General features: G+C 38.1%; 7 protein-coding genes, 2 long non-coding RNA genes and 2 pseudogenes across 11 annotated transcripts in view; 5 read left to right on the forward strand and 6 right to left on the reverse strand.

The window, feature by feature from the left end:
• Nucleotides 1–39,873, reverse strand: part of LOC109110426 (fibroblast growth factor 11-like) — a 55,094-nt gene extending 15,221 nt beyond the window's left edge. The window contains exons 1-3 of the mRNA XM_042764983.1: nucleotides 38,441–39,873; nucleotides 7,268–7,378; nucleotides 5,237–5,340 (exon numbers count right to left, since the gene is read on the reverse strand). Coding sequence (XP_042620917.1) covers nucleotides 5,237–5,340; nucleotides 7,268–7,378; nucleotides 38,441–38,633 — 408 coding nt within the window. The 5' untranslated portion in view covers nucleotides 38,634–39,873. The remainder of the gene's footprint in view (nucleotides 1–5,236; nucleotides 5,341–7,267; nucleotides 7,379–38,440) is intronic.
• Nucleotides 39,874–70,719: 30,846 nt separating this feature from the next.
• Nucleotides 70,720–154,971, forward strand: LOC109097949 (neuroligin-2-like). Its single transcript, XM_042764984.1, has 9 exons — nucleotides 70,720–71,498; nucleotides 103,293–104,008; nucleotides 122,233–122,286; nucleotides 129,615–129,764; nucleotides 142,055–142,240; nucleotides 147,548–147,813; nucleotides 147,926–148,079; nucleotides 150,462–150,828; nucleotides 150,937–154,971. The coding sequence occupies exons 2-9, from the start codon at nucleotides 103,522–103,524 to the stop codon at nucleotides 151,856–151,858; spliced, it is 2,586 nt and encodes an 861-aa protein (XP_042620918.1). The 5' UTR covers nucleotides 70,720–71,498; nucleotides 103,293–103,521; the 3' UTR covers nucleotides 151,859–154,971.
• Nucleotides 115,237–120,278, forward strand: LOC122146422. Its single transcript, XR_006160976.1, has 3 exons — nucleotides 115,237–117,954; nucleotides 118,063–118,164; nucleotides 118,251–120,278. It is a non-coding gene; the product is annotated as an uncharacterized LOC122146422 (long non-coding RNA).
• LOC122146421 lies at nucleotides 142,247–144,948 on the forward strand. Its single transcript, XR_006160975.1, has 3 exons — nucleotides 142,247–143,607; nucleotides 144,289–144,601; nucleotides 144,714–144,948. It is a non-coding gene; the product is annotated as an uncharacterized LOC122146421 (long non-coding RNA).
• A 756-nt stretch (nucleotides 154,972–155,727) lies between the features above and the next one.
• On the reverse strand, nucleotides 155,728–160,368 carry LOC109097623 (erythropoietin-like). Its single transcript, XM_042764558.1, has 5 exons — nucleotides 160,185–160,368; nucleotides 157,899–158,026; nucleotides 157,734–157,820; nucleotides 157,173–157,337; nucleotides 155,728–156,759 (listed from the first exon to the last, which is right to left on the reverse strand). Exons 1-5 carry the CDS (start codon nucleotides 160,366–160,368, stop codon nucleotides 156,595–156,597), a joined length of 729 nt encoding a protein of 242 aa, XP_042620492.1. The 3' UTR covers nucleotides 155,728–156,594.
• A 4,293-nt stretch (nucleotides 160,369–164,661) lies between these two features.
• On the reverse strand, nucleotides 164,662–166,252 carry LOC122146423 (endonuclease domain-containing 1 protein-like). Its single transcript, XM_042764985.1, has 2 exons — nucleotides 165,935–166,252; nucleotides 164,662–165,722 (listed from the first exon to the last, which is right to left on the reverse strand). The coding sequence occupies exons 1-2, from the start codon at nucleotides 166,238–166,240 to the stop codon at nucleotides 165,114–165,116; spliced, it is 915 nt and encodes a 304-aa protein (XP_042620919.1). The 5' UTR covers nucleotides 166,241–166,252; the 3' UTR covers nucleotides 164,662–165,113.
• A 1,126-nt stretch (nucleotides 166,253–167,378) lies between these two features.
• LOC109097942 (endonuclease domain-containing 1 protein-like) lies at nucleotides 167,379–168,587 on the reverse strand. The gene is made up of 2 exons (XM_042764986.1): nucleotides 168,212–168,587; nucleotides 167,379–167,997 (listed from the first exon to the last, which is right to left on the reverse strand). Exons 1-2 carry the CDS (start codon nucleotides 168,515–168,517, stop codon nucleotides 167,389–167,391), a joined length of 915 nt encoding a protein of 304 aa, XP_042620920.1. The 5' UTR covers nucleotides 168,518–168,587; the 3' UTR covers nucleotides 167,379–167,388.
• A 1,219-nt stretch (nucleotides 168,588–169,806) lies between these two features.
• LOC109097940 (endonuclease domain-containing 1 protein-like) lies at nucleotides 169,807–172,321 on the reverse strand. Its single transcript, XM_019111562.2, has 2 exons — nucleotides 171,886–172,321; nucleotides 169,807–171,379 (listed from the first exon to the last, which is right to left on the reverse strand). The coding sequence occupies exons 1-2, from the start codon at nucleotides 172,243–172,245 to the stop codon at nucleotides 170,780–170,782; spliced, it is 960 nt and encodes a 319-aa protein (XP_018967107.1). The 5' UTR covers nucleotides 172,246–172,321; the 3' UTR covers nucleotides 169,807–170,779.
• A 336-nt stretch (nucleotides 172,322–172,657) lies between these two features.
• LOC109097621 lies at nucleotides 172,658–184,305 on the forward strand (annotated as a pseudogene).
• Nucleotides 184,306–187,728: 3,423 nt separating this feature from the next.
• LOC109098462 (ephrin-B3-like) lies at nucleotides 187,729–229,911 on the forward strand. 3 transcript variants are annotated; one of them, XM_042764989.1, is made up of 6 exons: nucleotides 187,729–188,037; nucleotides 188,585–188,872; nucleotides 204,398–204,693; nucleotides 221,817–221,909; nucleotides 222,106–222,168; nucleotides 223,173–229,911. In XM_042764989.1, the coding sequence occupies exons 2-6, from the start codon at nucleotides 188,724–188,726 to the stop codon at nucleotides 223,601–223,603; spliced, it is 1,032 nt and encodes a 343-aa protein (XP_042620923.1). In that variant the 5' UTR covers nucleotides 187,729–188,037; nucleotides 188,585–188,723; the 3' UTR covers nucleotides 223,604–229,911. The 3 variants fall into 3 exon arrangements, with proteins under 3 accessions (XP_042620923.1, XP_042620921.1, XP_042620922.1); XM_042764988.1 differs by having other exon boundaries at nucleotides 187,731–188,037; nucleotides 188,717–188,872; XM_042764987.1 differs by having other exon boundaries at nucleotides 187,729–188,872.
• A 14,542-nt stretch (nucleotides 229,912–244,453) lies between these two features.
• LOC109098271 lies at nucleotides 244,454–245,754 on the reverse strand (annotated as a pseudogene).
• Between the last annotated feature and the right edge of the window lie 1,184 nt (nucleotides 245,755–246,938).

Raw genomic sequence — 246,938 nt, forward strand, 5'->3', positions numbered from 1 at the left:
ATCCCTTTGCATACAGTTTACACAGAATTCAATGTAGTGCTCTTTGATATGACTGCATGCAAAAATAATGTTTGCTTGAGTGCTAAAGACTGAAATAGGGCACAGAGAGGACAAATTTAGATGGTTACGGTAGCAAGGAAAGGACAGAGCTAAGGACAAGTCTGAATGAATGGAAATGGTGAAAATGACAGGGACAGGAAAGGACGGACAGACCAGACCTAAGACATAAAAAGTCGATGGGAGGAAGGACAGTTTTTGCATAACAGACACAGGACAGGATGTCCCAAAGCTTGCAACGTGTCGGCTCTGAATTAAAGACAGTTGCCTTTGAACCAAATGCCGCTCTTCACTTCTGAGAAGAAAATCCCCTCATTTCTCAGTTCACAAAGAGGCAGGAGACAAAAGCTCTCTCATCCCCATTCTAATCGGCAGCTCTGGGATGCACGCTCACATGCACATATAAACAGCCTAACAAACACACACTCAATATCTCTCTCTGCGAGCTGTCTCATTACTCTCTCTGTTCTCTTTATCCTGCTCTAGCTGAGACACTGTCTAAATATCTGCTCCACCTTGCCTGCTAATGCTGCTGCTTTCCACTCTTCTCCACATCAAGCACAATTTGAGTAAATAGTCACACTACATGTGCTTATCCTTTGTTATTGTTTTTATTTTTTATGGGAAAGCTTGACCATGACCTTTGGGAATGGTAACGGCATGGCTATAGGGCCTCTAGCACATTTAACACAGGATTCAAAATGTTTCCAGAACCACAAGAGATTTCTAAAATCCTTTAAGGATGTATAACTTTGTTAACTATTCTGCTTTTCTAAGGTTAATCTTTTTGGAATGTATTGTGGCTAAATACACTACCATTCAAAAGTTTGATGTCACACACACACATATATATATATATACATATACATATATATATATATATACATAAGTATATATATATATATATATATATATATATATATATATATATATATATATGTATATATATATATATATATATATATATATATATATATAATATATATATATATATATATATATATATATATATATATATATATATATATACATATATATATATATACATAAGTTCCCTCCATAAGTATTGGAACAGTAAAGACAAAATTGTTCTGTTTGCTGTGGAGTCGAGAAATCTGTAAATATGATTAAAAGATGAATATGAGACAAAACTACAGAATGTCACATTTTATTATTGGGTGATTCAACACAAAGATGTTTTACCAGCTAAGAAGATCACCACTTTTAGAGTTTCATCTCCCTATCTGATGTGAGCATAAGTATTGGAACAGCTGCCTCACAGTTCTTTCTAAGTGTTCAGCTGTGTCCTGTTGCATTAATTCTTCAGATATTAAAAGCAGGGAATGTGTCTTATCAGTTATATCCATTGCTTCTGCATTCTAAATCTTGCATTTGATGATGACACACACAAACCAGGATGAAGATGAGGAAGCTGACTCTTCATCGAAAGAAAAGCAAGCAATTTGGATGCTAAAAGAAAAGAGGAAGTCAATTAGAACTATAGGAAAAACAAAGGGCATGGAAAAATCAAGAGTTTGGAAACTACCGGCGACATTAGCAACATACGATGACCTGATTGGCTGAGAAAAACAACAGTAGTTGATGACAGACAAATCATAAAAGCTGTGAAAATGAACCCTAAAATACATGTCTGTAAAATCACCAACATCCTCCAGAAAGCTGGGGTGATGCTCTGTCAATCTACAGTCTGCAGGAGAATTTGACACAGAATTACAGAAGCTACACAGCAAGATTCAAAGCTCTCATCAGCACCAAAAATGGAAAGGCAAGATTCTTCACAAATGTGAGCCAGTAGAGTTTTGGAACTGAGTTGATGGACCGATGAGACAAAGATTAACCCCCATCTATGTGATTGGAAAGCAGAAGTGTGGAGAAAAAAGGGAACTGCAAATGATCCTAAGCATACAACCTCATCTGTAAAGCTTGGTGGAGGTGGTGTCATGGCATGGGCATGCATGGCAGTCTCTAGAACAGGACCTCTTCATTTTAATGATGACTTAATGTATGATGGCAGTAGCAGAATGAATTTGGAAGAGTACAAAATCATCTTGGCTACCAATATTCAAGAAAATGCCACCAAACTCATTAGAAATAACTTCATATTGGATCAGGACAATGACCCAAAACACCCTGCCAGTTCAGTTAAGGACTTTATCAGGGCAAAGAAATGTAAAGTCTTAGATTGCCCAAATCAATCTCTAGATTTAAATCCAATTAAACATTAATTTCACCAGCTGAAGAGGAGACTAAAGCAACAGTTGGAATTGCCTGCATTAAAGGCTGGGGAAAAACATTTGGGTTGCAGACTCACTGCTCTGATTGCATGCAAGGGATCTGCAACTAAATATTAGATTTTAATCTTTTACATCTGCCTTAAATTAAACTGTTCCAATACTTATGCTCATATCAAATAGTGGGATGAACTCTAAAAGTGCTGTCCTTTTTATTTGGTAAAGCATGTATGTGTCGAAAGACCTAATAATAAAATGTGACATTCCGTAGTTGTGTCGCATATTCATCTTTTAATCATATTTGCAAATGTCTTGACTCCACAGCAGAGAAAGCAATTTTGTCTTTTCTGTTCCAATACTTATGGAGGGCACTGTATATATATATATGTGTGTGTGTGTGTGTGTGTGTGTGTGTGTGTGTGTGTGTGTGTGTGTGTGTGTGTGTGTGTGTGTGTGTGTGTAGAAAATTCTGCTGTGATCTGATTGGTTGACTGCATCCGGATAAGAACACTTGTGGCCTCTTACTAATTAAGCCTCACTCTCTCCCTGCGTTCCATTCAGAAGGGCTCATTTTATGCCCTAATCCCTTCAAAGGGTTTATCCCATTTGGAACGCACCGTCAATGTGTTTGTGTGTGAGAAGCCGTCTCTCCATTCAAACATGACCTGCGTTAAATTTTTTGCGTTCCATTGCTTGTTTCTTTTATGTATATTGTGATTTGTTGTTTATATTGAAGTATGTTTAGTTTCACTTTGATATTTATTGGATTTGTTAAAGTTGATTTAGACTTCATGTATGATTTGTGTTATTGTGTATTTGCTTATGGTTTGTCAGAAACCAACAATTACCAGCACTTGATACCATAGGAAATGTCTTCTCCTACATGTTGAAATAATAAACTGAGATAAAGAGACAGATGACTGAATGATTTTTACCAGACCCACCATTCTGGTAGCAACAGCCAAATCAGCTTAAAATTCCTTTTAAATTCCTACATATATATATTAATAGTGTAACGATATACCAATGCCACGGTTTGGTTCATATCACGGTTTTGGAGCCTTGGTTCGGATCTGTGCTGTGGTTCATGGCATGGCACCAACAATGCAAAAGAACACTAGATTCACTTTTCTACGGTGGCCGAGAGAGCTCAACGCACTGCAAATGAAAAAAACACATGCAAATAGAAAAAAACACCTGCAATTTAAGAAAACATCTTCATCAATTTGACAACACGCACTGCAAATGCAAATACATAAGGGAAGTCGTGGCCTAATGGTTTGAGCGTTTGACTCCTAACCCTAAGGATGTGGGTTTGAGTCTCGGGCCGGCAATACCACGACTAAGGTGCCCTTAAGCAAGGCACCAAACCCCCAACTGCTCCCCGGGTGCCGCAGAATAAATGGCTGCCCACTGCTCCGGGTGTGTGTTCACGGTGTGTTTGTGTTCACTGCTGTGTGTGTGCGCTTGGATGGGTTAAATGCAGAGCACGAATTCTGAGTATGGGTCCCCTGTATGGCTGTACAGTATGTCATGTCACTTTCACTTTTCACAACCAAATAAAGAAATGCGCTGCAAAAACAGAAATGCGCTGCAAATGCTCACAACCAAATAAAGAAACACACTGCAAATAGGCACAGACCACACTGGAAATGTTTTAAGCCAGAGGTGTCAAACTCAATTCCTGGAGGGCCGGAGCCCTGCAGAGTTTTGTTCCAACCCCGCTGCAACACACATACCATGTAGTTTTCAAATAAGCCTGAAGGACTTGATTAGTTGGATCAGGTGTGTTTAATTAGGTTTGAAGCTAAACTCTGCAGAGCTGCGGCCCTCCAGAAATTGAGTTTGACACCCCTGGTTTAAGGGAACCGCGAAGTGACGAACATGGCTGGGACATATTTATCAATGTTTGCTCTGAAAGGTGAGATTTTTGTTTATTTTAACAACCTGATCATATGATGTTCCTTTGCTTCTTCTTCATTTTTTAGGGCTAAATTAAGCTAAATAAGCTGACAAAATACACAATTACTATAACTATGAAAGCATGTAAGCTGGCTAACTTACTTTACAACTTCCCTTACAAGAATTAACTATATGGTTTTACTATTAAAATGAATTAATAAATAAATAAATGTATTATGTAAAAAAAAAAAAAAAAAAGGTTACTATAGTTAAACCATGGTAACCACAAATTAACGATGGATTTTTATTTTGATCAAAATGCAGCCTTGTTGAGCATAAGAGACTTCTTTCAAAAACATTTAACAGTTTGAACAACTGCAAACTGAACCGTTTTTTTTTTTTTTTGAGCTCTTAAATCTGGAAAAAGACAACAAGATCACAAAAATGTTATGCCAGTGGAGAGAACCTGAAGAATTTGATGGCCAATTCTGACACCGTGCTGCAAAGTTTAGCTCAAACCTGCTCCAACACACCTACCTGGGCATTTCTAGTCTTCCTAAAGACCTTGATTAACTGGCTTAGGTGTATTAATTAAACTAATTAAGGCAAACTCTGCAGGAATGTGGCCCTCTGGAAAAAGACTTGGACATTTACGATATAGCCATGAGAAGTTCAGCACCATGGAAATCGACCTGACAATTCAGCACCACGGAGAGCGTCCAAAAACATCACCACAAGGTTCTAAATGGGTTATTTTATGCCATAAACAAACCCTGCAGTTTTCAGAACCAATGACAGAGTCCGTGTCATTCTAGTTACGCCATCCTCTGTTACACCAGTCTGTTTGTCCAAACTATTTATAATGAGGAGAATAATTAAACACTCTGCATAATTATTTACCCCTCAAAAAGCTGCACATCATCAATTATCTGTGAATCATTATTGTACAGACACGTGGAGGGCACCAGCATAATGATTCTAATTATGATAATCATCAATCCTTAAAAGAGAATTCAGTCACGTACGGAGGTGTAGAGGTATCCCTCGCTGTTCATGGCCAGGTAGAAGCCAGTCTTCGCTCCCTGAATTGCCACTATCCGCAGACCCACAGGAATCAAGTTGAACTGTGCTGTGGGATGAAATCAGAGATATTCATGCTCAGAGTAATAGATTAAACACTCAACGAAGAAGAAAAAATAATGTCAGGTATCAGAGAGAATGGAACATGCAATCAAACTCTTTTCCTTTTAAAAGTGGTCGGTTCTTGGGTAGAATAAGCTGCAAGACAACAAGACTTTTTGCCTGGAGTCAAAAATCTGGCTTTGAGAGACTAGGGAAAATGTGACATAGGATGAAACAGGATAACAGCGATGAAGACGAGAGCAACACATAAAAGCGGATGTAAAACTGACAGGGATGGAAAAGATAATGGCATGAGGTAGGGGAAGGTACAAGAGGGACTATCTGTCCTACGTCTGTTCTCCTTGATAGAAAGATGGATTGTGTTTGATATGGATCATTCAAGGAACATCACAGAATTAATGCTTCTGAGAGATAGCAGAAGATAAAATCAGGCTAAATAAAAGCCAATGAGAGGGAGAGAGATATTCCCGCACAGGCTGAGGAACACTGGGTAAATATATCTGCAATTAGTCTTCAGTGAGATTTCCTGCTGGAGTTTGACAGATATATGACAGTATCTAATTGGTGTCGGACAGTATCGTAACAATTTAGCACCATCAAATTCACCTCACTGAGCGTGAAGTGTTAAGGATTCACGTCAGACCTCTCTGTCACAATGTTCATGGGACACTGCAGTCGTATGGTTATTTAATATGTGCGACAGTCATTTCAATAGACAAGCGTGACATGATGTAAGCTAGTCCTTGACAACCCAGGCAGGAATGTGCTACACTTGTGCACCCTGACAACTGCCATCCCAATAAAATACTTCTCAATCTGTTACTCACACACTCAAAAAAAAAAAAAAAAAAAAAAAAAACTCACATAGAGCTACAAAAGGCACAAGCACTCGTGATGCTTCACATGTCTGCTCTCCTTGGCATGTTTTTCTCTCTCCTTCACTGTCTCTTCCTCTTCATGAACAGCATGTTATGGTGACTCAACATAAAATACAACATCGTACCACTGAGGCCTCAGGCTGAACCCGTACAGAAGAATTGACTTCCAGAAATGCACTGTGCTAGACTAACTGAGACTTGTCATGGCACTTGTATACTGTTGTTGTTCTCTCGCTGGTCTGATTGCTTCTATTGTTCTCATTTGTAAGTCGCTTTGTATAAAAGCACTGCTAAATGATTAAATGTAAATGTAAATGTAAATGTAAATGTAGAATACATGCATGTTCTACACTGTTAAATGTAAATATTCTTTAATGGTTATTTGGATTGCTTAAGGTGCATTCATGCTGAATTAAATGCTAGAGTTTGTGAAGTTGTGATGCTGTTGGTTGCTAATAGTAATAAAATCCCATGACTTTCGCTGTCTGCATTCCCATTGGTGGCCACTGCATTGCATAACTGGTCATTTACATACAATAAACCTGTTCAACTTTGTTGCTTCGCTAATGGTTGCCTATTTGAAATAAATAAATAAATAAATAAATAAATAAATAAATAAATACAATAAAAATACACAATATGGCCAAGAATAAGTGAACATCCTTTTCTAATTATCTGATTAGGCTAGGCCCCTTAATTCTAGCCCAGACCAATATTAATGCTACGGCATCTTCAATCATGTTGCTGAGTGTGAATCCCCAGAGTGGCACCAGTGATCATGGGCCAAGTGTTACACACCTGGCCTTAGGCCTGACATACCGGACACACACAGCACAGACAGAACATGTACGTGAGGAGACTGTGAGACTGAAAAAAATAATGACATGAACATCAGAAGTTCATTTTATGTCCGTCTAGCGGTCACAGGCATGATACACAAACAGACACACCTCAATAGTTTCTACAACTGACCAACCAGAGGTCACACTGCGCCTGTCAGTTGTGAATAACGAGTGAAAAAGAACAGGCACTTACAGAAGCAGCTGTTCTCGTCCCTTGTGCCGTCCATGGTGCCATCCGGCAGCATCTGCAGGTAGTGTCCATGCTGGCTGTACAGACGGGTGACGATGCCTTTTAGCTGTGGCTCTGCAAAGAGAAAACAATCACAGACACACAATGTTAGTCTGTGGAAAAAACATCACAGCTTGACCTATACAGGCACAACATCATTAAAGCGTACACAGAGTATATAGGGAAGTTGTGGCCTAGTGGTTAGCGAGTTTAACTCCTAACCCTAAGGTTGTAAGTTCGAGTCTTGGGCCGGCAATGCGACGACTGAGGTGCCCTTGAGCAAGGCACTGAACCCCCAACTGCTTCCCAGGCACCGCAGCATAAATGGCTGCCCACTGCTCCGGGGGTGTGTGTGTGTTCACTGCTGTGTGTGTGCACTTTGGATGGGTTAAATGCAGAGCACGATTTCTGAGTATGGGACACCATACTTGGCTGTATGTCACGTCATGTAACTTTTTTCACTTCATTATCAGCAGCTATGTTGCACAGGTCATGCTGCCATGGTGTGGACAAGTTTAGAGACAGGGTCCTGTTCTTACTAAATTGCTAACTCAGTTAGCTGGATTTGATTGTTGACGATTTGGCTTGATCTTGGATCATCCTGGACTTGCTGTCATAGCAACAGGTCCGTAAGCTTACAGTTTTTTTACGATTGCTTGGGCACAATTTTAAAAACAAGGCTAATTTTGTCAAAACACTACACACAATTAACACATTCACACACACATCTACTGTATCACAACATCTCAGATCTTTTGCAAAATGAAGCACTTCATTCAAAACTTTACAATAATTTCACAAAACCCAATTTTGGTACCATATGGCACACACATGGTTAATACAGTTAGATTCAGTTTAAAACACTTAGACACTGTTAGGCACAATCTTAAACACTTTTAATATTGCTATTTTTGATGCAGTTTTTATTATTATTATTATTATTATTATTTTTTAGATATTGTTAAAGTACATGTCTCATGTGTTGTGTTTGGTCACTCCACATTCATGACAATATTTATTTCCCAGCACATTGTAAAATCTTCCAGTACATCAATTAGGCTGCATTTTGCACTGAAAATCAGAATGTATTCCAAATATAATATAGTAGTACATAAACTTTTGTGGAGATGAGTAAACAACACATTAGCATCATCTCTTCATATGGCTGGGTATGGCCACTTCATCCTTATCACAGTCAATGTCCTCCCTTGCAAAACAGAGAGAGAAGAATCTTCTCAAATGGCAAATCCATCCTTACACAGACTCTGCATCTATTAGGTCACAGGCCTCCTCCATTGCTTTAATGAGGAGTATAACATAGGGTCAGAGATCATAAACCTTCCGCTGCCATGCAGAAGGGCAAGGGAAAGGAAGGGAGAGTGTCGTGGGAGGTACTGGAATAATGGAACCAGACACCTAGTCTGTCCACTGCTTAGTCTGTCTAAAAACGTATGTAGGGCGTGTTGTATAGACCCATTTTAGCATGACAGTGGAGGACCCCATTCTGCTTGATTGCAGCATATATTGTGATGTTACCACCATGTTGACCCGGGACATTCAAAAGAGCTCTCTGGCCAAAGATGTTTCTCCCTATTCCTCTTCCTGCACTACTGCCTTTCATTTTTGTTGAAGACAAAAATTCACCTGTTAACTTTTTATAGTCCTTACACCTTGATTGTTGAGTTTACAGTTAAGCACCTAAGTGTCAGCACACCAGATGGCTGTGTTTTTGATCAATAGGTTCATATGTGTGGTATTTTGGAAAGCAGTGTCTTGAAATGGCAAAGAAGTGACATAATGTTAGATTTCTGTGTCTAATGTAGAGAAGTGTGTTTAGTGTTTTGCAAAACAATGTGTGTAGTGTTTTGCAAAAAGTGTGAGGCTGGGAATGTGGTTATAGTTGTGCAGATCTGGGCTGAGGTTTTGCTAAATTAATTTTAATTTTAATTTTAGTGTGTAAGCAATCGTAAACTGTAAAACTGTAAACTGTAAACCTGCTCTGGAGCAGGCTTATTTAATGTAAAAAGGATTAGATTGCATCTTTTTAAGTGGAATTAATATTTAAATTCTGTCCCAAAAACTCAAAAAATACAAAAAAAAAAAAGCAAAGGTCAAAAAGGTCAAATAAAACTAAATTAATAGCATGGTACAGTATACTCAAATACTGTAAGTTGTGCAATTGTAAAATCAGGGTCAATGAGAGATTCATTCTGTCTTAGCATCATGTCTTTGTGCTTGAGTCCCGCCTGAGGACTTTGTCCACATCACAAGTAATGTTGTCTTTTTTGCTAGACAAATATATATATATATATATATATATATATATATATATATATATATATATATATATATATATATATATATATATATATATATATATATATATTAGGGCTGTCAAATGATTAATCACGATTAATCACATCCAAAATAAAAGTTTTGTTTACATAATATATGTGTGTATACTGTGTATATTTATTATGTATATATAAATACACACACATGCATGTATATATTTAAGAAGAATATGTTATGTTTATATATTAAATATATTTATATATAATATAAAATATAAGAATATAAATATATAAATGTATATACATGTAAATATTTTCTAAATATATAATTTATGTGTGTGTATTTATATATACATAATAAATATACCCTGGACACATACATATATTATGTAAACAAAACTTTTATTTTGGATGTGATTAATCGTGATTAATCATTTGACAGCCCTAATATATATATATATAAAACCTCTGGTCTGACAGGCCTTGATAACACTCTCTAAACCTTATTCTTTCTTTCCTCATCCTCTTCCTCCACTTCTTACATGTACTCTTCCTCCTCTCCTTCTCAGATTGTTTCCATCTATTATTAGTATCATCATTCAGTCATCTGTGCCACTTGTGTACTCTGAACTGGTTCATATTTTGTACAGTTGGTTTGATCTCATCATTAGAACAAGCGTGCTTTAGTTGTGTTTAACTTTTTGCCGCTTGTGATTAGCATTTTGCAGCACAAATTCATCATAGTGTGATAAGTGTTCAAGTGAATGAGAATTTGTTTAGAGTTTTGCAAAAAGAGTGCATGAGTTGCAAATAGAGCCTAAATGCCTGAATATGTTTAAGGTTTAGAAGAAAGAGTGCTTTATTCGACAAACTGGTTTAAGCTAGTGAGAATTTAGTTCAGAGATTGGGGTTTAGTGTTTTAGCAATTCAGAAAAACTGTAAGAAATGTTTCTTGTACATATTAGAGCATATCAGCATATTATACTGATTTATGAAGGATCAAGTGACAAAGACTGGAGTAATGATGCTGAAAATTCAGCTTTGCCATCAGAGGAATAAAAAAAATATCCTAATATTACTGTCTTTGGTTAACAACATATTAAATCCTTGGTTTAATTAACTCACAACACTTTACAACAAGAAAACTTTTAACGACAAGAGGTGTTATTGGTTTAAAATTACACAACAACATAATGTACTGCAACACTTTCTGGTAGTCAAACCTTTTTGGATCATGTATTTCAACACATTAACTATTAATACCTGTGGTTACTCTGCTAGGACACCTTGAGGGGAACTGATTTCATACGTCCATTAAAAATCACCCTTGAACCAGTTGGTTTAGAGTAATTGACTAGGAATGTTGGCTATGAGAAAGTTTGCTTGCAGTTGCAGCTCCCATTTGGATTGATATTTTATTATCTAATGCAATTCATAAATTTTCCTACAAACAAGGGAACACATAAGCATATTTATAAATAAAAGTTTCATTTAATTAAAGTTAATTATAACAATTTAAAACCAAGAGAATGTCTGAATTGCATAAATAATTAGATTTTTCATTTTTGATGATTTATGAAGTGAAGTGTCTCTCAACTGGTTTTGTTTCAGGACATCATTTGTATCATAAATAAGCATTAAATAAAATCATAATTTCCTAATATTATCATAAACAGCCCAATAAAATGTGGAATGATTAGCAATACATTAATTAACATGATAGACAATAGAAAAAAAAGGCAAATTTAGTAACTAAATGTGTCTCAGCAGCACAAACTGATCATGTTTATTCTCCATGTAAGCAAATGTATATATATGCATTTCAGTTCATATATATATATATATATTTGCAGTTTTGTTCATGTTTCCAGGGATAAAGGGTTGTCTCAAACAGCCTGTCTATGTTGGCCTAACTTCTAGGTGGCAGATGAATTTCTGCCATTATACAACAGAATTTGATTGGATGCTCAATTGTGATGTCAACAGCAAAATATATCTCTTTTAAACCATTATAGAGGTTTTATTATAATTTTTTTTCATGTGCCACTGTTTTTCCCCACTGTCCGCGATGCCATAAAAACAGACCTGTGACCCATTTTTGCACCCCGACCAACCATTTGAGAACAACTTGACTAATTTAGCACCACTATCCAGAGCGCAGCTGTTTCTTCCTCACATGAAGTTGCCTCAAAGACCTGAAGGGTCAGATCAGAACAGACCACCTTTCTCAGGCCTCACATATATTTTAGATAATGCATTATTCATGAACACTTAGCATTCCTAACGCACTTGACATTTAAACTTGCTCATGTATAACTTCTTAAAGACAGTATTTGCTCTCTTATTCTCTGTGACCATTTTACTTTGAATCATCCATCTCATAATGTTGTATTGACGTTCACCTCATCTTTATTTTTAGAGAAGCTTTGGTCTCTACAGGACTTTGGCAAATAAAATGTGTTTACTACTCTCTATAAAAGATTTATTTGCACGTTTATTTATGGGACTAGAGGAGAAGAACAAAAGCTGAATGTTTTATTAGCACAGTCCCTCCGGCCTACTTTGTGTTGATTTTAGAAACAAGTGAAAGGGAAGCTAAACAGAAAATTGCTTGTAAACAGACTAGTTCTAATAAAATAGCTGTGGTAGTGACCATGCTAAAAACAGTTCCTTAGGAACAGCTGATTTGTCCCCTACAGTGAAATCCAAATGAAAGAAATCTCTCAAGGAAAAGGGTAATTTAAAAGCGATTATCTGAAGGGGTAGGCTTGCTTATTATGAGCTTCCACTGCGAAGGATATTAGTTAAAGGTTTGTATTGTATAAATGTCAGGCTGGTGGGTTAAAAAGACAGTCAGTCTCAAATTTGCATGCTTCATCATGTCAAACTCAAAATGAACTGAGAACTGCTTTGTTGTTATTAATGGCTGATTGTGTGATCTAGTCACAACTGGATATGAAGATCCTTTCTCATCTGTACAGTGAGTGTGTGTTCTTAAGTGTGTATCACTTCTCTTTGCTGTCACGTCACCTTTAGCGGTGCAGAGGACTGTGGTGGAATCTGCTGAACTTTTCCCAAGACCTGGTAAAAGCTTGTATTGATTTCACCCACGCAAATCCTGATAAAAATTCCACTGACACAGAGGCTGCAAAGCTCAGGTTTGTGTGTGTCTGATTGTGTATGTGTTAGTTTTGCTGCTGCGGTTTTATCTCTGGTTTGAGATCAGTAAGAAGCTTCGTAGGAATGGGAAATTATTCTGCTTTCAAGTACACATGGGAAGCTCCTACTTCCGAATTGAACAGTCAGGTGTGTTTGGTGTTTCTTCAAATACAGGCATTTTGGAACCTGTGCACTACAAAATAAAACACACTTTTAACACTTTCACTGTTTTTAACTGTCCACTAAAATGTCCAACAGTCTGTGCAAACACAGAAATATGACAGAAATTCTTCTGTCATGCATGACATAAACATTTCCACCACAGTGAAATTTTAGCAAATCTCTAATTATTTACAGTATTTCACAGCATTTAATTTTATTCACATAATTTGCAAAATTACAACTTTATTGTAAATAATGCATGATAAAAATGATATTTACCTTGATTTTACTTCACAAATCGTGTCTCAAATTTCATCTCAAGTTGCTCTTCTGACACTGTTGAGAATTTTTTTTTAAAGATTAAAACTCTGGGTCAAATGTAAAACTATACAATCTATACAAAAACAGCATTTGAAAAATATCAAAATTAAATGTTTCCAGGCCAGTTTTAATGTTACTTTTATAAAAAATATAAAAATAAACTAATAATAATTATAAAAAATTTCAGTTTTAATAAATGTCAAAGCCTGGGACAAAACTTCCATTTTATTATGATATGTCACACATTTATGTTAAAAACAAAAAAGTAGCCAAAACAAATTATCAATTTACATAAGGAAAAGGCTCTTTATTTCTGTTTTACAAGTGGATAAGCCTAAGGGAATACACCTGCATCACATTACACAACCTATATTATTTATTCATGCATGTTACCTAGGAGATAGTAAATTTGTATAAAGCAAACCACAAAGGGTGAGTCATTAGCTTTTACATTAGCTGACTATATGCTCTGTAATATATAACAAATATTACTAAAACACTGCAATAGAATAACTTTGTTACAACAATGCCATTCCATTTGCTACAGAATATTGCTGAGTTCCTTTCCATTCTCTTTCATCTGGAAATCACAACCTCACAATTCTGAGTTTCCCATTAATTTGCTCGGTCATTTAAATGACATGAAATTCATGATGACAATATTTCTGATTAATTTCCCTTGGTCTCTTACTCTTTCTCCACCATCTCTCCTTCAATTATCCATATGGTGTAATAATATAATGCATTATCCAACCAAAAGGGGAAGCAAGCAAGGTGGGGGAAGGAATGCATATGACATAATTTCATTAGAGAATATGGCTCTATACGTATTGGACAGGCATAAAGTATACACTGACAGCCTCATTTGATAGACAGCTGAAGCATGACAGGGCTAATCAGAATCTCAGCAGCCCTCCACTGGAATGCGACACTGATGATTCACTCTAGAGTATCAACATTAAGCACCGGGTTGCAAACACCATCCCACGCTACTGTTAAAGAGCGGGAAACTATCATGGCTCTTCAACACCACATCCAAAAACCAGCATGACACAGCAAAGCAACAGAAAACACAAATACACATGCCAACATGGTGTTTAGCAGCATTTAATGCAGCATGACATTTTGTTCTAATTTAGTCCTGCGTAGGAACACAAGTAACTGGTGGGTTGCTCTCAGTATATTTATTGATACTAGAGTGTTTGGATTTGCGTAGTTAGTCACCATGCCATTTTACTGCAGCTTGAGAGTAGTTCGTCACATAGCATTTATGCTTATACTGTATGATTGGCTAACCAGGTATTGTTGAGTTCTGTATTTATATGCATTTGCAATGTTGAATTTTTAATAAAATGAAAATGGAAAGGAATGAAACTAATGACAAAGGGAGAAAAAGAAGAGAAAGAAATTTGAAAGGTGCTATTCTGGGAACTGGATTACAAAGAACTGTATGAGAAAGAGATCCCCCTCTGTGTAAAAATCTTAAAAAAGAGAAAAGAAAGCGAGTGACTGCTCTGATTTCCCTCCTGGGTGCTGTTTATCCAGTGGAGGTGAGGTGTGTGTGGGGAGTGGTAGTGTGCAGTGTCCAGTTCCAGGCTGTTACAGATGGTAATTTTGTCAGAGATCACTGAGCTGCTGCCAACTCCACGCTGGAGATACAGCAAGTGACGGTTGGTGTGCTGTGCCGAATCCTGCCTGTGAGGACCAGCCACCAGCTTTTATTCTCTCTCTCTCATTCAGACTCACTACATTGGATGAAATACTGTTTGCCAGGATTTAGCAAAGTGACTGGAAGCTGCTAGTGCAGAAACAAATTCTTGAATTCTGTTTATCTTTGATTTATTTTATCTGTCATTATTTGTCTTTCGGCTTCTCATCTCCTCACAGTTATCTTGCAGTTCCAAACACATATGATTTTCTTTCTTTCATGGATCAAGAAAGGTGATATCCTGAAGAACTGTATTGATCGCTCTTTTCCATTACCATGACAGCATGTTAAGGCTTTCAAGGATGAAAAAAATACCATTAAAAAAAATAATAATAACAGGGAGCTACAAGACTTGCAATGTCTTTTGAAGCTATATGATTTGTTAATGAATAAATTAATAAAATATCAGTGAAAAAAAAAAAAATAATTAAACAATTATAGAGAAATGCATGTTCTGAATTAACTACAGTATGTAGTCTTATTTCCAAATGAAGCAATGAAGCATCATTACAGTACATTTTCTCCAATGGAAATCAATATTACTAACAATTAATTTCATTAAAATAATTTATGTATTGATTCAAGTCATTAAATTGGCAAAGAGTTAAAGTAAAGGGGTAAAGAGTAAACCAAAAAAATAGTGTTTGCTGCAGTGCCTTTCATTGGAGCCTCGAGTGAATAAGTTCGAAATCAGAATTGAATGTACATAAAGACCTTTTTTTTTTTTACAGTCTATGACGTATAAAGCAAAACAACGGCTAGAAATCTGTGAATCTGTGTCCAAAATCATGGCTGTGTCCAAAAAAAAGCACAGTAAAGTTAGTCTTACAGTAGGTTTGATGTTCACTGCATATTCGCATAAGCTGCTTTAAATAAGCATTATTGCCTAATGATCTGGCTAATATATCTTACTTTTTGCAGTCTCAGAAATGTTTAGCTTGCCAAACGAAAGAGGTGAATTGCCTACAAGGAATAATCTGTGACAAAATGAGCATGGATATCTGCAGCATTGCAAGCTTTTGTCTTTTTTAAAGCCACATTACCTGGTCCTGGAGCATTTTAGCAAGCCTGATTCAGCTCCTGATTAGAGCTTATTTGAATACAAGTATAATAACTTAATACATAACCTATTGAAGTACACTTGAATAATGTATTGATTCAGCATTTTATCATACATGCAAGATTAACCAGAACATCTTGATGGTTTTTGGAGGTTGTGGACAAAAGGCAATTAAAACCAATATGTTTTCACCAGTGATGAACTCTTCAAAGTTCACTTCGTATTCAGCATCATACAGTGAGGTACTTTACAGTTGCACCACAGCAGACATCAGGAATAAAGCAACTGAGAGGTAAGTTTATGATGGTTATTGATTTAACATGTCAGGAATGATCATTAAATGTTAACAGCTTTAAAACTTTAACATTTTCATCATGTCCTGTTCAAACAAGCTTGTGTCTGTACTGTCCATCATTGATGTATATATGTCAAATATTTGAAGTGTTAAAATATGTATTTAGAGATTGGGACAATATAAAATTGAATTAACACTCAGTTTTCTAGTGTGTGATATTATCAAATGAGACTTGACTTTTCTAAACATTTGCCAGATTTACAGTGTCTATTAATTTTTATCCTTACTGTGGAGCTTTACTTAAGAAAAACCTCACAGAAAAATGCTTATGCATTTCATAAATCATTATATCCCAAGTATAGATAATATTCATAGACATTGCACCACTTTACTAGCAAATCTATAAAAATTGCTCTCTTCATAAAAATCTGAGCCAGAAACAGTAACCGTAAGGAGCAGAGCATGCTGAAAGATCTGTTTGCTTCATGAGTCTGCTTTTTGTACTGTGAACGTATGAAGATAAAAGAAAGTATATATAAAGGTAGAATTGATAGTGTAGGGAAGTTATTTGAGGGGTGCGGTACAAGCTACTGCATTTTGATAAAAGATCATGAATACATCCTTTTTTGCTTTGGTATTACATGTACAACTGAATCATGCACATGACTAGGAATGCGTATTAAGAAAAAGTAAATAGAGTACATTTTAATGGTTTTAATTCTTTAAAGCAAAGTTTATACACTTTATTGATACTCCAGTAGAGAAATGTTGCAGATGTCACATTATCAATACTGTTATCAATAATAATAATAAAAAAATTACCCACAAAAGAAAATATTTGCAATTCTTCATGTTCTCTTTCTTTCCGTTTCTGCATGAATCTTACAGTGATCCCCTTTTCACCCCTAGCTCTTGTCTAATTTAATCTCACGCATCAATGACTTTTAATTAATATGATTGGCTGAGGGATTCTCGTACTGTTACATAGTATTTTTCTGCCTTTCTGAGGGTGACACACTCTAGGGAACTAAACAGGAAACATACAACATACAAAGCAACAATCCCCACTAAACCAGCTATCCTCTCTATACAACCAACCCCACTGGGAGAAGAATTAAACAAAATGCAAATGCAGTAATGATAATCATGTTCCTGCTGATGCTTTCCAGTGTTGTCTCTTGCTTATCTTTTGCCCACTCGCTATATCACACACACACTGTAATATGGGACTCTTGTATGGAGCGGGATGTCCTCTTCAGCCAGCTGTATTCAGAGCTCTGGCTGTTCATTTTTTAAAATGCAGCAGTGCCCAGTGTAGCTTATCAAAGTCAGATGGAAAATGCAATAACCAAGATGAAGCCTCCATGTGTTCGTTCAATTATGTGTGCGTGGTCTGATCGGACACACTGTAGCAGAGCCAAAAGTCGCACCCTATTTTTCTGCTGGTTTTCACGGGATCGATAGAGGTTAACTGTCAAGTAACCTTTCGTATATGTGCAAGGAGTGTGTATTTGTGTGTGTTTTTTCTTTGTGTGTGTGTGTGTATGTGTTGGGGAGGTTCTGGAGAGAGTGTCTGGTACAGTGTGGTTAGTTGCTTTATAGCTTAGATGCCGGCTTACGCTGTAATGATATTTTGATATTAATTACAGGCGATGCTTCAGCGAGCAGCCAAGGGCATCTGTGACTCCCCACCCTGACTGAGGCCAAACTACCAGGGCTTCCCTCAACCTTTATTAGGACTCCCCACCAGTCCCCTCTCTCTCTGCTGTCTCTCATACTCTGCAGCTCTCAGCAGTTTTCTCCCTCTTATCTCTCACATTTTTCATTCTTCTTTCCCTCTCTCTGTTTCTTCCTCCTTCATCAGATCTTTACTCTTGGTCTGTTCTTTTTCTTATCTTACCCCATTTCTTATTCTTTCGGACTCTGTATTGCAGGGGTTTTCAATGTCTTAAACCGTGGGCCTCCCCATAAACACCCCCTCCAGTTTCTACAAGGGATGCCAGTGCATCATATTATGTATGAGGATGGAAAGCAATCACAGCAGACCAAATTTACTTACTTAGTTTATCCTTAATAAATCAAAAAAAAAAAAAAAAAAAAAAAAAAAAAAAAAAAAAAACTATGGATATTCATATTTAAATTAAACCCCATAGGCATCTCTATTTTATTATTTTTATTATTTATTTAAATGCTTGTATGCACTGCAGTCTTCTATTTGCTCCTCTAATTCAGTTGGATGAATTAAAATAACTTTGGTTTGCTTTATTTTTTTTTTATTTATTTTTTTTTTTGCATTATAAACCAAATAACATTTTAGCATGTTTTGCCTTTCCAAAAATACCCCAAATTATTGGATGTTTCATTTCACTTTCTGCACAGAAATTAAAGCTTTATTAGCTTTTTCTCTAGAAAGGGGATAAAGATATACAGTATAGTCTACTGAGCTGAGGCACAATTTCCTATTATTAGTAATTTCAGTAGTGATTTACTAACTAACACATTTTTTTTTTTTAATAACTGAAATACAGTATTTATACCAAAACTGAAATTAAAGTTTTATTTAGCCAAAAACTGAATTCTTTTTTGTTATAACAAAGTTTTGGTTATTAAATTTGGGTACTTTAACTCTGTATGCTGTTCAGTTGTGTTCTCGTAGTAAAGCTCCTCGCAATGAGCTGCTTCAGCTGAACATATTTTACATATTGCTACTCTAGCATCATTTTTGGTCATGGTGAGGTGCGTCCAGTCTGCTGACATGCTTACCTGTTGTAGCTTATCCACATTGTGGGCACAAAATATGTTCTGACATGGTCAAAACATATCTTTGGAGAAACGCTAATTAAATGTTACCATTTGGGTCAATGATTTCGGCGCTATTTTTTATACTATTTCAGACAAAACTAACATTTTTATTATTATAATAATAATAATTATTATAAATAACAAAATTAAAATTATTACTTATCTAAATAATAATAATTGACTTGCTTGTTCTTTCTTTAAGAATACATTTTCCACATCTCTATACTTAACAATAACATTAGCTACCCCTCAAATCAGAGGGAAATAAAAATTCACAAACCGTAAAAATCTGATCGGCTGGTCATAATGTTGTTCCAGGACCATGATTGTTGATCTAGGCCCTTTTTTATTCTGTTAAATAACTGAGAGAATCTGTCCTAGTGTCCTTTCCATCTTCATCATCTCTTTTCTTTCTTTAGTTCTTATTCTTTGCTCTCCACACCTTTTTAGTTTGTTAGATTCACTGTGTGAAGTACCAGCAAAAAAAATTTAAATAAAATAATAATAATTGACTTGCTTTAACACACATTCATTAAAGTTTTTCATAACCAATTACATTTCCATTGCACAATTTCTGTCACAAGACCCAAATGGGTGCACATTATGTTTATGAATTGACAAAATGAAAGATTGAAAGGATGAATGCTGACTAGCAAGTTTTGAAATACTGTGGTGCAGGCTACTGAATACAAAACTTGGATGAAAGGTGGTTTTACATGCTGGTTTGTATCTGGTACTTGCAGTGGTGGACGTGTTATATGTAACTATAAAGCAATCTGACTCTCTGGGATGACATCACAACAGTAATGGAGCCTTGCCCACTCATGACGTCAACACCAGCATTTAAGTGCTCAGAAATTACTGAGGTAAATGTCTACCTTTTCTGTCTGGTGCTCCTTATCCTCTGCCTCTTCTAAAACACACACACACACACACACACACACACACACACACACACACACACACACACACACACACACACACACTTCTTTTGTGTGTCTCCCTCTTGTTAGAGGTCAAACTCAATCTGTCCTTGTCAGGTTTAATCAAAGTATCCACAAATTCAATTTCAGCTGCTGTGTGAGAGAGCCTATTAAGGCATTCTTTGTCATTCGCAATGTCATTAGGCAGTGAGACAAGAGGGCATGGGGGTGTTTCCGATTCTGATGCATTTACTCATCGTTTTAGGGTAAATAAAGCCCAAGTGCTCTTTGTCAGTACCTAAAGGTGTCAAAATTCCTTTACTCTCTGAGTCATGATTTGTGAGACATGAACAGTAATATTATGACTCTCTTATAGCAAATTCTCATCCTAAATTTATCTGTGCATCAAAACATAACACTGTAAAAATCATTTTCTTAAACTATATTTCTTGTTTCCCAAAAGAAAAATACTTAAAACAAGATGAAGATCCAGCTCAAGTCCGTTAATAATTGTTTTCAGAGAATTAAGTATATTTTCTGTTTTACTGGTTCCAAGCACATAAACATTGTTAAATTTAAGCATAAAGGAACTGCCAAAGAGGTAAGAAAAAAACAGATACATTTTTCTGAAGACATTTCTATTATCTTACACTATTTTGCTTCTCAGTAAAGGTTTATGTCACAGCCACACCATCTACACTCCCTGAATCTGACACTTACGCCACGCCCACTCGTTCCCAATCACCAGAATTCTGAACACCTGTGCATCATCACCAGTGCCACATATGAAACCCTCCGTCACCATCACCCATTGTCTGGTCTTGCACCGATCTCCCAACTTACCTGAACGCCCTTCGTCGAACCTACCTGATCTGTTGAAACCCTCTTCATCCTCCTCTGCCTACCTGTTCCCATCGTCTTCGTCTGAGTCACCATCTGTATCACCATCACCTCAAAGGAAAGTTGTGTTACCACTGTGTTGTCTACGTGTCAAGATTCACCTGTGTCTGAAACCTCTGATTAACATTAAACACTATTGCACTGAATCCTCTGTGTCCTCGTCTGTGTCTGACAGAAGACCAGACCTCATGCAGAGCTCTTCAGATACAGGCGAGGACCGCACCGCGGATCCCTTCACTGAACTGGTTCACGCTGTACGGTCCTCACTCATGCAACTTCCCTCACCTGCTGTCAACAGCTCATCGCCATCAAACACCGTTACAACTCCGGTCACTTCTTCAGTTGCCCCTGCGAGTCCCATGGCCACACCAGCGACATACAGCGGCGCGGCGGAGGATTGCAGCGGGTTTCTGCTACAGTGTTCACTCTACCTGGAGTCCAACGCTCACTTATTCACCACCGAACGCAGCCGAGTTGCTTTTATCATCAATCTGCTCACAGGTAAAGCTCTCCAATGGGCTCAATCTCTCTGGGAATCGAATTCATCTGCTACTGGATCTGTTACTGATTTCTGTTCCCAGTTAAAATCTGTCTTTGGTCAGCAAGCGTCTGAATTATCTGTCCATGATCAACTGTTTACAATTCGCCAACAGAGAAATGAGTCCGTGAGTGATTATGCTGTTCGCTTCCGTACCCTCGCTTACATCAGCGGTTGGAATGAAACGGCCTTAATTACCGCATATCGCCACGGTTTATGTGAAAAGATACAAAGTTTGATTGTTGTATATGAAGATTCACTGGGACTGGAGTGTCTAATCCAGAAATCCATCAGAGTCGCCCAGAGACTCACTGCATGTCAACAACTCACTCCCGCTGTACTTCCTCCGCCCGCTCTACCATCTGCCATCTGTCGCTCCTCCAGCACCTGAACCCATGCAAGTAGATTCACACCACCTATCTACATCAGAACGTCAGCGGAGGATTAACACCGGGCTGTGTCTCTACTGTGGGGGAGAGGGACACCTATTACCATGTCCCGTACGACCTCCACGCCCAGCGGTGAGTACCATCCATCTACCACCTCAAACTGCTCAATTGACTCAAACCTGGGTTACTCTAAGACATCTCCACTCTTCTATTTCAGTAAAAGCCCTCATCGACTCCGGTTCGGCGGGGAACTTCATCAACCAGCAAACATTAAACCGTCTAAGTGTCAAGCGTCATCGAAGCCCCGTCAAACTCAAAATAACAACCATACAAGGAAAGCCGCTGGGCAGAGGTCATGTCCGCTATTTCTCCCCCACAGTCATCCTCCGCGTGGGTTCCCTGCATGAGGAAGACATCACGGTCATGGTGCTGGAGGAATCCACCGCAGATATCATCCTGGGACGCCCATGGCTGAACCAACATCAACCACACATCCATTGGCCCACAGGTGAGATCCTGAAATGGGGAAAATCCTGTCATTCTACCTGCATCACTCCACCAGTTAAAGTTCCCAAGGTCATTCCTTCCATCAAGAAGTCATCCCTACCGTACAGTTCAGTCCACATCAGTGGAAAGCCCCGAAACTAAGGTGGAACATACCATCCCTCCAGAATATCGGGCGTTCCAGGATGTGTTCAGCAAGCGGTTGGCAACGAAACTTCCACCTCATCGGCCATGGGACTGCGCTATCGACCATCCTGCCTGGAGCAACCCTTCCCAAGGGACGAGTCTATCCTCTGTCCATCCCGGAGCAGAAGGCCATGGAGGAGTACGTACAGGAAGCTCTCGCTCAAGGATTCATCCGACCATCTACTTCCCCTGCCGCTTCCAGCTTTTTCTTCGTGGCCAAGAAGGACGGAGGCTTGAGGCCGTGTATAGATTATCGCTATCTCAACTCTCAAACCGTCAAATTCAGTTATCCTCTTCCCCTGGTCCCAGCGGCATTAGAACAACTACGCGGAAAAAAAATCTTCACAAAACTGGACTTGAGGAGCGCCTACAACTTAATCCGCATCCGGAAGGGGGACGAGTGGAAGACAGCTTTCATCACTCCTTCTGGGCACTATGAATACAGGGTCATGCCGTATGGGTTATCCAACAGTCCTTCCGTCTTTCAGAACTACATGAACGAAATCTTCAGAGAATACCTTAACCAGTTCGTAATTGTCTACATCGATGATATCCTCATTTACTCCACATCCAAGGAAAAACACATCCAACACGTCATACTTGTACTCCGAAAACTCCGGGAACACCATCTGTACCTCAAGTTAGAAAAATGTGAGTTACCACACGCCCTCAGTCCAGTTCCTGGGATACATCATCGGCCCACGTGGCGTGAAGATGGACCAGGGGAAGGTGGAAGCCATCACACACTGGCCCCAACCTGGTTCCATTAAAGAACTCCAACGCTTCCTGGGCTTTGCCAACTTTTATAGGAGATTCAACAAGAACTACAGTTTACTCAGCTCACCTCTAACCTCACTCCTCCGGAACCGGCCCAAGTCTCTGTCCTGGAACCCCATGGCCACTGAAGCTTTCCACCATCTCAAACAAGCCTTCAAGACCACTCCGATCCTAGCTCATCCTGATCCCAACCGACAGTTCATAGTGGAAGTGGATGCCTCATCGACCAGGGTCGGAGCGGTACTCTCCCAGCGGCAGGGGGATCCTCCACGACTCCATCCATGTGCCTTCTCGAAGAAGCTATCCCCGGCGGAGCAGAATTACGACATAGGTAACCGTGAACTACTGGCTATCAAGCTGGCTCTGGAAGAGTGGCGTCATTGGCTGGAGGGAGCCAAGGTCCCTTTCGAGGTAATCACTGACCACCGGAACCCTGGAATACCTCCGTGAAGCTAAGAGACTGAATCATCGCCAAACTAGATGGGCCTTATTCTTCACGAGATTTGACTTTAAAGTCACGTATCGCCCTGGCTCCCAGAACAATAGAGCTGATGCCCTCTCCCGCCTTCATCAGGCAGACCCAGAACCAGAATCTCCCGAACCAATCCTCCCTCCAGCCATGATTGTAAGTCCCATTCAATGGGATATTAATCGTCTGATTGAACAAGAAAACCTTCAACACCCTGCTCCGCCGGGAGGTCCAGAAGGGAACTCTTCGTCCCTCCTCAACATCGGATTACCCTTCTGGACTTAGCTCATACCTCTCCGGGATCTGGACATCCAGGCAGGAGGCGGACCCTCTCGCTCCTGCAACAACGTTACTGGTGGCCCTCGATGAGTCAGGATACCTCCCGTTACCTCAAAGGATGCTCAGTCTGCGCCATAGCGAACACCCCTAGGAGACTCCCGGAAGGTAAACTGGTGCCTCTGCCCATTCCTGAACGTCCATGGACCCATATAGGTGTGGATTTCATGACTGACCTCCCCCTTTCTCAAGGCAATACTTGTGTGCTGGTAGTAGTCGACAGGTTTTTCGAAATCATGCAAACTCATACCTCTCAAAGGACTTCCCACAGCGTTTGAAGCGGCAGAGGCACTATTCCACAATGTGTTCCGTCACTTTGGCATTCCAGAAGACATCATCTCCGACAGGGGTCCCCAATTCATCTCCAGGGTCTGGTCAGCTTTCTTCCGCCTCCTAGTATCCGTCAGCCTCTCTTCAGGATACCATCCACAGACCAACGGCCAGACTGAGCGAAAGATACAAGAGATCGGGAGGTTCCTGAGGGTCTACTGCCACCGTAATCAGGACTGTTGGAGCCAGTACCTCCCTGGGCAGAATATGCACAGAACTCCCTCCAGCAATCTCCCACCGGGCTCACCCCCTTCCAATGTGTCCTCGGATACCAGCCTCCACTCTTTCCATGGTCAGGTGAGCCCTCGGAGGTCCCAGCGGTAGATCACTGGTTCCGACAGAGCGAGAGGGTCTGGGACTCGGCTCACGTGCATCTCCAGCGGGCAGTTCGGAGGCATAAGGAGCAAGCGGACGCTCTTCGAAGACCTACGCCACAATACCAACCTGGACAGCTGGTCTGGCTCTCGACGAGGGACATCCGCCTCCGGCTGCCCTGCCGTAAGCTGATTCCCCGATACATCGGACCATTCAAGATTGAACGGCAACTGAACGAAGTGACCTATAGACTCCAGCTGCCTGCACAGTACCGTATCTCACCTTCATTCCATGTTTCACTCCTCAAACCATTCACTGAACATTTGTCTCCTCCATCCACAGAGCCTGGTGATGATGCCGTACCTCCTCCTCCCGCCATCGAAGAAGACAACAGCATCTTCCGGGTGAGAGCTATCCTCGACTCTCGACGACGGGGTCCCCAACTTGAGTACCTTGTAGACTGGGAGAACTACGGCCCGGAGGAGCGTTGCTGGGTTAATCGTAATGACATCCTGGACCCCAGCCTTCTCACCGACTTTCACCGAGACCATCCAGACCGCCCCGCTCCCCGTGGCCGTAGCGGTAGATCACTGGTTCCGACAGAGCGAGAGGGTCTGGGACTCGGCTCACGTGCATCTCCAGCGGGCAGTTCGGAGGCATAAGGAGCAAGCGGACGCTCGTCGAAGACCTACGCCACAATACCAACCTGGACAGCTGGTCTGGCTCTCGACAAGGGACATCCGCCTCCGGCTGCCCTGCCGTAAGCTGAGTCCCCGATACATCGGACCATTCAAGATTGAACGGCAACTGAACGAAGTGACCTATAGACTCCAGCTGCCGGCACAGTACCGTATCTCACCTTCATTCCATGTTTCACTCCTCAAACCATTCACTGAACCTTTGTCTCCTCCATCCACAGAGCCTGGTGATGATGCCGTACCTCCTCCTCCCGCCATCGAAGAAGACAACAGCATCTTCCGGGTGAGAGCTATCCTCGACTCTCGACGACGGGGTCCTCAACTTGAGTACCTTGTAGACTGGGAGAAACTACGGCCCGGAGGAGCGTTGCTGGGTTAATCGTAATGACATCCTGGACCCCAGCCTTCTCACCGACTTTCACCGAGACCATCCAGACCGCCCCGCTCCCCGTGGCCGTGGTGTAGACCCCGTCGTCGCTCAAGATCCCAGCCGTCAGGAGCCGCCCGTGGGGGAGGGGGGACTGTCACAGCCACACCATCTACACTCCCTGAATCGGACACTTACGCCACGCCCACTCGTTCCCAATCACCAGAATTCTGAACACCTGTGCATCATCACCAGTGCCACACATAAAGCCCTCCGTCACCATCACCCATTGTCTGGTCTTGCACCGATCTCCCAACTTACCTGAACGCCCTTCGTCGAACCTACCTGATCTGTTGAACCCTCTTCATCCTCCTCTGCCTACCTTTTCCCATCATCTTCGTCTGAGTCACCATCTGTATCACCATCACCTCAAAGGAAAGTTGTGTTACCACTGTGTTGTCTACGTGTTAAGATTCACCTGTGTCTGAAACCTCTGATTAACATTAAACACTATTGCACTGAATCCTCTGTGTCCTCGTCTGTGTCTGACAGTTTAAGGATTTTTTTTTTTTTTTTCTGAACACAAGAGATCAATACTTCTAAGTAATTCTACAATAAGACTAAGTTATATAATTTGTAGTACTGTAATTATCACACCTGATGTGACACCTGAAGATTGCCAAGACTTTGAAATGAGAAAAAAACGTAGCTTACATTTTGTTTGTATGCCATTAATGTTGCTACATTAAAATGTTTCTTTCATTAAAAAAAAAATAAAATACTACTTTTGCGTTGCCTGTCTTTAAAAGTTACTTTTTTTTTCCCAGAAAGGTAATTTTAGGTGACAGCAGGCTGTGCTATAACTAAAAAGCTCCATATAGATAAAGCATTCTTTATTCTTTTCTTATGAAGCTCTGCTTCCCCCACTAATTTTTTTTTTTTTTTTTCATTGTAAAGGTACATCTTCTCTCTATTTCATGCCAATTTTTGAGCTTCATTTCCTTTTATAGTGATTTTTTTTTTTTTTATCAATTGTGTTTGATAAATATCATACATGACTTTTTGGTCCAGCATCAATTTCCTCATGCTAATCACAGGCTAGTGGCATTTATCTCAGTGCTGCCTTTTCTCTGATCTCTTTCAGGCAAATTTGGTCCTAATCTGATCTCTTCCAAAATGATGGAACTTCTCCACAATCCACTTCTACAAGTCCAACACTCCAACCCAAAGGCAGCACTGAAATAAACCTTCAAAACAAAAGCATCAGCCCCTTCAGCTTTAGTTATCTTTTCATCTGGAATTAAGTTCTCGATAAATTATGAAACACTTTTCAATCTTTGGTTGTGTAATGGCATAAGCCGATGTTTTTCTGTTTGGCGTCCTCATTATCAACAAAAGAGTCTGGGAAACTCGTTGGCTGCTCTTGCAGCCGCAACACAAATCAGATATTCATTTCATACAGATGGTAGTGAGCAGTGATTGCTACAGCTGAGATTTGTCTGAATTGGAGCTCTCAGGACAGCTGAATAGGAAGATTTTAACTGAATGTTAGAATGTTTTTGAATGTTAAAATACGGCTCAAAGTACTGTGTTAAAGTAAATTTTCATATTGATTAGTCACAGGGGTTTTACACATATTTTCTTTTTTTAGGGTTATAAGAAATGTCTGTGAACTTTTTTTATATTTTTTTTAGTATAGTTCATGTAGGCCTATTTTAAAGTCTAAAATCTGAATTACTATTACTGACCCATATGCAACTTGTCAAATACAGAATGCACTAATTATTAAATTAAGAGCTTGTAAAGGGGAAACTCCAACCTCTCAGTTCATTTTTGAAGGCTGCTAGCAAAGGATAGAACAGATTAATGCTGTTACCTCTGAGATTGCCTCGGCTAATGTTAACACCAATAAAACGTGCACAGTAGGGGTCATTAGTCAGATGTGGGTTCTCTTTCCTACCACATTATTAGACTCTTTCAGATGGTCAATCACAAATCGTCCCACTGGCCCTGACATGGGGATCAATAGTGTTAACAGTCCAGTAACATGATGCCTTTGTCTTTCATTTCTGTTATATTTACCTCTCTCGTCCAATATCTTTATTCATGTCTGCCTCTAGGATCGTCCAGAGGGACCTGAGAGAGGCAGCGGAGCAGTACATCTTTAGTTAATTTGTTGACTAACAAAATCATTAATGAACTACATCTTAATTCAGTTATTACTTGAACAAGTGCTGTGTTGTGAGCTCAGAGAGAGAGCATTTCCTCCAAAATATCTTAAATTGTGTTCCAAAGACGAACAAAGATTTTACTGGTTTGGAACGACATGGGGGTAAGTGATTAATTACAAAATTTTCATTTTGGGGTGGAGTATCCCTTTAAGGCAGGTAGCCTCTTACCTGTGTAAGCCGATTAACTCAAAAGGGAAATGTATATAAATAATAATTAATTACAAATTATTTATATCAGCTGCCAGTAGTAACTGTAGCAGAATTAATATTACCATCAACTAATCTGTTTGCCCAGCAAACTGTAGCAGAATTAATATTACCATCAACTAATCTGATGCCTAGCAAACATTCAGTGTAATCCAATAGTCTCTGCACAAACACTATTTGAAGAGAACTGAACTGGACAATGACATCAATGAATCAACAATGAACTGACTTTAACAAATAAACTGACTTTTCCTTTTTTTTCTCTTGTATTATCAGCACAAGTTTTTCCTGTTTAACACTGTAAACATGCTTGGCACAATCTGTTTTGTATAAATCACTATATACACTATTTTAGCTGTGCATTTATTGAATGAGCACCGTGCGATGTCCAAACTGATTGCACTGTATTTTATGTACTCACTGTATTTTATGTAAAATCTTATTCTATTTTTAACTGTCTTAAATTCATTTTAAATCAATTTTTAAATAATTTTAAAAGTTTTAAAATTCCTTGTTTTAGATTATTTATTATTTTTTAATTACTAATTAACATTCTACTATCTAAAACACAAAGAACTTTGAATTAAATGTGCTAAATAAATAAACTATATAAATAAACTTGCCTTGCCTTGCATACAAATAAATAAAGGTAATTTTATATAAACTCTAAGAAATTTTCATGGCCACAGAAAATACTTTCTTACAGTACTAGCGCATTAGAGCATGTAACAAGATTGGATCGTAAAAGACACAATACACAAAAACAAAAACAAAAACAAAAACACATACTTTGTGCACAAAAGTATTTTTTTTTTTTTAACTAAACACTAACACAAACTGTCTAACAAACATACACATACACACTCATGCATTCACATGGGAGTTAAAGTGGATTAATTAAACCGTTTGAGAAACCAGACAATGCAGCTATGGAAAATAATTCAGATAACCACCTGAGAAGTAACAGCACTGTTTTATAATGTGGTTTACAGCTTATAGTTAAACCTCTGTTTTGTTTAATTAAATGTACGATACTTGTATTGTCATTGAATGAGTGTCTGGATGCAGTCTCAGATGAAAGTCTTGATGGTTTAAAGGCTTGGTGGTGTTGAAATTGCGATCACGTTCTACTGGGTTTGAAGAGTGATTAACTCCAAAGATGTTATTCTGACCAAGTGGTGGTCTCCCAGGTGGAGATTTGCAACATGACTGGTCCTGCAGGTGTGTGGGAGGTCCCGTGGGTTGCGGTCGGACTGGATGTCAGAGAGACGAGAGGGTAAGTATGCAGAAGAAAAGGGAGAAAAGCGAGGGCACTGATGTAAGGCCTTTTAACTTCTATGGAGGTCACACCTCCAGGGGGTTGGTGAGCCTATGGTGACTCTTTGTCGTTGAACATGGTATTTTGCATATGTAACTGGTTTGGGTGTTAAAAACTATTAAAAATCCCTAGAACACTAACATGTTGCATGGGTATCAACATATACAGTAATATACACTCTCATTTAGATAATCAAAATACGAATTTGCATATACCAAACATGGTATAAGTGAGGTTACATTAACTAGTGATTCTATCATAAGCATGCATAAAAAGTATACAATACAAAAAACAATATAGAACAATATAAAGAACAGTAATAACACACACAATGACCTGGGGATCTGCATGATAGAAAGGTAAAAAAAAAAAACTTTGTCTACGAATTATTGAAAGGAGTCCTTTTCTATAGGTAGTATGTGTCTGTTTCAGAGGGAATTAAGTAAGAGGGATTTTCCTCTCTCTTTGGAGTGTTACAAGCTGTTTGTGCATAGATAAGATCCCTAAAGTTGCAAAGACTAAAGTCTCAAACCCAAAGAGATATTCTTCATAAAAGTTAAGACTTGTCCACGCCTTCCTAAAACGGCTCATTTAAACATGCCCCCCACATGTCTACGTCACTGTGTGGGAAGATTTGCATAACACCGCCCAAATGTTCACGCAAAGAAAGAAGGTGTAACTTAGATTCTCGCTGTAGTGTTGTTGCTGCTGCCACCATGTTGTGGAGACACTGTATGTTTCTTTGTAAAAGTGAAACTACTTTGTTTGGTCTTCCAAAAGAGGACACAACTGGAAAACAGTGGTTAAGTTGTATTTACAACACTGTTCCAGAACAGTTCAACCCAAATATTCAGATGTGTGCAGCGCATTTTACGGAGGACTGTTTCCTGATCCTGGGAAGGCTGTACACGAAGGCTGTTTCTATAAAGTGGTGCAATTCCAACTTGCAAGGACAGTCTAGCACTTCTGACTCACAGCCTGTAAGTATGTTTTCATATTTAAAGAATTTGCCACTGATGATTCAAATGTGAGTTTTAAGCAGTGGAGAGTAGCGCTTGTTGTTTGTCATTGCTCCGATTACAAATGCAGACATAGTTTTATGTTTACGCGGCGCGATATGCAACACAACATGTAAAAAGACAGTATTATAATCCGTAATTATGTCCCCACTGGATGCAACAAATGCCTCATTTGTTATGGGTTTTATTGGTTTTGTCTCGTCACGCTGGGACACAGGGGCGTAACATTTCCATCACACGCTTGAGGAATTCGGCCAATCACAACGCACTAGATAGCTGGCCCATCAGTATACACCTTGCTTTTCAGAATGAAGAGCTTTGTAAAAATCGACGCCTTTCATAAAGGAGCAACAATAATGTACAGTATATGGAAAATAATGTTTTTTTTTTTTAACCTTAAACCACATAAACACATTGCATTACACGAAATACACAAAATAATGCTCTTTTTAGCAATGTCATATGACCCCTTTAAATATAACAAATAATTGTGTGTCTGATTTATCCAGGTATTACAGTGCTAATCAATAGCATGTTCATACAGGTCCTTCTCAAAAAATTAGCATATTGGGATAAAAGTTCATTATTTTCCATAATGTAATGATAAAATTAAACTTTCATATATTTTAGATTCATTGCACACCAACTGAAATATTTCAGGTCTTTTGTTGTTTTAATACTGATGATTTTGGCATACAGCTCATGAAAACCGAAAAATTCCTATCTCAAAACTTAGCATATCATGAAAAGGTTCTCTAAACGAGCTATTAACCTAATCATCTGAATCAACTAATTAACTCTAAACACCTGCAAAAGATTCCTGAGGCTTTTAAAAACTCCCAGCCTGGTTCATTACTCAAAACCACAATAATGGGTAAGACTGCCGACCTGACTGCTGTCCAGAAGGCCATCATTGACACCCTCAAGCGAGAGGGTAAGACACAGAAAGAAATTTCTGAACGAATAGGCTGTTCCCAGAGTGCTGTATCAAGGCACCTCAGTGGGAAGTCCGTGGGAAGGAAAAAGTGTGGCAAAAAAACGCTGCCCAACGAGAAGAGGTGACCGGACCCTGAGGAAGATTGTGGAGAAGGACCGATTCCAGACCTTGGGGACCTGCGGAAGCAGTGGACTGAGTCTGGAGTAGAAACATCCAGAGCCACCGTGCACAGGCGTGTGCTTTTGAACCAGAAACAGTGGCAGAAGCGCCTGACCTGGGCTACAGAGAAGCAGCACTCGACTGTTGCTCAGTGGTCCAAAGTACTTTTTTCGGATGAAAGCAAATTTTGCATGTCATTCGGAAATCAAGGTGCCAGAGTCTGGAGGAAGACTGGGGAGAAGGAAATGCCAAAATGCCTGAAGTCCAGTGTCAAGTACCCACAGTCAGTGATGGTCTGGGGTGCCATGTCAGCTGCTGGTGTTGGGCCACTGTGTTTTATCAAGGGCAGGGTCAATGCAGCTAGCTATCAGGAGATTTTGGAGCACTTCATGCTTCCATCTGCTGAAAAGCTTTATGGAGATGAAGATTTCGTTTTTCAGCACGACCTGGCACCTGCTCACAGTGCCAAAACCACTTGTAAATGGTTTACTGACCATGGTATTACTGTGCTCAACTGGCCTGCCAACTCTCCTGACCTGAACCCCATAGAGAATCTTTGGGATATTGTGAAGAGAAAGTTGAGAGGACGCAAGACCCAACACTCTGGATGAGCTTAAGGCCGCTATCGAAGCATCCTGGGCCTCCATAACACCTCTCAGCAGTGCCACAGGCTGATTGCCTCCATGCCACGCCGCATTGAAGCAGTCATTTCTGCAAAAGGATCCCCGACCAAGTATTGAGTGCATAACTGAACATAATTATTTGAAGGTTGACTTTTTTTGTATTAAAACACTTTTCTTTTATTGGTCGGATGAAATATGCTAATTTTTTGAGATAGGAATTTTGGGTTTTCATGAGCTGTATGCCAAAATGATCAGTATTAAAACAATAAAAGACCTGAAATATTTCAGTTGGTGTGCAATGAATCTAAAATATATGAAAGTTAAATTTTTATCATTACATTATGGAAAATAATGAACTTTTATCACAATATGCTAATTTTTTGAGAAGGACCTGTAGAACCTAAGCATAGCATAAGAACTTGAACCCTGCATGCTCTTTTAAAATAAGAGACCGTGTTTTCTCATATTTTAATATAAGAAAATGAACAAAAACTTCATGAAGTCAAAGTACAGGCTACCGATTTTAATTTAACATAATCTATGCCAAAACTTTTGCTTAATCATCAGTGATTTTCTCTCTTCCTCTGAATTCCCTCTGCATGTCCTTCTGTCTTTTGCAGTGACTCGCTTTTTGTCTTTCCACCTGTCTCTCCTCCTTTATCTCCTCTCCTTCCTCTCCTCCACCTCTTCCATCTCTCCTTGACTTCCTTCCTGTCCGCATTACTATCTCTTCCTCTCTGTCTTTCACTCACTCTTTCTTTCTGACCCCTGGCATTCTCAGTACTTGGATGAGAGGCTACCTAACACTGTGCAGTGTGATCAGGTGTTGTTGAGTAAGCAAGACAGACAGCCCATCTTCAACGGTCAGCTTAATGCTGTCCTCCTCCAGTGCCACGTCCTCGTGCCCTGAGCATCTCCTTTAGACCAAACCCAGTGAGCAGAACTACTGCATTCCCCTTGCTACACATCTGCAGACCCCCTGTCTCTTTTTCTTCTTTTTAATTAAATTTTAATTTTGAAGGTTGTATGCAGGATGGGAAATTACATTTTCTTTCAACTACAATAGTTTATTCATCAGTCATTTCTTTTTTCCCCCAGGTTCAGACAAGGCACTCAGTTTTTTGGCAGAAATCACTAAATCTTGACATCTGTAGTGGACTCTTTAAGACATTGCTAAAAATAACATTATTTGGTGTATTTGGTGTAATGCAATGTGTTTATTTGTTTTAAGGTTCAAAAAACACATTCTATTCCACATACTGTACATTATTGTTGCTCCTCTATGCCCCGCCTTTCTGAAACTCGTAGATTTTTACAAAGCTCATCGTTCTGAAAAGAGAGGTGTATGCTGATTGGCCAGCTATCCAGTGCATTGTGAGTGGCCGAATACCTCAAGCACGTGACGGAAATGTTACACCCTTACCATACTGTGATGCCATGTGTCCCGGCGCTGTGAGATAAAACCAATAAAACCCATTACAAACGAGGCTTTTGTTGCATCCAGTGGAGACATAATTACTGATTATAATGACTTATACTGTCTTTTTATGCATTGTGTTGCATATCACGCCGCGTAAACATAAAACCATGTCTGCATTTGTAATCGGAGCAACGACAAACAACAAGCACTGCACTGCTCTACACTGCTCTGAAAACTCTACGCTGAAAACATGCAGGCTGTGAGTCAGAAGCGCCAGACTGTCCTTGAAAAAAACAAACCTCCACAACATACAGAAACATACTCTGTACACAAAGAACAAAGAAAAATTCCATCCCAAAATAAATAAAAAACACTCCATAAAATGCGCTGCACACACTCGAATGTTTGGGTTAAACTTTTCTGGAACACTGTTGTACTGTAAATACAACTTAACCACTGATTTGTAGTTGTGTCCTCTTTTGGAAAGCCAAACAAAGTAGATTCGCTTTCACAATGAAACACACAGCGCCTCCACGACATGTCAGTGGCGGCAGCAACAATACTGCAGCAAAATCTTTCTTTGCGTGAACATTTGGGCGATGTTTTGCAAATAATCTTCTCTTTGCACGAGCAGGTTGTAACACTCCAAAGAGAAAGGAAAACTTGAAATTGCATCATATGACCAGAAAATGTACATTATAGGCTGCTTGCTCTCTGAACATTGCCTGTGTTGGTCTACGGTCTAATCAGAATGTACACATAAACAAGTGTACTATGTAGCATTTTTTCCCCCCAAGAACCCACACTGCTGTGGCTAGGTGATGCCCACGAATTTGTCAAGTTTTGGCCACTTCAGTTCACCCACAGTGCTATGGATGGAGTTTTGAAGCACAACTCGCATGTCACAACTTGAGGTATTCAGAAGGACTTCCTCGCTTAAAAGTACCAGCAAGGGCTGACAGGCCATATTAACCATCCAAACCTTGACCCCTGGTAGATACAGTAAGCACTAAATCAGCACTAACTAGAATAAACTTGTCTAGACAAGCATGGGGATTCAAATCTTTGCAGCAGGGTTAGATGTAAGTGTTAGGACAAGGAAAGACCAGAAGCAGAAATATCACCTATGCTAGCAATGCAATATTATATGTCATTTCCTGAGACAGTTTTTGTGTTTGCATGTGTGAAAATATATTTGCATTTCAATATGTCTCTAAATCACATTATGCTTATGGTACTGGAGCATAATGTGATAATGTTTTCAGTTGATATTAAAGCATTGTAAATATTACAGAATATGGTCCCAGGAGCAGGACAGGCTATCAGTGTTACTTAAGTATCATAAGAATACATGCACACGTACTCTCCCTTTCACATTCATTTCTGTTCATACCCATATTTTTTCTGATGTTTGCAGTGTGGCGCATTTCATGTTCATTGGTGAGAGAGGTGAATAAAGAGGCAGATTAATATCCCTGACTATAATCATTTTCGTTTACATACAAAACACCCACTCTCTCTTTGTCACTCTCAAACACTCACACACTCCCTCCCTCACTGACTTCTCTCTTTATCCCTTCTCAGTTTTCAGTTTTTTGGCAGAAATCACTAAATCTTGACAGCTGTAGTGGACTCTTTAAAATAAAACGTACATTGTAGGTTGCTTGCACCCTGAACATTGCCTGTGCTGGTCTAAGATCTAATCAGAATGTACACATAAACAAGTGTACTACAGTATATAGCGACAGCAATTTTTCCCCACAAGGCCATTGTGAGCCATCTTAAATGTTTCCCACCACAGAGCTGGTCCACAACAACTGTGAAAAAAAAAAAAAAAAAAAATTCTCACTTGACTGGTGACAGTTGTTAATTTCCCACCCTAATGGAGTTCACTGGATCTCTAAGGCTATATGCTTACCCAGCAGCAGAAAATGGTTATCTGCCAGTTGTCAGTTTTAGTGTGATTAAATATAGTTATGTTCACACACAGTTTATTTAGTAATGACAGTGAAATCCACATTCTGTAACCAAATTGACACCCTTATACTTTCAGAATTAGCAACTTAATTTAAGAGTGACTGATTAGTCTATGCTGTGATCAGAAGTGCACTGGGCATCTAGTTGGCCATCACGCCATACACTGCGATAGTCAATCTGAACTGCACACATGCTTATCATGTGTGCCTCTGAAGATATTAATGGTATGTCATCTGAAGGTTCAGCTCCAGATGCTGTTTTCCACTGTTTTCTTCTTAAAAATAAAACATTCAAAGCCAAATTCAGATAAATGACAGGTGAACTTGTGCCTTAGTTGGGTTAATTTATTAAATAAAAGCATGATAACTGTGGTAAGAGTTTCTAGTGTTAGGGAAGATACCATCTTTAATATTTACTTTAGACACTGATTTCAGATGTTGCTCCCAGTTATTGCCTTGACTTTGATTTTTATTAATTCATGTAGAAGCTGTTGTATATTGTAAAGAAAAATTCAAGATTAGCCTATGTTTTCTTGGGTTTTTGCTGATAATAACCAGTGTTCTCTCTCACTCTGTCTCTCTCCTCCTCTATAAGGAGATTTGTTGTTGAATAAAGCCAAACTCCCTGCAGAAGCCAAGTGCTCCATAAAACTGTAAAGGTATAAAACAGCCTCTGCTATTAAGAGAACAGGGGTATGTGTGTGGTTTACGTTTCTATACCATCTCCGCCTTGCGTGAAATTGAGCACTGGGTAAACGGAGAGGTTGATCATTGATTAATCAGTATACGTTAATGAGCTGCATCGATCGAGAGACCAGTAGACTCAGCGCCGACCTCAGAGACCACGACGCCATCTTAGAGCTAAACCAGAGACTCGGGAAGACAGTTGTGCGTGAGACAGATGTGAAGGGTGTTGTGGGTACAGCAGGGGCTTGACATTGTTATGATGGATGTATATGGATCACTGACCTGACAATGAAGCAGTGATCCCAAGAACCCACACTGCTGTGATTAGGTGACGCCCACGAATTTGTCAAGCTTTTGCCACTTCAGTTCACCCACAGTGCTATGGATGGAGTTTTGAAGCACAACTCACATGTCACAACTTGAGGTATTCAGAAGGACTTCCCCACTGAAAAGTACCAGCAAGGGCTAACAGGCAATATTAACCATCCAAACCTTGACCCCTGGTAGATAAGCACTAAATCAGCACTAAATAGAATAAACTTGTCTAGACAAGCATGGGGATTCAAATCTTTGCAGCAGGGTTAGATGTAAGTGTTAGGACAAGGAAAGACCTGAAGCAGAAATATCACCTTTGCTAGCAATGCAATGTTATATGTCATTTCTTGAGCCAGTTTTTTTGTGTTTGCATGTGTGAAAATATATTTGCATTTCAGTATGTCTCTAAATCACATTATGCTAATGACTATATTAAAGGATTGTAAAATTAGAGAATATGGTCCCAGGAGCAGGACAGGCCATCAGTGTTACTTAAGAATCATAAAAATACATGCACACATACTCTCCCATTCACATTGATTTCTGTTTATACCCATATTTTTTCTGATGATTGCAGTGTGGCGCATTTCATGTTCATTGGTGAGAGAGCCAGATAAAGAGGCAGATTAATATCCCTGACTATAATCATTTTTGTTTACGTACAAAACACCCACTCTCTCTCTGTCACTCTCAAACACTCACACACTCCCTCACTGACTTATCTCTTTATTCCTTCTCTCTCTCGTTTTGTTTTTACATTGACAGTTCTTTTATTCACTATGCTGTTATTTATTCTATAAGGCTGTGGCATCAATTGCACAATGTCATAAGAATTTAGTCCCCATCTTTACTCAAAGATATTACAAAACTCTCAAAATCAATGGCAGCGACACCAAACAGAGTTGTTTTTCTTTCAATAAAACTGGTAGTCAGAGTAGTGGACACTGGTGTTTTGCATTTTTGCCCTGTAGGTTGGCATAACAATCGCAGACCTTCTGTCTCAGTATCAGTGCTGTAATCAGAGAGTAAGCTGTTTTGTTTTTTTCTCTTCTGTTTGGCCAGTGGCAAGGTTACCGGAACTAAAACATGGCCGGAGTGCAACTTCCAATTTCATGGCACCACTGAGAAACAATCTTTTAAGAAACACGGTTGAAATTAAATATTAATATGCATACACGCTTGCCCATGTGTGAACGTAGAAGAGATGATGTGTCTCTAGGTAATAATTAGCATCCTAAGGGCAGGTCTTAATGCAACCCAGAATAGCCTATTCTTGTGGGATGCTTTGAAAGACTGTAAATCACACCTTATAAAGGGCTTGCCTATTCCAGTTCTGTTCATGTCATAAAATAGCAGTCAAACCCCTTCCTTCCTTATAAAAGTCTGAATAAATCCCATAACGGTGCTACTTAATGAGCTTAGTGGTTTTCTCTTTTATGTGACTTATGGAGCATTGCTACACATAGACATCTGTATTTCAGACCAGACTGTATTTCAGCACATTTGTACCACAGCCAGTCGGAACTCAAATGTGACTTTGACGTGTCAATGGTGAAGCCAAGAAGAATGACATCAGTTTAAAACTTTAGGTCAAAACATTTTTCGTTCTGCTGTTTTGCAAGAAAGCAGTTACCCTTTGTTTTTCTTAAGTTGGCGGATTTGGTTCCACCAGTTAAAAGTGGTTAAAAAATAAAAGTTTTAAATGAACCTACCTGGTCTTTTTTCTGTTCTTCCTCTGCGGCCTCCACATAACCGTACTTTTGATATGAGAACAAGAATTTGCTTCTGGCAAAGGGACTTGTTGCTCTTGGGGCAAGGCTTCCGTTTGTTGGCTATTGGCCGGTTGGCTTGGTCGTCCTTGACTGCCCGTTTTTGTCTGATGAGAGAACTGGCAAGAGCTGCCATCTTCCCCCCCCCCTCTCACCTTTGGGAGGGGGGTCTCTGTTTGCTTAAGAGACCCTCTCTGGATGCTCTTGTCTTTTTACCAGCAGTACAAAGAGATAGAAATCAGGGGTCAAACTTCGCACGGTGAGCCAAGAATTCAGGTAGGTTCCTCACGTGTCCGTGTGTTTCCCTCCAGTAAGGGAAGAGGTTAAGTTCTGGTCCACCCACAACCTGTCCATGGTTTGTCCTTCATTATGTTTGTTTTGCTAAATACATATCGACACCACAACAAATCCGTAAAATGAAAATCAACGTGGTCACATTTCCACAGAAAGATACAGAAAAAGGCTGACAAAGTCATTGTTGCGACATTGCCGACATATTTGCCCCCCTCCCTCTCTTCTCCCTTCCCCTCCCCTTGTGTCTTGTTCCTGAAGACAAAAACACTAAACAAAGCTAAAGTTTAGCACACAGAAACGATGAGCTTTCTCACCCACACATGGCTGGTCCTCGTAGAAAGTTCTTCACTCACCAGCAGCAGAATTATTCGACTCAAATCAGGAACAGATCCTGTCAGAAACGGGCAGATGGTCAGCCTTTAGTCCCTATGGCTAACTTTAGTTGTGCTGGGGAAAAAAATAAAAAAATAAATAATCTGGAGCAGTAATCCAGCGCTCCCACGTCCCGAGGCACTTCTGCTTCAGCTGCTGGGATGGACAAAGCCTTGAGTCGCAGGACGGGAGTCGGCAAAAGAAGAATGGACTCCGAGAAATTTCCCTTCTGCCTCTTCTGGCACGCGCTATCTCTCCCCACAGCCCTACATTGCCCCCCCCACCCCCACCCCAAAGCCAGCAAGCGTGTGTGTATGTGGGTGTGTGCGCAAATCCAGTGGCTACCACCAGTAAAGGTGACATTCATGAGAGAAAAAGTGAGGGAGGGAGAGAGCGAGCGAGCGCAGTCGAGTGAGGGAAAGAGAGCAAGTGAGTGTAAAAGAGAGTGGGAGAAGAACAAGTATGATGAATGAGAACAATGGATAGGAGAAAACAGAAAGATGACGGGAGAGAAAAGAGGAGGGTGAGAGAGAGTTAACGCTACTGTTCTTCCCTCACTTTGCCGTGTCTGTCCTTGATGGGTAGAGTGGAGCAGAGAGAGAGAGAGAGAGAGAGAGAGCGCTTTAGGTGCCAATGTTGACAGTTTTCAGTCACCTCAGGAAGAACATTGCAGTCATGCGTTCCAAGTCAGTTATCATTGCCAAATTCACACACTTGCACACACATTTATCCCCCTCACCCATCTCTCTCTCTCTCTCTGATGCACACATCCTCATGAACACAATCACTTTTAGGGGATTAGGATTGTACCACTTTTATTGGTTTAGCGTTCAGTTTTGTGCAGTCTGTGTGCTGGGAGTGCTTGACGTTTGCTGAAGGTGTAAAACTGATGCGAACAGAAAGACTTTCTCTGTCTTATCTATCTTTTTCTCTTATTCCCTTTTTCCTCATTTACTTTATTGCTGTTCATCTCAAAGCTCTTTTTGCTCCCCCACCTCCCCACCTTTCATTCTTCTTTCTGACATCACTGCGGTTTCGCATTATCTCAGTGTATTTTCCAGTCTCTTGGGACTCTGCAAATACAGCATGTGAAATGACTCTTATTAATAGTGACACACTAGAGACAGAAATCATCTCTGCCCGACCATGACCTCATCCACAAACAAAATTTGATTTCTCAGTAGATACACAAGGATAGCAGCCAAGTCAGATCATTTTACTTAAAAGTTCATGTTTTATGGTTGTGTTCCTCTGTGGTACATAGATCATTCACAGGACATTTATGTTCCTATGACTTAACACTGATAACAGGATTCTGAATAAATGCTTGAGAAAGTATGTGATTATTTGATTTTTGTTTATGGGACCACATCATTTTCTAAGCAAATCAGCATGAAATCATTTATATGTTATAATTTTGTTAGAATACGCTGTATAGTTCAATGACTGTGAGAAAACGCCTTTTGTTTTTTGTTTTCAGCTCCTGTCCCTATTCGCTTTTATTGTATGACAAGCCAGAACATTTTTTCCCCTTTTTTGTGTGTTATCTCCTTTAGAGGAGAACATTCTAAAATTTTTGGTTAGTCTATTCCCATCCTAGCTGTCCTAGTCCAGTGAATTTTTTTAGCTTTATTTTGCAGATTTAGGAGTATTTTCTGTCGTGGCAGAGCATGTGTTTAACCTTCCCCTGCTTCCCAAGCAATTACTTTCCACAAAGGTCTCCCTGACCTCCCTGACAAACATGGACAACCCTCCTCTCTTGTTTCCCCATGTGTCTGCATGGCTCAGCCCGACCTAGCTGGCCCAGTTCTGTCTTTATGTCTCTCCCAGTACCTTATCTCTCCTTCTGTCTGTCTCATCTTTTCTCTCTTTCTGTCTCTACCTTATTCATCATTGCCCAAACAGATGACAGGAAGTATTCTTCCATAATCCTCTCTTCCATTATGTAAGCATTCAAAATATCTCTTTTACTTTTTTTTTCCAGTTTCAAAAATATTTATAATTTGCTTGACCTCTGGGTCAGAATCTCATTAGAGAATAGGGGGATGGCATGCTTTTCATTTTCATTTGCTATTATTTTACCCAGACAAGCTTATAATTAGGCTTGAGTCCTTAATGTGCTTCACTGATTTTAATATCAGTGATGTTTGTGTGGATTTGTGATAAGTGTGAATGATTCAGTCAAAAGTTGTCATGTGTGTTCATATGTGACGTGAATCATTCTCTCTTTCCATGTCTCCTTAGTTGATTATGGTTTAAGTCTCAGTTGAGCATACTGTACGTGAACACCAATTTGAAATTCATGCATCACATTTGATAGTATTCCTTTAAAACAACTTGACTATGGGTAGCAAATGTGTTTTGAATATGTGGAGGTCTGTTAAGACGACATATCTCTATTACTCTGTCCGTCCATTGGCCCCCAGACCTCTAATTAGAGACTGATGATGAATTTGTGGTCATTCAGTCACTAAATGTGATGAATTACTGAAACGCTGTTACATGCTGATTAACTTCACAATCATGCTGCATTAGCAGTTTTTCAAAAATGTTTGTCACAGACATTTAGTACCTTTACCATAGTTTCCACCAAAATACCTTAGTTGCTTCAGTATAGGGATGGCTCGATACCACTTTTTCATGTCCAAAACAGAAACCCTGAATATCTGCTTATACGGATGCCAGTCAGATACCATATTATTTTCAGGTATTTCTTGTTAATTTAGGATGACTTTGGGATGAAAGGCACACTTTATTATTATTATTTTTATTATTATTTTTTTTAATGGGACAACAGACATGATAGATCCGATAGCACAAACAAATAGACAAAAAAATTATTGTGCAAAATGAAAGTTTTCTAATGCAGAGCAGCACAAATGTGCTTATGTGCATCCATTTCTGCAGAATGATGTGCCTTAAAGCAACATCCTTGTTTTAAGTCGTGGGCGAGTCTCGCTCCAAAGTTCATTACATTTAGAGTTACTGAGTATCGGATCGGCGCACTTCTTATACGTACATTAATAAAAATGATGTTTGTAGATGTAGCCTAATGTAGTCAAATTGATTTAGTCATGTTAAATAGTGCTGTCTTATATAAAACCAGTTAATTTAGATGTTACCATTCAATTCAAGTTTTCAATTCAAGTTTATTTGTATAGTGCTTTTTACGATACAAATCATTGCAAAGCAACTTTACAGAAAATTAAGTTTCTACAATATTTAGTAGTAGCTTATCAGTGATGACTGTCAGTTTATGTGCTTATGGCAAAAATGTTCGGAAAAATCAATTAAAGATGTAAACAAACAGATGATTAACACTATTAACAGCAATTATGCAATCAGACTTATAGCAAAATGTGGTAGTTCTGTATGTTGTCTCAGGGTTAGCATCATCTGAGGTCCTCTGAGGGGTTGGCATCATCTCTTCTCAGGTGTTCTGGATCCAGACTGGAGCTTGTGTAAATCCTAGTTACCAAGGGGTGTAAATCCCATGGCAAAACAGAGAAACAAATAGAGACATAATTAGCATAGCTGCTGTTCCAGCCAAGTAAAATTAATTAGTTTAACCCAAGCCAAAGGATAATAATGTGCATTTGATCAGATATAACTGCAGTCCAAAATTATGAGATGCATTATTTGAATGCTTGGCCAAAGAGGTGTGTTTTTAATCTAGATTTAAACAGAGAAAGTGTGTCTGAACCCCAAACATTATCAGGAAGGCTATTCCAGAGTTTGGGAGCTAAATGCGAAAAAGCTCTACCTCCTTTAGTGGACTTTGCTATCCTAGGTACTACCAAAAGTCCAGCATTTTGTGACCTAAGGGAGCATAATGGATTGTAGCGTGGTAGAAGACTGGTTAGGTACGCAGGAGCTAAACCATTAAGGACCTTATAAGTAAGTAATAATATTTTGTAACTGATACGGAACTTAATAGGTAGCCAGTGCAGAGACTATAAAATTGGTGTAATATGATCATATTTTCTTGACCTGATAAGGACTCTAGCTGCTGCATTTTTGACTACCTGTAGCTTGTTGAAGACTCAGGACAACCACCTAGCAGTGCATTACAATAGTCCAGTCTAGATGTCATGAATGCATGAACTATCTTTTCTGCATCAGAAACAGGTAACATGTTTTGTAGCTTGGCAGTGTTTCTAAGATGGAAGAATGCTGTTTTTGTAACATGGGAAATATGACTTTCAAAAGACAAGTTGTTGTCTAATATAACACCCAGATTTTTGACTGTAGAGGAAGTAACAGTACATCCATCTAGTTGCAAATTGTAATCTACGAGATTCTGTTTAATGTTTTTTTTTTTTTTTTTTTTGGTCCAATAAGTAATATCTCTGTCTTATCTGAATTTTTAATAGAAGGAAATTATAAGTCATCCAAACTTTTTTGGATGCATTTTTAACACACTCTGTTAGCTTAGATAATTTAGAAATTTAATCTGGTCTCGTTGAGATAAATAGTTGAGTATCATCAGCATAACAGTGGAAACTAATCCCGTATTTTCTAATGATATTACCAAGGGGCAACATGTATATTGAAAATAGCAGAGGACCTAGGACAGATCCTTGTGGCACTCCATATTTTACTGGTGATAAATGAGATGACTCCCCCATTTAAATAAACAAAGTGGTAGCGATCGGACAGGTAGGATCTAAACCATCTTAAAGCCTGCCCTTGGATACCTGTAGTTTTGTAATCGATCTATGAGTATGTCGTGATCTATGGTGTCGAACGCAGCACTAAGATCAAGTAAAACTAGCAATGAGATGCAGCCTTTGTCTGACGCAAGAAGCAAGTCATCTGTAATTTCAACAAGTGCAGTTTCTGTGCTATGAAATTCTTCATAGAGATTTTTTTTGCAGGTAGGAGCACAATTGAGCAGACACAACTTTTTCTAAAATTTTAGACATAAATGGAAGATTTAAAATGGGATGCATGTTTTTTTCAAGTAATGACAAAATATTTTTATAACAATATAATTTTATGGTAATATAATACACTTTTATTATTTTGTAAGAGTTCAAACAGACAGTAATAGAGTCTTCACCCTGCAGTCATCGCAGAACCGATGAAACCCAAGTACTGCCAAGTGTGGCCCTGACTGAACGTAATCCATGTCCAGACCTCTGTGATTATTTTTTAATAGTTACTGTCATTTTGTATTTGTGCCATTATTATGTTATTGACTGAAGGCAACTTTCAGACGATAACTGCAGGGGAACAACTAAACTGTGACCTTAGGTTTTAGTAAATGTCTGGTATTCTAAATGGATGAAATGCTTTTAGATGCTTTAAATCTAAAATCTCTGGAGTAAGAGGGTGTCACGGTGTCTGTTCTGTGTCTCCCTGGGTGGCCACTAGAGGTCTCACTTCCCCTTATTGTCACCTCCTTCAGAACTACATTTCCCACTAGCCTTATCTGTTCATCACTGTTCATTGTATTCAGCTGTCACCACTTACATTGTTTGCACCTGTGTATAAATACCCTGGTTGTTCTGTCATTGTTACGGAGTCCTTGTTGCATGTCACCCTGCTTTTTTCCTGGTTCCCTAGTGGATGTTCGTGTTTCGTGTTTTGGACTGTTTATGTTTGGTTTTGACCCCTGCCTGGACTGTTTATGATTTTGGATTACCCTTTAATAAACACTGCATTTGGATCTACCTGTCTGTGTGCGTTTCGTGACAGAAGGACTCCGTCATGCTTAGATCCAGCGGTACGATTTTTGAGGGTTCTCCCCCAGCCAGCGAGCGGGAGAGAAGGATCGGTTTTTGAGGGAACCCGCCTGGCCATTTTTCGTGGGACCCGGGGAGGTCGCATAGGAGTGAGTTGGGCGAGAGGAGGTCCGGCATCGCTCTCCACCATGGCCCCCCTTCGACCCGGGGCTCGTGAGGGACGGATCGGAGCCGCCATCTCTCCATCACGGAAGGAGAGGGGTAAGGAAGCACACGTCTGCCGAGCCTGTGTCTTCGGACAACACGGCCGCGGAGACATTCTTGGATTATTTTTCTAGGCTGTCCAAGATCCTAGAGATTCCCAAAAGTGTTCACGTCACGGCTGCTGAGCCAGCACCACAGTCCAGGAGGGTCACCAGCCCAGCGCCACAGCACAAGATGGCCGCCAGCCCAGCGCCACAGCACAAGATGGCCGCCAGCCCAGCGCCACAGCACAAGATGGCCGCCAGCCCAGCGCCACAGCACAAGATGGTTGACTCAACGCCTGAGTCTTCCGTCAACGAGCCACCGGCACGCCATCATAGAGGCCGCAGGAGGAGGAGACAGGCGTCAGCCGTTCCTCAAAGCCCGGAGGACGTTCCCGAGCAGGCCGCTGCCGTCCAGGAGGAAGTTCCCGAGCAGGCCGCTGCCGTCCAGGAGGACGTTCCCGAGCAGGCCGCTGCCGTCCAGGTGGAGGTGCCCAAGGTTCCCGAGGCGGTGCCTGATGTCGAGGCGGTGCCCGATGCGGTTCTGGAGGTCGGGGCGGTGCCCGATGCGGTTCTGGAGGTCGGGGCGGTGCCCGATGCTGTTCCGGAGGCCGAGGCGGTGCCCGATGCTGTTCCGGAGGCCGAGGCGGTGCCCGATGCTGTTCCGGAGGCCGAGGCGGTGACCGATGCTGTTCCGGAGGTCGAGGCGGTGCCCGATGCCGAGGCGGTGCCCGATGCTGTTCCGGAGGCCGAGGCGGTGCCCGATGTTGTTCCCGATGCCGAGGCTGTGCCCGATGCCGAGGCTGTGCCCGATGCCGAGGCTGTGCCCGATGCCGAGGCGGTGCCCGATGCCGGTCCGGAGGTCGAGGCGGTGCCCGATGCCGGTCCGGAGGTCGAGGCGGTGCCCGATGCCGGTCCGGAGGTCGAGGCGGGGCCCGATGCCGTTCCGGAGGTCGAGGCGGTGACCGATGCCGTTCCGGAGGTCGAGGCGGTGACCGATGCCGTTACGGAGGTCGAGGCGGTGACCGATTCTGAGGCGGTGCCCGAGGCTGTTCCGGAGGTCGAGGCGGTGCCCGATGTTGTTCCCGATGCCGAGGCTGTGCCCGATGCCGAGGCGGTGACCGATGCCGTTCCGGAGGTCGAGGCGGTGACCGATGCCGTTACGGAGGTCGAGGCGGTGACCGATGCCGTTACGGAGGTCGAGGCGGTGACCGATTCCGAGGCGGTGCCCGAGGCTGTTCCGGAGGTCGAGGCGGTGCCCGATGTTGTTCCCGATGCCGAGGCTGTGCCCGATGCCGAGGCAGTGACCGATGCCGTTCCGGAGGTCGAGGCGGTGCCCGAGGCTGTGCCCGATGCCGAGGCTGTGCCCGATGCCGAGGCGGTGCCCGAGGCTGTTCCGGAGGTCGAGGCGGTGCCCGATGTTGTGCCCGATGCCGAGGCTGTGCCCGCTGCCGAGGCTGTGCCCGATGCCGAGGCGGTGACCGATGCTGTTCCGCAGGTCGAGGCGGTGCCCGATGCTGTTCCGGAGGCCGATGCGGGGCCCGAGTTGGTTCCAGAGACCGAGGCGGTGCCCGATGCGCAGGCCGAGGTCGTTCCTGAGGCGGTGCCCGATGCAGAGGTCGTTCCCGAGGCGGTGTCCTTGTCCAAGGCCGTTCCCGAGGCCGTTCCCGAGGCGGTGCCCGATGCCGATGCCGAGCCCGAGGCCGAGCTCGAGGCCGTTCCCGAGGCGGTGTCCTTGTCCGAGGTCGAGCCCGAGGCCGTTCCCGAGGCGGAGCCCGAGGTCGTGCCCGAGGCCGTTCCCGAGGCGGTGTCCTTGTCCAATGCCGTTCCTGAGGCCGTTCCTGAGGCCGTTCCTGAGACCGTTCCCGAGGCGGTGCCCGATGCCGAGGTCGTTCCCGAGGCGGTGTCCTTGTCCGATGCCGTTCCTGAGGCCATTCCCGAGGCGATACCCGATGCTGTTCCGGAGGCCGATGCGGGGCCCGAGATGGTTCCGGAGGCGATACCCGTGTCCAAGGCCGTTCCCGAGGCGGTGCCCTTGTCTGAGGCCGTTCCCGATGCCGTTCCCAATGCCGTGACCTGGCCATCGCCACAGCCTGCTCCTTACTGGCTCCCCGATTGGCAGGTTCCGTTCGGGCCACTCAAATGGCGAATTCCTCCCTGGCCGTCTGCACAACGAGAATGGACTGATCCACCGTGGCCACCTGAACTGCCTGGCCCCTCGTGGTCCCCTGAACTTTCGGGTCCACCGTGGCCACCTGAACTGCCTGGTCCCTCGTGGTCCCCTGAACTTTCGGGTCCACCGTGGCCACCTGAACTGCCTGGTCCCTCGTGGTCCCCTGAACTTTCGGGTCCACCATGGCCCCCTGATCTGACCGAGCCACCTGGGCTACCAGGGGAGCCATCGCTGCCGGTCCCAGTTCCCCTACACGGGCCTGGCCCGCCATCCCTCCCCCTGTTCTGCCTCCACCAGTCCACCTCCCTCGTGATCTCTTTGTTTTGTGTTTATTTTGTTCTGAGGAGCATCTGGAAGCTGCTCCTTAGAGGGGGGGTAGTGTCACGGTGTCTGTTCTGTGTCTCCCTGGGTGGCCACTAGAGGTCTCACTTCCCCTTATTGTCACCTCCTTCAGAACTACATTTCCCACTAGCCTTATCTGTTCATCACTGTTCATTGTATTCAGCTGTCACCACTTACATTGTTTGCACCTGTGTATAAATACCCCGGTTGTTCTGTCATTGTCACGGAGTCCTTGTTGCATGTCACCCTGCTTTTTCCTGGTTCCCTAGTGGATGTTCGTGTTTCGTGTTTTGGACTGTTTATGTTTGGTTTTGACCCCTGCCTGGACTGTTTATGATTTTGGATTACCCTTTAATAAACACTGCATTTGGATCTACCTGTCTGTGTGCGTGTCGTGACAGAGGGCTCAAATAACATTGGACAAGGAGGGTGAGAGTAATTTTAGTGAGATTGTTACACCCTGGGTTTACTAGCTTCTTCAAACCCTAATCATATCTTCAAACTCTCTCCATTTTCCCATTTAAATTTCTTGAGGAATTTAAAAGAATAAAGTAAAAAAAAAAAAAAAAGTAAATATAAAAGATCAATTTGACTCTTAATCTTATAGATGGGGAAAAGCTCAGCCCTTTGCCTTCTTTAGCGTGTATGATGTCTCTGTTATAAGGGTGAATCTATAGACAGAAGTATTTTATCCTCTCCAAACAGCCTCAGCAAAATACTGATGGAGATAGAAGAGAGGAAGAGCCAGTTAAGTCCCGTGGGTGGAGATGTGTGTGTGTTTTGAATGTCAGTGTTTGTGTGGTGAGAGCGAAATGGGGAGAAGGTGGTGTGATAACATAGTGCCGTGTTGTAACTCAACACTTCTGTAAAGTTTTGGTTTCTAAGGTACCCAAATGCAGTACATCTGAGGCAGACAGACAGATCAAGAGATATTATAGAGCTCTGAGACAAAACAGAAAGCAAGAAACAAAGTGAAATGTGAGACAGAAATGTTGAATGAGTTATTCTGTACACTTTAAAACAGGTCTGTCTCTCAAACTACCAGCTCATTGGCCACTTTTAGACAGTGAGAGGTTCATATGGCCTGAAGTCACTACAAAATCAAAATCAGTTAGCAAACTACAATGAATCAGTCCTCAGAGAGAAAATTATTTGTGTTATGAGCAAATCAGGTCCCTTAGACTATATACCATGTGTCATACAGCTTTGGCTTAACAATGCTTAGATTAAAATGAAAGAATATGTGAAATTAATATTAAAATAAATTAAAAGTCTTTATTTTCGTGTTACTATTTTTGTCTTTGGCTAATTAGTTTATTCTGCCTTGCTACTAGTTTTGACAGGCAGCACAGATACTCACTTTATTCACTTTAATCACTTTATTATATATATATATATATATATATATATATATATATATATATATATATATATATATATATACTTCTTTTTGTTGTGACTGACCAGTTGCCCCCAGGTAATTTGAGCTTGCAATGCTTGACTTAAAAAAGTATAGGAATGCAGTCTTTATAGAGTTTTAGAGACCTTTAGTCATCACAGAAAAATTACAATTGTAACAGCAAGTGAAAGTTTTGCAGCATCTCCCACATCCTAACGTTGTCCCATAATTCATCATCAGTATTAAAGTGTCTTTGAAAAATTTCTGTACTTTGTCATCAGAGAGCATCAGATGACAAAACAGACACTTGCTATATTGGGCATTGTGACACAGCTGTTACTTTATGATTATTGCTCATGTGTAGAATTGGTTCAGTCAAATGCCCAATAAATCAGTTTCTTCCTCAGCAGAAAGCTTAAGGTCATTCTTCTACTCTAACTTTTCTGTTTGCACAGAATCTGCTATGATGAATACAAGGTTGTTTAAATGATAATATAAAGACAGTCTCTTCCTGTCTGGCGATTCTTGGCCAGAGTAAGGCCAAGAGTTTGCGAGGTGAACCTATTTGCTTAATTGATTCTAGCCAACAAAAACATTCATTCTTAGTGTCTGTCACTTGTCAATCTCTACAGGTTGATTTCACATTGTGCCATCAGCATTCATTTATTTTAGTGATTTCTTAGCACTTTTTAATTATCCATTAAGAGTGACTGGTATTGATGGGTACATATTTGGTAACCAGGTTCTCCTTGAAATCCTTGTGTTCTGGTAATGAATGACGCTAGCAATGCCAAGGTCACGGTTTAGATTCAATGCACTTTAAGTCACTTATAAAAAAAACACCTATAAACGTCTGCCAAATGCTTTGAATGTAAATTAAGGTGAATGTTGACAGGCAGTTATAGAAAGGTGTTTCTTAGTTCCCCCTCCCACTACACTAAGCCATGGATAAAACAAAAAAAGGTGACAGAACATCTTTGTTTAAAAGCATTAACAACATGCACACTCAAGCATGACACAAGCTGGATTAAAGAGGGTGAAAGTGGTGGGAAAGCCAGACTATTGTGAGTCTGGTCAGCATTACCGAGGTGAGATTCATCTTCACAATAGCGCAGCGCGTCAGATCATTCGTAGGAGTGCGGATCTAATTTGTTGCGATTGTTCAGGGCCTTAGCTGTAATGTGGGTTTAGACGAGAAGTTCACATCTGTCTAATCGAGTACAAGCATGACTAAATTGCCGCTTGTAAACACCGCCATGGTGCTCAGCTATTAATAGATGTAGAATGTTCTTAAACAGTCTGAAACTATGCGACATTTGCTGAATGTCAGCCACTCCCAATTTATGCTTTATTTTTTGTTTAATTAAAACATTTAAAGGGCATTATGTAAAGACAGCCTGGCACGATGCAAATCCATTTTTAAGTTAGATTTTTCAGAAGCAAATGATGCCATAGTGATACAAGGGCTATACAGAAAAAAAAAAAAAAACAGCTGTAATGAAAATGGTGTTGGACAAAGCATTATGATAGAGAGGGACAAAGTGAGTGAAATGATTCTGTACAAACTGTGCCAGCATTGTGCTTGTGCGGTTATTTTTAAGGCTGATTCCAGCAGAAATTAAAGTCTTTATTGTTACACTTTCATCATTATGTTTGACTAATGATTCATCTTTTAAGTTCTGTTGCTGGAAAGTGAAAGGTTAGAAAATCTTAATGGGTTTGGAAAACCATCTGCATTTGTATGTATATCTTTTATCTCTTATAAATGCTTGTTTAATTATCCTGTAGGATATTATTGTTTGCACATACAGTATTGTGCATTCTTTTTTTCTTCTTTTTATTTTACATTCTTACTGGCTGCATTACAATTTTTATTTTACTGTAGGGAATAGTCATAATGTCTTGTGTCATAAAGTTTCAGTAATTTCTTACTTTCTCTCTGCTGGAGTGTCTTTTAGCCTCAGGGTTAGCTGATAAGTAACTGGATCCTTGGACACTGAATTCTTTGTTTTGTGTGTGCTATAAAACGGGTGTTTTGTGTTTATTTAGAGTATTCTGTGCTCTGGAGCATCTCTGAAAGCACTTTAGGGTGGCTTTTATATTTCTTGTAATAAAGAAGCTTTGCATCATCACACTCTGTTTGACTTAAATACAGCAGAAATACAACTTTTTTCCCCCACAACAAGAGATAGGAAGTTAAAATAAGAGCCAGAATGGGGAAAGGACTTATATGCCCCGTGTTGTGTAAATTCACAGGAAGCTCAGGCCTGAAACACTAGACTAAGGTTAAGCAACCTGAATACTCATTTATTCTCTCCAGCATTCATTTATTTGCTTTCTTTCTTTGATTCTGCAGTCTCTCTCTCCATTTCTGTCTCTCTCTCTCTCACACACACACAGCTTTTTTTATTACTCTGACTAAACGCATGAATAATTCAAAATGACTGGCAAATGCACCTGGCATCTCAATTATCACTTATGTTTTTCCTCTGGTGATTTTTCTCCTTATCCACTTCTCTTGCTTTCTCTGCCGCTGTTTCTTCTGGGGTGATTCAGTCATCATTGTTCCCTGACCCCCTCATATCATTACAAGCTACCTCAGTGGTCTATGAGTCAGTACATGATGAGCAGTGCTTCACTTTCTCGTCTATTTAATCTCTGACAGCTTCAGTGTCTGGTCTCTTCCCCACAATCGTCCCACGCATCTCTGGACGCCCACACCAGCACTCTGCAGACACTCTGAAACTCGAGGGTGGAAAATAAACAGGTATAAACTACAGACATACCTGAACACTGAAACACAGCTTGATGTCTGAAAACAAAAGTTTGACAATATTGTAAAACTTTAATGCTTTTAAATAATATATTATACACTCCTTTTTTTATTTTAAGGTTCTTGAGGTTAAACAACAGGAAAAAAAAGTCAATTACTTGTAATTAGCATTTGTGCTGAGTTTTGCAATAGAACATTTGCTACAGTGCTTGAGAAAATGTCATATTTAGTATTTAATGGTGCTGTGGAAGCGTCTCTGAAAATGAAAAACTATTACAAGCTGCTAATGCAACACAGCTATTTAAGGAAGCAATATAATTTCAATATAAAAAAATATATCTTTCAGATTATGTAAATTACCTCCAGAAGAGTTTTATCTGGCACAAAAACGATGAGAATCTCAGTGTACTTAAAATGATGACACAGTTGCAAAAGCTGTATTTAATTGCAAAAACAATGCACATTGTAAATGTAATCCAAGAACTGTGATACTTCTTTTTGTTTGTTTCTTATTAGCGGCAATTCTGTTGCAGCACCTTCTTGGAGTTTTAATTTGAGAGATATATGTTGGTAGCATCACTCTTATTAACATTCCTACACCGTACTGTAATTTTTTAAAGTTGCAAATAAAACAGAGTACTGGAGTACTATACTTTTGACAAGAAAATATTTCAGTCTTTCTACTTAAAATGTCCTGTTTTAATTAAATCTGTGGTAACACTTTACTTAAAGTCATTATGTATAATGCATTATAAAGGTATAATGCATTATAATTTTTCATAATGTGAGTTGCAATACATTATATCTTGTTGTAAATAATTATAACCAAATTTAAAGTGCATAGTGTAACAATGAGTTGATAAGTGTTAGAATTAACTGTTATTAACTGTTGTTACAATTATTCATGAGACTGTACAATGCATTATAAGGTGCATTACAAAGAATACCTACTACTTTTATAATGCATTATACATAAAGGCTTTAAGTAAAGTGTTACCAAATCTGTTACTTGTGATTTATCTGTAAAATTCACTACCATTCAAATTTATGGCTACATTTGTGAGCATATCATGGAAGAAAAATAGAGTAAAACACCAGGTTTGAATTGGTTCAAATAAAACCCAATAACTGGCATGCAGGGTCTAACAGATGCTGCCCAGCATCAGATGGGGCCTGGATTATGAGTCTCTCAGGTGTTGTAATAATTCACCTTTGATCCTGGATCCAGAGGTGAAATTAATTCCAAACAGACTTACAGGCAGTTTGCAGGCTTTGTGTGAGAGTGAGTGCTGATTTGAGCTGTCTATTAAACCATTTGGAGAAAGTCCTGCATTTCAGAAACAATATCCCTCCCATCGCCTTGTTAGCAGGAGTATTACATAACCTGCCATAAACGTAATGTGAATAAAGTGTCCAAGTGAGTCACAAAACAAGAATAGTGAGTATCCTGCGAGGTCACCATGACAGTACAGAGCCGGTGCAGAAACAGCTGCCAAGACCCTGGAATTTAATACTGCCTTTTACTCCACAAGCGTAAAGGCTATTAAATGATTTAGAGTTTGAGAAATTCATCTTATGTTGCACAACATTTAACAGCTGCCTCATCTTTTTGTCTTGCGCGCTCATATTTCCATTTTAGGAGTCAATTTCATCAAACACTTACTTGCAGCTTATATGGAAATCTGGGGTTTATACATAATAAGGTCCAGTGCTTAAGATTGGTACACAACCAATTACTGGATATGTGGAGAAAGAAATATGCCAACTTTCTGTAAAAAGATCACTCAGGATTACAGAACAAAGGCAGAACGTCCATTTACAACTGGAGTTTCTCTTTAAGGAAAGATGCTTTCCTTTATTGTGCACCTTGACCTTCACATGTTGTGCCTGATATCTGATCACCTCTCAGATCCATCAGTGAACACCCAGCCCCCTCTGCCACACTGTATTAAAGAAAAAACACCCCTTACACACCAGGAAAGCTATTGCCGAATAGACATACCAGCAGGGCCTGTGAATATAGATTCTAATACAAGATATTCAGATTCGATTGAAAAAATGCAAATAAGCCCCCAGATGCTTAGCGCTCCACAAGAGTGCGTGGGTGAGAGATACTGTAGCTGCCACGTTGCAGTAACACAGAGAGAGAGATTTTCTCAAGGGCTTTTACAGGATGATTCTCCATCCTCTCCCTGTCTCAGTCACTTCCTGTTACCTGCGTATGAAGCCCTTACAAACATGATGAGGTGATTCAGGCTGTCAACCCTGCCACACTCTTCTGTCTCATCTGCTCACCACCAGCCAAAGTGTGTATAAATCATTACATCACTTCAAATCTGAAGCCAGACATGGACATGTGCTGAGGACACAATTCTGTCTATGTCCTCAGAGCACACACTGGTGTGTGTATGAGACATGTCAGACTTTAATATTTTTGGTTAATGAATACTTGAAGCCTTTGAGCCAGCTTCAGTTTGGATCCAGCCTTTGAGGAGATTTCAGGAGACACCAACAATAGCAAAGACTACAGATGACGGCAACTGTATAAAGCTGTATATTACTGCCATATAGATATTTATTACTTTGATAGACTGATCTCTGATATGGCTGATAACAAAATACTCCTTAATTGTAACATTGAAACAAACATTTTCTTTAAGTTACTTTGAAACAATATGTTTTGTGAAAAGCCCTACAAATAATCTTGAAAAATAATAGGATTAAATAATAGTTTGCCCCAAACTAAAATTCAGTCATTTACTCTTTAAAAAAAGAGAAAACAAAAAATGTATTTCCTAAATTTTCTTTCATACAATGAAAGTGAAAGATGAGCGTAGCTATCAAGCATGATTCTCAGAGAATATAACAAAAATTGCAGCATTTCATAATAGAAAGATATTGTATTGCTTCAGAAGACATGGAATATGGTTGCATGAGTGATGTTATAATGCATTATGATGTTCTCTGCAACTTTCTCATCCAACTTTCCACTTTGTAGGTACAGCAGAAGACTGAATATTCTTCAAAATTTCTCTTTTAGTGAGTAAGTGATCGTAGATTTTGGCTGAAATGTACATTTAAAAACATTTGTACAATGCTTATTTGGGTAGGAATAATGCTTCCAAGTTCCATGGCATTTTGGAAATTGTAATACTTTAAAGAGCCATTTTGGTTTAAGAAGAGATTTTCTGTCAGTCAAAGCAAGAATATTTTTTGCATATTGTATTTCTGAATTTCAACATTCAGTTGCTTTTGCAGTTGTTGGGGAAATATTTTCTACTTCCTTCCACATAATCTCACACAGCATACTTTAAAGCCTATATAAAAGCTCTGCTGCCCACATTTATCTGTACCCAGTGGCACAGCTGTGTGAGTTCTCACACCAGTGCGGCAAATGTACTCTCCAAGTGGAACACATCATACCAAACTCAGTGTCTCAGAGCCATAGAGGAGACTGAAGTGATGATTTAATGTCTTCTGCCTCTGATGGAATTGTGAATTCTTCGTCTCATGCTGTAAAGCATTAAAGGGATAGCTCACCCAAAAATGAAAATTACCGAATGATTCACTCACCCTGAAACGATTCTATGTGTATTTGACTTTCTTCTTTCAGACGAATACAATCTGAGTTATTAAAAAATAAAAAATAAAATGTCCTCGCTCTTCCAAGCTTTATAATGGCAGGGAATGGGGGTCGAGATTTTGAAGCCCAAAAAAGTGCATCCATCCATCATAAAAAGAAAAAGAAGAAAAAAACTGTTTTCTCTTGGCTTATATGGAAATCCTCCGATATTTTTACAAATCCTCATGACCGGTGTTTTGTTTTGCTCACTCCTCTGCGCTTCCGCATTTATCACTTCTCACCGGAGTTTACGCTACGCGGCTATGCTTAAATCCAACATCATCCACTCTCTCGTGAACATGCGTACAACAGCTAGCAGAAGCTAAAGATTACGGTTTATAATTAAGTTTTAAAAATTGATATTTTTCTTACACAAATGCATCGCTCTGCTTCAGAATGCCTTTATTAACCCCCAGAGCCGTGTGAAGTACTTTTGGAGTACTAGTGGTATCTTAAAGAGAGCAAGTGGAAGAAAGGAAAACAGAAAGAGACAGGAATATCCTGACAAATCATAATCCAGTTTTCATCCGATGTTGCCGAAACATTTCACTTCAAAGCTTTAGAGGGCTGGCCAATTACTGCATATGCCTGAGTATCCTTTGGATGTGAGAGAAATATATAATTTAAGAAATTTTAATTAACATCTCTCATCTGCTTATAATGAAGGCAAGGAGGAGAATAAATGCCAGTCACTTCTGGCCAGCTTTAAGACACAGTATATCTCATCTCATACACACAAGTTCTCCTTCATTTTTTAGGCCTATTGTGGAGGGGCTGATGTCTCTGAATTCAAGCCAAACCCTTTCAGGAAAACGAGTATAAGGCCTAAATAACGAATGTGGTAAAACAGAAAACCAGATGGAAAGAAAGAGCAGGGAGTGTTGTAACAACATTGGTTTATCCAATTATTAATGAACTACGGGATGAAATCACTAACATACTGAATTAAAATGATCTGGGGGGCGGGGGGTGGATGATAGCAATTATGATAAACAAGTATAATATTCAATATTTTGTGTTACTCCAAAAGTGGCGGAATGCAATGCCATTATTTACACAGTTTAGAGGTGACTTTAATTTGTAGCATACAAATATGGGAATGTTATATGAAAGTCTGGGACATGTCTTACAAAAAAGCAATGTTGAAACAAACTGTCACAACACTCACTGTTCTCCTCTACCCCAAACAATTATAGTGTTTATTTTCTCTGTAAACCCCTATCACCCTTCTTTCCTTCAATATGTACAGTAGCTGCAACATCCTTCATGTGTACCTATTAATACTTTTACTCTGTTAATGAAGATAAATGCGCAATACTAACAATGTCCCATAGAGAGAGGGAGAGAGACAGCAATATACTTGCAAAAAAGAGGAGAGAAAGAGAGGGCTAAATTAGGGTGGATAGAAAACAAGGACAGAGTGGGAGATGGATGGATTACATTAGAAGCAGAAGGGGGAACACTGGCTGGCTCGGTGAAAAACACCTTGATAAACAGTCTGTGAACACCCCCACCCCCCAGCAAGGTGTCCTCCTAACAATTCCTGTCCTGCACCTGCTGAGAGAACCTGAGTCATACTTACACACCACTGCAGATGGTGCGCAGAGAGAAAATCAAACAGCAGAGGGTTTTGCCTTGCTGTAAAACACCCACTACATTTTTTCGATCAGAACTTGATTATTTATTTAATTTTTGTCAGATCGGTGCAACAGACCAAAGCCTGAATGAAGACTGGTTGGGCGAAATGTTCGAGGAACGAGTTTTGCTGGAGGACTGGTGCTATTATTTAGAGCATTAGGCTGGGCATCTGGGCGTCATCTACTGGGTCACAGTAAGCATGCACCTGTTTTTGCTGCACCAAAGAGGCAAAAATACATTTTAAAGGTGCATATTTTATAAGAAGGATCTGAACAAGCTGCAGTGCAAGTTGTTATTGATCTCTTGAGTGCTTCAAACTAGTTTTTACATTTACTGAAACTGTGTGGTGTTTGCCTACAAGCCTGCGCTGTTTTGGAAGGTTGTTTTCTCAATACATTGAAAGTCAAAAGCAGCCAGTGTTGTTTTGGACCCCACTGACTTTCCCTGTATGAACAAAACAGTTGAAACATCCGTCAAAATATCGGCACCTTGGAATTATAAGGTTCTATCTGTATTCAAAGTGGTTTTGAAAAAAATTGCTTCAAAGTTTTTGCATTCCATATAGCAAAAAATTAAATGGGGACCAAGTCTCTTTCATACTTGAAAATGACAGATACCCTAAATGTATTCTAAATGTACAATATCAAAATCCTCTCAAATTTGTAAACAGTGTTAAATAATTAAACACATTATTGCAGGAACAGTTTAAGCGGCTAATGTAATACATCTGACCAGGACTTTATTCCACTGAACGTTTCTCTCTAAAGATCAGTATGGCAGAGATAGCATGCTTACATTTATTGTTGTAATTAAGACCCCATCAATTAAATAGTTAACTATTTGACCTTGAAGGCTTAATATTGTAACATTAACGGCATTTTAAGACTTTAAACTACAAGAAAACAGACAATGCTTTAGCAAAGTTGTTTCATTTCATTTTCTCAAAACTGTCATTTTCAGCGTCTTCAAAAAAAAACATTTTGATCACTATTCAAAGAAAGCTGATCCTGATTGGTCTTCTTGTGTGCATTCAGTGCTGATTGGCTCACAGATAGAATCAAGTTAGAGTTCGACTTTGTAGATATACCCTTTTTGTTTTCTATATAAAAAGTCCTAAAATGTACTTAACTTAAACTCAAAAACTCAACAACAACAACAACAACAACAAAAAAAACCTCACAAAAAAACATAATGTAAATAAGTTGTCACAGAATAAAAATATGTGAATAACTCAATTATGACCAAAATGTCAGATAGAACCTTATAATTCCAAGATAAAGAGTTTTGAGTTCTGAAAAAGAAGGAACTAAGAACAGGCTTGGAACAACATGAGGGTGAGTAGATGTTGACAGAATGTTCATTTTTGGAGGAACTATGCCAGTCTGATTGCTTAGAAATGTAATTAAACCCTTTAATTCAACAAGCTGTATGATTTGAGGTATCATTTATAGGAGTTATAAACCAAAGTTTAATACTACAAACCCCTAACCCTAAGTGTGAGCAATAGTACTGTTACTTTTCCTTTGGAAAGAATCAATAAATATTTTGCCTTAAGACTTAGCAGTTTATAGAGAGTGACAGAGAAACTTATCTTGCATTTCATCTGTACATCTTGAGAGAAACTCACATATATCAAGCGAGCGTCTGAGGGACTATCTGTTTTGACTGTTTATTCCATCCTGTCTCTGAGGATTGATGGCTGTTCTGAATCCTCTTTGGGAATTTTTATCACTCTGCACCAAATATGTGGAGGCCATTTTAACCATCAGGTATGGTGTGACTGTAAATAGAGAGAGAGCAATTCCTCACACTGGAGACTAGGAGCACCAAAGACGGCACAGTGAGTAAAGGTTTTTGAGTTGTTAATTCTAGTTAAGTTGAATTTATTTAGCTTTTAAACCAGGGAAATCCAAAGATATCAAATAATTATTATAACAAAGTAGTTTGTCAGTAGCGTTAAACCAGACTTAAGTTGAAGCAGAATTAGATACTAGGCAACTCTCTAGTGGTGTTTTGGGACTATGGTGACACTTGTTTTGACAGCGTGGTAACTGAAACATTGGCTGGTTACATAACCAGGACAGGCTGTTGGATCTGGGATGTCATTGGGGACCACTCCCATCACATTCCAGGAAACCCTGTGTATTTAATCTGCTTATCCTCAGCAGATTGGTGCCATGTGTTTCTGTGTGTATGTATGTATGTGTGTGTGTGTGTGTGTGTGTGTGTGTGTGTGTGTGTGTGTGTGTGTTTCTGTGTGTGTGTGTGTGTGTGTGTGTGTGTGTGTGTGTGTGTGTGTGTGTGTGATTGCATCCTGTTTGTCCTAGCCATTCCTCCAACTTGTCAACATCTTTTCTCTGTCCTGTCAGTTCTCTCATCTTTTTAATGTTAAATCTTCCTCAACTGGCTGTATTAATCCACTCATGGATTATAACTTAATAAACACTTGGCCGACGCCTTTTTTTCTTATTTAACATCTTTAAATATTGGTGTATTCTGTCCACTCAAAAAAATTAAGTCTAACCACCAAAATACAAAAAAAAAACTCTATTACTTTAAACACAAGAATAACATAAAAAAACATAACAGCAAGAATGTTGGCATCCAAACAGCTGGCTTCATTGGCTTCCATTATATTTTTGTTAGGGCTATCAAATCGATTAATCGCTTACATAATATGTGTGTACTGTGTATATTTATATGTATATATAAATACATATAAATACACACAAACACATATGTATATATTTAAGAAATATATATATATATATGTATTGTGTATACAGTGCGTATATATACAGCATATATATATAATAGAAATATATATCTATATTACATATATTTCTTAAATATAAATATACATGTACACACACACACATATATGATGTATATTATATAGAAATATATATCTATATTACATATATTTCTTAAATATAAATATACATGTACGTGTGTGTGTGTGTATTTATATTATACATATACACAGTACACACATATCATGTAAACACAAACTTTTATTTTGGATTCAAGTGATTGCGATTAATGGATTTGACAGCCCTAATTTTTGTCCATATGGTTGAAGTCAATGTAAGTAGTAGGCGAGTAAATGATGACAATTTTCATTTTCGGCTGGACTATCCCTTTAATCAATTTTATAATTTCATTGTGATTGGTTTAAACCTTTCAAACTGTGTCCAGTCTGTTGACCTCCTCCAGAGCTGCTGAAGAGGAATTCTCAATGATCGAGTTCACATGAACAATAATATTTAGATTAGATTAGATTAGATTAGATTAGATTAGATTAGATTAGATTAGATTAGATTAGATCGAAATTAGTCACATTTTACTATGCATATGTCATGTAAGTATGTTAAACCAATTTAGGACAATGTTGTGGTTTCTAGAAATATACATAATGTTCTTTTTTATCTGTGCATGTTCATTTGCATATAGAGTAATACAAGTCAGTGTTATATAAGTCAAGTTACACTGTCAGAAAAATGTGCAAACGTAGTGCCCTCAGTGGGAAAATAGCTTTGGGGACAACTTTCTTCATTCTTTACCCCTAAAAGGTGCCTCAGAGTAATAACCTATGAATCTTGGCAGAGACAATGAGCTGATTGTGTAAAAACTACTAAAAATTAACTAATAAATGGCAAGAAAAAGCTTATCCAGTGTTTCCATAAAAGAACAGCAGTTAAAAAAAAGAATTGTTTGGAATATGCTGAATACATGTATTCAGGGATATTCCAATAGCTGTGGAACATGTAACCCTCTTTTTTTGGAATAGAGGCTTGCCCTGAATATGGTTAATCACAAAATGATGTGCATGTAAACACTCTCCAGAAGCAAGAGAGGGAGTGTTAGGGAAGATGGAAGAAAGGAAGACAGGAGGTGCCGAATGGTGTGGATCTGGCCCTGAGGTGGAGTGAGCAGGGCCTGGTTTGTGCTGATTGTGTGAAATAGCATCCCACATCCACACATATTAGAGAGAGAGAGAGAGAGAGAGAGAGAGAGGGTATGGGATGGAAAAGCCAGTCCAGACCAGATCAAAGCTTCCAGAGCCAGCAGGACCAGAGCGCAGACACACAGTCTCAGCCATGTCCTTAAGGAGAGCAACTCCATCCCCAATCTCTCTCATGTGCTCTCTCACTCTCCACTTCCTTACTCTCCCTTCTCACAGCCTCACTTCTGATAGTTTTACTCAAAGCGTGACTATCTCTCACAAACAGAGCTTCCAATGGATTAGGACAGAGAGAGAGAGACAGAATATGAGAGAACGTAAACGTGGGGTACATGTGCAGGGCCTGGGAAATGCAGCATGCTACTACTGCCCTCTGGTGACTCTTGTTACAGCATCACAGCTGAATGGCACCTGCAGAAATCAAAGAGATGGACGACTCAATGCATCTTTCATTCAATTTAGATGATTCTTTTTTAATGATTCATCAGTAACTCTGTAATCATTGAGACTCTTGGGGCCGACAGATTCTCTGATGGGTTCCGAATTGGTTGATTTGGCAGGTGTGACAGGCATCTGGTGTGTTGTTGAAGGAGATGGCACTGATGTGAGGTAATTAGAAAGCCTGTGATTTCTCATGCAAGTTCCATCAGCGTTTGTATTCCCTCACTTTATGCTGCTGCCACTGAGGTGGGAGAGAATGACAAGCCTCTGGGACACCAATCACGAAATGAGGGGAAACGGCGGCACTGCTTGCTGGAATTGGTGTAAATCTGGAAGTGTGTGTTACCAACTGTCATAACAAAGTTGCACCTGAATGTAAAGGAGATTTGCTGAAAGGAGATCTCTCTAATCAAAACGAATGTGATATTTAATTGGCGAATGAAAATGTTGTGAAGCTGCAGTTGGTTTCACATTCAGTCTCTCCTGACCAGAGCCTGAGGCTCCTAATTAAAACCTTGTTATTAAAAAAAGACATGCTGTCTTCTTTCAGCCCATTAGAAAGACCCTGCTGTCTGTCCAAACTCAGATTAAGGTCACATGCACTCCCTAATTTCACAACAAATGAACTCCCCGTGTTTTCCCAGTAAAGCCTCATAAATTAAGAGACAGCTGTTGTAGTGTGCTTGTCATTAACTAGAAAAAATATTGTTTCAAAGAGAGACTGCAGTATTATAATTTTCCTGTAATATTTTAAGTGTGCTTCTCATGTGGATTGTTTAAATCTGATGTTAATCATTTTGTTTTACCTGAGTAGTTGCTTTAATCCAGGGGTGTCAAACTCAATTCCTGAAGGGCCGGAGCCCTGCAGAGTTTTGTTCCAACCCTGCTCTAACACACATACCATGTCGTTTTCAGATAAAGCTGAACCACTTGATTAGTTCAGGTGTGTTTAATTAGGGTTGAAACAGGAATTGAGTTTGACACCCCTGCTTTTACCTGTCACATACTATGACATGTAGTTAAGGGGTATTTAAGAGCATTATGAACATTAGTTATTTGTAACCGTACAAAAACATGGCATGACACCAATTCAGGTGAAATAATTCAAACATACTAAGGAAAATGAATATAATGTAAAATACTGAAGGTCAGAGTACAGATTTAAAATGAGGAAATTTACTTTAATACTGTTTGGTTTTTATTTCAGGAGTACCCTTTAGAGGTGTCACCAGTACGCTGCCTGCCCTCTCAGTCCTCCACATGACTGAGCTGTATTAGGCCTTTGTCTGCACTACATCTTCTTTGACACCACAATCAGGATGTTCAGTGAGGATTCATTGGTGGATTCAGCCTTTGGAAAAGTTTAGGCATGCTGTCATACCACTACTCACTGTCAGGCTGCCCAATTGCTGCCACAACTGCCACTTGTTGGTTACAGTACTGACCCATCTATCTGCTTGTTTGTCCATAGCTAACATAGACAACTATATATACACAAACAAAAAAAATGAAAATTAAAAAGTTACTTATATATACATGTTATATTTACATGTTTGCATTACCACAGTTCAGGTAACAAAATGATTTATATTTAAACATACATTACTGCATTGCAAGTACTGTAACACTATCAAAGTTGTTTAGATTTGTCACATTAAGACATTGCAGATAACAACAAAGTATCAAAGTTATTTATATTAGCATGTTTACATTATCTACATTTGTAAATAATAATAATTATTATTATTATCTATATTATTTTAATTATTGTGCTGTTCTATTGTATATTGTTGTGAAGAGTACGAGTAGCCGAGTGTCACGTGTTTTGCTATTTAAAGTGCACGATGAAGGAGTATAATCCAAAAATAGTCTTTTAATTATAAATCCACAAGTAATACACACACAGGAGAATCGCAGGAGCAAATGTAGCACATACAATGGTAAAAAACTAAACAGAACAGGTAATATAAATAAGAAGATTAAAGAATGAGTGACAGCTGCAAATCATAAGTAACCATAGAAACAAATCAGGACCGATCAGAAACTAGGGTGATGATATAATTGCACACAAACATAAACCTCATTACAGAATATGTACGGTAACTAAAGACTAAAAATAAACAACAGGCAAATACCACTCTATAATTTAAAAAAAGTTAATTTACTAGATCTAGACCTGATCTCATTCAGTAGATATTTTTATGAATTATGAGTTCAGCAAAAAATGTGGAGTTTATGTAAAGTACTATTTTGATGAATTTACTGTAAATTCGGCAGTCAATTTATCTAAACACAAAAATCTAAAGTTTATTTTAAAAGGATTTGATTATTTGATAACCAAGAAATGGCTAAAGACACATCTCTTCCATCTACACTTGACCCTTTAAAACTAGATCTCTATTGTTTTCCTATCAACTATTATTAAAAAAAAACATTATCAAAAAAAACCAGATCCACCAACACCAGCTTCATCTCTTTTCTCCCTTTTTTATTATTTTTATTTATTTAAAACAAAAAAAAAACACTTGCTACGTGTTCTGCGTTAGACTAACCTGGACTTGACACAAAAGCGTCTTCATTGTCCTCATTTTTAAATCTCTTTGCAAAAAATCTTCTTCTTCAATGATTCAATGTAAGTGTACATAATTTACTTAAACTTCCTATTGTTCTAGGTTTGTGCCAGCTTTGTTCTTTTTCAATACAGCTATGAACAGGAGGAACTTCAGTGATGCTAAGCTGCGAGTGTTGCTTTCTGGTACATTAGTGCAACTTTATTATTGCAGTCGAACAGTGCTGTCCCAGCATCACAGGAACAACTGCTGTGGGTCAGTAATAAAGGGAGGGAGTCATTTAACAATCTGTGAAGATAATTAAACTATAACAAAAGTCATGTATTAATATTCTATTTAAATATTTGTTAAATATTTAAGTAGAAATTTTTACAGAAATGTGTTAAATATTAAATATTGTTTAATATTTAAATTTAAATCTATTTACATAACCATATAATGTAAAGAGTACTATACCCAAATTTAAAATCTTAAGCTCTACAAACATTTTTACGGAATAGTTTCACTATGCCTGTCTTGGTACAGAAACTTCAAAAATGGTTGTATAAAATGAGCATTTAATTCAGACTTAAGTTAATATCTTGCGTTCCTCATTGGCTTGAAACACAACACCCTCATGCTTATCTCTCATTGTCACCTGATTCTTGTTGGAAATTGAAAAATTATTCAGTTAATTTTTATAGAACAAAAATCGTATACGTTGCACATCAACAAGCACATCAGTCAAAATGAATACAATATATGAACAATATATGAATACAATATATGAACTGGGAGAAACTGGGGCTTAGCTAGAGTCGCCCTCAAAGATACTGGAAATTAAGGAATTTTCACGCCGACTGACGTGAATCTGTTGATATAACTCCAAACTTCTCCTTCTTGCTGTTTAAAAAGCTGCTGAGATGGCTCCACAGTTAACACCAATAGCAAAAACTGCTTCCGGCATAGCACCGGGTGAAACTGAGCTGGCTGAGGCAAAACGCAGAAGTGATTGTGCATAAAGCATAACCGGACTAAGCCAAGATTTTGGTATCAATTAATCTAAATAAGACAGTTATTATTGTTTTAATCAGAACTTTTCATATTATCTACTATAACAGAATGTTTTCAGACTCTTTTTATTTTAGTTGTGAATAATAGAGCTGTCACATTTTTCAAAGAGGAGTTTGGATTTGTGTTAATTTTGAATTTTAGAGCTGATGAGCTAAGTTTTGACATGAAAATGACAGCTACCAATTCCAGCAGCATATTGTAGCTGGCCAAGACCAACTCAACTGCTGATAAAGAGTGTTTCCGTGCAATAAAAGAGAAGAGAACACATAAACACGCTTATCACATCCATATTCTTTACATACCCATCTTCTTAATCTTCTTATTCAGAATCAGAGCTTCCATACCGTTAAAAGGACCATCTAGTTAAGTAAAAGAGAAGAGAACATGTAAGCCCTACAGGGTTTCTCAGCTTAGATTTAAATCCTTTGTGTGTGTGTGTGTGTGTGTGTGTGTGTGTGTGTGTTTATTCTGGCATGAGTGTGCATCATAAAAGATTAATTGTGTGTGTCTATGCATTAGGATTCATAATGCATTAATGTGTTGATTCTGGCATGAGTGTGCAGCATAAAAGATTAATTTTTATGATGGGAAACAAGATTTAGAGTTTCATTTATTTATTTTCATTCTTTTATGTGGTTTATCATATAGTTCTACTTAAAAACATTGCATTTTTTAAAAAATTGTTTGTCATATATATGAAAGAATCCACTGACATGTGCCTGAGAATGTGAGAGAAGGAAAGAAAAGACAGAATGGGAAATGAGGCGAATGTCCCCACTGAGTGAATCTCCTTTTTCTCCCCGTTGAGAAGAAAGCCGACCATTCACAGGAAAGGATCCTAAGAGGCTTACAACTGTCATTCAGGTGATATTGAGAGAAAGTAGGAATTAGACACAGAGAGGACGATGACGGTTCAAGACAGTAGAAAAAAAAAGGGGGGGGGGGGGGGGTGCGTGGGAGGGATAAGATCTGAGAAGTGGAGCACTCGACATGCAAAACAGCACCGCCATCTGGACAAATGCTGCGGAGTTTAAAGGAATAGTTCTTTCAATATTTATTCACATTGCTAATAGTTGGACCCTATTTGATTTACTTTCTAATGTGGAAAAACACAAAATAATTATTTAGCAGATTGTTCATGCTGCTCTTCTTCATACAGTGAAAGCATGTATTCAGAAGGCTTCAAATAAAATGCATAAATCGTATGGACATTTTCATGCTGCTTTAATGAAGCCTTTTTCCTCTTTTGTAGAGCTTTACAGCCCCTGGACACCATCCACGTTCATTTTATGGAAAATTGCAGGGTTGAACAACATGATGGTGAGTAGCAATAACAGTAATTTTATTTTTCAGTGTTCTATTCATTTAAATTTATACAGCGCTTGTTTGTTGTCTGATTCATTCTCTTCTTATAAACCTTAGCTTTGGAGAACACACACAAACCCCCCACCGAGACCCCTACGGTGTGATGTGGAGCAAGACCTTCAATTGGCTAAAAAAAAAATGTTCTAGCACATAGGCTACATTAAATGTAATGAGCAAGAGAGAGCAGATAAACAACTTTCTCATTAATTATAAATGATAAAAAATAAAAATAAAAAAATGATATGCTGGCCTGTTGTTATGCTAGTATTTTTGACATTATTCTGCCCCTCTTAAGTCTGTTTGAACTTCTATTTTTCCTTGGGTATGAGGTCATAATTTCTTTGAACATATAAGATGACAATGCTTTTCCCTTTCTGTCTGCTGTCACCTTCAAACTCATGAAGAGCTCTGGGTTCATAATTGGAATTCTCAAGATCTTTAGACGATGTGTGCATGTATGACAAGCAGTCATTGACAGAGAGATCAAGCGTGAAGAAATAGAGGATCTATGCCTTTGTTTGTATCTTGTGTAAACAAGCAGCAGGCCTGTCTATGGTGGTTTAAGCAGCTAACGGATGCTTGTGTGGGTGTAGAATTGATTCTAAATGGTAAAACCATTTGGTATGACAATGGTGTCTGTTTTATGATAATGAGTGGTAATCCTAAATCAATTAAACTATGTTCTCCCCTCTGGCCATAAGATTATTTAAAGACAAGTGATAAACTGGCAAAACAAGAAGAGAGGAGTTTTGCATCATCCTGAAGGGGTTTATTTTGCATTAATGACCAGCCGTCAACATTATTTCGCTTATTGCTTCATGCTGAATAAATAAAGACATGGAAATTACTGAGAAAAAGTAGTCCTTTAATGTCGCAAACAATTAGCCTAGGAACAAGGCAAATGATTGTTACACTATTAATTCACAGCAATTGTACTCTTTGAATGGATGAGTTTGATAATATACTTAGCTACTATGTAGCTTTGCTACTCTTTCATATTTTCTCTCCTCTAGGTCTTCTATTTGTGTATCTTGACAGTTTGTTGTTTTTCAAATGTTTTAATTATAATTATTCTTTATTTTTGTTACTTAGCCTGTGTGTTAAGACAGTGTCTTAAGAACCAGTTTGACCAACTAGCAGTTAACCAAGGGGTAATCAGTCTTATATTTTGGATTCAGCTTTAGACTAATCTACGTTTTTATATAACCGAATGTAAAAAAATTTGACCAGTCTTAAAGAACTAAATTAGATGACTAACTTTTAAGACTAGTCTTAACCATTTATGCAACTGGCCCCTGAGCTTCTAGCATCTATCAAAGGTTTTAAGGTGCCTTTTGGCTTTTAATAAGTTAATGTTCCATTTTTCTTTCCATTTTAGTAGTCATAGCAACCGCTTTGAGTCACAAGATGGCGTCATTGAGTTATTCTACTCTTTCACATGCAGTAATGTAAATCTGAAACGACACTAAAAGTTAATTTTTGATTGAACTATCCCTAACAACAACAACAATAATAATAAAAGCGACTATTTATTTTATTCTAAATTTTAACAACAACAACAATAATAATAAAAGCGACTATTTATTTGACACTGATGTTGGCCATATTAATGTTCTTTTCTATTTGAGACTTGAGACCATCTATTACACTGATTTACACTGATGTTGTGGTCTGGACAATAAAAATCACATTTTCTTCTTCTTCTTTTTAATAGTATATAGTTAGATTCCTGACAATTTTATTTGACTAGCAACACATCAGTAAAATATGATGACATATTCACAAGAGGGCGATGTTTAACCCTTTATGTTTTAGTTGTGTTGCCCAAATGTGTTTCGGATCACCTCTGTGGATTAGCTGGTGATAGTGCACACAAGCACATCAGTTCAACCTTCATGCCCAACACTCGCACACAGGTAAATTTCATATAAATATTTTTTAAATATTCTATCAGTTGTGTGTATTGGAACAATTTTGTATGTATGGGGGTGGTTGATGAAAGGAACAGATTATAGTTGATCTGGATATTTATCATTGGCTTCCACACTAGAGGCTATCGATAAAAAATATATTTTCTGTTTGTGTGTGTGTGTGTGTGTGTGTGTGTGTGTGGGTGTGTGTGGGTCCTGTTGGATCTCACGAAGGACATAATAATGCAAGTATAATTTATAAAGAATAAATTATATTTCCCATGTAGGCTATGGTAAAGTAGATTTCAACTCCACATTTGTTGTTCCGTCATTACACTACATTGGCAAAAAGTATGAATATACCATACTATAGCATTTTCTTTTCTTTTCTTTTCTTTTCTTTTCTTTTCTTTTTTTATCATTTATTCCCATGATTATAGCCTATATCAAAATGGTATTACATTACTATTGCATACCACAATATTTTGTAATACCCACTTAAATTTCCCTCACACACCTGGCATTTGATCGAGTTCTGACCATTAGGCTAGTTAACGATTAGCAACATTGCATATCACAGTGAGCTCATGATGCAAGATGAAGAGAGGACACTTTGACGCTTGTTCTGACGTCACGCCGAGAGGCGCATTCAGATGGTTCATGTGAAATCATGTCCTAATCACGCTGATTAATTAATTAGAGCTGGATGAGAGTACTCAAAGCAGCAGCACTGAATGTAAATTCAGTACAGACAAAGCGTCAGTATGTGAAAACGTGAATATAAGGGACGCTACAGCCACCGGAGGTAGTGCTAAGAATTGCAATCAATCTGCGGTAGCTGTTAAATGTGTGTGCGTGTGGCAAGCTGCGTTAACATTTATTCCTTAACACTAACTAGTATCTATTTCGTTACTAGTAATTATTGTCGAATTACTCGTAAGTTTCATACAAACAAAAATAAATAAATAAATAAATGAAGCAAAAAAACTGAGAATATCAGTTTTAGAATGATGATCAAAACATAGACGGAGCAGATCGCATCCATCAACACCCAAAGCTTGCACAGAAATACAATACACAAAATTATTAAATTAAATGACACAAACATTAAAAAGTTTGATGATCACATTATTTTACATATGCATCTGTTTACATACATGATTGCGTGTTTCTGCTTCTTCACTGTGTTTTGATCCAGTTGTTTGTACTCTTTCAGAAGATGTGTAATAGTGCCTCGTATAACAGTGAAACACGTAAAGCCAGAATATTCCATCAGTGGCAGGGAAAGAGTTAATTTTACCACTAGTGACCTTTATATATTATATATTATTCACTTATTTTACCAAAGACTATAAATTACCCAAGACATGTCACTCGTATAGTTTTTAAATGGGGAAAAATGCAATGCTCAATATGACTGATCTTTAAAAAGAGCAAATCACTAATCTGTAAAGTCAACATGTCACCGCAGCTGACATTAGAATCCCTTTGCTATAGAAACAGTCAGCATTCTGAGATGTGCGCTTAGGACTGCGCATGTGTACTAGCTGGTCTAGCTTGAAAAATAAGCTTTTTTTATTATTATTATTTGAGCAAAAGAAACAACATTTATGAGACAGTTGTCAGATTTCATTGGAGATTTTAAATATGAAATTGAATCGTAAGCTTGGTGAACAGTTTTGGAGAATTACAGTAGATATTTCCAAATCGAAAAAGATAGAAGCTGCACTTGCATGCCCGAGTGGAATTTAATTATATGAATGGCCTTAAAGGGACTTTGATTTTACCCATTTCAACTCACAAAAAAGGGACTCACCTTGTCCCCCCCCCCCAAAAAAAAACACTAAAGCAAACATGAAGCAAACAATCAGAAGTTTATTATTATTATTATTATTATTATTATTATTATTATTATTATTATTATTCCTGATTACCAAAATTACATAATAAACAATGTGCAGGCCTATTAGAATTGCTAATGGTTCTTATCTTACTAATAATATTTTTAAAACTATAGTCACTCTGACTAGCCTTTACATTCAATGCAAGAAGAAATATTTCCCATAACAATTGGCATAGATAATGCTCATAAATGGGTAGCTGATAAATAAGCGGAATAAATACCAATGAATGATAAAATGTATATAAGTCAAAACTGATATTTGAACCATATATAATGACAGGAATTTTTTATACTTTTTTACTGTTGGGATGGTGACTAGCAAAGGAACAGATACCAGTAACCAATAGTTACTAGTGAAACTGAAAAAAAAAAAATGTAGGAGACTTGAAATTACTTGGAAACTATTGGAGCCTAGTTTTGAAAAATAAATGTGCAAACGGCTTGCCATAGTGCGTTCGCGTGTGTGAGAGAGAGAGAAAGAGAGAGGCGGACATCGGGATTCTGTACTTCTGAATCTTGACAGCTGTGCGTGAAGTACGGAATGGATATCTGAGAAGCATGCACATCTTCATTGTTCACGAGTGGGAATAATAATTATTATTATTATCGCTATTATTAGATAGCAGTGAGAGAAACGGAGACGAATCTTAATTGTTTTTCCACTTGTACACAGAAGAAGAGGGTCGTTTATGAGTGAGACAAACTGAGAGCAGATGAGAAGTCGTGCCACCGGATGGTTTTTATTATTTGGTGTTTTTTTGATGCACGAACGGACTCTGAAATGGGTCGCCATGACGACAGAGCGCTGAGTTAGCCGCTAATGCGTTATACGCATTTGTTTCTGTTATTGTTTTATTTTATCATTTCCCTACCTCCTTTATAGTGATAAAATGTGTTGTAACCTCGTCGCCAGAAGACACGGGTGTTGTCAGCTAAAAAGAAAGGAAAAAAGGAGGAGGAGGTGTTAAGAGGTGTTTATTCCCCTTTCTTTTGTCCATTTCTTAATTTTCCATATCCTTCCTTTTTATGTCTTCTTTCTTTTCTTTTCGTTTTTCTTTTATTGTTTTGGGGACGCCGACTGACGCGAAAAAGGTAAATTGATGTGCGAGAGCCTGCGACACATTCATGACGAATTACCTCAGAAAAAAAAAAAACAAATACCGATGGCATAAACACCGGCTTCACCACTGAAGTACGAATAATCACCGGGAAAGAACCGGAGACGCATCGACTTCAGCCCTTTCATCGCGGTAAGTGGATTTCTGATGTCTGTTATTATAATAAATACATGTATATTCGTACGACGTGCGCGAGTAATAACGCGTCTGTATCGGTTTGGCGCACCGTTCAAGAAGGAGATGCCTAATTAGAAGTGTTCAACGTGCGCTTTGGTCAGGCAATACCGCCTGCCATGGCCTGTTGATGTGAAAATAGAGGTTTTATGATTGACACACTTGGTTAATATCCGCATATGCTACTATTTTATTCTGGCATGTCTCGTCTGCTTCAAAGAAAAACGACGCGTTCATCAGATCTAGATCAAATGATCTCGACGCGACGTTGTCGCGTGGCCTTTCCGGCCATTTGCGCCTCTAATTGCATCCATCGCCCGTCACTCTGGCAACGTGAGGATTTTATTTTTGCACTTGATAGATAATGGTAATGCGCCCTGAATGATGGCAAACATCCGCAACCCACGGACTTCCCATCGCCTGTTAAATGTTTAATGGCATTTACGTAAGTGTGAGATAGGATGGAGCACAGACAACCCACCTAACCCAACTGCACACCCATGACGCCCATGCACGCATAGGTATGGAGGTGTATAGGAAACCATGGCTCTCACAGAGGGGCACATTTATATGCTGTGGTTGTTGGGCAGTGCTCTTTCAATGGCAGAATTCAGCACAGACAAGGAGTCCTCTGTTCTCTTGAAGGCTGAGGATGTGCCCGTTCCCAACCTAAGTGCTGGTTGATCGGTCTAATGTCTGATATGACCCGATGTTGATCGTTTAGAGCTACTAAATCTGTCCTTGTATGATGTAGCAGAGGTGAGGTCAACATGCTGCTCAAAGCTTTCCATTCTTCGCTGGAGTTCTGCTGCAGTCCCTCACATGCATTGAGGAAAAACTAGTACTTGATTTCAGAGCATGTGTCTGTGTGGAGCATTTGGCCTTCAGTATTCATGTGTGCTACTCTGCACATCCATCATACTGTCTTATATGATATAAAAGGGCAAAAAAATAAAAACACCCTGCTTGGCGACCCACTCAAAAGAGGACAAAAAAATCTATAAAATTATGCCAAGGGGCAAGTATTTGTATGAATCAAATCTTTAGACTTTGGTTTTCTGTCATTTGTGGAATTCAAAATGCTGTTGATTTGACAGATAAAAATAAGCTATGAAATATTGTTTTGGATAATTTAGGACTAAAAGAAAGGGATGCTAATAAGGATTGGAAGAACAGGAAAGAAAAAGTTTAAAAGCGCTTCATTCCAGAAGAAAGACGTAAGTGATAATTTAGGTTTAAAATGACTAATTCTATATGTAATTCAGTAGAATAGTTGTTATAAAATTGTTTCATTCGGTGACCATTGTGTTTTTCACATTGCAAGAGCAGAATACAAAGAAAAGGCCAAGAAGTCACAACTTTTTAGAGACTAATTGAGCTCCTGATATAATAATGTCATAAAATACCATTCAGGTCTGATTGGCCGATAATGATAATTTGTTAGAAAATCTTTGCTTTAACAAAATTTTTGCTTGTTGGGTTTTCAGGGTCTTGCATCGTTTGCTCTATTGCTACAGTACAAGTGCACTATCACATTTCTAAACACTCATTCATCTTTCTGCTGTGTTTAACTGAATGGTCACATCAAACCTGATTTTTAATGAGTCTTACAATATGTTGATAGATGGATGAAGCACAGCCGGAATGCCCTTAAGTCAGGACAAATGGCCTTCGTTATTATAAGTGGAACAACACAGAGTGCTGTACCCAGGGCTGGAGTGTTTGTGATGTAAGAGGGATGGAGAATTGCTTGTGTCTAAGGTTGGCCCAGGCCTCAGAACAGGTAAATAATGAAGAAAAGTGCAGTGTTAGCTTGATGTAACCCCCTCCATGTGCCCTTCTGTGCAGCCTGTGGTTTGTGTGTACGCCGTCTTGGGAAGCACTCACATGGACTGCAGCCTTATTAAACTTTAAAATTCTCTGTGCACTGGGCAAAACTTAAAGAGATGGGTTTTAGACTTGTCCCCTTTAAAACAGAGTTTGTGAATAAATCAGAAACATCCATATTATTTGGTGTTACTGTCTAGGGCATGATGGACAGCTGTAATTTTGAGAACAGAACAGAGGGTTTGATTCAGAGTACTTTACTTATTCACTTATGAAAAAGAGGGATGATTATATTAACATTTCATGATGACAGTAACAGTGTTTCCTTTCTTTCACTCCAAGGAATTCTCAAGGTGAGAGCATCTTGTTTTTTTTTTGTTTTGTTTTTTTGTTTTTGTTTTTTTTAAATGTTGTTTCATATTGTTGTAGTTGCACAACAGTATTTGTCAGACACTATTTTGTGTCCATGCGGAATTTATTGGAAAGCTTTCATCTCCCACAAAATCCCGACCTCTGTCTAGTCTTGTAAGCGCAATGTCAGTGAAGTTGGAAAATACTGCTTTTTATTCAACATTATTATCTCTTTGTCCTAGGATGCAGCCTTTGAGCATGCAGTTGTCCAGATAAGCATTTCTGAATGTTTATGCCTTGCAAAAGCGAGCATTATAAACCAGCGCTCTCCTTGAAGTGTCATGCCACCCTTCTTTTACATCTTTCAAAGCGACTGTGAACCATGAGTTGGTAGCAGTTGATTTTCTGCAACAATGTCTAATCGCGATACATGCTTTCTGAACTCCACTTTGTTGTAGTACAGTTGTGGCTGTTGCATTGTGTGGCCTGATGTGCTCAGACATCTGTGTGCCATTATTTCTGTCCCAGCATGTGCAGCATGATCCGCTCACTGTAGACAGCATCGCCACAAGCAATGAATCATCGGCTGAACCTGACAGCCTCTTCCTGTCTAGATCTATATTTCATCCTCAACACATGATATGTGGTGCCTGTGTCCCCACAGAGTCCCTTCCGCTGTTCTGAGCTGTGAATGCACTAATAAAGCAGTAATCTCCCCTCGTACCTTTACCTGGAGGTGTGTACCTGCACCTAGCTCCTATCAGAAGAGTGCTGAGTCAGGTTTTCTTCTTGTCCTACGTGACGGATGCAGAGACATTTTGTTAGAGAAGCTCTGGACTGACTTTACAGCTCTCTCAAATAATTCCTGTGCCTCAGAAGTCTGGAATCCACAGATAGATGTGCTAAATGTCACATCTGTGGTCTATCTTGGACAGCAATGAAAAGGCCTGAGTGTCCACTCATCTAGAGTTTTGCTCAGGTCTGAAAGAAACTGTAATCTGTCAGGAAGATATTTTTAAGGATGGTGCTGAGCTTTAAAGTTGCCTAGAACATGGTGCTCCCTCGGTCTTTAGTGCACAGCCTGAATCTGAAAGAAACTGTGAGGGAAATGAACAAAAAGGACGGGAGTAAATGGAGAAAGACACAGGTGAAGTCAGTGGATCACCCTGTGGTTTTCAAGGAGTAACTTTTTTTTTTTTTTTTTTTTTTGGTGGGAAAACAGATTCATGTCGCTTGAAAAAAAAGAGCCGACTGCCCTTCTGAAAACTGCATTTAATTATTAACTTGTTTGGAAATCCAAATCACAGCTGGGGCTACATTGCAGCTTTAGAGCATGATGGAGGTTCATTAGTCCTGGAAAAATTCCAAACAAACATGCCAGTGACAGGAAACAGACGAATGGACGATCCTTTTCCATCCAGTATTCCTTGATTTAGGCAGAATTCGCTCTGTTTAGATCTTGGGTTTAGTGCACTTTAAGTGTGCTGCCTTGCTTCATTATCTTACCCTAATGGCATAAATCCAGCATTACGAATTAATTACAGAATGTAAAATGTGTCCTATTTCAGGCACAGTAAGTTGCCCTGAAGGTGAGCATCTGGCTTTGTTGCAGTGTGTTTTTAAAGTGAAAAATGCACCAAAAAATTATGTTGAATAGTAGGAGTTTGTAAAGGATGTATATGTAATAACTCATCTGGCGGTACAAGAAGACTCGAGTGAACGGTGACACTCTCAAACTGATATTGACATTCTGCAGGTTCATTTCAAGCCAATTATGGATGAGGTGATGATTGTAAAATTGCGTATTGATCTGGGGTTTTAGTGTGGAACCTCCTGCCCTTGAGTGTTGAACATAGTCGAGTGCTGCCCGGTATAATCACATCAAGAAACCTCCCCAAGATTCCTCCTCAAGCTTCCTCTCTTCATTCTGAATGTTGATTGTCTCAGTCTCTCTGCAACACAATCCATCCCCCCTCACCCAATGTCTTCAACAGATGAAAGTTCCTAGACCTTGTCCAACAGGCTTTGAGAGATTTAACAGATTTTTGATGGTTGAGACCTACAAGGAAGGCAAACTCTTTTATGGACAAATATGGAACTAAGATTCTCCATTTCTTGGTTCAAGGCTCTTTTTGGCATCAATGTTTCCATGAAAAACCTTTAAAATCCATGGAACCTTTCCATTCCACAAACATTTCTTTATAGTGGAAAAAAGTTCTTTATATTATTAAAATGTTCTTCACATTAAGAAAAATGGTTCTTTTAAGAAATGGTTAGTTTAAGAACCTTTGTTTTTGAGAGTGTAGATTCTGTGACATGTTTGGGAGGTAATGGATGCCAAAAAAAATGTTAAAAATAGGCTTTTTTAAGAGTCCTCTTCTCTTCTTTATTTCACTATTAATGAGAGTACTACATGCAGCTGTCGCCTTGCAATGAGGATTAAAAGCTTGTAAAAAATTAAGGCCAGTATTCGTTTCATAGTTTTGTAATGCTGTTAATTTCTGTCAGTGGCAATATGTTGCTAAACAACTCTTGCACTTTTCCATTTATCCTACAGATGGAGTGAATGCAAGCTGCTCTGGCAACATTTATTTTATTTATTTATTTTTCTGAGAAAGCAGCATTAATGACAGGTGCATTGGATGATGTGCGAAAATATAATAGCATTTCATTTCCAGACCCACTTGAACAACTAATTCTGATCATGTGTTTCATCACGCATGCGTTAATGTCTCCTGTGTTAATGTGAGAATGAAGAATAGCTGCATTATGAACCTGAATTAATAATGAATAATAACTATTGATTGTCTTCCTGGTTGAATCATTTATTCTCAGAACGCATCAATCGATCAGTTACTGACTGAGTGCTCATCAACAACTCATGCATTGACATTCAAGTCTAGCAGAGATTTTTCAAAATGCTTTTTCTCTTTTGTATGTGTAAAAAATGCAGTGCAATATTATTTATGCATTCCCTCAGATTATATTATACGCTAAAACGATTAGTTTAAACTGATTAGAGAAATGTAATCTACAAGAGAGTTCTCGAACACGCTTTGGTGTTGATGAGTAATTTGAAATTTAACTGTATTACTTCTCGTTTGACCTTTAAGTCGGGCTGTAGAACTAATGGCTCCATAAATTTGTATTCAGTAAAGTGTTAATGTGCCTTGTAGACTTTGGGTTTATTTTTAACAGGCTACTGAAATTCCAAGTGTAATTGTCCAGTACCTGAACATCATTCAGTCGTGTGCAAGAATCATTAAAGTGACCACTGCATAATGCGAGAAAGGTTAAGTGACAAGAAAGAAGAATTGCTACACATGCAGCAATGTTAAATGTCTCACGCTGGTGCATCTAAATGTTGCGGAAATTATTGCCCGCTCTACACAAGTAAAGCAGAATGTTTGGTGGCTGAAACAAGAGGGGAAAAAATATTTCATAACTGCTCTCAAAGCCGGCCAGCACAGCCCGTAGATGTTTCAGCACCTCTTCCTCGTGGACAGCGACAGATTTAGAGCAGGCATGTTGATGGGCCAGTTCCAGAAATTAAATGAAACAGCCTAGTTTCTCTTGCTGCCAAAGTTGTGTTTGATTGCTGCACAACAAGGAAGTCATCACTTAGAGGACAGCATTATTTTTTTTCTGTTCACACTTGAAGTTCATGAACGGCCTAGCTTAAAATGTGAAATGTTTCTTAGCGTAAAATGATGTTGTTTTTGCCTCTTTGTTTTGACAATGAAGAATAAGTCTGGACAGACTCTTGGCTTTTCAATACTTAATATCTTTTCTAGGTATTATGTCTCTATTTCTTGATTACATGACCAGAATCCACTTTTCCAAATTAGTTTTTTTCCCCCATCCTTCTTCACTGTCTCTCACAACCTATTATTTTTAAAAGGAAATGACAGAATAGCTGAAGCCCCAAAAGGCTGATAGCATATCACCATGTTAGCAGAAGGATCACCCATGTACTTCAATCACTCTCATAGCTACTGCTATTAAACCAGGCGTACAGCATGCCTGACTGACAGCCCTGTCTCTGAGGGAAACAAATCGGGCCGGGCCAGCCTCCCGACCCCCAATCAATATGCCAGCCCAGCTGGGACCAGTGCCACCAATCACTCTGTCTGGAGAGGGACGGAGACAGACAGGACGCCCGAAAACTTGACTCGTGCTGTGTTTAGCGGTAACTGTGTTGAAAGACAACATGGCTGAGAAAATGTCCAAACATCCCCTGAGGACAGAAGTGTGATGATAAAGGCAGAAAAGTACACCGCTACAGTTCACTGAGTGATGCTCAAGTAAAGTGAGGTGAATTTCTCTTTGGTTTTAAAATATATCTCTATTGTACTGCCATAAACTAAAAGCCTAAGCAACAAAAAAGATATGTCATATATTCCATGTCAAATTTTTTTCCTCCTTAAACTTAAAAACGCAATGTTACTGTTAAAGTGCTCATCTCTCTCCCGCTGGCCTGTTACTTGTAGCAGGCGGTGATTTATAAAGCCATGGAGAGGCCGACGTCCCCCTCCAATGGGGAGCGTCAATGCGTAATTACTTTGGAAGACGGATGGGGCCCATCCAGGCTGTCCTGGACCCTGAGTTAAATCACAGCACCCCCCCCCCACTCCTCAGGGTTCACATACACTCACACGAATGGCCGACATCTCAACAATGAGTGTGGTTCTGTTTCACCTGTTTCTATTGGTTCTCTCTCATACACCTTCTCCTCATGTGCGTTACATCCATCTAACAAGACCAGATGCCAGAGATCGGGTTCATTTCCCCTCTGAGGGCGAAAGTGAGAGGCAGAGAGAATTGAAAGAAATGTGAAGTATAGGTGCAGAAGATAGAGCCTGTGGAACTGATGCATAGACATAATTTTGGACAAATTTAGCAATTCCCAGTTGACTGCGACAATCTTAGATACACAAACAGTCAATTAGTGATTCTAAAGTTCAAATTCCCTTACCAAAAAGTAATGTGTGAGTGTGTGTATTCATATACTGTAAGATACTTCAGAAAATATTGTGCAATTGCTATGGCAGCATGGTATTAATTCATTTACGACATTCATATTTCATGGTATTTATAAAGTACTATATGACTGGCATTTTTTTTTTATGGCAAGGACCCCCAAATGATATTGTTTCTTTCACAGGGGAACCCTTCCAAAAATATAATGGCAGATAAATATTTATTAAACCAAACCAATCCAACCAGTCTTTTGTCTCATTAATCTATTATTTGTTCCAGGACAAATAGTTTTGGCTGAGGTTTTAGTTCCATTTTAGTTTTAGTTCCGATTTCGAGCCGATCCGTTTTGTTATCCAGGCAATAGTGTCATGTCAGCCGCGCATTCTCGCTCTCTTCTCTCTGACGACCACTTCTCTCTCACACATATCTCATTCGCTCCGGTTAAATGGTGCTTGTATTGCACATTATATTAGTTATTCCCACAGGTTTCGCGCTTACACCAAAAGCGCACGCACCACCACTGATCTATATTAGTGGAGCGCACAAGCCGCGTTTAGTCTCAAACAGCTTGTAAGCCACAAATACCAAAATGAGTGGCTAACTGCGCAAAAATGTTCAAATACATACAAACCCGATACCAAAAAAGTTTGGACACTGTAGAAATTGTTAGTAAAAAAGGAATGGAATAATTTAGAAATCTCATAAACTTATATTTTATTCACAATAGAATATAGATAACATATCAAATGTTGAAAGTGAGACATTTTGAAATGTCATGCCAAATATTGGCTCATTTTGGATTTCATGAGAGCTACACATTCCAAAAAAGTTGGGACAGGTAGCAATAAGAGGCCGGAAAAGTTAAATGTACATATAAGGAACAGCTGGAGGACCAATTTGCAACTTATTAGGTCAATTGGCAACATGATTGGGTATAAATAGAGCCTCTCAGAGTGTCTCTCAGAAGTCAAGATGGGCAGAGGATCACCAATTCCCCCAATGCTGCGGAGAAAAATAGTGGAGCAATATCAGAAAGGAGTTTCTCCGAGAAAATTGCAAAGAGTTTGAAGTTATCATCATCTACAGTGCATAATATCATCCAAAGATTCAGAGAATCTGGAACAATCTCTGTGCGTAAGGGTCGAGGCCGGAAAACCATACTGGATGCCCGTGATCTTCGGGCCCTTAGACGGCACTGCACCACATACAGGAATGCTACTGTAATGGAAATCACAACATGGGCTCAGGAATACTTCCAGAAAACATTGTCGGTGAACACAATCCACCGTGCCATTCGCCGTTGCCGGCTAAAACTCTATAAGTCAAAAAAGAAGCCATATCTAAACATGATCCAGAAGTGCAGGCATTTTCTCTGGGCCAAGGCTCATTTAAAATGGACTGTGGCAAAGTGGAAAACTGTTCTGTGGTCAGACGAATCAAAATTTGAAGTTCTTTTTGGAACTACTGGGACGCCATGTCATCCGGACTAAAGAGGACAAGGACAACCCAAGTTGTCATCAGTGCTCAGTTCAGAAATCTGCATCTCTGATGGTATGGGGTTGCATGAGTGCGTGTGGCATGGGCAGCTTATACATCTGGAAAGGCACCATCAATGCTGAAAGGTATATCCAAGTTCTAGAACAACATATGCTCCCATCCAGACGTCGTCTCTTTCAGGAAAGACCTTGCATTTTCCAACATGACAATTCCAGACCACATACTGCATCAATTACAACATCATGGCTGCATAGAAGAAGGATCCGGGTACTGAAATTGCCAGCCTGCAGTCCAGATCTTTCACCCATAGAAAACATTTGGCGCATCATACAGAGGAAGATGCAACAAAGAAGACCTAAGACAGTTGAGCAACTAGAAGCCTGTATTAAACAAGAATGGGACAACATTCCTATTCCTAAACTTGAGCAACTTGTCTCCTCAGTCCCTAGACATTTGCAGACTGTTATAAAAAAAAGAGGGGATGCCACACAGTGGTGAACATGGCCTTGTCCCAACTTTTTTGAGATGTGTTGATGCCATGAAATTTAAAATCAACTTATTTTCCCCTTAAAATTATATATATATATTTTTTTTTTCAGTTTAAACATTTGATATGTTATCTATGTTGTATTCTGAATCAAATATTGAAATTTGAAACTTCCACATCATTGCATTCTGTTTTTATTCAATTTGTACAGTGTCCCAACTTTTTTGGAATCGGGTTTGTACAAAATTATGTGTAATCACACTCGCTCAGAACATCTCTCTCTTATAATACTCTAATACACTGAGCTTTTAATACAGTAAGTTTTCAATGAAGCAACGCAACGTTTCTTCATTACTAGTTCTAAAGTGAAGTTTTCAAATTAGTAACGGAGCTCAGCTGTTTTTCCCCTGGTCCAAATACCCACACTTGCGGTTTTGGCCACTTGAGAGTGCATGCGCGCAATAGGAAGTAAGTATGCAAGACTGACCCAGGTCTTAAAAACGCCGAAGCGCATTGCCCTTAATGCACACTTAATCCACACTAAGGAGGGGTATTCAAGGCTTAGTGTATCCCATCATGCATCATGTTCTGAAAATAAATTGCAAAGTATTTAAAATAAAAATAAAGCTCTGTAAACACTTGCATTTTTACAATGCTATAAGTATGTCCCATCAAGTAATGAAAAGTTGTACACACACTTGAGGTCTTCATGTTCACTTGAACACTTGGACCAAATACAGGAAATACATCATATAAGTAGTCAAGTGGTCCAGTGCAAAGACTGCTGCTTTGTCCAAATACCCACACTTGCGGTCTTGGCCACTTGAAAGTGCATGCGAGCGACAGGAAGTAAGTGTGCAAGACTGTCCCAGGTCTTAAAAAAAAAGCACCAAAGCACAGTGCCCTAAAAACACACTAAATCCAGAGTGGTGTTCGAGGCTTAGTGTATCCCATCATGCATCATGTTCTGGAAAATAAACATGAGACTTTTTGCCGAGATCTCACAAGAGGTCACGGTAACCTTTCTAATAGGCTTGTTCAAGATGCCTCGGCCCTGTGCAAACCGATCAGCATATGACATAAAAGTACCACGAGAGCGACTGGAGAGCAGACGACTCTTTAAACTTTTGAATCGCTCTCATCGTACTTTGAAGTGTATCCCATCAGGTAATTAAAAGCTCATGCTCACTTGAACACTTGGACCAAATACAGGAAATACATCATATAAGTGGTCAAGTGATCAAGTGCAAAGATAAAGTGTGGGTTTTTGGATAAGGGGCACGGGTACTTCTCAGTATTCATCCTCGTTTGTTTGCTCCTCCGTCCTACATTCTCCATCCAACAACCTGGAAACTAGTCGAGCTCAGCCATATTGAAGATCATCTCAATTCTTTAATTGCACCACAAGGAGGGGAGGATCGAGGAGTGAGGAGGCTTTCTGAGGAGCTGAGCAAGGATACATCGATGTTTTTCATTAAAAAAGTGTTTTTTATTTAAAAAAAATGCAAGTTTGACATAAGTATAATCTGTTGTAATAATTTTAATTTATATTTTACCTTTGCAGTTTAAATAAACCATACATTTCATATATTTCAAACAGGGCATCTTGCTTTATTAATATTTATTATGAATGTCTTTAACAGCATAAAACTGCATTAGGGCAGATCCCTTTAGTGCAGCTGATGACTCTTTTTTTGAATTGACGCTGAAGGGAGCAAAGATATATTTCACTTGATTCAATTACTCTGTCCACTTAGACGCGAGGAAAGGAAACAAGGATGCACAAATAGTAATTGAGAAGCACCCCTCAAGTTCGGGTATTTGGACAAGGGGAAGTGTCAAACTGAGATTTGAATCCGTGGTGAAAGTAGTTCTGCACAAAAGAGGTTTTTTTAAAGACACTCCGTTGTTGTTTGTTATGTAATTACACACTTGTGTATACTGTTGTATAAACACATTATCACACAAGTAGACATGAGATATGGCTTGTATCGGCGCGGCTGTGATTCGCAGGCCGTGTGCCATAGGTAATCACAGCGTGCCAATATACAGCCATATCTCACGTCTACTCGTGATATATAATATATGAAATCTATTTTTAAAACTCCAATTTAAATATATGTAAAAGTAAGTATAATTTAATTTCTCTTTTATTTAATGTATTTACTTAAAAATGATTATTTATATATGTGTGTACATATATATTATTACTTATTTTAATAACATCTGAGATTAACACTTTTTTTCACAAAACTATGTTTATTTTTCTATTCACACTAGGGCTATCCATTGAATAACAAATATAATTAATCTCCTGATTTCAGGAAAAAATATATATATTGATCAAATGTTAATGTTTTACACTCAAACAATTATCTTACAATTTTTGGGAGGTCCCAAAAAAAACCTTATGTAAGGTACATCAAGTCATTAGTGTCCAAAATAATAATAATAATAATAATAATAATAATAAGTAGTAGTGTTGCATTTTTATGATTTGGCATATGTTTCTAACCACAACTTTCACAGTTTATCAGAATCTGTGTACCTGAGAATCAAACATAGCACCTTTGGCCTGACAGCACTATGTTCTACCAGTTTAGCTTCAGGAACATCATGCAAAAACATCATGGTACATATTGGTACACATACACCTCTTTAACTGCCCATACTCTTCCATTTTTAAACCTGCATAGAAGCACTGTACTCATTCATATGGAAGTGCACACAGATGCATGCATGTGCCACTGGGGAATTGGTCTTTTTAGCCAAAGCTCTGTCTTCTTTCTCCCTCTGAGCTCCTCAGTTAGGGCCAGTTAGCTTGGCTAGTGCTGAAGATTTAATCCCTCCCTCAGAATGCTGTGGGTGCCTCTAAACAGAAGAGAGTGGCCTCAGGAGACTGCAGCCTGGCTCTCCTCTCCCGTCTCACTCGCTTTCATGTGTGGGTTAACTCGCTGAGGTGGGAGGATCGGTGAGGGGTGCTGGCGAGAGCTGGAACTGCTTTTTAAGCCGTGGATGTGTGTGGGGTCTGCTGGGGAATTTGGCATGACTGTCTGCATGTAGTTTGGCAGGTTTAGACTGTACAGGGGCTGGATTTAATGATGCCAGAGAGAGAATTTGATACAAAAGACAAAATAAGAGGAAAATTTGTGTTTCTTGGTGCATAGACAGTCGACTCTGATGCAACCAGCATCCACCAAAAATAAATAAATAAATGGTTTACTTGAAGCCTGAATGTATAATGTAGAATAAATCTAATGTCTATGGACCTTATTCAAGGCAGACACCATTTAATCATATGAAAATTAAAACAAAGCTATGCAAGCATAGATATACAGTCTGTTCAGTTGGTTGTGCTGTTGTCAATCACCATAAAATGTAAAAATACATTTTTATAACTACAAAATATCTTCAGAAACAATGAGTTATGAAAAGAAGTCTGAAAGTATGAAAAGTGACCTTAAGACAACTTATCAACAAAGCTGTATACAGTTCATAGCCTCGCTTTCACTCATTTTGAAATGAAAACAAATTAAACATGGCCTCCATTCTGTATAAAGGCCCATTCACACCAAGGTCATATATATATATATCTCATTTTGCTGCTTGATATTGCAAATTGGTGTGCCTTACCTTATTATTTTAATGTATTATCCTTATTATGAACACACTGGTTTGTAGTACTAGTGCAAACAGTTTTACTGTTTACTGCACATTGTTATTGTTTTAATTATTTTCCTACAGTGGCTAATGAACCGGAAGTCTCTCCTATATGATAACTTCCGCGTTGAAGAATAAGGTTGCTAATTCATAAATTATAGATTTAGATATAAGTCAATATAATAAATATAATATAAATAATAATATAATATATAATAAATTATATATATATAATTTTATAATTTATAATATCTAAGATATATAATATCATATAGCTCTTATTTTATTGTATTTAATTGTTACAATATTACCTGAAAACACTATATATTGTATATATTTTTATACATGCACAGCACCACGAAAGCAGATCCTGCTTCAAGAAATGAAAGAGACATCTTTCTCTCTCTCTCTCTCTCTCTCTCTCTCTCTCTCTCTCTCTCTCTCTCTCTCTCTCACACACACACACACACACACACACACAACCCACACAATGAAACAGGACAGTTTGTCCTCATGTGGTGTAAAAAGGTGGGATTGAAACAAATTGGTGTAAAAGGACTTAATAAACTAAAAGGCAGTGCTGTGAATAAGCCATGAGTCACGGCAGTCAGCTGTAGGGTAGGCGTTACAGACCAGACTGACTAATGGAAAACATACAGTTTATTAACTTAACATCCTTACTGAACTCTTTTAGCACATTAGGGAAAATTTAAGGGTGAAATTAAATTAGGAAATTAACAAATGTATTAGTAGAAATGTAAACGTATTTAGCTTTATATTTATCTGTGTTTTCCTCTAAATAAAAGGTTGCTGGTTTCCATGGTGATGTATTGATTGTCTGACCAAACAGAGGTTGAGATGTGTGTGTGTGTTTTTATCTTTTTGTTTTTCACACCTATCTTGTCTTCCCGCTGGGTCATGTCCTGAGTCTCCTTCAGTCATTCATCAATAGCTTCTCCTCCTGCTTCGTTAAAGCCTTCTTTAATGACTTTTATTTGATTATTCATGAGTTTGTTTAGTTGATTGTTTTTTATCATGCTGTGACCTGGGGGGTGCATTTTGGAAAATAAAACCAAAGTGTGCACACAGACTTTATGTAGAATGGAATACTAGCATACTGTTTAATGCACAGTATACTCAGTATGTTGTATTTAGAGTAGTTCATATTATCATATATACACACGCTAAAGTACAGTCAATCTGCCCTTTTCATTTTTCAAAAATAGTGTAATAACCCCAAAACATGTGTTATAACCCTCTCAGATTAAACAGATTAGATTAGATTAGATTAGATTAGATTAGATTAGATTCAACTTTATTGTCATTGCACATGTAAGGTACAAGGCAACGAAATGCAGTTAGCATCTAACCAGAAGTCCAATAAGCAGTAAGTACAGGATATACAATGTCTACAATATGTTACAAATGTACAATAAATATAGAGATAAGGCAGTTATATGGACATAACTTACAGATTGTTAAATACTGTCAGCATGATATACAGATGGAATATGTAATAAGTGTATGTATATAAGCAGAAACTATGAACATATGAACATCATTTACACTAGTGCAATGGACAGTAAAAAAGCGCATAGAAAAATGTTTTAGTGTGCAAATGGATCATTCAGTATTCTGGATGATCAGACAGTAGTGCAAGTAATAACAAGTGAAGTGTTTTTTTTTTTTTTTAAACCAGATGTAGTGATGAGGAGTATGTGTTTGGTGTGTGTGTGGGGGGGGGGGATTTGCTGTAGGCCTGAGCGTCATCTGATCCGAAGGCAGTGTTGCGGGCTTTCAGCAGGAGTCGCACCTCCTTGTTCATCCATGGCTTCTGATTAGGGTACGTTGTGATCTGTTTTTCTTTTGTAACACTGTCAATGGTGTTGTTGATGTAATCCAGTACAGAGGAGGTATAGATATCAATGCCCGTTTGAGAGCCACAGGCAGCCTAAGAAGCAAACATACTCCAGTCCATGTATTGAAATCTGTCCTGAAGTAAAGAGTCTGCCCCAGTTGGCCACACTTTGATGGTCCTCACTGATGTCTTCACATGGTTGATGAGGGGTGAATACTTAGGGGTGAGAAACAAAGAAAGGTGATCAGACTGCCCCAGGTGGGGGAGGGGGGTCGCGATGTAAGCTCCATCAATGTTTGTGTAAATATGATCCAAAGTTGTGTCTCCTCTAGTTTGGCAGGAATCATGTTGATGGAATTTGGGGAGCACTGTCTTTAAGTTAGAGTGATTAAAATCACCCGTGACAATAAAAGCAGCCTCCAGGTGAGCAGTCTATTGTTTACTAATGGCCGCATGCAGTACATTCATAGCAAGATTGCCATTAGCATCCGGTGGAATATAGAATGCAGTTATAATGGTGGAAGTGAACTCCCGCGGCAGATAAAAAGGTCTACACTTAACCATGAGAAACTCTAGGTTTAGCTGAGCAGTGTCTCCCAACAATGACAGTGTTTGTACACCAAGCTTTGTTAACATAAATGCACAACCCGCCGCCTCTGGTCTTGCCGGAGTCGTCTGCTGTCCTATCTGCCCAGAGCGTGTAGCGTCCGGCTAGCTCAATAGCATTATTGGGTACGTCACTGTGTAGCCATGTTTCTGTGAAAACCATGACATTGCAATCCAAAAGTCTCTTACTGTGGGTGATGCAATGTCGTAACTCGTCCATTTTATTCACCAGCAAACACAAACAAACAAAAAAAATGCTAAAGCGAGCCAGAGCGGTGTTAGCTTTAGCTTAGCTCTTAGACCTCGGCGCTTCCATACACATCCTTTAACTAACTATACACAAACCGACATCACATCAACTCCGCCCGGCCAGGTAGAACGCGTAGCCTCGGGTGTTCTGGAGATCTCAGGGATGAGTCCAGGATTGGTGATAAAACTGTTGGAGAAGTGCACACCAATATCCAAAAGCTCCTGGCAGGTGTAAGATGTTAAGGCAAAGCTGTTCAGTACAAACAGACCTAAGATGAGCAGGAAAAATACCTCAAAATTGCAAACTTGAGAGACGCTGAGCCTCGCAATGTGTACACGCCGCCATCTTGGTAATTTATTACATATTAATATTAAATTATATTAATATCTGAGAGGGTTATTAGACTATTCTTGTTCATGTATATATAAAAATAGTGTAATAACCCTCTCAGATTATATATACTAAATAATATTTAGCATATCCTGTGGAGTATATGTAGTTATATAGTGCAGAAATAGTATGAGCAGTATGGTAGTATGCAGTTTTGAACACACCCTTATCCATCTTCGTTTATCTTCTTTGTGGCTCTCTTGTTGTTTGGGGTGTAGGGAAACAGTTTAGTGTTATCACAGTTAAGCTGGACTCAGCTAGACCCCTATGAATAGCTCTGTCTCGCACGCACAAAAATACTTGCACACATAGTTTCTTGCAGGCTGAACAGAGGGAATTGTGGGATAAAACTCTAAATTCACAGATGATGACAGTGCAGTGTCTCAGAGTAATTATGGGGTCACCCTGAAATTAACACAGAAACATTACTAAAATGATTGTTCTCACGGACAGCTTAACCTCCAGCTCCAATGGCGCTGTCAAGAACAGATCAGCTAAGAATAGATTTAGCCGCAAATCATTCCAGAATTCCCTCTGTCAGGGTATTACAGTTTGGAGTGGATTAACTAAGAATAGATTAATAAAGAATATCATTAAAAAAGTCGAATTACCCCATACTAGATATTACTGTAAGAGAGCGTCCGGGAAGCTACTTTGAAACTAGCTTGCCAAGCTGCATGCTGCTCATAATGTAAAGGAGCTAAACTACAGTCAATCTGCCTCTTTGAAAAAAGGAGATACACTACAATACAAGCTGCTAATAAACAGTAGCTAACTATGGGGCAATATCTTTTTAAACATATAACTTATCATTTCCAACTTAATCAGAGCCATATTTTGGCACATAAACTATGAGGGGTTTTGAATAAATAAAAATTATAATTGAGTTGAAAAGCTGATGAATTGCAGCATTTAGCTAAGTATTCTGCTATAATCAATTCACTCAAATCAATGACTTTTTAATCTGATTTAGGATGTTTTTTTTAATCTTCTCATGTTGTCCAATATGTTAGAGGGCATTTGTGAGGGCATGTTTGTGTATTGCTTCAGCTCACTTGGCAGTAAAGCTGCAGTAAAGAACGCAATACAATAAACTGTAAAAAACCAAAAACAATCAAAACGTATGCACAACAATTCAAAACATTTAAAAAATTCAAAATTATTCAAAAATAGTCATAATAGAAATAAATGACATTTTAAAATATATTACACTAGAAAACAGAAACATTAAAAACTTAATTATTCCAAATTGTATAATTAATCCACTAGTGTAGTTTTCCAACAAGTGGCTTAAAGTCTCCACTAGAGTTGGTTCTAGTCTTTCCTGAGTAAATGAAAGTAAATGGATATAAATCATCTTTACTTGCAGCACAGAGTCATTCTGCACATGCAATAAAGAGCTGCTTTGTCGTTGACAAACAATAGAAGCAGGGGCGATTCTAGGATTTTCATTTTAAGGGGTTCAGCCCCCAGTGATGGTATAATAATAATAATAGCCTAATAATAATATTTATATATATATATATATATATATATATATATATATATATATATATATATATATATATATATATAATACATAAGATTAAAAATGTTTGATTAATAGGGGTCGTATACTAAACTTACAGTATTCCACGGTGGTGCATAGATAGGTATAACATTTGAGTACTGAATAAGCCAAATTCAAGTTTTCATGATCTCAAAAACCTGTTTACTGTACAAACACAACATTTTACTGTTTGCATTTCTAGGACAACCCTCTTTCCTTAGCTCAAGTATGCAAACCTCTTTGCCACACGCCGTGGATTTATTGAAAGTTACATTTTCAAATGAAAATGGCAATATGATCGTTTTATAAAGTATGCGTTTATATGTGTTTCATTTTCGCTGGAGGTGTGATGAACAGCTGTGGTGTGATGAGGGGTGAAGGTGAGAACTTAGGCTACAGTAGACGGGGAACCGATTATTGCAACCCCATGATATTTTGTAAACTGGATTTATTACAAAGAACTGCACAGATGCAGATATTATAACAATTCTATCGACAAACACACACCCAGACATAAAAATCTCGCTCTGCGCCGCCGCGGTCTGTGGATTGAAAAAGAACGCGCTGAAAGACAGGGAGGAGCCGAAGTCTGCCGCTGTTTTCAAATGGAATTTAAAGGGCACTGAGGCGATCACTGTCATGCCCATGGACTGTTTTGTGTTTGTTTTCCTCCCCCACTTGATCCGTGAACCTAGTTCTCCCTTGTGTTTATCATATTTGATTATGCCCTCATTTGGTTTCCTTCCTGTTCCTAATTGTGTTTATTGATTCCAGGTGTGTCTTGTTAATTCCCTCGTTTAGTTCCTGTATTTCCTGAGTCCTGCCTCCAGTCTTAAATGTCTACCCCAATTAAATAGTATTAATTAAATAGAATTACTTCTCCCCATTGCCTCCTCCCCACCTCACATTCGTTACCTCACAGCATAAATGTGTGACAGAAGACTGAACCTACTGTATACAAGATGGCAGAGGCTGAGGACAGGCTGTGGTGTCGGAAGTCAAGCCCGCCAGCTGCTGCACTCTCAAGTCCGCCGGCCATTCTGCAGTCAAGTTAACTATTTGCATAAATCAAACAATTTTGTACCTTTTTGAAAACCCATTCAGCCGTTTAGATTAGAAATAATGATTTAATCATGAATCTGGCATTGATATACAGCGCTATTTCAGGGGGGCACATACCCAGTAAAAAGGGTCTAGTGCAGTGGTCTTCAACCCTGTTCCTGGAGAGCTACCGTCCTATAGATTTCAGCTCCAACCCCAATCAAACACACCTGAACCAGCTAATCAAGGTGTTCAGGGCTACTTGATAATTACAGACAGGTTTGTTGGAGCTGGGTTGGAGCTGAAGTCTGCAGGACAGTAGCTCTCCAGGAGCAGGGTTGGAGATCCCTGGTCTAGTGACATCCCTGGTCTCCACAAAATCAAAACTGCTACTTTGTTAGCACACAATTTACTCTGTAAGGGCACATTTCTAGTCTTGTAGTGTAAAAATAATCCTTGCAAGTTAATCTACAGAAAAAAAATTGTCTTTAGTCAAATGTGAAAAATTGCTTCCCCTCACAAATGGTTTGACGCTTTTTACCATCCTTGACCACTTCCCTCTAGCCATCAGTCTGCTGCAAACTAGAGATGGAGAGGAGGTGTGCTAAAATCAAGCCTCAGTCCTCTATTTTTTTCTTATTTAATCATTTGTTTCACTTGAAAGCATGTCAAAATACTGAAGTCGGTAGCAACTTCCAGTTCACATGGACTTGCGATGAGATTAGCAAATTTTGGGGGGATAAAAGAAGGTCCATTGTCTTTTATTAATAGTAGTGAAGAACATCAGGTTTTGGCTGTTTGTGCTGTGCAGGCAGAATGTTGTATGACATCTTAGTACCGTGAGAGCTATAGAGAGCAGGCGGCTACTTATGCTTTCGAATCGCTCTTGACGCGGTACTTTGATATCATACAATGATCGGTCTACACAGCACTGCTTCGAGTCGAACGAAGGAACACATCTAATCTGTACACGTATTTGCATCACTTTGACTGTTCTCTGTAGATCCCACGGGCCATGATTGGTTGATTATGTACAATGCCTGCATATTATTGGTCAAGCTACCACTCAGGTATGAAAATAAAGCCAAATATAGAAATCCTGGCCAGGACGTGTCCCATAAAAATGGCACTTTCAAACCAAAAACCTTTCTGTTGGTTATTGCAGATTCAAATTCAAATCCGCATCACCAACTTGAACAAATTGTGAAATCAATGTGGGGAAATCTTTCACCCTCCTGCGAAATTCCCAATCCTGCAGATTCTTATTGAAATTACTGCATTTTGCTCATGAAAAGTCACTGAACAGCGGTAAATGTGGCCACATTTTTGTCTTTTTTGTTGACAGCTGAGCTACAGCTAAGTCAGCAGCAGTGATACTTTTAAGGCTAATTCAGACTTCACCAACGTTGGCATTGGTATGTGATTATTTTTGTGATGTTCAGTTGCCGTTTGTCGGGTCGTGATCTGAAAAGTGACGCACTGACGTATGGTGATTTGGCATCTGCCGGTGCAGTGTGAATTAACCTTTAGTTACTTCTCGCCAACATTGCTGTTAGCAGTGTCATTTGTATGTGCATTCGGTTTACTTGAGAACTATGTTGGGTTATGTTTGGACATATGTTTTTCTCAACACTGAGTTATTTTTCCCATGTTGACATGATTGCTAACATTGCACAAATAATCCCAAGTGTCTTCTAGTGTGTTCTATGCTTAGTTAACCACCGACATACCCTGGTGGACCGGCTGAGTCTGACAGCCTGGCCAGAAGTCATGTCTACAGCGCCAGTGGCGGGACGTCAGGGTCTCGTGGTGGCCCATTTGTTCAAATGCCACTGCTCCGATGTGCCTTTTCACACTTGGCTCTGACCATCCGTCTGGCTGAACGCACCCCCGCGTCTGTTCAGAGGGCCGTTACTCCATCAAACAACCCTCCTCTCTGCTGTGACAGCAGGACAGAAGGTGCTGTGGGCACTCGATGCTGACACAAAGTTAGACAAGGCTGTGGGCACCGTGTGCACAGATGGACCTGGCCCAGCTCAGCACAGTTCACGCTGAGATTCCCAGCACAGATGAGTTAATGCCAGATATCACATTCATGTGAGAGGAATGGCTCATTATTAAAAAAAAATGCTCCGGAACAATCCATATGTGTTTGAGATCGCATGCATGGTCATTGCAGCGCTTAAGGGCATTTAGACCCCCGCTTCGCCAGACAGGAGCAGGCTGCGTTATTGGCTACTAATGTACAGGCCATGAGAGCTTCATGTCTTTATTAGAGACTTTATCTCAGTCCTTTAGTACTCTAGCTCAAGGCATCTCATTATTCACTTTGAATGACTGTGATGTTTACCTCAGTGTCCAAGGTGGGTGATATATTCGGGGCGCAAAATAGGCTCTACCGGTAGTGAAGATAACTGTGAAACTATGAGTGTTAATCATATTAATACTGCATAATATAGTAAACTAGAATGTAAAGTTAGTGAACTAACTTTGATGTTGGCTTGGCCTTGGGGCAAAAGAGCCACATTACTTGTGTGTCCAACGTTCTTGAGCTGCCTTGCTGCAAAAAAAAAAAAAAAATCCTACAGCAGTATTTTTCTGTGGATCCTTTCTGTTTTCTGTTCTAATAAAATTAAGCTGTAGTTACAGCTTAAAGGCTGTACTTTATTTGAGTACTGTTTATATTGACAATATGAAAATAAATAACTAATATAGTTTCCTTTTTCTTCACTTTATTGTGTGATAACTTGAGAAATATGTTGTCAATACTATTAAAATAAGAAAAAACGTAATGGTACTTAGAGAGATAACAGTTTTTTGCATAAAAAACTATAATGGGCTTTATTAAAGTTTATGAAAATAGAATGCATGTATATGCATTTTGTATTTATGCACATAAATGAAACATTTTCAAATCTTTGAACAGATATTGAAGTATTAGCTATCCTGTGGCGCCCATCGTTTGGACAACATTAGCATTGTGGCCTTCATTTCTGAACAACGTTATGAAAGGGCACAATATTTTTTGAATAATTACAAATGTTTAATGATTAGTTCACTGATAATATACCCACATTAAAATCGAATTTACTAATTATGTATCTTATTTCATGCTTTAAGAGTTTATTTTTCAACTTACATTTTTAAGTAGTGATGAATGATAACTATGTGAGTTGATAAATTATTTTTTGCAATTATAATACATAAACTATATAATGATGACAAAATTACAACAGTTATTGTTTTCATAATATTTACTATTGACAATACAAAATATAGACATACAAAAAAAGCAGCCAAGACGGAGGTTTTTCTGTTTTTTATAGATTAAAATTGAAAACAGAAAGCAGCTGGTAAATGCAGTCACTTTAATATTCAAATCCAGTATCATGATCCATTTCCGATATTATTTTTCTACAGTTTATGTTCACGTGGCTGTTTTCGTTTATATTCGCACAGCTATCATGTATTTTGAAATAATCCTTTATGTGATTTGTCCCTTCTTGCACCGAAAAAGCCAGAAGCAGCATCGTCTTCTGTAATTCGAGAGATCGATGCAAGGTGTTATTCTGCCCTTAGACAAAAATATCACACAAGCACTCATTTTAATCTCTATAATATATTCTTCTAATTGTTTTGTACTGATTCGCTGGAGTGCTTTAATGTAAAAGGCTGTAGTTTCTGTGTGTAGACTTTTTCCCCCTTCCAGTGTTTAGAAAACGGCCGTCTCGTGCTGTCAAAAAGTCTTTCATTTAAACCGCTCACAAACACCTGAATTTAGCTCTTGTTGTCTTCTAATGGGTGGATTGTGTGCAATCGCTGTAATATTTAATTTTTAAAAGCTCTTAAAAACTATAAAAATGCTTTAACTGTGAGCACGATCGGACTGAACTCTCTCATCGGATCGGTGATTTTTCTCTCGTCTTTCTTACTGATCTCTGGCCAGACATCAATTATTAATGAGATCTGACCCGATAATAATAACATATGTTGTTTTAGCTTGTCAGTGTAAATGAAATGTGTATTTATTTGTCCGTTCTATCGCCGAAAAGCCAGACATCACCGTGTTCTGGAGCGCAGAGCAATCGATGTGATGTTCAGCCCTTAGACAAAGAAAATCTCACAAGCACTCATAAACACTAATTTTCATCCGTATAATATGTTCTTCTAATTGTTTTGTGTTGATTCGCTTAAGTGATTTCATGTAAAAGGCTGTAGTTTCAGTATGTAGTATGTATGTGCCAGTGTTGAAGTCTCGAGCCGTCAGAGAGGCTGCTGCAAATGTTTAAGTTTCACAATTTACCAGCTCACAAAAATCTGAATTTAGCCGTTGGTGTGTTCTAATGGGTGGATTGTGTCCAATCGCTGTAATATTTTATTTTTAAAAGGTCTTAAACAAGAATAAATTCGTTTGTTGTGAGCCTGCACAAGAAGCCGCGCGGTCTCGCGCTGTCAAAATAGCTGACGCAAATCTTTCATTTTTACACTTCATCATCCCAAAAACACCGGTTTTAGCTCTTGGTGTGTTCTAATAGGTGGATTGTGTGCAATCGCTGTAATATTTGAATTTTAAAAGGTCTGAACAAGAATAAATTCGTTTGTTGTGAGCTCGTGGTGGGACCACTCGCTGATCGGAGCGATGATTTCTCTCTCGTCTTTCTCTCTGTTCTGTGGCCAGATATCAATTATTAATAAGCCCTGAGCCCTGTAATATTCAGATATGTTGGTTTAGCTTGTGTGAAATAAATTCATGTATGTATTTGTATTTTTAACCGATTTAAAAGTGAAACTAAGGCAGACTCCTCCCTCAGTCCCGGGAATTGCTCCTGTATAGGCGCAATTTTTTTCTCAGACAATGGAAGTCTATGGGAAATTTCTGACTTTTAATAATTAATAAAAAAAAAAAAACTGTAAGTCTGATCACTCTGAAAAGATATAGCACACTTCTACCCCCCGTGCCGCGGGTGTCTGCCAAGTTTGGGGCTTGTGGCTTTAAAGCCCTAGGAGGAAATAGGTTTGGAAAATTAAGTCTCAGAAAAAGAATAATAAGAAGAAAAAGAAAAATAAGTTTAAATAGCATAACAGTATGTTGGCTTGTGCCAACCCAACATAATAACCCAGCAATGGTTCACATCCAACATAGTATGTGGTGGTATTTGCATCCTAACACTGGTTGTCACCCATCATTAACTGGAAGAAAGAAGAAGATGCAGTTTGTAGCTACTGCTGCCACACAACATCATGTTGGTGGAGATGACAGATGAAACTGAGACACTCTACCCGCACCACAAAAAAGTTTGCTCGCCAGTATCAGAATATTTTTGAATTAGGCTAGACATTTTTCTTAGAAGCCCCATTCTGCAGGAAGTTCTTTTTGTGTGCTTTTGTACAGTTACGCTCATATTTTTAATGCAATTTATTGGCCCAAAAAGAGAAAACACTAAATAAACAAAGTGAAAAAGGAATTTAATAGATAAAGGTTTTCCTCCAAATTCCTGTAAATATCACAATAATATTGTTATCATCAATTATTTTCTTTTTGTATTGAAATTCTGTTATCATGAAAGCTTTTGTTAGAAGCATAATTTAACGTTTGATAAAATCTGTTGACAATCAAAGTTGACATGAAATACTTTTGGGAAGTTGATGTTTTAGTCATTTTTATGTTTTCATTGTTTCTAATTTTTGTAATTATTATGCATGCTCACAATAATTCTGAAATTATTTTAACTATGTATTCTTAATTTGCAGTCACACATTGCAGGACCATTTAAAATTAACTTGTGAAAGAAAAAAGATTGATATCGATGACACGTTATGAGTCAACTACCTGTAATTTTTTTTTTTTTTTTTTTTTACTTGTAAACTGCAGCTTGGAGAGCTCAAGGAATGCATTGACTGCTGGCTCAAATGAAAATAATAATTTCTTTCAACCATTTCATGGAAATGAACCAGACTTCACAATGATACCCCGCTTTCTGTTCTAATAAGCGACCATGAACTGAAAAATATTTAGTAATTCCCATTCACTTGTTTAGTTTATGATGAATGTATTTGATCAATTGTGTTGACTGACTGATTTATGTCATAATCGTTAATGGAGCCTTGCACTATTAAGGAATCTACATTTAGCTAAAAAAGCACTTTCCAAATTCACTCCATGTCACTAATTGGCACTTGACTGTCCCCCTGCAGTTGTCAGAATCGTGCTGTTCCCTCCAGGGTATTGTTTAGTTTAGGCGGTGCCAGATCCTCGACATGAGATTGTAGATGATGTACAGCAGCGGCTGATGGCTCAGGGCAGGCGGTCACACCTGGAGGTGATAGTAACGACTTTAGACTGATGGAGAAGGTTGAAGCCGTTACAGGATCATGTAGTGAGTCGGGGCTAAATTGCGAGACTGAGCCAGCGGTTGTTATCCGAGGCTGTTTTTGGGTGAGAGAGGTCGGACCTAGTTTGGATTTTACAGCTGGTAAATGGATAATGTTTAGAAAAGGGATTGAAAAGATACAAGGCAGTTTAAATGGGAATGTTGATTATATTATAGAAAGCACATCATGTAAATAGGTTTTGACATTTTATGAAGAAACTATGAGTGGTGCCTGGCTGAGGTAAAGTGATCTAATTTATTTGCCAGTGGTGATTGTTTTTATGTTGAATGGTGAAGTTATGTCTGTTTGTTATGGGAGATTTGTTGACACCAGGCCCGGACTGGGACACAACTTCAAACTCGGTCCTGAAGGGCCAGTGTCCTGTAGAGTTTAGCTCCAACTTGGCTCAACACACCTGCGTGGAAGTTTCTTTTTCATTTCTTCATTTTCCTTGATATCTTGTGTTCTCACTTCTGTTTGTGTGTGTACTTTTGTTAGCTTAAAAAAAACTGAAAAGTTGTTGCTAGTGATTTTATTTTTAATTTATTGTATTTATTTTATTAATTCATGTAAATTTTATTCATTCATGAAACTATTGTAAAAGCATATTTTAAACATCATTATTCATCATAAACTATAGGCCAAATGAGTGCAGTCATTCAATTGGAATTCATAGTTTGCAAAAAAAAAAAAAAAAAAAAGGCATCTGTATAATTCATAGAATTAATTCAGATGTATCTACTATTGGTAATTCAGATGTATCTCCTTGACTTGTCATTATGCTGCTAATAAAGTAAATTGTAAAAAAAAAAAAAAAAAAAAAAAAAAGCATACATATGTAAAAGATTTGATTTAGTATTACACATTAATGACATCTTTTTTCAAGAAATAAAAATAAATAAATATTAGTATAGCATAGTTAAATATTAGTATAGTTTTTATTCTAATATTTTCTTTTTTCATATTTAGTTAAAGTTTTAGTAATTGTGTTGTGTTTTGTCATTTTTAGATTGTGTGTGTGTGTGTGTGTGTGTGTGTGTGTGTGTGTGTGTGTGTGTGTGTGTGTGTGTGTGTGTGTGTGTGTGTGTGTGTGTGTGTGTGTTTATATAGTTTTATTAATTTTATTTCAGTTTTAATTATTTAAGTTGATTTGGCAACTAGCTGAAATAATATTATTATTATTATTTTTTTTTAAACACGTTGTTCATGGATATTATCCCACATCTTACCCTTATAGTAATGTTAGCCATAGCGAGGAGAAGTTTCATGGTGAAGTTTAATTCCTGGCAAACAGCACTAAAAGAGCATAATGATGTCATGAGAGAAGAATTATTTTGGAGAGAGATGGATGAATCTCTATATCTAATTTCCTTGGATTAGTGACTTTGCCCTTTGAGCCAGTTCAGGGTCACTTTCATATCGACTGAGCAAATGCTAAAATTCTGCTTGCAATTCAAATCATCTGTACGTGCCCTTGCAGGTTTTTATCGAACTCACCTCAAGAGTTGCATTAATCTCCTGAATCTGCTGAACTAAAAATGATCTGAGCCCAAACCCACTGCTGAACGCATCAAGCATGAGGACCCGAGCAGAACGGGAAGCGTGTGTCAGAGTCACTTACCGCAGTGGACGGAGAATGAGTGATGTGTTATTGAAGCACACAAACACACAGTCCTCTCGATCAGGGTCCCTTTGCATGTCTCTTAGCAGTGAGTGCTAAAGTCCAGTAGAACTACATTTCCTCCAAACACACAAAATCCTAGCAGGCATCAATCAACAACAAGCAAAAGAGGGGCATACGTTGTTTTACTCACAGACTAACTGCTGCCCCTGAGGGCCTAACCTAGCCCACACGCAGCTAATCAACAAGGGCTTCGCGTGGGCTTCTTACACTTCAGCTAGGCCATTTCACATACACAAACACACATTCACAAGAAATTGTCTGTGAGTGATTTATGAACTGACCATATCCAGTTTTATCAATAAAGCTTTCCCTCAGAGAAACAGTGTTTGTGTAACTTTGTGTTCTGGATCACCGAATGCATGCGGCCCCCACAGCATTAGGAAGTTCCCTGGTGTCCTTACTGGAAATGAAATATGTGCACGTCCTCACCAATTGATTAAATATTTTAGTCTTTGGTGTTTTCCAAGGATAGACGACAATCAATGAAACATCAAAATGTTAAGATGCTACTGTAATGATGGCTCAACTGCAGGCTTCTCATTTGGAGAGTTTGGCTCTGAATATCATTTACAGTAATCTAAAAAATATTTAGCATCACTCTTTGGCAGGATCATTGTCAGTGTAAGGGACAACTGGAAATGTTGCCCCAAGGCCCTAAAATGTGGGGCCCCATGATATAATATACTGTCATAGAATATAGACCCTATGTAGAGTTTTTCACTGTTTGTACATGAAAATTGTATTTTTATTATTTATTTTATTTTATTTTATTGTATGCATTATTTTATTTTATTTATATTTTATTTTATTCAAAATTCTAGTAAAACTATAATATCTCCCTTAATAAGTTAAAGTTTTTTTTTTCTCAGTGTCTTGGTTAATATAAAAACTGCTATAAATATAAATAAAATGATTAACTAAATAAAAGCTGCACGATAAAAGTACCAGCAGCAAAAGAATTAGAAAAGGTTTTTTTTTTTTAAGTATATCAAAATGACACACTGCTGTCACTTTCTGATGTGTCATGTCAATTGACCGTTAGCACAGTTTGACATGCCATTTAATATTTGAAGGGCGCATTTTGTCCTGTCAGAAATCTTGATCACATGACTGGGAGACATTTTCACTAGCTTACTGAGCGTATATCATAACAAGGACCTGATCTTGATGAGCTCGGAAACCTTTTACCTGGGGAGCTGAGAGAGCATGCTGTCTTTTTCTTGCTGTCTTCATACACTCTTGATTTATTACCACACGCTGGCTGTGATGTAACAGCACCTCAGCAGGTTTGTGTGGCTGTGTATTTGAAGGTGGGGGGTCAAATAAAAACAGCATATTTATGAAGTTCAATTGCAGCCCCACCAGGCGAGGGTGAATCTTTGGCCTTAATTGTGTATCATAAATATTGATAGGTTAAGATATTTTGGTGTTCCAACCTATCTACGCACATGCAAAAACAAGATTTTCATAATACTACAAGTTCCTCACATGTACCTTTCAGAGATGATCTCTTCTGATGTTTGGTTAGGTTTCTCATGCAGCGAAGTTTCAAAATAGCATTATTTTGTGTGTTCCACAGAAGAAATGCAGGCCATACAGGTTAGGATTGACATTTGGGAAAGTAAATGATGACAGAATTTTCATTTTTGGTTGACTAACTCTTTAACCCAAGGTTGTTTTAGGGGAATTTGATTGGAAGTCTCTCATTTTCAGAGAGTTTTGAGTTGATATTAGTGACAGCAGATGTTTATATTGCAAAAAAAGTTGAAGAGAATGTAATTATATGAATGTAATTAATGAGTGATGACTACCAATAGGAGTGGAGACAGTTAATCGCCTTATGAAACAGTTGGACGCTACACTCGCTGGACTGCTAAAAACCAACAGTACAGCAACTTGGCGGCATCTTAATAATTGTACATTTCTTAGAGTTTGTTAAATGACTACTAACAGTACATACTGCTTACATAAATGCATTTACTTCTTGCTGAAGTGTTATTCAGTGACTTTGGTGTTGTTGATGTCAGATGTCTGCATTTATCCACAACTTTCTTGAAGTAGAGCTGAAATCAACATGTCTCAAGTGTCTCTGATCCTAAATCTGATGGTATTAGATGCTATTACTCTATTTTTTCATTAAAAATGTTTAATCTTACCTTTAGTGCAGGAACATTTGGTTTTGAGCTCTGGATTTTGACACTATGGGCTGGTGTTGTGTCAAGTTCAGTGTTTCACTCATCTTCCTCTTCCTTCTCATTCTCCTTCTCCTTTTCCTTAGTCAGGTTCTCCTGCAGTTGGTAATTTTCCACTCCAGGTGTTTTGTGTCCAGGTTTGGTGCTTTTTGGATGATTAGCTGTGCTTTGGTTGCCATGGAGATACCGAGTACTTGAAGACCAGCATACGCTGGATGGTTCTTTCTTGGCTCTTGACTCTTGATGTCTTTGTAGAATCTTCCAGCTCTTGCGAGGATGCTGCCCAGATGTTTCTGTAAGATGGGTTCTGTTTTTGCCTGTGCAAACGTACATGTTTTTCCTCAGCTGTTCAGATTGGCTGTGTGTTCTTCGCGGCTGTGCACACATTTACTTTAGCATACATTTACTTCTCTATAAAGTCTCCAGGCTTTGATCAGCAGAACGGAGCAGTTTGCTCAGGGCCTGTTAGGAGACGTTTACTTCATTCTCGATTTTGTCGATGTAGATCCTGGGACAACGGTTGTCACTTTAAAGCAGTTCTACAGCCCGCATAGTGTCCAAATTACACTCACAAGTCCCACGCACATTGGCATTCTGCTGTTGAGAAGTCAGCCTACATATTTTCAAAGTTTTTTTGACTTGTGTATGTTGGCAGTCAAACTTTTTTTTTCTTTTGGTCCTTACACTCCATCTGACAGTCTTTTTGAAAAACTTGCAGCCATCTTGTTTTTATTCTGCAGATTTTTGCAAAATTCAGAAACCACTTTGAAATTGTCAGGTTTTCCTCTGGTTTTCATGTTAAAATGTAAACAGACATTTATTAAGCCGGTAAGGGAGTCTATATTCCACAGCAACATTGGTTATTGTGACAGTTGGGTTGTGCTTTAACCATTTATGATCTTTACCTGGTAAAATAGCACATATTTAAGATGTTTAATACTCTTTTTACCATATTTAAATCCATACCACATATTTTTCCCCATATGTAAAATCCGAAAAATACTGCAATGCTTCCACAGGGGCCTTTAACTTTTTAATTAACCTAAATGTGTAAACATATCTTATGCTTTGCCTGCATCTCACTGCAGTCACATACTCCATGTAGTTTGTATCATATTGTGGTTTTAGATATTCTTTGTAACAGCTTTGTTATTGTTAACTGAATATAAATGTTTAAAAATCATATTTGTTAATTTGTTAAAGGGATAGTTCACCCAAAAAAATTTAATTCTGTCATTAATTACTCACCCTAATGTCGTCCAGAACACAAATTAAGATATTTTAGATGAAATCCGAGAGCTTTCTTACCCTGCATAGACAGCAAAGGATCTACCACGTTCAAGGCCCAGAAAGGTAGGAAGGACATCGTTAAAAAAGTCCATGTGACATCAGTGGTTCAACCTTAATTTTATGAAGCTATGAGAATACTTTTTGTGCACAAAGAAAACAAAAATAACGACTTTATTCAACAATTCTTCTCTTTCTTGTCAGCATCCGCCGCCATTCATGAGAGTACCATTACACAAGCTTTTCCTTTTCTACTAACATAGGAAACAAAACAGCGTGTTGTGGTACTCTCATGAATGGTGCACACATATGCATCATGGTACTCTCGTGAATGGCAATGGAAACTGACATGGAAAAGAATAATTGTTGAATAAAGTCATTACTTTTCTTTTCTTTGGGCACAAAAAGTATTCTCTTGGCTTCTGAAAATTACAGCTGAACCACTAAGGTTGCATGGATGTACGCTTCTAGGCCGTGAATGTGGTAGTTCCCTTGCTGTCTATGCAGGGTCTGAAAGCTCTTGGATTTTACAAAGAAATATCTTAACTTATGTTCTGGTCTTACAGATTTGGAAAGACATGAGGGTGAGTAATTAATGACAGAATTTTCATTTTTGGGTGAACTATCCCTTTTATATAAATATTAAATGGAAAAGTTAAACCTTATAAACTTGAACAAAATCAGAAATATTGCCAAGGCAAATGTCTGAAATAAGTTTAAGCTGAAGTACTAAAATGACTAAAACTGAAATAAAAATAAAGTGAAGCTAAATAGCTTTAATAGCTAAATGCTTGGTATTGGATGCCTCTAGTGTGTGCATATTTCATGCACAGATACATGCAGTCCACTGTGGATTAGTCATTCTGGAAGCTGTTTCCAGGACCAATTGTGTATGACATCATCGTTCTTGAATCACTGATTCCTGTTACCCTGTATGACTCCAGAATTAAGTGTCTTATTATAGGTCGATTTTAAATTGGTCTGTCTCTGTATACCCAGTCCCAGTTCATAATATCTTTTTGTGCCAAAATGGCTGTAAACGCTTGCCCTCACATTCCTCATAGATCATTATGTCGTATCGTTAATTCCCAGCTGTAGATATATGTCTTTAGCTTAGCGGGGGGTGGGGGAAGGTGATTGTGTCATAGACTGTCAGCAGCAGACAGTTATTACGCCCAAATGAACCCATCTACTCTAGCGAGTTTGAAACTAGCACAGTTTAGTCAAGTGGAACGGAGGGGAGGCAGGAACCAAGAATCTGGAGCAAAGGCACGTCGGGGGGAACTTAAAATGAACACACTTGGTGCTGTCATCTCCTCCGAGGGAGTCAATTAAGCAGCACACTCAGTATTTCACACCCCCTGGTACCCAAGCATGAATGTGTGTCGCTGTGGCGCACCTCTTGACGACGTGACAACACGCTGGAGAGAACAGCCCATGGTCCAGATACGCATCTGTAATTATGTGCCTTAGAGAATATTTCAGAAAGAGAAGTAGATATTTCAACCAAGATATTAAACAAACATTAAGAGAAAGATTATATACAGTGGGACAAATGATATTTAATTAGATTCACATGTTTATAGTTGATATGATTTTTAAACCTCTGGCAATACTGTAATTACCTTTTATTGTGTTCGATAGTGTTTGTATGCATGTTTTACTGTCAGCAGTTAATGATATCTGTCTTTCTGCCTCTGTCTCTCTCTCTCTCTCTGTAGGGAACTAATGAGCAAATCGCAATAGAAGCGCATGTTGCACTAACATCAGGATGAAGTTCTTTGCCACACCGTGTCAGCAGGACTCTTCTGTGCTCCACTGAGGATACGCACACCCTTGCTTCCGCAAATCCCTTAACATTGGCATCACTGGGGTGCCCTGAAACTCTTCACCCTTGCCTGTTTCATATCCCTCACCCATCGCTGGGGCACCACTGACCCCAGCTGAAGCATGTCATCAGTGGGCGTGGAACGATCACAGCGGGAGACCGCCCGCTCCTCCCCACGCCGCATATCTGACACTTGCCTGGTGTGGCTGCTGGGCTTGGCACTGCGCTTGGCGCTGTCCTCCTGCCAGCGGGCAGACCTCACCGCCGCCAAGCACCCTATGGTCACCACAGGCTATGGGAAGCTTCGGGGCGTACGCAAGGAGCTGAACAATGAGATTCTGGGTCCGGTCGAGCAGTACTTGGGCGTCCCCTACGCCACCCCGCCAGTAGGCGAGAGGCGCTTCCAGCCCCCGGAGGCACCAGGCTCCTGGCAGGAGATCCGTAACGCTACCCAGTTTGCACCAGTGTGCCCACAGAACATCCACGGGGTGCTGCCAGAGATCATGCTTCCCGTATGGTTCACCGACAACCTGGATGCTGCTGCGGGTTATGTACAAAACCAGAGCGAGGACTGCCTTTACCTCAACGTATATGTTCCCACAGAGGATGGTAAGTTTCGTAAGCCCATTCATTCATGTTCATTCTCACTTTAAACATATCTTCACCCAGACAAAAAACATAGCAAGTTCATCCTCCTCAGCCCAGTTCTGTTGATTGGGGGACTAATCACCTGCATTCATCTTGAGTGATTCTGCCTTTTCCCAGAGCTTACTGTAGTGATGTGGGGTACAGATAGATTATGGAATGTAAAACAGAGGATTCAAACTCATTTACAACTATTACACCTCCAAATAAGAAACTTTCTTCATAACCCGTTCTCCGGATAACCTTGGGATCCTTCTCTTTTTGTTCTCCTATAAAAGAAGGTAATCTGTTGCTTGTGATCGCATATAGGGTTTAAGTTAGATTACTTACATTCAGTGCGTGCAAAATGGCAGTTGCCAGATTTAAAGAGAGCAAGAACTCCTGCGAGCACAACACATATTTAACATGCTCCAGTCAGTGATTGTTACTGAAACTGCATGGGCAACAATCTGAGCATGTGCTAAAGTCTCTGATAAATGGCCCTCGCTGCAGTTTGTAAATGGGTTGTGCAGAGACTGCTGGGTAATGTCTCACTGTGCCAGCTCTCAAAATGGGTTGTCATAGTCATGGGAGTGTGGCAGGCAATGCGTGTTTGTTTGAGAGATGAAAGCTCTTCAATGATGAAACCAAATGCACAGGAGGTCTTCTAATGCTAATAGCACTTTTGCGTTTTAGCAACTCTGTGTACTCTTTGAGTGTGTTAATGTGCCTGTCCATTACAGTGAGTCAGTAAATCAGTCTTCCTTAATTTGTAGATATACATTCACTAAGTGCTGTAGATTGCAGATGGATGATACATCCATTGCAGGAGCGATTCTAGGATTTCAGTCTTCGAGCAGCTCAAATGATGTGGCTCAGAGAAATACTTTTTGCCAAGTGATCACAGGTTTAAATCTTGCTCTAGCTTTTTAAAATAAAACAGGTTGTCAGGTTACACTTTGTTTTGATAGTCCACTTTATACATTCTACGAACTATAAGTGACTTTGCTACTACATGTCAACTAACTCTCATTAAGTTATTAGTAGACTGTTAGGTTAGGGTTAGTCTTAGGCTTAACAGAATAAGTTGTTAATAGACAAATAAGTTAATATGTAGTTTCAAAGTTACTTTTCAGTAGACTGTGTGTTCAGGGACCATCAAAATAAAGTGTTAGCAGATATTAACCAGACAGTCTACTGATACTCTAATGACTAATAGTTGATATGTAGTTGCAAAGTTACCTAGAAAAAGTAGAATGTTTAAAGTGCACTATCAAAAGTAAATCTAAATCAGACCACGACATGTTTGTTTGTGTTTCGTTTTTTTGGGACAGAGATTATATTGAAGAAAAATGGAACATGTTTAGTTATTATTGTTCAATTCTCAGCATAATTGAGTGCTACATTATGCTCATTTAAGTATGAGTAACACAGTTGATTTTTGAAGTCTCCTTTTGCTCTCCATTTAATCTTGTTGCTGTCTAGGAGAAGAAATTAAGACATTAAAATATCTAATTTGTGCTTTTTCTTTCCTACTAGCTTTCTTTGCAGTTTTTCAGCTGTAGATCAACATGTGAAAATTAAAAATAAGAATGAATGAGATATATAATTAGTGATTAATCTGCATCTAAGAGAATTTTTACACATTAAATTTTTACACATTATTTACACAGAAGTTCAAAGAATCAGCTTTTGCGAATGGAGATAGATTTTTTTTCCCCTAATAAGATATAATAAGAAAATCTGGGCCACATAACAAGAGAAGATGAATTGCATGTTCACACAAGGGAATCTGTTATTGTATTGATATAGTTGCAGTATTTTTTTACAGACAGCAATGCAGTGGGTCTGCAGTGTGCATGCAAAAAAAAAAATGACCTCATTGAAAGTGTGTAAATTCTTCAGATGTGACTTAAATGGCACTTTTGCAGTGTTAAGACTGGTCTAAAACACTAAAAAAAACACCCAAACCCTCTTGTTCACAGTAACCCCGAGAAAAAGTTCCTCCACAGTAAGTGATTAATGCATCTGACAGTGTTGTGGAGGTGTACATGATCTCCACACTCATCGCTTCCAATGTTTATGTGTGCCAAGCACCACTGCGTTGCTAGTGAGTCTTATCAGAAAATCGTCCAGCACACACACACTGACAGGGATTCCTACACAGTCACTGCACCGAGAATCATTCACAGGTTTGAGAGGGATTTAATGGATCTGGACTTGGCGCTTTCACTCCATTTCAGTTTAACATTTGGTGCGTGTTTAGTGTGGGACTTTTGGACAAGTTGGTGGGGATGTGAGTTTAGTTTACAGCCAAAGGGTTAGAAGCAACCGTAATTATCTCATCTATCTCTCCTTCTTGCTCGTTCACTCTCTCTTTCTCAGGCGTTTCCAAGCTTTTTGAAGAACCCACAAATATGATGATCCTTTTGCTAAGTGTTAAAAATTAGTAGGCCTATGCATGATATTCTAAACAAAAATGCTTTTATTTAGCATTCTACTAAAAATATTGTGATTAGTGCAATCTATTATATTTCTGAGAAAATATTCTCTCAGTATTCATTTTAATTCAGATTATTATTATTTTTTTTTTATAATTCTGATTCTGAGCTGGTCATATGTATTGCATAACAGACAGATAATCATAATTTCAAATGATAAGCATCTTCTCATCTCTTATCTTCTCTTGAATTAGAACATAAAAGTGATCACTCTCTCTATGAATTTGAAATTAAACTAATTAAACATCAGCCGCAATTAGTTTAGTCAGTTTATGTGATTAATGCTTAATTGGAAATGCTAATTCTATGCTACGTCCAGTTTAACAGACAATATTGTTTCATTTTTATTGCAATGCTTGCAAGACTGTATTATATTGATATTCCTAAATATTTTGGGAGAAATTCTAGCACAGTTTATTGCGTCTGCTGATAGTGGTGTTTATTTGTTCATTCTATTTACTTTGTTTAGCACCAAATGAGGCAAATGTTTGGTTTGTCAGACTATTTTTATCCCTCTCTTCCCATTTCTGCATTTTCAGCTCAGATCACTTAATGTATAGACTTCATACAAATTTGTTGGATGAATTTAAAGTATCTTGAATGCATGTGCATCATTTCAATAAGTGTTTTTAAGTAATTTTATTAAAAATCTTCCATCTGCACATTGTTAAAATGTTCAAAAATCTAAACAAAAGCGATGACATCATTGCTTACTGGTTTCTTTCTTAAATTTATTTGCATACTCAATTGCATTTGGCCTTTTTTTCTCTTTACACCGCGAAGACTGCACAGAAGTCACATTATGTGTGTTGATTCTAACGCGCAGCCAGCAGAAAACAAGAATGAGGGTCATGACAAAGCCAAAGTTTAAGGAGCTTGCAATGTGGCATTTCATTTACACAGAACCAAAGCATAAACCTAAATTCAGCTAAAAATGCAACACTATTCATTCTCTGCTGTACAACCGCTGGTGTTTCCTTCAGGCATGTGGCATTTGACTCTGAAAAAAGTAATGTGCGACTGTTTCTCGGTCACGTCAGGGGAAATTTGATTTCACCCAGACGTGTTTCGTCAAGCAGATTGAAGCGTAACGCTCACTTCTCTTCATTCAAGGCTGCGCTCCAAATAAAAAATCCCTTTAATACAATCAATAAGGTATGCAGCTAAACAAAAGGATGGTAACAGTTCAATAGTCAGTTGAAGCTTGGCAGCATTATATAAATGTAGATTCGCTTAGAGGCTCTGCAGGTTGGCAGAATGTTGCATTTGGGGTGTAGGGATGTTGGTGAAGGTAAATAAATAAATAACCTGTTGGTCGACGTTGCAGAAGAACTATGATGTCAATAGCTTTTGATGCAAGAACAAACCTCAAACAAATGCTGCTATTTCTGCCATCCTAGCAGCCCTTGATCGGGTGAAAATTGGATCAGGATTCTTCTGCAGGGGAACGAGAGATGGAGAGGCAGCAAAGGAGAGTGTGTGTATATAAGATGCATACGCTCCTATTGTCTTCTCATTCTCATTTAATTGGCACAAATATATACGATTTGCTCTGTTGTTTGTTTGAAAGGAGAGGTTTCTGCCACTGTGGGTCTTCTAGTAAGGCTGTGTGTGATAGAGATGCTGAATTATGGCCTACGCTGATCAATATTCAATCAATGATGCTGGTGATTGATGACCCGGCCTTGACACACAAACATACAGTACGTGCCATGCTCTCCACACCCTCATCACCATTCTAATGCAGAGTTTTTCAATGAACACATTCAGTATGTGCAAAATATCTTGAAATTATATTCTAGTAAAAGTCAGAATCACACAGCAATTTCATGGAGACGGCGTTTCTGATATAATGAGAGGGAATCTGTTGTATCTACAGTTAGTGATCAGGTTTCAATTTAAAAACAATCCAGAAGGGATGGAAAAATTGCAAATTAGGTCTCTTTGAAGGTGCACTCAGTAATTTTTGATAAATTGTTTTTCACAGTCATATTAGTATCCAAATAAAAGCTAAAATAATTGAGTTGACAACTTTTTATTTTTAAAAATCATGCAAAACAATATTATGGTTGATAATATTGATAAATATATTATGAATTCACCCACATTGACAGGTGTGGTAAAAGTTCATTTTGGACCCTGCAGCAGTTATTATAATAGACAAATAGGAATTGGACTATTAAAAAGATTTTAATGCTTAAACTGACTAAAACTGTCTCATCTAACTATTCTACAACCAAACTATTGTATATCAAAAACATGAAGCTAAAATTAACATTGTCCACTCTCATTCATATTAGTTTTATTATCATTACTGTACAGATGTCTCATTTGCTTCTATTTTTATTTTTTCCCAGTGACATTGTTAAAGTGAATATGGATTCTTGTATATAAATTAATGGATTTTTTTATCAATGTGGTTATAAAAATTGAAGCATACATATTAGCTGGACCAGCCTGAAAAATAGTTGTTTTTAAGCTTTTAAAGCTAAATAGGCTATATTTATTATCGTTTTGTTGTCAGATTTTATTGTTGTTTATCGAAACATAATCTTGCCAAACAGTTGTGCAGATTTCGGTCTATCTACATTGTACAGCTACTAAAGAATAGCTGCCTGGGGCTGTTATCAAGATGGCCAACGAGTGAACTGACTTTGCCTAACAGAGACAGGGATTTTAAGAGAAATATCTGAAACAAAGTTAATGCATAACTGAGAGCAAATCTGGATCAACCTCTGAAAAAAAGTGAATGTTTAAATGTTATGATAGCTGTGGATTGGCTTGTTTCACTTCTGCGACGAACTATAAACTCATGCTGTTCACCAACAAACACAGTTTCACAACCATGCAGCTGTTCAGAAAAGAAGAACGCACAACTAAACACATCTGAATCCAGAACACCGCATTCATGCATCTTCTGAGTAAGTGTGTGTGTATTCATACAATGTGACAGGATCAAATGTGTTTGTATTTGTCTAGTCAGTGGAATGTTTTGAACCCAAGCTCAGGGCAGATCAGATATCAGTTATATTGATGTGTTTGGCCGAGGCCGTGTTGTGTGTGGTGGTTTAAGAGCTGCGACACCGTCCACCTCCCCACAGTGCACAACAGCTGGCAAACCTCTATGATATACACATCTGGATCACAGCACAAACACCCATATAAAACCAATTTCAGACATACATATGTGCCTAAAGCTATTTTGCCAAAATCATATCATGTAGGGTGACATGCGCACACACATAGTGTAAACAGTAATTTCTTACTGTAACAAGGGTTGTAACCAATGCTGTTGATCATGACAATCCCCTGCAGGCAAATCTCCCATTATACTGTGTCCTTTCTCTCTCTCTCTCTCTCCCCCTCCCATATTTTTCTTTTCCCCCCTAAGTACAGTACAGTTCAGCTGCATATGAAAATTTGTCTTGCTGTTTTCCCTATCGGATCACTCCAAACAACTGCGGGCAATTCAGTGAGAATTAATTGTGGCCACTGATAGCGGCACTTGTTTGCACACTCTGTTTGTTATTGCACCGCCTGAGTCATATTGAACTAAACAAGTTGCGCAAATCAGGTGACATTGCATAAGTGTAACAAAATCTGTGCTGAATGCAGTTTGCATGATGCAGTTCCCACTTTTGTGGGTCATTTTTGAGCTCTTGATAGTGGAGGATGAAGTGCTAGGTTGTTTGTTCAGTGGTTGCTTACTGGCCCAAGTTTATATATGTGTGTGTGTGTGTGTGTGTGTGTGTGTGTGTGTGTGTGTGTGTGTGTGTGTGTGTGTGTGTGTGTGTGTGTGTGTGTGTGTGTGTGTGTGTGTGTGTGTTATAATGGTTCTCATTATTATTACAGTTTTTGCCGCATAATACTTCTGAGAAAAAAGTGCAGATTTTTAAAATATTTGTGTAACATAAAAGTCTTTACTGTCACGTTTGATTAATTAAATGTATCCTTACCCCAAACATTTGAATGGTAGTGAATCACAGTTTCCACAAAAATATTAAACACCAAAAACTTTTTAACACTGATAATAATAAGAAATATTTCCTGAGCACCAAATCAGCATATTAGAATGATTTCTGAAGGATCATGTGACACTGAAGACTGGGGTATCGGCTGCTGGAAATTCAGCTTTGCATTTATACGCAGTATATTTATTTTGTTTAAAAGCAGCATTACTTTAAAATATATTACAATTAGTAATGGGAGGAATTCAAAAAAAATGTAACTGTTCCTACAAGCAGACTTGATTTTTTTATACAAATATTTTTTTTTTTCTCTTTCAGTTTAGGGGTGAAATTTGACCTGAACATGTTTTTGTGAGTATGTTCAGCATTCAACTTGCATTCACTTTTTTATTATTGTCAGATTTCACTCATGTGATATTCTTCCCCCTATATATGGCCTGGGTCTCTCCTTCAGCCTATTTTATCATTTGTCAGGCAAAAAGTCTGATTACTAATATAATAGCATCTTTCTTCCAACCATATGATTTGAGGTATCAGTTATGTCTGCTGAAGAATCCTGTTATGTCTGGTTTGTTTTGAATCCACATCCCTAAGTATGAGCAATAGTGGTAGTGACGTTTGCCGTAGCACGTACCACTAACAACATGGCAGACCTTCTTTTACAGTGAAAGGTCTATTAGAGCCAACAGCTCTACACAGATGCACACACATCTTTTATCTCCAGCTGTGCTCTGTGTGGGAAGGCAGCTGTGTTCTCGTCTCACCAACTGTGTTAGTCCCTGCCACAGTTCTGCCTCTGCCAAACACCAAGAATCCTCCATTTTTATTACTGGTTCGACGAGCGTTTACCATCCATACGCTTTATTAAAAGCTATATTTCAGAGCACAGCGTGATGCAGCAGACGCAGACAGCTCACCAGAGAGAAAGAGTGAACAAGAGATACATAGAGCACGACAGGAGAGAGATAGAAAGAGAAGGATGACACTTGTTCGAGTGGGAGCAGCTGGGAGATTGCTATAGAAAAAAAACAAAATTTATATCACATAGACACATACACACTCCTCCTCACTTCACCACACCACAGGCACTGAAAGGCAAAGAAACACGGCTCTGCGCACTCATACGCTCACACGTGCTCGATGACCTCATTTACAAGGAGCTCTTGGAGATGACTACAACGGTGATTCGTCCCTCTCCTGAAATTTCACTGAAAAACTGGCCATTACATCATTTCACTTGAGGCTGCGCTCACCTCATTACTGGGTGACTTTTAAAAACAACATGAAATGGTATCCGCACCCTATTTCGCTCCTGTAATTTGACATTTTTGAGTGAAACAGAATGTTTAGCGGGAATGGTGATGTAAGGTAGGGCTTGATTGTATCCATCAGGATTTAATTGGATGCTAAAAAGTGGGCTATCCCTGATAACACACATACATAACAGAGACTTCTATTTGACATCTGCAAGATATATTTTTTTCAGAGTGTTTGCTCATCTGCAATACGTCTATAGTTTCCTGTCAGACGTTAAATAGACATCTAGAAAATGTCTTCTATATGTTTATGATTTAGAATGTGTGTAAAACATGCGAGGCCCTCTACAATTTTGTGTGTGTGTGGTTGTGTGTGTTGGGGGGGTGCTATAGTAACGAACGCAACTTTAACACGCATCAGATCGATTATTATGCCGTGCTCATTGACATGCTTGCGCACAAATCACAGTAATGCACATGCACATAAGGATCTACTGCGTTATAATAATATTAATGATAATAATAATAATGATAATAAAGCAATTAAATAAGTAAATAAGAATGCTAAAATAAGTTCTAGGTTTGTAGTTCTATACGAACAGTTCAGATGCAAAAGCTTCTAAGTGCCATCCAAAATTTTCTTCTAAAATGATTATTTTCTCATGCTCCTATGTTTATGTTCAGTTATTTTACTGTAATGAGAAAGAAAATAAACTATTCATTGCCATTGAAGTGAAATTACTGAACCTACACATGGGAGCCTGATAAAAATTTTAATTTTAGAAGAAAATTTCAAACGACACTAAGAGGCTTTTGCATCTGAACTCTTCATATGAAGTAGTAATCAATTTACACTATTTGAAAATATGTATATATTATAGGCTATGTCTATAGTCAAAAATGCAAACGTCTCTGGCCACATTAATTTATGATTTAGGCTACATGAATCATGATCGCATATTTTAAATTCAAAACCGTGAAATTTCATAAAAAGTTGAGTAGTTTGCATCACTAAATAGTCTATTACTGTTGGTCACTCAACATTTCTATCATAAAACAGTTTTCTAATACAGTACTACTTACATCTTTCCACGAACTCTAGTTGCATCTTTAAAATTAAGACCCGCATTCTTTGATTTGATTGGCCATCTCGATCATTTTGACATTGACGAATATGGCGCCCCCGTCCCGAGCCCGTCTTTTCCCCCAGAGCCCTGCACGGGCCTCAAATTTAAGCCCTATCCCGAGTAGCTCAGGCCCTAGCCTGGCCGTGTCTGAAAGCTTATCAGAATTACCTGCCCAAGCCCGTCTTTTTCCCCCTTCTCCCTTCTCTCCCCTGTTCCAGCTATTAAAATAGTTCAGTTTTGTATGTAATTGCAAAGTGATTATATATATATATATATATTTTTTTTTTATTAAGTTAATTTAGAAAAAGTTAAGTTAATTTTTTGTTCATTAAATATAAGTTTTTGTTTTCTAAAGTAATGACCAAGCGGCCAGTGTCAGACATGTGAGTCTATATTTGATCAATTTAGCCTTCTCAAATCATCACGACTTGCCTAAAATAAAATTTATAGATATAAAACAGTTCAAGTATGTTTAAACGTTAAACCTAGATAAATGTGTGCTATATCCAATAATTTGTGCGGATAGTGCAAGCTAAAGCACGCTTTGCAGGACATGGTGGCGCCAGCACAATCACTTGCATTTTTTTCAGTGGATACACCATCATTTTTGCTCATAAAGGTAAGAGCAATGCATCATTCATAACTGTTAAGGGCCTACTTTTATTTGTGTGCACTCAAAAAATCAAAAAAGCGTTGCTCTTTTATAAAATAAAGAGAACAAACATGATGCGCTTTCTGCCGTCTCGTCTTGAACAGGAGCTCTTCACAAAAATTAACCAAAACTCAGTGAATAGCCTACATGCCTCACAGACATGATATATATAAATATATATATATATATATATATATATATATATATATATATATATATATATATATATATATATATATATATATATAAAGCTTTAAATTACTACTTAACAAAATAAAACAAATCAAAAACAAAACCTCTTTCATTATAATCATTATCCGTAAAGATGCACTTCTCTCTAAAGGCGTGTCTAATGAAGAGGTGGCGAGTCAGGATTGGCAACTTCATCCTTGTGACACCGACTCAGAAAACACTATTTATTAGTAAATAATTCAAATATCTCCTTCCTATTTCCCCCTGACACATTTATGGTACTTACTTTTGCCAATTCTTTGCGGCAAGCCTAAGCCTACTGCATGCATTTGAACGCAGAACTCTTCAGCTGCGCTGCGGGACAATAAACACTGTCGATCCGTTCTTGACAGTCATGGTAGCACGGCCTTGTGTTGTTTCCACCAGCATGGCAATTTTTTTCAGCATTAATTCGTGGATGTCTAAAATGTAAAAATAAGGAGAAGCCTAAAACAAGCCCGAGGCCTGGCCCGCGTCTGAACTGTGGCGTGAAAATTGGCCCGAAGTCCGGCCCAAGGGGTATAAAAAAGTCGGGGTGAAATGCAGGGCTCTAGACCAGCCTAAAAGTTTAACTTTTAAAACTTTTTGTCATCCTAACAAGAAACAGCTTTACTGATTCTTATGAACAGAGTCTCATACTGTCTATCAGCTATGACTATTTTAGTCTTTCAAAGGACAAAATGGGTGGAAAAACAGTAATGAAATTAGACATAAATGGCATAAAATGCAGTCCAGGAACGAGGCCCTCTAGAGGTACAAGACCCTGTGTGGTCGCACACTTGGCACAGCCCTTGCGGTACTGTTAAACAGCAGATGTTTTCCAGATCTTTAGCAGACATCTCGCAGATGTTTGTGTGCTATCTGGGATTATATTAAAGATAATATTATTTTTCACGCTCACACAATTTTGTTTATATCCAAGAGTGTCTATATAATACATGGAGAAATCTTGCAGATAGAATTTCCATTCAAAAGTTTGGGGTCATACATTTTTTTTTTTTTTTTTATAAATTGTTTTATTTGGCAAGGATGCATTAAAATAATCAAAAATGACAGTAAAGGTATTAATAATTTCTGTTTCAAATAAATGCTGTTCTTTTGAACATTGATGTGATGAGTGGGGTGTGGCCGAGAGCCGTGGGAACAGAGCAAGGCCGGTGGAGTAATTGAAAATAAGCGACACCTGCACCACTCACCAGTCTTGAGTCCTACGGAGGATCTCTGGAAGGATAAGAGGAGTAACAACAGTGAAGGATGAGAGAGGAACAGGCCTGGGTGATAATAATAAAATGTTTCTTAAGCAGCAATTCAGCTATTAGAATGATTTCTGAAGGATCATGTGACTCTGAAGACTGAATTAATGGCTGCTAAAAATTCAGCTTTGCCATCACAGAAATAAATGACATTTTATAATATATTAAAATAGAAAACCGTTATTTTCAATAGTATCAAGATTTCACAATATTACTATATTTTTGATGCCTTAAAGACATAAGAGACTTCTTTCCAAAAAAATAATAAAAAATTATATTACCAGCGTCCAAAATTTTGGAACAGTAGTGTATGTTTTGAAATGTGTCATCTTTGCTATGAGTGCAGTTTTGCACAAGTTTTTTGAGCCAATCACCAAGTCTTTCACTAGAGTCCATCCTGAGCTGTGTCGTTGAAGGCAGCAGACTGGGGAAAATGCAAGTCTATTTCATGCTTTTAAGATCCTCCAAAAATGAACAGGGCACTGCTAAAACATCTACTGTGATATTGTACTAAAGTACTTTTGATTTATATATTGCTTACAAAAACATTTGGCTTTTAATAGAGTGCTAGAATGATGACAATTTTGTAGGCCAACCAGGAAGTTAGCATAGCTTTCAGGAAGTTACCATTGGTTTTTGGATTATTGCCGAAGATAAGCTTTGTGACCAACAAAAGTTCATGAAACATACACATTTTGTTAATCGAGAATATCTAGATTATCCACAAGATCAAGTTTAAGATCCAAGATTATCCACAAGATCCGGAAGTAAAAAGCTAAAGTTAGGCTATAAACAAACTACACCACACTCACATGACTTCAACATCACTATCATTAAGTTTTTGACAACTCTTTATGTAAAATCTACAAATTAGAAATCTGAGTTTGAATAGTTTGCAAGAGCGTGAGTATAAACACAAAGAAGCTGTAAAACCAGACTAGTGAGAGGATGAGTTTTCCTGTTCGGCATGATGATTTCTAATGTCCCTGACAAACTGGTTTGGGGAAAAAATAACGCAATTAGCATGTCACGCATCAATTTCATTTTGAAAGTGTCCAGACAAATTACTTCCTGGAGGCTTGATGTGTCACGCCTGGTTAGGAAACCGTGTTAGTTACCACAGTTGCACTGTTCTATCCAGCCACTAGTGCAACAAGACATTTCAATGGTCATGTGGTTTGTAATTCCATATTGTCGTGCTGGTAAGCCCCACACACATCAAAATCTCATTGGTCAAATTTTGCTACACAGAGCTGAATATTAAACTTCAAACATTTTCTGATTGACCAAGATTGCATAGTATTTTTGCTTTAAGAGTGGACCGACAAAATACAGCCACTGGAAACTGGACATGTCATATTGGGTTAGGACACAGTGTTAGAGTTAATACAAAACAGAAAGAAAGAAACTGCTGTGGCTGTTGTTTAATGGCTCATCTAGAGTCTTTAATGGAGGAGAGCTATATACTGAGCACATGACATCAGCCCTTCAAGGCAGATTGCTTTCATGTACTGTTTTTCTAGGTCTGCTCCCCTTGCAGACAGTGAGAGGGAGACAGAAAAAAAAGCAGAAAGAGAGACAGAGAGAATATACTGAAGACATCTCTACACGGCAAGCCTGTCAGGGAGGACAAACCTGCTGGTTACACTGGGATGGTGTACTGCCGGGTTTCCTGTCATGCACTCCTGTCAAAAAATACCAAATACACAATCGCTCACACACACTTTCTCAGGAAAGAAAGTGTTTACTGCACAAACTGTTCAATGGCTCAACATGCACGCTTGAAACCCGCTGCCATCTCTCAGACTAGGAGTAACGCCACATTCTCTGAGCCTGGTTTTTCTTTTCCGACTGTCACCACACCAGGCGCTCACCAACCCACGTACCACCCAAGACTCATCCCACGTAAATGATCTTTCCTCCATTTTAAGTCTTCATTATCATGCTTTCCACTCTACTTCCACACCGACAGCATCTCTTGTGTCTTCTTTTACTTAGAGGGGAATTCTGGGCCTTCATTTTAAAGCTGGTGCATCGTCTTCAAAGGCCAACAGGATTAAGTTTCTGGAAAAGCCTGAGTCCTAATGGAGGCTGTAGACCATATAGTCGGAAACAGTTACCAGTAAAATAATGAAAGCTTGATCTGTAAATGCTTTAGGCGTCGATAAAGTGCTGATGTTGCTGAGACTTAATCACACACGCACACTCGTTCCATACTCCCATCAACCTGTCTCCTGCTTTCCAGCCTTTACTGGAAGAACTGACCAGAGATGGTCAATTGAACTGAAAATCACGTCAGCATTGATCGAGTCTCAAAGCTTAAGTGCAACTCAGGAGAGGATTCAGCTCAGAGGAACATGCGAGAAGATGTACTCACTCGACACCCACTTTTATTTTTTCCAAATTATTTCCAGCCAGTTTTATTTTTTCCAAATTATTTCCCAGAATTTATGATCTGGTCCTTAACTGGTGTATCAATTATAGATATGAGCTACATTTAGAACTTTAAACTACATATAGACAAAATAATATTTATGTAAATATTTTATGTAAAAGTGTGTCAAATAGCACTGGTCTCCATTAGCTCTTCATAAATGATCCCCTCCCACAATCACAATGACACACACACAAACACAACAAACACATACACACACCCCACCCCTGGCTAAGACTTTTGTGTTTGACCTGATCTCAAGTCACACTTCTTGAAGACACCAGCAGCTACAGACTGAAACATTTGTAAGCTTGCACAGTTCTGGGAAGAATCCACTTCAACAAATGCACAAACCAGGTAAGATTGATTATTTATATTGTGTAAAACTAATATATTTAATGTCAAAACTATATTTATACTATATGTCATTTTTCTCAGATAATGTGTTCTCTTTCCTACAGTATCCTACACACAAGGCTGGGTCAACTCATCTTCAGAGAATATAAATGGTAACGTAAGTTCAGAAGGATGTTGCAATGATTAATCCATTTTTGTATTGTTTCACCTAATTACCAATTAAATATTTTCCTTTAATAAACACATTTTATGTGTTTTAGGTATCCTGCAGGAATTATGATGAGGTTATGAGAAAGAAGTTTTCATAGTTTTGCTCCGGAAAAGCCCAGCTGAAACACTCAATCAGCCAAAGAGAGACAACAGTAAATTTAGAAATGGACATGATGTAGCTTCTTAAATAGGCTATTAGCCTGTAAAGATTATTGTCAACATTACTGTTGTTTTGCAGTTGCTGGAGACAAGGTCAACCGAGACAAACACAGAAAGAGCACTGCGGAGGACAGAAATGGTGGAGCTCAGTGTAAGATGAGGAAGATACTGTAGTTGATGTGGATGCACACAGGATCTACAGTGAGGAATGGAGTCTGCTGGGACACTTAATTTCATGTGTTATTTACTGCATTTGTTTGAAATCTTTCATTCAAAGTAGATGTTGTATTTTGAAATGTTGTTTTCTGTTGAAATTGTTTTATGACTTTTTATGTTTTGGATTCTATTTACTATTTTCCCCTAATAAAGACAAACAATCAATCTGCCCTCCTGGTCAGCAACCAATCACATCATTCACCTGTAAGGTTTTTGGGAGGGATGTATTCTAAATGTAACCAATAAAGTTATGACTTTTGAGGAAAGTCTGTGTGCTCAGTGGCCCAATAGCTGTCTGGTTTAGGAGTGGGTTTAGTTTCAGATCAACCAATCCAGTTTAACATGAATGACCAAAAGGGGAGAGCACAGTGCCACGAAGGTCAAGTAATCCTTCATTTAGAGGATTATTTGGCATGGCAACAAATGGCTGTTGCATGGAAAAATACCTAATTAATATACATCTGAATTTGTACATATCTGGAAGAATACGAACCTATGGTATTCTGGTAATTCATGGTAATCTGCGGTGTGTACTGGAGTTTACTGGTCCAAAACTACAAACTACAAATAAACTGCAAATTCAAAAATTATAATTATATATTTTCACCAGTAATTTTGCTGTTAAATATGATCATTTAAAAAGTAACTTGAAATAATATGGACTAGTAGCATCAACAAAAGTGTATACCATCTATTATTACATGGCTTTGTGGAATACTTGATTCTGATTGGTCAGTCGCAACATTCCGAAGCATGTTATCCGTCAATAACAATCGGTAAAAGCTGATAATACAGGCTCATCCGGGCAACTGAAGTCAGCACTATACTCTTGCTAGGAACAGTTTTTCTTCATGGAAGCTTTGTGTTTGGTTAGCTAATAAAATATTAAAACTCGATTCAATATTGTGTGTACAGTTATTTAATTATGTCATCCTGGTGTAGTGGACTCTTGTAAGATTATAAAACAGTTTTTTCTTAAATCAATATCTTTTATCGACATCATTATTTATGTGGTGGAATGGTGTGTAATAAGTGGTATGACTGTCCTTTAAATGTCTGTCTAGTTTGAACTTGCAGCTTGCTAGCAACTGCTTTCTTCACTGAACCTTTTTCGTTCAGATATTTCAACTCAAATCAATATTTTGTGTCTAATTATTTACTTATGTGGCAAGTAGCTGTGTAATAAGTGGGATAATGTACATCCAGCCAGTTTCTATCACAGAATAACCCCATTCAGAGTGATGCAAGACCCCGACACAAAGCAGAGGGGTCTCGCATCACTCAGTCGGGGGTAATTCTGTGATCGCAATCGGATGGATGTACATTACCCCTTACCTAACAACCTCGCAGCTCACAGTAGGTCTGTCTTTAAAGGTTTGTAAGTTACTGTTAGAAAATCTATACCCCTATGGACAAAATGAATCAGATTTTTACTACTGGAAACCAACTGTTGTACTATTTATTTAATTTTAATTACATATATACATATAGAGCTAGTGTTTCTGTGTTGGGCTGGTCTGGATAGTCAAGCAAATCCTCATGCTTCAGAATTTTAGCTCAAATAAACTGCTCATTTTAAATACTCATTTTTTCAAACTATATAGTATTGGACTTTGCAGGAAAATCAACCCACTACTTTTACATTTCTCTGCAATATTAACTTGGGTTAGGAAAAATTAATTCTACACTGAAAACATGAAACTTTCATTTTAAATGTAATTGTGAATGTTTATATGTGATATGTGAAAAAATAAAGTAAAAAAAAAAATCAGGTGAATAGCATTTGAAGTGAGTTCTGAGAATAGAGTTGTGCTGTATATATGTGCATTGTGTTTGTTGGGCAGACTGGGTGAGAATGTGTGTGTGTGTGTGTGTGTGTGTGTGTGTGTGTGTGTGTGTGTGTGTGTGTGTGTGTGTGTGTGTGTGTGTGTGTGTGTGTGTGTGTGTGTGTGTGTGTGTGTGTGTGTGTGTGGTCTATTGCTGTGGAGAGCCTGTTTAGCAGATAAACGGTAAATAAATGGAGATGATTTCTATCTCGTCTCTTACAGGCCTCACCGCCAGTACTGAGGGAGGGGGTAGGGGGTCATGCTGATAATACCCATTAATGGCTGTCGCCACACAAACATTTACCATTTAACCTGAGTTAGCGACAGATGCTAATGTGTCTCGCTGCACCAGATCCTCTCAGCTCCAGTCCTGAAGAAGCCATTGACAGAACGTTACTGTCGCAGTACAAACTAAAGCAGCTGATCTGTTTCACTGGAATGAATGAGACCAGAAATGAGAAGAAACCTACAGTTTAATAACTAACATCATGCAGATTTTTACATCGGACTTGACTTTTTAATACACTATCATTCATCACCCGAATTTCAATACTTTAGCTACATGCTAACTATAGTTTACAAAATGGCATAGTTACAACAGTTATTCTTTCAATAAAGTTGTCTATAAAAAATACTGTGGTACTAGGGTATGATTAGAATATCATGTACTGTACCAGGCTTTTAATATGGTACTTCAAAGCACTACGAAGAAAACCATGTTAATACCAAATTAAACAACAACATTACATTATATATATATATATATATATATATATATTTTTTTGCTTTATATATATATATATATATATATATATATATATATATATATATATATATATATGTATGTATATATAGCTTAATGATGCTTTAATTTTTAAGTTTAAATAATTTCTAAACATTCCTAGTTTTTTTTTTTCTTTTTTAAGTTTTTCATCATCAACTTTATATTTTATTTTACCTTAATTGCTGAAAATTATTTTTAATGGTTTTACTGTTTAACAGTAATGATGGTAATATATAAAAAAAACAGGAGGTAGCATGTGTTATTATTATATATATAAAGAAAGATTATGAATGGAATGAATTATAAATAAAGTTCATATTAATAAAAAAAAATTACTTCTTGTAACATTAATTTGGTGAAAACTGTGGTTGTCATGGTCACTTTTGTTGCTGAAAAAAGGATAGAGAGGACTTTGCTGTTGAGTTTCTTGTCATTTTTAACATTTTGAATGTATTCCACTTTTTATTTATGTTCATTGCTCTGCAGTGTGAAAAGAAAAAAAAGACAGTAAACCCGATTATGACTTCAAATTCAACTTTGCACAAGATGCTGATACTGTTTGGAAATTTGATGTTAAAAAAATAAAAAAATAAAATGTTAATTTATAGATACAAATGTATGTCCTTGGCAGATGCTTTCTTGAGAGCATTACGCAACAGGTTTGTTTATTTGTTTGTTTGTAAGACAGGAAAAGAGAGATCACAGTTTCAGCAGTCTCATCCTGTGAGGGGGAGTTACTGTCCCACAGGACATTAAGACGGAGGACTCCTGAGGGCCGTTGCACTAAACGTAGCTTTGCTACAGTGTTTCCACATGTCTCATCACTTTATCTCTCTGGGCACACAGAGAGATGGCTGGACATTTGTCATTGAATGTCTGGCATATAGAGAATGAGTGAGTGTGGAAGGGAAAACTGAGGAAGAAAAGTGACAACATCGTAGCTGGTAGTAGGGATGTTAGGAAGTGTCCCCACCATCAGTTTCTCTCTCTTTCTCTTTCTCTTTCTCTTTCTCTTTCTCTTTCTCTTTCTCTTTCTTTGAGTTTGTTGTCTGTTTTGCTCTTCTGCTTTGGCTGGTGTTTTTGATTCTTCTTTTAAATTGGGACACGATCTCTTGCTAGTTTGTCATTTTTCTTGTTTTGCTGATTTGGAATTTTTTGCTCTTTTTGTTTAAGCGCAGTAAAACCTTTTTGAATTTTGTCTTTTCTCTTTCCCCCCCTTTTTGTCTTAAACCCAGGTCCGCTCACAAAAAAACACGATGAGTCTTCGATGAACAGACCGAGGGACGAAGGTATTTTTCTTGCATGTTTTCCCTTTTTGTCTTGTTTTTCAGACTCTTTTTTGGGGGGGATACATATGATCATACATATGCATAATTCATGCACTGCTGATGTGGTTATTTGTGCTGCAAAACAAATGATTCTTACATCATTTCATTACAACAGGCTTTTATTTTAGGAATAATCTCCCGTCAATGGTTATTAAGATTTCATTACTAGTTTTGTGTCCTTTTTGATAAATGGCAAAGGATTAGCCAGAAATCAATAAACTACAAATCCCATCAGCCCCCTGTGATTTAGTGCAATTTCATTGGCTGACATGCATCCAGCTGAGAATGCAGTAGAGTAGCTAATGCAGTAAGTCTGTAAAAGACAGCAGGCTGGATTTATTGCTTTTAGGAGCAGAGAAAACTTTCGTATTCTGAATATTCATATAGAATTTAAAATCGCTTAATATTAATATTATATCTTAATATTGACAAAATTATATAAATAAAAATTTCAAAATAATTGCACTGATCTTATTGGTCAGATTTTGTTGATAATAAGGGGTAAGTTGCAGACTAGCTCTTGTTGTGTATATTTGTGTTTATAACATAATCTCTCTGTGTGTGTGGGGGGGGTCTTGCAAATGTGTGTGCATGTTAATCACTCTATGTAACACTCTTTCACAGTTTCCACAAAATGTGTGTTTCTGTGTTGTGTTTAGGAGAAAAAAAAAAGCTGGCAGCTGTGGTTGCCAGAAATTCACTGATTTACAGTGACAGCATTTGGTGCCTGTATATTTTGTAGTTTATGACAGTAGACCATATATACATACATACATATATATATATATATATATATATATATATATATATATGATGATGAGTTCATAAAAAATGGCCTTAACATGTACCACAAACATGTATTGACAGTATACATTTTTAAATTAACTAAACAAAATGTAACATGTACATACATGTAAGTACAAAAAAAATAATAAGAAATATGACTTTTTTAGTAAACTAAAGTATCACCCAGGGACTTGTTCATTAGAAGTGGGGAGAACATCATACTTTCTATAATTTACAGTAAAAGTATAAGTCTTACCTTCTTCAAGGGATAGTTTAACCAAAAAACATTTACTCGCTGTCATGATATGACTTACTTTCATTAAAAATTTTTTTTTTATATATATATATATAATATATATATATATATATATATATATATATATATATATATATATATATATATATATATATGAAGAATTATGAATAGATTTGTATCTATACAAATCCAATTATAGTGAATGACAACTGAGAATTTTAAGCTTCAGATGCGAAATCACAAAAAAAAAAAAAAAAAAAAAAATTTATGCCTTATGCGCTATATTCCAAACCTGCTGAAATCATACTTTGTGTTAGAAACAGACCAACATGTTATTCACTGAAAATCTGCCTAAACCCTAGTCTCAGGTAGTCAGACCTGAAGGCTAAAGGCAGCCTCCAGCTTTCATTGGCATCACAATGAATTTGTTTCCATGCAGATCGTTAAAGATCGCAACACATAGATCTCCTGGAAAACCTGTAGAATTAAACCAATCAGATGATGACTTCAGAACTCCCAAAGTGTTTCCTGTTTTGATTGTCTTATGCACCCGACGCTCAGCCAACTATCTCAACCCAGACATATCTCTTTCTCTCATATCTCCTTTCTCACTTCATTAGAGAAGCAACATCCATTTCTTAAGCAAATGAGTCTTTTGAATCTTTCCAAAGAATCAGTTGATTCAGTTCACAAAACCTTTCTGAATAAATTGTTAAAGGGATACTCCATCCCAAAATGAAAATTTTGTCATTATTCACTTATCCCCATGTTGTTCCTAAACCCGTAAAAGCTTTGTTCATCTTGAATCACTGATGGCAGATGGACCATTCTGACAATGCTTTTCATACTTTCCTGGACTTTGACAGTGTTACTTACTTAGCAGTCTATGGGACACTCTCAAGCCTACCGGTTTTCATCCAAAATACCTTAAATTGTGTTCCGAAGACGAACGAAGCTTTTACAGGTTTGGAACGACATGAGAGTAAGTGATTAATGACAAAATTTTCATTCTGTGGTGGAGTAACCCTTTAATGAATAAACTGAATAAATTCATAAATTGTTCATGAATAAATTAAATAAACTGAATAAATGCATTAAATAAGAGCAATATTGCAATATTCTTCCATGGAAGAAGAAATTTGAAACAACACAAAGAATTTATATATCCATGGATATATGAATAGGTAGTTATTTCTATCATTTATAGCTTTATTTAAAAAAAAAAAAACATAATTTGAACAGTAATCCATATAAATGTGTGTGTATATATATATATATATATATATATATATATATATAGATATAGATATAGATATAGATATTGATATATATATATATCCATGTATTGCCGTGTGTGTGTGTGTGTGTGTGTGTGTGTGTGTGTGTGTGTGTGTGTAAATAATATAATTTTAACAGTATTTTACATTAAAATTCCATGTATTGCCACATCAAATTTATATATACTGTGTATATATATATATATATATATATATATATATATATATATATATATATATATATATATATATATATATATATATATATACTGTACATTAAGGTTATAGATAGTTGAACAATTAGCAGGCTTTTAAAGTATTGTTATTCCTTGCTCATGCTCTTTCCATTTAAAATTATTATCACTCTTTAAAGCAAATATGTCTGTGCATGTGCAGGGCTTATGTTCACAGTTCTCGGAATCCGGGCATCTCTAATTGCAGAGGTTTAAATAGAGACACTGCCAGCTAATCCAATTTTGCGTCTATGAACACGGGAGAGAAGAGGAGAGGAAACACACAGCAGCGATGGAGAAAAGGAGGAGAGCGAAAGAGAGGAGGAGAGGGGGTATGCTCAGATCACCAGTTTGAGACCACAGAGGGGGAAAGATCGCTAAAAAAATGTCACGATAAAGACTAGTATATGATCAAATGAGATTCATGGAGATTTGAAAGTGAGAGAGGATGTGTGGGCGGCAGACAGGAACAAGAAGGGAGGGACGGTCGTGGCACAGAAAGGTAGCGCATTTGCTTCACAACATACAAGAGCTTGTGGCTCACGGGAACCGGGGTTCAAATCCGTTGAGTCCCATTCCCGTTCCCCTGTCTCTCTGCTTTACTTTCCTGTAAATATTGTTGAGAAAAGCCCAGACGGAAAAGAACAAAAAGCTGGAGAGGTGTAGAAAGTCCCATAACGAGAGCAGAGAGGCAAAGATGAAGACAGAGAGTTGAGGAGAGGGGGAGAGAGTAGAAGGAAAAGCAGGAGATCAAGGGAAAGAGGGAGGGGGAGGTGCAGCATAGGAGAGAAAGAGAGAGAGATGCAGGCATGGAGGAGGCGAGACAGAATAGCGTTCTTGTATTTTGAGGATGTTTTGAAGCGAATAGGATACTAAGGCCTCTGTTGAAAGGATCTGGGCGTTGTGCTTGCTCTCTCTCTCTTTCTCTCTCTCGCTTTATTTCAAACTCTATCCATCCCGTATTGAGGCTAACGCATTACATATGGTCTCTCTCTCTTCCTGTGTCTCCCCATTCTTCCCTCACTCACACACACACACACACACACCCACAGACACAAGATTATACTCATGGATTCATAAGCAGGGTTGTCCCAGATAAGATGTTTGTGGATTCTGTGTGCTTCTCTTCGATGCATCACACACAAAAAATATCTCAATACTGCAGCAGAAAAAAAAAAAAGTCTGCTTGGAGAAATCTGCTTTTACAGCATTTGATTCTACATTTATTCAGTATTATTGACAAACCCAAGCATCATTTACTCATCCTTATGTACTTCCAAACTTTCTTTCTTGCTTGGAACACAAAAGAAGATGTTTAGCTGAATGTACAAGATGCTCCATCCAGTGGAAGTGAGATAATTTGACAAAGATCATGCTTTAAAAAAGCAGTCCAAATGACTCGTCTGCAGTATTCCAAGCCTTCTAAAGTCATACGATAGATGACTAAATTTAAATTCACTGAAATCTTACCCTAGACATTTTGCTTGACAAATATTGGTCACCATTCACTTTCATTTTATCACAAAAAGCTGCATGGACATTCTGATAAATGATTCCTTTTGTGTTCCATGGAAAAAAAGAAAGTCTATTTCTAGACTTTTTCTACATTTCTATTTTAATATATTTTAAAATGTAAATTACTCCTGTGATGCAAAGCTGAATTTTCAGCAGGCATTACTCCAGTCTTCAGTGTTATATGATCCTTTAGAATGCATTTGAATAAGCTGATTTCCTGCTCGAGAAACATTTCTGATCATTATCAATGTTAGCTTTTTTTTTAAGTAGAAATTTGTAGAGAAGAAATTTGTATAATAAATGTATTTACTGTCACTTCGATCAGTTTAATGAATAAAAGTATACATTTATTTTAAAACATTCTCTAAAAAAAATCATTAGAACTTTTGAATGTTATTGTACATATAAGATAACTATACCTTAAATCCTCGCTAGCTCTCCATTTAATTGCAATGATGCCTTGGAGAAACAAGTGTGAATTGTGATTTTTCTTTCCTACGGGCATCATGGTGTTGCTTCACGATGACACAAAAAGCAGTTCCATCCTGAAAAAGATTTCCCATCATCTGATTGGCTGTGAACAGCACACCTGATCCACCCAGTCCTATCTGATTGGCTGAATCGGAGGTGTCATTGCTTCAACACCAACGTCTACCAAATAACTCTTACACTGTTCAGCTGCGTCGAGGGTGTGAAACAACACGTATCAAAGCCAGGGAAAAGAGAAATCTAACAGTCTAATATTAGTCTTGTGTGAAAGAGACATTCTGTTAAAACTGGGATAATTGAACTTTATTTATATATTTCCATTGGTCACAGTATTCAAAGTGAACCCAGAAATGTGTTTATACAAGTGCCCGTACTTGTGCACGAGTGTGCAAGCATGTTCATTCGTGATTGCACATAGGTTTTGTGTGATGTGTGTGTTTGTTTGTATGATGAGATGTGTTTGTCTACAAGAAGAGGTGTTTGTGTGCGTGAAAAGATTAAGACGAAAAAGTGTGTGTGAGGGTGCAATCGCAGTAATGCGTTTGTAACCCAAGATTCAGGTGGTGATGCAGGCGGGCGTGCAAATACGTGCGTAGAATTTGTTTCCGTGGCAACAGGCATGAGTGAGTCAGTGCTGGTGAGCTTCTATTAGACACAGAGAGAGAGAGATGAGGCAGTTTCCATAGCGACTCAGCATCACAGCTGCCTGTGTGTGTGTGATTTTGTGTGTCCGTGAAAGGACCTTGGTCTGTGTAACTTTTATTTTATTCTCTTTTGTGTGCCATTTCCTTTTCACATCTCGATCTCTTCCTGTCTCTCTTTCTCTCTCCCTCTCTCTCTCTCTATCTGTCTCACCCTTGCTTTTATGATTTCCCCCATCTCTCTCACCCACTCTCTTTCTTTCTCTCAGACCCCCTCCTTCTCTCTCGGGGTAAACAGATGTCGTGGTAGTTATTTATGTTTCTGCATGGTCTGGTTTTCATATGAATTATCTACAGCGCTTGCACACCACAGAAGCACTGGCTAACTGGACATCTTCGAATGCCCTCGCATTTACACACACACAAGCATCTCTAAGAGCATATGTATATATGCATGAGCATGTGCAACTCACAATCAGGGGAACAACCTGTACCATTAAACAGTACATATAGATGTGAATCTAAAACAGACAGAATATATCTATCTGGAGACTTGAAATGGGGGAATTTAGATGGGGTCGAAGGACAGAGAAGGTACCACATGAGGGAGCTCGAAAGGTAGGGACTCTACCATTGCAGCACCTAGAGGGGAATCCAAGATGTGAGATGGTGGAAGAGGGTCAAAGGACCAGTTTGACCTATTGTAGCTTTTGTATTCCATGTATACTGAGCAGAGAAAGAGAGAAACGCACACAGACTGTATTAACTGATACAGAGATACATCAGAAGCAACAGAGTTTTGGAAGAGAAACAGACTGACTGTGCCAGCAGAGTGCAGAAATGATGAGCAAATGCAAGGCAGACGAAATAACAAATGATCCCAGAGTGTGAGGAGACGATTCAGGATGTGGTCAGGAATCGTGTACTAACATACTATTCTATTTCTGCAGTATGACCTACTAAATTTGCCATTATATGCCATATGCAACAGCACTTATAGAACTCACAAAGTATGGTATCCCATAATGCAGTGTGCTCAACCTGACCTTCTATTTTAAGAGTGACTAGTGAACTGGAACAAACACCATCTTCTATCTTCTACCTTCCCTTATTTGACTAATTAATCCTAACATAAACATCAACACACTATTAATACTGTTCCACAATCTTTTTTTACAATCTTTTTTTAGAAAAAGAGCAGGTAGAATACATTGTGAACACTGTGTAGTATATAATAAGCAGTAAGCTGTTGTTCTAATCCTAACATATCTTCTAACTAAAAAACTGGGGCATCAGCACACTAAACAAACCTGAAATGTATTCATATACCCTTATTCTTTTACAAATTACAGAAAATAGTCTATTCCTGCATTCTATATATACATCTATATATAGCTGTACATCTGTGATGTTATACAGTATACAATACCATAAAAATGGGTTGGTAAGATTAGAAGGGAAAAAAAATATTCAGAAATAAATGCTGTTATTTTGAACTTTCTATTCATTAATAGATTTCCACAGCACAACCGTTTTCAATAAAATATGTAAAAAATGATAATAATAGGTAATAATAATATAAAAATAATATAGGAATATAATCAGAAATGTTTCTTGAGCACCAAATCAACATATTAGAATGAGAGTAATGGCTGATGAAAATTCAGCATTGCCTTCATGATAAATATATGCAGCCTATATAGTGAGCATTAAATACATCAAAATTTAAATTGTAATATTATTCCACAATTTGACTGTTTTTACTGTATTTTTGAATAAATATATGCAGCCTATATAGTGAGCATTAAATACATCAAAAACATTACAAAATCTTACTGAGCCCAAACTTTTGAACTGAAGTATATATGAACTATATATTTCTTATTTTTTAATTTAACATGCAAAGTTGAAAAGTAACAATGTTTTTTATATAAACAAGAGCTCTTAAGTGCATAATATCAGGCTTTCACCGTTTACTCACTAAGCAGATCATTACTGTATATTTTACAGTGATGCTACAGCATTGGTCTTAATTAATATAACATACGTTCATGTGCTTAATCATTTTTATGCATGTTTATGTTTTATACAGATATAAGAGATCGTCGGAAGAAGCCTGTGATGTTGTTTATCCATGGTGGTTCATATATGGAGGGAACGGGAAACATGTTTGATGCAAGCGTTCTTGCTGCCTATGGAAACGTGATTGTCGTCACTATGAACTACAGGTTGGGTGTTCTGGGTAAGTACAATGGTATTACAAGTCTTTTAATGCCGCATTTGTGTGTATAATTGTCTCCACGTAGCATAAGAGATAAAAACTGTTGCAGTTGTCTTATGATAGTTCTTGTTCATTTAAATTTTGTTTATGACATTTAAAGGATAGTTAACCCCAAAACTTCAGTCATCATTTACTCACCCCATGTTCTGAACTTATATGTCAGTCTTTCTTTGGCACATGAAAGATGATAGTTTTCAGTATGCTCTGGCTGTCCTTTTTGAATGGGAAAATGGACTGTCAAGCTCCAAAATGAAATAAAAAGCACCATAAAAGTGTCTAAGTTTGCTTAAAATCTACCACTCTATCATATATGGCACGTCAAGTCATGTTGCACCAGATTTGGCATCAGTGAAGTCGAACGTCATTGATTCTCATGCCAAAGCTGCTGCAACATGTCTTGACATGCCATTTTTGAATGTGTGTGCAAATGAGATTTTGAGTGTTATTGTGTTGCTTCAGAAGACTTCTGAGTGAAAAATTTTATTAAATTTCACGTGTGAATGTTTGTGCAGTGTATACAGTATATATACACAGGGCTTGAATTTCGGTGCGGGATTGCTGGGATTGCTCATAATTCTACTGATTCCCGCAGTTTCCGTGCTTGTAACGTTGGAAAGTCCCGAAAATATTTCAATGTGAAAGACACTCAGGACAGATGATGGAATGTAGCGTTTGCACATGCTTTTGAGTTTTACAATTTGAAATGGCCAAGTACTCAATTCAGTACTTGCGTGCTTTCTGTGAGACCCCTTTCTGTGAGCTCACACCCAAAGTGTGCGCATATAGAGCTGCATCTGAGAGCGCGCAACTATGTGAGTAAACAGCCAGATACATACCAAATTATGTCAAAATGCCCATCTTGATGAGTATTCACATAAACAGTCGATTTATACTAAACATTGTCGGTGTGTATAGGCTATTAAGTAAACGTAAATAGTTGAGATACAAAACTTATGTGTAACAGTTAGAACAGTGCATGAGGTCTTAAAAAAGCAGAAAACTAAATAAACCTGCTGCTGCCTTTTTTATATACATTGAAGACTAACCAGTGTTATTTTAAAGTTATTCATATTCAGTTTCTGTGGTATTTCTGTACCTGAATATTACTGTTATAACTACCTGATAAACTTAAAGCACAGTTCATTTTAGTTGTTTCTTGTTATTGTATTTGATTTTGCCATTGTTTATCATTTATATATTCTTATTTTATTACTGACTGTTTACTTGTTTTTGTTTTTTGTTTTTTTGTTAAAAAAAATTATATATGTATGTATGTATATATATATATATATATATATATATATATATATATATATTATCTTTATATTAGAATATTAAGTTAGTTTAAAGAACAATACGGTAAATCAAAACTCATTACTGGTGTTTTGAGTTTTAGAAGGAGTACTATTCTCATTTAGTTCCTGAATTATTACATTGGTTTTTCATCTATAAAGCTGATTTATTTAATTTTTTTCAGAGAACAAAAAGAAAAATGTTGAAAAGGTTGTGATGAAAAGAAAGGGAGGAAGTTGTAGTGGCTGTATAGAGCTTGGTTTTTGAATTGTAAAATCTATTTTCTGAATTATATGAAGCCATCAGAGAGATTTTAAAAGAATATGGATTTTATACTCTTTTTTTTAGTATTTTTGCATCATTAGCATCTAGATGTGGTGTTCTACTCTTTAACACCAACTTTAACACATTAAATGGCCTCATCTGGAATAGAAGAATTACAGTAATTTAATCAGGAAGAAGAAACGACCGAAACTCTAGAAGTGGAGTACTGCTCTTTGTCAATTTAAAGATACTGAAAAGTGATTTTAGGATATAAGAATTACAATAACCCAATCGGGGAGAAGTAAAAGCCTATATTCCACTTTCAGTGGCACTAAACTGTAAAAAAGACCCAATTATGACTGCATTTCCTAGCTGTTAGTAACAACATTAAAGTACACTTAAGTTTCAAGTTTGGTTTAGGTGTCATATCAAAGATTCACAAGGAATGTTTCATGCATAGTGTGAAAGAACTGTTTTTGGGTTGTTTCTGCACAGAGATGGGTTTGCCTGCGTTTTTCCATGAACGCGTAATGAATGCAGAAGGCCAGGCTAAGTTTACCTTCAAGAATGACAGATTGAATATAAATCTAAACAGACTAAGAAGGTAAATGAAACAGTTCCCTGTGGAGATGAAGTGATCTGAGGGAATCACAGTCAAAGTTGTAAGTGAAGTAGTTTTGGCCGTGTGTTTTCGCAAGTGTTTATTTCATACACTGATCAAACGCATCTTGTATTAGCCGTTCTCATATCGGCCTGTGTACGAATAGAGAAGAGAGATTCAGTGTAGAATATTGTCTAGAATATTCTGAGATGTAAGAGAAAAAAGCATTGTGATGATACTAAGTGTTTATGTATATGCTCTGAAAGGGGTTAAAAAGATTATTTTATCAGAAAACCTATTATTTCAGCCAAACAACCACTATAACCAAGTTGCTTTAAAATGCTTAGTTCAAGAAATAAAATACAAGTTGTTTTCAACATTTGCATTTAACTAAATAAAACACAAGTGTTAAAACATTTTTATAAATTTAAATAAAACTGCTAATATAATATAATATAATATAATATAATATAATATAATTGTCACGCCCCTGGACTCCCGTGTTTCCTCGTTCCTCGCTCCTTGCCTTGAGTGTATTGTGACAATAATATAATATTTATGGCAAATAACTGCAAGTAAATTTAAGTAATAAAATTGCTGAACTGAAATTACTAAACTGAAATAATTTACAAAAAAAAACTGTTTCGAATCAGTTTGTTGATTCACACAGTTTAAGCTGATTTACAGAGATGAATCAAAATTACTAATGCTGACTTTGAAACTGAAATTACTTTACAGAATTTTAGTCTGTGTAAAAGCATTAAGTGTAGAAGTTTGTCAAAAAAAATGTGTCAATAAAAAAGGTTGACATTGTGCCATACAGTACACGCTGCAAAAGTGGTCAGCAGATATCCATGCATACAAAAAATGTGCATACACCGAGTATGTTGGATTGTCAATATTGTACAAAAACACAAATACATGTACGCTGCCCTGAAAGGTTGCACAAAAGATGATTATCAGCAGAATAGTATGAGCTATATGCACCTTTACACAGCAAAATAGAGATAAAATGAAAGAGAGACAGATAAAGGGGGAGAGGTGGAGAGAGAGACAGAACAAGTGAAAGAATAGAGACAGAAGCGAAATATGTGAATATGCTAAAAATAACCGTCAGAAGCGCCTTTTTTAATCTGCAGTGAAGCAGAGAATTCATTCAAACCAATGCTAATGCACACACACAAGCACAGCGTTTGTTTCAGGATCCTGTGTGTTTCTGAAGCCTCATACACATGTGCGTCTATCTGAAATTCCTTACACGCTCTGAGGAGGGGGTGGCAGAAGGCCAGAGTGAGCTGTGAGTGCTCATGCACATGTGCTCTGTGTACTGCAGCAGGCTCTGCGTTAGCATTAGCGCTCCACCAATGTGCACGTTCTCTCCAGATCTGAGCCGCCATCACCTTCCATCTCTGCTTCTGCCCAGCTGCCCCTCGGAGCTGCTGATTTGTGTACCACAGCCATCTGCTCAGACTAATTAACTAATTAACTAATTAATGAACTCTGGGGAAGAGAGAATGCGCTGCCGATGGGCCTTGCGGGTTAGCGCTATTTTCTTACCAGGGCCTAAGCTTTTCCTGCATTTCCCTGTTTGCATTACCCCCTCGCTCGCTTTCTCTTTCTCGGCATCTACCAGCTCTTCATCAAATCTGTCCTATTTGAAGAAACAGATTACCCTAATTAGGTTCCTAATTCCACACAAGTATTTATTTCAGCAGTTTTTACACTTTCACCACCAGCTAGAGCAGAATCCCTGAATTATGATTCACGCGCTGCAGCGCACCTCTCGAGGATGTTTGCTTTGAGCTATTTGTGTTTTTGAAACACGCTTTTCAGTTTTTGATGTGGACGCTAATCGCGTAATTAGAAATTCAAAGAGAAACAATGGATGTTTGCGGTGTTGGTATCTGAGAAGTGGAGAAGGTGATTTTTGCACATGTAAATGACACCTCAGATCTGAATAAAGAGGACACATTTTCATATTTTTATACCCTGTGCAGGTGATCAACACCAAGATTTAGCATGATTAACTTATTTATTTCTAGTTGATACACAGTCCCATGGCAATTTATAGATAGATATTTTTTCCTATGTTTCCCTAATGACAATTTTATGATATGACTAGAAACACTTTTTTTTTTCAATTTTTATCACAGAATAAGGCAGGGAAAGTAGCTTCTATACTGTAAAAAATTATAGCCTATGTCAATTAGCACTGCATTATTCATATACTTTATTTATTTATTATCTGGAGAAGACAAACACATATGAACCATGTATTGCCACGATCGTGTGTATTGTCTTCAAGTATCATCAGGCAAAACATTTGCAGGGATACCTGGGCACCTCTGTCCATATTAGGGATTTCCTGGCATAAGTTAACACTCCTAATATTCAAATCTCCAAATTCTGAAAAAAATCGCCCTCCGGGTTCGAGTATGAATGAAACAAACACTGCTGGAGAGTGTTTAGCTCTCCATAATGTTTACGTTGCTTTGTTTTGAATATGAATAAAACATTGTGCCATGCGTCTCTTTGCATTCAAATCTAGATTTATTCACACTGGCTCTTGAAAACGTCTATGTGAACACACTTGCCCAAAAAAAGTCCGGGGGATGGTTGTGGTGGTGGTTGGTGGGGGGGCTTGTCCCCCGCGTATTCTGCGCCCATAGCTCCAGCGTAGGGGGAATTTGTATGAAAATATATGATTGTTAGAAGAAAAAAAGTAAGAATGAAGCTCCACCATTAGGGTTGGAGCTTTATGCTTTTTTTTTCTAACAATCATGTGTTTTCTTAAAAATTCATATGAAAATGTCACCTTATAAAATAGTTAAATCAGGTCAGGTTGGGATCCAGTGGTCAAGAGATGAGGTTGGAAGCCAATGGCTAATATTATCAAAAGCCAAAGCTCATTAGTTTTAGATAATCACTAATTTCTGTTTGAGGTACAAATGTCCTCTCCTCACCTCATTTTGTTTTCAGTAGTACGTCCTCTGGTAAAACAGGCGGTTAGTTGTCTGTAGTCTGTTGTAAGGTGCAGCCGTGCAGAACGCAGAATATTGTTTTTATGTTTGTGGGATATTGATGTAGTCTAACAGCGGGGCCCTGCGAAGCACAGCTGATTAACTATTTTACTATACTTCACCAACCAATATGCTTGTTTTAGATACAAATATTTTTGTGACAAAAAAACACACTCTTTGAATGGAAAGGACAAATGGGGCTCTGAGGTTTAGATGCTTTCTGCAGACAGAAGGCAGTTAGTTGTGGAGGAACGACACTGACTACTGCTTGATCTATCTATCTATCTATCTATCCATCTATCTATCTATCTATCTATCTATCTATCTATCTATCTATCTATCTATCTATCTATCTATCTATCTATCTATCTATCTATCTGTCTGTCTGTCTGTCTGTCCGTCTGTCTATCTGTCTATCTGTCCGTCCGTCTATCTATCTCTGTCTGTCTGTCTGTCTGTCTGTGCTTCTTTCTATTGGTCTGTTGTTTTATCTTTTTATCATTTATTCATTTCCATCGCTCTATCATTCTATCATGCTTTTTGTAGTTCTATCTATCTATCTATCTATCTATCTATCTATCTATCTATCTATCTATCTATCTATCTATCTATCTATCTATCTATCTATCATCTATCTATCTATCTATCTATCTGTTGTTCCATCGTTCTGTAGTTCTTTCTGTAGTTGTACTGTATCTGTCTGTCATTCTATTGTCCTATCTATCTATCTATCTGTCTATCTATCTATCATCTATCTATCTATCTATCTATCTGTTGTTCCATCGTTCTGTAGTTCTTTCTGTAGTTGTACTGTATCTGTCTGTCATTCTATTGTCCTATCTATCTATCTATCTATCTATCTATCTATCTATCTATCTATCTATCTATCTATCTATCTATCTATCTATCTATCTATCTATCTATCTATCTGTTGTTCCATCGTTCTGTAGTTCTTTCTGTAGTTGTACTGTATCTGTCTGTCATTCTATCTATCTATCTATCTGTCTATCTATCTATCTATCTGTCTATCTATCTATCTATCTATCTATCTGTCTGTCTATCTATCTATCTATCTACCTATCTATCTATCTATCTATCTATCTATCTATCTATCTTTTCCCCTGCATCGCCCTCTCACCTCCTCTTTTACTCTGGTATGCTACTCTCTCTCTCTCTGTCTCTCTCACTCTCTGTCTCTCTCTCCGATGTGTCTTTCGCTGGAATGGTGCATATTCATGAGTCCGGCCCCAAACTGCTGCTCTCAGCACCAAAGTCTGCAGGAGATTCAACTCAGCACTCAGCTCGCAGTGAAACTTACCAAGAGAATCAGAGCGGTGCACAGGGTTAGACGTTTGACTGATCATTTTGCTAAATTTTAATATGATATTCCGTTACACATATGGACGCAACCCGCTGTTTAGGATAATCACTGCATTTTTGCAACATTCAACATTGTGTCTGCACACTCGCAAAACACTTCCCTCTGAAAGAAGAAGTGGCTGGTTGCCAGGCAACAGCAAACAGCTCAACAGAAGGAGGTTAATATGAAGACAGTCAAACCCACAGACCCTCAGCAGCCAATTCCTAAACACTGTTTTCACATCGATCAGCCATATATCCAATGGCTGTGCGGCACACACAGACTTCCAGTCATCCAACAGACCACACTAGGGGTCCCTATTACAATCTTGGTTATCTTAGTTATAATATTAGTTATGACAGTAATTTAGTTGCTGGCAACATTTGAGCAGAAATGTTAAAAATCTCTTAAATAATTTGTTAGACTAGAAATGGAAGGTTAAGTTGAGCAGGTTGCATTGTGGGATACAGAACCCAGTTAAGTAGGTCAGCTGGGTATCCCGTGCCTACAGAAATGTGCATGCTGCGCACAGCATGCATACTCAAACATGGACATGGATTTAGCACCTTACAATCCATACTCACCTAATATGAAACTATTATAAAAAGACCTCACGTCCACACTTCCCCTACTAATTTGCACTACAGTTGTATTTGTAATGCACTCTGTGACTTCACTCATCTTTAGGGACTTGCCTGTGGTGGCCTGATCCAGCAGTTTGATGAATACGTAATCCGTCTCTTTTTCTACGTGTTGTCCTTGACTCTTGAGGGTGGCGCTTACATAGAGTTAGCACACATTCAGTCACCTGCCCATTAATGTCATTTAGTTATGTTCACACCACAGCTCAGTTTGGCCCAAAATATTTTTTCCCCCAGATTTAGTTTTTGTCTTGGTGACCATGACCAATAAAAATCACCTGTATCTTTTTTATTTATTTATTATTATTATTAATTTTTAATGTTGCAATAAAACAGAAATGTATTTGATGTTTTACAGTGTAACTTAAGTATAAACAGTCAGGGTGGAATTCATGTAATTCTTATGGCAATCTTACGGATTCATCATAATTGTGCACTTGATTTGGTGTGAATGTTGCACTACTGTTCAGTAGTTTGGGGTCGGCAAGACTTTATATATTGCACCACTGTTTTTGATTTCTGAGGTATATTTCTGAAGGATCATGTGAAACTGAAGATTTTATTAATGTCTGCTGAAAATTCAGCTTTGCCATCACAGGAATAAATGACATTTTAACATCTAGTAAAGTATAAAGTTAATAATTAAATTATAATAATATTTTAAAAACAGTAAGCCTGTGATTCATTAATTTTTTAAATCACAAATGTAAATAAAAAATCGTAATCTGTGTTATTTTGTATTATTTAAGTACTATTATAGTATTCATTAATATTTTGAATCTTTTATTTTTTAATTTCTATTACAGAAAAAAAAACTTTTTTTATTCGCTTTGGTACTATATTCACAAGCAAGTGTATATTTTCAAAACTCTTAGCACAAAAATCCAAACTAATCACACATAATCATTGTTTCAAAACATAAGATTATTATAATATATATTAAGAACGTGATTTAATCACCAAAACACAACAGTATGATCATGTAAGTATGACTTTCACGTTATTTCTTTTAACAATCAGTTCATTCAAGAGCAAACAATGCAAGATATATGTTTCAAATCACCTTTGTTGCTGAAATAATTACAGTGATACAGCCGGCAATAATTGTACACTTACATTATCTAACTTGCATAACTCATAAAAGTGTGTTTATCCAATGTGTTATCAAAAGGAAATATCAACACCTTACAATACCAAAAATCTTACTATAACTAAACTTCCTCACATTAAAATATAACTAAACTAACTATAACTCAACATCATGGTTCTATATAAAGTATTACATGGCATAATGTAATGTAACTTGCTGTATTTGATGTGATCTGTCTCCATTCTTCTGATACATCTCTGATCAGTTCCTCTCCCTTGTATCCTGCTATATGTTCACAAATTTCAAAGCACACAGTTTTACAAATGAGGACATCATCAAAGGGAGGTTTTTGGCAATTTTGTCAGGTTTTGCTAACTTCTGGGTACCAATTTGTCCCCAAAATGTAGTTAAGTAGGTACACACACACAAACACACACTGGGATTCCTATCATTATGGTGATATTCCATAGGCGTAATGGGTTTTCTACTGTACAAACTGTAAATTCTATCCCCCTACACTAACCCAAACCTACCCTTACAAAAACTTACAAAAAGGATTTCAAAGATTGCCATCTTAGGGTTTACCTGAACCACACACACACACACACTTACAAAATAGTGGCTATCATCTAAGATAAATCACTTATAGTGTCAAAATAATTCATTACATTTGATTATCTGTAAATTGCAAGCAGGTTCTTTAAAAACTGTATCTATTGAATCTATATCTATAGATATCTATAGATGCACCAAATGATTCACTGATTAATCATTACAATGAGTTAGATTAAATAATAGACTGATGTATTAAACTGAATGAGAAGACATGGAAATGAAAAGTTTGATAGTAAGACCTCCTGCCTCCGCTTTCTCCTTATTTACACCCCCTCCAGAAGCCTGCGGTCAGTAAACGAACGGTGGCTCGTGATCCCATCGCAGAGAGGCACAAAATCACTCACAAGGATGTTTTCTTTCACCAAACCCTGTTGGTGGAATGACCAAACTATCTTCAAGAAACAACAGAAAACTCATCTCTTCCGTGAGCATCTAACTGCCTCCAATAATAATAATAATAATTTACAAAAAAAATAAAAATTCTGTGCTTTCACTTTTTCTGTTCTCTTATACTCCTCCTGTCCTAGCTTTTTAATATTTTGAACAGTATTCCTCAACTGTAAGTCGCTTTGGATAAAAGCGTCTGCCAAATGAATACATGTAAATGTAAATGTAAGAGCTTTATGAAAGACAGTTACTGTGAATGATACATTTATAAAGATGAAACTCTTATTTTGTGTAGTGAAAAGGATACTTTGTGATTTTGTGTATTACTAAGACGATTGAAAATATGCTGAAATGTTTGAAAAAGTGCACTTTTGATGATCTGTTGTGATATTAGTACTAAGAGTTTTGAAAAATGAACAATTGCTTGTGAAAATAGTACCAAAGCGAATTAAAAAAAAAAACTGTAAAGAAAACCATTTTAATAGTTTTAGTTACCAGTAACAACACTGATCTTAATGGTTTACACAAAAATAAAAATTCCATATCTAAAAATATGAATTAATTGATATTTCAAGGAAATATGCAAAAAAATATAGGCTATATTTCTTTCAAATATATTGAAACTAATCACTGCTAATGTTTTATTTTGTCATAGAAACGATTGCACTGTTTAGGATAATGATGCCGTCGGTCATGAATACATGCCACTATTTTGCACAGCATGTAAATGTATGTAGCAGATGCAGCAGTATCCTTTAAAACAAAGTCATTATCAGCCTGTGGGAGTTTTAGACGTCAAACACTTTTTTGAACATCTGTAACGAACATTTTCAAAGAGCTCTATTTCTGTGTATCTCTCCATCTATGACACACTAGTAGAGCTTTTTGCATGTAGAGGTGCCGAGTGTGTGATCTGTTTTCCTATTGTGTGTTGTTTGTAATATGATGTGCCATATGTTGTCGCTTGTCATCTTCCTCACAGGCCTGACTCCAGAAAACAACATGGCAGTTTGTCTTTTTCCCTACTCATCCCTCTTTCTCTAAAACACACACGCACACACAGTCACACTCACTGAGTCTTTTATTGGGTCTGAGGGCACATAGCTTTTAAGTACGGGTCTATTTTTATCTCTTTTTGCCCTCTTATGTCTTTTTCCCATTTCTTTAATATTCCAGAGGAAGCCTATCTTTCACATTCTGAAGAGTGGTTTCTTAGACGTGTGAAATATGTTTGAAATTCCCCTTTTTCTCACCACATTTTCATGTTTTCGGTGCATCACCAGTTCAGTTAGAATAGTAAAATAGACGGTCTTACATAAGCTCTTTAGTTCTGATTTACACTGTGGCTCCAGAGCCTCACACACCCCATTTTAATGAGTGGTAGCATGCATTATTTGTAGATGTCCATTATGGTATATGGGCCTAATGTTTTGAAGTACGTATGTGGAAGTGGTCACTTAAGCTTTTTCTACCCAGAGAATAACAGTCCAAATGTCTAAACTGGCTAATCGGCTAGACTCGTCATAAAGACTTGTCACTGACAAGATGATAATAAGCTCCTCTCTCCAGTAGTGATAACAGTTAATGCATCAAACCCACCCCGGCACCCCTGAGGTTCACAGTTCTGAGCATTGCAGAAGAAAGTGTGTTCTGCTAAAGCTACTGTAATTGAAGACACGTATGTTTTTGAGCGATTATAAGTAGATTTATGAACTAGGGATGGAATGATTTGAATCTTTTGAATCAGTTTGATTCAGTCGATCACTTTTTTAGACACTGTTAGACACTTGAGTAACTCAGAGTAATGTTCATTTAGACCAAAGGATTCGGTCACTGAATGATTCACTTAAAAGTTTCAAAAATATGTACTGTTTAATGTCTAACGTGCAGTATACAATGTATAATGTATACTATTTTTCATTATGCATTGATAAACATGCTGAATTTTACAATCAGTTTTACCCATCTTATGAGAAAAAAAGTGTTTTAAATATTGACATTCAAATAATATGTTCTGCTAAAGCTTTCACTGTACTGTAATTAAAGACACATATGTTTTTGAGTGATTATAAATAGATTTATGAACTAGCGATGGAATAATCTGGATCTTTTGAATCAGTTTTGATTCTTTTGTTCATTTGCTATGTCACTGTTCCTGTAGGTTACATAACCAGCTGGCGACCAGTGAGTGACTCAGAGTCATGTTCATCTTGGTTCAGTAATTGAATCATTCACGTAAAAGATTCATTAACTAAAACGAATGTACTGCTTAATGTCTAATGTGCAATATACAATGAATTATGCCTATTATTTCTCATTATGTATTCATGAACATGAGTACAAAGTGTCTTAAATCTTGTCATTTAAATAATATGTTCTGCTAAAGATTTCATATTACTGTAACTGAAGACATACTTTATGTTTTGAGCAATTTTAAAATAATTTATGAACAAGCAATGGAATGAATCTTTTAAATCAGTTCTGAATTGGTCGTTCATGTGTTTAATCAGCATTCCTGTGACTCAGAGTCACCAAAGAATTCAATCATTGAATTATTCACCTTCGCAGATTTTTTTTTTAAAATTCTAATGTACTAATGTACTACTACTACTTTTTGTTATGCAGTGATAAAAATGCTAAAACATACTCCAATCTTGTGAGAGAAAAATGTCTTATATCATGACATTCAAGTGTTGTATAAGTCATATAAGTCAGCTTATATAATTCATAACCAGTTCAAGTTTATTGTAAACATTAATAGGAATCATTCCAAATGGTAACAGGAAGTTTCAAATGAACATGACTAATTAATGCTTTAGTCCTCTGCCTTACTTCATTCTTTCAGTTTACCAATGCACTTTGCTCTTCTAGGCCTCAGAGTGCTTGATCTTGGTCAACATGTATTGATCACGGTCTTTTATACTTTTGGTCTACATTGTCTGTTATCTTATCTCCAGTCTAACTCTCTCACTCTCCATAGGTTTTCTGAGCACTGGAGATCAGTCTGCGAAGGGGAATTATGGGCTACTGGACCAGATTCAGGCTCTGCGATGGCTCAACGAGAACATCGGACACTTCGGAGGAGACCCAGAGAGAATCACCATATTTGGCTCTGGGGCTGGAGCCTCATGCGTCAACCTTCTCATCTTGTCCCATCATTCTGAAGGTTTGAAACTCTGTTACCATGATCTTAAAAAAATCCCATCATTTAAAGCAGAGTTTAGCTCCAGCCCTAATTAAACACACCTGAACTTGCTAATTAAGGTCTTACTAGGCATGCTAGAAACTTGATGTGTGTTGGGGCAAGTTGGAGCTAAACTCTTCAGGACACCGGCCCTCCAGGACCGAGTTTGGAGACCCCTGATTTAAAGGAAGGTCACCAAAAAAGTAACATTTATTATTTGTTTGAGAAAGAATACTAGGCTGTTTTTTAATACAATTCAAATATATTTTAATTTCACTTTTAAATACATATCATGACACATTACTTGTAATAGGCTCATATTTAACTGTATTTTCCACAAGCCTTTCAACATTGTATTATTTGAATGCATCATCAAAAAAATCAAAAAAATGCTTAAAATCCCTATTTATTTAATTGTTTATGTGCCTAAATTCAAACAAGCTCAACCTACCACATTATGCGCGAAAACAAACCTCATTGGCTTTTGTGGAAGCTCAGGCATGTTTGCTTGGCACTTGTTACAAAACCTGATTGGTTCTGGAGCCCCACAAAAGCACGTCTGAGCTTCCGTTTACCAGTTCTGCTGTGGGTGTGTATGTGCGTCGATGGATGTGAATAAAAGTCTAAATTAAAGCTGTTAAGTCATATAGAGTGATCATGTCTCTTCAGAGAACTTGGAAGAAACCACTCGATTCGTATGGATTATTTCTGCGATGTTTTTGTCGGTGATGACCTTTTTGAAACGTGAACATTTTCGGTGTCTTTCAGCGGAAGGACATAAATCTGTCAGATTTCATTAAAATATCTCAGTTTTGGTTTTAAAGATGAACAAAAGTCTCAAACGGTTTGGAACAACATGAAGGTGAGTACTTGATTACAGAATTTAGAACTAAACTGTTTAATTTAATAGAACATTTACAGTTATATATTATTTTTCCCCAGCTTCTTAAAACGTATGTGTGTAGATTTGGAACCTCAGTATTTCGTGACTCTAGGTAAGTATTTCATTTCTGTTACTTGTCATTACCAGTTGAAATTTTGTTTGTTTGTTTGTTTGTTTTTTTAATGGCAGTAACGTAACTACATTAAATTTTACCAATCAGAGCCAAGCTTTTCAAATCAGCTTTGCAGGTAATAGTCCAATAACAAAGCCATATGCTGTTGAGATGGTAACACGTTTTTAGCTGAAATCAACCTGATTTCACTTAATTTTATTTTCCTGACTAGAAAACCATGCCAGCTCTTGCCTCCCACAAACAACTTAATAGGTGTTTAAAAGGTGCGTCTGCTAAGTCGAAGCAGACAGGGACAGATGAAGATATTGCCCGCAGAAATATAGATTATTGGTGGTAAGTTCCATTTCTTTAACTAACTTTAAGCTCACTTCTGAGTTTTTTCTAGGTGGATACAGAGCTGGTGTACATTTGCAAATGTTAGCTAACATGTGGAGTGCTAACGATTACCGCTGTAACACAAAATTGACTTAGTTATCTAGCAACTGTAGGCACTGGATATACAGTATGGCTGCTTAAAGTCTAGGTAGTGGCATTTTGTCTCTTAAAACAACTATAAAAACGTTGTCCCATTTATTGGAAGAAAGAATAATTTGTCATTATAGCAAGTACACCATTAACATACTTTTTTATATATATACTGTATATATATTAAAATTAAGTTGTGATCTCTTATCACCCTCAACAACCTATAAAAAATCAAATTAAGTACATTCATACAAAAAATTTTTAAAAACACCACAAGCCATATGACCATACAATTACTTAATCTTGAGCTGTCCAGCCACCTCAGGTAGCGCTTGTTGATTAGTGTTTATATTCCTTTGAGTTTTACAACAATATTGCCTGTTTGATTGTGGGTACAAAGATTAAATTGTTAAAAGGGCTGAGAAGGTTTTGATTATATTACCCACCTGAAATATTAGTTAAAATAAAGAAAACAAATCAATAATCATCATTTGCCTGCCTTTTTTTTTATTTCATTGTGAAATATTAGTTAAAATGTGTTGTTTTCAGATCGGCTGCTGTTTCAATAGAAGACAAATTGAAATCAGATCAGAGAGATGAGCAAAGAAGAGACTGGTAAGTATGTTTTAATCTCATGTCAGTGAATCTCACAGGTTTAATTCTGACTGACATATTTCTTAATAAAGTAACTATTGGGACTCTATACTAACTTTGGATTCAGTACTTCTGTTGTAGAGATGTTGGACCTCTTCTATCCTTATGTTCAATGTAACACAAGAGTATTGTGTTGTGACGACAGACGAGAGGATAAAAACGGATGCTCATGGCAAGCTTGATGAGGATTTAGTCCAAGCTTTGAAAGGTAAACTGAGTACAGTCAAAGAAATTCTAATGCATATCAATGCAAATTATAATGTATATGATATTCAAAAACACGACTTAAAAACACTGATTAATATTTTTTCCTTTCACAGACCCTGTGAAATTTTTAAAGACCACAGTGTCTGAATTACAAGCCCCCAGATGTAGAAAATGCAACACATTATACTCAAAGAAAAGTGACCCTGCACTTGAAGATGAAGTTGGTGAAATTTCAAATTTTCTGTTTCTTTGTTTAGTTTTGCCATTTGCATTTGTAAAAAATGCACTTTATTCACTTCTGCACTTTATTTTTTTTTTGGTAACTTCTTTGTGTGTGTGTGTGTGTGTGTGTGTGTGTGTGTGTGTGTGTGTGTGTGTGTGTGTGTGTGTGTGTGTGTGTGTGTGTGTGTGTGTGTGTGTGTGTGTGTGTGTGTGTGTGTGTGTGTGTGCACAGAAAACTGCATTATGTATTGTTATTCAATAATAGAATATTCATACTTTCCAGTAATACAGGTATAACAGAAACATTCTAGAGTTTATATATGCTGCTGTACTTTTTAAATGTACTCAATGAATTTACTGTTGTAAAGTACATTAAAGTTTTCTAGATGTGAAACTGTGTGTATGTGTGCGTCGTTAGTGTAATGATTTTTGTACTTTTTAACATACCATATTAGAATGCTGAAAAATAGCTTTATAACAAACTAATAGTGTACTAGTAATACATTTGTAATTAGCTGAAATGCTATTGAAATTGTTCTTGAAGCACATAAAAGTGAGGCTTAAAATATATAACTGTACCTCAAGAAGTATGAAAGTATTTTAAATAATGTAAAGAAATACAATTAAGATACACTAAAGATACTTGAAGTTTTGAATTTGAAATTTTAAAACAACTGAATATATTAAAATATATTGCTATTAGCTTGATATATTGCTATTAAGTTGATATTAAGCATATCTTAAAAACCACTTAACATACTTAGTTATTCCAAAATAACACATTTATCATGCACTTAGTATAGTATAATAAAAAATATAAGTTCATCGATATTAGTACAAATAAGTGTATTTCTTTTTTACTTGGGTTGTCATTGACCAATTTACTGGACCTCATGCCATTCCAAACCTGGAAGACTTCTATTTTTTGATATTTGAAATTGTTTTAAGTCTATAACCCTATTTGTGCTATATTTTTTTACAATATACTATTCTATGTTCTACATTTTTTTTTTATATTGATATACTGTATGGCTGCCTGAAAGTGGGACTGATTTTTGGCAATACCTTGCAGTATGTGTGTGAGTTTGTGTGCGTGCAAGACTGATTTACACCGCTATCTCGAGATCACACGTGCGTATGCATTTGATGCCAGTTTATAATGAGTGCTGTGTGATAAAAATGGAGAGATGTGAGACAAATTCATAATGAGCAGCATGTACAACTATGTGTGTGCTGCAGAAGTGTTGGACTGCAGCTGAGCTGATTCTTAATTGATTTCATAGGGAACTGGAGCTAAGGGGTCTTGTAATAGAGTATTGTGTGTGTGTGTGTGTGTGTGTGTGTGTGTGTGTGTGTGTGTGTGTGTGTGTGTGTGTGTGTGTGTGTGTGTGTGTGTGTGTGTGTGTGTGTGTGTGTGTGTGTGTGTGTGTGAGAGAGAGAGAGAGAGAGAGAGAGAGAGAGAGAGAGAGAGAGAGAGAGACTGGGGGTGGGGGAAACATTTTAATAATTAATAATAGAATCTGCAGATGAAAACCGTGGGACACTTTACATAACGGTGCAGCAGGGTTCTGAAAGCCAAGATGGTTTCCTCATGCTTATCCAGAGCCTTTTCGAACACTGCTGAGCTCACTTTGTCACTTTCACTCAAGTAATGAATCTTAGTTTCTACCTGCCCTATTACAACACATATTAAAAGGAGCCCCTGACTGTAGGTTCATGCTGCTATTAGTTATGCTTTGTTGAAGCCAGCATGACCTTTCTACTGTGCAGACTTCCACCATTTTAGCTTAGCAACATGTTTCTCTGACCATTAAAACTAGTTTCAGAACTTTAATTGTATATGGGTAGCACAGTTTCATATACAGTAAGGTCCAAAAGTCTGAGATGACATTGACCATCTTGGTCCGAGTTTACATGACACACTGTTAAAGATTAAATACACATTGCACCTCACTTCTCTTTTCTAGCCGGCACACAATGCCAATCATAGTCTGGCATTCTGGCATCCCGGCATTCCAGCATTCCTGTAGCTTAACCAGCAGAGAATGGCACTAGCAATGCCAAGGTCATGGGTTTGATTCCCAGGGAATGCATGAATTGATCAAATTGTTTGTCTGCAATGCAAGTCACTTTGGATAAAAGTGTCTGTTAAGTGCAAAAATGTACAATTGAAATTATTTTGGCGCATTTGTCTTCAGAAGCCAAGATTCTATTCTCTTCTGATCTGAAGTTAAAATTTGATTGTGTTATTTTCTGAAATTAAGAGTCCATTATTTTATGAACTTTTTTTCTGAAGTTAAGATTATGTTCTGAAGAATGTGTTAAGAATGAATTTCTGAAGTTATTGCTGTTATTTTATGAACTTAAACTTATGTTCTGTTCTGAAATTAAGATTCAGTTCTGGTCTTTTTCAGAAATTGAGATGATGTTCTTTTCTGCTCTGAAGTTAAAGTTCTGCTCTGTTCTTAAGTTAAGAATCTCTTCTGTTCTGAAGTTTAAAAATGTGTTCTATTCTATTCTGAAGTCAATATTCTGTTCTAAAGTTAAGAAACCAGACTGGAAAGCATTTATTGTGATGGAAATGAGTTCCACTGGCTCTTTGTGGTGGTAAAAGATATTCAGTGGCTTTATCTTGCTCATGGTCATGGGTCACACTCTATCCACATTGACTCACTCACATTATAGCCTGCTCTTTGACTATTCTTGTAACTTGCCCTGGTTTCAGGTTTGTTCCAGAGGGCCATTGCTCAGAGTGGCTCCGCCATATCCAGCTGGTCAGTGAACTACCGGCCCCTGATGTACACCAAGATCCTGGCCAAGAAGGTGGGTTGTAGCTACAGCAACACTGCAGATCTGGTGGACTGTCTGCGAAGAAAGAGCTTCAGGGAGCTGGTGGATCAGGATATCCAACCTGCCCGCTACCACATTGCATTCGGACCGGTGGTGGATGGTGATGTGGTACCCGATGACCCTGAGATCCTCATGCAGCAGGTGTGAATTTAGACACTGCAGGGACTCAGAGTTTAGAGTGCTTCAGAGTCTAATCATGACAGTTAATTAGTGAAAGTGAGTACAATGGGTGACATTTGTGTAATGTCCTCAGGGGGAGTTCCTGAACTACGACATCTTGTTGGGGGTGAACCAGGGTGAAGGGCTGAAATTTGTAGATGACAGTGAGGGTGAGGATGGTATTTCAGCTGCTTCCTTCGACTACACCATATCAAATTTTGTGGACAACCTCTACGGATACCCAGATGGTGAGTTTCACTGATACACCCATACATACTCACAACATAGACATTGGCCAGTGTTTGCACTGCCATTGCTGCCACTCAGTCTACAGCACAGCATCGAAAGAAATTATACTATTCACTGAGTTGTATACATGCCAAATTAAATGCAGTGATTTAAAATACATCACTTGTCATATGTACATATTAAAAACAATGTAAACGATTTTGTAGGGTTTCTAATCAGACACTGAATGGAATACCTATTAAAATACTTTTTTTGCTTTTGAGGTCCAAATAAGATCAATGAAATCTGTGCTTAACCCTCTGGAGTCTAAGGGTATTTTTGGGGCCTGGAGAAGTTTTGTCATGCCCTGACATTTGTGCTTTTTTCAGTTTCTTATAAATATCTAAATGGCTAAAGTCTAATCTCACTGTAATCAGCACAAACTAGGCTATAATAATATGTGAGCAGCATGTATGTACATGATTGTGTTTTTGAGAAAAAAAAAATGTTATGCGTGGTTAGTGAAAAACTAAAAATGTTAAATCACTTGAAAAAGGCAATAAAAAACACATATAGAAAATTGGTTCCCAGGAATTTTGAGAACTGGAGCTTGTAGCCTAGAATTTTTTTTTTTCTAAATGATGTGAAAAAATCATCTTGTTTACTCACTTACAGAAAACAATATATTGATTTAAATTTTCTAAGACACTTTTTGTTGGTAAAAGTCATATGCGAGTAGGCGTCAACTATCATGAATTCACACCTGAGAAGACAAAGGCCTGCATAATGAGCTGCATAATGAGCCATTCAGTCAGCTGTATCACTGAGAGGGATGAGTTACAAGAAAGAATTGTGAGGACAAAATAAATCTATATAATTTTATGTTTGTAGTTTATTTAGAATATATTTAATTATCCCACAACATAATTTAATATTCACTTATGAGTGCAGTTAAAACAGTTTATTAGGAAAAATCAAAGCTGACTTTCAAACTGATTTTTTTGCATCATTACTCCAGTCACACAATCCTTCAGAAATCCTTTTAACAATCTTATTTTCTACAAAAAAAACATTTATTGTTATTATTATCATTATTATTATTATTATTATTATTATTATTATTATTATTAATGTTGAAAAGAGCTGAGAATATTTTTTTTTAGGTTTTTTAGGGGGGATAAATTGAAAGAACAGCAATGATTGTTACATTTGTTACAGTTACATTTATTGTTACATTTATATTATTTACATCAAGCTTTTGAATGGTATAGTAGTGTATATTGTTATTGAAACTTCATAATATTTCACTTGATTATACATTTAGTCAGGAATTATAGTTTGGAAAAAGTCTTTGGAAAAAGTCTAACTAGTAAAATGTTTACACGTTATGTGAAAACTAGTACAAAGTATATAAATAAATAAAAAGAGACTTACTCATGTTTATGAACTCTGCTGAATAAAGTGCTTCATTCTTTTTTCTGAGGAAATCCAAATCTCAAATCCTCAACCACATCACATCTTTTTGGGGTGATTTATGTCTTATTCCTCTCATCGCGAAGCAAACAGTAAAATAATAAAAACTTGAAGAACAGTCTCGCTGCGTTGTCTTCTGTTGTGTGGGCGTATTCAAAAGCCGCGCGCTTCAGTGAAACATTTGAATCTCAAAAGCGCGCTCGGCGCGAGGGCGTGGTCGCATTAGCAGATAATGAAGGGAGACGTGAAAAACGGACATCGCGTTGTTTTCATATGGATTACTTTATCACAGAATATTTGTTTTCAGCAGCACTTGTTTAGTTTAAAAGTAGACATGTCAGGCTTTCTATAGATATCTCTCTCATGTCTCTTCGTTGAGTATTCACTGAGTTACAGTTCATTTTTAATGACGCATTTGTATCTGAAGATCAGCGCAGACAAAGGCTGCAGACAGCACTCCTTGTTTGTTATCTTTATTTTATAAGTGCACAAAGTTTTGTTGTTATTATGTCTGTATACAAAAAAAAGTAGACCCTTTACAGATTCGATTGATGTATTGCACTTATCTGTACGATCAAAACTGAAAGTGTAATTTAAGTTCTTTTCGGGGTTATCAGGAGAAAATACCCCAAAACGCGTATACGCGTTAATCGACTCCAGAGGGTTAAGTTTGCATTGAGAAAATCTATTACATGTACATTCAGGACTGTCCCACAGATTTCTCTTGGCAACACTGACATACACATCTACAAATTCTTTTACCGGTTGTTCAAGGTAATCCGTCTAATTTTACCCCTCACCTTGAGTGCTTCTGTCTCACTGTCTCCTATACTAGGTCAAGGTGCCCTGCTTTGTGTGACAACCAACTCTGTCTTTCAACAACCAACATCCATCTTTTTCTCTCTTGGTGTCTCTGTCCCTTTTTTTAGGTAAAGACATACTGCGGGAGACCATAAAGTTCATGTACACAGATTGGGCTGACCGCGATAACAGTGACATGAGGCGTAAAACATTACTTGCACTTTTTACCGACCACCAGTGGGTGGCGCCAGCAGTGGCCACAGCTAAGCTGCATGCTGAGTTCCAGTCCCCTGTTTATTTTTATACCTTCCACCACCACTGCCAGACGGAAGCACGACCCGAGTGGGCAGACGCAGCACATGGTGATGAGATCCCGTATGTGTTTGGTGTTCCCATGGTGGGTGCCACAGATCTATTTCCCTGCAACTTTTCCAAGAACGATGTCATGCTCAGCGCTGTGGTGATGACATACTGGACCAACTTCGCCAAGACGGGGTGAGAGTTTGATCTGTCCGAAATTGTTCACCCAGTGAGACCAGAATACAAATGCAGTTATCTTCCTCTGTCTTTTTTCTTCTCACTTTGTTTCAATATTTTTTCCAGAGATCCAAACATTCCAGTACCGCAGGATACCAAGTTCATCCATACTAAACCCAATCGCTTCGAGGAAGTTATCTGGACCAAATTCAGCTCTAAAGACAAGCAGTACCTCCACATCGGGTTGAAGCCTCGCATCCGGGATAATTACCGAGCCAACAAAGTTGCCTTCTGGCTTGAGCTGGTTCCTCACCTCCACACCCTTCATGAGGAGATCATCAGCTCCATAACCACGCGACTGCCACCCGGCAGCACGCACTGGCCCACTTGGAAGGGCACGACCCAGAGCCCCGGCCCACGCTCTACTCGCCACCCCATGGTCTCAACCTACCCACCCGACCCGGACCTCGAAGGTTCTGAACACCCTCCTGAACGCTTCCCATTCCCGAGTGACACACGAGACTATTCGACGGAGCTGAGCGTGACAGTAGCAGTGGGAGCGTCGCTACTCTTCCTCAACGTGCTGGCGTTTGCCGCGTTGTACTATAAACGCGATAAGAGGCACGAGCTGCTGCAGCGCCGCCATCGGCGCCTCTCACCGCAACGTGGGACGGGGCCGGGCGTTGGCATTGTGGGGGCTCCACCCCATAACGACCTGGCATTGAGCCAGGAGGAGGAGCTAATGTCCTTGCAGATGAAGCAGCAAAGGGTGGAACTCGACCACGGCACGCCTCTTCCACCACGTGGTCTCCACGGCGACCTCGAGCCTCTAAGACCACCTGTGTGCCCACCGGACTACACTCTGGCACTACGGCGGGCACCTGAGGACGTGCCACTTATGACGACTAACACCCTTTCTATGATTCCCAGCACCATAACTGGCATGCAGTCCCTCCATGCCTTCAACACTTACCCCCCTGCGCCTGCACCAAGTGCTGGGCATAGCAACAACGCCCTGCCCCACCAACACTCAACCACACGAGTATAGTAACCCCTCTAAGGGGAACAGGCCCCCCCAAACACATTGGAACACAGACCTCCGGTACTAAGAGTGGTGCTCTACATGGATAGTGTCCAACACACCGCTCCTGTCCTTTTTAAGTCCACTCCTAGCACACTCACTTTCTCTCTCGTTTTTTTCTTGTTTTACTCTTCCTGCTCCTCTCATTCTTGGAGAAGATTTTGGGTGGAGAAATGTTGGCCATTTTCCCTACTCAATACAGCAGCTATCCCTTCCCATTTAGTTTTTTTCTCCTATTTTCCCCCTCAAGTTCCATTGCCACCTTTCCCTTTTTCTTTCTTTTCTTCTCCCCAAAAGTCTTTTGCTCTGCTGTAGCCGTTTCTAGTCCCCAAAAAAGAACAGTTTTTCCTACTTTGGACTGTTTTATAAATCAAGAAAATATACGTGTAAAATATGTATTATTGATAACCTTATAAGGCTATGAATGAAAAAAGATTCTACTATCTAATTTTTACCAGCATTCTTGTGCCAAGTACTGTGATCATCGTCCATTCAGACGCAGTCTAGTGGACGGACGTGGAGAGAATCACCTGAACTGGATTTATTCAAGGATTTTGCAGAATTGAGAAAAAAAAAGTGCCAAATTTGTTTTTCTTTTCTTTGGTCTCTCTCTCATTTTTGCTTTTTGTTTTGCACTGTCACTGTTATTTGCCTATGGAGAGAAATTAACAACACTATAAATATCTATATGAAAAGATATAGATTAATTAAATTTATATCTTGATTGCCCTTTGGGAAAATTGCATGATTTATTTTTTAAGAGGAAAATGGACATTCGAGATTCAAGACTTCTTTGTCTTTTTATTGTCTTTTTCTGCAACAGTCTTCTCTCTCTTGCTCTCTCTCTTGCTTTCACTCTCTTTTTTTTTTTTTTTTCCTTTTTTTTATACATCAGCTGTATTTTGTGCACTTCATTTGGAGATTCTTTTCCCTCTGTAGATACATGGTCATATCCGGAAATGAAACTGATTCTTGGCGATAATAAAGAGGATAAATAGTTCCCTTCTTTTTTTTCATTTATAAATACGGAAGCTGTACGACAAAGCTCATCTCCCAGAGAAGGACTGATCAGATCCACGATCCCCTCCTTTTTTATCCCTTTTTTTTCTCTCTCCACTCATATAGTACTCAGTAGTAACCACGCATTACTCCACATTGAGTTGAGGAACGTTCACTGTGTCGCTCTCTCTCCCCATTTCTCCGTAAAGACTCGGACTCTGCTGAGTTGGACGTCCAGAGTGACGGGATCAAAACCTGCACCCGTTCCCGCACAGCTGGAGTCTCTCCATCTCTCTTTTATCCAGAGCCCAAGAGAGCTCATGACGTGTCCAGAACATTCTTCCCCCTCACTGACACTGACCTTTGAGTGATAATCTCAGTTTGAGCTCACTTGTCATCAGGTGGACATCTTGTTATATGCCCTGTCGCAAGTCCCTGTAAGACCTTCTGATTCAACCTCTCACCTCTCAACGTGTTTTTCCGAAATCTCTCTTTCAGGGTGCCAAGAACGATCTGGCCAAGAGAAAGCGGGAGATGGGCGATTTGCGTTCATGTGTGCGCATGTAAGTGTGAGTGTATGAGGAACAGCACAAATGTGGCCTCTATATGAGCTCTGGATACTGACTCTGGTAGCTTTGTGCATCAGGTTTGAGCCATGGTGGCGGTCAGAAACTAAACACAGCCTGAAGAGGCATACTGCATTACAGTGGACGAGGCATCACCCCTCATGCCACTTAAATATACATTTATGATCCATAATGCAAGCAACTGTGCATACCGATCTCATCTCCATCCATTTTTTGTTCTCTCGTCGTCTTGTTTTTGGAGTTTCTTGTCGGTGGGTGGATGGAAAACACACAAGACCACTTTATGTCATGTCATGACAAAAAACAAAAGATGCAAACTGTACATTTTTATAAGTGTAAGAGATGACATGGTCTTTGTAAATATTTTGTTTATTGTTGGGTTCACGGCCAATCGTATCCACTGTATAAAACAGGTGCAAGCTCATTCATCCAATCATATCCCTCCACCCACAATTCTGAAGACCCTTATTTGATTTTCATTTAAAGGTTTACAGATACTAAAGCTTCTTTTCGACAAAAGACATTAAATCGTAATGAATTTTGAGGGAAGCGGAAACGAAGCGAATTCCACATTAGAGAATATATTGAGTTAAGAATGAGGGCACTTGATGAGAGTAATTGCATTTGGAATTCAAATTTGCTGCAAGACCCAACAATGCGGTGGACAATAGTGTCACTGGCTGCATGCACTCGCTGATTCTGTTTCGTTTGAAAAACGGAGGGTGGAACCGATCAGGGCCTAATCAGAATATTTTGTTGAAGAGAGTCAAATGAGAAAGTTTATGTGGAGAAGCTCATTTTATTTCCTCGTATGAGGCCGTAGGATGTAAATCGCTTGAGTCAGCCCTGTTTTTTTTTTTTCGAGACGCCTGCTGTTTGAGTCATTCTCCTGGGTGTTCTTCATTACGCTTCAGTGGACTAAATGACACTGTGGGGTGTTTGTTTTCTCCTACCTGGTAGTAAGTTCTTAGAAATTTAATGTTACCCAAACCATTGGAGATTTGTTGGAGTGGTGATGGGATTCCACAGAGTTCTGGCTTATCTCTTTGTTGTGAATTTGAGCTGCATATATTTCAAAGTAGAGAATTTAAACAGTTCATATTTTTCTACAAAATAAAGGGAGAGAGATGATTCTACCGGCAACTGATAGACATAAAAAGCACACTCTCACCAGACATACATGGTGATACTTTTTGTCTGGGTTGCCTATGTATTATAGAGGGTTTAAAGAAAAAAAAGATGAAGACAAAAAATACTGAGAAACAACTGTGGAGTATTAATGCTTGGTCGCCAAAAAAAAAAAAAAAAGACTTGCACCTGTTGAGTTTCATTTTGTTGAATTTCAGCAACATACAAAAGGCTTAAGATGAGGGTACTGTATGACCACAATGAGTCTAAAGATTGAAATTCATATTTCTATTTCCTATACAGGCTACTACACACTGTATGTTGTGTATCTGAACTGGACAACATTAAAAAAGCTTATTAAACATACGGACAGGCCTGTCTCCTTATTTGCATGTTATTGTCCTAAATTGTCTACTTGAAAAAAATATTTTTTATTCACTAATTTATGTATACTTACAGTTTGATTCAATCTTCCTGGTTTGTCCTCTAGATGGCAGCATACTTCACACTACAGCAGTCACACAGCATTGTTTCCACATGGCAAACCTTGCTGAATCCTCAAAAAAGACCTTTGTTCTTGCCTTTAAACATACACATCTCAGAAAGGACATGTCCAGTAGTATGCGTTCACATAAGGCACACTGCCTACTATAAAATGAACAAATAACAGCACAATTCATGGATTTGTAGAAAACTGAACATACAAATATAATTAAATAAAAGTGTCTCAAGTGTACTGTAGTCCAGGTGGCTGGATACAGCCAGACAAGCTGTTCACCACACTGATACAAGCCTTTGAGTCCACTTGTGGGCTCTAAAATGTTTCTCTACAGTTTCTTCTGCCTTGTTCACCTTGTTAAATAAGTCAAGGTGTCATGACTGTTTTGCTTCACTCTGCACGTGATGCATACTCTAGAAACATGACTACAGGCTTTCGAATGCAGAAGACCATTTAAAGAGTGACACCTGGAACTCATAAGCTCTTTAAGATCTATAGGGTTAGTTCACCCAAAAATGAAAATTAGCTTGTGTTTTACTCACCCTGGAAGCATCCTAGGTGTATATGACTTTCTTCTTTCAGACAAATCCAGTCTGAGTTATATTCCAAGCTATATCGTTGTAGTCAGTGGGTATTGCAGTTGAAAACCACAAGTCACCAAATAAAGATTGTGCATTCATAATAAAGCGTGCCCCAGACGGTTCCGGGGGATGAATAAAGGCCCCCTGTATCCTTATTTCAAACATAATAAACACTTTTCTCTCTCTTCCGCTTACTGTCATACACTGAAGCAATTCCGGCGGATGACGTAAGACACGCGGCGTTGCGTAATTAGTGACAAATGTGAAGAGAAAACAAAACGCCAGTCACGAATTACAAGTACAAGGATTTGTAAAGAAAAATGTTGGAGGATTTTGATATAAACCAAGAGGAGACTGGTTTTCCTTTGCTAAAGTAAGGAAACTATGCTTCTTTTGCTCCTATAAACAAATTCGCTAGACTAGCATATCTCAGAAGCGCGCGCGCTGCGCATATTATGTGCTGTGTCATCCGCTGAAACGGATCCGCGTATGACAGATAACGGAAGTGAGAGAAAAGTGTTTATTACCTCTTAAATATGGATATTTTTCTTACAAAAAAACGCATGGATTCGCTACAGGAGGCCTTTATACATCCCCTGGAGCCGGCTGCGGCACGTTTTATTATGAATCATGAGCTTTATTTGAGGACATGTGGACAGTTCAACTGCAACACCTGCTGACTACAACGATACAGCTTGGAATAGCCAGGATAATTTTTAATATAACTCCGACTAGATTGGTCTGAAAGAGGAAAGTCATATACACCTAGGATGCTTCGAGGGTGAGTAAAAGCTAATTTTCATTTTTGGGTGAACTAACCCTTTAAGATTGAGTAAAAAGTCACAATCAAGTGTTCGTGTCTGGGTTTGTGTGTATCTGTGACTGCTGTAAACAGTTCCTGAGTTTGCATCAGCTGTTTTGCCGTTGGCAGGCTGGTGCAGCTGAAAGCAGGAGTCTGACTTTCCCACGCAGGAAACTGCTCTGCACCTGCAGAAGTTCTGGGAGAGAGGAGACCTCCTGCGTCTGTGTGCTGGCAGGAGCTGAATCATCTGGAAGAACTGTGGACCTGGCATGCTGTGGAAACAGAACCGACTCATTAGGGAAAATTTATCATCTCAAAAAATTCTAGAATTGATAGATTGCAGCTCTTAAATCTGATTGGATCGCCTCATAAAAAATCACAACACATGAAACAAACCAAGACTGTTTGTACTGCTAAAATCAACTACTGTTAACAGCTTTGGCTACTAAGCTAGTTTCCCCTTCCATTTCAAGTGTATTTTGTATTGTAGTCTAGTATTATATTTTATTCATTATATTTTAGCACAGTGGGAAATATAACTCCAATTGTATTCGTCATATACACCTAGGATTTTCATTTTTGGGCGGACTATCCATTTAATGTCAGAATAGTCAGTAATGTCAGAATAGACCTTATGTGACAGACACATGTGCTCATAGTCACAACACATCAGTGGTTACTACACCTGTAAATCAAGACTGTGCAGGATCTGGCTGAGGCTGTGGATGTTACTGATGTTGTTATCCAGTGCATTGGCCAGACGGGAGTTGCTCACTGCTTTCATTGCTGTACTCAGGGCCTGAACCAGCAGAGACAGTCCAGTCTGGACCTCCACGGCCAGTTCCTGAACCTGGACACATAGATTTACACTATGAATGAGTAGAAATACTTTCTGTGTAATACACTGGGTTTAATTGTCTATAAAATACTTCAAATCAGGAGGTATCACTGATATGATGATAACATGAGAAATGCATGGGGAAACTGATAAAAATGGATTTGTATGAGGAATTAATACAACAAAGCCTTTGTAAAGTACCTATACAAGCAAATATAAACAATAAAAGAGTTTGTGCGTGATGTATATTGATGTTTTTGTATTATGTTGTATTACTTATTTGCATAATGGTGGTTTTAAGTATCTAATGTATATATAAATATTTATGCACACATAATATATATATATATATATATATATATATATATATATATATATATTAAACATAGCTAGTGCATCATAACTCACGTCTATATGTTCCCAAAAAGCAAAGTCAACACTAGTCAGTGGTACAAAGTAGGATTTCATCGCTCCACAGCCTCCTCTGCTACCTCGCTGAAAGAAAAAGAGACAGATGAACTGATGTTTCTGAAAATAACCTGACATTCTGTGTGAAAAACATAGAGACCTCACCATGATGACTACAGAATCTCGAGCTTCTCGTACAAAGTGGTCCAGAACCCTCAGGTCACAGATGGGTTGAAGGGGAAAGACCTGTTTTCCACCCAGCCACACAAACACTATCAAAACCGACACCAGACCTAAACAGACAAATAAACACTATTGCAAATACGTTTATAATTACAGTTGAACCACTGATGTCACATGGACTATTTTAACAATGTCCTTACTAACTTTCTGGGCCATTAAACGTTTCAGTTGAGTTGCTGTCTATGCAGGGTCAGAAAGCTCTCGGATTTGATCAAAAATATCTTAATTTGTGTTCCGAAGATGAACGAAGGTCTTAAGGGTTTGGAACGAGATTAGGGTGAGTAATTAATGACAGAATTTTCATTTTGGGTGAACTATCCCTTTAATTGTGTCTTATGAGTGAATTGAATCTTCACTCAATCAATTTGCTAAAAACCACAAATCATTTGCACAGGTCTCTAATACCCTTGCTCCGTTTCACAGCTGCTGAGCATGGCTTGAAGAACACAGATAAACCATATATTGTCACAATCTTATGTCTTTTCTATCGATGTTACATCAGTCAAACCATCTTTATCTGTATATTTTATTCAGCTACAGTGATAAGTGGATGTCTTTTATCCATATAAGGGATTTCCTGGAACGTCATCAGTTCTATTACTTTTGTGAGTCTCACTTGTGAATTTTCTCAAGTATGAATGAAACAGACATTACATAAGGTGTGGATTTACTAATTCTCACAACACCCTGATTTGCATAAACAATTTTCTCTAAAGAAATTTGAAGTAGACTTCCATATCCATACGTTTTTCTCCAGTGTAGAGAAGTGTACAGGAGTTATAGTTTTCTCTCAGTGAATGCATAAGATTTCCTGGCGAAATGTAAAAAAAAAAAAAAAATATCTGTTATTTTTTTTTATCATAATAATTTAACATTTTGATTATGATGATTTTTTCTTTTATTTTACTTGGATAGATTATTTAGTACTCCTCCTGTTAGTCAGCTGCTGTTTTGTTTGTTGTTTTGGCCAGGCCCTCTCCTGAAGACATTTGCTTCCCTTTCTAAATAAATTCTTTAAATGGTCAAACTAAGTGGTGGTTGCATTTTCTGGAGCAGAGGACTGAGGTGATTCCTCCGCGTTTTTCCCTAATAATTCCCATATAACCTTTAACTAACACTCCAAACCCAATACCAACAAAAGACTATCAAAACAGTATCTCAAAAAGAATAAAACCTTAGATGCTCTCCTACTGGCCTCCCTGGGTGCTTCTCATGATGATCACCCTGCAGTTTTCTGTAAAAGAAATGCTACTGGCAGAGAATGAATTTGAATTTTCAATCAACCCTTCTGCTGTTTTTGTTCAAACCAATGCAAAAATCCACTAGCTGTAAATGCCCCTTTAATCGCTGATGCTAAAGTGCTAAACTGGAGGATGAACTGCCCCTCTCCTCTCTCCGACGTTTCCGCTGGTCCCATCCAGCCCTCCTTCGTCCTTGGTTTTCTCGTCCAGCCCTGATGGGGCTTCCAATTCTCCAGTGCCTGTTCCCGAGTGAAGCCCAGTAAGGGCTCCTGTTCCCGAGTTAAGCCCAGAAAGGGTTCCCGTTCCCCAGTTAAGCCCAGTGTCGGCTCCAGCCCCAGAGCTCGCTCCAGTGCCTGCTCCTAGAATGTGTCCTCCAATGCCTGCTCCTAGAATGTGTCCTCCAGTGCCTGCTCTTAGAATGTGCCCTCCTGTGGCCACTCCTCAAAAATGTTCGCCCTCCCACCTGTTCCTGCATCCTCCACCGCTGTCATCTGGCAGCCCCTCTGCTCGCCCTCAGCCCACCATCATTGCAGTGCGAGCTCCGCATGACTGCCATCCTCCAGCGTCGCCGTGCTCTGAGTCTCCCTCACCTCCGCCTCCTGCCTCCAAGGCCTGAACTCCACCATGGCTCCTAGCTCCCTCCCCTCCGCCGTGGCCTGGCAGTCCACAAGCTCCGCCTGGCTCCCTCATCCCTCCAGCTCCACCTTGGTCTGGCGTCGACCATCCTGCGCCTCGGGACTCCACTCCCCTTCCCTCACCCCCCCCCACCCACTCCGCCACACCCCAACACCCCCTCGCCCCCACCCCACCCCTCTAACTCCCTGACCCAAACGTAGCCTCCCGGATCTACATCTCCGCGTTGGTCACCGGCACCATCGGTTCCACCTAGGACCTCCGGACCCTCCCCGTCACCCTGGCTCTCCGCCTCGGGCTCCTCCTCCATGGCTCCTCCAACTGTCGACTTCACCATGGGCTGTTATGGCTGTGTCCTGGGTCCTGCTGGGCTCCTCCTGCTCCAGGTCACTCCTGTCTTCTCCCTGGCTTCTCCCTCCGTCGTCTCCTCCCTGGCTCCTTCCTCCGTGGTTTCGGTCTGCCGGCCCCCTTCTGGGAGTCTGTCCTCCACCGGAACCTCCTCCCAAGTTCCCACCCATGCCTCCCTCTGTTCCTAAGGTGCAAGGTCGCACCTTCCAGGAGGGGGGAGTAATGTCACATCCCTGGACTCATTGTGTTGTGTTTTCCCTGCATGTGTTCCACTTCCCATGTTCTGTGTGACCCATGTTCTTAATTGATTAGTTCCCAGGTGTGTCTGATTAGTTCCCAGGTGTGTCTCCTTAGTCCCTTGTTAGCCTGTCTTTAAAACCCATGTCTGTTCAGTCTGTGTTTGTCGGGTCTACCAGTTACAAGTCAGTATGTGTGTCTTCCTCCTGTGGTCCATGCTGGATTTACCCCTGTGTTGGATTAATAAACACTCTCTCGATTCTCGACTCAGTGTTCCTTCTGGCAGCGTAGCATGTCTATGTTAGTGGTCCTACAAATGTTAATTTAAAATGAGCGACTTCTTCAAAACTTCTTCAAAACTTCAGTCAACCTGGATAAAGCTGTGAACATATTTTCCAAATTGTACTCAAGACGATTAGAACTGACTAAAGTGTTCTCATTCCATAAGTGTCATATAGCAAATACAGCAACAAGCAGAGAGGCACTGACAGAGACAAGAGCGGATGATGTTGATAAGAGGAGTTGAACTTGTATTTTAATAATATTAGTAAAGTTACTAATATTTACATAGGTACTAAGTTTATTAGTAAACCAGTAAAGTTCCTTAAAAATATTCTATTTTTTGTGTAGTCTTTAAACTTGTGAACTGTGTGTGTGTTTTGACTGAAAATGGTGGTGCATGATCTTAAGCAATTTGACAACATTGTTGCAAATATTTGCAAATGCAAAAAAAAAAAAAAAAAAAAATGCAAGGTCCACTTTTTGAAAAATAAATTGAATAAGTAGAGAGCTGTGGCCGACAGCAGATTTTAGAGGGAAAAAACTGATGTAAGAAAGTAACTTTTTTTTTTTTTTTTTTTTTAGTTAAACCTATAAAAGTTCAATTATGTTTACTGTATGTCTGTGTAGATATTTTTCATGTAGGTTGATAGTGCTAATGTTTTGGCTGTTCGCTGTAGAGTGAGCTAATTCATGTGGCTACAAGAATATGGGTTTGTTGTAACATCAGTGAAACATGTTACAGCCTACCCCAAGCAAATTTTTAGTTATGTTTTCTTTGAATTTCAGTATAGGTCTTGGAAGAGAAAGACAAACTGAGGGATGTCTCTCAGCATTCAAATGTTTGTTCAATTTTATTATGGCCAATTGCTGTGACAGTAACAAACATGTTTACATGCCATTCAGTTTTAGTATTATGATGATAATGTAACACACACTCACTCACACACACACACACACATGTTGGTATTGCTGGTTTACAGGGACCCTCCATAGGCATAATCGTTTTTATACTGTACAAACTGTATTTTCTATCGCCCTACACCTAAACCCCTCACAGAAAACTTTTTCTTAAGTTAACTATTTTTAGATTTTCAAACAAAACACCATTATTTGAATGTTTAAGTATGTTTTTTTAAGCCTTTTGAATTACAGGGACACAGGTAGTGTGGATAAACCATGTGTGGTCATATTTGTGTCCTCATAAACCACCCAAACCAATGCACACACACACACACACACACACACACACACATACACACACCAATTATGTTGAAAAGTCAGTGCTGAATAAAAAGCTTTCAAAATATTTTTTTGTCATAATCCTTATTTCATAATGTTACATATCACCCAGGTGGATATCATAATGTTACATCTCACCCCAGGGTATGTTACAGCTAAACTATAGGGTGAATTGTAACATTTCACTCCTTGTGTTTGAAACTACACCATCCATTGTGCTGCAAAGATATCAGCTGCATCATTTAATAGCAGGCACTTGTAACTAGTTTAAATCACAATTTGAATGCACTGGTTAACTTCAAGATACAGACAGAAATGTCAAAAATGTTACAACCATCCCCGGACTCCCCTATTATTACAACGTCACAAAAGTTTTCTGCTTTAGTTGCTCCACCTTATAAAAAGCTTAGTTTTCCTGAAAAGGTTTGCATCCGCCACCCTTCAGTTCCTGTGCAGATTTGAGCTCAACACATGCACTGTATGACTGCTGCGTGACCCTATTCCTCTTGAGTCCTTGATGGTATTCCAGCGCATGACGTTCTGTCTGTGCTGTTTGGCTGTCACTGTGTTGCTCAATATACATTCCGAGTTTCTGTGTACAATCCCGTGACGACATTGATCTCACGTTTCAGGGTTAATTTTTTTATCTTTACTAGAAGCACTTATAATTTGGTGACTGTAAATTTAAAAAAAAGTTAAACAAATAGATTAGGCCTTAGCTTAAACAGTTTTTAAAGTTGTATTTTTTCTAATGTGTGTAGTTATTAAAACTATTATCATACAGTATTATAGAGTATTTCTTCTAACTGTAAGAATGTCAAGATTAGTTTTTGTTTTGTTTTGTTTTTTGACAGCACCATCCTCTAGTGTACAAATAACAAACAAAAACCATACATGTCACAACTCACAACTGTAAAAATAGTTCACCTTACTCAGGCATGGATTATGGGCCGGGCCCCTGGGCCCTCTTTAGCACTATGTCTTCTGAACACCTTGTAGCAGCTTTAATGTTGTATAGTTGGACCCATAATCATTTTTAGACTTGGTATAAAGTCCTTGCCTTGAGCATAGTGATTAATAAAATAACAGGCATCTGACTTGTCAGTGTGGTCTGCTGATCTGGGATCAGGGGACTTTGGTCATTTACTTTGAGTCACATCTGCCAGGTCTTACATAACAGTTAAAGTCTCCATAGTATCGCCATCTTGCACAGAAACCAGCAGCAAATAAAGCAAGAATCTCATTTATTATTCCTTTGAGTTCATTTACCATTACTGGCACTATGAATTGACACAATATTACAACTGCCAATAATGATATTAACTAAAGACAATTTACAGAATGGAATACAAGCGAAAAGAAGAATATGAGTTTGAGAGAGAGAGTTAAGGCTTACTCATGCTTATTCGTTTAATGGTATTTGCTTATCCTTCCTCATTTGTGTCTCTCTGAGATTAGATTATGTCCTTAAAAATGAAAGGAATGTCTCACAAGCTTGCTAATCTCGCTCATGGTATTGGTTTGCAGTGGTCAGTCATTGAAGACTTGTCCTGTGTGACCTGTGAATTATTTGTGCACTTTCATAAAGCCTGTATTTCCTAATGGATCAGGGGTCACCAAGCTCAAACCTGGAGGGCCAGTGTCCTGCAGAGTTTAGCTCCAACTCTAATCAACACACCCGAACCAGCTAATCAAGCTCCTACTAGGAACACTCTTAAAAATAAAGGTGCTTTACGATGCCATCGAAGAACCTTTCTGTTTCACAAAAGGTTCTTTGTGGCAAAAGAAGGCTGTTCAGGTTATAAAAAGGTAAGAAATAGATGGTTCTTTTAAGAACCTTTGACTGAATGGTTCTTGGCATCGCTGTGAAGAACCTTTTATGCACCTTTATTTTTAAGAGTGAGTACTTGTAACTTCCAAGCAGGTGTGTTGAGGCAAGTTGAGAGTGAAACCCTGCAGGACACTGGCCCTCCAGCACCGACCTCCAGGGGACCCCTGCCTTCTCACAATGTTATATTGATTTGATACAGTGTCAGTTACTGGAAATAATGCCTGGTATTAATCATAGATAATGGCGATAAAGCAATCCATATTTTGCTGTAATGTTGAAAATCAACCAGACATTTCTCCTTAGTTATTTTATTGGTTTGTATCAGTCATGTTCATTAAAACACCAAAATGAAAATCCCAAAGAAATAAAGTAGGTTGGAAAAGTATGACAAGTCAGGGTTTTTGTTTTTATTTTTCACATACCATTTTATACCACACAAAATCAGCCTTTTCAGCTTTAAAAAACACAGCATAAACCTTAAGGTGGTGTCAGTGAGTTACTTAACATGTGTATGTGAACTAAGGCAGTTTGCCATGATTATACTATGCATATATAGGATGATTAATGTTAAGATAAAAGCAATAAAACTGTTGTAGGCAGAGAGCTGACAGGAAATATGTTACTTACACAACCATTGTTTCACACCATGAAGTGACAAATTTCCCTTTATTATCCTCAATATATGGCTATTGTATTAAATAATTTTATAAGTCTATATTCTGCACATTACCATTCAAAGTTTGGGGCCAATAATAATTATGTATGTTATTTTATTTATTTTAACTTATGCTCAACAAGGCTGCATGTATTTACTCAAAAATTAAATAACTTTTTCCTAATTGAGTGTATTTTAAAATGTAATTTATTCCTGTGATGGCAAAGCTGAATTTTCAGCAGGCATTACTCCAGTCTTCAGTGTCACATGATCCTTTAGAAATCATTTTAATATGCTGATTTGCTGCTTAAGAAACATTTGTTATTATTATCAATGATGAAAACCATTCCTGCTTGTTGCAGATGCTCCCTAATATTTTTGTGAAAACTGATACATTATTTTTTAGGATTCTTTGATGAATATAAAGCTCAAAAGAACAGCATTTATTTGAAATTTAATTTTTAGGAACAAAGCAAAGTTCTACTAATTGAAAAAAAAAAAGTAGTACCTACCCCAAATATTTAAACAGTAGAGTGCAAACCACTAAATTTAACATTGACTCTACAAAATTTCTAAATAATTGTACAGTAATTTACAGAGAAGCTACAGGATAGAAGAAAGCAAGAAAGAAAGAAACCACAACCAAAGCTATAAGCTGAAGGTAAGTCAGATCAGTTGGCATAATGTAGGTAGGAAGGAAGAGGTGAAGGTGAGTTGCAGTTATCATAGAACAGCTGGAAGTTCTTGTCCACTGACATTTTGTTTGTCAGGTAGATCTCCAGATCCTGCACAGTGATCTCTTGGACTCTGTTTCCCTCCTTTGCGTTCTTGGCAAGGGCTGCTTGGGTCGGAAAGCGGATGCGCACATTGTGTGGTGCGTTCCTGTCGTAGTCAGTGCAGCAGTAAGCAGACCACACTTCTTCAGGGATGCCAACACGGTCCTGGTTGTTGCGTCGGATCATGTTTCCAGTAGTGGTGACCCCAGTTACAATGTAGGCTGTTCCCCGGCAGAAATTGTTGAGGCGCACACGGATGCGCTCTTCGTGTTCCCGCCATGGTCCGATGTTGAACTCACGTATTTCTGGCACGACGTTTGTGAGCGTATAGGTAGCTGCTCGGTCCTGGGGGTCTGACTGGTGCTGGTCTGGATTTAGATGGCCTCTCTCATACAGAACCACATCAGAGTAGTCATCCAAAATCGCCTGGCTGTCCTCAAACTTCATGTGTAAGTATCCGGTGGGGAACGGCAGCATGTTCCCATTCCCATCAAGCTCTGCAAGCTGGGAAGAAGGTCAACACTTCATTGCAATTGTAACAAAGAAAGCCAGTCCTCAAACTCTCAGATAAAAGGTACAAAGGCTGTCACTGGGGTTTCAAAGGGTACACCTTTGTACTTTTTTTACCTCCAAGGGTTCATATTAGTACCTTTTGAAAGGTACCATCTCAGGGACAGTTTTTGTACTTTTTATTCTTAAAGTGAATAGTTTCATACCTGAGGTTCATACATCCAGGGATAGTCCACACGCCGATCGCCCTCTGTTTTCTTGAAGGTGTATGCGGAGTAAACCGGAATACGGTTTTTGGAGTCGTACAGGGTCACGTATCTGGGTTTGTCAGCGTATCGCTGGCAGATCTTCTTGAGCCTGCTATCTCTGAAGCCTCGTGGTGGAGTGCCCATATACAGCGAGTCCTTGCATCTCTCAACATGGTTGAAGTCTTCAACCACAGTTGCAGTTCCATAGTGTTCAGAGAGCCATGTTGTGATGGCAAGGACCAGAAGGATGATGGAGGGATGCATTTTAGTCAAAGGTGCTTCTCGACAGTCTTACTTGAGTGCTTCTTTGATAGAATGAATGAGTGAGAGGATTTCGAAGCTGGTTACTTTGAATAACATTGATTAGATAAGCAAAACAGAACCGGTGAGACTTTGCCTAAAAGAGAAGTGCGTGTCATCCAAGTGAACTTGTACAGATGGGGCTTTACATGGATCTATGATACAACATTTTAACATTTTGACACATTTTCACATTGCTATTTTTTCTAGCTCAAGGAAAACCACATTTATACAGATCCTTTAAGTCCTTCAAGTGGAAACTGGAGCCTTCACAGACCGCATTTGTGGTCCCAACACATCCTGTAGAGGCTCAGTCATGTTGAGATCTGAGGAATTTGGAGGCCAGGTCAACACCTTGAACTCTCTGTCATGTTTCTCAAACCATTCCTGAACAATTTTTCCAGTGTGGCAGGGTGCATTATCCTGCTGTAAGAGGTCACTGTCATCAGGGAACACCATTGCAATTAAGGGTGGTCTGCAATAATCTTTAGGGAGGTGGTATGTGATAAAGTAAAAATTCCCATGATGCCAGGACCCAAGGTTTTTCAGCAGAATATTGCCCAGAGCATAACACTACCTCCCAAAGCTTGCCATCTTCCCATAGTGCATCTGCTGTCATCTCTTCCCCAGGTAAATGATGCACATGCACCCAGCCATCCATCAGATCTAAAAGAAAACATTATTCATCAGACCAAACAACCTTCTCCCATTACTCCATGGTCAAATTTTGAGTCTCACATGCCCATATAGGCACTTTTAGGGGTCATCGTGGGCACTCTGACCAGTCATTGGCTATGTAGCCTAATACATAACAAACTGTGATACAGTGTTAACACTTTTCCACTATGATGAACCGGGTGCTAGTTCAGAGCCAGTGCTATTGCTGGTTTGGAGTTGATTTGACTGGCGAAAAAATATGCGAGAAACAAAAAAAAAACCTTCCTACACCAAATATTTAAACAGTAGTGTATAACATTGCAAACCACTAAATTTAACATTGACTCTACAAAATTTCTAAATAATTGTATATTAATTTACAGAGAAGCTACAGGAAAGAAGAAAGCAAGAAAAACGAAACCACAACCAAAGCTATAAGCTGAAGGTAAGTCAGATCAGTTGGCATAATGTAGGTAGGAAGGAAGAGGTGAAGGTGATTTGCAGTTATCATAGAACAGCTGGAAGTTCTTGTCCACGGACATTTTGTTTGTCAGGTAGATCTCCAGATCCTGCACAGTGATCTCTTGGACTCTGTTTCCCTCATTTGCATTCTTGGCAAGGGCTGCTTGGGTCGGAAAGCGGATGCGCACATTGTGTGGTGCATTCCTGTCGTAGTCAGTGCAGCAGTAAGCAGACCACACTTCTTCAGGGATGGCAACACGGTCCTGGTTGTTGCGTCGGATCATGTTTCCAGTAGTGGTTACCCCAGTTACAATGTAGGCTGTTCCCCGGCAGAAATTGTTGAGGCGCACACGGATGCGCTCTTCGTGTTCCCGCCATGGTCCGATGTTGAATTCACGTATTTCTGGCACGACGTTTGTGAGCGTATAGGTAGCTGCTCGGTCCTGGGGGTCTGACTGGTGCTGGTCTGGATTCAGATGGCCTCTCTCATACAGAACCACATCGGAGTAGTCATCCAAAATTGCCTGGCTGTCCTCAAACTTCATGTGTAAGTATCCGGTGGGGAACGGCACCATGTTCCCATTCCCATCAAGCTCTGCAAGCTGGGAAGAAGGTCAACACTTCATTGCAATTGTAACAAAGAAAGCCAGTCCTCAAATTCTCAGATAAAAGGTACAAAGGCTGTCGCTTGGGTTTCAAAGGGTACACCTTTGCACCTTTTTTTTACCTCCAAGGGTTCATATTAGTACCTTTAGAAAGGTACCATCCCAGGAACAGTTTTTGTACTTTTTATTCTTAAAGTGAATAGTTTCATACCTGAGGTTCATACATCCAGGGATAGTCCACACGCCGATCACCCTCTGTTTTCTTGAAGGTGTATGCGGAGTAAACCGGGATACGGTTTTTGGAGTCGTACAGGGTCACGTATCTGGGTTTGTCAGCGTATCGCTGGCAGATCTTCTTGAGCCTGCTATCTCTGAAGCCTCGTGGTGGAGTGCCCATATACAGCGAGTCCTTGCATCTCTCAACATGGTTGAAGTCTTCAACCACAGTTGCAGTTCCCCAGTGTTCAGAGAGCTGTGTTGTGATGCCAAGGACCAGAAGGATGACGGAGGGATGCATTTTAGTCAAAGGTGCTTCTCGACAGTCTTACTTGGAGTGGTTCTTTCATAGAATGAATGAATGAGAGGATTTCGAAGCTGGTTACTTTGAATAGCATTGATTAGATAAGCAAAACAGAACGGGTGAGACTTTGCCTAAAAGAGAAGTGTGTGTCATCCAAGTGAACTTGTACAGATAGGACTTTGCATGGATCTAGGATCTCTCTGTCATGTTCCTCAAACCATTCCTAAACATTTTTTACAGTGTGGCAGGGTGCATTATCCTGCTGTAAGAGGTCACTGTCATCAGGGAACACCATTGCAATTAGGGGTGGTCTACAATAATCTTTAGGGAGGTGGTATGTGATAAAGTAAAAATTCCCATGATGTCAGGACCCAAGGTTTTCCAGCAGAACATTGCCCAGAGCATAACACTGCCTCCCAAAGCTTGCCATCTTCCCATAGTGCATCTGCTGTCATCTCTTCCCCAGGTAAATGATGCACATGCACCCAGCCATCCATCAGATCTAAATTAAAACATTATTCATCAGACCAGGCAACCTTCTCCCATTACTCCATGGTTTACTTTTGACTCTTACATATCCCATATAGGCACTTTTAGGGGTCATCGTGGGCACTCTGACCAGTCATTGGCTATGTAGCAATACATAACAAACTGTGATACACTTTTACCCCTTTTTCACCGTGCAGAAGCCTTATCACTTATTCCCCAGAACAAACTATTTTCTTTCAGGAAAATGCTGTGCAGAACCCTTATCACTTATTCCCCAGAACAAACTATTCTCTCTCTCTTTCTCATGCAGGTCCTCTTTTCAGTAGAGCTAATCATCTTTATGGGTGCCTCGTATGGCTGTCTTATAAAATGTAAATCAGGCTATTCTGTACTCCCCATCGCAAGAGAACAAACAGTCCAAAGTGTGAAAGGGTGATGAAGGAAAAAGGAGTACAGAGATAAGCCTGTCTTTATGGAGTCTGTGTCCTGTGCAAACAAGGCATTAGGAAGGAATGGGGCTCCATTCACCGCCTCTTTATGTCACTTTAATTTTGTTATCTGATACTACATGAGCTATCTCACATTCATAAAATTGTTAATCTTATATGCACAGACAAAAGCAACTTTTACCTTTGAAAAGAATCAGTAGAGAGTGTACATATTAAATTGATCAAGCAGTAGGAGTTTGATCACCTTTATTTTGAAAATATTTATCCAGAACACCTAGAGCTTTTATGTTGTTGAGTCATGTTTTGTATGTTTTTATATTGATAATTGACAGACTGCAGGCAAACAGAGAAGATTAAGTGGTCAGTTTTTATTTTAGAAGAGTTACAGTATTCAGATAAATTGCAGTAAACATGCTTACAATGTGAGAAAAAGTTTAGTTGTTGCAGTTTTATAAAGAAGTTAATGGACCTAATAAAACCCCTAAGGCCCCAGATGATTACAGTCAATAAACCTCTCTCATTTCATCACTCTTTTCAGTCCTCTCATGTATAAATATTCTCAATTAAAAGATATAAAATATTTCTGAAACTGAAATTGGTTCTTCATTCTACCACTTAAGGCTAAAGGAAATGAATACAGATTTTTACCCTTCAAAAAAAAAAAAAAAAAAAAAAAAAAAAAAAGATGAAAAGTGATTAGTGTTATATCCAATTATTTATGTTTTCTGCCCATAATCATACACAGTAAGTAAAATGCATCTTAGGGAATATTCTTCAGGGTGTGATTCTCAAAATGTTCTTTAACTGATTTCTAGGTTTTTAAAGCACAGACACTACCAATCAAAAGTTTGTGGTCTGTTATTCGTTTATGTAGTTAATTTTTAATAAAAAATATATATATTTAGCCAGGATGATTTAATTGATCAAAAGTGACAGGACAGACATTTATAATGTTACAAAATTTCCAATTAAAAAAGAAATGGATAATGTTTTCCAAAAAAAAAAGAAGTTATTTTAAATTGTTATAATATTTCACAATATTACAGTTTTATCTTTCATCAAATAAATGCAGTCTTGGTAAACAATAACAGACTTCTTTCAAAAATCTCACTGACCCCAAACTTTTGAATGGTAGTATAGATGCAAAAATTGTTTTGTAAAAAAAAATAAAGAATGTTTTCAGTGGAATCTAAAATGGCCTTTTCTTTGTCATTAGGTTGTAAAATATAGAGCATATGGTAAAATATTAATTCTACAGAACACAATTCTGACCGGTGAAATATTTTTGTTTATGGATTTTAGAGAAACAAGATGAAGACACTTAAGTCTGGACTGTCATTATGGCATCATTAGGCTCACAGTTCCCAAAGAAAATCTGAAACCTCTTGTCCACAAAGGTGTTCTTCTTCAAAAAATCTTCCAGTTGCTGCACAGACATCTCTATGACCTCTGCTCCTTCTTTCTCGTTGAGCCCATGAGCTGCAAAGACTGGGAATTTGGATCGCTCATCGAATGGTGCATTGTGATCGTAATCTACGCAGCAGTATGCTGACCACAGGTAGGTAGGAACGGCCACTCGGTCGATGTTGTGTCTACGGATCATCCTACCAGATGTGGTGACCCCCGTGACTATGTATGCCTTACCACGGCAGTAGTTGTTGAGTCGACGGCGGATCATGTGCTCGTGCTGTTTCCAGTAGCCCACATTGAACTCGCGGACCTGTGGGACGACATTGGTGAGGGTGTACGTAGCTGCCTTGTCATCAGGGTGAGCCTGGTGCTCATCGGGGTTCAAATGGCCTCGTTCGAACTCAACAATGTTTGAGTAGTCTTCCAAGATGGCCTGGGCATCTGCAAAACTGTCATGGACATCATTGGAAGGAAATGGCTGCATCTCACCAGAGTCTGTTTCTGTGGAGAGCTACAGAGAGTACAGAATATTTATGTAAAAACAACAACAACAACAGAATTGTAAGATATTTTAGACAGTAGGTACATAAAATATGTACCTTATGGAAAATATATACAACCAGCCTAAATTTGTTTGATGGTTTTGTTGGTAAAGACCAGCAAATCAACTTCCCTGCTGGTAAAAACAGCTTAAGATGGCTTGCTGGATGGTCTTTGTTGGTTTAAACTGGTCTAACAGCATGGCCAAACTGGTGTTCAACTGGTTTAGCTGTTTGGCAGCTGGTTTCACAGTCTGACCAGTTGGAAAGTGCCCGAAGCATGTATATAAACAGCCAACAGACCAAAATAATAGACCAGATAACATCAGCTCAGTTTTTTTCAGCAGGTTGAGTTGAAAAGAACTGCTCAAAAACTAAACCTTGTTTTTCATTCCTTGTTTTTGTGCAGCAGGTCTACAAAGCTATTGATACAGTGATTAAAACTTTACTCATTCTGAGTGAAATGACAACTGGTTACCTGAGGCTCGAACATCCAGGGAACATCAACCTTCTTGAAGCCATCGGAGCGTTTGAAAGTGTACGCAGAATACACCGGGATGTGATCCACCACATCATACAGAGTGACATACCGGGGCTTGCCGTTATAACGCTGGCAGATCTTTTTCAGGGAGCGGTTCTCCAGACCCCGCGGGGGCGTGCCCATATACATGAATTCACGGCATTCAGGTGAAAAATCATTCTGCACTTCTGAGCGCACAGTGATGAGCAGAAAGCAGAAAAACACCAGCAAAACAGTCCGGCGATCCATTATATTGAAATGGAACAGCTCTCCTTTGAATAACTCCTTAGAAAGTGTCCCGGGGTGCTCATTTTTCATTCAATGATAGTCAAATAACTGCTCACCACTCACCTGACGCACCATTCCTGCAGTTGCGCTGTCACTGCTGACTGGAAGATCCTGTAACTAAAGAAGTGGGTGTACTGTACGTAAAAAAAAAAAAAAAAAAAAAAAAACTTTAAAAACTTTTTAAAATAATTAATTCCTTAATTTATTTATTTATTATTACTGTATCCCCATTGTTTTTGCACTGTAATGCTAGAGAGAGAAAGAGAGAAAGGGAGAGAGATAGATAGAGAGAGAGAGAGATTTAATTTCACAAATGTATAAAATAAAATAAATTAAACACAACCAAAGCAATGACAAAAACCGTTCGCGTTTAAATATGTTCTTCAAGATGCTAGCAGTGGATGGCGGTAATGCGCTATTTTAGTTTTCGAGCCTACTTCAAACTGAAAGAAGAAGAAGAGCCTCGCGTTTTATTGGATGAATTTCTCATGCGGTTCATGTCCAACAGCCATTTTTGTAAAACACAAACAACAAGACGACCGAGCGAGACAGAAAAAAAACTCATTGCGACTGCTGCAGAGACAGGGGGGAATAATAGACAAAGAATTCGGCATCGAACTCACACAAGACAAGTGTTGAAAACAGAGACACACCAGTAGTTGAGAGGGTCGGTTCCCGCGAAGCACGTACGTGCAGAACGAGTGAGTTCTTTAAAGAAGATCCAACTCTGGAGAAAACAGTGGCTGGCTAGTTTAGCCTAGCTGGCCAGCAGGCTCGCAGAAGAGGTGCGTGCTGAATCATTTTCAACTTTTTAATGGGAAGTGTGTATTGTGCATTGGTTGGTAACAACATTAAGTGTTAAATACACGTTTATGTCGTTAGCTTTAATCGTGCTAAGTCAGACGGCTGAAGGGCTCATAGTGGAGTAGTGAAGGCCTGCAGCGAGGCGCGAGGGCTCAGCGCCAGTGTATTTGAGAGGTTACTGCTGCGTTTCCTGCTCTTGGTCTCCTTAAAAGACTTGTTTCGTTGTTTAGAATTATATTACTTCTTAACATTCATTAGAAAACGCCTCTCAGTTTCTGGCTTGTTGTGTGTTTGTGTCGCATAACAGCGCGGCGAGTGTTAATCTTGAGCTGAACTGCTGCGTGTGGAGTTATGATTGTAGTTTGGAAAGTTCTCACAGAAGGGTTTTTAGTTCAGTTCATCTTTATTAAGATGCTGAACTATAACATGAACTAGCCTATAAACGTCCTTTTTTGGCTTTAGCAAAGCTTTAACTCATTTAATCCCACCAGCAAAATGTGTAATTATTGCCGAGTTTGATGTGTTTAAACGCATTTGTTGATGTTTTTACACAAAGGTGTCCGTTATAAAGAAAGTGCAGAATAAGTGTACATTTTTACATGTTTGTGTTTATGGTCACACAACCAGAGCCGTTTAATTGTCCCTTTTAAATGTGTCCTTGTCGAAATCGTAATTAAAGTATATATAATACAGATAAAACTACTATATTTGGTTCATATAATATTTGATCGGTCTACTGCTAAAATATCAAGAACCTTTAACTAAGTAACTTTTTAGTACACGTTCTAAAATTGTAGATTTTATTGTTAAATTTATAGGAAGTTTATGTATGATTGTCACCAGGATTGCCTGTAAGTTAAATATTAAATTGTTGCTTTATTGTTAGCAACTTGGTCTTTTTGAGAAACTAAGCGGCTTCGGACTCTTTTTGTTTGTATGTGCTCACATAGCTGGGAAACAATCTGGGATTCAGTGGATTAATCATAAGTAGTTAAAATACAGCAGATTTAACTCAGATTTTAAAATTAATGTTATAAGCTTATTTATATTTGCACGTAACATAAGTTGTAGACTTGAGCTGTTGAAACTGTTATTCAAATTATTTTAAATGATCAGTAAGTATGCAAAATGTTGCTGTATAGCCTAATAGTCCTGTGATCAGTGCTGTTATTGTTGACACAAACTAAATCTAAAACTCAACTGAAATAAAGCTGATTAATTTTATGTAAATAAACTTAAATGAAAAATGCTGCCTTAGCCACTAACTCAAAATTTAAGTACTAAAATAAAAAAATTAAGGTAAACAGAAAAAAAAAAAAAACTGATTTAAAATATTAATAAGTACTATAATAGTATATGGGCTAAATAATACTTAAATAACAATGCTTGTGATAAAGTAGTTTTTAAATGTAAAAATATTCCATCCAGTCTCTCCATTAAAGGGATAGTTCACCCAAAAATCAAAATTATGTCATTAATGACTCACCCTCATGTCGTTCCAAACCCGTGAGACCTCCGTTCATCTTCGGAACACAGTATAAGATATTTTAGATTTAGTCCGAGAGCTTTCTGTCCCTCCATTGAGAATGTATGTACGGTATACTGTCCACGTCCAAAAAGGTAATAAAAACATCTTCGAAGTAGTCCATGTGACATCAGAGGGTCCGTTAGAATTTTTTGAAGCATCGAAAATACATTTTGGTCCAAAAATATCAAAAACTACGACTTTATTCATCATTGACTTCTCTCCCGGGTCTGTTATGAGCACGTTCACAACACTGCAGTTTAGTGATATCCGGTTCGCGAACGAATCACTCGATGTAACCGGATCTTCTTGAACCAGTTCAACAAATCGAACTGAATCGTTTGAAATGGTTCACGTCAACAATAAGCATTAATCCACAAATTACTTAAGCTGTTAACTTTTTTAACATGGCTGACACTCCCTCTGAGTTCAAATAAACCAATATCCCGGAGAAATTCATTTACTCAAACAGTACACTGACTGAACCGAGCCAGATAACGAACGAAACATTGACTCGTTCTGACTCGATAAAGCGTTTTTAATATAACTCTGATTGTATTTGTCTGAAATAAGACATACACCTCTGATGGCTTGAGGGTGAATAAATCATGGGGTAATTTTCATTTATGGGTGAACTATCCCTTTAACATGAGGCCAAACAAACTGTATGAAAATGAAAAATGTCATTGAAAACTATTTTATAATGTACAGGTTCACACTGAGAAATTTCGTGTAAATTACCCAACATTTTTTATATATATATATAATTTAAATATGATTGTATTCTGCGTAGTTAAGGATGCATGTAATGTGCATGCATTTATATTTTGCACTATAAGCAATCAGTGTTGCTCAGTATTTTTTTTTTTTTCCTCTTCCTCTGCAGGTGTGAGGAGTTGGGAGCTGAATGCTTGCCTACGGAACAATAACTCACAAAAATTCAGAATATAAGTAAAAGAAATCACGAATAGAGAGAAGAGTTACCCAGCAATAGTTACGGCATTACAAACTGCCCTGAAATTTTTCAAACGGCGGTTGTTGTTATTTATGCTGCCACAAATTCTTAATCACAGCGTGTGTTTTTTTCCCCTCTATTTCTCTCTAAAGTGTTTTCAATTAAAAAACAAAACAAAAAAAACTTTTTTTTTTTTTTTTTTTTTTTAAAGATCTGAAGTTACTGGCACATTACGGTGTTGTGCCATCTTTTGGAGCTCTTATATCTGGCTAGATATTCATCAGCCATTATCTCTGTGAAACTGGCAGCTATTATAATATTCATACAGAGTTTAGAATTACTAAGTCCACCTCAGCATACAGAACCACCGTACCGGTTCTGACAGAACCACCTCATTCCTGTCCGTGCTCATACTGGTCCTTTACAGTCCTGTTCTTTGGACAAGGTAAGCAAGACTTGCTGCTTTTTAAATTTTAATCTCACATTTTTGTGTGTGTTGATGTGTGTGTGTTGAGACTCAAAAACCTCAATCAATGTTTTGTTTAGATTTTTTGTTTTGTTTTTCCTTTGGTTGACAGAAACCCTGAGCCATCTGGACATACAGAATATGACTGCTGAGACACTTAACTTCGGTCCAGAATGGTAATAAATGTATTTCAGATAGTATTACTTCAAATTAATGCTCTTTCTTGCAGGTGTCCATTTATGGTCAATGTGGAGCCATGATCCAAAATTCAATATGCAAAAATCAATGCCCAAAAATCATTTTAATTTTCTGACGCAGCCCAATGAAACTGTTCTAGTTACCATCCCTCTGCTTGTTTACCGTCCCTCCTCTACCATCCTTTACTTGTCAAAACCAATTTTTACTTGCATTTGGCACTCGCCAAATATTTAAAAAAATTGGCAGAATGTTGGAGGAACACACTTTTTTTTCTTCTTTCATTGATTTGATTTTTAACTAATGCAGCACCACTAAAAACAAAACTAAAACATGACTGAGGAACTCAAAGTTGCAGGTTTCTTGACCTGATAAATACTCTTAAAATTTGTTTTGGATAAGCTGACTTTTTCCCTTTATTATTTGATGTGCAGTAAATTTATGAAATGCCACATTCGTTGTTTTTTTTTCTGTCCTACTTCCCTGTAAGTGTCAACAGGAGGAAACAGATGTTTCCCCTTTCTGTGTGATTTTTTTTTTTTTTTTTTTTTTTTTCAATTTATAAATAAAAGATCAATCTCTATCATTTTCTGCATATACACAATCTTGAATCCAGAATGATTAATTGTTTTTAAATGGGTGATGGAAATAATTACGACAATGTCTGCTTTCTTCAGGCTCCGTGCACTATCCAGAGGGGGGAGTGTGACGTCCCCTCCCCCTTCCCCTGCAATGCCAAAGTCCAAGTTGGCCGACTACCGCTATGGCCGCGAGGAGATGTTAGCACTTTATGTCAAAGATGATAAGGTGAGGAACTCCTGCAGTAAAGTCAAATAAATTAAAGCAAACAGGCCACATACTTCAAGAGCCTTTTCATTATTGTAGTTCAAGTGTTACTATTAGGTAAAGCAGACTATGACTTTTGACTTTGATAAGAATCAATAATTGTTTGCTGATTCCATACTTAATAGAGATTTTATTTGTGTTTAGATCCCTGAGGACATGCAGGATAAGGAGTTTGCTGCTATCCTGCAGGAAGAGCCTCAGCAGCCATTGGCCTTGGTGCCCCTGACTGAAGAGGAGCAGGTGGGTCCATTCTTCTCTGGCTTTACTGATGCATAGTGTAGTGGTCAAGAGGGAAATTTCATCCATGTTTCTTTGGATAATAACAGTAATATTGTTGTTTTTTTTTTTGTTTTGTTGTTTTTGTTTTTGTATGCATGTCAGTCAACTTTTTTACTTAATTTCTCTCACTTTTCAGAGAAACTTCTCCATGTCTGTGAACAGTGTAGCTGTGCTAAGGCTCATGGGTAAAGGAGGTGGAGCTGTACCAACAGGTGTAGCTAGAGGGCGTGGAAGCACTCGAGGTGGTCGAGGTGGGTTGTGACCAACGGTGTAGCAGAGATGACATTTTTGTAGACCAACCCGTTTGTTGATGCTAGTGCAGAAATAACATTTTAACTTTAATAAGTAGTTTCAGTATGGACACGAGTAATGAATAAATGATTTGTTTTGTGTGTGTCATGTTGATTATTGTGAAGATCATCCTTCCAGTTACATGAGTTTCTTCATCTTTTGTAAATAATTACAAATCATGATTACATTGTGATGCATTACATTGAACATGCATTCCAGGTCACATTTTATTTGTTCTCAAGAAATTTTGTATATTATTAAATGCATATTATTGATATTGTTAATGGAATAATATTTTTAAAAGGTGTTTTAATCCTCTTTTGTTTGTCTGCAGGGAGAGGCAGAGGAGAGGGTGGATTCTACCAAAGAAGTGTGGATGAAGAGGTCGGTTTTGGCCGAGGACGAGAGATGCACCGCAGTCAGAGCTGGGATGACAGGTTAGGCTTTACAGTCATTTGTACATTAAGTTTTGTTTATGATGTACTAGGGTTGCGCGATAAATCGAATGAGATTATCATGTGCATCTTGTTAGTAAAGGCGGTTCTGTAATCAGTAGTAAATCTCCATCACCTGCTTTCAGATGGAGGAGCATTTACTACACAGAGCTGTAATGCACTGAAAAGTTACGCAAAAAAATCGCGGACTATATAATTGTACGTTTATGAAATCGACAGAAATGTTCGTAATAATGACAGCTGTTTGCGTAGCTTGTCAGTGAACAACGGTTCAGTGTATTAAATGCTGCTCCATCTGAAAGCACGTGAAAATACCACATTTAATAATACGTTTTTACTCCAAACTCACTTAATAACGTCAGCCGAGTGTTTGAAATAAATCCTTCTGTGAGATGACATGGCTTCTTACACAGAATAAAGCACACAATATTTCATAGTATTCTAAGCAGTGATAAAAAAAGTCTATGTCGATTAGCATTTCATTGTTATATACTTTATTATAATGAAAATTATAATAAGACAAACTCGGATAAACCATACCATGATCACAGAACCTTGCTTCATGCCTTCAATTTATCATGCTGCCCTATGATGCACATATTTATCTGAATATCAGTTTGTTTATAACTTGCATTTTTGTAACTTAAATTTGTCAAAACATTGGTACAGAATGAACAGCCACTCTCAGAATAAATTTGAGATGTTTAAATGTTCTGTTTTGCTGATCATTATTATTTGCTGTTTCAGAGGTGAGCGGCGCTTTGAAACTGATTAAAAAAACTATAGTATACGTTAACGGTTTGAGGAGGGAGGAGCAGGAGGAAGGAAGGACTATGCACGCTCAGACAGCGAAAACTGGCGTACACTCAGAGAGGAGCAGGAGGACGATGATGGGGCAGAACCTGGGGGAAGCTGGAGGATTGCTGGTCGTCGTGATGGTACTTTTACTTTTGTTGTTTTTTTTTTTTTGTTGTTTTTTTTTTTTTTATTAGAAATTTTTAACTGGTCTTTTTCTTCGTCTAGATGGGGGTCCTCGTTCAGCAGGTTGGCGGGATCACAGCAGTGGGGATGGCCGTCGTAGGAAGTTTGATTTTGACTTCCGAGATGGAGAAGGTGGACGTAGAAGGGCTGGAAGTGAGGGAGGAGAGGACGATCGAGATGGCCTGCCTGAGTGGTGCACCGATGAAGAAGAAGGGGAAATGGGAACCTTTGATTCTTCTGGAGCCTTCATGTGCATCAAGGTTTGCTTCTTCAAAAAAAATGTCAATGTCTGTTAAGTAACTTCCTGTTAAGTAAGTAAAAGAAAGAAATAGATTCAGTCATGTTTGTGTGACCCTTTAGAAAAGCTCCAGAGATGCAATCCCTGAAGACCAGGAACTAGAATTTGAGGCTCTGGAGGAGGAAGAGGAGGGTTATCAGGAGAAGCAGGATAGCCCAGCTGATAAATGTAAGAAAATAATCTGATTTGATGTTGTATCCGGCACGTTTAGCAGGAAGTGACTGTTGCCTTTTGTTCTGCATCATGTCACCTGCTCTGAGTAGGATAGAACATTAAAACCGTTAGTGTCTTCTATTTCTCACATAAAAGTGTTTTTTTTGCTGTTTTCTAAACCCGCCTCTTCATTTTTTCAGCGGAAGCATGTGAGGCTATAACTGTGTGTGATGGAGATAAAAACTCATCATCTCCTCCTGCTGTGTCTGCTCCTGCCCCTGTGCACCCTGTTGCAGAGGAAGAGACTCCCAAACCCATAGTCACTCCTCCCTCAAAACATGCACCCCAACCAGCTGAAGGTACTCTATCTCTTGCTTCCTCTCTTTTTGAGATTTTCCCCTACTTTTTTTCCCAAGAACATGCAATGCAAAACAACACTGGACTAAAACGAGGTTTGTTTCTATAGATGCAGCTCCAGCAGATAGCACCACACCACAGATGCAGAGCTCCTCTCCTCCCTCAACCACTGGCACTGACCTTCCAACAGTAGGGGGAGACACAGAGGAGGAAGATGGCATGAAGCACCTTCAGCAGGTCAGTGGGTGTTTGCTTATTTTTTTGCTTTACATTCTTATGATAGAAGCGCAAACTAAAAAGTAAATCTGTCTTTTAAAGGAGGCTGAGAAGATGGTGGCGTCCTTGCAAGACACATCCCTTGAAGAGGAATGTTACACTCAAGCGCTTCAGGAGAGCCACATCACTGCAGCACACACTCTCACACACCCGAATTCACACACACACTCTCACTCAACCCCACACACTCTCCCGCACTCCAGCGCCAGCGCTCTGCCCCTGTCCCACGAATCGGCAATGAAGTGGTTCTACAAAGACCCTCAAGGGGAGATTCAAGGTAATTCTCACTACCACGTCAATCTTGGAGGTTTTTATTTGTTTATTGCAGCATAAAATTGTGGGCTGTATTGGTTCTCTCTTTCAGGTCCATTCACTACAGTGGAGATGTGTGAGTGGTTTCAGGCGGGGTATTTCACCATGAACCTACTGGTCAAACGTGGCTGTGATGAGGGATTTCAGCCCCTGGGTGAAGTCATCAAGATGTGGGGGCGTGTGCCTTTCTCTCCCGGCCCCTCCCCTCCTCCCCTACTGGTGAGGAAATATCCAGAATCATCCAGTTTGATGATGCTTTGTGCCATGTATTAGTTTTAAGCTACTCGGGGCTTTGTGTTACAATGATTTTTACTATGATCTTAAACTCTTAACCATGGTAAAATTAAGCTTTTTGTTTTGTCTGTTTTTGATTCTTTAGGGGAACATGGACCAGGAGCTATTGAAGAAACAGTTAGAACAAGCTGCCACTGCAGCCCTGTACCAACAACTTCAGATGAGATTTCAGCACGTGAACAGGTATCACCGACTTGCAAATTATGCATCAGCCGACCAAGTATATACTTGTGTTTTGGATTCGTGAGTGATGCGTTTGGGTCTCAGGTGTGGGGAGACTGGGATGATGCCTGCGATGAACAGGTCCATGTCAGTGCCAGACACCGGGCCCATGTGGGACATGCCTACCTCAGTCTCTCAGCAGTCAGGTAATACCCGCTGCATTGATGCTTTGTAATAGCCACTTTATTTTGTGAAGTGTTATTGTTACACCACTGGTTTTTCTGTTTTTAGGCGGTGAGACCAGTCTGTGGGACTTAACCATGAGTAACTCCACTCAGGGTCCAACTCTTGAACATTTGCAGAAAGTATGTAACTTACATAATCTTGAAAGTGCCATTCAACATATGCTATCGTAAAACAGTCAGTTCTGTTAGAGTACATTGGCCTTGTCTTGAACAAGGGTTCATTGATGACTAAAACCCAAAGTACTTTGTTTTTGGTGTGAATGTTTAGCAAATGTGTACAGTTGAGTGCATAGCCTGGATCTTGTCCAGTGTCTGTGCTATTACTCTCCAGAAGTTATGACCGATAAAATACCTTTCTACACCTTTAAAAATAGATATATGTGTTTCACACAAAAGTTCACAACACCATACACATATAGCCCTCTCCAGTAGTTTCTTTTTTTTTTTCGAAACAGGGGGTCAGGGTAGTTTTGCCAACTTGTGGACGAAATACGGTTATAAAAATTAACCTGCATGCTTACAGTAAACGTAACGCACTATACGTATACCGTATACGTAAAAACCAAAGTATACTTTGGTCTTCAGCAGGACTGCGACGTCACTAATTAATCACTCTTCTAGCTGATCACGTCATGTTGAATGTGTAAACTTCACCCATATCGCTCTTTCTGTAATTGAGCGTGTGCTGCCCGTGTGTTAGATCCAGCAGGAGCGGCGTGAAGCTGAACTCAGGGTGAAGCGTGAAGAAGAGGAGAGGAAACGGAGGGAGGAAAAGCGCCGGCAGCAGGAGGAACAGAAGAGGAGAGAGGAGGAGGAGCTTTACAGACGAAAACAGGTGAGCGCACTCTCACACTAGGCTACTACTATTCCACACTTAAATGTTTATGATGTGTAACACGTTTGAATGTTGGTGTTTTACAGCAGTGCCGTCAGCAGCAGGAATTGATCATGAAGTTTCTGCAGCAGAGCCAGCAGCATCAGAGCATGCCAGGGGGCACAGGGTGGAGCGGAAGCCAGGCAGGAGCTCTGTCTCTGGGCAAAGCTACCGGAAAGAGCATGGGACTCCTGGAGCTGGAGGCAGAGAGACTTCACAAACAACAGCAGAGAGCTCAGCAGCAGCAAAGGGTAAATGCATCTTGACATCCATATGAGCAGTGAATTGTTTAATATTCATCTAAATGGCTGGCAAATAGTTTGGTCTTGTTTCAAGAGGCCTTCCTCGAATGGGTTGCTGTTATTTTAGTTCATTATAGCATTGTTTCGTTCAGCATGGAGGTTTGACAATGGGCCAGTGGAGTGATGGGCCATCTGGGATGTGGTCTGGAGCTGGCATGGATGGGAAGGTTGGAGGTGGCAACTCTGCAATGGGCATGTGGGATGAGGCCATGAAGAACCAGGCCAGCCATCGCAACATTGGCCTGAAGAACAGCCGCAGCAGTCCCTCTCTCAGGTACAAAAATTTACCTCTCCATTTAAACCAATGTTTTTTACACCCATTGATCACCACAAATGTGTCTTGTGTTCTCAGTGATCAGTACCTGCTGAATCGGCGTAAGCGTACTGACGATGAGGATAGACTTCTGAAGCTTCTTCAGGGGATGAAACCTCAGGACGGTTTCACCACTTGGTGTGAACAGATGCTCCACGCTCTCAACACCTCTGCAAATAACTCCTCTTCACTGGATGGTAGCTGTCACAACTGCCGTTTGCTTCTTTTTCAGCTCTTTTCTCCAAAAGGAGCTGAAATTAAATTTATCATGCTTATATTTCTCTCTGTAGTGCCCACCATTGTGGCATATCTGAAAGAGGTGGAGTCTCCATATGAAGTTCATGATTTTATCCGCATTTATCTGGGCGATACCATTGAAGCCAAAGAGTTTGCCAAGCAGTTCCTGGAGCGCCGTGCCAAACAGAAAGCAAACCACCAGAGACAACAGCAACAGGTTTGTGAATGACAATCTTACTTGTTTAACATTTTAAAGCACTTTTTGTTTGCACTTTTTTTTTTTTTGTCTTAATGTACTGAAACTTTCCACAGCTGTCCAAGGAAGTCTCTGGATTGAACATGAACTTCCCCCTGCAGGTAGATGCATATGGTTTAACTTGGATTCTTTTATAAAAATAAATGCCATAATATTTCTAATATTAGTTTTAATATTTATATATTAGTCCATTGTTTAAAGTCTTCCTGGTTTTTCTCCTTGCAGTCAATGTTCCAGGCAGCTCATATGAGTAAGGGCGGCAGTATGTATGACACTCAGGGAGGAAAAGCGAAGAAAAAGCCTAGCATGATGCTCCATTCTGACCCCAGTATCCTCGGTTAGTGTGCACGCTCGCATAAACACTCACAAACCCCTACTGGGTTACATTCAGCTTTACCCATCAGCATGCATACATTATTGAGAATGACCCTTGAACTACTGTTGTTTTAATCTTTGTTCTGGCTCCTTGTCAAATTCTTGCTGTCTGGGTCATAGTGATTTCTTCATCTAGCAAAGAGGATCTATTTACTGATGTACTTATTAAAAAGCATTTTCTGCCCTGCATCAAAGGAAAAAAAGTACAAGCAATGTTTATGAATTAGTCATTAGTATACTCCCAGATGGGAACTTTTTTGTAAAAAGTCAACCCTCAGACCTCTCAACCTTTGTTCTCATGATTCCTACCTCTGCAGGCTACTCATTCCTGGGGGGAGGTGAGCTGGAGCAGGTGGAGGATTACTGACCCAGCCCGTCTACTTGAGTTTACCTGAGGCCTTAAACCTGGAGCAAATCAGCAGAGGAATGTGCACTGCTCAATGAGGGAAGGGGTGGGCAATATTTGTCCTTACCCCCTCTCTCTTTCTCCCTCTTTCTCTCACTCTGCACTGTGAGAGGAGCAGAAGGAGGTTATTGGGAGGTTCGGTGTAAAGAGGAGTTCCTCTTTTGCCTCCCTTCAGTAAAGCACCTTACCGAAACCATTGCACTTTAATGTTTTCATATTTGAAATAGTTTTGTTTTCTTTCTTTTTTACAATGCAAAAATGTGTGAATATATTGTTGCATATATTATGTGTAGAATATTTGTATGAATATACATACGAGAAGTAGGAATGGTGCGGTTTCTGCCGTATCAGATGTGGAGGTTGAGAAACGTTGTTGGGGAGATGCAAGTTGAGCATCTCTCCTAAAAGACAAACACTGTTGTATTTTTATGTTCATGGTAAAGCTATAAAAAAATATGAATTTGAAAACTTGAAGATTTGCACTTGTTTAACAAAAAAAAAAGACAAAAAAATGTTAGGATAGGTTGAGGTTTTTTGTGAGCATGTGTGCAAGCATAAGAGAGATGAAGTCTGCACAAATTTTATTGCTTTCCGACGTGTATAAAACAAATGCCATGCTTTTATTTTGTTCAACACAATTTTGTACTTCATTGAGCGTGTGTGTGCATGAACGGACAGAAGTAGTTTGTGTTTGTGCTCTTTTTGTACATAGGCTCTTAAAGAGACCGATAGGACAGTCAAGCATTGCGTTTTTACCCTCCAGTGTTTCAAAGCATGACTGAGGTGCTGTTTGGCTCTGTTCTAAGAGGGCAATCGGGGTCTCTGGGTTTGTGTTTGATGTATAAATGTAGCTCTGCTGTTGTCTGTACACAAACTACTTACATTACAACTCTTCCCCTTTCATTCATTTTCAGTCCACGATGTGAAATGTTGCCTTCTGTCCAGAAAGGGTGTGTGTGTGTGTGTGTGTGTGTGTGTGTGTGTTTTTTATTCTATACAAATGTGTGTTAATTAACAGTTGGCTGGTGTTTTGAGACAGTCACAAGGGCACTGTGATTCTGTATATCGGTTGTGTTACTTTCTTTTTGTTGCTGTTGAAAAAGGATGAATGATTTTTTTTATTCTATACAAAGTATTTGAACTTTGAGTTGGAGCACTTTCTAGGCTGCTACCTTGTATTTTGATTTTTTTTTTATTTGTTAGTTATTTTATTTGCCTCTTGAGGATGTTGTATTATGAATGAATGTATTCCTAAACAAACTATGTATAACAGTAGTACATCTAAGAAGAAGGCTTGAGTGTCCCGGAGTGAAATGGGACACACCTAACCATTCGGAATATGCCTATTGTCAGAGGTCAGATTCTGGGACGCACATGGCTTGTACCAAGCTGACGGTCTCTAGCTGCTTGTGCTCTTCCAGAACTTTTCTCACAGCACCCAGAGATTCCGTTTGTCTCCCAACATCTTGATGGAACTGTTGTTTTGCCGTCTTGTTACTTGCGCTCTTGACACAGGGCCATTGAGAGCCAAGGATCTGCTGTGTGTAGCAGTAATTTTTTTGTTTTGCATCATAAATGTTTATTTACCTGAATCCTCTGAATAGGAAGAGACTGAGGATCGGAACAGAGGAGATTTCGGTACTTGATCTGTAGAAAAGAAAAAAAAATCTGCTTTAAGCGTATTTCTGACTGGATTATATTTTTGCAAAAAAACAAAACAAAAGACACTGACTGAAGACAAGTACGGAGAAGTGGATATCAGCACTAATTCAAACGCCATCCTGGAGTCAGAAAAGGAGTGGCAACCAGCTGCATTTAGTGCTACACACAGAGAGTGACTGAGGGAATATGTGCAGATCCATTTCATCCTCACACCAAAGGGATGGAGTTTTCTGCATCCTTTGAGCTGCAGTCCCCACTGCTCTCTACAACACTATTAAATGAAGGAAAATCCTACAGCATTTGAGGGAAAAAAAGTGGTCAATTTGAATGCTTTGATTTAAAAAAAAAAAAAAAAACCTTTATGCCTTTTTAGAAGATTTCTGTGGAGAAAGCGCAGATTCTCACGTCTATCAATCATATTTCTTCAAAAACTTCCTTCCCTGCTAAGGGTTGAGGAGTCTAGATGTGATGAATGTTTGGAGAGGAGACGAACTGATGCAAACTCTCCTCATTTCTTTGCGCACTTCACTTGAACTAAATCTCAAGGACACACACTTGTCATGATTGCCTGTCAATACAATGAAAAAACGAGAGTATTACCGCAATTGTTGACATTATGGAGTTCGTGGATGCTCGTGAAACAGCTGAGCTGCAGTGAAGCAGGTGAGATGCGACAGGCTGAGATTGAAAATTGAAATTTGACTTACATTGTGGTTGTTTTAATCCTCGCTTGGTTTTGTTTTTCAGTTTTTCCAGGATGTACGTAACCTAGATCTCCCTGCTGGGAACATCACACCCACCAATACGCGTCTTCTGATGTCGTCCAACTGGATTAAGCAAGACAGACTAGGTGTGTGCTGGAGAGACTTTGTATGTGTCTGTACAGACACTCGTACGTTCTTCCATCTCGCTCATTGGCGAGGTGGGGACTGGATGCCCTGTATATAATGTAAATGATTTTGATCCCTGTTTGTTGAGTTCTGTCTATCGTAAGTCATCATTTTGGGTGTTTCACATGCCTTAATTGTACAAAATAGAACTGCCCTGGTCAACATTAATGTAACGCTCATTAGAAAAAACAGCACAGGCTATATCTACATCACTCAGTCATCTAAAGGAATCTGAGCCTGGCTGAGGATGTTTCCCCCTACTTTGACTTCACTCATCATACAAGACTGTGGGATGTTTCCACTGTTTTCTATGTATTGTTGGTATGTTAATGTTCAAGTGAATAACTGCAATTATTGACATGTACAGATAAAGGTTAATGAACATTGGTATATCCTGAAATCTGAAAAAGATGTTAAAAAGAGGTAGTTTGCCTTCTATCAGTTTGGCATTTTTTTTTTTTTTTTTAGTTTTAAATGATTAGGAGGGTACGTAACGAACATGGGGGTTAGTTTTGCTTTGAGAAGATCAAAATATGTTAAACTGAAAATAAAAAACAATTAAATGCTGAACTTTTTTCTGTCATTGTTATAATTATTGTTGGCTTAGAGACCATCGTTTTGTCTTAAATACGGCCAGATTTGACTCCTGCTTTGCGGCTGTTTTCCACTGTGAGGCAGTGCAATCACACTTCTGCTTCAGAACCTCAGAGAGAGTACAGTAAGTGACATTAAAAAACATGCTTGATATTCAGTCACAGCGTTTGGAACAAATTCCAGATTCATCTCAAGCCCTACACATCATAAACCCAATTTCACCATATGATTCCCCAAGGAACCCTGCATCACCCTTTTGTTCTGTTTTGACACTTTAGATTAGACACAGGGCATAAGGTTTAAGTACACAACCCTTGTCCTGATGTGTCACGAATAAAGTTCAGGCGCTATTCTTGGAAGTCCACTCGAGCCCTGCCGTCCTCACAGTTTATAACATAGTAGTTCAATTGGTTTGTTGGCCGACAAGCTACAGTGACATTTAAATTCAACAGTATTGAAAAATACTTCAGAGAGGAGCTTTTCTCAAGACGCATTCATCTCCATAACCAACACGCGCGTTCACCAGTTGTTGCCATGTCCTCTTAATTTAAGCATTAGAAAATAGCTTTTTATGATTTAATATTTAAATTAGTGCATTAAAATGTACTATTATTTAATAAATAATATTTTTAATCTAGACTGTATTTAATATTTGTGTTTCTGTGTTGATCAATGAAATTACGGAGTCATACCTAACCCATAATTTATAAACAACTACTAAACCTTTAGAAATGAAAAACAGGGCTCGTCTATTTTATTTCGGCCAGGCTTGTTTTCTCAGACCAGGGGTTGCTAGTTTTTCCTGAGATCTGGCAACAGTGCTGCCGGCGCGCGAGTCAAAGCGCGAGACTTTGCAGAGAATCGGACAGAGCGTAGGCACGCGTCGTACCCATGGACTACAGGAATGACTCGATTCTTGTGTCCAACATTTATATGTTTGTTTCAGCAGATTTTTATCGATTACTGCCACTTACCTCCTTTCAGTGACCTAAACGGGTTTTGTTCCTGTAATTCATTGGGTAAGTAAGTGCTGGTGGACACCTTTGCTGTTGTTTCAGGACTGGGACATCGTATTTACGTCAATATTTTGGATATTAGATGAGCGAAAAGTTCTGGACCTCTCATTTTGGACAGTAATATTGTCAGAGGCGTGTTCTTCACCAGCGTGAAAGTACGACACAACTTAAACAATTTTGTCCGCGGAAAGACTGAATTTTTTGTATCGGGTTGATGTTCATTTTCTTAACAGGAGTAAAAATACAACTCGGAGTCATTGAATGAAATGCTCATGCCGCGGTTGATGGAGAAACATTTCTAAGAAATCACCCGCAGTGGACCTGGCACCCCGTATCAGAATGAGTGCGCTTCAAAACATTTAACTTCACCCCCATGCACACTAGTAATATTGTTTGAAATTCATCCCAAATCAGATTCATACATTGACCAAATGGCTTTGCCTTCTCAAATTTGACAAAAATTGGGACTTTCAGTTGAGGTCATTGACTCCTTTGAATGGAACAAAGGAGGTTAATGTTTCTGAATCTGCTCTTTTTTACAAACTTTCAGAGATTTGTTCTCAGAGTCTTTCAGATGTGGATGTTGCGGTCACACCATCTCCTCAAGTGCAGAGGGATCTAGTGAAGTTCAGTGCTCCATCAGTCTTTTGTCTCTGTTGGGTCCCATTCATTTGTCTTGTAGGAGGAACATGGGAGTCCAGACAAGGGGAGCCTGGGTGGGTATGGCGTTCTCGGACTGGGTCAGTGGATTGGGAATTCTCTTAATCTTCCTGATGGAGAGTTTAGCAGTTGATGCGACCAACATGGAGCCAGTTTACTGGAACACATTGAACAAAAGGTATGTTGGTGGTTGATATAAAACTCATGCACCCAGATACAAGTTTTTCAAGTTCAGTCTTCTAAAGACTCTGGCATTAAGAGTCAAATGCCTCCAATTACAGATCTCTATTTAGAATAAATTGTAATATTTGTCAATTTCCTAGAATTAAACTAGAATGTTGCACCATAGAAAGATGATTCTGATTACATTTTGATTTAGCATTAAAGGATACTTTTAGTCAAGTTAACTTGTAAACCAATTACTGGGTCCCGAAAAACCTAAAAATATCATTCAAAAGTGTGATTTCTATAGTCAATATACATTTTTGTACACTGAAAAAAGAAAAATGGTGTAGAAACAATTTTCACTCAGAAATTGTTAGTAATCTTCACAATTAATTACAAAGAAACTGCAGTTAACACGAATTAAGCATGATATTTTGAAGTAAAAAGACTGAAATCATATTTTTATATTTTATTTTTTTATATATAGAAAATTACTTTTACAAATCATTATATTGGCTAGCCATTATCAGAAAGTGTGGGAACCATGTACATAAAACATAACCTCATTTGGGACAAGGGTGACTTTGGCCTGGGACACAGTCTAGTTAACGGTTTGGACAGACACACTCAACTGGGAGAGACGGGGGGCATTTTCCGGCTGGCTGCCTCCTGATTATGGGTCGCGTGCATGCCCTCCCTAGATAAGGCATTCATGCTTCACCCACAGTGACACAATCTGCAAACCTACGCAAAGGTCCTTTGATTTTTGTCTGTGCTGAGGATGCTCTCAGAGGAAAGGAAAGGAGGAAGAGGAAAGGTAAAGACCTTGGGTGAGAGACCAAATCAGGAATTCTTTCAACCCTGAGAAGGAGATGAATGAATAAGTGGAAGAGAAAATACTGGTTAGGCAACTAGGCAGTTGGTTTGTTAAAAAAAAAAAAAACTGACTCTGAGAACTTCAGAGCTTCACACTGACAGACGGATGGTAGAGAAATATAATTAGGGAAGACAAATAGATCTGAGGCGGAAAAGATAAACATGGTTGGCTAAAAGAGAGAAGAACATAAAGATTAAACGGATGCTGAGCCAGAGTTTCAACTTATGAAGTAGAGAAAAGGAATTGCAGGGTTTGTGCAGATAAAGTCGTTCATCCATGTGAAATAAATGTTCCTCTGATATCTGAAAAGGTCAGGGTGTTTACTCACACCCCGACAGCCACATCCCTCTCTGGTCATCCCGCTTTCCTATCACTCTCTCCTTCTCTCTTACTCTCTCTCACACACACACACATTTGACACATCTGCCCACAAGACAATTGAACATTTCATCATATGCACAGAGATGCCAGAAAATTAATTAATAATATAAAAAATCATCAAGAATCTATGGCAGCGTGTCAGTGTGTCATTTAATTGTATGAAACTGAAAGTTCAATGAGAGTAAAATGATAGTCTGGGACATTATATTTTCCATCAGGAATTGATTGGATCATGACTTAAAAAATGGAAAACATTACCAAATGTGCATGTTTGTTGAAACAAGACTTTTAAATTGGGGCACAGGAACCCCCTGATGGTTGCACGGTGGTGCTATAGGTTTTTTTTTTTTTTTTTTATGTGTTTTATATTTATCATACAAAAAATAATAATAGAAATAATTCTGAAATTTAAAATGCTTGTCTTCAGGTTTATACATTTAACATTACTTGGCTAGTGCAGAAAACGATACATTAAGCTTAATACTAAGAAAACATTTAATTTATTTTGGCTTTCATTACAGTAAAGTACAGTAATAAATTTTTTTCTCAAACCGTATAACTGGGTCTTTGTACATAAAAATAGAAAGCTGCTTTTATATTTTAAGAGGGGAATATAATCATATTTTGGGGTCCTTGGGATCAAAAAGTTCAAAACTCTGGCCTAAGTGATGCCAGCAGAAAAAGAGGAAAACCAACTTACTACTTCTGTTAAAGATTGCAAAGACAGGTTTTGGAAAAAAGTGCATTGATGCATAATTTACAATAGAACCAGAAACATTCTTTAAAATGTAAATAGGTACAGTTTTGATTTCATGTTGTTGACTTTAACCTGCAACTCTCAAAGGTCTTGTTAAGTCATGTAGTACCCTGATGTCTGGAGAAAACCATTAGTATCTCCACAGAGCCTGTGCCGAGAGAAAAAATGACGTTGAAACGGGTCAGACAGGTTATGGGATGGAGGGGTGCGTGGGAGGAGAAGAGTGGATTTCAGCCCCTCAATGAGCGTGATCAATGTTGAGCACAGACTGTCTCTATGCATTGCTCCGGGGGAAGTTGTTGTACAACTCTCTGCCTCAAATGAACATTAAAAATTGAATCCTTCATGGCTCCTCAATATTTAATGAATCAGCTGCTAATTGGAGACAGATAAAAGTTTTCTTAACTGGGTTAAGCGTTTCAAATTAAAACATTTTAAGGGCAGGAAAAGATACTTTGTAAAACTGACAGGAAGAGCACAGAGCCTTCATCAGATCTTCAGACTTTTGACTGTTCTACTGTAGTCGCAGTAGGTTTTTTCTAGCGAATCTGTGATTGATTGGTTCTCCTTTGCTGAAAGATCTTATATAGAGCCTTTCTAGGGACCAAGAGCAGGGCGAGATTAAACATTGTTAGTGAAAAGAATGGATTTAAAATTTGTAAATGTGTTTCACGGTGCAAGTCCCTCCCACATTTCCTAGCCATTTGTCTGTGAGAGAGTGTTTTTTTGAAGAGATAAGACCTCATGGAAAATGTTACATTGTTAAAAGAGAGATTGTGATTGTGGCATTAAATGGACTGAAAATGGAATTGTACCACTTGACCTCAGTTTCCAGGGGTGTGAGAGTGGGAGGATAGTCCTCTACACAACACCCCTCCATTAGTTCATCATATGGACTGCTCCATCACCAGACACAAAAAAGCCATCTGTGAAGGGATTACTACCTTTATACACACTTTCTCTTTCCAGGGTTAATGTATTTCTCCCTCTCTGTTACATTCCCTTCACCTATTCATCTCATTCTTTTTTCTCTCCTCATTCATTACCTCATTCTTTTGTGTCAATGCTCTCTCTCTCTCTCTCTCTCTTTCCCAGAGGATAATTTTATTGCTCAGAGGTTGCTCTTTCATTGCTCAAAGTATCAACTTTATCTCTGAGATTTTTTCCAATGTCTTTGGGGAAAAACAAATGAGATAATTATTGACTTACAGTAAGGAGATTAGTCAGATACTTTGAAATGTCTGAGTTCTGAAACTTCCAGACTTGTGTGTAGGCAAATCTGACAATGTGGTCTCATTAATAATCATAGGTATTTGCAGGTAAAGTGCAGTTCTAGCACATTTTCATAGACCCTGACACATACATTATTAACATATTGACAGCATGTAAACCCAAAGCATTTTACATTTGAATAGCTTTAGAGTCATCCAAATGTTTATGAAATCTTTAGATTGATCAAATATGGAATTTTGTTGAATTTAAAGATTGATATTTGAATGGTTAAATATGTGCAATCTCATCTCATTTATTTAATGTATTACTTTGTTTGACATTATAATGGTTTCACACTGTTCATCGTGCTATTTTCAACTCCTATCAAAGGATACCATCACTTAACCCAAACCTAAACTTTAAAATGGTAAAATTAATGTAAATTGTCATCATTGAATAATTTAGTTTGTCAAGGGAAAATGTCTAATAGTGAAAATGTATCTTTAATAATAGTAAAATGTAAATATACAAATATATCGATCAAATAAATCTAATTTAATGTGTTTATAAAGATTTTACATTTTCTGCAAATTTTACATTTCAGTGCATATCAAAACAAAAATCTGTAAATGTTATGTATAAATCCTTGATATTATGTTGATATGTGATGTTGAGATGTTTTGTGAAACACTGTAGACACATGACATTAATTTTTTTCAGGAGAAACATTTAAAACACAAGATGTTTAAGCAAAATTCTCCAATTACTTTTTAAAAATAATTTAATTTTATTTCATTTCTCTTTTGAAATTTCATTTTTTGAATTTCTTTCCAATGGTTCTTGTGCTCCCATAAAGGCATTTAATTTATACCAGCAACCTTTGAAACTTCATAATTTGACTTTTTGAGCATTCAGTTTCGGTGTTATTTAATTGGACCTGCCATCTTTGTGATGAAAACCTTCCTCTCTTGTTTCACTTGTATTTAATTTTTGGTTTCAAAGGTGCGTCTCTGGCATGCCTTCAAAGCCCTGACGTGAAACTATGCTGTGTGTGGAAAGCGTAATTACAGTTTTAAGATTACTTCGATGATGGTTCTGAACCGAGGGGGGAGGAAGTGGCATTACAGTGAATGACAGAGATGGGCATTGCGCTTTACATCACCTGTTAACATCAGCACCCCTTGTAAAACACAACGTTTATGATGACGACAGTGATTGTATCTTTAGCTTTTGTTCACTTTTGCTGCATGTCATCTATGGCTTGAGGCTATACAGGATTAGGGTTTTGATGTCATCCAATTTATTGGAAAAACTCCTGTTCACTTCTTTCTTTCCTTCTCTTTTTTCTTCCTTAGCCGTCTCTTGTTTCCCATCCTCATAAAGGTTGGACGAGCATTTGTTTCTTAGGGAACAATGTAGGTAATTGGCAGGCCTTATATGTGAATCATGAACAATAGATTGTCAAGAAACACAATGAAGAAAAGTAAACAGACAGCAATGAGAACATGCATTTGTTTTTATAGACTAGATGAATCGGTTATCCTGTTTTTAACTCGCTGGTGTCTCATTAATAGGTCCGGATACAATCTGCAGACTTCCTCCATAGAATTCTGTGGAATGGATATGAATGCTGTAAAATGTGTCAAACGGTGGACCCACACACATCCAGTCTGCCACTGCAAAGAAGTGTGTATACTAAACAGACCACCAAATATTTTATCCACAAACATTAAAAAGGATTAGAATTGGTTAATTCCCCTGTGGCTCGGTTCAAACATGAAAACGGAGAGTTGAGAGAAAGCGAGAAAACACATGAAAAATGAGTTGGGAGTTATCCTTTCTCCCTGTGCCCTCCCCACTCTCTCTCTTCCAAACAAAGGGAAGGTTATTTTTAGTGACGTTCATTTTTAATCATCGGAGTGTTTGGAGCTTGATAAGTCTTTCATGTTGGCCTCTGAGTCAGCGGCCTCTGGGCCCATCAGCTCCCTGGAGCTACTTGACCTGACCACAACAGAAGACCACCCAGTAGACAGGTTTTGTGTAGAAGTACACAATATGTTGTTGGCCAAGACATTATTTGCCAATAAATTTGGAAAATTACATAATTATTTTCAGTATTGCACCATTTTGCTGTAATGTGCCCATAAGGCCTAACAAGTCTCAAGCACTAGAGAAAAGTTTTGTTTTCGACCACAAGGACCAATTCTTTGTCAACACATTTTTCATGTGCATCTGAGGGGTTTCATGTACATTACTGTTCAAAAGTTTGGGATTAGTAAATTTCTTTTTTTGGAGGGGGGGACTACAGTGGTATAGAAAAGAATCACCCTTTGTCTTCGAGTCTTTCCACAGATTTTCAGTGGGGTTTAAGTATGGATTTGGGTCATTGTCATGTTGGAAGGTAAACCTTCTTCCCATTGAAAACTTTCTGGCAGAGGGCAGCAGATTTTCCTCAAGAATTTGATGGTATTTCGCCTGATCCATTTTTCCTTCTATCATGACAAGTGCTCCAGTCCCTGCCGCAGAGAAACACCCCCATAACAGGATCTTACCACCTCCATGCTTTACTGTAGGAATGCTGCTATTGGATGGTGAGCTGTATTGGATTTCTGTCAGATACATTGTTTGGTGTTGAGGCCAAATAATTCCATTTTAGTCTCATGTGGCCCAAACGTGCATTTTGGCAAAGCTCAATCATGACTGCATGTGGCCTTTCTTGCATCCCTCCCGTACAAGCCACATTTGTGAAGAATTTATGATATTGTTGTCAATCTTTGGCATAAACTCCTGCATAGTTGCTGTAGGCCTCTTGGTAGCCTCTCTGACCAGTTTCCTCCTGGCTCTTTCATCATTGGAGCGACGTCCTGATCCAGGGAGGGACTGTGTCGTACCAAATACCTTCCACTTCTTAATATACTTAACTTTTTGTATCCATTTCCTGACTTGTGCCTGTCCACAACTTTATCCCGGAGATCTTTTGATGGGTGCCCATAGTTGATTGTTTGCTTCAGTTGCACTACCAGTGACTGGAATGCTCCAGGAAAGCTCTTTTCATGCTGAGCTAATAAAAATGATCACAGCTGATCACAGATGAAAGTCAAATGATGTTATGTGCCAATGTGATTACCTACACCTGATTGAGTTTACAATTCATTTTTTAGTAGGGGAATGATTTTTTACCAACAGTGATTCAATTTTAATGACATGTTGATGTAGTGACTTATATTGATGTAGTCATGCACTTCCATATATATTTGTCATGTGAAAAAGTTAGGACACCCTATTGGATTCCATGTTTTTCTGTTTTAGATTTAGGACATAATACAAAATTATCTGGTCCTTGGCAGGTCTTAAATTTAGGAAAATAAAACCTCAGATGAACAACATCACTTGACATATCACACCATGTCATTATTTATTTAGCAAAAATAAAGCCAAGATGGAAAAGCCATGTGTGACAAAGTTTGGACACCCTATGATTCAGTTGCCTGTATATCCACTTTTTGCAGCAATAACTTGAAGTAATCATTTTCTGTATGACTTTATCGGTCTCTCACATCGTTCTGGAGGAACTTTGGCCCACTCTTCTTTACAACGTTGCTCAGGTTTATTGAGGTTTGTGGGCATTTGTTTATGCACCGCTCTCACCACAGCTTTTCAGTCAGGATGAGGTCTGGACTTTGACTGGACTGCTGCAACCCCTTGATTCTTTTCTTTCCAGCCGTTCTGTTGTAGATTTGCTGATGTGCTTGGGATCATTGTCCTGTTGCATGACCCAATTTTGGCCCAGCTTTAGTTGTCGGATGGATGGCCTCACATTTGACTCTAGAATAATTTGGTATAAAGAGGACTTCATGGTCGATTCAATGACTGTGATCTCACATAGCTGTAGCTACAAGACAAGCCCTTCCACCAGCATGCTTGACTTTTGGTTTAAGGTGTTTGTGCTGATGTGCTCTTTAGGTTTTCACCAAACATGGCACTGTGCATTATGGACAAACATATCCACTTTGGTCTCATCTGTTCAAAGGACATTGTTCTAGAAGTCTTATGTTTTGTTCAGACTTTGCAAACCTAAACCATGCTGCCATGTTTCTTTAGAAAGAAGAGGCTTTCTTCTTGCAACCCTTCCAAATATGCCATACTTGTCCCATATTTTTCTAATTAAACTGTCATGAACTTTATCATTTAACATGTTAACTGAGGCTTGTAGAGTCTGCAGTGAAGTTCTTGGGTTTTCTGCCATTTCTCTGAGCGTTACACGGTCTGTTCTTGGGGTGAGTTTCCAGGGATGTACACTTCTGGGAGGATTGGTCTCTTACACTTGTGAATAAATTTCCTCACTGTAGAATGATGGACTTCAAAATGTTTGGAAATGGCCATTTTAGTCTTCTCAGATTGATGGCAGCAACAATTGCTTTATCATTGATCAATTGCTGATGTCTTTCCTCTTTGTTATTGTGTTAACACAAGGCTCCAGACCAGCAACCTGCCAAAACTTCAGCTTTTAAAGAGCTGCTCACACTTGCTGATGATCAGTTAATTAAAGGTATTTGATTTGCAGTGCCTGGCCGTTACTTCCCCTTTTAATTCCTATGTTAACAGTATGAGTGTCTTAACTTTTTCACACATGGCTTCATCTACAGTGAGACGGTGCAATATGTCATGTGTTGTCGTTCATCTGATGTTTGATGATTTTATATATATATATATATATATGAGGACATATTAAATTGATTGAAGGTGACAGTATAGACTTAAAAAATCAATTTCTAATACAAGCTTGAACAATCTTGACAAAAATGTATCACAAAATATTATAAATGCACAAATTGTTTTAACATTGATAATGAGAAATGCTGTTGAGCACCAAAAAATTTCTGACCCCAAACTTTTGAACAGTAGTGTACTATCACTTGTGTTGACATTTCCATAAATATGATGCATAACTATCTAATCTGTAGGTTTTTTGTTGTTGTTGTTTTTTCAGATTCCTGTCATTATAATCATATTTTATATATTATAGAACATATAATTAGATATAATTACATATAATATAGATTTTATGTAATTTGAGTGTTTATTATTATTATTATTATTATTATTATTATTATTATTATTATTATTATTATTAGTTAACTGCTACATTTGAAAGGGTTAAAATGTGAAAAGTTAAAATCTGCTGTCATAACAGCCATAGCAAGCTGCAGATTGTTTACCATTATCACCCCCTGAAGTACCCTAATTTTATGCTTTTGTGTTTGCGTATGTGTTTGTTTATGAGTCACTGTGCACTTGTGGCATGTGGTTCTCAGTCGTGTGGTAAGTGGGTTTCAGTCCGTCAGAGTTCAGGAATGTGTAAGTTATCTCCAGCCCTTAGCTAATTAAATAGCTCTGATAATAACATGAAACAACACTCTCTGAGCCCTTAAAATAATCTAGGTGCACTCAGCAGGTCTTGATGACCATGAACTCCACACACATATTTAAATGACAACATACTTTCTGTTATTTTTAATTAAAGCTCAATATAAGTCACTGCAGTCTAGATCCACATGGAATCAGATTTCCACGTTCACTCATAAAATTAAAACATATAAAAATATCATTCATACAATTATACAAATTGCCACCCGTTGCATATTCTTTTATTAATCTTTTAACTATTTATGCTTCATCAATCAATAACACTGTAACACTCTTAGTTTCACTTAACACATTTACCATGTTTAAATGTATTCACATTTGCACAATTTTCCCTCAAAATCAGCACAGTACACATATTCATTTTAGACTTGGTACATACTAATCCAGACCCTAAAAGAAAACGTTTTGAATTTTTAATGTAATTTAAAAGGCTTACTTTATTATTTACTGCATTATTTATAAGTTTTACTTTAAAGGACATTCAGGGTTTGTAACTTTAGGGGATGCACACACACACACACACACACGTTCTTAGAAAACCAGGAGAGAGGAAATATCCCTAGTTTTGTGCAGTTACTAAAATTATAATAAAATAGTGTCATTATATAAACTCTAAAAAGAGGTCATTTTCCACATTGCTGCAGTGAGGTGAAGGGTAATTGGTGGTTTAAGTTTGTTTGAGTTTCAACCTCCATCAGCCTTTTGTTGCTTTAGTGTGGCATGAGGAAATTTAAATACCCAAGATTCTGCAGTGGTGAATGATAATGAATATGATCCTTGTGAATTCTGATCCTGTTGTATGACATTTACATTTAAAGTGCTTAATCACTGTTTTGTAGGGGTTCGTGTCTAGGTTGCAGAGCTATATTTCCCATGTAAGAATGCTTTGTCTTAAATTTCCATGTATATGAAAATAAACATTGGCATTTTCATGCATATTTCATAAAAAGATCAGTTTTAGATGACGTAATAAAATCAGAGTCCATGGAGCTCTCATATGTAGGCATTTTTCACTTTGATCGTCTGTTTAATTAAGTGCAAAAGGAGGTTTGATTTGTCTCAAATTCATACCAAAAATCATCTTTTACATGAATAAATATCCAAAATCCACCAAGACCAAACCGAGAGGAAATTTAGCATTGTCATTGTCACTGATAACCACTGCAAAGAACACAAAATATATGCCCTTTCTCTTGAACCACTAACAGACAAAGACTGTCAGTTCTTTCAACAAGCAAAGCTGTTTTTTTTTTTCCTGCGGAGGGAAGAGAAATGCATTCAGCCCGTCAACTGGTGATCACATCAGAGAAATTTTGACATGTTCAAAAGCCTTTGAAAAATCAGTGTAGTGTAGTCAGAAACAGATGCAGCATGTTACGTTTGCTTCTATCGGTAAATTGTATTATGCTGAGATTTGATTCTCGTCCTTTGTTATTCTGGGGTGGTCTTGGTAATGGTGGCCGTGCTTCGTATGTCTCAGCAGGGGTCTGACAGCTCTCTGATAGAAATGTCTTCCGTTTGGACTGAAGAAAAACAGTTGGGATCTGCAGGGTGGCAGGATTTGAGGTTAACGTATCCATTTGCTTGAGCTTCAAGAAAACACAAGTAAGACGAAATGCGCCGTTGTCTTCTGTTGTGAAATTAAAGGGGCCATTACAATTTGACTACATTGACTACCTTCAAGCGAGAATGATCCATTTTTGCAGCGATGTATGACTTTATAGTTCATTGAACTGAATTTTGAATTTATTTATCTTTGCAACAGCAAGGAAAATTATTTTCCATGATGTGTCCTACTAAAATGTTATAAAATAATACACAAATAAGCCATTCTGCAGTATATAATATTTATTAGGGATGCACAACATGTTGTTACCATGTCGGTTAACCAATATTAGAGATTTTTAATTTATTCATTTTCAGTTGATATTTGATGTGTTATTGTTTTTTGTACATTTCCATTTTTTACATTTAGATTACTGTTGTCATTATCTAATGCTCATTGAAAGTGAAATATTTAAAAGCACTAATAATTTAATCATTTTAGCAATTTTAAGCAACTCTCAAAATTATTATGCATTTTCATTCTGTACAACATAATGTTGTGATGTCTAAATTCACTTGAAGAATTTTAAGATGTCTTCATTTTTAATTTAAACAAAATATATAAAACTTTATTATCAACCATTTCTCGGTTATTGGCCAATTTATTTTTATTTTTTTGTCAAATTTTTACAATTGTGTACAGAGAATGTCTGCTTTTATCAAATGCATATATTATGCATGCATTTGGAATTATGATTTTCATCTCCTTTTCATTTTGTGGTATTATCTTGCTGAAAACAATCTTTGGACAGCCCAGAGTGAGCTCATGGGGAGATGAAGTGGAGGTTTGTTGATGAGGGAAAGGGGAAAAACAGAGTGTGGGTTCAAAGCTTCCAACGGCCTTAGAAACTCAAGGGCGGCCCAAAGTCACTCCAGCTCTGCAGTGCAAGTGTAAAGGAGCCCTGGGATTCAAGCCTGCCAATGAGAAGCATCAAACCAGCACAGAAACCCACAACGCCTCAGCATGTAATCAGGTCGACCACCTCTAACCTTTATCTAAACAGTGTGGGGTGAGTCCACTAACCAATCACAGTGTGGTTTAGCCAGTAAAGAATGCCAGATTGCCCTCCTGTGTCTTCGATAAGATAGAATTAGGTAAATATATCAGAGACAAATGGATTAAACAAGTTTCTGTAAAGAATTAAACATACAGACCATCTGATGAACCCAGTTCATCTTATATGGTCAGAAAGTATGTGTGTAGTCATCATGATTCACAGCCTCTGGTAAATTGCTTGGTTCGATGAGCAGCACAATGTAAATACAGAAGGCGCAGTGTGTGTTTTTCACCAAACAGAGATGAGTGAGCTTTCGTTTGATAAATTAAGCGTCTGATTATCAGATTACGATATTTGCTCTCAGTCGGATCCCACATGTTAGTAGCTAATGAAAAGTCTAAGATCAGATCACATTGACTTTTGTTGCGTTTTGGTCACGTGTGTTTCGTGCGACGGACAGCTGATTGAGGCCTAAATTCAGTGTGTTAATGGATATGTGTTGATCCACAGATTAGGGGTTTTTGCTCTCACATGATTTTTTTTTTTTTTTTTTTTTTTTTTTTTTTTGTCTGTTCGTGCAAAGGTGTCTTACAAACTGCAGTGTGGTTAATTGGAGTTTTGCTTGGATTTCTTGGCCTGATGGAAATGTCAAGCTTTGTACACTTAGCATGAGGAGAGAGGAGCAAAATACTTTTATCTGCAGTGGGGTAAATTTTCCACTTCAGAACAAGACTCTGAATAAAGCTTAAATGTCAGTCTGCTAAATGCCAGAATTTACTTTCCACAAGAGGATGAAGGTATAGGAGCTTTTAAGTGCTGTTTCAGCTTTGGCCTTGGTTTGACTGAGAATGTGCTATAAAATACTGAATGATTGTTTGTTTTTATGAAAGTGTTCATATATTTGGAAATGCTCTCGTCACATACACGCTTTATTGTTTTTCTGTCAAGGTCTCAGTTTTCCCCTGATAGACTCTTTCTATTACTTGTTTTTATAGCAAGTTTTATTTTCTATTTTATTATCCCTCACAGAAACCTTACTGCATTATTAGTTTTTCAGCTTATTTAGTATTTTTCAAAGGAACCATTCACCCAAAAATTAACATTGTGTTTCAGATTCATTTGATGGATATTATTATGTGGGAAACTGAAGTATATTATGTAATATAAAAAAATATAAAAATTATGAGGACTGAGGTTGCCAAGCTCCACAATAACAAAAATACTAACATTGTCCATTACTGTCTTTGGTAGGGTCATGAAAGAAATAGCATCATTATTTTGAGTTATTTTCAAATGAATCAGGTTGATTCAGGTTAACCAACCAGGGGCTGGATTCACAAAATATTCTTATTTACTAATAAAATGATACTTAACAGCTATTTTCGGTCTACAGGTTCTTCTCATTAAATTAGAATGTCGTGAAAAAGTTCATTTATTTCAGTAATTCAACTCAAATTATGAAACTTGTGTATTAAATAAATTCAGTGCACACAGACTGAAGTAGTTTAAGTCTTTGGTTCTTTTAATTTTTGACTTTAAATTTTTGATTTTGGCTCACATTTAACAAAAACCCACCAATTCACAATCTCTACAAATTAGAATACTTCATAAGACCAATAAAAAAAACATTTTTAGTGAATTGTTGGCCTTCTGGAAAGTATGTTCATTTACTGTACATGTACTCAATACTTGGTAGGGGCTCATTTTGCTTTAATTACTGCCTCAATTCGGCGTGGCATGGAGGTGATCAGTTTGTGGCACTGCTGAGGTGGTATGGAAGCCCAGGGTTCTTTGACAGTGGCCTTCAGCTCATCTGCATTGTTTGGTCTCATGTTTCTCATTTTCCTCTTGACAATACCCCATAGATTCTCTCTGGGGTTCAGGTCTGGTGAGTTTGCTGGCCAGTAGAGCACACCAACACCATGGTCATTTAACCAACTTTTGGTGCTTTTGGCAGTGTGGGCAGGTGCCAAATCCTGCTGGAAAATGAAATCAGCATCTTCAAAAAGCTGGTCAGCAGAAGGAAGCATGAAGTGCTCCAAAATTTCTTGGTAAACGGGTGCAGTGACTTTGGTTTTCAAAAAACACAATGGACTAGGGCTGGACAATATATCGAACGATATGATCATGCGCATCTCGTCAGTAAAGCCGGTTCCATGATTAGCGGTAAATCCCCATCACCTGCTTTCAAATGGAGCTGCAGTTAATACACAGAGCCGTAGTGCACTGAGAAGCTACGCTATATCGAGTTCATTATTGAAGATGAATCGCCTTTGATAATGAACTCGATATAGCGTAGCTTGTCAGTGAACTACGGCTCTGTGTATTAACTGCAGCTCCATTTGAAAGCAGGTGATGGGGATTTACAGCTAATCATGGAACCGGCTTTACTGACGAGATGCGCATGATCATATCGTTCGATATATTGTCCAGCCCTACAATGGACCAACACCAGCAGATAACATTGCACACCAAATCATCACAGACTGTGGAAACTTAACACTGGACTTCAATCAACTTTGGCTATGAGCTTCTTCACCCTTCCTCCAGACTCTAGGACCTTGGTTTTCAAATGAAATACAAAACTTGCTCTCATCTGAAAAGAGGACTTTGGACCACTGGGCAACAGTCCAGTTCTTCTTCTCCTTAGCCCAGGTAAGGCGCCTCAGGAGTGGCTTAACAAGAGGAATACGACAACTGTAGCCAAATTCCTTGACACGTCTGTATGTGGTGTAATCGATTCAAATTCTTGAATCAATTTTGCTTGACAATCCTCATAAGGCTGCAGTTCTCTCGGTTGGTTGTGTATCTTTTCTTCCACACTTTTTCCTTCCACTCAACTTTCTGTTAACATGCTTGGATACAGCACTCTGTGAACAGCCAGCTTCTTTGGCAATGAATGTTGGTGGCTTACCCTCCTTGTGAAGGGTGTTAGTGATTGTCTTCTGGACAACTGTCAGATCAGCAGTCTTCCCCATGATTGTGTAGCCTAGTGAACCAAACTGAGAGACCATTTTGAAGACTCAGGAAACCTTTGCAGGTGTTTTGAGTTGATCAGTTGATTGGCATGTCACCATATTATAATTTGTTGAGATAGTGAATTGGTGGGTTTTTGTTAAATGTGAGCTAAAATCATCACAATTAAAAGAATCAAAGACTTAAACTACTTTAGTTGTGACAAAAATAGTGTGTGCGCTTATTATTACTGGCAGGCATTGCAAAAAGACAGACTTTGAGGTGTTTTTCATTGAGTTGATCAGCAGGTCTTTGGCAAGAACCATATTTAAGAACTTCATAAGAATTTGTTAAGAATTGCAATTACTGTAGGAACATTCTTACAAATTTCTTGGAATTTTTTAACCTCTTTAAGAAGACTTTCCTGAATCCAGCCCCTGGTCTGAATGAATAATTCAGGAATGAAAATGATTAAGTTGTGAAGTTTAACTTTATTGACTCAATGATCTGGACACAGCCGTTAACATCTTGCTGAAAGGGTGAATAATGACTTTGAAATTTCATTCAGTTTCTCACATAAAGCAGTTGTATGACCTCAGAAGACTTTGAATTGAGCGCACAAGTTGTATGGATTAGTTGTATGATACTTTTTTGTGTCCTTTTTTTAAACTTGATAGTCTCCATTCATCATAATTCAAGTCAAGTCAAGTATACACTATTATTGGCATTTATAACCATATTCAGTACAGAATGCAGTGAAACAAACAACATTCCTCCAGGACCAAGGTGCAATGCAGAATATATAACACAAGACAGACAACAACATAAATTAACATCAAACAACAAATCAGTGCAGAAACACAAAGCACTAAAAGCCTAAATAAAGTGCACGTGTTTGAGTGTTAAAAAAATTGCATAGCAAAGAGCAACCAGTAAATTTTTTAAAAATATTCTTCTTTTGTTTTTTACAAAGGAAAGTCATACAAGTTTGCCGTTGACTTGTCTTCCACAGTCTAAGCAATTTCAAGTTTTACTATTGTTGGCAAAACGTGATCCCCACATATGATCATTTTCATCACATTGGCAAGCAAAGCCACACATATGCCCTCTCACACACTCTCCTGACTCAAAGGGCATGTATGTTTACATTTTGAGTAAAAAATGTATGAACATAAAGGGCAGTTTCAGCATCAAACATGCCTTGAGGTTTCATATGCACGTACACGCAAGCAAATATCAAACTGTCAATCTCAGTTTCCATGGAAACGATCATTACTCATTTGTCTGTCACTCACTCTTCATCTCTCTCTTTCTCTAATTCTGCAGGTTTGGAGATGAAAGGGGCTACATACTCTACCCTCAAATAGGGGATCGTTTGGACCTTGTATGTCCTGCCACGAGTCCATCTGGGCCGAACTCTCCCCCTGAGTATGAGTATTATAAACTCTACCTCGTGTCCTCACGAGAGCAGGCTGACAGGTGTGAGGTGATGGGTGCCCCGAACCTGTTGCTCACCTGTGACAAACCCAACAGCGATATGAGGTTTACCATCAAGTTCCAGGAGTATTCGCCAAACCTGTGGGGTCACGAATTCAAGAACTTGCGAGACTATTACATCATAGGTAAGTGTGTGTTAACCAGTATTGCAATGCCAGAAAACCAAGAGTATAGTTGTGGACAACAGCATTTATTTGTGGAAATCAATTGCCTATTTTGAGTCCCTCAGTTTTTTATTTTTTATATATTATCCCTTGGTCCTCAAGTTGATAACACAGATTCACGCTCTGTCATGTTTCATAATCTTAATTTTCACTTTCTTGTGTTTTTATATATTTTTTTGTATTCTATTATAACTGTTTTTAAATTATCAGCCCCCACAAGATTAATCCGTCCCACATATTGTGTTATCTTCTGACCTCCTTAAATGTTCGGAATAATTTATCCACTCATCCAACCCACAAATCATTTTTTCACAAAAAAGGATATTATGAGCATGTAATAAGAATTTGTTCCCACAGCCTAATTTGTTTCTTTCATTTTAGAAAAATCATGGCCATGCTGTACTAATCTGTTCCCTCATTTAAGTTCAGTCATTACCATGATTTAACAAAATTAAAACGAGGGAACTACTTACTACATAGTACTCATAAGTTAACAAAAACAAAGGAAACAAATTGTAAAACATAGACACAATATCACTAAAAAGAAGGAACATATGAATAAAAAGTGGCAAAGATTTGTCTTTTGCAGTGCTCTGTATTAATGTTATCTTGTAGTTTTGTATGATTTTTCTAGTGCAAGCCATCATTTAATATGAATTTGAGACCCCCTCATTCATAATATTAAATATTAAAAATAGAGTTTAAAGCCCACAAATTAAGATTTCAAATAAAGTGATAATTTCTGCTTTGAATGGACAAACATTTTTAGGGAATATTTGCTAACTACCCAAGTGCGATAATACCACACGTCAGCCGCAGGGTTTCTGTCCTGTCAAATTTACCTCATAGTTGCTCCACACCAGTAGATGAATCCATCGATAAAACCCAGAATATGTGTGAGTGTTACTGTTTGTTCCCTAGGGAAATCACTTTTAATTAACCTAAGTTGGCAGTTGTTAATTTCTACAATATGCCTGTAATGAGAAAGAGAAAGACAGAGCGTTGGGTGCTGTGTGGTTTTGCACACACTTGTGATTATGTGGATCTTAATTGGCTGTAATGGGCCTGTGAGACTCAAGGCCATTTAAGAGCAGCTAGACACAACATCCCGACCAGTGGCAAACATACACGCACACATACACACTGTTCATTTCCCTTCCCAAATATCCACGCATGGTTTCTGTGCTGTTACAGATGTACAACTGTTAATGTGTTTTAATATAGGATAAAAGCACAGCATATTAGTGTAGGTTTTTGTGGTTCCGTCCTGTTGTGTGAGGCTGCGAGTGATGCTTTTAGCTGGTGCTTGTTTCCCCTGTGATCTGCACCGTTTGAAGCTGAGATCTTCTCCCTGCTGAGTGTGTATCAGAGTGTATCAAATGCTCCGAGCGCTTTTGTCAAAACTTTGATCACTGGGCGCTTTCTGAGTTCCCAGGGGAGCACTTTACCCTAAAAAGCGTTCAGAAAACCCACTGCATTAGAATCCCTCTCCAAAACCTCCTCTTTACCATCACGTTTTCATAGCACAATCTCGCATAGTCAATAATTCACAATAGTGGTGTGAGCACTTGTCTCATTGCAATTGCTGAGTTAAAGTAAAAGTGTATAACAGTGGACTTACATGTATGTCCTACAGCACCTCGTTGATATTTCGACTTTGGAGCATCAGAGTGTGCGTGTGTGTGTGTGTGTGTGTGTGTGTGTGTGTGTGTGTGTGTGTGTGTGTGTGTGTGTGTGTGTGTATGTGTGTGTGTTGAACTGGATTAGACTTGTGGTAAGGAGCTGTTAATTATTGAAAAGGTCTTGTTGGTTTATTTATCAAGGTTAAACTGAAATATTAGAGATGAACCTTACTCCCACACTAACCTGTGTGTGTGTGTGTGTGTGTGTGTGTGTGTGTGTGTGTGTGTGTGTGTGTGTGTGTGTGTGTGTGTGTGTGTGTGTAAAAATATATAACAACCCCCCTACCTTGATGTCACAATGTGATACTGCAAAGGAGTGGCACGATGCAGCAAAATTAGTTATTAGTTATAATCAATAAAAGTACATAGTCTGCAAGTGAGCAACATCATTTAGGGCATATAAATTTATACATAGATTTAAGATTCAGATTTAAAATTTTAAGATTTAGATTATTTTAGATTTGTACTCCATTTAAGATTTAGCTTTAACACACGATTTTAAGATTCAAATTTACAATTTGAATTAAGATTTTTACATATAGATTCAGATTACATTAGGTTTAACACTCACATTTTTTTTAATTTTAATGTAGATGTATGACTTTTAGATGTACGACGTTTAATATTTTAATGCTTAAGATTCAAATTACATTTAGATTTAATCAAAGATTTTGATTTAAGATTCAGATTTAAAATGTGCATTTAGATACATTATTTAGATTTATTTATTTATTTATTTAAGATTTGTACTTGCATTCAAGATGTAAATTTAATATTTTGCTTAGAGATATTTACATTTTTTCACCACTTGGATGCATTTTAATATTTAACATTTTTAATGATATTTATTTAAGAATAAAATTACAGTATGGTAATGATTTTAATATAATTGAACAGATTTTCACTGTTCAAAACATAGAAAAAGACAGTTGAAAAACAAAAGTATTTTGTTGTTAAAATCTGAGCGAATTTCCCAGCTCGCCCACACACTTTAACGCATGCCGTTAAATTTACGTATTTTTAGAGGCAACATTTAGCATACCTTGCTGCACAGTTTGAAGCCTTGTCAAAATTAAAACCATACTATTTAATTTTACACAGATGCTGCTGCTCTCTGAGTTCCAAAGTTCAGTGTTTGTGGTTGTGTGTTTGTGTGCATGTTTGTGTGTGTCTGCCATGCTGAGCCAGGGTGTTTGCTGTCTGATGACTATGAGTAGTGACAGGTCCCTCCCAAACTAGGTCAGCAATCAGAGCCCCGTGCCACACTATGGTCGGTTTGTTAAACGTGTGTGTATGTGTGTGTGTGTACCATGTGTGTGTCACAGCATAGAGTCTGTGTTTATCCCTGTGAATCTGTCCATTTGAATTTCCAGCTCTATTTCAATTTCTGCATGTGTCGTTTTGATCTTTACAGTGTGTGTGTGTGTGTGTGTGTGTGTGTGTGTGCTTATATTCTCCTGATAAAGATCACACTGTAGGTCTCAGGTTAATGGGATATAGATGGTTTAACACAGTGATTCATTAACCTTCTGGCATCTGCAGCTGCGGTTAAAGTCATTACGTACACAAAAACACACCTATACATGAAAACACAAACAACCCCACACCTGGCCTTGTGTAAATGTAGAACTATTCAAAGTGAGTCTTACAAACATATGATCTTCATAAAACCCTTGAAATAAAAACCTGTGGTCGGTGTGTTTATTTCATCACATGAAGATTTAATTTGATTGTACGTTACTAAACTTTCCACACAGCTAACTATAATGCTCACAGTGACATCAGACAAAGCACACATGCACACACACATGCAGCAGCAGCAGCAGGGGTGAATAAAGGCTCTTTTGATGGATGGACGTGTGAGCAGAGGGAGGGAGATTACGGTTTGAGGGATTGTGGGAATTCTCCTCACCAGCTGTTCACTAGAGACAGGGAGAGAGAAGATGAAGGGATTGAGGGATGGATGGCGAGAATGGAGTGAGGGTGAGAGAATGGAGAAATCTGATGGTTATGTAGGTGAAGGCTCTAAGGCTCTGAGGAGTAGAAATGGAAATAATATTGAATATAAACACACACACACACACACACACACACACACACACACTGGCTACACTCACACAGCAGCAAAATACAGTTGTTAGGTTTGTTTTAAAGATACCGTTCAGAAGTTTGGGGTTGGTAAAATTTTGCTTACTTCTATGCTTACCAATGCTCCAACTGTTTTTTTTTTTTTTTTTCTTTTTCGTTTTATTCATTTTAGATTTTAATTTATTCCTGGGCTGCAAATCCGAATTTTCAGAAGTGTTACTCCAGTCTTCAGTGCCACACAATCCTTCAGAAATCTGATTTGCTTTTCAAGAAACATTACTTATTATTATCATTATGTTGAAAACAGTTGTGCTGCTTAATATTTTTGTGGAAACCATTAAAGGATTCTCTAAAAAACAAAGAAAAGAGAGCAGAAAAGCTTGACTTTGGTTATTTGTTCTTACAGAGAGTATTTGATCTGCTCCTGTAAGATTTTGTGTGAACAGGTTAATTTAGAGTCACACCTGTTTAGTAAATTACAGTTGTAAATCCTAAACACTGTCTGTATGAAAGCAGCCATTCAGATACCCTGCAAAGTAGGACTTCTTAGTGATATTTTAATTAGTCTTTCAAGTAAAAATATCAAACAATTTAGAAAATAATAAATGAAAACAAGACAAATTTACTTAAGAAGCAAAACTGCGTAAGATATAAAGACTTGTTTTCATAGAAAATGTACTGCACTGGCAGATGGTTTTAACTTGTTTATACTTATGCTACGTTCCACACAGCATGAAAGTCTGAAACTCCTACTTAATAATAATGACTGGAACAACACTCGAGAAGAATCATTTCCAGACTGCAGTACATTGTCTGAAAACAAGACGTTTCAAATACATGTTATTCTTTCGGACATATTGTTGTGGTCTAAACACAAGGTGAGATTTAATGACTTTATTAGCATCAGCATTAGCATTTCGATCTTATCAGGACTGTTTCTTGATGTAGGCTCTCTTGCGTTGGGTTGAGACTGTGATTCACAGGGCCCTGTGTGTGTTGTCAGGTTCTATTTCCACATCCCATCCATTCCATCCCTCCCAGACCATTGACACACTTCTGAGAGGTGCTATTAGTCAGCCTATTAAGATAATTACCTCAGAGGAAACGAGACAGAGAAAGAGACAGCCCTCCTCCGACATACAGCGCCTTTGTATTTGTATTCATGGATCCAATCTATTTGAATTTCCTCTTTATTGACCAGAAAATGAGATTGACAATGATAGAGAGTCTGAGCCAGTGCTCTAAAAATCTCTATAAATGTAGTACACACGATGTATGCACTATATTCCAAGTTTGAAGCCATATGATTGCTTGCCAGTTTTAAGAAGACTTGTCATATAGTGCACAAGGTGCATGGACCACTGCTATTTTACACTAATCTTGGTTGAATTACCAACCACATAAAACCATGTCTAGGTCTATGGATACCCTAGTAGCCATTGTTCATTCAGTTATCAAGAAGTACAAGCAATATCAAGCTAACCAGACAGCTTGTTCTTCAAAACTCTCCAAAGAAGGAGAGTTGCGAAAGGCCAACAGTGCCTTTGAAGAAGCCACAGAATTCAATAGCTGAGAATAGAATATAAAGTCAGTCATACCAAGAGCTCTGGCCTACATGGGGTGGTGGTACAAAAGAAGCCATTACTCAGAAAAAAAACATGTTAGGGCAAAAAAGCATAAAGCAGACCTAGAAAACATATTGTGCTCAGATGAGAGCTTTTGAACAGAATTCAAAGGTGCAGAGCTCATGCTGCCCACACCTTAAAACACCATACCTGCAGTGAAGTATGCTTGTGTAGCATCATGCTGTGGGCCATTTTTGACCAGCAGGGACTTGGCATCTTGTTAAAATGGAGTGAAGACTGCATTGTGCCAAAATACAGGGAAACGCTGTAGGTGAACCTGAGCCAGTGCTGAATTACTCAAGCTTTGAGATCGGTGCCTCGATGTAATCTTAAAATGGGAAGGTGGAGTATGTATGTCGATAAAGATATCTCCATTGTTTCTTTTTGAGAACATTTTGCAATATACAACAATGTGACACTAAAATAACTAGATTTGCATTACCAGAAATAAATAACATTGCATAAATTTAAATAACAATGCATAAATTCAATCCCACAACAGAGATGCAGTTTTATATTTGTATTTATTTATTGGCACATGAGTAAAATGCATGTATTGCAATGTCAAGGCAACTGTAGAGGTCTATATGCAAGAAGAAAAAATACCAGGTTCAATTCATTATGCAAATACTGCAATATCATTGGTTAGATTTTTAAAGCTAAACTAGAGCTTGGCATGAATACTTATTTTTACTATTTGACTTGTCTATCAGAATAGTCAGCTGTGGAGTCATTACATCTCACAATGTGACTGTCTCAAAATTGCAAACTTAAATCTCCTAACAGACACTTTATTTCTTGTAATAGTTACTTGTAACTATCTTACATTTTGAATATTTATTTAAAAAAAATTTAAACTGTTTTTCATAATTGTGACTTTTTCTTGTAAATGTGAGTGTATATCTAATGTTTCAGCATCATTACTCCAGTCTTCAGTCTCACATGATCCTTCAGAAATCATTCTTATATGCTGATTTGCTACTCAAGAATTATTTCTGATTATTATCAACAGAGAAAACAGTTGTGTGCTTTGTGAAAAATGTGGAAAGATCTAAAGAACAGCATTTAAGCAAAGTAAAAGGAATGTAAAAGTCTTTACTGTCACTTTTGATGAATTCAATGCAGCCTTGCTGAATTAAAATATTAATTTCTTTAAAAAAAAAATCTTTCTGACCACAACGTTTTGAACAATAGGCAAGGCAAGTTAAGTTTATTTATATAGCACATTTCATAAACAATGGTAATTCAAAGTGCTTTACATAAAATAAAATAATAATAATAAAAAAAATATCACAACAATAAAACAAGGAATTTAAAAACTTTGCAAATGATTTAAAAATTGATTTAAGAGGTTTAAAATGAGTTTGCACAGACATTGCACAGTGCTCATTCAATAAATGCACAGCTAAACAGATGAGTTTTGAGTCTGCATTTAAATGTGACTATTGTTTTAGCACATCTGATCTCTTCTGGAAGCTGATTTGAACTGTGGGTGGCATAATAACTAAAAGCAGATTCCCCTTGTTTTGTGTGAACCCTTGGTATTTCTAACTGACTCGATCCTAATGATCTGAGTGGTCTGTTAGGTTTATATTCAATTAACATATCTGCTATGTTTTTAGGTCCTACGCCATTGAGTGATATATAAACGAGTAAAAGTACTTTAAAATCAATCCTAAATATAATTGGAAGCCAGTGTAAGGACTTGAGGACTGGTGTGATATGCTCAGATTTTCTGGTTCTAGTCAGAATTCTGGCAGCAGTGTTCTGGTTTAGCTGCAGCTGTCTAATGGTCTTCTTGGGAAGGCCAGTCAGGAGACCATTACAGTAGTCCACCCTGCTGGTGAAAAAAGGCATGAACAAGTTTCTCCAAGTCTTGAATGGAAACAAAACATCTAATTCTTGAAATGTTGTTTAGATGATAGTATGCTGATATAGTTACTGCTTTGACATGACTACTGAATTTAAGGTCTGTCTCCAGAATCACACCAAGATTCCTGACTTGATTTTTAGTTGTTAGACCCCTAGAGTCAAGGTATGCATTCACCTTGAAAACTTCATCGTTGTTTCCAAATGCAATGACTTCAGTTTTTTCCTTGTTTAACTGAAGAAAGTTCTGGCACATCCAACTGTTAATTTCATCAATGCATTAGCAGAGGGAGTCAATGGGGCTATAGTCATTTGGCGATAAAGCTAGGTAAATCTGGGTATCATCAGCATAGTTGTGATAGGCAATTTGGTTCTTTCTCATTATTTGACTTAGTGGGAGCAAATACAGGCTAAACAAGAGCGGTGCAAGAATTGAGCCTTGTGGGACTCCGCATGTCATGGACATCCAGTTAGACTTATGCTCACCTATACCCACATAATAACCTCTCGCTTCTAAGTATGACCTGAACCGTTTGATTACCATCCCAGAAAGCCTGACCCAGTTTTCCAGTCTCTCTAGTAGTATGTTATGATCGACTGTGTAAAACAAAGCACTGAGATCTAGTAGGACCAGCACTGATAATTTGCCAGAAATATAGTACAATACAATAGTGTATTTGAAAGTTTAGAAAGACCAGAAAAGTAGATGCACTCAAAGCTGATATTATCTACAAGAAAAAGTTTGAATGCGGTTCATATGTAAAGCAGATTTAAGCTGAATTAATTGCAGATGTTTGTGGGGAAGCACTGTAATTAATTCAGAGCTGAAGTGCTTAATTTACATCTGATACATATATAGACAAACGCACATCTTTGTAAAGACGGCAGGGTATGGAAACTGTCAAAGGTTGTTTTATCGTGCGTATGGAAAAGTTTCAAGGTTTGTTTTTGAAATGTCTCACATTTTACACATTTTATACTATTTAAAGTGAGGGGAGTGCCTAAAAAAAATGAATAAATTATCAGCTTTTCCCCCAAGAAGATTACAGGTTTTCCTCTGGTTTATGATGTTTAAAATAATTTCCACACATCAGCCAGATTTAGAGGAAATATCAACCTTGAAAAAAGCTTTTTGCCAATAGGGATGATGCTTTCATTAGTTATAAATACGCTTTCAGAACCGTGTTTGCTGTCAGCTGGAGATGAATAAGGACTGCTGCCGTCTAAAATATGCATATTTCATGACGTTAATGTATAGCACTTTAGTCCACATCAAGCTGTGGGCAGATCTTTGGAGATCTGCGATGTCTACTGCGGTACCTCATCAGCACAGAGTTCATAGAGTTTCTCTTTCTCCGTCTACCATCTCCCTCCTCTTTAACTGTTCCCCGTGCCCCCACCTCCACGCTGCTGGCTGCGGGCTGACTCAGATGTCAGAGCGCGTTATTTCAGTAGGCTGATTCTCAATAATGTGTCTTTATCTGGGCTCTTTGTGGTACAGGGTTTTGGTGGTGGGGCCGCACTGGGATTTGGATGAGGGAGGAGGCATCGCGGAGCAATAATGAGTTCTCGTTTTGTTAATGCCTCTCCACACCTCTTCAAACATGCATCATATACTCGCCTCCAACATGGGGACAAATGTTTCACACTGCTGAATATGCAGTTTGAGTTTGATGCGTGGGTTTTGTCTGAAAGTGTGAGGTTATGTGTGTATAAGCACAGTATTCATGTTAGACAGGTAGCGTGTGGGGGTTCGTCGTCTGATTGACAGGTGTGCTCACGCTTTAAAAGCTGTTTAAAAGTGCGACAGTAGATCTGTTTTCTGCCTTCCTCGTCTCTCCAGCTCCTCCAAGCCTTATTGACATGAACGTGACCTAGAAAAACCTTTACCATCTCACTCTTGTTTCACTCAGATTGTCATTCCCGCTCTTGCTCCACTTCACTGTACCTGAGTGAAACCTGTCAAGAACGTGGCCAGGTCATGTCTGGCCACCTCAAAAATAAAAAGAAAGAAATAAAAATGATTTTTGATAAAAAAAAAAAAAGAATTAAAAATTAATTAATTCTACATTCAAGACCATTAAATGTTTTGCACTTTAATTTACTTTCCAGGACAATAGATAAATACAATGAATGAATCATATTGTATAAATACTTCCAAATTTAAATAATATTTAAAAACCAAGTACAAGAACAATTATTTTTATTTATTTATTTGTGAAATTAACTATTTATTTTCTATATTTAATATTTTAAATTATTATTATTATTATTATTTAAATATGCTAATTATTTGTAATATGCAAGATATATATGTTTTATTGCTTCTTGTGTTGTTTAACGGGAATAATCCTTCTATACAAAAGTTAGAGTAAAACATCTGAATGCATTATGGTGATGAGTATTTGTAAATCTTATAAATTTTCCCTTTTTTCTTTTTATTATTAGGGTGAAATATTACCAGGACATGCTTCAGCCACCACTCTCTCTCTCTTCTTTTCCCTTATATTAAACTCTCTTAAATTAGACTAGGGCCTCTCACCTTTACCATCACCTGTCCTTCTATTCTATCTTTTACTCATCTCATCTCGATCCCTCTCTCTCTATTATCTGTGCCCATTTAGATCATTAATTCTTAATGTTGCCGCATGAAAATGTCCAGTAAAAGCAGCCCGAAAGTACAAAACACAGAGATTCACTTGAATGTTTGACTCGTTCCTGTAATTATTTAACCAAGCTTACAAGACCCTTTGCAGAACCTCTGCCACATAAGTATCTCTCATCTGAGCTGCAGGGAACAGCAGGCCTGGACAGTGTGGTTAACTAGAAGGGAGTGATGTCTTGTTTCATTAGTTGTGGCTGGATTTATTACTCAGGCTGTGAATTTATGACCTTGTTAAAGAAATAGTTTGGTATTTTGTTGTTGTGATCGTGGAAGAGTCTGAGTTATGTCCCTGTCACCATTCAGTTCTGTGCACTGCAGGGGTCGCAGCTTTGTGCGCTGTCTGGACATTTCTGCACTGAGCTGCTGGACGGGTCAGTCATTAAAACAGGAGAACCCAGTGTGTGTGTGTGTGTGTGGAGAGGATGTCAGACAGGATTAGCTGTTAATACCTGTCAATTGCTCACCAAAGATGACATTTAAGATAACAGCTGTGGGATTTTAGCCCTGTTTCCATAGGGACTGGACTCACTGTGTATGTCAAGACAAGCCAGAATGACAGACGTCACCACAATGTCATTAGTACCAGCGGCGATCCTTGGCATTTTATTTTAGCCTTGACTTGAAGGCATTATTAAAAAAATTACAGTGGAAGGAAACTGCTTCTGGTCATAATTAAACACCCCTGAAATTGCTTGACAAGTGCAGTTTGTTTGTATGTTTTTCTTTTTTTCTTTTTGACAGTTCCTATTCAAACAGATAAGTTGGGGCGGGACATATCGAAGGTTTTTTTTTTTTTTTTCTTACAAAAACACGTGTGTGTGTGTGTGTGTGTGTGTGTGTGTGTGTGTGTGTGTGTGTGTGTGTGTGTGTGTGTGTGTGTGTGTGTGTGTGTGTGTGTGTGTGCGTGCGTGTGTGCGTGTATCCAACTTGTTTGTTTTATTTAAAATTAATTATTAAAATTCTGAATTCTGAATTCATAAGTATCAGCAAAGGGCTCACCAATCAGCAAAGGGCTCACTTAAAGGTAGTTCACCCAAAATGAAAATTGTCATAATTTACTCACCCCATGTCGATCCAAACCTTTATGACTTTATTTCTTCTTTGGAACAACAAGAAAATATTATGAAGAAATGTTTTATATTTTTTTCCCCATACAATGAAAGTCAGTAGGGTTCAGTGTTGTTTCATTGGAAACAAAAATCAGTTGAAAATTCTTCAGAATATCAACTTCTGTGTTCCACAGAAGAAAGAAAAGTTTGGACTGACATTAGGGTGAATAAATGATGACAGAATCTTGATTTTGTGGGAACTATCCTTTTAAGCCATTCATCCAATCACTGCACAGCTCAGTGAAGCAATAGAACAGACTGTTCCTCATAAACGCGCTCACTTAGTGCATCACATCTGCTTAGCGGCAGATGAAAGGAACTTGTTTAACTACAATCCACTGCATGAAAGGACTTTATGTGTTACAGATCACAGCAGCAGGCCAAAAAACCAGAACATCTGAAATCTATTGCAAAGTTCATTGCATTCCCACAGTCAAAAGGTGATGTTTTAGGTCCAGTAAGGTTTTGACCTCTGGAAAAGAGTGTTCTCTTTTTCCAGCTTCAGGACATGCTATAGAAAGCTGAATGAAATTATTCTTCAATTCCAAAGTGTTGGGAATTAAGAATCAATTAATCAAATTGAAATAGATTCCATCAAAGGGAATCAATTCTTCTTTAATAGCCTCTTAGCCGTTCAGTAATAGTAATAAGTCTGATTTAACTCCACAAACCAGTTCTTTCAGGGTCCCTAAATCTCTAAACATGCCCTTGTTTCCGCCATTATGCCACAGTCACATATCTATTTCCAACAACTGTGTTATGGCTCTGGACTACATGAAGAGATAATAGAAGATGTTAATAACCAATGAATACTAAGGCAGTTTAAAAGGAGGTAAGCCTACATAACGTAGTCAAAAAATAATAATAATAATAATGCAAAATATCTGAAAAAGAATCAGAAATAACAGTAAAGTATATCGATTCCAGAGTTAAATCCAGAGCCAGGAATTCCTATAAACCCTAAAACCTGAAATCGTATATTCTTGTAAATCGTTCTCCATTAGTCTTTGTTTTATTTACAACTTCGAAAAAAAATGTTTTATAGTGTACCTATCTTTCAGCAAATCAGGTGGCCAATTTTACCTAATTAATATTCATAAGGCAAACTTTAAAGGGTTATAATGAGATTCCCATACTTTTCAGATCATTTCCTTTGTCCCTATGTCACACTGAGCTACATTTAAAGTGATTTCCCGAGGTGTCCTTGAACAGTCCCGCTCTGGCATGGTTTTGTCGGAGATATTTTTTGTCATTGAAAATGTCTTCCCTATGTTGGAATGAGTTCTCAGATAATCTCTCACACACCCAGTTTGTCTCATATTGCGTACTGCCCCCTTTAGGCCTGCCCTGGCACAGCTGCAGGATAATGAGGTCATGGAGGCCCTCTTGCCAGCAGGAACTTGAGCTTACTTAGGGAAAATTACTCTGGGTTTGTGCAGCCCAAACAGATTGTGCTAATTCCTAGTGGGCTGAAAAGGTTGACTTGGCCACTGGCCTTATTTGTCGGGGGTTAAAACCATCTTTTCGAGCTGTTGTTGCTCCCATCACTGGTCATCATGGGTCAATCCCCTTTTCTCAGGGGGCAAGGGAATTTTTGGGGAGAGGCGGAGTGGGTCAGTTTGAGGGTCATTTTAAAATGTTCTTGTGCCAGTTTTTTTCCTTCATTTCAGTTCCAGACATGCTTTTCTGTATATCACCGCAGATCATCATCTCAATTACCGAAGTCATCCATTGTTCTCTCTCGTCAGTGATCTTTTTTTTTTTTTTTTTGTCTGCTTGGGAGAACATGTAGACTGTAAAGTCTACACTGCAGTGTGTGTCATGTCTGCTTTTCATCTTCCTAATAAACCCACGGCCTCTTGTCTACCACAACCATCACAAGAAACTTCCAGACTACTGTTTTTTTTTCTACGCCCACTCACCTTTCCTCTCACCCTCTTCCTCTTTCTTCTCATAGTTCCTTCTAGGGATGTCAGAAATGCAGGTACTTCAGTACCAAGTCAATAATAAAACTAGGGATTCAATGTTTTTATAGCTGAGTTTTACACCCACTTTCAAATGCTCACACTCATTTGTGTGTGTGTGTGTGTGTGTGTGTGTGTGTGTGTGTGTGTGTGTGTGTGTGTGTGTGTGTGTGTGTGTGTGTGTGTGTGTGTGTGTGTGTGTGTGAAATAAAACTCTGCTTAAATTAATTAAATATAATTAAATAATTAATTTAATTTAAAAATGCACATACAAATCTAGATAAACTAGTCAACCTCAATTGAGACCATTGTTAGCTATTTGTAATATTTAATAATCATGCTGTAAAGACTATGCCAATAATTTTTATTTTAAATATATTTACTTTTGGTTTATTTAATTATTATTTTTATTATTATTTATGTAATTTCTAGATTATTACTTAAACTTGAGTACTGTGATAAAGTACTGATAGAGACCTGAAAAACTTAATTTTTTTTTTAATTCTATCTCTGTTCAGTTTTTATTCTATTTCTTGTTATTTGTTTCTTTGTTCTGATTTTATTTTTCTTAAATTTTTTGAGAAAATTAATCAGTGTTTAATTGATAAATACTTAAAGCCACACGCTGTTTTTTAATTTAATCTGGTAATAATTATATATTTATTTTGCTTTCTAAATAAAGTGTTTTGTCCATTAGCATATTAGTTTTTGATGTGGTATCAAAATTGGCATCAAGAATCATGAAATTTCGCCTACTGACATTTTGGTTTCATGGAAACCTGATGTAACTCTCTGTTCCTCTCTGTGCTGTTCAAGTTCAGCTTTTACACCTTTACCCAACATCTCTGCATCCCTAGAGGGAGAAAAGAGAGAGTGCGGGAGGTGAAGAACACAATGAGAGCCATTAGGTGATGAATCATTTTTTTTCTACCTCCAGTGTGTTGACTAATGACTGCCATGAGCACTAAAAAGGTCATGTTTTTGGATTCAGTCCATGAGTGTGTGTTTGTGTGTATTTCTGTGTGTGTTTACATGTGAGGGGGTGAATCTTGTATATGTTTTGTGTATTATCTTAAGATTATTCTTTATTTAAGTCAGTTTTGGGTAAATGTAATATTTGGCTTCGTAGTAAGAGGTCCTTTGGATGAAATCCAGGGGTTTTCATCGTTCTTGATTTTAACATAAATTTGTTGTAATGTTTTTGCCCTTTTTGAGGCAAATTGTGAAGTTTTGAAATTCATGAATTTTAAAGAAGTTTTCTGGGTTTAATTCAAGTTGAGCTCCGTGGACAGCACCTGTGTCATACTGTCGATTGCCACAGAAAATAATAGTGTTTACAGTAGTGCACTTATAATGGAGGTCTGTGGGGCAAGGCTTTCTTCCATAATAGATTAAAGTAAAACAACATTTAAAATACATTCTTCCAAAAGTATAGCTACAATATTTGATCATGTATATATGTTACATGTTAATTACTAACCTTGTCTTTTCAGTTAAGTTACATTACTTTTTTTCACTCATGTGTGTGTCCAATAATACATAAATAAGAAGTACACCACCATACAAAAGTTTAAGGTCAGCATATTAGAATGATTTCTGGAGGATCATGTGACACAGAAGACTGGAGTAATGATCAATCAAATTCAGCTTTGACATCATAGGAATAAATGACATTCTAAAATATATTCTAAATATAACTAGATAAACTGAGGGAAGAATCTAAATGAATTTTGGTGGTAACTGAAAGCATGTCACAGATGCTGTCAAAAGAGATCAATTTAAATTGAATCGAGAAAATTTCTTACAAATCCTTAAATCTGTGGCAAACATCATTGCATAAAAGTGCTTTGAACATAAACTACAAATACATTAGGCAACCGGCAAATACAGAGCCCCACTTCAGCCTCAGTCCTTGGTATCAAGCTTCACCTAAAATAAAACCGTTACCCTCAAGCAGAAAAGCTATTGAATGTTTGCTGGCACCCTTCATCGGCATGTGCTCCTCGCCCGTCTGCCGTAATCTTTTCCTAAGAACATAATAATCAAGAGTGATTTTGGATGGAAAAAGTCTTTGTACATGAGCGCCGTGGTTTCCAGAGCGCTGCAGATTAGCTACGGTGTGTCATTCAGAGGTTCAATAAAATATTAAATGGATCGAATACAAAGTGTTTCTGCAATGAAGAATTCAATATCAACCTTATGAGCTGCCTTTATAATTTGGAAAGGAAAATAAGTTTGAAGCTCTTTGTACCTTGGGGATGGAGCTGGAACATTGTTTGAATGCAGTATTCAGTGCCTGGATGCTGAGTTATTCAGACTTACATGGATAAAGTACCAAGTTTTTCAGAGAGGCGCCTCACCTATGAAATATTTAGTAATGGGAAGGCTGTGTGTTTCAGAGACTCTGTTTGTGCGCTGAGGGATGATTGTATACATGGTTAAAAGGCAACATAGTTGCGGTCGAGTGTCTGTTTTTCCTGAGAGACAGTTTCCTATATACAAAGCAGCCTGGAGACGGGCAAGTACTAAATAGGCAAGAACCAATGCTGGAAACCCACCAAGCATGTTGGCATGAAAGAGTACGTCGTGTGTGGACGACCACCTCAGTCACAATGGCATACTCGAAATATGTTCACTGAAATAAAACTAACATATTGACTTTTAGCGATTGTCTATTCAATGATTTGGATAGGAAATGTCTGTACATTTTAAAAACCTTCATTTGGAGGATTTCCTCTGCATTGAATTATATTTTTTAGTTGATTTAATTTCTTTAGCAATTCATTCTGTTAATACTTTTAATTAATTGACAGTAATAATGTTTACACATTCTGTTTTGTTTTTTTCTGGCGTGCAACAAAAGTTATAATGACTAAATAAAATTCATATGAATTTGTAACTTCATTAAACTGACATCAACTTAAATTAGAAAGTAATCAAGTTGTAGAAAAAGGGCTTGACATTTATTATATGAAGTAATTTTTTCAACAAACAGTCAGTGAATGCAGTGCTGAGCCTTCAGAAAATGTTGATTGTCAACCGCAGAAGGTCAAACTAAATATAACATGAGCTGTTTATTTTCTGTTCATTTTATAAGATTTGTGAAGCTTCCAACCTTGTTGAAAAAAAAGGACTTCCCTGATATATGAGATTTTGTTTTGTACAAACAGGGATAAAATAAACATCAAAAACGGAGTTGTTTATAAAGGTTGAGCTTAATGAATGCACTCAAAATTGAGAAAATGGATTGAGTTTTTTTTATTTCCCCTCATGCTGTAGAAGTGAACCTAATGATGTTACTAATTGGGTTTCACAAGTTTAAGGAATGATACATTTGTAATGAGGAAAAACCGTGTGGTATCAGGATTGTGTGTGAAACGTGGAGCCCAGCTAATTTTGTTTTTATAAAAAAAAAATTCAAATTACAAGTTAGAAGTTTTAAAAATACTTTTTTGTAAGAATTATGGAGTAACTTTCAAGCAGAATAGTGTGTCCAAAATCTTGTACCACAAGCTAATTTTCTATCACAATTATGATACATTGATGATACAGTAATCCAGTCTGAAAAGCTACTTTGAAACTGTGTATTGTTTAAAGCTCTGTACGAATAAACCTGAATTGGCCTACTACGATGAATCAAATGTTAATTCAACAGATTCTATCAAAACTTGTAGAATTTAAATTGTTTGATAATTAAGACAGGCCAAAATCAGAGGGGAATACAGAAATGTGGTTTGTTTAAAACATGCTATATTTAATTAACATTATGTTAGTTTGGCAAGAATTTCTTATAGTTATCACAACAAAAACATGGATTTGTGCCTCTGATTAATTTTAAAAAATCAATGGGACACCAACATGTTATTTATTCATAGTAAGTGCCAGTTACACAGTTATGCTCGCTTTTCCTTTACATAAGCGAGTGGCTGCAAGTTGCTGTGAAGGAATGGGGAATCATAAACCGGTGTTTTATTGCTAAGTCACAGGGTTCCAGTCAGCCGTCATTGCACACCAATGGAAATATTGAAAGAACCTTGACATTAATAATATGGGTCTTTTTTTTTTCAACCTCTTTCCCAAAGCTACCTCTGACGGTACAAAAGAAGGAATCGACAGCATGAGAGGAGGCGTCTGCGTGACGCGAGGGATGAAGCTGATTCTCAAAGTGGGACAGAGTGAGTATCATCTTTACCTCCAAAAACACATCAGTGAATGAACCTAAGCACTGAGGGAGAGTCAAAATTCAATAAATTTGTGTCAGTACAAGCTCACTCCTGTCCACAATTGAAGCAATTGAATCCTGCACCAAAATGTGCTGAGTGTTTTTCATCTTTTTTATTTATTTTAGTTTTTTGTTTTTTGCTTTCATAGCTGCATATGGCCTTCCCCCAAAGCCCAAACCTGATCCAGGCAGACCCAGCAACAGAATCCCAGGTAACAACCAGAAATAACCTGGGACACATTCACATTCACTTATGAGCTTAACCCTGGGTTAAAATCTGTTTTTTTAAACCAGGATTAAGGCCACTTTTAATCCTCCGTTAAGCAACATTTCACTGTAGCAATTTTGAAAAGATGTTAGCTGTGCACCAGGGTTGTGAAACATGCACTCATTAAATATTGAAGGACTTTGTGCAGTTGCAAAATTTTTCACACTATTTAGGTTTAGTGTCTTGAGGGATACAGTTAAGTGATGCCTACTGCTTCTCTGCATTGTCTGTGTAATTTTTGTCTTAATTTTTGAAGTGATACAATATGGAATATGTAAACATGAAGAAGCTGAAGTAAAATTACAGAAACAAAAACAAATGTAATCTTGAATATCTCCACATCTCTACTGAAATAAATTTACAACTAAATAGAAATACTTAAAAAAAAACTTAAAAACAACAAATTATTATTAAATTATCAAAAAATTTTAAATTAAAATGAAAACTGAAAATAATGAAAGCTTATTCAAAATAACAGTAAATACTATAATAGTGTATAAATAATAACTAACTAAAATAACACTGAAATAAAATGTTAACCAAGGCTCAGAAAGACGCCAAGTAAACAATTTTAATGATGAAAATCCCATGGGGTCTGCTTTCAACTGCATTTACGTATTAACATTGATTTCATATGCATATGCATCTGTTGTCATGTTAATGCACTGTCTAGTGTTCTTTGAATTGATTTCATTTCTTGGAGGCTTAGACTGCACTGGTTGATCTCCATAAAGTAAACATTTGAGGAACCAGCATTGTTGAAGCCAAACATGAGGCATATTTGAACTCAAGCTGGCTGAAATCAAAGCTAATTATGGATTAAATCGAATCGAATCTAAATACTGTCAGGATGTTTGTCATAGAAGATAAAGCCAAAAAGCAAGTGAGCTTCAGAAGTCCTGCACGTGGATGTCGAGTCGTTGATTTATCAGCTCTTTTCTGTTTCAGATACAGAAAGTGGCTCTAAAGCAGGTGATGGGAGTGAGTCCGGTGAGAGGGGAGACAACGGGGCCGTGTCCGTCTCTAACATCGCCTTAATCACCGCCGGTGCCGGGGGAGCCCTCATCCTCCTGATCGCTGTAGTGATCACTGTGGTGTGTTATCGCCGACGGAAAGCCAAGCACTCCGAATCTCACCACCCCGCCCTTACGCTCTCCTCTCTTTCCCCAAAGAGAGGCAGCAGCTGCGGGGCAGCTACGGGAGTCGGCGGGGGCAACAATAATGGCTCAGAGCCCAGTGATATCATCATTCCCCTGCGGACCTCTGACTCGGCGTACTGCCCCCATTACGAAAAAGTCAGTGGTGATTACGGACACCCCGTCTACATCGTTCAAGAGATGCCCCCTCAGAGTCCAGCCAATATTTACTACAAAGTATGAGATCAGCGAACACGCAGACAGCCCATCCTGAATTTATGGTACCTCACACACATGCGCTGTGTCCAAGTGACTCTATATGTAAGAGCCTATTCGCAGTACTAGAACTTGGACCTGAAGTTGAGTTCCAGAAAAGTGGTAAATCCAGATTTAATGTCAAAGCAGTGTGTTTGTGTTTATTTACACGTGTGTGTCTCTGTGCGCGGATCACGGATTTTATATGTACTCAGGTGCAAGTACATTTACATCATCTGCTTCTTGGAGATACGTTTAAACATCCGTTCTGATGGTTGAAACTCAGTTATTGTGCTTATCCTCAAAACCAAACAGTATAGAGTGATTCATACAACGAATACCTGTATAAATAATATAAGTACTTCTTACATTTTTATACGCTGGGGGGAAATTCAAGAAAGTGCACTGGCTGATTGCATTTGTTTATTTGCACATGCATTGTTTTAGTCGTCCATTCACTAAAGGAAATCCGGTATCAAAAGATCTAAACACCGCCTCCACGCCACAATTCCCCACCTTGCTGAATTGCAGATTAGCACAATTTGGCATACTTTACTGGAACTGTACCGTATCGCTAAGATCCAGACAACTGACTGACTCTTTAAAATGCCAAAAACAGTTTTGACTCCATTGTGCGTCTAGATAGGTTTCTATTTAAAAGCTTTTTTCATCATTTGATGAATTAACGTCATCATCACTAGAAACTTTACACAGACTTCTTTTTTCAAATGTTAGCACATTTTTGACAATTTTGGGTACCAGACAAAACAGATGTCATCTGACGTGATCTGGTGAAGACACAAAATTCAATATCCCTAGCACTTTGGAACAGTCTAACATTTTTGTGTAGTTGGCAGAATCAAGCTTTTTTGGCTTAGTTGGATCTGTTGTTTTGCGCATTCTAAAATAAGGCTAATTTTCATAGAAAGGAGGCATGTTTGCGCTGAAACAGAAAAAATGCTTTAATAATTCACTGAAATTTTTTTAATATTATTCCATCGCACAAAACGCTTGTTAAACTGGATTGTGGCAAGTGAATGAGACGCCGAGTGTACTGGTGCAAAAGTAGTGCAACTGTTTAGTGAATTCGTCCCTCTTTATTTTGTTTTTCTCAGTTCATCTGATTGTAAATGTTTGTCTTTTCTGAACTCGGACCTCCATCTGATTTATTTATTGAGCATCAAAGAAACAGTTTTTCATTCCTTTCACTTCATCAGTTTCCTATCGCAACTCCCTAGCACCCGGTTGTTTGTTTTTGAGGTTTTTCAAACATTTTTATATGAGCAGCAGGAATCGCATGTGGAGGAGTTGTAGACGGATGTTCGACTATTTCAGATGGAGACTCTTCTGAGGTTTCCAAGAGGTTGGAGGTCAAAGTTAAGCGGTCAGAGAAAAACCCCTCAGCGCTGCGTGGGAGTCCTTCACTCAGGATGATCTGAGGGGTTCTCACTCTCTGCCTGGCCTTTTGAAGTATTGTGTACTTCATGATAAACTGCTCACTAACCCTAGACACACAATGCCAAACTTCTATACACTTAACACACACATCCACATTACTGCAGTTTGTGTTTTCATGTGTTAACCCCCGCAGATGGACTTCAGCTGTGCGTTTGAATGTGTTTCAAAGAGTTGTGGTTCAAGCTGAAGACTAAGAGATCTAATGCAACTGTGCATCTAAATTAACTCAGTCACAAACTCTCCACATCCTCTTGAGTGTTACACATATCCGTTGCTTGGTTACAATCTCTTCTCGACTCTCATTATCACATTTCGGGTGATGTCTCCAAACCATCTCTGACATTATCACCCCTGTGCCAGCTTGAGGCTTCAGGTCCACAGTTCACCAGAGTTATTTCACTGGATGAGACATGACATCATCACGAGAGACAGTACGTTACCAGCCGGAGTGACCCCGAGCTTTTTGGTTCAGACTTCTCTCTTTACGTCTGTGTTGATTTAAGGATTTCTTGCCGTCATTACCATAAATGACTAACTACCAGAAATGGCACCTTTATCATTTTGTCATGGGATTTTTTTTTTTAAATGTTTTTATTCTTCCTGTTTTATTGCTTTCAACAGTGTTAATTTGTTTGTAGATTGAGCAAATGAGAATATATTAAATGAAGGAAAAACAAACAGTTTTATCCAACCTACCCTGCTTGTGTCTGTGGTAATCCTCGATGGTAACTAGCATTGGGAGCTGTAAGAACAATTGTGGTTCTGATTCCCTTTAACTGTCCCATTGACTATTCCTTTAGTACATCTGAAGAAAGACATTTGCATTTATTGCATTTGCTGTCCTTAAGAGTCTGTCGCCAAATGATGGACTTTTCACAGACTTTTTAATGGTGACAAATTCAATCCAATAATTAGTCCTAACTATGTATTAAATAAAAAACTAAACATGTCAAAAATGTGGTAAGATTTTCTATTTTCCTATTGTCATTAATTAATTAGTCTTTATAAATACAACCAATTACAAAAAACAAAAACACAAAAAAAAACGTGCATCTTTATCTGAACATTGCCATATGAACGTTGAGTCGGGAAATACACTGAGTTAAGTCACACAAGCCTTAAGACCGAAATAACAAAAATAATAACTTTTACGGTACTCATTTGTTCGGGAATCAGACTACATTGGTCATCCTGTATGTGTGTGAATCACAATGAAGAGATAAAGATATTGAGTTGTATTTAAGATGCTTATTAGCAAGTAATTGGATATCTATGAGCAGAACTTTATTCTGCTTCATTTGTGAGTTATGTCTGCAAAATAATTGGTACTTGTTACTAATGAATGGACGGGAGATTTTTTTTTTTTTTTTTTTCACAAAGTCTGCATATATTCTCCAGATTTTTTTCTGATGCACCAATATTCACAATGGCTACGTCCAAAATCACATACTGTACTCTCATGAGTAGATACTTATTTTGATTAAGTAATTACTTCGCAATCACTAAAAAAGTGTGTTCTGTAGGATGAATGTGTGTGGTGCTGCATAAATGTAATCTGGAAGTACTACAGTACGTCTGTGATGTTGCCATTGTCACGTGACCTATCAGCGTCAGTTGTGTTGCTTCTCTGTCATTCACAAGTCCTTTCTCTTGGCCTCATGGAAAAGTAAATTGCCCATCATATTCGCACTTAAGGATCTCGCTGATAGTAGTAGGTCATCCTGGTCTTTTTTCTATACTGTCTTACGATTACTGTGAATTTGGACATACTTCTTTTGTTCCATACTTTTTTTCTCCTACTATATAAGAGGGAAGTATGCCATTTCGGATACAGCCAGAGACTGTTGTGTCGTTATTTGAGGGAGTTTTTATATTGTGGTATTCGAGAAGGATGCATTTCCAGACTACTGCCCCTGCAGGCCTGGAGGAACCATTGTCAGGCTTATTCATATTTTATATTTTATTTTATTTTTATTATTATCATCAATGTATAATTTCTCTTTCACACCAGCATTATGTGATATACTCTGCTGATTTTCATCCTGAAAGATGTAAAGCACTTTTTTGGCTAGCCAGGCCATGGGTTAGGCAGGGTTTTTTTTGTGTTTGTTTGTTTTGTTTTGTTTTTCTTCTTTGTTCAGCTCCTCTGTTTAGCAAAGGCGAGCCATCTGGCCTGAATAGTATTGACCTAAGCCACCCAAAGCATTTCAATACCTACCAAAAATTTCCAACAGTGACCACAAAATGACACCAAACCCTGTTTTACATTTTACATAGTCATTCAATACTGGCTATTATACTTGTATTTGTTTACATTTGTCAACTAACCTAATATCATAATTTGAGATGCCTTTCTCTGAAGTGTGATAAAGACTGTTTCTAACTCAACAGTATTTCTATAAACAATGCTGTTTTCAAGAGGACGTTTTCAGTGTTTTAAAAATCCCAGTTGTACTGGACAGGACTTGATGTTTGGACTATGTTGAGATGTTATTAAAAAAAAAACATCAGGCAATGTTAAATAAATGTTAATACGTTTAAGAAGATGTTGAGATTAGACATTGGGAATAACTGTTTGTTGCACCTATTCCTTTACTCTCTCTTTTCTCTCTCTCTCTCTCTCTCTCTCCAACCAAGACACTCTATCAAATAAAGATTACATTCCATGCAGTAAAACTCACTGATAAAACTAAAAAACTTGCTTCTGAGCTGGTTTATCATGGCTATCATTCACCTTTATAACAGTGGTTCTCAAACCTCCCAGAGGGTGTTTTTACCACTGCTTGTTGTTTTTTGCTGTTTTTGACAGTTCTTCGTTAGGTTTCCCTCTTTCCTCATTCATTCTTGCTCACTTGATCTCATAATATCTTCCCACAGTTCACCTCTGTTGTTACTCTGTTTGTCCATTGACTCGATACGGTTCACTGCTGGCTTGTAATAATTGCTTGATGACATCACTGGCATTTTAATGGCACAATCACTCCCTTCCCCTCCCGGTTTTGCTCGTTCTGTCTTCCTTCTTGGTTCATCTCTCTATATCAGTGTTTGATGTGTTGCCCCCGTCAAGTCTGGGCACTGAATCAAATGGGCACTTTGACAAGCGCCATAAAAACCCCTCACTACCAAAACCCCACATGACCCTTCGCAGTATAGATGTAAGAACCGATGGCTGCTGCATTTGAGCGTCTGTTTGTTCTTGAAACAGACTCTGGCAGAGTGTGATAGAGTTGTTTTTCCGTCCAATAATATCCAAGCCAGCAGGCCTCTGACAGGCTGTCAGAGACGAAGCTGTTAAGACAGAAGCGCAAGCGCATGTGGAGACACACACTTTGATTCGAGATATTGTTACATGTTATCAGTTTCAGAATCATTCATTTTCTTTCGGTTCATTCACCAGGAAATTAAACGGATCCCTTCAATTCAAATATTTATTCAGAATCTGTACCCCTCTCCACCGACAGATGCTTCTGCCCAAAACCGTGGCATTATTAAAGTGGTTCCGGCACAATATGATATTATAGGCAAATTTAAATGCAGAATTTTTTTCCCATACTCCTCTGAGGCTGTGTGCGTGATTGACAGGTCGTATCATACGGTGTGTACTCCTCTTTCTCTGAAACTCACCTTCGCTTTGCCAATGGCCGCCTGAAGGGAGAGGGTCCGTCTGGGCCTCATAGATAGCGAAACTGTGTGTGTCTGTGTTTGTTTTCGTTCGGCTGTTTGTGTGTGTGGAGAGTTCGCCAGCGAATTGGAGGGTTGGCTAGAGGCGAGCCAACCCTAGAGGTTAGCACTGAATCTTTTCGTTTGTGTGTATGGTGTGCGCCCTACAAATTCTTCTGTTTATTGACCTGTACATATGCTGGAGCAGGTCTTTCATTAATTACCAACTTAAATGTTACACACTAGGATCCCTTTCAGAATTTGCATAACTGTCAACACACACACACATACTGCTGTAAAGTTTTATTGATATTCTGACATACCAGGACTATCTCTGCTTTTTTAAACCACATGAACAGATTTCACACCATCTGTGTACCATCAGTGAATCACATACACACATATACTAGCAATTCTAGCACGCACACTTAGTATTGTTCATAATATTTGGCAAAAGTGGGTTATTTTGCTACATACACACACAAGCTCTGCTGCCTACATAGGCAACATTCTAACTGTTATTCTTATGTTGATATTCTAATAGTACAATATTCATAAGCATGGAAATACACACCGTTATGAAAATTAACTATGGTTTAAAAAAAATAAAACCAAAAGAGCATGGTTACTATAGTTAAACCATGGTAACCACAAACAACCATGGTTTTGCAACACTAACCATAGTTTAACCATTATAGTAAAACTGTGTTTATAGTAAAACTGTTATACAAATGGTAATCAATACGTCAAAAAAAAGGTAACTCATGGTTAATTTTTGTAAGGGCAGTACACAAAAATTATGGCAAAAGTCCATTTTAACTGAGCAAACACAGAACATTCCAGTAATGTTAGTGTATGGTTTTCATTTGGTTGTTTTTATTGGGAACCAATAATTATTCTCAGAATGTTCCCAAACACTGGATTGGCATTTGATTTCAACAATTTGAAATGAATTTAGCTGCTAAGCTAATTCACAATACTCATTTACCTAGAAAACAAAGGATGCACAAATAATAGACAAAATGGTCCGTTTTTACTTCGCAAACAGAACTTTCCATGTTCCAAGAACATTCTGGGGACCAAACATTCTTAGCGGGATAATTGTGTTGAATTTAAATGTGCTGGATAAAAATGTTAAATTGAATTATAGATTTATTTATAATCAACATTCTCTTGTATCATCTGCCATCTTGACTTCTTCTGGTGCATTTGTGGGATCCCCTTAATGGCAAAAAAAAAAAAAAACATGCACTGCTGCTTTGGAATACAGGTGTGTTTTAGAATTTTTTTTTTTTTTTTTTTAAGAAGGCAGCACAACTAAGTTACTATAACTACATTCCTGTCAGCAGTACAACATTGGTGCTTTAAAAATATTGTCTCCATAGAAGGCTCACCAGGTTTTGGAGCAGAGCAATAAAATGTAATCTTCATTATCGTCCTACACAACTGCAAATACACTCACACACATCATCCCTTTGGTGACAGAATGAGATTTGTGATCTTGTCAGGATTATCCATGCTCTGGTTTCTAGGTCAGCATTCCATCAGAAACAGACATCCTCCCTAAGAGACACAGGTCACACACACACACACACAGCAATAAAGATTAGCATCTTCCTCTAGAGACACGCTTTGCGCAGAGACCACAACAGCTTTTAATTATCTTATTTTCTCCCACACACTTATTTCAACAAGTACACACTGTCTTTCACACAAGTGCCCTCATGATTGTGTCCTCACACAATACAGACAATAAACCGCACCAGACTGCTTCCGGAAGTAAAAATCCCATTTAAAGTCTCCATACAGAAATTGATTTAACATAAAAACTTTTCCAAAACAGACCTACAGTGAGCACAGAGAGATTGTTAGACAATTGTATGCTTCTGCTCTTATGGTTATATAGACTAAAAGCCAGTTTAAAACTCAGGTCCCTCACTTCCCTGCTGAAAAAATAAAATAAAAAAATAAACCCTAAGCTGGTTTTAACTGGTCTCCCAGCCTGGCTAGGCTGGTCAAGCTGGTTGTTCCTGCTGGTCTCCCAGCCTGACCAGCTAAAGAAGTGGTCAAAACCCCTCTAAAACCAGCTATGAGCAGGGTTTATATTCATTTTATGCTGAATTTGTCTTCATAAATGTTAAGTAATGTGATAGTTTGTGACCTGTGAAAACTTGATTATTTTATGTGTGGGACTGACAAATGTATTGGTTGTAAATATAGACAAGATATAGACAGTAAATATAGAAATGTATAATTTGCAAATGGCACTATTTGATGGCATTGTGTGCATCCTCTCTGCATTCGTTTGCTAAACAGGATTTATTTTGGTAAGAAATTTGACTTGTCCATTTGCTTAAAGAGGTCATGAACTGCCTTTTTATTATTTGTACTGTTCTCTGAGGTCCACTTATAATGTTTTCAATTGTTTACATCAAAAAGCATCATCATATGGAAGTAGTAGGCTTTTTTCTGTCCTGTTTTGACCCCCCTCATTGGAACCATCTTTATTGTTTGATTTCTGTGTAGACGTGTTTGCCTTGTTATTTACATTACATGCACGAATAGGTAGGTGGGGCTAAAAAGGCAGTGATGTAGAAGCAGACATTGATCTTCTTCTGCAGAGCCGGGGCTTAGCCACACTATTACGTCATAAAGTGGCACATTCCACAAGCTGTCATTTTGGCAGATTATCTTCAATATAAGCTGTTTTTAGACTAATGAGAAAGATTTGAGTTCTGAAACTTACAGAATGTTTCATATTTCAATGACCTCTTGCTGTCAATATATGTCAAGAGAATTTTGATTTCTCAGTTCATGACCACTTTAAAAAATGAAGGCTTCATCCTTACATACTATACATGCTTTCCTAAGATGTAGTAGGCAAAAAAAAATAAAAAATAGCAGGCCTGTGTGGAAAGAGTAGCATTTATAAAACAGTAGGCAAAAGGTACACAGATGAGCTGCTACTTCTGGAGAACTTCTGAGGTGCTCATCTAGTTGATACTTTACTATTCCATAAGGCCATGAAAGAGGATTTGTGAATGACACTGATGCTGGTTGGTCACATGATAATGACAACATAATGAATGTAGTACAGACAGATTACATCCATACTACACAATTAATACTTTTTAATATTTATGCATAATTACTCAAAAGAAATATCAATGTTTGCATGATTCATACACACATACTGTTAAAAAGGGGGTTGTACCTTTTTTTTCAACTTTAAAATTCTTTGGATGAAACAGTGAATCTTGATGGTGGTTGATTCGGTTCAAGGCTTTTTAAATGTTTAAAAAAAATGAGAAATTACTGAGAAAATACTTCCAGCACCAGGCTGCTATATATACATACATTCTATACTGTCAGCCTCACAATCAGCTTCTGCTGATGCTGTTTTTGTAGACATTTCTCTAGAACTCTAAAGGTCGGGTGAATTGTCCTCAGTATCCCTCAGCTCATTGAGACAAAGAATACAGCCCCCAAAGCAAAATTTTTCCTCAAACTCTCTCTCTCTATTTCCCACTTTCTCTTCCGAGCTGGATTTGAGATGTGAATGAACTTCACCCAGTCCATCTCTTTCCTTTTTAACTCGTCATTGTGCTTGGCGTGGCCTTTGACCCGGGCACTGTGTGGAATGCGTGTGAGGGGTTTTGAGAAGCGAGGAGGCGGTGCGGGTCAGGGAATAGGGGTTGCCTTTTGTTATTTCTCCTCACAAAAACAAAACCTGGTGGCCCTCAGACAAAAAGATACAGGGAAGGCTGTGCATAGAACCAGTGAACCATGGCCGTGTCTGCATGTGTTTTTGAAAGTGAGAGGGAACATTTGTTTTTGAAAGGGGGAGTTTCTGGCAGAAAGAGCAGGGATTTATGAAGGTAATAGTTGTGCATGTTTAGATTTGGGGAAGTGTAGAGAGGCTTTTGGAGCTCTCTCCTCACATACATAAAAACACAGACTTGTACTTCCTTAGTGTCTCACACCCTGTGTTTTCTGAAGCCTGAGTAGTAACATAAACTTAGGATTATAAAATGTCACTGAAGGCAGCCGAAGTTGAAGAGTGGGTTAGGCTTTAAGTGTAGATCTGGTTAAAAGGTTAGTTCACCCAAAAGTGAAAATCATCACTGATCATCATTTCAAGTCCATATGACTTTCTTTCTTTCTTGGAATACAAAGGTTGAATGTTTATGCTCTTTTCCATCCAATGACAGTCAAAGGGATGCTGTCAAGCTTTAAATTTGACAAAAAGTACCAATTTTATTGTAAAATCACAAGGATGCACAAATAGTTATTGGTCGATATTAATGATTTTTTTTTAAAGATTGATCTGTAGGCTATCAGTCGGTATTGTATATTTATTGTGCATGGTCATTTTCTCTATTTTTATATTCATTTAACTTTGCTATATGTATATATTATGTAATGTAATCTTAATCAAATCTCAAAATTAACTACAATTAATTTTTGTACTAAGTGAATATCCTTAAATTAAAACTATTTGTTTTTGTCAATTGAAATAAAATAAAATATTAAATTAAAAACTTAAAATGAAAGAAAATTGACAAAATTGGCATAAAATCATTTCAGGTTGAAGTAGCCTAGTAAATTATTCCAACTGAAACTGATATATATAAAATATAAACACAAAATAAAAAATATGTAAAAACAGAGATTAATAGAAATTAAAAAGTACATACTGTGCTTAAATGTACTTGTAGCATTTAAAATGAAATATATATATATATATATATACCTTGATTGTATTTGCTAAAAATCTTCTCAACTCTAATTTGCATTTATGTACATTTATGTACATATATGTGCAGCAGGTTTGAAAAAATTAATGCCAATTTGTCTTATAACTGATCGCACAACAGCAAGTCTGAGTATATGCGACAAAGAAAACTTGCTAGATAATGTGGATTTTGGGTGAATAGCAACTTTAATTTTGTTCTGTACATCACACAAAGTTGTCATTTTGTTGTACAACATTTTTGACAGCCATAGTATGTCCCAACATAAACATTCTGTCTAACTTCTCATCACATGTTCAAAGAAACAAAGAATCTCTGGGGTTTGGAACATCATGACAGTAAGTAAATGATAATTTTAGTGTGAACTTCTCATTAAAAGGTTGGAAGGTTTGTAATGTGACACAAACAGCAGCAGCGCCCTAGCAGACACCCTGCACAAGCACACTTCCCCATCCCAGCAGAAGATGTGGGGTGTAACTCGACCCTCTAGACATACATTGCATACAGAGGCTCACATATTTGCTGACTCTTGAATCTGAGCTCAAAGGAACCCCAGCTGTCATTGACTGACTTTACAGCTCCACACACACACTCTCTCTCTCGCTTTTCCTCTTTTCTTTCTTTCATTCTCTTTGAAAGGTCAGTGTTTCCCATAAGGACAGAGTTCCAATCATGCCCCGTGTGACATTAACCCTGTCTTCATGTATTATTGGTCCAGAGGGTGGAATGTCTCTCTGGAGTCCCCTATCTCTGTGTTGTCTCCTATGTCTCTGTTTCCCCTGTCTTTCTGCAGTCCGCTGTCTCCACGTCATGCTCTCTGTCTGTTTTTTACAGCCTTGTTCGAAGTGCCCCTCTGCAGTGTGTTCATCACCTCCACACACATAGTGCAGCTATTCTTATTTCTTATTTAAGGTACGAGAGGTGCTATATTGTAGTACATATTGTAAACATAGTAGTATACTTAAAGTATGATGTAAAGTACACTTAAAGAAAACTTTCTAGTATACTTGCAGTATAAACCTACTAAACTAGTAGTTTACTGAGACTATACTTCAGAGTGCACTTAAAATGCTACATGTATTTAATTAGTAAAATATCAGTATACCTATAAGTTAACTTTTAGTATAGTTGCAGTACAAACTAAAAACATATATGTAATCTAGTTGTGTACTCAAAGTTTACTACTGTTATACTTAAAGTATACTTTTATATACTAGAAAGTGGGCCAATTTAGTCCCAAGGAGTATTGAAATAGTACACTTACAAGTATACTACTAGTGCACTAATATTTGTATACTTGCTACATAAAGTATACTTAAAATATACTTATAATTTTTATAATTAAAACATTCTTTATATCATATATTATTTTAAATAGAATATATATATATATATATATATATATATATATATATATATATATATATATATATATACATATACACATATATATATATATATATATACATATACACATATATATATATATATATATATATATACATACACACACACACACACACACACACACATAAAAACATACTGTATATATATATATATATAAAGTCCAGACCATGTTATATTAAATAGTAAAAACATTTATTCAGTTCAATTAAACTATTAAAGTCTTAGTCAACATGAAACTATGTTTGCAACGCAATTTAATCTGTCGTATTTTGTAATGAAACAGGAAATAAAATGACTTGAATTCATCCATTGGGAATTGATTGAACTGTGAAAAGTGGTTGTTCAGAAGTCAGGTGATTTGAGGGAAGAGGATAAAGGAATTTGTGAGGCAGAACAAGATATTAAATCTTGATTGAAGTTTTTGAAAATGTATGAAACCATTTTTCTTTTAAATTTGAAAAAGCACTGATAAATCAAGAATAATAAAACCAACAACATGCATTAAAAAAAATTGCATGGCTTTATTTATGAATTATTTCAAGGCCATTTTGAGGCTTTATTGAAGCAGTTATTCTTTAAAGACCTTTAAAGATTCTTTAAAGTATCATCGCAGTGGGATATAAATTAATGTTTTATTCGTAATCTTTTTACATTAATCCATTTTCAATAAATGATGTGAGCTAGAATTCTGTGCTGCTGTTCTTTGAGCAGAAGTGTTATGCCAGGTTAGCTTCTGTTCCCCAATGAATCAGGTTTGCTCTTGCTGCTTCAGTAGTTCTGTAGTCTAAATGCATTTGTATCTATGGACTTGCATGAGTGTTGTGTGTGTGTGTGTGTGTGTGTGTGTGTGTGTGTGTGTGTGTGTGTGTGTTCATGTCTTTGTGAATTTAGCTTTGTACATCTCTCTCTGCCTCGCGCTCTCATTAGTAGTGTGTATTTTATTTTGAAGATGAGGTAAACACATTGTGTGTGTTTGATTGCAGCTCTTTCCACATTAGGAGCGCTGGGGCAATGGTGGGCCAGATGAAGGGACCAGAGAATTTGGAGAGTGTTCAGGTAAATATTTACACAACAGACAATCAGCAGAACATGGATCCCGAGAAAGTTTACTTGTGTGAGAGGTCTTGTGTGTTTGTGTATGTTTATGCCAGCTTGGTGTATGTGATTGTTAATGTGTGTTTGTGTGAGAGTGTGTGTGGCACGGATGCTTTGTTTCGTCTGTATCCAATGCGCACCAGCTGCCATTTGTATTTACAAAAGTGAGTGTGTGTGTGTGTGTGTGAGTGTGAGTGTGCGTGTGCGTGTGAGTGTGCGTGTGTGTGTGTGTGTGAGTGTGCGTGTGTGTATGAGTGTGCGTGTGTGTATGAGTGTGCGTGTGTGTATGAGTGTGCGTGTGTGTGTGCGTGTGTGTATGAGTGTGCGTGTGTGCGTGTGTGTGTGTGTGAGTGTGCGTGTGTGTGAGTGTGCGTGTGTGTGAGTGTGCGTGTGCGTGTGTGTGTGTGTGTGAGTGTGCGTGCGTGTGTGTGTGAGTGTGCGTGTGTGTGTGTGTGTGAGTGTGCATGTGCGTGTGTGTGTGAGTGTGCGCGCTTGCGTGTGTGTGTGTCTCAGACTTACAATGTTTCCTTTAATACAAATCAACAACTGTGTGAGAGAGATCATCAGTGTGTGTGTGTGTGTGTGTGTGTGTGTGTGTGAGTCTGGTAGTTTTGGTTTGGAACTTTGCCCTACATTTAATACTAACCCAGTTCAGTCAGCTGGAGTGTGTTTCTCTCCCCCGTCACATCAGCAGAATTTGCCAGATTTACCCAACTACTGCTGAAGGGCAGACACACAAACACACACACACAATCACACACACACACTCGAGGGTCACAATGATTCTACAGGCTTGTGTGTTTCATCCATCATTCTATCTATCTATCTATCTATCTATCTATCTATCTATCTATCTATCTATCTATCTATCTATCTATCTATCTAAGCTACTAGTCAGTTGGGTGTTCTTGGTGATTGCTAGGCAGTTACTAAGGTGTTCTAGGTAGGTTGTTATCTGTTTGTTTGTCTGTCTGTCTGCTTTTTTCCTCTGCTAGAGCGAGATGGAGCTGCACTTTTTCCTGAAAGAAATCTTGAAACGTGATGATACAGAGTTTTGAATGATCAAAAAAAGGTTGTTTTTTTTGTCATTTGTTATGGCATTCTTTAAAGTGACAAAATGTAGAAGGAACACATTAAAATTATAAAATTAAGAAATATTGGGACAGAAGGATAACTAGGAAGAAAGACTGATAGAGAAAAAGTACAGTTGAACAGCTGGAGATTCGTATCAAATACCAAATGTACATGGATTCTATGACAACCAGTCACCTGGCAACGAGATAGACAAAAGCTAGGTTACCCTGGAGACCAAATGTGTTTGTCTGTCTCTTGAAAGAGAAAACTGGTCAGTGGTGGTAGTGTGTCTCTGTGTGTGTAAGTGTGTGTGTGCGCTCATCAGGGCCATTAAGGGAAGAGAAAGAGGAGAACAGTTACAGAATTTTATTTATTTTTTTTTACAGAAAGCTCTTTATTTTAAGTCTGCATTCCTCAGTTGTCTCATCATATAAGAGTCTCAGGCTAAACTGTAACTCGTTCACTAAAGTGCTATACGAGCCATGATCTGCCTTAAACAAATCAAATCTTCATTCATGTTCCACTTCATTTTGGGGTGTTTCAAGACAATAAATCAGATAATATTTTCCACTATCAGCTTTGTTCTCGTCTTTAGAATAAACAAAACCGTTGGGCTCAAATTTATATCCTGACCAGGTGAATAAAACAATCAATAAATCACTTTTCATGCATATAAATGATTGTCCTATTTATGAGAAACAAAAAAAAATGTTTTGTGTTGATATGATTCACTTGATGTGATATGAGAAAAAAGGCCAAACAAACTGAATTTTTGTTTCATTTTCAGTGGCATTTTCCCTTGATCCCCAATTAATTTGGCCCTGCTGCACACAGTAAAACATTGGTGTATTTCCTGACCTCAAAAGGCATTCAGAAAGAGTTGTTCTAATGTTCTCCTGAGATATGATCTCTGTTAACCTATCAACAGCATGTCTGCCTTTGATTTCCTTAAGTAGCTGCTCATCCACAAACGTCAAAGTTTATTAGAGAATCTTACCAAGAAGACCAGCTGAACAAAGATTTGGTGAGCTTCAAAGCTAAATTGGAAGCCATTCAAATTTGACCAGAGTGGTATTTGGATATGTTGTGATGATGGATGAGATCATGAAGAGCAGAGGGTTAGTTTCAGAGGATTAGCTAAGAAAGCACACAAGACACTTTGGCGCGGGTCCTTCACTGATTTTCCTCACTTCAGCCCTTGAGACAAAGTCCCCTGTGTTGTCAGATAGTACACCAAAGTCTGTTAGCTATTAAATGGAAATATAAAATTACATTTTTACATCATCCTTGAAAATAAGACTCTTAAATGTACTATGAAAACATAGTGGCCCAGTTTGAGCACTGAAAAACTTTGAGGCTTTTGTAGCACCTGCTGTACAACTATGCATGTCCTTCTGAATAATCGCAATGTTAGATACAAGTTGCATACAGTATGTTTATTTTTAACAATTTCTCTACACATTCCAACATTTTAAAATTAAATATTTTACATAATCTTTGGAATTGCTAAAAATGTGCTAAATATATATATATATATATAACATGCTTCCCAGTTTAGGGACTGAAAAGTCTTGTGGTGTAGCACCTACAGCTCTGCATATCCTTCTGAATGATCCCAATAACCAGTGCCAAGATTTCAGTCTATGTGACACATTTCAGTGTGGATTGTTTAGTGCACCTGTCATAATATGATGAAGGATTTGCAAATGCATTGTTATTGAAAGATAGGGCAGTGAAAACTTAGCGTTACGCTATTCACATGTTAGGAGAGGCTTTGAATAGAGTCTTAAAGGCACAGCTAATGAAATTGCTTGTTTAATACAGAGGGTCAAATACTAAAATATGACTGGTTTTGGTGGAAAACACTTGACTAACAAAATCTTTGTTCTTGAAACACTAAAAATTATTATTTAAAAAAACTGTTGAAAGTCAGAAATGTGTTAACAGTATAAAAAAAATAATAAAAAAAATAAAAAGAGCCTTAACCTTTAAATCTGTAAGACACTTCAGGAGATTAAATGTGCTTTAGTCAGAGCAGTTAGGAGCTTAAAAATGTCAGCATGAGTGACAGTTTATGTGAAGTGAAGCTTTTGTAAATACAAAATGGCTATAAGACCCAGCATGGCAAAAAAACAGCTTAAACCAGCCTAAGATGGTCTTCCAGCCAATCCAAGCTGGTGTTTATCTGGTTTAGTTGCTCTGCCAGCTGGTCTTCCAGTCAACACAGACCAGCTTTACCCACTTGGCCAGACTAGGAAAGCCACCTCAGGCTGTTTTTTCTGCAGGACTCTGTAACTGAAGAGTTTGTATCTGTCTCTGTAACTGTGCTACCAGCTGTCTGTTTTGCTCAGTCCATGTTGTAAAAATCAGACACATTCATGTCTGTGTCTTTACTAATGTCACTCCTGTCAAAAAAGTGATAAAACTGACAGGGAAAAACTCATTCTGTGTACTCTGCTGCAACAGCTAGCAACTCTCTCACCCCTGAACTCTTCAAGCCAAACAGAGAATGCCGTATAAAGAGAAACAAATGGCAATTTGCTATTTCATTATTTCTCTGCCTTTATCTGCCTGTATTACGTCATTATTTACCTCAGAGGAAAAGGCTTGAGATTTCTCACGGATGGAGGGAGGTGGGGAGGCGTGAGAAGGTGGTGCGAACAATGGGGAGGAGAAAAAAAATATTTCATTTAGTGCAAGCTTTTAGAGTGTCAGCTTTCATTTATTTGTGGTGACTTTCTCCGGGCCAATTAAAGTGGCACCCGGGAAAAATGTAGCAAGAGAGATGAATGTCAATATTTGCTCTGCCTTACGTCACACACGTACAACAGCGCATACACTCGCACATCAGACAGTAATTCCCTGGCAGAATGATCAGGTCAATAAACTACAAAACCTGCTGGGCCTGCTTAAATACACACGTTCACACACACACCCACAAACCCATGAGAGGAACTTACCGATTCTGTATAAGATGTTTTTTTGCTGTAAAAACTGGATTGCAGCAAATGTGAAACTTTTGAAGTCTTGTACTATTTTGGTTTCAAATCTGGCAGTTATGATTCTGTTTTTAGCCATTGATTCCAAACCCATAGGGCTTGCTTTCTTCTGTGGAACAAAAAAGAAATGTTAGGCAGAATGTTTATGCTGCTCCATTCAATGAATAAAGGTGTACACTGTCAAACAAAAAATCAGCCTCTCTAGCAGTAATAATTTATTTAACAGGATTTATTGTATGTTTTGATGTTTGATTAAAAAAAATGTAATGATTTATTACAAAAAAAAAGAGACAAAAATAAGTAAAGACACTAGTGTCAAGTCTTGCTTCACTGTTCAGTTATCTCATTTGGCTGAATAAAACACTTATTCAAGCGAATCTCCTCGACACACATCGCTGCACACAAAAGCACTTTCACCTTTAGCACATGGCGGGAGGCACAGTTTCCCAAACACGACTCTATTTATTTCCATCTGTAAAGGAGCCCAGGGCAGCTCCCGTAGTGATTGTGTTTTTAATTAGTTTGCCGTAAACTATTAAGATGGCACAAAACCCCAAATCCTAATCAGAAGGAACAGAAGCTTAAACTGCCCTTGGTCCATTAGTGCTAATAATGTACACCTTTGGAAAGGCTTGTTGAGGAAATATGGAGAACTTCTGATTTTTTATCAGTCTTTAATTAAAGTTTGTGTGTGTGTTATTTTTCTCATTCAGATTTCTTAGTGCAGGTTTTACTGGAAGAAGCAGTAGGACAAAAAAAAAGGTTTTCTGTTAAGAAATGTCAGATTTACTTCATGTTTGACACGAGTTAATTAACCTTTGGGTTTGACAGATATCAGTGCGTACAACGTGTGAACAAGCTCATCCCACCAAGTCTTAGTTTGGCTGCAGAAATGTATTTTTTTCTCCCAGCGTCTGTTGGTGGGATCGGAACATTAGGATCATTTTCATGTGGATTCATCCCTCAGATTGGATTAAGGATTTGTCAGCTTGTCATCTTGTCAATGTTAGGTAGGCTTGATGCAAGACAGATTGTTTGGGTTCAACTGAAGTGAAAACCCAGTGACACCGCTGTCACCTTCCCCCCTGAGAACAGACAAGACTGGCATTGTGATTATTGTTTGTTCTGGCAATTTATGGCATTTAAAATCACAATGACAATGTGTCAAGCCATCGTTATACAAGAAAATGCTTGTTGAATCAGTTTCCAAATTCAGTGCTTAGATACAGCTGAATAGAACTAAACAGAAACATTGTTTGATCACAACGGTGATCCTGTCTGGTTTGCAAACCTGTTTACCTGCCTGTCTGCCAGCTTCAATAGGTCCAGCTGCTGCTGATTGTGTATACAAACCTTGTCAAAGTGTTCAAATGTTGTGTTCCAAAAGCAACCAGGTGAGTGGAAGAAGAGAATGAGAGAACAGAAAGAAAAAAAAAATGTAGGGAATTAAAATAGCTCTGACTAATGTTGTATGGCTGGAATCTCAGTTTTTATACAAAATTACTATGATATATTAATAAGACATGTTAAATCTATCACTTCACAAATCTCTCCATGGTAGTGGTGGCTGAAAAATTTGGGTGTCTCCATTGTCTCAAGTCACAAATCATTTTACTTCAACTTCAAATTATAGTCTATCTGATAGCATTTTGATAAAGGCATCTTTTGTGTACTTCTGAGTCTAAATGTGTATTAGCAGTTCTTGTGGAAAAAAGTGTACTTAATTGTATCAGATATGCACTTGTAGTGTACTTCAAATCTTAAAAGTTTATTTAAAAAAACTGTATTTGCAGATAATGTAATATTATGAAATAAAAGGTTAGCTGAGTGTACTCAAAGAGAGTATGCATTCATTTTTTTAAATAATATTGTTTTAATAATCTTCTGTTGTGCTTTACAGAAGTACACTTGACCAACATACAATAAGCATACTATGTACTTGATTACTTTTAACTGAAGTGTGTTGTTTGATATAAGGTTGAATATTTTTTTAGATGCACTAAATGTAATGATAATGATAAAGTTGCAATTCAATATTTCAACAATCTTAAATATAATGCTTATATAATATAATAGGTGTGTAATTACTGATATATGTAAATAAATGTCATACTGTTTCAATAGAAATAACATTATAGTATATTTTAGTTCACCATAAACACTTGTCATTACATTATGGAATAAATTTTTTTAGACAATAGATGTAGGCCTAATTATGAAATTACAGATAAAGATGTAGTTAAATTCTGCTAAACTGAGTCATAAACACTCTAGTTCTGCTAAATGCAATTAATATAAATTTAGACTATATTTCATTTTAATTTAATTGCAATTGACATGCAATTAAGTGTCCAATATTACTGCATACTCAAGTATATAAGTAAAAGTAAATTGTATAACATTAGCCTGTGCTTCTTTTTCACAAGGCACGATCACAATGGAAAAAATAGCATGATTTGACATAAAGAATCAAAATATATGATACCCTTGTTGCCAGCTTGCGTGTAATATACTGAAGTGTAATCTCGATATACAGTTTTGAGGATTTCAAGAAGCTGTACTTTTATGCCTACTGTCTAGGTTTTTTCAAGATGGCCACTGAGTGAACTTACTAGGACTTTTCTGGTAATGGTAGAACACATGTATATACACCTTTTCTCTCTCCTCAGGCTAGTGTAAGTGTTATTTTCTCATTCATCATTCTCGGTCCTTTTATATGACAGGAATTTAGACTTCCTGTCACAGTAGTGTTCAGTCAGTATCAACTCACTTTAAACAACATAGAAGCACAACAGATAAACTCATACTCACATAAACCTACAAACATTTCTGACTTTGAAATGATCTCTGAATCTCTGAAATTTACCCAGACTGAATTCTGAAGTAAAGTGTGAGTGTGTGTGTTGAATGTGTGTTTGGAGCACATAAGGTGATGCTTGAGCACTGTATGGACCGCGAGCACTTCATGAAATCTATGAACATTTCATCTTCTAGAACAGAGCGAGAGAGAAGAAGGGAGCGAGACAGAGAATGTGAGAGTGAGATATGTCATACCTGATCCAGGGCTTGGAGTGGTAAAGATGCAGAGGCTGGTGGACCTTGAAGATGAAGAGACTGTTCTCTGCTTTCTCCAGATGAGCTGCTCCTCATCTCTCTCTCAGTCTCTCTCTATGTATGAGGAAACACTGAGATGAAAGGCAGCTGAAGTGTTTGAAAAATAGACTTTGAAATAGAAAAGGTCCTGTTTGGCCTGTGTTAGAGATGAGAGAGTGGATGAGAAAAGAAAAGGATGCAAAATGAGAAACAGATGAGTAATGCAGGAGATGACTAGCCAACACCAGCCGTCCATTAGAAACAGGCTGTCATCTACCAAACAGATGCAGAGGTGGATATGAATTAATACACTATTAATATCATTTTGAGAGCGTTCCATTTAAATTTTTTTCATTGTGTGTTTTTGTTAATATCTCAGAGGGTGTACAATACAGCCCTGGTTCACCCTGAAGAGCACATCTTTGTTTGTTTTTTTTTGTTTGTTTGTTTGTTTGTATTTGGTTATTTCAAATATTTGTGGTTGTGTTATTTTAGTATTTTTTATATACTATTTTAGTATTTATATATATTTTTTAAATAGCTTTTCTTTTATTAGTTTTAGTCATTTTGTTGTGTGTTTTTATGTTTATTAGATTTTTTATATTTCTATTTAGCTTTATTCTATTTCAGTTTTAGTTTTGGAAATGTACAGTATACTTAAATGTATGTATTTCACTTAGGCAACATTTTTATTTTTTCATTTTACATTTTTTTATAGAATTTTGGGGTCCAAAAGACTGATGCCAGTAGATAAAATGTAATACAATTTTTAATATTATTAATTAAAAATGCATATTATAAATTGTATATTATATTATTGTATATTACTTTTTAATACAGTAAAAAAAGGCTTAAATTAAATATTTTATATTTCAATAATGTATCATTTAAAGACTTTTCAACCCCCACTATATATGAAGTACAGTAATTGTGTGATATACCAGAAGGAAATGCCAAGAAAACAAAATAATTATTTTAAAGCGTTACATTAGGTTTAAGCCAATGTTGCTGTCATGACAATCAAAATGTAAAAACTTGCTCTGAAATGACTTTTCCATGCAGGCTATTGGATAATGTGAACCAGTAGCCAGATAGCTATTTAGACAATGTTTAGTTTAAGCAAACTCACATTCATCCAGTCACATCCTAATGGATAAATCAAATGCCATCCTATTTATTTTATTGTTGATTACCCTAAATGGGCAGACATGTTGACTTTAAGCAGTTCTTCAGATAAGAATTTAAGCAGATTTTCCCTCTTGGGTGCAGGGTCTGCTGTTCTGCATGCCCGTCTCCATTTGGCTCGGTCCAGAGTATACTCCGGGGCAATGTTGGCATGCCGCATATCGTCCTTCAAACGGTCAAGCCATCGCTTCTTGGGCCTTCCGTGTGGTCACTTGCCATGCGGGCTTAGTCAGAGTGCTGTTCTCACTACCGATCCTTCATTGCTTCTTACTACGTGGCCATGCCATCAGAGTCATCCTTCTTGCATTTTCTCCATGATTGGTGCGATACCCATCCGCTTTCTGACATCTACTTTTGTCACGTGGTCCCATCGGGTCAGACCAAGACACCATCGCAGCATTCACATTTCCATTGCGTGAAGGGCCTGCTCGTGCTTGGATGTTGCCAGTCAACACTCCAATCCATAGATGGCTATGGGACGTACCACGGTCTTGTAAATCTTGGCTTTCATTCGAATGGGCATTCATCGATCACACAGAACGCGGCGACTCGGCGCCATTTCATCCAAGTGTCGTTGACTCTGGGTTCGAGTGTCCTGGAGGGTGTCGCCATCACTGCTGATGAAAGATCCGAGATACTTGAAATTGGTCGCCTTCTTCAGATCTTTGCTGTCAATGCTGATGGCTCCGTTCGTCTGAGGCCCGTATTCCATATACGCTGCCTTCTTGATGTTTAGCCGCATTCCGTACTTGTCCAGTTGGGTCTTCCAATGCTGTGTTTGGTCTTGTAGCTGTTGACGGTCTTCGCTTACCAAGAAAACATTGTCAGCAAAGAGGAGCGACCACGGGTGGGCAGTTTGGATGTCGGCCATCACCGTATCCATGCATAGGACGAAGCGGCGAGAGGGCTGATCCTTGATGGACTCCGACAGTGATGGGGAAGGATGGTGATGTTCTGACCAGGGTTCGAACTACGCTGGTGACGTTGCGGTAAAGCGCTTGGATCCACTGGACGTAGGCCTTGGGCACGTTGTGGGACTGGAGTGTGTGCCAGATTAGGTCATGCAGAATTTTGTAGAACGCTTTTTCGAGATCCAGGAAGGTCTCGTAGACTCGCTTGTTCTTCTCCCGGTATCGCTCTACGAGGAGCCGGGCGGCATGGATAGCGTCCATCATTCTGCTGCCTTTGATGAAGCCGCATTGATTTGGTGTGACGGTGATGATCTGGCGTAGTCTGGCGTCCAAGATTCGCTCTAAAATCTTCATGGCGTGGCATAAAAGGCAAATCGGCCGATAGTTGGAGCATTCCGCGACGTTGCCCTTACCCTTTTAAATGGGTATGGTTGTGCTGGTCGTCCAGGTCGTAGGGGCCACACCTTTGTCAACCATTCGGTAGAAAATGATGGCGAGGATTTCGTCACCTCTGCACCCATGGAGTTTCCAGGTTTCAATGGGAATACCGTCGGGACGGGTTGACTTTAAGCAGTTCAGTCTCACTTAATTTAGGAAAAGAAGAAAAAAAGCAATTTTTCAATATACTGTATAAGTACTGGTGCGGAGCAATTTTCTAAAATATGTAAATATGAACAAATTTCAAAAACACATTCTGTGTAATGTTCATTGCACACCAAAAACTGTGTAAGATATAAACAGAAAAACAATTTTTGCAAGGTCTCAGGAGAATATGATGATACTGCAGTGTCCTTTCTCAGAGATATGCAGTACACATATGTTTCTACAGTCACCTTCATAAAGAACAGAGAAACAACACTACAACACATCTTAGGACAAAACATAAAATCGGCAATGAAAATCAGCTGGAAAGCTTCATCAAATTACAAAAATCACCTTCATTAAGAAATTCCACTTGAGTTTGCTATGTGTATTCTTTGCTAATGCCCAAATATCCGGTTGGCTCAAAGGCATGCGTGTTTAAGACATAACTAACAGAATGTTAGCAAGGTTATGACAAGAGGCTACAAGGGCAAAGCCCTGGGATTTAAATAACAATTAATGTAAATAACTCAGATAGCTTTCGCATACTTTAGAAATTTATTTGTGGATGAAAGGGCAGCTAATCTCCTTGTGGCCATCTCACCTGACCAAGACAACAGTCCATCATGAGAAAACTGTCTCATAGTTCTTCCCAAAACTTCAGTTTGCTGTAGTTTTCTAGGTAAATATTTCATGTTTTTTTTTTTTTTTTAGGAAAGTCTTGAAGGTATCTAGACAGGTAAATCTCATGAAAGTGAGTTTTCTCACAAAGTTATATTGCACCTTGAAATCAAAAGTATATATTTCTTGTTCTTTATATGTATTTACAGTATATATATATATATATATATATATATGTGTGTGTGTGTGTGTGTGTGTGTGTGTGTGTGTGTGTGTGTGTGTGTGTGTGTGTGTAATGATAATGAGAATTATTAAGTACAAGTTCTGTAATTAATTTTACATGAATTTTAATAAAAAACAAACAAACATTGTTTAAGGCTGAATGATTTTCAAATTCTATTTAAAAAAATTTACATAAATGTATAGATTTTTTTCTGCTACAATGACAATTTGTGACAAAAAGCATCACCATGAAGTCTTAAAG

Source organism: Cyprinus carpio, chromosome A10 (genome assembly GCF_018340385.1).
Source record: "Cyprinus carpio isolate SPL01 chromosome A10, ASM1834038v1, whole genome shotgun sequence".
Taxonomy (NCBI): domain Eukaryota; kingdom Metazoa; phylum Chordata; class Actinopteri; order Cypriniformes; family Cyprinidae; genus Cyprinus; species Cyprinus carpio.

Coding starts and splice junctions, on each gene's coding strand:
- LOC109097949 (XM_042764984.1), top strand. CDS start 103,522: ATGTCATCAGTGGGCGTGGAACGATCACAGCGGGAGACCGCCCGCTCC. Junction 122,287..129,614: donor GAACAGACCGAGGGACGAAG/GTATTTTTCTTG, acceptor TGTTTTATACAG/ATATAAGAGATCGTCGGAAG. Junction 150,829..150,936: donor ACCAACTTCGCCAAGACGGG/GTGAGAGTTTGA, acceptor TATTTTTTCCAG/AGATCCAAACATTCCAGTAC.
- LOC109097623 (XM_042764558.1), bottom strand. CDS start 160,368: ATGGGTGGGAACTTGGGAGGAGGTTCCGGTGGAGGACAGACTCCCAGA. Junction 158,027..160,184: donor CACAGCCATAACAGCCCATG/GTGAAGTCGACA, acceptor TTGTCTGTTTAG/GTCTGGTGTCGGTTTTGATA. Junction 157,821..157,898: donor GAGATTCTGTAGTCATCATG/GTGAGGTCTCTA, acceptor TTTTTCTTTCAG/CGAGGTAGCAGAGGAGGCTG.
- LOC122146423 (XM_042764985.1), bottom strand. CDS start 166,240: ATGCATCCCTCCATCATCCTTCTGGTCCTTGCCATCACAACATGGCTC. Junction 165,723..165,934: donor CCTGGATGTATGAACCTCAG/GTATGAAACTAT, acceptor CCTTCTTCCCAG/CTTGCAGAGCTTGATGGGAA.
- LOC109097942 (XM_042764986.1), bottom strand. CDS start 168,517: ATGCATCCCTCCGTCATCCTTCTGGTCCTTGGCATCACAACACAGCTC. Junction 167,998..168,211: donor CCTGGATGTATGAACCTCAG/GTATGAAACTAT, acceptor CCTTCTTCCCAG/CTTGCAGAGCTTGATGGGAA.
- LOC109097940 (XM_019111562.2), bottom strand. CDS start 172,245: ATGAAAAATGAGCACCCCGGGACACTTTCTAAGGAGTTATTCAAAGGA. Junction 171,380..171,885: donor CCTGGATGTTCGAGCCTCAG/GTAACCAGTTGT, acceptor TACTCTCTGTAG/CTCTCCACAGAAACAGACTC.
- LOC109098462 (XM_042764987.1), top strand. CDS start 188,724: ATGGGAGTCCAGACAAGGGGAGCCTGGGTGGGTATGGCGTTCTCGGAC. Junction 204,694..221,816: donor GCGAGACTATTACATCATAG/GTAAGTGTGTGT, acceptor TCTTTCCCAAAG/CTACCTCTGACGGTACAAAA. Junction 221,910..222,105: donor GATTCTCAAAGTGGGACAGA/GTGAGTATCATC, acceptor TTGCTTTCATAG/CTGCATATGGCCTTCCCCCA.